The sequence below is a fragment of the Bos grunniens genome, chromosome 8, assembly GCF_055505025.1.
Source record: "Bos grunniens cultivar Pamir isolate PY7600 chromosome 8, Bosgru_T2T1.0, whole genome shotgun sequence".
NCBI lineage: Eukaryota > Metazoa > Chordata > Mammalia > Artiodactyla > Bovidae > Bos > Bos grunniens.
In genome coordinates, this window is record NC_141172.1 from 85149639 (window position 1) to 85393431 (window position 243793).

At 40.8% G+C, this 243793-nt stretch overlaps 4 protein-coding genes and 4 pseudogenes across 11 annotated transcripts; 7 read left to right on the forward strand and 1 right to left on the reverse strand.

The window, feature by feature from the left end:
• The first annotated feature begins 14979 nt into the window (after nucleotides 1–14979).
• ZNF169 (zinc finger protein 169) lies at nucleotides 14980–69891 on the forward strand. 8 transcript variants are annotated; one of them, XM_086315649.1, is made up of 6 exons: nucleotides 14980–15050; nucleotides 27472–27557; nucleotides 33282–33403; nucleotides 50211–50337; nucleotides 50922–51017; nucleotides 67869–69891. In XM_086315649.1, exons 3-6 carry the CDS (start codon nucleotides 33386–33388, stop codon nucleotides 69416–69418), a joined length of 1791 nt encoding a protein of 596 aa, XP_086171775.1. In that variant the 5' UTR covers nucleotides 14980–15050; nucleotides 27472–27557; nucleotides 33282–33385; the 3' UTR covers nucleotides 69419–69891. The 8 variants fall into 8 exon arrangements, with proteins under 8 accessions (XP_086171775.1, XP_086171776.1, XP_086171773.1 ...); XM_086315650.1 differs by having other exon boundaries at nucleotides 67872–69891; XM_086315647.1 differs by lacking the exon at nucleotides 33282–33403.
• A 26039-nt stretch (nucleotides 69892–95930) lies between these two features.
• Nucleotides 95931–102382, forward strand: LOC147367603 (spermatogenesis-associated protein 31E1-like). Its single transcript, XM_086315656.1, has 4 exons — nucleotides 95931–96228; nucleotides 97005–97059; nucleotides 97637–97697; nucleotides 97951–102382. Exons 1-4 carry the CDS (start codon nucleotides 96043–96045, stop codon nucleotides 102359–102361), a joined length of 4713 nt encoding a protein of 1570 aa, XP_086171782.1. The 5' UTR covers nucleotides 95931–96042; the 3' UTR covers nucleotides 102362–102382.
• A 27522-nt stretch (nucleotides 102383–129904) lies between these two features.
• Nucleotides 129905–159268, forward strand: LOC147367604 (spermatogenesis-associated protein 31E1-like). Its single transcript, XM_086315657.1, has 5 exons — nucleotides 129905–130090; nucleotides 130837–130894; nucleotides 131452–131512; nucleotides 131787–131853; nucleotides 132287–159268. Exons 1-5 carry the CDS (start codon nucleotides 129905–129907, stop codon nucleotides 132344–132346), a joined length of 432 nt encoding a protein of 143 aa, XP_086171783.1. The 3' UTR covers nucleotides 132347–159268.
• On the forward strand, nucleotides 133073–134338 carry LOC147367605 (spermatogenesis-associated protein 31C2-like; annotated as a pseudogene).
• LOC147367606 (spermatogenesis-associated protein 31A3-like) lies at nucleotides 134394–136078 on the forward strand (annotated as a pseudogene).
• Nucleotides 157858–159063, forward strand: LOC147367607 (spermatogenesis-associated protein 31E1-like; annotated as a pseudogene).
• LOC147367608 (spermatogenesis-associated protein 31E1-like) lies at nucleotides 159264–161511 on the forward strand (annotated as a pseudogene).
• A 15274-nt stretch (nucleotides 161512–176785) lies between these two features.
• On the reverse strand, nucleotides 176786–243405 carry LOC147367609 (serine/threonine-protein kinase MRCK alpha-like). The gene is made up of 17 exons (XM_086315658.1): nucleotides 242911–243405; nucleotides 238353–238446; nucleotides 237849–237979; nucleotides 236073–236137; nucleotides 231370–231446; nucleotides 218704–218814; nucleotides 205194–205277; nucleotides 203753–203858; nucleotides 201864–202000; nucleotides 201063–201199; nucleotides 193811–193931; nucleotides 191505–191721; nucleotides 190349–190411; nucleotides 181945–182541; nucleotides 179978–180075; nucleotides 178570–178654; nucleotides 176786–177020 (listed from the first exon to the last, which is right to left on the reverse strand). Exons 1-17 carry the CDS (start codon nucleotides 242979–242981, stop codon nucleotides 176890–176892), a joined length of 2325 nt encoding a protein of 774 aa, XP_086171784.1. The 5' UTR covers nucleotides 242982–243405; the 3' UTR covers nucleotides 176786–176889.
• Nucleotides 243406–243793: the final 388 nt, after the last annotated feature.

Genomic DNA, 243793 nt, shown 5'->3' on the forward strand with positions numbered 1-243793 from the left:
TTATAAACAGTGCTGCGATGAACATTGGGGTACACGTGTCTCTTTCCCTTCTGGTTTCCTCAGTGTGTATGCCCAGCAGTGGGATTGCTGGATCATAAGGCAGTTCTATTTCCAGTTTTTTAAGGAATCTCCACACTGTTCTCCATAGTGGCTGTACTAGTTTGCATTCCCACCAACAGTGTAAGAGGGTTCCCTTTTCTCCACACCCTCTCCAGCATTTATTATTTGTAGACTTTTGGATCGCAGCCATTCTGACTGGTGTGAAATGGTATCTCATAGTGGTTTTGATTTGCATTTCTCTGATAATGAGTGATGTTGAGCATCTTTTCATGTGTTTGTTAGCCATCTGTATGTCTTCTTTGGAGAAATGTCTATTTAGATCTTTGGCCCATTTTTTGATTGGGTCATTTATTTTTCTGGAGTTGAGCTGGAGGAGTTGCTTGTATATTTTTGAGATTAGTTGTTTGTCGGTTGCTTCATTTGCTATTATTTTCTCCCATTCTGAAGGCTGTCTTTTCACCTTGCTAATAGTTTCCTTTGATGTGCAGAAGCTTTTAAGTTTAATTAGGTCCCATTTGTTTATTTTTGCTTTTATTTCCAATATTCTGGGAGGTACAACATAGTATTTATTTATATTCTCAGAATTGGGATTAGAAGTTTCGAACCTCCTTCAGTATTTTAAAAATCACTATAAATTTTCTAGACTTTTAGCAGTAGTACTAGATGCTGAAATACATGGAACTCTATCAAAGTTTTATGAATTAGAAATCTAGAATTCTATTCATGCCAAGTCAAACAAGTGGAATCAAAATGTCATAATTTTTTTAGCTGGGCAAAATTTCATGGAAAAAAGGTGAAAAAGTGAAAGTGTTAGTCGCTCAGTCATGTTTGACTCTTTGTGACCCCATGGTCTGTAGCCTGCCAGGCTCCTCTGTCCATGGAATTCTCCAGGCAAGAATACTGAAGTGGGTTGCCATTTCCTTCTCCAGGGGATCTTCCTGACCCAGGGATTGAACCCAGTTCTCCTGCATTGCAGGCAGATTCTTCATCATCTGAGCCACCAGGCAAAAATTCATGTTTTCTGAAATACATGTATTATACATACTATTTACATATATATATACAAAAGATTTTCTACTCAGCTTGATAAAGGCTTGAGAACAACAAAAAAGAGAGAAATTAGAAAACATAAATAAATGAAATGGGAGGACTGAATATGAAATAGAAAAGGTGAAAAAAGCTAGATAAAAGTAAAAGATCATCATATGGTCCAGTCGTTTCTAAACATGGCTGCTCACTAGAAACACATCTGGAGCTTTGGAGAAAAAAATACCTGGGCATTTGTATTCTTCAAAAAATTCCAAGGTAATTCTGATACACATCTTGATTTTAAAGAATGATTGCATGTTTTTCTATTAAATGGTAGCTTTAGTGAAATAGAATTGTGTTATTTTCTGTTGACCAATCATGATACATTAAGTGAATAATAGTTACATAATCACAATAGTAAAAGATGTTTATCAGTTTTCACAATCAATAGCCAGACAAATAAATAAAAGATAATTACAATTGCAAGCCACTATGGAAACATGATTAACCTAACAATGTAAATTAATTACATACAGTTTGGGGCTTAAGTAGAGTGATAGGGTAAGTGGGAGTGCATACATGCACATATTTTCATCCACCCAGCCAGTCTATGTCTTTTGGTGCATTTAATCCATTTACATTTCAAGTAATTATCAGTATGTATGATCTTCTTACCATTTTCTTAATTGTTTTGGGTTTATTTTGTGTAGGTCTTTCCCTTCTATTGTGTTTCCTTTGTAGAGAAGTTCCTCTAGTAGTTCTTGTAAAGCTGATTTGGTGGTGCTGAATTCTCTTAACTTTTGCTTGTCTGGAAAGCTTTTGATTTCCCTGTCAAATCTGAACGAGAGTCTTGCTGCATAGAGTATTCTTGATTGTAGGCGCTTGCTTTCATCACTTTAAATATATCATGCCACATTCCCTTTTGGCTTATAGAGTTTATGTTGAGAAATCAGCTGATAACCTTATGGGGGTTCCCTTTTATTTTGTCATTTTTCCCTTGTTGCTTTTAATATTTTATATTTGTCTTTAATTGTCAGTTTGATTACTATGTGTCTTGGTATGTTTCTCCTTTGTCTGCCTGGACACTCTGCTTCTTGGAGCTGGTTGACTATTTCTTTTCCCATGCTAGGAAAGTTTTCAGCTATTATCTCTTCAAATATTTTTTCTCTGGTCGTTTCTCTCTTCTCATTCTGGAACCCCTATAATGCAAGTGATGGTGCATTTAATGTTGTCCCAAAGCTCTCTTGGGCTTCCCAGGTGGTGCTAGTGGTAAAGAATCCACCTGCCAACGCAGGAGACATAAGACACTTGGGTTTGTTCCCTCGGTCAGGAAAATCCCCTGGAGGAGGGCATGGCAACCCACTCCAGTATCCTTGCCTGGAGAAGCCCATGGACAGAGGAGACTGATGGGCTGCAGTTGACGGGGTTGCGAAGAGTTGGGCATGACTGAAGCAACTTAGCAGGCACGCACACATTGGAGGGGGATTATGTGGAATAAATAAGATAATCATAGCACAAGGTCTGGCATGAAGCCAGCCCCCAACAAAGTCTCATTTCCTGGTCTTCTCTTGGGACAGTCTTCCCTCTAGCACTAACCATTCACAGGTAGTATGTCTGAGTACACAAGCCAGCTGTCTTCCACTTGTCCAGTGTACGGGCATCACCTGAGGGGTAGGGCACTCAGTGTTTGCCTTCAAGAACACACAGGCAATCCATGAACAGAACAGAGATGACTGGCAGTCCAGATTTTCAGTACAGTAGTGAGCATGTAGTTCCTTTTTCTTTGACGCCTCAATGTGTCCATGAGGATAGCAGTGTGACGCAGAGGAAGACACAGTCTGCAGCCAATAGTAGTGGTGTAATGTTAGTCGCTCAGTTGTTTCCAACTCTTTGTGACACCATGAACTGTAGCAGGCCAGGCTCCTCTGTTCATGAGATTTCCCAGGCAAGAATACTGGAGTGGGTTGCCGTTTCCTTCTTCAGAGGAGTCTGCATCTCGTTACATCTGATTACAACTCTTAAGAGTCACCAGCTGCAGGATTCAAGCAGGTCCCTCCACTTCTCTGATCCTGTTTCTTCATTGAAATTGGTTTAACATGAGGGGTCAGTGAGAGAATACAGCTCACCAGGCTCCACCGTCCCTGGGATTCTCAGGGCAAGAACACTGGAGTGGGTTGCCATTTCCTTCTCCAATACATGAAAGTGAAAAGTGAAAGTGAAGTCGCTCAGTCGTGTCCGACTTTAGCGACCCCATGGACTGCAGCCTACCAGGCTTCTCCGTCCATGGGATTCTCTAGCAAGAGTACTGGAGTGGGGTGCCATTGTGTGTACAATAATCTTAATTAGGACTAACCACAGTTCAAGGACCCTAATATTAGGACAGATAATGGCAACCCACTCCAGTATTCTTGGCCTGGAGAATCCCAGGGATGGGGAGCCTGATGGGTTGCCGTCTATGGGGTCGCACAGAGTCGGACACGACTGAAGCAGCAGCAGCAGCAGCAGCAGCAGCAGCAGCAGCAGTGGGATGTGACCTCCAGGAAATAGAGCCATGCTGCCATCTCATGGTTATGCTATCAAATAGCATCCTGAGCACCCACAGGCCAGGCCTTGTGCTGGCACCAAAGGCACAGAAGTTAAATGCTTCTGGTCCTGGAGTGCCTTCATCATCCTAGTGAGAGAAAAGGCACCAACCTTCCAAGAGTCCAAAGTTCCAGAAGAGAAGGCTTTTACAATGTTCTGGGATTTGGAAACACCAGGGATGATCAGTTCAGTTCAGTCGCTCAGTCCTGACGGACTCTGCGACCCCATGGACTGCAGCACGCCAGGCCTCCCTGTCCATCACCAACTCCCAGAGCTTTCTCAAATCCATGTCCATTGAGTCGGTGATGCCATCCAACCATCTCATCCTCTGTTGTTCCCTTCTTCTCCGGCCTTCAGTCTTTCCCAGCATCAGGATCTTTTCCAATGAGTCAGTTCTTTGCGTCAGGTGGCCAAACTATTGGAACTTCAGCTTCAACATCAGCCCTTCCAATACATAGTCAGGACTGATTTCCTTTAGGATTGATTGGTTTGATCTCCTTGCTGTCCATGGGACTCAAGAATTTTCTCCAACACCACAGTTCAAAAGCATCAATTCTTCGGTGCTCAGCATTCTTTATAGTCCAACTCTCACATCCATACATGACTACTGGAAAAACCATAGCTTTGACTAGATGGACATGTGTCGACAAAGTAATGTCTCTGCTTTTTAATATGCTGTCTAGGTTGGTAGATCCGTGGTAGCCCACAGCACCAGGGGTGATAGTCAGCCAGAGATGTGAGAAGCCTTTAGGGACAAGGAGGCACTTCATTTGCTTTTTAAAAACAACTTATCTCATTGCTCAGATTTTCTATTTTTTCATTTGTTTCAAAGACTTTGTACTTGATTCTTTGTACTTGCTTCTTATAGTGTTTTTATAATCAAATTTCATTATTTGATTCATTCTGCGGTTTGATTGTCTTGGCATTTGTGGATAATTGATACTAGATAGGAGCCTCTGGATTCTATCTTCTTTTTCTAGGAGTTGGGGTTTAAAATAAGGACCAGCTGAATGCAGCTGTTCAGCTTCCCACTGGGCCCCAGAAACACTTCCTTGGCAAAATGGAGCACTTACACTGTGCCACTGCAGTGGGTAGGTACCTTTCAAGCCTATGTGGGTCACCAGTTCACATCTGCTTACTGCCTCTGAGTGAAGGTTTTGGTTGGCACCACTGACACTTGGAGAAAGAGGGGCAAGCAAAGTGCTAGTTAGACCCACCACCCATCATCTTACTTTACCTCATTAATCCCAGGGGAATGGAAACTCACTTTCCCAATTGACCCACTGGTACCAGGAGAGGACTGAAGCAGAGTGATGACTACCCTCCCTAGCACCATCTTGTTCTGCCTTACTAATGCCACCTGGAGTGAAGGCTCAGGTTCCCTAGGGGTCCTCTTGATGGGGTTTTAGGGTGAGTGAACTGCTTACTAACTGTGCTTTACTCTCTGCCTGTTTAATCTCATTGCTGGCAGGTGGAGGTGGAGGTTTAGCTCCGTCTTGGACTCTGCTGATACATCAGGTGGAGTGGGGGAGAATGGATTACTCACTGGATCAGAACTGAACTGCATTGCTTTGTTCATTGTGGATGCTGGATATGCGTGCAGACACTAGGCCTTGCTGATTGGCAGCAGGATGGGGTAGGGAGGGAGCAGGTATTAGTGTAGTGTGAGTAGCCTCATTATTGTATCTTGTCATTAAGTTTTGTTACTGTCAGGTGAGGAGGAGGTTCAAATTGCTGTAGGACTCCACTTAAAACTGCTCTAGGTGTGAAGGTAAGAAAGTGGGGGGATTGGAGCACTGCCTGTTTACCCTAGTGAAGGATGGAAAATCAACTCTCCACCCAGCCTACTGATACCATTTGAAGCTGGAGGGCAGCTTGTAAGGTGGAGGATGATAAGTGGAAGATCACCCTCTGCTTGGCTCTATGAAACTATGAAGCAGGATGAAGTTTTTTCATCTGTTCTTGGTTAGAGGAGGGTGAGTATTGCCAAAAAAAGTTTTCTTATGTTAAACAAATGTTTTCCTAGTCTTTGGCTAGGGGGAACAAAGTTTTCTTTTTCTTGGAGGTTTTTTGGTCCATGCCTTTTGGGCTGTTCCTGCTTGGAGGCTTCTTAAGCAATCTGTCCCAGTATATATAAAGGGCAATAGAAACAGAGAATCCACTACTGTATGGAGCCTCACATCCCATGGCCCAATGACAGTCTTCCTTCTTCCTGTTACATTCAGATTCTGCCTATACTTGTGTTATGTCCAGTATTTTTTAGTGGTAGGAGGAAGAATCTGGGAGGAAGGTTTTGCTGAAATTCAAAATGCATTTTTCCCTTTATTTTACTGAATCATAAATGTACAATAGCATCCTAACTCTGTGGTGGTGGTTGTTGTTTAGTCGCTAAGTCATGTCTAACTCTTTTGCGACCCCATGTGTTGGGGTCCAGCCTCAGCAGAGTCCAGGGATACCCTCAGGATGAATGGCGTCGGCAAAAGAGATGACACGGGGAGACCAAGCTTAGGTGAAGCGGGTCTGTAACTTTATTTTCAAAAGGAGCTTTTATATCCTGAGTTACACATTTCCAGAAGTGAAAGATGCAGAGTCATGCAGAAAGTACTAAATAAAGTTACATTCTTATGGAGCAAAAGTGTAGTGGGTTACAAGAAAGAAAGAACTTATTAACTCAAAGGTCTAATGTTGCTAATGCCAAAGCTATTACTTGTTTTTTCTACATTCCAACTATATCAACTAATGCACTCCCAGGCGCACAATGGGTAAGCAAGCATTGGCTCAACAATGCAGTATTCTAATAAAACTTTTTCACCGCTCGAAGGTCATGGTTGGGATGTTGCGTTAGTTGCAAGAGTATGGATAAACCTGCCAAGCAAGCTAGAATGCCAACAAAGGGATTTGAATGGAAATACTCCTTTCATGCTCAGACTCATTAACTAGAGCCCTAAGTTGATTTTCTTCAGAGAAAGGTGGTCGGGGATAGCCCCCTGTTAGTGTCAGAAGAGTTGGTGAAAGGCATAGTAAACAGTAGACAGACAGATTTTGGTTTTAGGGTAGATGCTCGAGCAGGTCCAGGGAGTCCCTTGAGTCCTGATCCGCCTTGCCTGTCAGGTCTCCTCCGCATGACCTTGTCATGGGTGGGATCTTCTGAGCTGGCTCCCGGCACCCATGGGCTGTGGACTGCCAGGCTCTTTTGTCCATGGGATTTTGCAGGCAAGAATATTGGAGTGGGTTGCCATTTCCTTCCCAACCCAGGGATTGAACCTGCATCTCCTGCATTGGCAGGTGGATTCTTTTTTTTTTTTCATGTAAATTTATTTTTAACTGGAGGATAATTGCTTTATAATATTGTGTTGGTTTCAGCTATATATCAACACGAACCAGTCAAAGGTATGTGCTATGCTGTGCTTAGTTGCTCAGTCATGTCTGACTCTTTGTGACCCCATAGAGTGCAGCCTGCTAGGCTCCTCTGTCCATGGTGATTCTTGAGGCAAGAATATTTAAGTGGGTTGCCATGCCCTCCTCCAGGGGATCTTCCCAACCCAGGGATCAAACCCAGGTCTCCCGAATTGCAGGTGGATTCTTTACTGTCTTAGCCACCAGGGAAGCCAATCATAGTGCTCTGTGGCAACCTAGAGGGATGGGATGGAATGGGAGGCAGGAGGGAGGTTTAAGAGGGAGGGGGACATACATATATATACCTATGACTACCTATGACTTCCCTGGTGGCTCAGATAGTAAAGAATCTGCCTGCAATACAGGAGAACTGGGTTCAATCCCTGGGTTGAGAGTATCCCCTGGAGGAGGACACGGCAACCTACTCCAGTATTCTTGCCTGGAGGATCCCATGGACAGAGGAGCCTGGCGGGCTACAGCCCATGGGGTCACAAAGAGTCAGACATGACTGAGTGACTAAGCACAGCACATCTATGACTACATACGTATGTCCCCCTCCCTCTTAAACCTCTCTCCTACCTCCCACTCCATCTCACCTCTAGGTTGTCACAGAGCACTGGATTTGAGCTCCCTGAATCATACAGCAAATTCCCACTGCCTATCTATTTTACATATGGTAATATATATGTTTTAATGCTACACTCTGAATTTATCCCACCTTCTCATTCCACCCCCCACTGTGTCTACCTGTCTGTTCTCTATGTCTGTGTCTCCATTGCTGCCCTGAAGATGGGTTCATCAGTACCATCTTTCTAGATTCCATATATATGTGTTAAAATGTGATACTGGTTTTTTTCTTTCTGACTTACTTCACTCTATATAATAGACTCCAGGTTCATCCACTTTATTAGAACTGAGTCAAATGCATTCCTTTTCATGGCTGAGTAATATTCCATTATATATATATATACCACAGGTTCATTATCCATACATCTGTCAATGGATATCTAGGTTACTTCCATGTCCTAGCTATTGTAAATAGAGCTGCAGTGAACTTTGGAGTACATGTGTCTTTTTAAATTTTTTGGTTTCCTCAGAGTATATAGTTAGTAGTGGGATTGTTGAGTTATATGATGGTTTTATTCCTAGTTTTCTAAGGAACCTCTATACTGTTCTCCATAGTGGCTGTATTGTCTTCAATTCCCACCAACAGTGCAAGAGAGTTCCCTTTTCTCTACACCATGTCCAGCATTTATTGTTTGTAGATTTTGATGATGTCAGTTTTCACTCCTATCCCAAAGAAAGGCAATGCCAAAGAATGCTCAAACTACCGCACAACTGCATTCATCTCACACGCTAGTAAAGTAATGCTTAAAATTCTCCAAGCCAGGCTTCAGCAATACATGAACTGTGAACTTCCAGATGTTCAAGCTGGTTTTAGAAAAGGCAGAGGAACCAGAGATCAAACTGCCAACATCCGATGGATCATGGAAAAAGCAAGAGAGTTCCAGAAAAACATCTATTTCTGCTTTATTGACTATGCCAAAGCCTTTGACTGTGTGAATCACAATAAACTGTGGAAAATTCTGAAAGAGATGGGCATACCAGACCACCTGACCTGCCTCTTGAGAAACCGGTATGCAGATCAGGAAGCAACAGTTAGAACTGGACATGGAACAACAGACTGGTTCCAAATAGGAAAAGGAGTATGTCAAGGCTGTATATTGTCACCCTGCTTTTTAAACTTATATGCAGAGTACATCATGAGAAATTCTGGGCTGGAGGAAGCACAAGCTGGAATCAAGATTGCCGGGAGAAATATCAATAACCTCAGATATGCAGATGATACCACCCTTATGGCAGAAAGTGAAGAAGAACTAAAGAGCCTCTTGATGAAAGTGAAAGTGGAGAGTGAAAAAGTTGGCTTAAAGCTCAACATTAGAAAACTAAGATCATGGCATCCAGTCCCATCACTTCATGGCAGATAAATGGGGAAACAGTGGAAGACTTTATTTTTCTGGGCTCCAAAATCACTGCAGATGGTGATTGCAGCCATGAAATTAAAAGACGCTTACTCCTTGGAAGGAAAGTTATGATCAACCTAGATAGCATATTCAAAAGCAGAGACATTACTTTGCCAACAAAGGTCCATCTAATCAAGGCTATGGTTTTTCCAGTGGTCATGTATGGATGTGAGAGTTGGACTATAAAGAAAGCTGAGAACCGAAGAATTGATGTTTTTGAGCTATGGTGCTGGAGAAGAGTCTTGAGAGTCCTTTGGACTGTAAGGAGATCCAACCAGTCCATCCTAAAGGAGATCAATCCTGGGTGTTCATTGGAAGGACTGATGTGGAAGCTGAAACTCCAATACTTTGGCCACATGATGTGAATAACTGACTCATTGGAAAAGACCCTGATGTTGGGAAAGATTGAGGGCAGGAGGAGAAAGGGACGACAGAGGATGAGATGGTTGGATGACATCGTTGACTCAATGGACATGGGTTTGGGTGGACTCTGGGAGTTGGTGATGGACAGGGAGGCCTGGTGTGCTGCGGTTCATGGGGTCGCAAAGAGTCGGACACAACTGAGCGACTGAATTGAATAATGAAGGATGCCAAGCATCTTTTCATGTGTTTATTATCCATCTGTATGTCTTCTTTGGAGAAACGTCTGTTTAGGTCTTTTCCCCACTTTTTGATTGGGTTGTTTGTTTTTCTCGTATTGAGTTGTATGGTTGTTTAGTCGCTAAGTAGTGTCTGACTCTTGCCACCCCATGGACTGTAGCCCACCAGGCTCCTCTGTCCATAGGATTTTCCAGGCAAGAATATTGGAGTGGTTTGCCATTTCCTTCTCCAGCTGAGTTGTATGAGCTGCTTGTATATTTTTGAAATTAATCCTTTGTCAGTTTTCTTTGCTATTATTTTTTCCAATTCTGAGGCTTGTGTTTTTACTTTGTTTGCAGTTTCCTTTGCTGTGCAAAAACTTTTAAGTTTAATTAGGTACCAGTTGTTTATTTTTGTTTCTGTTACTCTAGGAGGTGGGTCATAGAGGATCTTGCTGTGATTTGTGTCATAGAGTGTTCTGCCCATTTTCCTCTAAGAGTTTTATAGTTTCTGGTCTTAACCTTTGGGTCTTTAATCCATTTTGAATTTATCTTTTTGTATGGTATTAGGCAGTGTTCTAATTTCATCCTTTAACACATAGCTGTCCAGTTTTCCCAGCAGCACTTATTGAAGAGACTGTCTTTGCCCCATCGTGTATTCTTGCCTCCTTTGTAAAAAAATAAGGTATCCAGAGGTACATGGGTTTATCTCTGGACTTTCTATCTTGTTCTATTGGTCTATATTTCTGTTTTTGTGCCAGTACCATACTGTTTTGATGACTATAGCTTTGTAGTATAGTCTGAAGTCAGGAAGGTTGATTTCTCTAGCTTGATTCTTCTTTCTCAAGATTGTTCTGCCCACTTTTTGATTGGGTTATTTATTTTTCTGGTACGGAGCTGAATGATATGTTGTGCAGTCAAAAAATAAAAAAGAAAATAATAAACACAATGCCTCTTTTCTTTCCAAACTGCCTAACGGTAATTATCTCAAGTGACATCAACTTTTCCATACTCCTTGCCGTAATCTCTAAGCTGATGTTCCTTAGTATCTTCTTTAATTCCACCAACAAACAGTCTCTTCACAGTGCCAGATTTTCCAGATTCCTCTTTGGCTATGGCGCATTATGGCTATCTCACTTGTTCATCAGTTGAATGAGATTTTGCAGCCACAGCAGGATCAACCTCAGTTATGGATGAAAAACTTACAAAACCAGATATTCTTGATACTTTGGTGACAGGATCCCTCATACCACACAGTGTGTAAGTTTTCCCTGTGGCTTAGAGTAGCTCCTTAAATTTTCTTCTGTGGTTTCAAAGCTTGGTGGTGGTTTAGTCACTAAGTTGTGTCTGACTCTTGCGATCCTATGAACTGTAGCCTGCCAGGCTCTGTCCATGGAATTCTCCAGGTGAGGATACTGGAGTGGGTTGCCATTTCCTTCTCTAGAGGATCTTCCCGACCCAGGAATCGAACCCTGGCCTCCTTCATTGCAGACAGATTCTTTACCAACTCATCTATGAGGGAAGCCCCTTCAAAACTTAAACCACCAATAATGTTTACAGTAATGTCCTTTTCTCTCTAAACAGGAGACTTAGTCACTTCAGCTGGATTTCAGTCCAGACAGATGAGAGGTATCCACCAAGGAGTATGAACATACTTGTCCTGGCACTGTTGCCTTGAAGACATTTGTTTTTTGATGGTCGCTGCTTTAGTGTAATGCATGTAAAGATCTTCCATACCACAAAATGGTTTTCAAAATAATTTACATTTCACATTAGATCTCTGATATCTCTTTTATTTTTTTCAATTTGCAAAGATTGCTTATTTTCCAATGTGCTGGTACCTGGCAGTGTTTTCTCAGTGGATTTATTAATCAAGGTACTATCCAATTAAAAACTTTCTCCAAGAAGTCATCTTGGCAAAGATAATTTAACTTCGACATTTCTACTTAACCTAACCTTGCATTGTGACTTGTGAGAAGACCCTGCTAGTGAGAAAAAAAGATCATTAGTTGCTATTATTAATCACAGGAAAATAATTCAAATATGCCTTACTTTATCAATCAGTGGGTCAAAAACACATTACTGTGGGTAGATACTAAAGTTCTATTTAACAAATTTGTAACATTAATTCCCAGGTGTTAAAGCTTTGTATTTGTTTTGTGAGCTAGCTTAATTTCCCCCAAATAACTATTTTTCTCAAGCTTACCAAACTGATTTGAAATCACCTTTTAAAATTTTCTTCCCTCTCTCCCTTCCTGGTTACTTTATGACTTTCCCTTTAGTACCATTTAGCTGACTTGCATTACTGTCACATTACAGTTTAATATTAAAATGCTAATAATAGAGGAAATTGGGTTTTATTATTTACTACCATTTTTGTTCTTTTTAAAAAATTTATTTTGTTATTGAAGCATAATTGCTTTACAGAATTTTGTTTTCTGTCAAACTTCAACATGAATCAGCAGTAAGTATACAAATATCCCCTCCCTTTTGAACCTCTCTCCCATCTCCTGCCCCATCCCAGCCCTTTAGATCAATACAGAGCCCCTGTTTGAGTTTCCTGAGCATACAGTAAATTCCCGTTGGCCTTCTATTTTACATATGGTAGTGTAAGTTTCCATGTTACTTTTTCCATACATCTCACCCTCTCCTCCCCTTTCCCCATGTCCATAAGTCTATTCTCTGTGTCTGTTTCTCCATTACTACTACTACTACTAAGTCACTTCAAGTGTTTCTCCATTGCTGCCCTGTAAATAAATTCTTCAGTATCATTTTTCTAGATTATGTATACATGCATTAGAATATTCATATTCTAGATAATGATAAATATTTATAATATAAATAATATATTATATAATATTAAAAATAATGTAATATTATAAATACATATTTATCTTTCTCTTTCTAACTTACTTCACTCTGTATAATAATAATAATAATGTTCTGTGTTCATCAACCTCATCAGAACTGACTTAAATATGTTCCTTTTTATGCTGAGTAATAGTCTATTGTATATATGTACCACAACTTCTTTATCCATTCATCTGTTGATGGACATCTAGGTTGCTTCCATGTTCTACCTATTGTAAATAGTGCTGCAAAGAACAATGGGATACATGTGTCTTTTTCAGTTTTGGTTTCCTCAGGGTATATTCCTAGGAGTGGGATTCCTGGGTCATATGGTGGTTTTATTCCTAATTTTTTAAGGAATCTCCATACTGTCTTCCATAGTGGCTGTATCAATTTACATTACCATCAACAGTGCAAGAGCATTCCCTTTTCTCCACACCCTCTCCAGCATTTATTGTTTGTAGACTTTTTGATGATGGCCATTCTGACTGGTATTTACCACCATTTTTAAATAAATATCATCAGTATAGTTATCCAAATAAATATTAGAATTACTTTGTGGTGTTGAAATATATGCAAATACTCTTTGAATTACTTTAAAGTTACTGCTTATTTTATGGAAAACCTTGAATTTAGCCTTCTTTGAGATTTTATTTATATAAGAATATGTATATTTCTGCTTATAGGAGTCATGTAAAAATGAAAGTGACTTTTAAGATTTTTGAAACATATTTTACATACTTCTCCCCTAAATTTAACATAAAGATTTTCTCAATCAAGCATTTTGGCCTAATTTTGCCCCTCTAATTGAGGCAAAAATACTTGTGAGTACTTTGATTCCTCGCCATGTGAATATGAAGATTTCCATTCTGTCTGGCAGGTACAGGCACTATTCCTGGCCTTATGTGTGCTCAGGCATTTTCCACTAATCTTTTTCAGTTTCTTTCCTGGGAGTTGCACTCAACTGTTGGTAGGCACTCAACTGATACTTGAGGAAGAAGTTCCTCCACTCTGAGTGCCCTTTTCTGTCCTGTTACCTGAAATTTCTTAAGGCTCACCTGGCTCCTTACCTGTTTCTCAGGGTCCATTGCTCTTCATTGTCTTATGTCCAATGTCTTCAGAAGTGTTATTTCACATATTTCATTCTTTTTAAAGTTGTTTTAGGCAAAAGGTTAAATCTGGTTCCCATTACTTCATTTTGAGTATTGAGTAAATAGGAAGTAATTTGAAAACATTTTTGTCAAATGTCTAGAAAAACAGTATGTCTATTTATAAATACTTCAAAATGTTTTTAAGCTTCCTACTCTGTTACATCTAATCAGATTTTTTTGTATTAGTAAAATAATTTTAATTTTAGTTATTATAGCCTTAAATGTCTTCAAGCTTAGTTTTTCTTCGTTTTCTTTTAATAATTATTATTAATAAACCAGAATTTTCCTGTTTAAAAAAGGAAAAATCCCAAGACTTTTGGCATATTTTAGAAGTACATTCATTACATGCTGTTATTAAAATATAAAAACAGTTGGGTGAATCTGTAGTATGAAGGACAGGTACACATCCAGGTGACTAAAAACTAACAGGACCCTTCGTTTAAAAAAACAAAGTTAAAAAAGGAAGATTTTAGTGCTCACTTGAACAACCCTTCTCATCTACCTGAAAGTCACTTTGACTTTAATTGTGCTAAATCGTCAGGCGAACTCTGTGCGACATTATGGCCTGCAGCCCGCCAGGCTCCTCTGTCCATGGAATTCTCCAGTCAAGAATACTGGAGTGGGTTGTCCCGTGCCCTTCTCCAGGGAATCTTCCTAACCTAGGGATCAAATACACGCCTCTTACATCTAACCTGCACTGACAGAGGGTTCTTTACCACTAGCGCCACCTGGGAAACCCCATGAAGATGGAGGTGCCAGGGATTGAAACAGGGATCTCATAAATGCGAAACACACACTCCACCACAAAGCCATGAACTACCACCCCCACATCTTGTCTACTCTGTAAACTTACGTGCTGTGCTAAGTCGCTCAGTCGTGTCCGATTCTTTGCGACCCCATGGACTGTAGCGCGCCAGGCTCCTCTGTCCACGTAGATTCTCCAGACCAGAATACTGGAGTGGGATGCCATGCCCTTTTCCAGGCGATCTTCCCAACCCAGGAATCGAACCCAGGTCTCCCGCATTGCAGGCGGATTCTTTACCGCCTGAGCCACCAGGGAAGCTCTTGTCTAATTTTTCACAATTTCTCCAAGGGCACAAGTGACTGTAATTCTGAAACTTGAGCGAGAGAGTACTACAGTTGAAGAGTCAGGTCCAGTTGGGAGGCATGCCCTCTCCCCGGGGCATTGTGGGTAGTGTAGTCCTGCGCCCCTAGCTCACTGAGCGCGGTCTTGAGCTCTGGAGCGTTTAGGGTTGTGCGATCTCGCGCCCCGGGGAATTTTGGGTATTGTAGTACCCACCCCGAGGTGTTGTGGGTAGCGTACTTCTGAGCCGCGCTGCCGTGTTTTTGGACGTGGTGACAGTTTTTCAGTGCTTGTGGTGAGCTATCCCGCCTCTGGCTGCTGAGTCCAAGAGAGAGAGGCTCCGGAAAGCCGGGAGAGGGCGGGCGGGTTTGGTACGCCCTGTCCGTGGGGTCTTTGAGGTTTGATTTTATTTTTCCCCCGGGGTCAGGCGCGGTCCACCTCAGAGGAGCTGTTGGCAGAGGTCTCGGGTCGCTCAGTGTCCAGCGGTGCTGGGTACTCAGCGCCCTTCCTGAGGGGTCAAGACTAGTGCGGGTGGCTTGGGGGACACAAGTAACCTTTGTCCGGGGCAGACATCCCCATTGCTGAGCGCGTGCCTTGGACATTCTTCCTGGGTGTTAACTGGGGGAGTGTAGCTGGATGATTCCTACCTGGCGATGGAGGCAGCGCTTGGTCCCTAGGTTTTGCAGGGAGGACTCGCATGGGGCAGACACTCAGACTTACCTTGACTGACAATGGTGGTGGGGGAAACTTGGGTCAGCGGCCTCGGGCCCCACGGGCTCATGGGGGAGTTGGAAGGGCCTGGTGGGAGTCAGACACCCGGGTTTGCGTGGGGCACCCTTGTGCTCACATCTGCGACTCCTCCCGAAGTTGTCTGACTCCTCTGGTGCTGGGGCTCTTCCAGCAGCTTGGAGTGGAGCCCACAGGGCAGAAAGCTTTGTTCAAGCCATAGGGGACTGACTGGTGGGCTGACTCCCTGAAGTAATGGGGATGAGAGAATGTCCAGACTTAAGTTTTATTTTAAATTTTGCTTTATGAAAACGTTGTAAACATGCACAGAAGTAGCTGTGAGGTCTCCTGGATTCATCACACAGATTCACCACTTCTCAACAAGAGCCATGTTCTTTCTCCCCCAAATCTGCAACCTCAGGTGTATATCTCTTTGGGCATTTCGTCTCCCTGGGGGCCTATGTCAAGCCTGTTGTGGGAGCCCTGGCCTCGATAGGGAGAGTTCACATACAGGTCTGCCTGTATGTGAGTGTCCTTGGGCAAAGTACTGAATCTCCTGGAGCTGTTGGGAGTGTGGAAAGAGGTAAAACAGGGGTCTGGTATGTGTTAATATAGTGTTCATTCCTGTTTTTACTAACCTTTATAGGCACATAGAAGATTAATGTCATGCTGGATTATCAGCATAACGTTAGAGAAGGCTTGTTCTAAAACCCACTTCCCAATTCTGTTCCTTGTATTGTTCTTCTTTCCATGCCTGTATCTGATACCTTACTTTAGAGAAGTGCTCCTCAACTGCAGGCTTGGGGGTTTCCAAGAACTGGGAGAGAACACTGAAGCTGGAACTACTTCTCTCATACCAGGTTTTGCCTTGGAGCAGTCTGCTCCCTCACATTCAGAGGCAAACTGCCTGTTAGGGAGGAGAGGGTTCCTAGGGGCCTGGCCGACCTGCCTCAGATGATAGCACTTCCTTGTTATATTCTTATGGTGTCTTTGGTACTAAATGAGGGTGTGACTTTGATATCTTATGCCTAAGTCATATCTCCTCTTGGGCACAGAGCTGCAAGTGATTTCCCAGGAAGAGAGTTTTGTTTTTGATGGAGTACATTCCTGCACAGCTGTCCTAGGGCACATTCCTCTGCCCTCATCAGGTCTTTCCATCTTCGCAGTTGTTCCTGCATTGTTTCTCTCCATATCCATTCACACTGTTGTATTCTCAGGGCCTTGGAGTGGTGGAAAAACAGTGATGGTGAGAAGTACTGTTTTTAGAGCAAGAGTCCTGTGTGGTCAGTGTGCTTTCTAAGTTAGTGTTAGTTGCTCAGCTGTGTCCGACTCTTTGCGACCCCATGGACTGTAGCCCTCCAGGCTCCTCTGTCCATGGAATTCTCCAGGCAAGAATATTGGAGTGGGTAGCAGTTCCCTTCTCTAGAATCTTCCCAAACCAGGGATCAAACCCGGGTCTCCTGCATTGCAGGCAGATTCTTTACCATCTGAGCCACCAGGGAAGCCCAAGTTTTTTTTTTTTAGTTTAATGATTAAGTTAAAATGATTTAACTTAGTGATTATGCTTCTTTGTCTCTTTTCTACTCTGTCATATTTTTTACTTCATGTATTTTTTCCAGACTGTGACTTGACTTTTTATTTTCTTGCTAGTATCTTTTACAGAACAGAATTTTAAAAATCTTAACAGAATCCAGCTTACCATTTTTTTTTCATGAATTGTGTTTTTGCTGTCATATGTGAAGAGACATTGCCAAGTCCCCGGTCATCTAAATTTTTTCCCATGTTATTTTCCAGGAGTTTTATAGTTTCATGCTTTGCCTTTAAGTCTGTTATCCATTTTAAGTTGATTTTTGTGGAAGACATAAGGTCTGTGTATGTGGAAGTTCAGTTGTTCCAGTACTGCCATTTAATGAAAAGACAGTCTGTTCTCCACTGATTTTTTTCTTGCTCTGTTGACTTTATTTATGCGTGTCTATTTCTGTGTGCTCTATTCTGTTCCATTGATCTGTTTGTCTATTTTTTTAAATTTATTTTTTTGCCAATACCACACATTTAATTCTTGTAGCTTTATAGTAAGTTTAGAATCTAGTCATGTCAGTCTTCTGACTTTGTTATTCTTTAGTATTGTGTTGTCTCTTCTTGGTCACTTGCCTTTCCATATACACTTTATTTATTAAGGCTTAAAATGTATTTTAATAAGTTCATGTTGCATTATTTCATTTCTCAGAAAAACTTCAAAGGTATTAGGGACAAATCAAACATGGTACACCAATAAAAAATGCACAGCATAACTACCTAAGATAGGCAAAGCTAAGAGCTACTGTCTGACATTCAGCATACAGCAACCCTGTTCTCAAGATTGTACTAGGCCTATCAAGAAAGCTGTGAATGGCAACATCACAGACACAAAAGGGCCATTTCTGGGTTGTCCTTACCCAAGAAAAAGATGGAGGCAAGTTTAACACAAGATTTTTTAAAGATACACTAAATGAAAATCTCTAAGAGAAAATGTCTTCCTTGGGACATGAAAGGGTAATATACGGGACATAACAGAACCGTATGTATGTTGTCTGTGACCTCTGTGGACATGTGCCTGAATTCCCACCTGGGAGTGATTGGAACAGTGGGGCCAAGGTCACTGGGGGATGTTTGGGTTTTGTGGTATATGTGGCAGGATCTCTAGGGTAAGACAGTGCACTAAATCGTGTCTGACTCTTGCAACCCCACGGACTGTAGCCTGCCAGGCTCCTCTGTCTATGGGATTCTCCAGGCAAGAATACTGGAGTGGGTTGCCATTTCCTTCTCCTCCATATACACTTTAGAACCAGTTTGTTGATACCTTCAAAGTAACTTGCTGGAATTTTGATGGATTGAATGTATAGATCAAGTTGGAAAGAACTGACATTTTAACAATATCAAGTCTGCTGCTGCTGCTGCTAAGTCGCTTCAGTCATGTCCGACTCTGTGCGACCCCATAGATGGCAGCCCACCAGGCTCCACCATCCCTGGGATTCTCCAGGCAAGAACACTGGAGTGGGTTGCCATTTCCTTCTCCAATGCATGAAAGTGAAAAGTGAAAGTGAAATCGCTCAGTCGTGTCCGACTCTAGTGACCCCATGGACTGCAGCCTACCAGGCTCCTCCATCCATGGGATTCTCCAGGCAAGAGTACTGGAGTGGGGTGCCATTGCCTTCTCCGAATATCAAGTCTACCTATCCATAATATGGACGATCCATTGTTTTAGACCTTTGATTTTTTTCAGCAGAGTTTTGTAGTTTTCCTCATGTATATCTTCTACAAATTTTTAAAAGACTTATATCTAAGTATTTCATTTTTCTGGGTGCTACTGTAATGTTTTTGATTTCAAATTCCATCTGTTCATGGCTGGTATATAGGAAAGCAGTTGATTTTTGTATATTAACCTTGTGTCCTGAAGCTTTTATATAATCACATGTTCTAGAAAGAAATCTTGGATTTTCTACATAGACAGTTGGACTTCCCTGGTGGCTCAGTCAGTAAAGAATCCACCTGCAATGCAGGAAACCTGGGGTTGATCCCTGGGGTCAGGAAGATCCTCTGGAGAAGGCGATTGCAACCCATTCTAGTATTCTTGCCTGGAAAATTCCATGGACAGAGGAACCTGTGGGCTATAGTACATGGGGTCACAAAGAGTCAGACACGACTTAGTGACTGAACGCCACCACCACATAGACAATCAAGTCATCTTCAGAAAAGACAGTTTTATTTCTTCTTTCCTAGTCAGTATACCTGTTATTTCCTTTTCTTGTCTTCTTACATTATCCTGGAATTCCAGCTTGATGTTGAATAGGAGTGGTGAAAGGTGACATTCTTGCCTCGTTTCTGATCTTAATAGGATAGCATATAGGTTCTCACTTTTTTTTTAAATTTTATTTTATTTTTAAACTTTACAATATTGTATTGGTTCTGCCATATATCGAAATGAATCTGCCACAGGCATACATGTGTTCCCCATCCTGAACCCTCCTCCCTCCTCCCTCCCCATACCATCCCTCTGGGTCATCCCAGTGCACCAGCCCCAAGCATCCAGTATCGTGCATCGAGCCTGGACTGGCAACTCGTTTCATATATGATATTATACATATTTCAATGCCATTCTCCCAAATCATCTCACCCTCTCCCTCTCCCACAGAGTCCAAAAGACTATTCTATACATCAGTGTCTCTTTTGCTGTCTTGTATACAGGGTTGTTACCATCTTTCTAAATTCCATATATATGCATTAGTATACTGTATTGGTGTTTTTCTTTCTGGCTTACTTCACTGTGTATAATAGGCTCCAGTTTCATCCACCTCATTAGAACTGATTCAAATGTACACTTTCAAATGCTGTTAATTGTAGATTTTAACTTTTTTAGGCACAGCAACAATTGTTTGCAGAGAGTATCAGCACAGCCTATCTTTAACCTAAGCCTAACAAAATTAACATTGATTCTTTAATGTCATCTAATATCTCATCAGTGTTCATATTTCCTTGATTGCCTCCAAAATGTCTAAATAAGGTCCACACATGGCATTTGAATATCTCTTCAGTCTCCTTTTATTCCATAAGACCTTTCTCTTTTTATACTATTAACTTGTTGAAGTCTTAACAACAACAACAACAAAAATTGCAAATTATGTCATTTTACTCTCAGCACTTCAGCTTCATTTCTTAATAATGATTTTTCTCTGTATCCAGAATATCATGATCTTACCTAACAATATTCACAGTAATTCTCTAATGTCACCTAATACCCAGTTCATTTGAATTGGCCTTCATAGTTCCCAAAATGTTTTTCAGTTCGTTTGTGCAGATTCCTAGTGGCTCAGATGGTAAAGAATCTGCTTGCAGTGAAGGAGACTGGGTTTGATACCTGGGTTGGGAAGACTGCCTGGAGAAGGGAATGGCAACCCACTCCAGTATTCTTGCCTGGGAAATCCCAGGTACAGAGGAGCCTGGCGGGCTGCAGTCCATGGAGTCGCAAGGAGTCAGACACAACTGAGCCACTAACACATTCACTTTCACTTGTGCAGATTAGTCAGTTGAAGCTAATAGATGACACCTGAAGAATGATGTTTATTTCTTAAGTGGATTTGTGTTAAGGAAAATCTCCCCTCTAAAAAATTTTGTCATGAAATTGACTTGCTGAAGACCTAGGGTATTTTATGACTGTCCATTCTTACTTTCAAATATCACATTTCAAATCTTGGGTATATAAGTGGAGGGGAAGGAAGAGCCAGGTTATGGCTTCTATCCAGCTTCAGATTTCTCTCCAAATCTACATTCTGTTTGAACTGTAGTGCCCTTTCTGTTTTGAATTTCCTAGGCCTTGTCCTTAGGGCTGATGTAGATGAAGAACTTCTGTTTTTACTATGATAAGTCACCATTTCTCACCATGAATGCTCACTTGTGGGCACTATGAGACCCTTTCCTATTAATAGAGTCCATTCAGTGATTTAATAGAGTCTTACCCAGTTGGTGGGGCTGTGGGCTTCATTTGCCAACTAGAGATTGGGGCTGAACCTGCTACTGGTCCAGCTCTGGGGGCCTTATGTACAGGACACTGGTTAAGAATGGGCAACTCTCTCTGGAGTGGGAGCACTGAGTCCAGGACACTAGACTGACAGAGAACTCCTGATCCCAGAGAGTACTAATTACTGAGAACTCCCACGAAGGCTTCCACTTCTGTCCAAGACCTGATGCCACCAAGCTGCTGGCAACACACAGTGCAGGATGCCTCACCCAAATAAGAAGCATGACGAAAACACAAACCCAGTCATCAGCAGACAGACTTCCCACAGACACTCCCCCAAAAGGCATTTCACATAGCCCTTCCCATCAGAGGGAAAAAAAACTCACCTCCTCCCACTAGAATGTAGGTACAAGTCCCTCCAAATAAGAAGCTTGTCCAAACTAATGGACCAATCTCAACCACCAAGGGCAGAGACCAAAAGGAAGAACTATGACCCTAAAACCTGGGGAAAGGAGACTTCAAACTAGTAAATTAGAAAAAAAAAAATGAAAAGACAGAGAAATATTACACAAATGAAGGAGCAAGTTCAAAACTCAAATAAACAAAGAGGAAATAAGCAAACTACATGAAAAGAATTCAGAGTAATGGTAATAAAGATGATCCAAAACTTTGGAAATAGAATGGAGAAAATGCAAGAATCAGTTAACACATTCAAACAAAACAATTACTGAAATTAAAAATACTCAGGAAGGGATCAATAGCAGAATAACTGAGGCAGAACAATAGATAAGTAAATTGGAAGGTAGAATGGTAGAAATAACTGCTGAAGAGCAGAGTAAAGGAAAAAGAATGAAATGAATAAAGGATAGTCTCAGAGACATCTGGTCAAATAGTAACTGCATCAACATTCAAATTATAGGGGTCCCAGAAGAAGAAGAGAAAAAGAAAGGGTCTGAGAAAATTTTTGAAATGATTATAGTTGAAAATTGTCCTAACATGGGAAAGGAAATAGTCCATCAAGTCTAAGAAGCCCAGAGAGTCCCACTGAGGCTAAACCCAAGAAGAAACATACCAAGACATATACTAATCATACTAACAAAGATTAAACACAAAAGCAACAAGGGAAAAGCAGTGAGTAACATACAAAGGAAACTCCATATGATTAACAGCTGATCTTTCAGCAGAAACTCTGCAGGCCAGAAAGGAATGACAGGATACATTTAAAGTGCTGAAAGGGAAAAATATACAACCAAGATTACTTTACCCAGCAAGGATCTCATTGAATATTGATGGAGAAATCAAAAGCTAAAGACAAGGAAAAGTTAAGAGAATTTAGCACCACCAAACTAGCTTCACAACAAATGTTAAAGGGACTTCTATAGGCAGGAAACATGAGGGAAGGAAGCCTACAAAAACAAACCCAAAACAGTTAAGAAAATGCCAACGGGAACATATATATATCAACAATTACTTTAAGTGTAAATGGATTAAATGCTCCACCCAAAACACACAGACTGGCTAAATGGACACAAAAACAAGACTCATATGTATGCTGTCTATAGGAGACCCACTTTGGACCTGGAAACACATACAGACTGAAAGTGAGAGGATGGAAAAAGATATTTCATGCCAATGGAAATCAAAAGAAGAGTAGCAATTCTCAAATCAAATAAACCATGAAATAAAGAATATTATTAATAGAAGAGATAAGGAAGGACACTATATGATGATCAAGGGATCAATCCAAGAAGACATAACAATTGTAAGTATTTATGCACCCAACATAGGAGCATATCAATACATAAGATGAACACTAACAGAAATTAAAAGTTGCTTACTCCTTGGAAGGTTGTTATGACCAACCTAGATAGCATATTAAACAGCAGAGATATTACTTTGCCAACAAAGGTCCGTCTAGTCAAGGCTATGGTTTTTCCAGTTGTCATGTATGGATGTGAGAGTTGGACTGTGAAGAAAGCTGAGCGCCAAAGAATTGATGCTTTTGAACTGTGGTGTTGGAGAAGACTCTTGAGAGTCCCTTGGACTACAAGGAGATCCAACCAGTCCATCCTAAAAGAGACCATTCCTGGGTGTTCACTGGAAGGACTGATGCTGAGGCTGAAACTCCAATACTTTGGCCACCTTGTGCAAAGAGTTGACTCTGGAAAAGACCCTGATGCTGGGAGGGATTGGGGGCAGGAGGAGAAGGGGACGACAGAGGATGAGATGGCTGGATGGCATCACCGACTCAATGCACATGAGTTTGGGTGAACTCCAGGAGTTGGTGATGGATAGGGAGGCCTGGCGTGCTGCGATTCATGGGGTCACAAAGAGTCGGACATGACTGAGTGACTGAACTGAACAGACACAAAAGGGGAAATTGACAGTAATACAATAATTGTAGGGGACTTTAACACCCCACTTACGCCAATGGACAGATCATCAAAACAGAAAATTAATAAGGAAATATAAGCCTTAAATGACACATTAGACCAGATGTACCTGATTGAAATCTCTAGGACGTTGTATCTACATGCAGAAGAATACACTTTCTTCTCAAGTGTACATGGAACATTTTCCAGGATAGACCACATCTTGGGTCAACAATCAAGCCTTTGTAAATTTAAGAAAATTGATATAGTATCAAGCATCTTTTTTGATCACACTGCTATGAGACTAGATACTAATTACAGGGGGGAAACTGTAAAAAGCACAAATATATTCAGATTAAAGAATATATTTCTAAATAACCAACAGGTTACTGAAGAAATAAAAGGGGAAGTAAAGCAATCCCTAGAAACAAATAACAACAAAGACATGACTCAAAATCTATGGTATGTAACAAAAGCAATTCTAAGAAGGAAGTTTATAGCAATACAGTCTTACCTCAAGAAATAATAAAAACATCAAATAGACAACCTAATTTACACAAAGAAGAACCAAAAACCTCCCAAGTTAGTAGAAGGAGAGAAGTCGTAAAGATCAGAGCAGAAATTAATGAAAAGAAGGAAACAATAGTAAAGATTAATAAAACTAAAAGCTGATTCTTAGAGAAGATAAACGAATTTTACAAACCACAAGCCAGACTCATCAAGAAAAAAAGGGAGAAGCCTCAAATCAACAAAATTAGAAATGAGAAAGGAGAGGTTACAGCAGACAATGCAGAAATACAAAGAATTATAAGAGACTATTACAAACAGCTATATGCCAGTAAAATGGACAACCTGAAGAAATGGACAGATTCTTAGAAAAATTTAACTTTCCAAGACTGAACCAGGAAGAAATAGAAAATTATGGACAACCTATCACAAGCACTGAAATTGAGACTGTGAGAAGAATCTCCCAAAAAACAAAAGCCTAAGGCCAGATGACTTCACAAGTGAATTCTGTCAAATATTTAGAGAACAGCTAATGCCTGTCCTTAAACTCTTCCAAAAAATTGCAGAGGAAGAAAACGTACAAACTCATTCTATGAGGCCACCAATACCTTGATACCAAAACTAGATAATGACATCACACAGAAAATTATAGGCCAATATCACTGATGAACATAGATAAAAAAATCCTCAACATAATAATATCCACATATGATAAACCCACAGCAAACCATTTTCACCATTATCCTCAATGGTGAAAAACTGAAAGCATTTCCTCTAAGACTAGGAACAAGACAAGGGGGCCCACTCTAGCCACTAATATTCAACATAGTTTTGGAAGTCCTAGCTGTGGCAAACAGAGAAGAAAAAGAAATGAATCTAGAATTGGAAAAGAAGTCAAACTCTTACTGTTTGAAGATGACATGATACTATACATAGAAAAGCCTAAAGATACTATCAGAAAATTGCTAGACCTAATCAGTGAAATTAGTAAATTTGCAGGATATAAAATTAAGACACAGAAGTCAGTTGTATTCCTATACACTAACAATGAAAAGTCAGAACGAAATTAAGGGATCAATCCCATTTACATTGCAACAAAAAGAACAAAATACCTAGGAACAAACCTACCTAGGAAGACAAAAGAGCTGTATACAGAAAACTGTAAGACACTGATGAAAGAAATCAAAGATGACCTAGACAGATGGAGAGAGATGCCATGCTCCTGGATTGGAAGAATCAATATTGTGATAGTGACTATACTACCCAAAGCAATCTACAGATTCAGTGCAATTCTGATCAAACTACCAATGGCATTTTTCACAGAAGTAGAACAAAATGTCTCACAATTGATATGCAAACACAGAAGACCCTGAATAGCCAAAGCAATCTTGAGAAAGAAGAATGGAGCTGGAGGAATCAATCTTCCTGACTTCAGACTATACTACAAAGCTATAGTCATCAAGACAGTATCGTGCGGCACAAAAACAGAAATACAGACCAATGGCACAAGATAGAAAGCCCAGAAATAAATCCATGCACCTATGGCACCCTACTCCAGTACTCTTGCCTGGAAAATCCCATGGATGAAGGAGCCTGGTGGGCTACAGTCCATGGGGTCGCTAAGAGTCAGACACGACTGAGCGACTTCACTTTCACTTTTCACTTTCATGCATTGGAGAGGGAAATGGCAACCCACTCCAGTGTTCTTGCCTGTAGAATCTCAGGGACAGCAGAGCCTGGTGGGCTGCCGTCTATGGAGTCTCACAGAGTCGGACACGACTGAAGTGACTGAGCAGCAGTAGCAGCATGGGCACCTTAATTTTGATAAAGGAGGCAAGAGTGTACAGTGGAGAAGAGACAGTTTCTTCAATAAGTGGAGCTGGGAAAACTGGACAGCTATGTGTAAAAGAATGACATTAGAACACTTCCTAACACCATACACAAAGATAAACTTGAAATGGATCAAAGATCTTAAGGTAAGACCAAAAACTATAAAACTTGAAAACATAGGCAGAATGCTCTATGATGTAAATCACAGCAAGATCCTCCATGACCCATCTTCTAGAGTAATGGAAATTAAAAGAAAAAAATAAACAAGTGGGGCCTAATTAAACTTAAAAGCTTTTCACAGCAAAGGAAACAATAAATAAGATGAGAAGACAACCCTCAGAATGGGAGAAAATAACTGCAGATGAAGTAACTAATAAAGGATTAATCTCCAAAATGTATAAGCAGCTCAAACAGCTCAGTATTAGAAAAGCAAACAGCCCAATCAAAAAGTGGGCAGAAGACCTAAACAGACATTTCTCCAAAGAAGACAACTGGGTGGCTAATAAACACATGGAAAGATGCTCAACATCCCTCATTATTAGATGAGAAATCAAAACTACGATGAGGTATCATCTCACACTGGTCATCAAAAAAATCTTCAGTCAGTAAATGGTGGAGAGGATGTGGAGAAAAAAGAACTCTCTTGTACTGTTGATAGGAATATAAATTGATATAGCCATTATGGAGAACAATATGGAAATTGTTTTCCATATTGTTTTTCCTTAAAAACTAGGAATAAAATTACCATATGACCCAACAATCCCACTATTGGACATACAGTGTGAGAAAGCCATAGTTGAAAAAGACACATGTACTCCAGTGTTCATTGAGCACTATTTACAGTAGCTTGGACATGGAAGCAAAGTAGATGTCCATCGACAGATGAATGGATAATGAAGTTGTGGTACATATATACAATGGAATATTATTCAACTGTATAAAGGAATGCATTTGAGTCAGTTCTAATGATGTGGTTGAACCTTGAACCTATTATGCACAGTGAAGTAAGTCAGAAAGAGAAAAACAAATGTTACATATTAATGTGTGTATATGAAATCTAGAAAGATGACACTGATGTATCTGTTTGCAGGGCAGCAGTGGAGACATTGACATAAAGAACAGACTTGTGGACAGAGTGGGGGAAGGAGAGGGTGGGGCAAATTGAGAGAGTAGCACTGAAACATGCACATTACCATATATAAAATAGATATGCAGTGGGAGTTTGCAGTGTGACTCATCAAGCTCAAACATAATCTGTGACAACCTAAAAGGATGGGATGGGGTGGGATGTGGGAGGAGGTTCAAGAGAGAGGGGACATATATATACCTATGGCTGATTCATGTTGATGTATGGATGAAATCAACACAATATTGTAAAGCAATTATCCTCCAATTTAAACAAATTAAAAAAAAACTGGAAAATGTAAATGTAAGAAATCTTTGATAACAAAATGCAGATCAATGGCTGTTGGGGAGGGGAGTGAAAGATTACAAAGGAGCACATTAGTCATTTTTGGAAATGACTAATAAATTTACTCTCTTCGGTGTTGTGATGTTTTCACAGGTGTATAAGTATTTCAAACTTACTAAGCTGTATACTTTAAATACGTGTATAATTGTGTGTCTAATATATGCCAATAAGATATAGTTTTTTAAATTAAAAAAAGAAGGGAGGCCTCTGATACCATCTTCAACCTGCTTTCCTTACCTCCTTCTTGCCTCTGCTAAACTGTGAGGCTGGATAGATGGGTACTCCTCCTACACATCCCTTTCTTCTCTTTCTCTAGCTCTGCCTATGCGACGAGTCTTCTCTAGGAAGAGCACTCACCAGACTAAGAACATGGCCCTAGGGCTCCTGACTACTAGGGATGAGGTGAGTCCTAAAATTTCTTCCTAGCTCTTATAGGATGGACCCATTTCTTTTGTCGTGTACCGGAGCTGCCTTGATGGTGTTAGGCTGTACCTACCTCTGATCTTGGAGGTGTGACTTGTCTTACCTGGAGCCTTTTCTTGGACTCCTCTGGTCCATTCATGAGCTATACATTCATCAAGTAGTAAATTGTCATCAGCACAGTTGAAACACAATTATGGTTATGTGCCCAGTGATTCCAGGGCCTAAAAGAGTGAAGGAAGGCTTTCAAAGGAGGAGCTGCCTGAGCTGACCCTGACAGATATGGCAAGTTGAAGAGCTGAAGGAATGTATTTCTGTGAGAATGTGACTGGAAGCCTAGCACGTCTCTGAGACCAGGGGATCTGCAGGCTGTCCCTCGTCATATGGGAAGCTTGGAGCCGTCCGTGGCCTTTTGTTACATCAGTTTTCTCTGTGTAGAGGTGAGGATGCTGACTTGCTGTCTGCTGGTGATTCATGGGTAGCTATAATTTGGCTGGCCCCATGCTTTATATTTAAACGAGTTTTCCACACTTAAAAATTGGAAGAATACACCTAAGTCCTGAGTCCACATTCTTGGTGCATATGACAAGTAGCTGGAACCAAACAGCATCCCCATGGTGTAGTCACAGCCTCTCGTGCCCCTTGACCCCATGGCTGAAGTGCCTGCTTCATTCATTCATTACTTGCCTCGGCTCTGAAGGTTTTGCTTTTACCCACTCTGAGTCTGAATGGAGATAGTTCAACCAGAATCCTGAAATCCAGGCTGAGGAGTTTGGGCTTGAACTTGGAACAAGTTAGGTTTGAAGGATTTTGAGAAGTTTGCCATAAGTAGTAATTGAATGAATATATGTCCTAAATGAAAGATTTTCTAATCCCTAAGACTAGGCAGCTTGTGACCTTGACATAATCAAATGGAGTTAATGTTTACTGACTGCCTAAACAGACGCCAGGTGGGATACTTCTATTGATTATTATCATTTACAAAAAATAGTGTCAGTTGGTCTAATTAAATTTTGTGTTGCCTGTAATAAAAAATATGACAAGTATAAAATTTTTTTGTTAGATCTGAACTGCTGAGCTCATATGGTAGGTATTTGCCTGTTACTGTATAAGTTAAAAATACTTGATTTTGATGTTATCAGATAACATTGAGGGCTGTATGTCCCTCAATTGTCAAATCTTTTATTTGAGAGAAAGTGTTTATGCAGTACATGCAATTCAGAATGTTTCCTAAGGTATTTGTGGGGGGAATTTCTTTTATAGGTTTCTCTTTACCATTACTGATATTAATAGAGAGACATTCTTGGCCAAAATGAAACATTATTTTCCTGCCCCTTCCTGTGGGATCCTTGGCACACCCTGAACCATATCCTGTCTATGACCATCATCTCTCAATATACATTTTTTCCCTTTTATTCATTAATTAAAAATTGAACCCAGGGCATGAGCATCTGAGTAGCTTTGTTTTTATTTTTTAATATTTAATTTTTTTAAATTGTGAAAGTGTGATAACATATTCACAGGAGACTTGGAAAATACAGAACAATGTTACATATAGTTCCAGTATATTATAATTATTTTTTTAAGTAGAAAAGTTAAGATTTTTAGTTGGAGTTTCAAACTCTCATAAATTAATAGAATATAGAGAAGTAGAAGGGTTTAGTAGACCTGAAAAGCACTGTGAATGAATTCAGCATAATTAAAATTTATACAATTTTCACACAATAGTAGGATACAAATTCTATTCAAGTTCCTATAGACTGTAAACTAGGAGACACTGGAACATATCCAGGGACATAAAACAAGGTGCCAAAATTTCATGGTCTAAAAATGTTGAAATCATGCAGTCTATTCTCTTATCACTGTGAAATTATATTAGAAATTGATATCAAAGATATTTGAAAATAGCATATTTTCAGGTGCCATGTGACATTTATCAGGATAGATCTTCGACTTAGCCATCAAGAGCCTCAATAAAGTTAGACTGAAAAAAAAACACAGAGGATGATTGCAGAGAAGAAAGGTTGCCTATCTCCTTCATTTGGTTGTTTTTCTGGAACTTTATCTTGTCCCTTCATCTGGGACAAAACCCTCTGCTTTTTCATCCTGGTTAACTTTCTAGCTACTAGTGGTTTTCTAGCTACTGTGGGATTGTAGTTCTTCTTGCTTCTTCTGTCTGCCCTCTGATGGAAGAGGCTGAGAGGCTTGTATAAGCTTCCTGATGGGAGAGACTGGTGGTGAGAAAAACTGGGTCTTGCTCTGGTGGGCAGAGGTATGCTTGCTGCTGCTGCTGCTAAGATGCTTCAGTCATGTCCGACTCTGTGCGACCCCAGAGATGGCAGCCCACCAGGCTTCCCTGTCCCTGGGATTCTCCAGGCAAGAACACTGGAGTGGATTGCCATTTCCTTCTCCAGTGCATTGAAAGTGAAAAGTGAAAGTGAAGTCGCTCAGTCATGTCCAACTCCTAGCGACCCCATGGACTGCAGCCTACCAGGCTCCTCCCTCCATGGGATTTTCCAGGCAAGAGTACTGGAGTGGGGTGCTATTGCCTTCTCCATAAGAGGTATGCTTAGTAAAACTTTAATCCAATTATCTGCTGATGGGTGGGGTTTGGCCTGAGGCAGCTCAGCCCTGGGGTCTGTGGACTCTATTGTAGGGTTAATGGAGACCTCCAAGAGGACTTAGGCCAAAGAACCTCTTCCAGGACTGCTGCTGCCTTTGCCCCCATCCTTATGGTTAGCCACTGCTAACCCACATCTCCACAGCAGACCCTTCAACACAAGCAAGTCACTGCTCCTTTTCCCTGGGTTTTGGCATGTACAAGATTTTGTTTGTGTCCTCCCAGAGTGGAGTCTTTGAATCCTCCAATCCTGTGGAAGTCCTGTAATTGAATCCCACTGACCTTCAAAATCCGATTCGCTGGGGATTCCCAGTTCCTTTGCTGGATCCCCAGGCTGGGAAGCTGGATGTGGGGCTCAGAACTGTCACAACAATGGGAAAACTTCTTTGATAATATCATTCTCCTGATTGTTGGTTGCCCACCTAATGGGTATGGGATTTGATTTTGTGTTTGTGCTCTTCCTACCATCTAGTTGCGGCTTCTTCTTTGTCTCTGGACATGGGATATCTTTTTTGGTGAGTTCCAACATCCTCCTATTGATGGTTGTTCAACAGCTAGTTGTGATTTTGGTGCTTTGGCAGGACTGAGTAGCTTTGCTTTTAAGAAGTTTCCATACTTGCAGATATACGGTACTCATAACATACTTGTTTCATAAAGGGACACGATCTTAACTTACTCTGAAAGAAAACAGAACAATGGATTTGTTAGGTTTGTTTGTTTTGCTGTTAGTTATTTGAGACATAGAAATTTACGTATTTTCAGTTCAGTTCAGTCGCTCAGTCATATCCGACTCTTTACGACCCCATGGACTGCAGCATGCCAAACTTCCCTGTCCATCAACAACTCTCAGAGCTTACTCAAACTCATGTCTATTGAGTTGGTGATACCATCCAACCATCTCATCCTCTTTCACCCCTTCTCCTACCTTCAATCTTTCCCAGCATCAGGGTCTTTTCCAAGGAGTCAGTTCTTTGCATCAGATGGCCAAAGTATTGGAGTGTCAGTTTCAGCATCAGTCCTTCAATGAATATTCAGGACTGATTTCCTTTAGAACTGACTGGTTTGATCTCCTTGCAGTCCAAGAGACTCTAAAGAATTTTCTTCAAAACCACAGTTCGAAAGTGTCAATTCTTTGGCACTCAGCTTTCTTTATAGTCCAACTCTCACATCCATACATGACTACTGGAAAAACCATAGCTTTGACTAGATGGACCTTTGTCAGGCAAGTAATGTCTCTGCTTTTTAATATGCTGTCTAGTTTGGTCAAAACTTTTCTTCCAAGGAGCAAGTGTCTTTTAATTTCATGGCTGCAGTCACCATCTGCAGTGACTTTGGAGCCCCCCAAAATAGTCTCTCACTGTTTCCATTGTTTCCCTATCTATTTGCCATGGAGTGATGTGACTGGATGACATGATCTTGGTTTTTTGTATGTAGAGTTTTAAGCCAACTTTTTCACTCCCCTCTTTCACTTTCATCAGGAGGCTCTTTAGTTCTTCGCTTTCTGCCATAAGTGTGGTGTCATCTGCAAAACTGAGGTTACTGATATTTCTCCCAGCAATCTTGATTCCAGCTTGTGCTTCATCCATCCCAGCATTTCACATGATGTACTCTGCATATAAGTTAAATAAACAGGGTGACAATATACAGCCTTGATGTACTTCTTTCCCAATTTGGAACCAGTCTGTTGTTCCACGTCCAGTTCTAACTGTTGCTTCCTGACCTGCATATAGGTTTCTCAAGAGGCAGGTCAGGTAGTCTGGTATTCCCATCTCTTTCAGAATTTTCCACAGTTTATTGTGATCCACACAGTCAAAGGCTTTGGCATAGTCAATAAAGCAGAAGTAGATGTTTTTCTGGAACTCCCTTGCTTTTTCCATGATCCTGCGGATGTTAGTAATTTGATCTCTGGTTCCTCTGCCTTCTCTAAAACCAGCTTGAACATCTGGAAGTTCACGGTTCACGTATTGCTGAAGCCTGGCTTGGAGAATTTTGAGCATTACTTTACTAGCGTGAGATGAGTGCAATTGTGCAGTAGTTTGAGCATTCTTTGGCATTGCCTTTCTTTGGGATTGGAATGAAAACTGACGTTTTTCAGTCCTGTGGCCACTGCTGAGTTTTCCAAATTTGCTGGCATATTGAGTGCAGCACTTTGACAGCATCATCTTTCAGGATTTGGAATAGCTCAACTGGAATTCCATCACTTCCACTAGCTTTGTTCACCACTTTCTAATTCCATAATGTTTTCAGACCCCTCCCACCCTAGAGGTGGAGAAGGAAATGGCAACTCACTCCAGTATTCTTGCCTAGAGAATCCTGTGGATGGAGGAGCCTGGTGGGCTGCTGTCCATAGGGTCACACAGAGTCGGACACGACTGAAGCGACTTAGCATGCATGCATGCATTGGAGAAGGAAACGGCAACCCACTCCAGTAGTCTTGCCTGGAGAATCCCAGGCACAGAGGAGCCTGGTGGGCTGCCATCTGTGGGGTTGCACAGGGTCAGACATGAGTGAAGCAACTTAGCAGCAGCACTCCAGAGAAATCCTGCACTCATTAGGAGTCACTCCCCATTCTCCCCTCCCCCAGCTCTTGACAACTACTAATCTATTTGTATACATTTGGTTGTTCTGGATGTTGCATATAAATGGAATCATGTAATATATGGTGTTTTGTGGCTGTTTTCTTTCACTTGGCATAATATTTTCAAGATTCATCCACACTGTAGCCCAAACCAGTAATACTTTATTCTTCTTTAAGGTTGAATAATATTCCATTGTTTGGATATAAGCCATTTTGTTTACTCACTTATCAGTTGATGGATATTTCAATTATTCCTGTCACTATAATTTAATTAAGATTTTTGGTCTGTCTGTGTGCATCTGACAAGTTTTAATGATAAAATTATAGTATTTTTAAACTAGTGACTACACCACTATCATACCTTTTTTCACTTTAAAAAATGAAAAAAATCACAAACATTTACATTCAAATCAGTAACTCTACTGGTTAAATCATTAATAGATTTTCACTATTCCATCCCGCTGTGTTTCTCAGTCATTAGAAATTTAACCTGTTCTCAATGTTTCAGAATTGTTTCTATGGGAAATTTTATTCATGAAGTGAATTTTGGACTTACCACAGAATATGGCCAAGTGAAGAAAGATGCCACCAAATATGGCCAGGTGAAGAGAGATGAGTGTTTTAGATCATGTGAGTTACAATTCTATAGTAGAGCATCTGTGGGTTTTTGTCTGCTTTTAAAACCATTGACAAGATGCTCTAACACCTTTGCTCTCTATTCTGCTACCACTAGCTTTCCTTTCCCTCCTGCCAGATGTTTGTCCCTTCCTGTATCATAGGCTTTCCCCCTTTCCTTCTTATGGCATCTGTGTTCCCTTTCTCTCTACATGCCTCATCTTGATTTTTAGCCCTCTGATTTTTTCATGTCTATTCTGAATCTTACTCATGTTTTAAATTTAATTTTTCTTTTACTTAAAAAATTTTTGTTTTGGCTGTACATGGATTTTATTGTGGTACACAGGCTGTTTGGTGCATTGGCTTTCTCTAGTTGCAGAGCATGGGCTTAGTTGCCCTGAGGCTTGTGGGAGCTTAGTTCCCCAACCAGGGATCAAACTTGTGTCCCCTGCATTGGAAGGCAGATTTATAACCAGGGAAATCTCTAGATTTCTACTAGACCACCAGGGAAGTCCCTAAAGTTTAGTTTTTTTTTTTTTTTTTTTGGTGTTACAAACCATAATTCACCCTGTGGATTAAATTTCCAGACAAGGACTTTAAACTCTCTAATATTAGCTATACTCAGTGAGGAAAGGAAAATAGCATTATCAACTATCAGATAAAATCAACTGCTAGACAAAGGGAAAGAAGAACATTTTGGAATGATAAAGAGGTCACGTCATCAGGAGGACATAACAGTTAGGTGTGTATATACTTATTCAAAATAGCAAAACTTCAAAATAATTGCCAGAATTAAAGGGAAAAAAAGACTCCCCTCTGAGTAATTGATAGGACAACGAGGTAAAATTTAGTAAAGAGGTAGATAATCTGAAGAAAACTAGCAACTGTGTTATCCTGGTTGATAGTTATAGAACACACCACCCTACAACTGTGGAATACATATTCTTTTCGAGTACATTTGGTATGCTCACCAAAATAGACTACATGGGGTTCTGTAAAGGAAATCTTAACAAATTTAAAAAGATGCAAAGAATACAAAGTATATATTTTGTGACTAAGAGAATTGTGTTAGAAGTCAACAGTAAAATATCTAAGTAAATTTCAAATATTGGAAATTAAACAATACAGTCCTTACTATCCTTACACCAAAGAAGAAATTGCCTAGAAAATCCCATGGGCAGAGGAGCCTGGTAGGCTGCAGTCCATGGGGTCGCGAAGAGTCAGACACGACTGAACGACTTCACTTTCACTTTTTACTTTCATGCATTGGAGAAGGAAATGGCAACCCACTCCAGTGTTCTTGCCTGGAGAATCCCAGGGATAGGGAGGCCTGGTGGGCTGCCGTCTATGGGGTTGCACAGAGTCGGACACGACTGAAGCGACTTAGCAGCAGCAGCAGCAGAGAATATTTCAAACAGACTGATGATGGAAATACAACTTACCAAAACTTGTGGGAGGCTAACTGAGTAGTTCTGCCTTGCCAGCCTTCCAGCAGTGTCATCCATCACTCTTGGGGCTAACCCATGCCTAGTGTCCAACTTGACCCATGAAGTGTCCCTAGAGGGTCTGAGAGGAAGACAGTATTGCTGATTGGGCCCACATATTTTCTCTTCCATTTCACTTTCTGTTCCTTATTGTGGAAGCTCAGGGTCTGTAATAAGCACTGAGGACATGCAAGTAGGCTTAGTAGTTGGGAATTTACTGAAACAAATACCCCAGAGCTATCACCTGCTTGCGTTCTTAGACTTGGATAGAGGCAGCTTATTGTAGCTACAGTGCTACCTTGCCAATTGGCTGATAAGCCACTTTGGACTTTATCTATATTTCTTGTTATCAGGCACATTGGGCCAAAACCCAAGGTCTCCTTTGCTTAATGAGGAAGATAACTTCAGGACAGAAACATCATAGGCTCTGCCTTTAATGGACTAATGTTGAATGGAAAATTCATGTATATAACATAAAACAGGAAATTCTGCAATAAAATGAAGACAAACCATCTTATTTTGTGAAAGAAGAAATCTCAGATATTGGGTTTCTTCATGGTACTGGGAATGCTCTTGCGGCATTGTCCTTGGGAGCCCGGTTTGGGGAAAGCTTGTAACACTGGCTTAGGTTGCTGCTGCTAAGTCACTTCAGTCGTGTCCGACTCTGTGTGACCCCAGAGACTGCAGCCCACCAGGCTCCCCCGTCCCTGGGATTCTCCAGGCAAGAACACTGGAGTGGGTTGCCATTTCCTTCTCCAATGCATGAAAGTGAAAAGTGAAAGTGAAGTCGTTCAGTCGTGTCTGACTCTTCGAGACCCCATGGACTGCAGCCTACCAAGCTCTTCCATCCATGGGATTTTCCAGGCAAGAGAACTGAAGTGGGCTGCCATTGCCTTCTCCCTGGCTTAGGTTAGGTTTCTCCAATACCTTCCCTGAGAAACTCATTTATTTCTGGCAGGTGACCATGTCTCCCAAAATTCTTCAGTAACAAGAACCAAGGGATTTGATGAGTATAAGATCAGTCTAAACTCAGAATTTCCTACAAAGAGAGTGATACTTCAGGAAGAAGAACCCACATTTGTGGAAATGTGTCGTTTATGGCAGAGGCTTCAGATTCAGTTATGAGCTCAGGCAACATCAGAAAATTCATTCTGGTGAGAACCTTATATGTAGGATAATGGAAGTAAATGCTTCATTGAAAGCTCAAAACTTACTCAATATCAGAGGATTCATTCTCACTTGTAAAGAGAGAAACTTTACAAGTGTACTGAATATTTTAAAAGCATCAGTCAAAATTCTGATCTTTCACATTAGCAATTTCACACCAGAGAGAAACCCTATGGATGTCACAGTGTAGGAAAAGAAAGGATTCAAATCCATCCCAGATCTCTTTCAGCACTGGGTTGGCAGGGCCCCTTGAGCTCAGAGGGGTGACCCTGCCTCTGTGACTCTTTGAGAGCCTCTGATGTAAGCAAAGAGTGGCAGCCTTGTCCCTTGGCCTGTGGTGGAATTGGCAGCCCTGACAACTTATGAATAGCCTTTCTTTCCTTAGCCTAATGATAGCCTAATCATTCCCCATGGCTCAGACAGTAAAGCGTCTGCCTGCAATGCGGGAGATCCAGGTTTGATCCTTGGGTTGGGAAGATCCCCTGGAGAAGGAAATGGCAACCCACTCCAGTATTCTTGCCTGGAAAATTCCATGGACAGAGGAGCCTGGTGGGCTATAGTCCATGGAGTCTCAAAGAGTCGGACATGACTGAGCGACTTCTCTTCACTTTCTTTCCTTGAAGGATAATGCATATTCACATTCTTCTTATCCCATCCCATTTTAAACTGCCTGCCTACTGACTATCCATGAGGAAGCCCTGGCACAAAAACTTTAAATCAAATATCTTAAATATGCATGAAGACCTAAAGGAAAATGAGGACATGGAATGAAAAGAACTAAGTCAGCAATATTTGAACAAATAGAGTATCAATAAAGAGAATTTATAAAAGAGGACCATATAGAAGTCTTGGTGCTGCAAGCTCAGTAACTGAACTGAAAAATTCATTATAGGGATTCAACAACATATTTAAACAAGGAAAATTAAGTCTGTGCCACTTGGAAATACTTCAATTGAAGTTACCCATTCTGAGGAACAGAAAGAAAAGATTAGTAAAATGTGAACAGTTCTTGAAAGACCTGTGCGACACCATCAGGTTTACTTTACATACACATAATGGAAATTGCAGAAGGAAAGAAGAAAGAAAATTCCAAGAAATAATATCCAGAAACTTCCCATGTTTGATGAAAGACATAAATCTATACATCCAAGACACTCAACAAACTCCAAGTAAGATAAACTAAAAAAAAATCCACATTAGGACATAGTAGTCAAATTGTCAAAACCCAAAGACAGAATTTTGAAAACAGCAAGTAAGAAGTTGTTTGTTACCTGCAAAAGACCCTAAAATAGATTAACAGACAATTTTTAATCAGAGCCCATGGAGGCCACCAGTCAGTGGGATCACATATTTTAAATCTTGGAAGAAACACTGTGAACTAAGAATTCTATATCTGGCAAGTTATTCTTGAAAAATGAAGGATAAATCAAGATGTTAATTTAAACAAAACCTGAGAGAGCTCATTAATGATAGACCTGCTCTATAAAAACCCTGAACCAAAAAAACAAAACTTCAGGCTGAACTGAAAATACATTAGGTAGTTACTCTAAACCATTAGAAAGAGAAGTGAATGCTAGTGCATAAGCTAGTATAAAAGCCAATATTATTGTGCTTTTTTGTGTAGTTTATAACTTCTGCTTTTTCTATGTGGTTTCAGGCAAACACAGAAAGTATACATCTATATTAGTGAGCATACACGGTATAAAGATGTAATCTTGGACAATTAGAAAATAAGGGGAGTGGGATGGAAAAATATAGGAGCAAGAGTGCTGGTATACTATTGAAACTAAGTTAGTAGACTTTTACAAGTTAAAAATGTTAACATGTTAACCACTAAGAAACTACTTAAAAATACACAGAAAATTAAAGAAGGGGATAAAGGTGAAAAAAAACCACAAGGGAAAAAAATATTTTAAAAGGCAGCAATGGAGGAATTGAGAAACAAAAGACATACACAGAAAACAAATGGCTAAATGGCAAAGGTAAATCCTTCCTTTTCAATAAACACATTCAATGTAAGTAGTATAAAATCCCCAGTCAAAAGGCCTAGGTTAGCAGTTTGGATTTTAAAAAGAAAAACAAGATCTGTGTGTGGTTGTCTATAGGAGACTTACTTTAGATATATAGATATAAAGAGGTTGAAAGTAAGAATGGAAAGAAGTGAAAGTAAGAGTGAAAGAAAGAATGGAAAAGATGTTTCATACTAATAGTAACCAAAAAAGAGTTGAGATAGCTGTACTGAGACAAAGTAGATTTTAAATTAGGAAAAGATAACAAGATGAAGAAAGATATCATATATTGATAAAAAGCTTACTACAGAAAGAAGATATAATGATTATAATATATATCAATATATAAAAAACATATGGAATGACAATGGACAGAATTGAGAGAGAAAATAGTTATACAATAATGGTTGATGAGTTTAATACTCAGCTTTATATACTGCATAGGGCAGCCAGATAGGAGATCAACAAGGAAAAATAGAACTTGAATCACACTATAAATCAATTGCACCTAACATGTACAGAACACACCACCCAACAACAATAAAATATATATTCCACTTAAGTGCACATCAAACATTTTCCAGGACAGACCATATCTTACGCCACAGGTAAGTCAGTAAGTCTTAAGTTTGAAATGATTAAAATCTTACAGAGTAACTTTTCTGTTCACAGTGGAATGAAACTAGAAATGAATAACAATTTTGGAAAATTCACAAATATGTGGAAACTAAGTAGGACACTCTTAAACAACTAATGTATCAAAGAAGAAAAGTCACATAAAGAAAATACTTTGGGAAAAAAATGGAAATTAAAACATGACATACCAAAACTTATGGAATATGGTGAAAGCAGTGCTTAGAGGGAAATTTATAACTGTAAATGCACATATTAAAGGAGAACTTAATAACCTAACTGTATAACCTGTATAACTAGAAAAAGAAGCACCAAGTAAACCCAGGCTAGCAGAAGGAAGAGAAATAACAAAAGTTAGAGCAAAGACAAATAGAGAATAGAAAAATGACAGAGAAATCAAGAAAACCTAAAGTTGGTTTGTTAAAATGATCATCTAAATTGACTAACAAAAAAATAAAACTCAAGTTACTCTAATCAGAAATCAGAAATTGAAAACTTTATTATCAATTTTTTAAAGATATAAAGGATTGTAAGGGAATACTATCAACAGATATGCTGCCCAAGGTGAAATTAACACATTTTGAGGCATACACATTTCTATCTAAACTTCCTCAGTAAAGAATAGAAATTATGAATAGATCTATAATTAATGAGAATATTGGATCAGTAATTAAAAAAAAAACTCTCAACAGAGAAAAGCTTACAGTGAGATGGCTTCAGTTATTAATTCTACTAAATATATAAAGAAGAGTTAAGACAAATCTTTCTCAAGCTATTCAAAAATATTGGAGAGGACACTTCCTATCTAATTCTGTGACAAATTGCTCTGACTCCAGAGGTCTCAGACAAACAGTCTTCAAGAAAAGAAAACTACAAGCTAATATTCCTTATTAATATAGGGACAAAAGTCCTCACCAAGATGCTCTCAAAGTGAATCCAGCAGCATATTAGACCGATAGAGGTTTACAATGTGTTTTAGAATATTAATATCCTGTAATACTGCATTCAGAGAATAAAATATAAAAACTGCATGAACATTTTAGTTGATGACAAAAAAGCATTTGACAAAATTCAGCATTCTTTTCATGATAAAAATATTGAGTAAACTAGGAATAGATGTAAACTTCCTCAACATGATAAAGGCCTTATATGAAAAAATCTACACTAATATTATTCTTACTGGTGAAAGACTGAAAACTTTTCCCTGAAGAACAGTGCAAGATAAGGATTTCAGCTTTTGCCACTTCTGTTCATCATAGTACTGACAGTTCTAGCCATAATTAGGCAGAAAAAGAAAAGATCCAAGTTGGAAAAGAAGCAAAATTATATCTTCACTGAAGACATTATCTCAAATCTATACAACAATCCACAAAACGTTGTTAGAGCTGATAAATTAATTCAGCAGTTTCAGGAGACAAAATCAACACAAAAATGACAGTTGTATCTATTTGTTTCCAAAGACCTATTCAAACAGGAAATATATATTTTTTTAATTCCATTTGTAATGGCATCAAAAATAATGTTCTGCTATAAACTTAACCAAGGAGTCAAAATAAATGTTCACTGAGAAGTGCAAAACATTGCTAAAATTAAAGAAGACCTAAGTAAATGGAAAGACTTCCCATGCTTATGGATTGGAAGACAATATTCCTGCAAAGACAGTAATATCCAAAGTGATCTATGGATTCAGTACAGTCCCTCTCAAAATATCTTTCATGTTTTATATAAATAGAAAAAAAAAACCCTAAAATTCATTTGGAATCTCATAGGACCCTGAAGTCAAAAGAATCTTGAAAAAGGAAAAGAAAGTTGGAGGACTCACTCTGCTTGGTTTCAGTACTTAGTACCAAGCTACAGACAGTGACAAAAGTGTCAAACTGCCATAAGTATAAACATATAGATTAGTGGAATAGAACTGAGAGCTTAGCAAAATATCTCTTATATATGGTCGATTGATTTTTGACAAGGATGCCAAGACTATTCAGTTGAAAAAGAACAGTCTATACAAGTGGTGCTTGGACAACTGGATATCCACAACTAAAAGAACACACTTGAGATAAATGAAAAATTAAAAATCCTCTGCAAAGAAATAGAAGATACAATGAATCAGCATGTAGAAATTTCAGAACTGAGACATATGTACCTAAAAGAAAAAGCTCAATAGATCGACTTAACAGCAGGTTAGAGGTAACAGAGAAATTATTGAATTAGAAGACAGAATAATATAAATTACCCAGTCTGTGCAACAGGGAGAAAATGTAGTGGGAAAAAGATGAACAGCCTCAAGAACTGTGAGAGTATAACAAAGTATCTTAACATTTGTGTTACCACAGTTCTAGAAGAAGAAGCAAAGAAGGGCAGGGTTGAAAAAGTATTAGAATAATTAATGGCTGAAAAGTTCCTAAATTTGGCAAGGGACCTACAGATTCAAAAAGCTTAGTATATCCCAAACGTGATAAGCCCACTGAAATCCATGCCAAGACACATTATAATGAAACTGTTGAAGACTAAAAATGAAGAAAACATCTTGAAATCAACTGGAGAAAAATAACACATTTCTTACAGGGGAAGAAAACCGTTAGAATGGTAGTGAATTTCTCATCAGAAATGACAGAGGCTAGATGGAAAGTGATGCAATTTTCCAGGTGCTGAAAGAAAATAATTACAAACCCTGAATCCTATATGAAATAAAAATATTTTTCAGAAATGAAGGGAAATCAGGGCATACTTAAAGGAAAACTCAGAATTTGTCTCCAGCAGATGAGGAAAGGCAATTTTATAAACAAAAAGGAAACAATAAAAGAGGGAACCTTGGAACATCTGTGTGCAGTAGAAAGTTAACATAGCAGTCTGTCCTTAGAAAGTCCTGCTGGTAAGACTATCTTTTGGCTAGAATGGGAATCTTGTATTTTAGGTGGATTGGCACCATTCCCGGAGCTAATAAGAATGGCTCTCTGTGCCTAAAACTATGCAAACAATGGGTTTATGCTTTTCTTCTAGTATCTTGAATTTTGGTGTGTGCTAGGCGGAAGGTGCCTGTGTGACCAGCCCACCATTTAAAAAGCTGGGCAGTGAGCTGCTAATGAGCTTCTTTGTGAAAACATTTAGCACATGTTGTTATAAATCCTTTTTGAAAGAATTAAGTGGGGTCATGTGGGGACTCCAATGGGAGAAAGAAGATTTGGGGTGTTTATTCCTGGTTTCCTCTGGATTTAATCTCTTGTATCATTTCCCTTTGCTAATTTTGCTTTGTATCATTTTGTTGTAATTATAGCCACTTGTGATAGGTTTTGTGCATCTTCCTAGTAAATATCAAACTTGGGGGTGGTCTTGATGACCCTTGGCACAATCAGGAAGAGAGTAAACATCATAATGAAAAATAAGCACTTTGCTTATGTATGAATTTTTCTAAACCTATTTTGATGGTTAAAGTAAAAATTATTACACAGCCTGAGGTGATTCTAAATGTATATAGAAGTAAACACTTAAGAAAATGACAATTTAAACAGAAAGGACAAGAGGATGTAATGGGAGGTAAAGTTTCCATACTTCAAACTGGTAAAATGACAATACAAGTAGACCAATAAGTTATGTGTGTGTATGTGTGTATATATATATATATATATATATATATATATATATATATATATAATGTAGCACCTAGAGCAACTACTAAAAAATCTATACAAAGAGGTACACTAAAAAACAATATAGATAAAAGAGAATGTTAAAAAAAATTCAAGTAACTGACAGTAAGTCAGTAATAAGAAAACATAAGCAGAGGGAACAAAATTAAAATGGTCTAAATACACCAACTAAGAGAGACTGGACTGGAAGAAACACAAGCTGGAATCAAGATTGCCGGGAGAAATATCAATAACCTCAGATATGCAGATGACACCACCCTTATGGCAGAAAGTGAAGAGGAACTAAAAAGCCTCTTGATGAAAGTGAAAGTGGAGAGTGAAAAAGTTGGCTTAAAGCTCAACATTCAGAAAACGAAGATCATGGCATCCGATCCCATCACTTCATGGGAAATAGATGGGGAAACAGTGGAAACAGTGTCAGACTTTGTTTTTTTGGGCTCCAAAATCACTGCAGATGGTGACTGCAGCCACGAAATTAAAGGACGCTTACTCCTTGGAAGGAAAGTTATGACCAACCTAGATAGCATATTCAAAAGCAGAGACATTATTTTGCCAACAAAGGTCCATCTAGTCAAGGCTATGGTTTTTCCTGTGGTCATGTATGGATGTGAGAGTTGGACTGTGAAGAAGGCTGAGTGCCGAAGAATTAATGCTTTTGAACTGTGGTGTTGAAGAAGACTCTTAAGAGTCCCTTGGACTGCAAGGAGATCCAACCAGTCCATTCTGAAGGAGATCAGCCCTGGGATTTCTTTGGAGGGAATGATGCTGAAGCTGAAACTCCAGTACTTTGGCCACCTCATGCGAAGAGTTGACTCATTGGAAAAGACTCTGATGCTGGGAGGGATTGGGGGCAGGAGGAGAAGGGGATGACAGAGGATGAGGTGGCTGGATGGCATCACTGATTCAATGGACGTGAGTCTGAGTGAACTCCGGGAGTTGGTGATGGACAGGGAGGCCTGGCGTGCTGCAGTTCATGGGGTCGCAAAGAGTCGGACACGACTGAGCGACTGAACTGAACTGAAGAGAGACTGACATCAAAAAAAGACTCTATATGCTATCTAAGTGAAGCATCAAATGTAACAGCATAGGCAGATTAGAAAAAGAAGGATTAAAAAGATTAAAAAGATTTTAATAAAGATAATGAAGATTTTAATTTTAATAAAGATTTTAAAAGATTAAAAAGAAGATGCAGACATTAGTCAAAGGAAAGCACGGGTTCCTATATTAATATAAAGTAAGATAAACTTCAAAGAAAATTCTCAGACACAAAGAACGGTAAGTGGGTCACTTCACCAGGAAGACATTGGGGTCCTTAATGTGTGTGCATGGGCTTCCCCCATGGCTCAGTGGTAAAGAATCCACCTGCAATGCAGTGGAGATACCAGTTTGATCCCTGAGTTGGGAAGATCCCCTGGAGGAGGAAATGGCATCCCACTCCAGTATTCTTGCCTGAAACACCCCATGGGCAGAGGAGCCTGGTGGGCTATAGTCCAAGGGGTTGGAAAGAGTTGGACACAACTGAGTGACTAAGCACCAATGTATATGCATCAAATAACTGAGCTTCAAAAGACGTGAAGAGAAAACTGAAAGGAGAAATAGACAAATCAACAATAAGAGATTTCAACACTTTTCTGTCAAAGTTAGAGAATAATTAGGCCCAAATCAGTAAGAGCTCCACGCTGTCAACCAATAGAATCGAATCAACATTTATAGAGCATTTCACCTTAGCATAATAGCAAAATGCATATTCATAAAGTTAACCTGGCATTTCCAAGGGTTCCATATCTGCAGATTCAACCAATTGCTGATCAAAAAGGTAAAAAAAAAAAAAAAAAAAAATTTTGGAAAGTTCCAAAAAGCAAAATTGGAATTTTCTGTGACTAGCAACTGCTTACATAGCATTGACATTATGTTAAGCATTAAAAGTAATCTAGAGATGACTTAAAGTATATAGGAGGATGTGTGTAGGTTACATGCAAATACCATGCTGTTTTATATTAGGGGACTTGGGCATCTGTAGATTTTGAGGGGAGTTCTGGAACCACTTCTCCATGGGTGCTGAGGGATGACTGTACCAACATAGACATTTCCTGGGCTCAAAACAACACATAAGACACAATAATTTGTTTACCTTAAGAAATTTTTAAAAATTTAAGTTGAACAAAATATGTTGTTTGACCACAATGGAATCAAATTTGACATCAATAAGAGAAAGTTAACAGAAAAATCTCTATAAACACTTAGAAAATAACAGACTTCTAAATAATCTGTTCACCAAAAATGATGTCCCAGGAGAAATCAAAACATGCATAAAAGTGAATGAAAAGGAAAATATGAGATATCAAAGTATGTGGGATGCAGCTAAAGCAGTCATGAGAGAAAAACTTGTAGCATTAAATCTATATGTGAAAAACAGGAAATCTCAAGTCAGCAATCTAGGCTTCAAAATGGCTGTCTGAGGAGGCCTTACAAATAGTTGTGAAAAGAAGAGAAGCGAAGAGCAAAGGAGAAAAGGAAAGATATACCCATTTGAATGCAGAGTTCCAAAGAATAGCAAGGAGAGATAAGAAAGCCTTCCTCAGCAATCAATGCAAAGAAATAGAGGAAAACAACAGAATGGGAAATACTAGAGATCTCTTCAAGAAAATTAGAGATACCAAGGGAACATTTCATGCAAAGATGGGCTCGATAAAGGACAGAAATGGTATGGACCTAACAGAAGCAGAAGATATTAAGAAGAGGTGGCAAGAATACATAGAAGAACTGTACAAAAAAGATCTTCACGACCCAGATAATCACGATGGTGTGATGACTCACCTAGAGCCAGACATCCTGGAATGTGAAGTCAAGTGGGCCTTAGGAAGCATCACTATGAACAAAGCTAGTGGAGGTGATGGCATTCAAGTTGAGCTATTTCAAATCCTGAAAAATGATGCTGTGAAAGTGCTGCAGTCAATATGCCAGCAAATTTGGAAAACTCAGCAGTAGCCACAGGACTGGAAAAGGTCAGTTTTCATTCCAATCCCAAAGAAAGGCAATGCCAAAGAATGCTCAAACTATCACACAATTGCACTCGTCTCACACGCTAGTAAAGTAGTGCTCAAAATTCTCCAAGCCAGGCTTCAGCAATACGTGAACCATGAACTTCCAGATGTTCAAGCTGGTTTTAGAAAAGGCAGAGGAACCAGAGATCAAATTGCCAACATCATCTGGATCATTGAAAAAGCAAGAGAGTTCCAGAAAAACATTTATTTCTGCTTTATTGACTATGCCAAAGCCTTTGACTGTGTGGATCACAATAAACTGTGGAAAGTTCTGAAAGGGGAATACTAGACCACCTGACCTGCCTCTTGAGAAACCTATATGCAGGTCAGGAAGCAACAGTTAGAACTAGACATGGAACAATAGACTGGTTCCAAATAAGAAAAGGAGTAAATTAAGGCTGTATATTGTCACCCTGCTTACTTAACTTATATTCAGAGTACATCATGAGAAATGCTGGGCTGGATGAAGCACAAGCTGGAATCAAGATTGCCGGGAGAAATATCAATAACTTCAGATATGCAGATGACACCACCCTTGTGGCAGAAAGCGAAGAACTAAAGAGCCTCTTGATGAAAGTGAAAGAGGAGAGTGAAAAAGTTGGCTTGAAGCTCAACATTCAGAAAACTAAGATCATGGCATCTGGTCCCATCACTTCATGGCAAATAGATGAGGAAACGGTGGCTGACTTTATTTTTCTGGGCTCCAAAATCACTGCAGATGGTGACTGCAGCCATGAAATTAAAAGATGCTTACTCCTTGGAAGGAAAGTTATGACCAACCTAGTTAGCATATTGAAAATCAGAGACATTACTTTGCCAACAAAGGTCCATCTAGTCAAGGCTATGGTTTTTCCAGTGGTCATGTATGTATGTGAAAGTTGGACTATAAAGAAAGCTGAGCACTGAAGAATTGATGCTTTGAACTGTGGTGTTGGAGAAGACTCTTGAGAATCCCTTGGACTGCAAGGAGATCCAACCAGTCCATCCTAAAGGAGATCAGTCCTAGGTGTTCATTGGAAGGACTGATGCTGAAGCTGAAACTCCAGTATTTTGGCCACTTGATACGAAGAGCTGACTCGTTTGAAAAGACCCTGATGCTGGGAAGGATTGAAAGCAGGAGGAGAAGGGGATGACAGAGGATGAGATGGTTAGATGGCATCACCAACTCAATGGACATGAATTTGGGTAAACTCCAGCAGTTGGTGATGGACAGGGAGGCCTGGAATGCTGCAGTTCATGGGGTCGCAAAGAGTTGGACATGACTGAGCGACTGAACTGAACTGAATCTAGGCTTCTGCCTCAAGAACTTAGAAAAATGAGAGCAAAATAAACTCAGAGGAGCAAATAGAAGGAAATAATAGTGATAAAGGCAGAAATCAATGAAATTGGAAATAAAAAGAATAGAGAAAAATCAGTGAAATAAAGAGCTGATTCTTTGAAAATAATAAAATTGACAAAACTTGTAAAGAAGACTAAAGGAGTAGGCACAAAATGCCAGTATCAGAAGTGAAACAGAAGTTATTACTACATACTCTGTAGCCATCAACAGAATATCCACCCATACATTTGGCAACTTAGATGAAAAGGGACTGGTTTCCTTGAAAAACATAAACTATTGTACTTTAACTCAACCAATATGGAATAGATAATTTAAACAGGGCTATAATTATTAGCCAAACCACAGAAACAACCTAAGTTGTTGACAATCTAAATGTCCATCAATGGATGAATGGACATCCATTGATGAATATATGTATATATGTATGAATGTATGTATATGTGTACATACATACAATGAAATATTATTTTCAGCCATAAGAAATCTTGTCACTTGCAACAACATAGATGGATCTTGGGGGCATCGTGCTAAAAGAAAATAAGTCAGAGAAAGACAAATACTATATGCTGTTATATATCTTTAGAAAAGAAGAAAAGGTTACATATAGAGAACAGACAGGTGTTGGTGGTAGCAGGAGGTGGTGGGGGGGGGGTGAAATGAGTAAGGGGGGTGAAAAGGTATAAACTTCCAGTTAGAAAATGAATGTCATGGGAATGTACTGTACATCATGGTGACTACAGTTAGTTATGTTGTATATATGAAAGTTGCTAAGAGAATAGATCTTAAAAGTTCTCATCACAAGAAAAAGAGTTTTGTAATTATGTATGGTGATGCATGTTAACTAGACTTATTGTAGTGATCATTCTGCAATGTCTACAAAGATCAAGTCACATTGTACACCTGAAACTAATATAATGTGATATATCAGTTATACCTCAATTAAAAATATGATAAAAGAAAAAAGATAATCCAATTTATAATTTTAAAAACTCCTACAAAAGAAATTTATAGGCCCAGGTGATTTAATGCAGAATCTGCCAAATTTTCAAAGGAGTCTTAAACACAAATGCTACATGATTTTTTTTCAGAAAATAGGGAGGAACACTTCCTAATTCACTTTGTGGAGCAGATATTATGCTGGTAATAAAATCGGACAAGAACAATAGAAAAAAGAAAACTACAGGTCAACATTTCTCATGAATATAGACATGAAAATCCTTAAATTATTATGCAGATTAAATTCAACAATATGTAGAAATAATTGTACACCGTTATCAAGCATGGTTTATTCCAGGGACACAAGACTGGCTCTGTATTTGTAACTTAATCAGTATAATCCCCCATATTAACAGGCTAAAGAAGAAAAAGCATGTGATTATATCAGTTGATGCATTATAGTCATTTGGCAGAATACAATAAACATTTGTGGGAAATGTAAAAAACACCTTAAGATAGAAACGGGAACTCCTTTACTTGATTAGGGACATCTACAAAAAAATCTGTAAGTAGGATTATTCTTATTTTTTTTTTAATTTAATTTTATTTTTAAACTTTACATAATTGTATTAGTTTTGCCAAATATCAAAATGAATCCATCACAGGTATACATGTGCTCCCCATCCTGAACCCTCCATAAACATATACTTAATATAAAATTTTCACCATTTTAAAATGTCCAGTTCAGTGGCATTGTTTATTCACACCATTATGCAGTCATCACCATTCATTTCCAGAACTTTTTCATCTTCCCAGGATAAAACTATGCATTATATAATAACTACCTGTTCCTAGCCCACTCCCCCTCCCAGCTCCTGGTAACCTCTGTTTTACTTTGTCTCCATGAATTTGCCTATTTCAGGTACCTGCTGTAAGTGGAATCAAACAATATTTGTCATTTGTGACTGGCTTATTTCACTTAGCATAATGTTTTTAGGGCTAATCTCTTGATTTAACATGTATCAGAATTTCTTTGCTTTTTAAGGCTGAATTATGTACAGTTATGTGTATATATGTACTGCATTTTCTTATCTGTTTGTCTGTTGGTGGACATTAGGGTTGTTTCCACCTTTGGGCTATTGTGAATAATGCTGTTATGGACATTGGTGTATGAGTCTATTGAATTCTTGCTTTTGATTCTTTGGGGGTATACACCCACGATTCAAATTGCTAGATCATATGATAAATTGAAATTTTTTTAAATTGATGTATTTAACTTTTTGAGGAACTGCTAAGCTCTTTCCCACAGAAACCACATCATTTACTTTTCCCACAACAATAAATAGAGGTTCTAGTTTCTCCATGTGTGTGTGCTCAGTCATGTCCGACTCCATGGACTGTAGCCTGCCTGGCTCCTCTGTCCATGTAATTTTCCAGGCAGAAATACTGGAGTGGGTTGCCATTTCCTACTCCAATTTCTACTCCAGTTTCTCCACATCCTCCCCAAATGTTCTTTCCTGTTTCTTTGGTAATAGCTATCCTAATGAGTGTGATGTGGTATCTTTGTGGAGCAGTTTTTTTAATGCTTTGAGACATTATGTTTCCTTCTCATATCAAGTACAAGGCAAGGATGTCTGTTCTTACCACTCTTATTCATTATTGTGCTAGAGGCAAGAACAGGAAATAAAATACATATAGATTATAAGGAAAGAAATCTGCCCCTGTATGCAAATCCTCTGATTGTCTACGTAGGAAATCTTAAGGAATCTAGGAGAAAAAAAACCCCCGAGAGTTAGTGAGTTCCACCAGGTTGCCAGATTCAGGATAAGCATACAGTTTATTACTGTATCCTGGCAGTTGTTCTGTATCATGAACAATTGGTCACTGAACTAAAAATACAGTATCATTAAAATCACTAAAAAAAGAAAAACAAAAGAATTTTTAGGTATCAGTTTTTTAACAAAGCATATGTGGATTTGTATACTGAAAACCACAATAGCTGTTGAAAGAAATCAAAGAACATCTCGGTAAATAGAAAGACATCTCATCTCATGTTCATAGATTTGAAGAGTCAACATGATAAAGATGTTGGTTCTTCCTAAATTGATATACAGCTTTAATGCAAATCTTGTCCAAATTCCAGAAACATTTTTTAGTAGATACAGGTGAGATTATTCTAAAATTTTTTGTGAAAAAGCATATGGCTTAGAATAGCTAAAATAATCTTTTAAAATGAAGACTAAAGGAGGAAGAATCCATTTATCTGATTTCAAGACCTATGGTATAGCTACATTAATCAAAACAGTGTTTTCCACAGCATCATAGATTTAGAGATTGATAGAACAGAATAGAGAACCCCTGAATAGACCCCCAGCAATGTGGGAAGAGGTTTAGTAGTCTTAAATACGTGGCAAAGGATTCTGGTTGAAAGCAGGGTCTATGGATCTCACCTGATGTTCCATGCCAGCCTTATTGCTGCCTCAGCCCTGGTTGGTAACTTAGGTTAAGTTGACTGGTGAGCCTGTGTGTTTTCCGGGTGAGCAAGGATGTGTTTGTGTTATAGGCATTAATGGCCTTCAGGGATGTGGCTGTGGCCTTCACCCAGAAGGAATGGAAGCTACTGAGTCCTGCTCAGAGGACCCTGTATCGGGATGTGATGCTGGAAAACTATAGCCATATGGTGTCGCTGGGTAAGGATGACCTGTCCCATGTCTCAGACTCTGCCTGTAGGCCTCTTAAGATTTAATGGAGTAGCCACCATGCTTTTGGCTCAGAAAGAAACATGTGTTTTCTCTATACCTCAGAGAATGTCTGGATTCTGTAGAGTTGGAAATGGTGAAGTTGTGCATGTGTGTGTATTTGTGTGATATGACACTGCATTTCTAGGCCCCTTCTAAGGCCAGGCCCTCCTTTAAAGTGATCTTACTTCAATTAAAACATGTACAATATCATAAAAAAAAAATAACCAACCACAATAAATGTAGTCCAGTTAAATAAAAAAAAATAAAAAAAAAATAAAGTGATCTTACTTCAGACGGCAGAGTATTTATATTCATTCAAGCACAGGGGAGAATCATATACTGCCTTTAGATCTGGGATTCCTCCCGCCCCTTAGTCATCTTTTCTCAGCATTCAGAGAATCTTTGTCCCCATCCATGCCCCCTGCCTGGCTTTCCTACCCGCTTCTGAGTCATTGCATTCCCTGACTGAATTCTGTGATAGCCTCTTAAGTCACTAACCGAAGGTCACCTTGATTTTTTTCCCCTGTGAGTAGGAATTGCCTTTCCTAAACCAAAACTCATTATACAACTGGAACAAGGAGACGAGCCCTGGAGAGAGGAGAGTGAATGTCTTCTGGACCTTTGTGCAGGTAAGTGGAAAACAGCAGGCAGACAAGGATCAGGGCAGTGAGGTGCTCAGCAGGTAAGGAAAGCGGAGCATTTGTAAGCTTCTGAGGAGGAAGCTCTTCCTCAGGCCTGCCTTCCATGCCATCCTACTTGGCCCAGAGAGGGCTTCCCTGGCCACCCCCTCTTTCCTTCCCAACAGAGCAACATCCACTCACTTGGTGTCCCTTGTCCAACACTTCTAAGATCTTCCCATTCTTGAACTTTTGTTAGCTGACCTGATCTTGAACATAACACTTGTCCTCTGAGACTAAGTCATCTATCCCTGCTAGATTCTGTCCAGTTTTTGTTTTTAAACTGGTAATGTTTTCATGTAGCAGTTCTACCCCATAAGTTCCCATAACTTTGTTTCTTTTATGATGTGTTATTTAAGATTATAACAGAGAGTGAAGAATTACACAATGAGTGCCAGTTTGCCTTCCATGCAGCCTAAGTGGTGGTGGTGATTTAGTCGCAAAGTCATGTCTGACTCTTGCGACTCCATGGACTGTAGCCCACCAGGCTCCTCTGTCCATGGGATTTTCCAGTCAAGAATACTGCAGTGGTGTTCTGCTGAAAGTTTTCACTTTTGTCTCAGGTTCAAAGGATTTCTTAACAAAATAAGCCATGCATTATATGCAAATAAATAATAAAAATATTTATTAGAGAATTATCTGGCTTACTTTCAATATACTAACATTGAAAGAAAAATGAAAGAGAGCAGAGAATACATCACCAGTTTGGATTTTCACCAACATTCAGACTTAAACAGTGCTAGGAAGTCCCATGTCACAGCACATCTGGAGTCCCAGTTGGGAAAAGGTCCCAGGTAGAGTGTCTGCTCTGTGGGTGAGACTTCAGAGATTGCAGTTTGGGGTTCCCGTTTATAATCCCAGGATGCAAACAGGATGCTCATCATCAATCTGTGAGCAAATTGCAGGTCTGGTTTCATGTTATGCTGTTTGTTTTGTCATGTAAAACTTGGAGTGTTGTTAAGGTCAGGGCTTGGTTGGCCAGGCCCCCTCCAGGAGCTTAATAAATTCCAAGATCTGCTCCCTATAGATATCTATTGTGTTTCTCTTCTGACACTCACCGCAGGTGTGGCTGACACCCACAGCAGCAGTCAGGGCAGTGTCCAGGTAGGTCAGAAGCAAGGTCAGAGGCCCGCTCTGCTCTTTTGCCTCTAAAGCCTGGACAAGACTACTTCTATTTTATTTCTCTAACAAGTGGGTTGCCATTTCTTTCTCTAGAGAATCTTCTTGACCCAGGGACTGAACATGGGTCTCCTGCACTGCAGGCAGATTCTTTACTGACTGAGCTACCAGGGAAGCTTGCAGACTAAGAAATATACCATTATATAAGACCAGGTGATAGCCGATACCTTTCCTGGTTGTGTCCTGCTCCTTCGCTCCGCCTCTGGGAATTCGACTTGTGCATTAGCATGCCTGTGACTGCCCTTAGCTTTTTTATCCCTTCAGTGGATCTTTTAACCATATAGAGAGTTCTTTTGCATGTTGGTAAACTTTTCTGCACATAATACCATATTGTATACCTCCTTCACCAGCTATATGTGAGATTCGTATTAAAATGTGCAAGTTTAGTTTATACTTTTAACATTTGTTATATATTGATTTCATTATATGGATATTTTAATGCAGTTGAATTATCATTTCTCTTCTTTTGGACATTTGAGTTATTTCTAATTTTTGTCTATGAAATAATGTTGCTGTATATTCTTATTTCTTCTTTGGAAATGCATGCAAGGGTTTCTTTCAAGATGCATACCTAGGAGCACAGAGACTAGTTCATGGGTGTGGGTAGCCTCAACCTGATTAGGTTATACCACATGTGTTCTGAAGCTGTTCAATGCCATATTACACTCCCAGCAGCAGTGATGAGTTCTTGTTCCACATCCTCACATTTTTCACCCATCTGTTTGGTTTGTGGTGAAATATCATAGGGATTTTGCTTTCCAGAGAGCATGAGCATCTTTTCCTGTGTTGACTTGGTCATTGGTGTTTCCTTTTCTGTGACTTGTCTGTTCAGGATATGTTCCTACTTTTGATTTGGGCTATTTCTGTTATTGAACTGTAGAAATTCAATATACATTCTGGGAATATTTAGATCTTTAATCCAGGTGGAATTAATTTTATGTGAATGTTGGGAGGTAAGGATAAATTTCTGCCTTTTTTTTTCATTCTTTTATTTTCAACATTCTTGGCATTTTATTTTTTGTTATTTATTTTTGCTTCTAAATACAACCATATATCTATAATTATACTTTATAGCAGACTCAATGCTTTTTTCTTTTAAAAAAAGAACTATTATTAAACTATAATTATAATACAATAGAAAAATATTATTATGGTATAAGGTATGATACCTTATACTAGGAGGTATAAGGTATGATGCCTTATGCTAGGAGGTATAAGGTATCATACCTTATGCTAGGAGGTATAAGGTTAAATTTGTTAAGTTTTGATATCTGCACAGTCATACAACCATCACGATAATCCAAATTCTGAGCATACCTATCACTGCAGAGTTTCCTTGTGCCTTACTATAACTTCTGTCTCCTGCCCTTCCCTGTCCCCTCCTCCCTCCCTTACCCAGGTAGCCACTGACTGCTTTCTGTCATAAATTTGTTTGCATTTTTAGAATTCATATAATTAATCATGTTAATTCTTTCACCCAGTATAATTATTTTGAATTTTATCCATAATGTTGGGTGTGTCAACAGTTCATTTCTTTTGATTGCTGAGTAGTAATTTAGATATCATAATTATTTAGCCATTCATGGGCTAAAGAAATTTCAGTAGTCTCTAGTTTTGATGAATACAAATAAAGACTATATGAACATTCATGAAAAGTATTTGTGTAAGCATATGCTTTCATTTCTTTTGGATAAGCACCCAGGAGTGGAGTGGCTGGGATGAATGATACAGGGGATATTTAATTTTTAACAAAACTCACCAAGTAGCTGCACTATTTCACATTCCCACCAGCAGTGTGTGAGTTCTGAATGCTTCACATATTTGTCAACACTTGGTATTATGATTTTAATTTTAGACATTTTTATAACTGTGTAATAGCATCTTATATGGTTTTACCTGACATTTTCTTAATGACTTGTGATCTTGATAGTCTTTTCAAGTGCTTATTTGCTGTCTGTATATTTTCTTTGGTGAAATGTCATCTCAAATCTTTGGCCAATTTGAAAAGCTGGTTTCTTATGTTTTTATTGAATTTTGCAAGTTCTTCATATAGTCTGTATAGAAGTCCATTATTTGATTTGTAAGTATTTTCTTTGTGGCTTGCTTTTTATCTTCTTGGTTGTTGTTGGTTGTTTAGTCACTAAGTTGTGTCCGACTCCTGTGATGGACTGTAGCCTGCCAGGCTTCTCTGTCCATGGGATTCTCCAGGCAAGAATACTGGAGTGGGTTTCTATTTCCTTCTCCAGGGGATCTTCCCGATCCAGGGATCAAACCCAGGTCTCCTGCATTACAGGCAGATGATTTACCAACTGAGCTATTATCTTCTTAGTAGTGTTTTTCAATGAGAATTTCTTAATTTTGGTGAAGTCCAAGTGTAAATTTTTCTTTCATGAATTTCACTTTTGGTGATTTATTTAGGAAATCTTTCCAAAATGAAGGCCAAAAAAAGTTTCGTATATTTTTCCTTTTAAAAGTTTTATAATTTTTACTTTTCATTTAGATCTAAGTCTTATTTTGAGTAAATTTTTTTACTTGATACCAGGTCTGGATTTAAGTACAATTTTTGTTTTTTCTTCTTCTTTTGTATACAAATATCCTATTTTTCTAGCACTATTTATTGAAAAGACAACCCTTTCTTTGAATTTCCTGTGCACCTTTGTGTAAATTAATTGTGTATGGGTCTATATCTAATATAAACTCTATTTTTTTCCACTCTTCTCTTCATCCATCTTGATGCCAGTACCACATAGTCTTGATTACTGCAGCTTTGTAAGAAGTCTGGAACTTAGTATACATCCTCAAACGTTTTTTCTTTTTTAAAGTCGTTTTACTTGTGCTGGATTCTTTGCATTTCCACATGGATTTTAGAATCAGCTTGACAGTTTTCAACAAAATGCCTGTTGGAATATTGATTAGGATTGAATTGAATCTACATCAATTTGAGGAGAATTTACATGTAAATCATATACTCTGTCATCCAGTACATGAACGCAGTCCCTCTATTTTTATGGGACTTAATATTTGTCAGCATTGTTTTGTAGTTTTTCATACAAAGGTCTTATGCATCTTATCAGATTTATCCCTCTCTGTTTCATATTTTTCATGCTATTTAAAGTACTTTAAAATTTCAATTTTTTGTTGATAGCATATAGAAATAAAATTAATTTATCTATACTGATCTTGTGTCTGGTAAACTTGTGAAACTTCATCCTAGTAGCTTTGTAGGTTCTATATGATTTTCTACACAAATGACTAATTATTTGTAAGTAAGTATACTTCACTTCTTTCCATTCTTTGTGTCTTTAATTTCTTTTTCTTGCCTCATTGCACAGGCGAGAACATGAGTGCAATGATGAATTTAAATGGTGGTGAAAGGGGACATCCTTTCCTTGCTCCTGATCTTATGGGGAATGCTTTCCTCCTATGTGTAAGTTTTATAGCTACTCTTTATCAGCTTGACAAGCTTCCTTTCTATTCCTTGTTGATGAGTTTTTACTGGGAATGGGTGTTGGATTTTGTCATTTTTTTGTGGCATCTTTACAGATGATCATTGTGTTTTTCTTTTTTAATCTTTTATTATAATTTAGTAAATTATACATTTTTGTTGTTAAATCAGCCTTTTATTCCTGTTAATACAATGCACTGACATTCATATTTCATCAGTTTTACCTTCATTTTGTGTGTATGTGTATATTTTTTTAGTTCTTTGAAATTTTATATATGTACATTTCTGTAACTACCACTGTATTCCAAGATACAGGACAGTTCCATCACAAGAATCCCCCTTCTGCTACCCTTTTATAGTCAGAGCCTACACCCTCACTCTTCCCCTCTCTTCATCTGGCAACCACTAATCTGTTCTCTGTCTCTATAGTTTTGTCATTTCAAGAATGTTATATAAAAGAAGTCACATCATATGTTACCTTTGGAGATTGTTTTTTTTTCCTTTTGATATCCATACAAATTGTTGTATGTATTAGTATTTTATTCCTTTTATTGCTGAGTAGTAGTCCATGGTATGAATGTATCAATACTACAGTTTGTTAAACCATTCAGGAACATTTGAGTTCTTTATATTTTTGGCTATTAAGAATAAAGTTGCTGTGGACATTTGTGTGTAGGTTTTTGTGTGAATGTATGGTTTTTGTTTCTGGCATACATGCCCAAAAGTGCAAGTTGCTGGCCTATATGGTAAATATAGGTTTAGTTTTATAATAAAATGCCATACTCAATTTCCAGAATGGCTATACCATTTTATATTCCCATCAGCAGTGTTTGAGTGATCTGGTTTTTCTGCATTTGTGTCAGGATTTGGTGTTAACACTATTTTTTTTTTTTAATTGTAGCCATCCTATCAGATATCTAGCAGTATCTCCTTAGTTGGTGGGAGTAAGAAGTTTAGTACAAGCAGTTCTTCTCTGAGGAGAGCTGAGTTGCTCAGTGTATCTGAGTAAGTTCACTGTAGCAAGGCTTTCGGAGAAGGCAATGGCACCCCACTCCAGTACTCTTGCCTGGAAAATCCCATGGGTGGAGGAGCCTGGTAGGCTGCAGTCCATGGGGTCGCTAAGAGTAGGACACGACTGAGCGACTTCACTTTCACTTTTCATTTTCATGCATTGGAGAAGGAAATGGCAACCCACTCCAGTGTTCTTGCCTGGAGAATCCCAGGGTCGGGGGAGCCTGGTGGGCTGCTGTCTATGGGGTCGCACAGAGTCGGACACGACTGAAGCGACTTAGCAGCAGCAGCAGCAGCAGCAAGGCTTTATTCTTCTTGCAAAGAGACTTGCATTCTCCACATGGATAGATTAAGAGCTTATGAGGACCTGTTCATAGGTGGTTATTGCTGTCATTTTGTGAGGTCTTCCTGGCATGTCCTTAGCATCTACTTATTCTCCTCAGACAATCATTTTCCCTGAGTGGTTGGCAGGTGTGAGTGTGTCTTAAGATCTAATCTAATCTGATCACCAAGTGGTTCGGGCAAAGACAGTCTAACAAGTGGTGAGAGGAAAGACATAGTTTCTTCCTAGGTTAGCTCATACTGGTGATGGGCAGGCAGGGACATACAGACTCAAGTCCAGGGTGTCCACTTCAGCATCTTTGAACACTGCAGTTTTAAAAGGGCCAACTTCTGATAGTTCATTTCAGCTTGGTGGGTACCATGAAAGTTGATTGGCCCCAGGAATAATGGGTAGCATGAATATTATTAACTAGAGTTGTTTGTTTCTTTTAAGGTAGAATTTACTGGAAATGCAACATTTTAAGTATACTAGTCTGTGAATTCAAATAATGCATACATCTCTATAACACAAACTTTATCAAAATGCACATTACTGTTATCCAGATAGTTCCCTTGTGGCCCATCCCAGTAAACCCCTGCTCCCACCCCTCAGAGGTACCACTGTTTTTTGATTTTATTTCACCATAGATTAGTTTTGCCTGCTGTACAATTTTGCATAAATGGAATCATATAATACTTTCTTTTTTGTGTAAGGCTTCTTTCACTCATTATATTTTTTAAGTGTCATCCATGCTGTGGCATACATCAGTAGTCTGTTATTTCTTTAACATCAAATAAGGTACCATCATATGAATATATATATATATGACTGTTTATCCATTCTCCTTGAGAAACACCTTGATGGCTTCCAGTTTTAAGTTGTTTTGAAAAAGCTGCTGTTAATATTCTTATGGTAATTTTTTGCTTGTTTTCAACAAACTTTTGTTTTCCATTTGCTTTGGATACATACCTAGGATGAATTAGTTTCCTAGAGTTGATTTAATTAATTACCACAAACTGAGAAGCTTAAAAAAAGAAATTTATTCTTTCACAGTTCAAAATCAACTTGTTGGTGGGGTTGGTTCTTTCTGGAGGTTCTGAAAGGGAGTCTATTCTGTGCCTCTCTCTTCGCTTCTGGTGGTTGTTGGCAATCCTTAGTGTTCCTTGTCTTATAGCAGCATCAGTCTAATCTCTGCCTCTGTGGTTATACAGCCTTCTTCCGTCTAAGTGTCTGTGTATCCAGATCTCCCTCTCCTTGTAAGGATACCAGTCATTGGATCAAAACTCAGTCTAATTGGAGTATAACCTCATCTTAACTTGATAACATGTGCAAAGACTCTTTCGAAATAAGGCCACATTCATATGTTCCAGGTTGACATTCATTTTGGTGGGATACTATTTAGTGCAGTACACTGAGTCATAGGGTAACTACGTGTAGTTTTATAAGAAATGACTAGACCTTTTCCAAAGTGGTTGTACAGTTTCTCATTTCCATGATCAACAGACATGTGAGAGTTCTTGTCACTTCACATCCTCCCCAACAGTTTTCATTTATCTTTGGTGATGGATGTGTTGAGTTATCTCATAGGGGGTTTCCATTTTGCTCATGGTTAATGACGTTGAGTCCTTCTGTGTGCTTTTTGATGTTTTATATATATCATGTACTTTGTGAAGTATACATTCAAATATTTCTTCCAGTTTTTCTGCATTGATTTTTATAATTAAATTTATTTATTTTTAACTGAAGGATAATTGCTGTACAATATTGTCTTGGTTTCTGCCAAACATCAACATGAATCAGCCATTGATATACCTATTGTCCCCTGTCTTGAACCTCCCTCTCACCTCCCTCCCTATCTCACCCCTCTAGGTTGTTACAGTGCTCCATTTTGAGTTCCCTGAATCACACAACAAATTCCCATTGGCTATCTATTTTACATATGGTAATGTATTTGTTTCCATGGTACTCTCTCAATACATTCCACCTCTCCTTACTGCCCCCCACCACCCATGTTATTTTTCATTATTGAGTGTTATGAATTCTTTATTAATCCTTGATACTAGTCCATTGTCATTTGTACATTTTGCAAATATCCTCTCAGTCTGAAGCTTTTGTGCTCATTTTCTTAATAATAACTTCTGATATTTTAATATCGAGGAAGTCTTTTTCTTTTCTTAAATGTTTTTGTCATCTATATTTTCTTTTAAATGCTGTTTAGTTATAGCTGCTTTTATACTTAGATTTACAGCTCATCTTGAGTTAACTTTTGTATATGGTGTGAGGCAGGAATCAAGGTTTTGTTGTGTTGTTTTTTTTTTCCCATGTGGCTACACAGTGGCTCCAGCCCCATTTGTTGAAAAGTCTTGTATTTCTCTCATTGGATTGCTTTGTTGAATATCTAATCGCTGGCTAAGATTGGGTTTATTTTACACTCTCTCTGTTCTATTCCTTTGATTAGTATGTCTATCCTTAAACCAAACCATACTGTCTGTGCTACTGTAGGATCACTGAAAATCTTGAAGTCAGGTAGTGTAAGTCTTCTCCTTTTTTTTTTTTTTCTTTTTCAAGGTTGCTTTGGATAGTCCTCTGCATTTCCACTTAAATTTTAGGATCACTTTCTCATTTGCAAAAAGAAAGAAAAAAAGAAAACCTGGGTAGTGTTTATTTTGAGATTTTACTCTATATGTGGAAAATTCTGACAGAGATGGGAATACCAGACCACCTGATCTGCCTCTTGAGAAATTTGTATGCAGGTCAGGAAGCAACAGTTAGAACTGGACATGGAACAACAGACTGGTTCCAAATAGGAAAAGGAGTACGTCAAGGCTGTATATTGTCACCCTGTTTATTTAACTTACATGCAGAGTACATCATGAAAAATGCTGGGCTGGAAGAAACACAAGCTGGAATCAAGATTGCCGGGAAAAATACCAATAACCTCAGATATGCAGATGACACCACCCTTATGGCAAAAGTGAAAAGGAACTAAAAAGCCTCTTGATGAAAGTGAAAATGGAGAGTGAAAAAGTTGGCTTAAAGCTCAACATTCAGAAAACGAAGATCATGGCATCTGGTCCCATCACTCATGGGAAATAGATGGGGAAACAGTGGAAACAGTGTCAGGCTTTATTTTGGGGGGCTCCAGAATCACTGCAGATGGTGACTGCAGCCATGAAATTAAAAGATGCTTACTCCTTGGAAGGAAAGTTATGACCAACCTAGATAGCATATTCAAAAGCAGAGACATTACTTTGCCACAAAGGTTCGTCTAGTCAAGGCTATGGTTTTTCCAGTGGTCATGTATGGATGTGAGAGTTGGACTGTGAAGAAGGCTGAGCGCCGAAGAATTGATGCTTTTGAACTGTGGTGTTGGAAAAGACTCTTGAGAGTCCCTTGGACTGCAAGGAGATCCAACCAATCCATTCTGAAGGAGATCAGCCCTGGTATTTCTTTGGAAGGAATGATGCTAAAGCTGAAACTCCAGTACTTTGGCCACCTCATGCGAAGAGTTGACTCATTGGAAAAGACTCTGATGCTGGGAGGGACTGGGGGCAGGAAGAGAAGGGGACAACAGAGGATGAGATGGCTGGATGGCATCACTGACTCGATGGACATGAGTCTGAGTGAACTCCGGGAGTTGGTGATGGACAGGGAGGCCTGGCGTGCTGCGATTCATGGGGTCACAAAGAGTCAGACACGACTGAGCGACTGATCTCATCTGATAGATAACTTGAGGTAGAAATTGCATCTTACCAATATCAACTCTTACAAGCCACTACCTAAATCTTTTCAAATTCATCTCAGCAAAATAAACATTTGTGAGATGCAGCTAAAGAGGAGTTTAGAAGGAAATTTATAGCCTTAAGTGCTTATTTTTAGAAAAGGTCTATGATCAGTGACTTAAGAAGCTAGAAAAAGAACAAAGTAAATGCAAAGTGAGTGCAAGGAATGGAATAAAGAAAATAAGAACAAAAATCTGTGAAATATAACACTTTATTAGCAGGAAAATTTGCCAAGAAAATGTTGAATGTCTGAAAAGAATATTATATATTGCTACTAAATTATATATTACTGCATAGACTAATCAAGAGAAAAAGAAGACATAAATAATTCAAGAGTGAAGGGGAAGTTACTACATCTTCTTGATACTTTAAAAGGATACTAAGGGGATATTATGAACAAGTTTATACTAACAAGTTTAACACCTTATATGAAATGAATGAATTTTTGAAAAATACTACAGATACGGAATGGGACAAAATCTGAATATAGTACATTTTTAAAGTAATTAAGGATTCCCGAACCTGCGCAACTGATAAAAACATTCCATATTTTAAAAGAATTACACACCATGCCCAAATGAAATTTATTCTACTTATGCAAAGCTCAGCATTAGAAACTCTGTACTACAGATTAGTCAATTTATATATCCTCTGATAGAAGCTTTCTCTCCAGCTCTCTTCCTTTCTTTTTAAGTCCTCAGCAAAGTCACATTTACCATCCATATTTCTACCAGCAGTCTCTTCTTGCTTTTTCTAGTATGTACCTCAACTCTTTCAGCCTCTAACTGTCATCTAGTTCCAAAGCCACTTCCCCAAATTTTAGGTACTGGCTATAGCAGCATCCCACTTTTGGTATCAAAATCAGTCTTAGGGTTATTGAGTAACAGAACCCTTTGGATGTATTTGTATACACACACACACATACACACACACAAACACAAGATGTATTATGAAGAATTGGCTCATGTGACTATGGAGGCTGAGAAGTTCCAAGATCTGCAGTTAGCAAAATGAAGACATATGAGAGCCCATGGTTCTCTCAGGCTCTCAGTCTCAACACCCAGTAAGAACTACTATATCAGATCAAGTGTGATAGCAGGAAAAACAAAAACAACTCCATCTGTCTCCTCTCCACCACCCACCCTCCCATGTCTCAGCCAGAAGGCAACTAGCCTGGAAGAATTTCTTCTTATTTTGGAGTTGTTGTTCAGTCACTAAGTCATGTCTGACTCTTTGAGACCCCATGGAATGCAGCACACCAAGCTTCCCTGTCCTTCACTATCTCCCAGAGTTTCCTCGCACTCATGTCCATTGAGTCGGTGATGCCATCCACCCATCTCATTCTCTGTCACCACCTTCTCCTGCCTTCAGTCTTTCCTACCATCAGAGTCTTTTCCAGTGGATCAGCTCTTCGCGTCAGGTGGCCAAAGTATTGGAGCTTCAGCTTCAGCATCAGTCCTTCTACTGAATATTCAGGATTGATTTCCTTTAGGATTGACTGGTTTGATCTCCTTGCTGTCCAAGGGACTCTCAAGAGTCTTCTCCAACACCACAGTTAAAAAGCATCAGTTCTTCAGTGCTCAGCCTTCTTTATGGTCCAGCTCTCACATTCGTGCACGACTACTAGAAAAACCATAGCTTTAATGTCAGCAAAATGATGTCTCTGGTTTTTAATATGCTGTCTAGGTTTGTCATTGCTTTTTTCCAAGGAGCGAGCCTCATTTAATTTTGTCACTGTCTGCAGTGATTTTGGAGCCTCCAAAATAAGATGTGTTACTATTTCCACATTTGCCCCATCTATTTGCCATGAAGTAATGGGACCAGAAGCCGTGATCTTAGTTTTTTGAATGTTGAGTTTTAAGCCTGCTTTTTCACTCTCCTCTTTCACCCTGATCAAGAGGCTCTTTAGTGCCTCTTCACTTTCTGCCATTAGAGTGGTATCTGCATATCTGAGGTTGTTGATGTTTCTTCTGGCAATCTTGATTACATCTTGTTGAGTCATCCAGTCCAGCATTTTGCATGATGTCCTCTGCATGTAAGTTAAATAAGTAGGGTGACAATATACAGCCTTGACGTACTGCTTTCTCAATTTTGAACCAGTCTGTTGTTCCACGTCTGGTTCTGACTGTTTCTTCTTGACCTACATACAGGTTTCTCAGGAGACAGGTAAGGTGGTCTGGTATTTCCATCTTTTTAAGAATCTCCACAGTTCGTTGTGATCCACACAGTCAGAGGCTTTAATGTAGTCAATGAAGCAGAGTAGATATTTTTTTGGAATTCCTTTGCTCTTTCTATGATCCAACAGATGTTGGCAATTTGATATCTGATTCCTCTGCCTTTTCTAAGTCCAGCTTGTACATCTGGAAGTTCTCGGTTCATGTACTGCTGAAGCCTAACTTGAAGGATTTAGAGCCATTACCTTGGGAGAGAGTCAGTCTTTTGTTCTACTAAGGTCTTTCAACTGCTTTACTCAGTCTTCCTATTTAAGTGTTAAAGTCTCCCCAAAACACCCTCACAGAAACACCCAGCTGCTGCTGCTGCTGCTAAGTTGCTTCAGTCGTGTCCGACTCTGTGGGACCCCATAGACGCCCAGAATAGTGTTTAAATGTTTGGGCAGCCTGTGGCCAGAGCAGTTAATGCGTAAAATTAACTGTCACATATTTTAATATTTCTTTTATATTGTCTTAAAATCATGGAGATGGCATATTATGAAAGTTGTCTAGTTTCCAGGGATTAATTCAGATTCTTATCAAAAGTGTTCTCTTTTTTCACATGTGGACCAAGTCTTAAAATTCTTTTAATTGTTTAAAAGCAGTGAATGCCAAGCATTCTTTCTTCTATTGTATGGTATCTGTTTAACTCACTGCTATAATTTTATTCCTTACAATTACAGCTGCAGAAGGGAAAATTTCTTTAAGAAGCCATTAGGCGTGGATTTTTTTTCTGTTTCCTTCAGGATGTTTGTTGAACATCCCAATATGGACAGTTGTTGAAATACTTATTGGTCTGAAAAATCAATTGGCATGAGCATAGCTGTAGGTTATAAATGAGTTTATAAATTGATCATTTTTTTATATATCTTGGCAACTTTTATGATTAACTGAAAAGAATTACCTTGGTAAAATTTTATTTCTTCTTTTATTGAGGAACTTGGATGCTTAAAGCCACAGTGAACACTGTAACTCTTAATCATTTTTAGTTAAAATTTGTCACATTACCAGATAGCATAAAAATGATGATGAGTGAACAGCCTTAGTAGAGACTAAGGCTCCCATAAGGACAGTGTTAACTGTATTTAAATCAGTCATTGTATTTAATACAAAAGACACTGAACAGCATACCTGTAATGGAGTAGTTTACCACTGGCCTTAGACTTTTTGCCTAGCTGGGAGTAAAACAGGTCAAGGAGAAGGCAGCGGCTGCTTTTCTCTTCCTGCTTTTCTCATAGATAAGGAGACAATAATGCAATACTGAAAGCTTAGCTTTCAGAGCTTTAGAATTACAACAAAAGTATTTCTTGGAAACTGCTAGCCAGAAATGTACATGCCTGCCATGAGTTTTGAAAATGTGGATAGCCTAGCTTAACAAAATAAACTCACTCATGGTTCAATGGACTGAGCTAAAGACCAACCATGATGGGACCCCTGATGGCCAGAACTGTATACAAAGACTGAAAGGATATTCACTTTCATTGGAAGTCCAGTAGGGTCAACAGTTGAGTGATTCAGTTCAGTTCAGTTGCTCGGTCGTGTCTGACTCTTTGCGACCCCATGAATCGCAGCATGCCAGGCCTCCCTGTCCATCATCAACTGCTGGAGATCACCCAAACTCATGTGCATCGAGTCAGTGATGCCATCCAGCCATCTCATCCTCTCTCGTCCCTTTCTCCTCCTGCCCCCAAGCCCTCCCATCATCAGAGTCTTTTCTAATGGGTCAACTCTTCGCATGAAGTGGCCAAAGTATTGGAGTTTCAGCCTCAGCATCAGTCCTTCCAATGAACACCCAGGACTGGTCTCCTTTAGGATGGACTGGTTGGATTTCCTTGCAGTCCAAGGGACTCTCAAGAGTCTTCCCTAGCACCACAGTTCAAAAGCATCAATTCTTCGGCACTTAGCTTTCTTCACAGTCCAACTCTCACATCCATACATGACCACTGGAAAAACCATAGCCTTGACTAGACAAACCTTTGTGGCAAAGTAATATCTCTGCTTTTGAATATGCTATCTAGGTTGGTCATAACTTTCCTTCCAAGGAGTAAGTGTCTTTGAATTTCATGGCTGCAATCACCATCTGCAGTGATTTTGGAGCCCCCAAAAATAAAGTCTGACACTGTTCCCACTGTTTCCCTGTCTATTTGCCATGAAGTGATGGGACAAGATGCCATGATCTTCATTTTCTGAATGTTGAGCTTTAAGCCAACTTTGTCACTCTCCTCTTTGAGGCTTTTTAGTTCCTCTTCACTTTCTGCCATAAGGGTGCTGTCATCTGCATATCTGAAGTTATTGGTATTTCTCCTGGCAATCTTGATTCCAGCCTGTGCTTCTTCCAGCCCAGCGTTTCTCATGATGTACTCTGCATAGACGTTAAATAAGCAGGGTGACAGTATACAGCCTTGACGTACTCCTTTTCCTATTTGGAACCAGTCTGTTGTTCCATGTCCAGGTCTAACTGTTGCTTCCTGACCTGCATACAGGTTTCTCAAGAGGCAGGTCAGGTGGTCTGGTATTCCCATCTCTTTCAGAATTTTCCACAGTTTATTGTGATCCACACAGTCAAAGGCTTTGACATAGTCAATAAAGCAGAAATAGATGTTTTTCTAGAACTCTTTTGCTTTTTCCATGATCCAACAGATGTTGGCAATTTGATCTCTGGTTCCTCTGCCTTTTCTAAAATCAGCTTGAACTTTTGGAAGGTCACGGTTCACATATTGCTGAAGCCTGGCTTGGAGAATTTTGAGTGTTACTTTGCTAGCGTGTGAGATGAGTGCAGTTGTGTGGTAATTTGAGCATTCTTTGGCATTGCCTTTCTTTGGCATTGGAATGAAAAGTGACCTTTTCCAGTCCTGTGGCCACTGCTGAGTTTTCCAAATTTGCTGGCATATTGCGTGCAGCACTTTCACAGCATCATCTTTCAGGATTTGAAATAGCTCAACTGGAATGCCATCACCTCCACTAGCTTTGTTCATAGTGATGCTTTCTAAGGCCCACTTGACTTCACATTCCAGGATGTTTGGCTCTAGGTGAGTGATCACACCATTGTGGTTATCTGGGTCATGAAGATCTTTTTTGTATAGTTCTTCTGTGTATTCTTGCCACCTCTTCTTAATATCTTCTGCTTCTGTTAAGTACATACCATTTCTATCCTTTATCGAGCCCATCTTTGCATGAAATGTTCCCTTGGTATCTCTAATTTTCTTGAAGAGATCTCATTAATCAGGGCTACTTCACAGGATCCTCTAGATTTAGCACCACACACACACACAATGAAGTTTACTGAATAGTTTGCTGAGGAGGAAGTGTAGGGCCTTTTAAGTGTTAGGAAGGGTTTTCATGGTAGTTATTATTGTTAGTATTAAAAGCTGGCATCTTAGACAAGACAGAATGAATAACTTCCTCTAAAAGGGTTAGATAGTAAATATTTTAGGCTTTGTAGTCTTTATGTTTTTTGTTGCAACTACTCACCTTTGCCTTTGTATATGAAAGCTGCTATAGACACAACATAAAGATTGAATGTGGCTGTGTCCAATAGACTTCTTTACAGAACACGTGTTTGGCTGTAGTTTGCTGACCAATGTTGTTGATTGTTCATAAAATACATCTCAGTTTTGATTGGTGAAGAAAGAAACATGTATGTCTGGAAAGGCCTGGTGTACTGAGTTTATTTAAGGTTCATGGTATTTTTCATCAGCTTCAGGTGGATAGAAGCAGGGTGATAGAACAAGGCATCCAAATTTGATATCTACAAGTTATTTTAGGTGGAAAGTTTCCATGTACAACAATTTGTATTTAAAAAAAAAAGCAAAACACTGAGAAGAGCAGGTCTTAGATTGATTGGGGTCACTGGGAGCCAAAATCACTTAAGGGGTTGTAGGCCTAGACTATGTCTCTGTGTTTCACTTGCAAATCCACACACCATGTTAGAGGACCCAGCACATAATCCTCTAGGAAATACTTGTTTAACTTCCCACATGGATCTCTGACCTGTCCTCTGTACTGCCTCCACTAGTTAGTTCAGTTCAGTTGCTCAGTCGTGTCCGACTCTGCGACCCCATGGACTGCAGCACGCCAGGCCTCCCTGTCCATCACCAACTCCCGGAGTTCACTCAGACTCATGTCCATTGAGTCAGTGATGCCATCCAACCATCTTATCCTCTGTCATCCCCCTTCCCTTCCCGCCTTCAATCTTTCCCAGCATCAGGGTCTTTTCAAATGAGTCAGTTCTTTGCATCAAGTGGCCGAAGTATTGGAGTTTCAGCTTCAACATCAGTCCTTCCAATGAATATTCAGGACTGATTTCCTTTAGGATGGACTGGTTGCATCTCCTTGCTGTCCAAGAGACTCTTAAGAGTCTTCTCCAACACCACAGTTGAAAAGCATTAATTCTTTGACGCTCAGCTTTCTTTATAGTCCAACTGTAGAGGGACTCCCTTTTTTGACCCCATCTTTTCTTATAGGAAAAGTCCCTAAAGAAATTTGTAATGTTATGTATTTTAACTCTCAGTAAAAGCATGTATTTGTAGATATTGTTTACACTGGTGTTAATGTCTGTGGCTTGTAAGATAATTGTATTTGGGGCACATGTATAACTCTGATGGCAGTGATTTATAGGGCTAGAGCTGGCTGTGATGCTTTCTTAAACCTCCTTAAGCTGGGCTGATACTTAGAGCTGGCTCATTATGTGGGTTTTATGTGTTGTAAAAGGTATGCATCAATATGTCACCATGGGTTGGAACGAAGGTCTTTGAAGGAAGTCTTTGTGCGGGAGCATCTGAGGAATGAGAACTAGACAAGTGTTAACCATCCACAAGATACCTTTGGTGATTTTGACTGACACTTTCTCTCCAGCAGAAGGAAGAAAAGAATTCCAACCCTGTCTCTCCTGCCCGGTGACTTTTTCCAGTCCACAGATCCTCCATCACTATATGCTCTGTGGTCATGCCCTTCAGATCTTCCCAGGTTCATCTGCAGAAAGCCACTTCCTACTAGATGCTCCAAGCTGCTTGAATGAAAAAGCAAAAGATGGAGAGAGAGAAGGCTCTGGCACTGTGTTTGGGATGCTGCAGCTGAGTGGGACTTCAAGGGCATTTTTCAGCTCATCTCAAGGTCAGCCAGTAGACCAGGGAGGCAGTAGCAGTGGAAGAATAGACCAGGGGATGATCTCTGACGAGGCAGATGCAGTATTAACAGAGACAAACATCTCAGAATCTGGAGCAGTCATATGTGAAAACTATAGACTAGGATTTAGCAGAAAATCAAGCCTCTTTAGCCTCCAGAAGCATCATGTGTGTCCTGAATGTGGCAGAAACTTCTGCCAGAAGTCAGACCTCGTCAAACACCAGAGGACTCACTCGGGAGAGAAGCCGTTTAGTTGCAGAGAGTGCGGGCGAGGCTTTGGCCGCAGGTCCTCCCTCACCGTACACCAGAGGAAGCACTCAGGGGAAAAGCCCTACGTGTGCCGGGAGTGTGGGCGACACTTCAGGTACACATCCTCCTTAACTAACCACAAGAGGATACACTCCGGGGAGAGACCCTTTGTATGTCAGCAGTGTGGGAGAGGCTTTCGCCAGAAGATCGCCCTCATCCTGCACCAGAGGACACACTTGGAAGAGAAGCCCTTTGTGTGTCCAGAGTGTGGAAGAGGCTTTTGCCAGAAGGCATCACTCCTTCAACACCGTAGCTCGCATTCAGGCGAGAGGCCCTTCGTGTGCCTGGAGTGTGGGCGTGGCTTCAGGCAGCAGTCTCTGCTCCTCAGTCACCAGGTCACACACTCAGGTGAGAAGCCTTATGTCTGTGCTGAGTGTGGGCACAGCTTTCGCCAGAAAGTCACCCTCATCAGACACCAGAGGACACACACAGGGGAGAAGCCTTACCTGTGCTCCGAGTGTGGGCGTGGCTTTAGCCAGAAAGTCTCCCTTATGGGCCACCAGAGGACGCACACAGGTGAGAAGCCTTATGTGTGCTCTGAGTGTGGGCGTGGCTTTGGTCAGAAGGTTACCCTCATCAGACACCAGAGGACGCACACAGGGGAGAAGCCTTTTCTGTGTCCTGAATGTGGACGTACCTTTGGCTTCAAGTCACTTCTCACCAGACACAAGAGGATACATTCAGGGGAGGAGGCTGATGTGTACAGAGTATGTGAGCAAAGACTTGGTCTGAAGATCCAACTCACCTCTGACCAGAGGACACACTCAGGAGAAAAGCCATGTGTGTGTGATGAGTGTGGACGCGGCTTTGGCTTCAAGTCAGCCCTCATCAGACACCAGCGGACACATTCAGGAGAGAAGCCATATGTGTGCAGGGACTGTGGTCGTGGCTTTAGCCAGAAGTCTCACCTCCACAGGCATAGGAAAACCAAGTCTGGCCATCACCTCCTGCCACAGGAACTGTTCTCTTGACATTTCCTTTCCTTCCCTATGAGTGTCTAGGTGGTAGAAATCACTAGGAAATGTTCCACTTCTCTTAAAATGCAGTTGAGAAAAAAAAAGTTGTATTTTTTCAGTGATCATAAGATAGTTGATTTATGGTTTACTTCCTAACTGGCAGTGTGTTTTACTTTGCCAGGGCTGCCATAACAAAATACCAGACTTGGTAGCTCAAAGAACAGAAGTTTATTTTCTCATAGTTCTGGAGACTAGAGGTCCAAGATCAATGTGTAGGCAGTTTGGTTTTTATTGAAGTCTTTCCCCTTGGCTTGCAGATGATTGCATTCTTGCTGAGTCCTGAAATGGATATTTTTTTACCCTGTGTATGTACTTTCCTGGTAACTCTTTCTCTTCTTTCTGAGGACACCAGCCATACTGGATTAGGACTTCACCCTATGACCTTGTAAAGGCCCTGTCATCAAATAAAGTCATGACTTTATATGTTATGTTATGACTTCAGTATGTTAATTTGGGGGAACAATTCAGTCTTAACAACTCAGTCCTCTGGACCCCCTATATTCACATTCTTCAAGTACAAAATACATTCACCCCAAATTAACAGCAGCAAAAGTCTTAGCCCATTTCAACTTCATCTCTACATTCAAAATCTCACCTAAGTTTCATCTAAGTCGAGTGTGGATGAGACTAGAAGTGCATTTAATCCTTTCCAACTGTGAACCTGTGAACCAGACAAGTTATTTGCTTCCAAAATACAGTGATGGGACAGGCAGAGAATTCACATTCCCATTCTAAAAGTGGAAAGGATTGATTGGTCCCAAGCAAGTTTAAAATGTTACAAGGCAAATTCTATTAGTTTTTAAGGCATGAGAATGATCTCTGGTTGTATCTTCTGCCCTCTGGTCTGGCTGGTGTATGGGGCCCACTGAAACCATGGAAGAACCATACTGGCTCCCCAAACTTTTACTGTCTGGGCTTATTTTGGAAATGGCAGACCTGCTGGTCTCTGTTTCACCTTTGGGGTCATTCTTTCCTCTTCTTGATGGATAATATAGTCAGATAGTTAGCTCTATTCTCCCGTCTTGTAGAATCCCAGACGTCTAACAGCCTGCCTTCATTTTGTACCGTCTATGTCACCTTTAGTTCTACATCTGAGATGATTGATTGCTTCCAAACTTAGCTCTTTATTAAACCATGTCTAACTACACCATAGTATTCTTTCCAGAACATGCTTCTCATTTTCTGCAAAATAGATATCCACAGGCTGAGAATTTTCCAAATCTCCAAATTCTAGTTCTCCGAATTTTGTTTAACAGTTCCTTCAATTTATCTTTCTACTCTCACATTTTACTGTAAGGAGGGAGAAACAAGGTTGCACTTGTAACATTTTGCTTATAAATCTCCTTAGCTAAAAATTTGTTGCTTATGTCACAATTTCTACTTTCCACAAACACTGAAACACAGGCCAGGTTCTTTGCCACTTTATAACAAGGATTGTCTTTCCTCCAATTTCCAGTAATATGTTCCTTATTTCTGAGACTGCACCAGAATCACTTTTAATGTCCATATTCCTACCAACAGTCTCTTTTAGACAATTAAGGCTTTTTGTAACAAGTGCCTCAAACCTCTTCCAGCCTCTGCCCATCACCCAGTTCCAAAGCTATTCCGTATTTTCAGATATTACCCTCAATACCAAAATTGTATTTGTTTGCTAAGACTGCCATTATAATACCAGAGGCTGGAATGACTAAGTGACAGAAATTTATTTTCTCAGTTATGGAGACTGCAAGTCCATAAGGTGTTGACAGGGTTGTTTTCTATTTAAGTCCCTCTCCTTGGCTTGCAGATGGCTGCCTTCTTGCTGTGTCATTATACAGGCTTTCTTCTGTACATGTGCTGGACAGAGAAAGTGAGCTCTAGTATCTCTTACTCTTATAAGGACACCAGCCCTGTTGGATAAATACCTCATCCTATGCCACTGTTTAATCTTAATTACCTCCTTATAAGCCCTATGTCCAAATACTGGAGAGTTAGGAGTTCCCAGCCTGAGATGCTTGCATTGGCACTTCCCATCCTGAGACGCTTGTATGCACACTGACCATGGCCAGTGAGGGCTGGGTAACGAGACTTAGGCTTCAGAGGTCAGACTCCAGGGAGAAGGCTGGGGTTGACTACCTTGAAGACAGTCTGAGGGGGCTAGTACAGCACGTTTAAGGAAGTCTAGGAAAAAGCTTGGCCTGCCAGAAAGGCAAGAGATCATTGTTGTTCAGTTTAGTTCAGTCACTCCATCGTGTCTGACTCTTTGTGACCCCATGGACTGCACACCAGGCTTCCCTGTCCGTCACCAACTCCTGGAAGCTTGCTCAAACTCATATCCATTGTGTCGGTGATGCCATCCAACCATCTCATCTTCTGTCATCCTCTTCTCCTCCTGCTCTCAATCTTTCCCAGCATCAGGGTCTATTCTAATGAGTCAGCTGTTCACATCAGGCAGCCAAAGTATTGGAGAAACATGCAACAGATGAAGGAACATGGTAAAAGCCCACCAGACCAAACAGATGAAGAGGAACTAGACAGTCTACCTGAAAAAGAATTCAGAGTAACGATAGTAAAGATGATCCAAAGCCTTGGTATTAAAATGGAGATACTGTGATGGGTTGAAGAGATACAAGACATGTTTAGCAAGGACCTAGAAGAAATAACCCACTCCAGTGTTCTTGCCTGGAGAATCCCAGGGAAGGGGGAGCCTGATGGGGTGCCATCTATGGGGTTGCACAGAGTCAGACATGACTGAAGCGACTTAGCAGCAGCAGCAGCAGCAGAAGAAGTAACAGACAATCAGCAATGAACAACAAAATGACTGAAATAAAAAAATACATTAGAGGGAACCAATAGCAGAATGTGGTAAAAGAATGGTTAATTGACCTGGAAGATAGAATGATGGAAATAACTGAAACAGAATAGAATAAAGAAAAAAGAATGAAAAAAAAATGAGGACAGTCTCAGAGACCTCTGGGACAACATTAAGTACACCAATATTCAAATTACAGGGGTCCCAGAAGGAGAGAAAAAGAGTATGAGAAAATATTTGAGGAGATTAGAGTTGAAAACTTATCTAACATAAGAAAGGAAACAGCCAGCTTAAGTCTAGGAAACCCAGAGAGTCCTATAAAGGGTATACCCAAGGAGACACATGCTAAGACACATATTAATCAAACTAACAAAAATTAAATGCAAAAATGTTAAAATTCAGCAAGGGAAAGAACAAATAGCATACAAGGGAATGCCCAGAAGGTTAATAGCTGATATTTCAGCAGAAACTATTCAAGGCAAAAGGGGTATACTTAGAGTGATGAAACAAAAATATCTACAACCAAGATTACCCAGCAACGATTCATTTGGATTTGATGGAGAAATCAAAAGCTTTACAGACGATCAAAAATTAAAAGAATTCAGCACTACAAAACCAGCTTTACAACAAATGCTAGAGGAACTTCTCTAGACGGGACACATAATAGAAAAGACCTACAAACACAAACACAAAACAATAAAGTAAATGCTAATGGGATCATACATATCAAGAATTCCTTGAACATAAATGAATTAAATGTTCCAACCAAAAGACACAGTCTGGCTGAATGAACACAAAAACAAGACTCCTATATATGCTCTCTACAAGAGACCCATTTCAGAGCTAGGGACCCATGCAGACTGAAAGTGAGGAACTGGAAAAAGATATTCCATGCAAATGGAAGTCAAAAAAAGAGGAGAGTAGCGATACTCAGATAAAACTGACTTTAAAGATCATTACAAAAGATAATGAAGGACACTACATAATGATCAAGGGATCAATACAAGAAGAAGATATAACAATTATATATGCACAGGAGCACCTCAAATGCTAGCAGGGGAATGCTAAAAGGGGAAATTGGCAGTAACACAATCATAGTGGGGGACTTTAACACCCTACTCACACTAATATATCATCTAGACAGAAAACTAATAAGGAAACACAAGCCTTAAATGACACATTGGTCCAGAGAACCTAATTGGTGTTTTCAGTATATTCCATCCAAAAACTGTAGAATACATTTTTTTCTCAAGTACACATTGAACATTCTCCAAGATAGATTACATCTTGGGTCACAAATCAAGCCTTGGTAAATTTAAGAAAATTGAAATTGTATCAAGCATTTTTTTCTGACCACAACAATATAAGATTAGATATCAATAATAGGGGGGAAAAGACTGTAAAAAACACAAACATATGGAGGCTAGACAATACACTTCTAAATAATCCAGTGGTCACTGAAGAAATCAAAGAAAATTTAAAAAGTACTGAGAAACAAATGACAATGAAAACATTACAACTCAAAACGTAAGGGATGCAGTAAAAGCAATGCTAAGAGGGACGTTTAAGCAATAAAAGCCTACCTCAGGAAATGAGAAAAATGTCAAATAGACAACCTAACTTTATACCTAAAGCAACTAGAAAAACAACAACAACAAAACCCTAAAGCAACTAGAAAAAGAAGAGCAAAAAACCCCCAAAGTTAGTATCAGGAAAGAAATCATAAATATCAGAGCAGAGATAAATGAAGAAATGAAGGAAACATTAACAAAGATCGATAAATCTAAAGACAGTTCTTTGAGATGATAAACAATATTGACAAAACATTAGCCAGACTCATCAAGGCAAAAAGGGAGAAGACAATAAAATTAGAAATGAAAAAGAAGTTACAACAGAAAAGGCAGAAATACAAAGGATAATAAGAGACTGAAAAGTGAAAGTGAAGTCGCTCAGTTGTGTCCGACTCTTTGCGAGCCCATGGACTGCAGCCTCCCAGGCTCCTCCGTCCATGGGATTTTCCAGGCATGAGTACTGGAGTGGGTTGCCATTGCCTTCTCCAGGGGATCTTCCCAACTTAGGGATTGAACCCAGGTCTCCTGCATTGCAGGCAGACGCTTTACCCTCTAAGCCACCAGGGAAGGCTTTAATAAGAGACTACTACAAGCAACTATATGCCAATAAAATAGACAACCTGGAAGAAATGGACAAATTCCCAGAAAGTGCAACCTTCCAAGACTGAACCAGGAAGAAATGGAAAACATGAACAGACCAATCACAAGCACTGAAATTGAAACTCTGATCAAAAATCTTCCAGCAAACAAAAGTCCAGGGCCAGATGGCTTCACAGGCAAATTCTATCAAACATTTAGAGAAGAGATAACACCTATCCTGCTCAAACTGTTCCAAACATTTGCAGAGGGACAAACATTCCAAAACTCAGTCTGGGAGGCCAATATCACTCTGATTACAAAACCAGATAAAGATATCACAAAAAAAGAAAATTACAGATCAATTTCATCCATGATGAACATAGATGCAAAAATCCTCAACAAAATACTAGCAACAAAAGCCAACAACACATTAAAAGGATCCTTTACCATGATCAGATGGGGTTTATCCCAGGGATGTAAGGATACTTCAATATATGCAAATCAATCAATGTGATACACCATATTAACAAACTGGAAAAAAATAAAAAACATGATCATCTCTATAGATGCAGAGAAAGCACAAGACTATTATTCAATCGAATTTTGGAAGTACTAGCCACAGCAATCAGAAATGAAAAAGAAATAAAAGGCATCCAGATTAGAAAATAAGTAAACCTCTCACTGTTTGCAGATGTACTTATACTATACATAGAAAACCGTAAAGATGTCACCAGAAAATTACTAGAGCTAAGTAATGAATTTAGTAAAGTCTCAGGATATAAATTTAATACACAGAAATCCCTTGCAATCCTATACACTAACAATGAAAAATCAGAAAAAGAAATTAAGGAAACAATTTCATTTACCATTGCATCAAAAAGAATAAAATACCTCAGAATAAACCTGCCTAAGGAGGCAAAAGGCCTGTGTTCAGAAAACTATAAGATATTGATGAAAGAAATCAAAGATGACAAATAGGTGGAGAGATATACCATGTTCTTGGGTTAGAAGAATCAGTATTGTCAAAATGACTACACTATCCAAAGCACTCTTCAAGTACAATCCCTATCAAATTACCAATGGCATTTTTTAGCAGAATTAGAACAAAAAATTTATGATATGTAGGGAAGCACAAAAGAACCCAAAGAGCCAAAGTAATCTTGAGAAAGAAAAATTGTGCTGGAAGAATCAGGCTTCCTGCCCTCACATTATACTACCGAGCTGCAGTAATCAAAATTATTTTGTACTGGCACAAAAAACAGAAATAAATCAATGCAACAAGATAGAAAGCTCAGAGGTAAACCCACACACCTATGGTCACCTAATCTATGACAAAGGAGGCAAGCGTATAAACGGGAAAAAAACAAAAAGCAGTCTCTTTAATAAATGGTGCTAGGGAAACTGGCCAGCACCATGTAAAAGAATGAAATCAGGACATTCCCTAATACCATACACAAAAGTAAAGTCAAAATGGATGAAAGATCTAAATTTAAGGCTGGATACTATGAAACTCTTAGAGGAAAACAGAGGCAGAACACTCTTTGATGTAAATCATAGCAAGATCTTTTTTTGACCCACCTCCTAGACTAATGAAAATAAAAGCAAATGGGACTTAATTAAACTTAAAAGCCTTTATACAGCAAAGGAAACTGTAAACAAAATGAAAAGACAGCTCTCAGAATGGGAGAAAATATTTGCAAATGAAGCAACCGGCAAGGGATTAATTTCCAAAAGATAACGAATAACTCATGCTGCTCAATATCAAAAATACACCCCAATCAAAAAATGGGCAAAAGATCTAAACAGATATTTCTCCAAAGATATACAGATGGTCTAAAAACACATAAAAAGATGCTCAACATCACAAATTATTAGAGAAATTCTAACTAAAACTACAATGACATACCCACCTCCCACCACCCAGAATTAGACCATTATTAAAATGTCTACAAATAGCAACTTCTGGAGGTGGTGTGGAGAAAAGGGAACCCTCCTATAGTGTAGGTGGGAATGTAAGTTAGTGCAGCCACTGTGGAAAACAGTATGCCTTAACAAAATAGAAAATACTTAATCCAAGGCCAGCAGATGGGAAAAAATAATAAATAATACAGCATACATAAGCAAAACAGAAAATAATAAAAGTCAATGAAACCAAGAGTTGGTTCTGAGAAAGTGTCAACAGGTACCTCAAGATTGTGACACAAGAGACTCTTGAATTTCCCTCCTTCCATGGATGCACTGAATTTACAGCTACACACAGATCAGTTCCCTCTGAGAGAAGTTTAGAAATTGCTTGAGTGACTCCTACACATTGGGCAACTGAGAAAATACCCACATGAAAATGTATAGTGAAGGGTGAGACACTTACTACAAACCCCACCCCAGAATAATACCTTATAATCTTTCTGAAACCATCAACTCCCAGCCCCTTCCTGATCAGTAAAGTGTTTGGGCACATTTCTAATGCCCCAGATTTTAAGCCTGTCACCTGAGGGCTGGGCCCTCAAATCTTCTAGCTCTGAGAACCAAAGGGCTTCCATTCACAAGTCCCACAGTGTTATAGCAAAGAAGCAATTGTTATTAGGTGCTTGAGCACTCCCTGTGGCTATTTCCTGAAGCTTAGGGCAGAGGGAGCAGATTGCATTTCAGCTGAATCCTCCCCAGAGCCCCGAAGAGCCAGTGGGTACTTACCTGCCCTCTCCTTCCATTTTGCTCCAACAATGAAACAAAATCTCCTGCATGTCCCTAAAAGGAACTTTCTACATGTTTACAATCCTGACTTTTAAAACTGCCACCTGAGGGATAGATAGACTCCAAAATAACCTACCTCTGAAAGCCAATGGAGCTTACATTCATGAATCCTACAGTATTGTAGCAAAGAAACAGTTTTTGAAAGGATGCTTGAAGACTCCCTGTAGTTTATACACCCAGGCCCAGTATGGAGGGAGAAAACAAAAATGCGCATCTCCCAGTTAGTCCCTGGAAGGAATTTGTGTATTTTTCTAGCTGCTGCCTGTGGTTCTGGCTTCTAGTCAGTCTGCATGTAGGAGCTGACTGGCATCCTCCTGTAAGCCTGGTAAAGCTGGTGGGCTATCTCCCCCAGCTCCAACAGTAAGACCAAGTGTTTATTTTCACTCCTGAAAGCTGGTCCACACATCTCACACCCCGATTTTCAACTACCACCTAAGGGACTACCCACAAATCATGTAGCTCTGGGAGCTGACAGGGCTCATCATTTATGAGTCCCTGGGACCACTAAAAACAAAGGCTATTTTATTTGGACACAAAAGCACTTGCAGCAACCATTTCCCCTGGTTCAGCAAAAACTAAAGTGAAAGTGAAGTCTCTCAGCCGTGTCTGACCCTTTGCGACCCCATGGACTGTAGCCTACCAGGCTCCTCAGTCCATGGAATTTTCCAGGCAAGAGTACTGGAGTGGGTTGCCATTTACTTCTTAAAAACAAAGGCTATTTTATTTGGACACAAAAGCACTTGCAGCAACCATTTCCCCTGGTTCAGCAAAAAGTAAGTAAGCAAAAACGCCCAATTCCTGGATTCTTCTTGATAGAGGATAGACTGCATATATAATGTCCTGATTTCCCAGTTCCTGCCCCATAATTGGGCTTCCAATTAACCTGCATTGGGGAGTTAAAGGGTCCAGGAGCCTAAACAGGCATAAGAATGTTTCCCACATCTTTGGGGACACTGATGAGTATTGGCACACCCTCAGCTATAGGAAGCCACTAAGGAAAAAGACAGGATTTGATCACAAAACTTTTAGAGACAATCAGGAGCTCCAGGCTGATTATGGAGGTTCATCTCCTACACAAGGCCAATGTGTCAATACTGGGGAAAGTGTTTTATACAGAAACCAACACAGAAAATCAAGAAAAGTAAAGAAATGAGGATGTTTCAAACAAAATAACAAATCTCTAGGAACTCATCTTAATGAAGCAGATGTAAGTGTTTTACCCAATAGAGAGTTCAAAATAATGGTAATAAAGATGCTTATTGAGGTCAGGAGAATAATGCATGAACAAGGTACGAATTTCAACAAAAAGACAGCAAATGTTTTTTAAAAGTACCAAACATAAATCGTAGACATGAAAAACACAATAAATGAAGAACTCAACAGAGATGCTCATAAGTAGACCAGATCAAGTGGAAGAAAAGAATCAGACAAGGCAGTGGAAATCATCCAATCAAAAGAATGAAAAGAAAGAATGGAAGAAATCAAAGATAACTTAAGGGTCACTGTTTAGTGAACCAATGTAGGTATTCTAGGTCTCCAAGGAAGAAAAAGAGAGAAAGGGCAGAAAGCATATTCAAAGAAATAGTGCCTGAAAACTTACTTAATATGGAAAAAGAAAGAGATATCCAGATTAAGGAAGTCCAAAAAACTTCAAACAAGATTAATTCAAAGAGATCTACCCAGAGACACACTATAATGAAATTATCAAAAGTTAAAGATGGAGAGAATCTTAAAAGCAACAAGAGAAAAGTGGCTTTATACAAGGGAATCCTCATTAAGCCTATTAGATTTTTCAGCAGGAATGTTGCAGGCCATTGGGAATGGGATGATTAAAAAAAAAAAAAAAAACAACTGCTAAGAATACTCTACCCAGTAAACTTGTGCTTCAGAATTGGAGAGAGGGAGAATTTTCATAAACAAACAAAAGCTGAAGGAGCTTATATGAAAGTTGTTAAAGGGAATTCTTTATTCTGAAATGAAAGCATGTAAGTTAGGAATATGAAAGTATAAAGCTCATGGGCAAATAAATAGTTAAATTCAGAATGATATTGTGATGGTGATAGTTAAATTTCTTAAAATTTTAAAGGTTGAAATACAAGAACAACTAAAACTGTAATACTTTGTTAATAAATACACAATATAAAAAAGATGTAAATTGTGACATCAAAAGCATAAAAGTGTAAACATGTAGATCTTTTTTATGTATTAATTTTCAAAATTAAGCTTATCATCTTAGCCTGTCATAAATATAAGATGTTGTATGTAAGCCTCATGATAACAAAGAATCAAAAACCTTTAGTAGATACCCAAAAGACAGGGACAAGAATCAAGGCATATGACAACAAAATCATCAATTCACAAAGAAAGACAGCAATAGAAGAGTAAAAGAATTACAAAAACCCAGAAGCAATTAAAATAATGGCATAAGCCCTTACCTATCAGTAATTCCTCTGTATGCAAATAGATTAAATTCTTCCATTAAAAAATGTAGAGTTGTTTTATGAATTAAAAATCAAGACCCAACTGTACAATGATAACAAAGACTCACTTCAACTTTAATAACAGTAAAGGAATGGAAAAAGATACACTATTGTAATGAGAAATAAAAGAAAGCAGCAATAGCTATAATTATATAGATTTCATAGCTATAATTCTATACACTTGAAGTCAAACACTGTAACAAGAGACAAAAAGGTCATTCAGTTCAGTTCAGTCACTCAGTCATGTCCGAGAATTGCAGCACACCAGGCCTCCCTGTCCATCACCAACTCCCGGAGTTCACTCAGACTCATGTCCATCGAGTCGGTGATGCCATCCAGCCATCTCATCCTCTGTCGTCCCCTTCTCCTCCTGCCCCCAATCCCTCCCAGCATCAGGGTCTTTTCCAGTGAGTCAGTTCTTCGCATCAGGTGGCCAAAGTACTGGAGTTTCAGCTTTAGCATCATTCCTTCCAAAGAAATACCAGGACTGATCTCCTTTATAATGGATTGGTTGGATCTCCTTGCAGTCCAAGGGACTCTCAAGAGTCTTCTCCAACACCATAGTTCAAAAGCATCAATTCTTTGGCGCTCAGCTTTCTTCACAGTCCAACTCTCACATCCATACATGACCACTGGAAAAACCATAGCCTTGACTAGACAGACCTTTGTTGGCAAAGTAATGTCTCTGCTTTTGAATATGCTATCTAGGTTGGTCCTAACTTTCCATCCAAGGAGTAAGCGTCTTTTAATTTCATGGCTGCAATCACCATCTGTAGTGATTTTGGAGCCCCCCCAAATAAAGTCTGACACTGTTTCCACTGTTTCCCCATCTATTTGCTATGAAGTGATGGGACCAGATGCCATGATCTTCGTTTTCTGAATGTTGAGCTTTAAGCCAACTTTTTCACTCTCCACTTTCACTTTCATCAAGAGGCTTTTGAGTTCCTCTTCACTTTCTGCCATAAGGGTGGTGTCATCTGCATATCTGAGGTTATTGATATTTCTCCCAGCAATCTTGATTCCAGCTTGTGCTTCCTCCAGCCCAGCATTTCTCATGATGTACTCTGCATATAAGTTAAATAAGCAGGGTGACAATAGACAGCCTTGACGTACTCCTTTTCCTATTTGGAACCAGTCTGTTGTTCCATGTCCAGTTCTAACTGTTGCTTCCTGACCTGCATACAGGTTTCTCAAGAGGCAGGTCAGGTGGTCTGGTATTCCCATCTCTTTCAGAATTTTCCACATTACATAATGATAAAGAATAAATTTACAAAGAGGATATATTAATAGAATTATAAATTTTTATTCATCCAACATCAGAGTACCCTAAATATAGAAAACAAATATTATTTCCTGACTTGAAGCAGGAAATAGGCAGCAATATAATACCGTGGGACTTCAATACCCAACTTTCAACAATGGAGAGAACATCCCCAAAGAAAATCAATAGAGAAATATTGGACTTAAACTACACATCAGATCAGATGAACCTAATAGAAACATGCAGAACATTTCATCCAATACCCCTGGAATACACATTCTTCTCAAGCATACATGGAATGCTCACCATGATAGTTAATGTGTTAGGTCACAAAACAAGTCTTAACAAATTTAATATAATTGAAATTACTCTAACTTTCTTTTCCAACCACAATGATATGACAATCCATAACAGTAGGAAAGCCAGACATATCACAAATGTTTTTGTTGTTTAGTTGCTAAGTCATGTCCAACACTTGTGACCCCATGAACTGTAGCCTGGCAGGCTCCTCTGTTCATGAGATTTCTCAGGCAATAATAACTGGAGTGAGTTGCCATTTCCTTCTCAAGGGGATATTCCTGACCCAGGAATCAAATCCATGTCTTGTACATTATAGGTGGATTCTTTACTGCTGAACCACTAGGGAAGCTCATCACAAATATATGGAGATTAAGAAAACATGTTCCTGAATGACAAAAGGGTTAAAAGAGAAATCAAAAGGAAATAGGAAAGATATTTTGAGACAAATAAAAATGAAATACAACATACTAAAACTTATGAGAAGTTCTAGAAAGCAAGATTATAATGATAATAGTATACATTAAGAAAAAAGAAAGCTCTCAAATAAGCAACCTTACAACAACTAAGAACATCAAGGAACTAAACAATGAATATAAGTTGAATGTTATCAGAAAGAAAGAAATAAAAATTAGGGCAGCTATAAATGAAAAAAAAAAAAAGGACTAAAAATACAAAAGGAAAGACTACTGAAACTAAGAGCTGTTTTTTTAAAATTATGGTATGTATATTGGTTTTTCAGATATAAGTCTATTGCATATTAACAGACTACAATATTGTATAAACATTTCTTTAATATGCACTGGGGAACCCAAAAATTCATGTGGAATGTTTTGTCGCAATATTCACTATATTTTTGTTGTCTGAAACCACACCTGCAATATCTCCAAGGTATGCCTGTACACAGTGGAATATTATTCAACCTTTAAAACAGCAGTGCCCAATCTTTTTGGCACCAATTTTGTGGAAGACAGTTTTTTCACAGGCTGAGTGGGGGTTGGTTTCAGGATGATTTAAACACATTACATTTACTATGCACTTTATTTCTATGATTACATTATGATATATAATGAAATAATTATACAACTCACCATAACATAGAATCAGTGGGAGCCCTGAGCTTGTTTTCCTGCAGCTAGATGATCCTATCCGGGGGTGATGGGAGACAGAGACACCTGAAAGTGTGTTGCTTATGTCCAGTCTACTCCACGATCTTGTTTTGGTCGCTGTCACTGCAGAAAGCCCTGAGTCACAAAGATAGGATGTTGGAAATGGAAGCAGACTTTTCAGTGCTTTTGTGGCAATCTCAGTATATTCTGCCTTGGCTTTAATCCAAAATGTATAGAGATTTGAAGTTGTCTCAAACATAGTTTTTCCCCCCTCTGGGTTGGAAGTTTATTTAAAAAAAAAAGCACCCCAGTTATCTCATTGTCTTCCTTGTCCATTATTTTTCTTAACAGAACAAGTTACAAAAAACTGGGGAGAGGGTATAAATTATCTTTGCAGACTGACATACTTGCAGAGGACTCCCAAACAATGACGATGATTCAAAAGCTCGTAGGTTTACTCCTGAATCAGGAAAAGAGCAAAGAACAAAGAACAACATAAGAAGGAATTTTGTTAACAGCAATCTTATAATACAACATTGATTATGACAGTCCAGTGGTTACAATTACATTCATGATAAATCACTAAAATCACCCTGTTGCTTATACACTGGAGGTATCAGTGCAAGGAGTCATCTGAAGAGTGAAAACCAGAATTGGTAAGGCTTCTCTGGCAGTGTGATTCTGACACCAGTGGCTCCTGGCTCAGTCACCCTCACTTTGAGTCCTGGTCTTCTGTTTCATCTAAGAGGGCAGAGCAGATCCCCAGCTTTTTCAGTTCTTCCATCAGCTCCCTGGTTCTGGTGCATCTGCAGAAGAATGTCACCACCTCCCCCATGAACTTGCAGTTGAGGTACACTTGTGGGATGGGGGGCTGGTTGGAATAGTCTTTAATGCCTTGTGGGAGCTGGGGGTTGTCTAGCACATTGTAGGTTGTGGGATCTGTTCCATGGCATTGCTGAAGCGGCACTGGGGCTGCTCTGGCATCCCCTTCAGGAAGACCACCACCTTGTCCTTCCCCAATGTGTCCAGGTGCTCCGATGAGCTGCTGCCACCTAAGCTCACCACCTGCACACCTGGGGCCCTACAGGCCATCATCCACGCTGTGCCCCCAGAGAAGCAGAGACCTGACTGGCTCAGGGATCCTCTCATCCCCACATGCTGGCCAGAGCCCTTAACTGCCACAAACATACTTTTAAGGCCACTGTCATTTGTGATCTCAAGCAACTAATCTTCTCCTAGCATGGCCAAAGTCAATTCACCTGGTTTATTCACAAATGGGCTGCAGATCCATTCCTTCCCAGTTTGGGGATCATCTGTGGTTGGGAAATAATGCTCAAACCCTTTTGAAAGCTGAGATAGGTGATCATGCACCATTTGGGAGAAAGAAGCTCTTGCTCAATCTCTTTCAAAATCTCTGCTAATGTTTGAAACATATTAAAAAAAAAAAAAACAAAAACAAAACCCAAACTTTTCACCCCCATAACTACTGTTTAACTTTGAATGCAGCCACTTTATCTGCTGACTTGAACAAGTTGTCATGCTCCCCTGAAGGGACAGATTGAGTTCATTGAGCAGGTTGAATATGTCACACAAGTGAGCAAGTTTTGTGGTCCATTCTGTGTCAGTGAAACATGCTGCCAGTGGTGACCATTTTTTCTAAAAGAATTATTTCGAGAAGCTCTCATAACTCAAAAACTCTAGCCAGTGATATACCTTTAGAAAACAACCTCACATTTGTGTTTAAGAGAACACGTGTGTGCTCTGTGTCCATCTCCTCACAGAGGTGTGTGATGTGAGTTAAGAGCATTTATTTTAATATGGTTGATAATTTTAATCACATCCTGGAAAACATTGTTAAGTTCAGGTGACATTTTTCAGCTAGACAGTATTTCTTTATGCATGACACAATGCGTAGGGTCACATTAAGAAGTGACCTTTTTGCCATCCAGTCATGGCAGCCACTCTGTCTGTGCCTGCATACATGAGTGCTTAGTCGCTCAGTTGTGTCCAGCTCTTTGCAATCCCATGGCCCATAGCCTGCCAGGCTTCTCTATCCATGGGATTCCCAGGCAAGAATACTGGAGTGGGTTGCCATTTTCTACTCCATCTGTCTGTGCAAATACAGACAGAAAATGACCAATTCAGTTTTCCTAATACATAATCAATCAGAGACTTGAATAGTTCTGTAGCTGTGGTGTTCATTTGCAACTAAAGGGCACATAGCATATTCTGTTGCACATTTTCCTGAGAAACTGTGCAAAAACAAATGTTCTTGCCTATTTGTTAATATCGGTAGACTTGTTAACCTGGATTGTATACCACAGTGACTCATTAACTCTCTCTAACAACTGTACCTCAATATCCTCTGCTATTTCATCAATTCATCTGGTTATGGTGCTAAACGAAGAGGAATATGTGCCACGTTTTGAACTGCAGCCTCTCCTCAAAGTTCATGACAAATGTCCTTAGCAGCAGGCATGATCAATTCTTCACCAATAGTAAAGGGCCTCATAGCTTTAGCCACTAAGAATGATGCTCTCAGTGCAGACACATTTGATGAAGTGATGGCCTTTGATAATTGCTTCTGTTCTTCATGCTCACATTTTTTTTTCTTCTGAAAAATTCCAAAGGCTTGTCTTTTAATGCAGAGTACTCAGTCTGCATGTGGCAAAGCAATTTTGAGGGTTTCATAGCTTCTTTGGATGGCCGGCCACTATATATTATACAAAGCAGGCTTGAAGAATTTGGACTGCCTGTTGCAATGAACCTGTAATTTAAGTAGGACTCTTGGTATTTTCTTTTAAATGTAGCTTTCTTTTTCTTGGCAATTCTATTCTCTTCTGCCATTTCATCATTGGATCTTCCCCCTTCAAAGAAACTCCCCAGAAAATTTGTTTTTTTTTTTTTTCTCATTTTGGCTAGGGTTAGCTTCAGGGCTTATCTGGGAAAAAAAAACTGTGACTGAGACAAGTGTGGAGTGTGGGAAAGAGGCATGGACAGAAGTGGTAAATAAAATAATAGGTGGGATCCACATGAACTAAAATCAGTGTCGGATTCTGACTTAAACCTGCCACCAGATGCAGCTGTATAACTGAAGTACATCAGCTCATTTGCCACAGCTTAATTGTCCCTTGCTGCTCACTAATAGGGTTTTGGCATGAGTCTGCAAGCAATTGATTTATTATGGCCTCTGTGCAGTCAAACCTCTCTGCTAATGATAGTCTGTGTTTGTAGCTGCTCCCCAGCACTAGCATCACCACCTTGGATCATCAGGTATTGGCTTCTCATAAGGAGCATGCGATGTAGATCCCTCGCATGTGCAGTTCACAGTAGGGTTCTCGCTCCTATGGGAATCTAATGCCGCCACTGGTCTGACAGGAGGCAGAGCTCAGGCAGTAATGTGAACAATAAGCAGCAGCTGTAAATACTGATAAAGTTTCTCTCACTCACCTGCCACTTACCTCCTGCTATGTGACTTGTTCCTAACAGGCCACAGACTGTCTGGTTTGTGGCCTGGGGGTGGGAAACCCTACTTTAAAAAGAAGAAAATCCTGTTATTTGTGACAGCATGGATGAAACTGACACAGATTATATTAAGTGAAATAAGCCAGATACAGAAAGACAAATACAAATACTGCATCAGTTCAGTTCAGTCACTCAGTCGTGTCCAACTCTTTGTGATCCCATGAATTGCAGCACGCCAGGCCTCCCTGTCCATCACCAACTCCCGGAGTTCACTCAGACTCACGTCCATCGAGTCAGTGATGCCATCCAGCCATCTCATCCTCTGTCATCCCCTTCTCTTCCTGCCCCCAATCCCTCCCAGCATCAGAGTCTTTTCCAGTGAGTCAACTCTTCGCATGAGGTGGCCAAAGTATTGGAGTTTCAGCCTTAGCATCATTCCTTCCAAAGAAATCCCAGGGCTAATCTCCTTCAGAATGGACTGGTTGGATCTCCTTGCAGTCCAAGGGACTCTCAAGAGTCTTTTCCAACACCACAGTTCAAAAGCATCAATTCTTTGGTGCTCAGCCTTCTTCACAGTCCAACTCTCACATCCATACATGACCACTGGAAAAACCATAGCCTTGACTAGAGGGAACTTTGTTGGCAAAGTAATGTCTCTGCTTTTGAATATGCTATCTAGGTTGGTCATAACTTTCCTTCCAAGGAGTAAGCGTCTTTTAATTTCATGGCTGCAGTCACCATCTGCAGTGATTTTGCAAAAATAAAGTCTGACACTTTCCAATCCCATGAAGTGATGGGACCGGATGCCATGATCTTCGTTTTCTGAATGTTGAGCTTTAAGCCAACTTTTTCACTCTCCACTTTTACTTTCATCAAGAGGCTTTTTAGTTCCTCTTCACTTTCTGCCATAAGGGTGGTGTCATCTGCATATCTGAGGTTATTGATATTTCTCTGGGCAATCTTGATTCCAGCTTGTGTTTCTTCAAGTCCAGCGTTTCTCATGATGTACTCTGCATATAAGTTAAATAAGCAGGGTGACAATAGACAGCCTTGACATACTCCTTTTCCTATTTGGAACCAGTCTGTTGTTCCATGTCCAATTCTAACTGTTACTTCCTGAACTGCATACAGATTTCTCAAGAGGCAGGTCAGGTGGCATGATATCACTTTAATATGGAATACAAAACAGTCATAAGAAGTGAAGTGCAGGATGGTAGTTGACAGGAGATAGGGGGTGGCAATATGGGCAGGTATTGATCAAGAAGTACAAAGTTTTAGAAAAAAAGAATAGGTTCTAAAAATCTATTGTACAATGAATGGTAAACAATACTGTATCGTATACTTATAATTTTCTAAGACAGTAGATCTTAAATGTTTGCACCAAAAATAAAGAAAATGGTGACTATATGAGATTAATTGGCTTGATTGTGACAATTATTTTAAAAATGTATGTGTACATCAAAACATCAAGTTGTGTGTCTTAGATATATATATTTATTTGTCTGTTATACCTCACAACAAGTCCATTATTAAGGAGATCAGCCCTGGGATTTCTTTGGAAGGAATGATGCTAAAGCTGAAACTCCAGTACTTTGGCCATCTCATGTGAACAGCTGACTCATTGGAAAAGACTCTGATGCTTGGAGGGATTGGGGGCAGGAAGAGAAGGGTACGACAGACGATGAGATGGCTGGATGGCATCACTGACTCGATGGACATGAGTTTAAGTGAACTCCGGGAGTTGGTGATGGACAGGGAGGCCTGGCGTGCTGTGATTCATGGGGTCACAAAGAGTCGGACATGACTGAGCAACTGAACTGAACTGGACTGAAAGATAGGAATAAAAAAGAAATGAGGTACTGATTTATCCTGTTATTACAGGATGAACACTGAAAATTATGCTGGGAAAGAAGTCAGACATAAACAGTCACATACTATGGAATTACATTTATTGATATATGAAATATCCAAATAGATGTATTTGCACAGACAGAAAACAGATTGGTGATTGCCCAGATGTTAGGTGAAAGAAGGAACAGAGTGTAACTGCTCTATGAGCAGGTTTCCTCTAAGGCAATAAAAATGGTTTTGAACTAGAAAAAAGTAAGGATTACACAACACTGTGAGGAGAAGGCAATGGCACCCCACTCCAGTACTCTTGCCTGGAAAATCCCATGGATGGAGGAGCCTGGTAGGCTGCAGTCCATGGGGTCGCTAAGAGTCGGGCACGACTGAGCGAGTTCACTTTCACTTTTCACTTTCATACATTGGAGAAGGAAATGGCAACCCACTCCAGTGTTCTTGCCTGGAGAATCCCAGGGACGGTGGAGCCTGATGGGCTGCCGTCTATGGGGTCGCACAGAGTCAGACACGACTGAAGCGACTTAGCAGCAGCAGCAGCACACAACACTGTGAATGTACTTGAAGCCATTTAACAAGTTAAAATGGTTGATTTAATCAGTCAAATAATAAACCCTCTCCTCAAGTTACTTTTAGTTTACTGTGTCAATGCAAGTTTTAGTATGAATTATATCTTTAAAGAAAAAAACAGCCTCATTTCACTCCAAATAGAAGATGGCAGAGTAGGAGGATGTGGAGTTTGTGTCTCCTCACAACTACAACACGAATGCATCGGAGCAATTCTCACAGAGCACCTATTAGGCGCTAGAGTGGGGGACCTCAAGCACCTAAGGGAGTGGGAGGAATCCCTGCACAACCAGCTAGGACGTGGCGGGGAAAGAGGGGGAAGAAAAGTGGAGGCAAGACAGGATCGGTGCCCCTGAGTGGTGCTGGGGAGGAAGAGAGGCTCCCACACCCAGAGGGGCCTTCTCACAGCAAGGGGGTCAGCAGGGAGGGAGAGGGACTCTGGCGGAGTTGTGGGGATCAGAGCGGAACATGGAAAGTGGCTCCCCCAGACTGCTCAGGCCCCAGTGAGACTGCCAGGGTCCTGGGCCTGAGCCCCACCCCTGTCAGGGCCTCTTCTGGCCCGGAGTGAGAAAACTCACTCAGAGACCAAGGACTTGGCCAGCACTCCTATCCCAGGGGCATTATCACCACCATGCGTGGTCTTGGAGCGGTCACACTGAATGCCTACCACTTGCTCAATATCGTATTTGATTTTACAGAGAAATAATAGTCACATTAACATCCCTATTGCAGAAGGTATTCTTGTGACTTTGATAGTGAGCTTGCATTTAAAGAGCATTTTTAAAGTAAATCTTCCGAAATGTGATTATGAATATGTGAATGTTTTTGATCTTGTACATTCAATAATATGAAACTACGATGACTTAAGTAGTATGATTAAGGTAGGGAAAAATATTTCCTTTCTCCCTAAAAATGTGTCAGAATAATTTGGGTTATAAAAGCCTGGAATCATGAAGGCTGATGGTAAAAAACATGTGATTGGGATAGCGCTAATTAGGTACTTCCTGAAATATTTTTATTTCTTCTTTCTGAAGTATTTTAAGCTACAGAGAAGGTTGTTAACTATAATAGGGCTCATTGAAGGCAGATTATTCAGAAATGAGCAGGGCCCTGCCTGCCCTCAAATGCATGTGTAGGAGAGATGCTGTCAGTTCAAGCCAGGCTCTCTGTGCCCTGAAATATGGCTAAAGCTTCACAGTGCTTTGAAGACAACTTATGAGGAGAGGAGTGTGTGCAAGAAAGCAACAGAGCATGGCTCTTAGGGACGATCACATTTCAGGGGCCAAATAGTCTGGATTTGGCCTGGTCCCCAGTCCTGAGCAAGTTGGAAACATCACAGAGTCTCTCAAATAATATGTTGTTAAGAAGTCTTTAAATTCTTATTTTATATTTATTTTTAGTTGGAGGATAATTGCTTTACAATATTATGTTGGCTTCTGTTATACAGAGTGAAGTAAGTCAAACAGAGCAAAACAAATTTCACATGTTAGCACATATATATGGAATATATAACGTAGAAAAATTGTACTGATGAACCTATTTGAGGGGCTGGAATAGAGATGAGACACAGAGAACAGACTTTGGACACAGTGGGGTAAGGAGAGGGTGGGGCATATTGGGAGAGTAGCACTGACGTATTTACACTACCATGTGTAACATAGCCAGTGGGAAGTTGTTCTGTAGGCACAGGGAGCTCAACCTGGTGCTCTGTGAAGTCTTTCAATTCTATACCAGCTCTGTAATTCTTTATTTACATTGTTTAATCAGTTTGCCACAATTTATTGTGTGACCTTTTGCAATCCTCATTAGGTTTCAGCAGCTTTGAACTTTTCACTTACCTTGACATCAGAGCTCTACAAAGTTGTCTAATTAATGAAAAAGTCCATATAGTATGATAGCAGGTATCTTAAGAGACTGCCTTTCTATCTTAATGTTATTCATCGATTACTAAACTTATCTACCTGTGGTTAACCTTGTCAACGGTAGCAAATATTATTTAGCAGAAAATAATGTTTCTAATGGAGAAGGAAATGGCAACCCACTCCGGTACTCTTGCCTGGAGAATTCCATGGATGGAGGAGCCTGGTATGCTACATACAGTCCATGGGGTTGCAAAGAGTCGGACACGACTGAGCGACTTCACTTTCTTTCTTTCTATAGTTCCTTTTGGAGAAGGAAATGGCAACGCACTCCAGTGTTCTTGCCTGGAGAATCCCATGGGCAGAGGGGCCTGGTGGGCTATGGTCTATGGGGTTGCAAAGAGTTGGATACGACTGAGCAACTCACACACACACACACACAATGTTTCTAATACAGTGCTTCAAAAATTACATTAAATTTCCGCCTTATACCTTAAATTTATACCTTAAATTAAATTAAGGTATAGTCTCCTGGTATAATTATTTAAAAATATTTATTTATTTGGCTTTATTGGGTCTTAGTTGTGGCACACAAGATCCCTGTTACATCATGCAGGATCTTTCATTATGGTACATGGACTCTAGCTGTGGTACGAGGGCTCAGTAGTTGTGGAGCACAGGTTTAATTGCTCCTCGCATGAGGGATCTTAGATACCCAACCAGGGGTTGACCCCAAGTCCCTGCATTGCAAGGTAAATTCTTAACCACTCGACCAATATATATATATATATATATTCTGTTATTATTGAGCTTGAGCAAGGCCTCATGTCCTCCACCTGCATTTTTTTTTCTGTAAAAAAAAAAAAAAAGCTTGAGCTAAATAATAAGTTTAATCAGAGAAGTGAGAAAATGCAGAAACAAAGGAAAGTAATAAAAAAAAAAGGATCCAAAATAACTATAGTTATAGTTATAGTTATAAAAACTAATCCAAATTAACTATAGTCAGTAACTATAGTCAGTCAAGGACCTTTAGTTTCTTCTCAAGGGCCATAGATAATACTCTGAGCCATATCCTGTGAGCTGTCTTATAAATACTGAAACCACTACCAGGTAGAAGAAGTCAGCTACATGATGACCAGACTGTGGCCGTTACATAAGCTGCCACATTTCCAAGAATTGGCCTGAAGGAAACGGGAACAAACTGATGCTGTAACTGAAGATTAACTGCTCTTAAAACAATCAAGATGACTCTGGTCAGACAACCACATGACAAATTTGAAGATGACTGTCAGAGCTGACTGTGCTGTTTCTGCTTGTAGCCCCCTGCCTCTGTCTATGAAAGCTGTTGTCTACAGGTTGTCTGTGGGTGGGGATGCCAGCCTTCAGACAGGAGTCCACCTTCTCCTACCCCTCTCCCCCAACCCCCACCCTGGTTGCTGGCATCCAAAACAGAGCAAACTTTCCTTCACACTCATGTTGCACCTTTATTGGCTTTTGAATGGAGCTGGACCCCACTTTCAGTTGCATTATGTTACCAATGATAAAATGACTGCCTCAAAGTTGAAGTTGTCTTGAATGGTTGAGCACTCTCAAAAAAAAAAAAAAAACAAAAAACACCATGCTTCTATATAGATTTTTTTCTTATTCGAGCACAGTATTTTTTAATGATTTGTTTTGGAATAATTGTAGATAGACAGGAAGTTGCAAAATTAGGACAGAAAGGCCCCAGGTAATCTTCATCTAGTTTTCCTAATTGGTTACATTTTATGTAACAATAAGACACTATTAAAGCTAGGAGACTGATATTGGGACAATATATGTGTGTGGTTTATAACGTGTATTTAATAACATGTGCAGCCACCACTATGGCTTCCCTGGTGCTCAGTGGTAAAGAATCCATCTGCCAATGTAGTAGACGTGGGTTTGATCCCTGAGTCAAAAAGATTCCCTGTAGTAGGAAATGGCATCCCGACTTCAGTGTTCTTGCTTGGGAAATCTCATGGATGGAGGAACCTGGTGGGCTACACTCCATGGTGTTGCCAAGAGTCAGGCATGACTGAGCACATGATAAAGTCAACAAATAGAGTAACTCAATAAGGAACTACAAATTATAAAAAAAGGAAACAAATATAAATTCTGGAATTCAAAACTACAAAATAATTGAAATGGAAAATTGACTAGGGGTTCAACAGTGCATTTGAGATGGTAGAATAAAGAATCCATAAATTTGAAGATGGATTAATAGAAATCAATGTAAAAAACAAAGAGAAAAGATTGAGGAAAATATGGGACCCATTAAGCACACTAGCAAACATGGAAACAATCTCAAAAAGCAGGGAGAGAAAGAGGAAGAAGAAAAAATACTTGGAGACATGACTGAAGTCTTACCAAATCTGATGGAAAACATTAATCTACAGACTCAATGTTTACGTCTAGTAAAATGAAAGCAAAAAGATACATCTAAGACACATCCTGGTCAAAGTGTGGAAAAACCAAGGTAAACTCTTGGAGCAAGAGAAAAACTGTTCTCCATATACAAGAGAACCACAGTAAAATTAAACACTGACAATCAGAAAGAGTAGAGGGAAGGCTGTGTGATGACATATTCAAAGAGCTGAAAGAAAAATATTGTCAACCTAGGATGGCATGTCTAGAAAATCTATCCTTCAAAGAAAGAAGGAAAAATACAAATATTCCCAGATAAAAAAAGAGCTGGAGAATTCGAAGCTAGCAGTCCTACTTATAAATACTACTGAAGAAAGCTTTTTGAACTGAAAAAGAAAAAAAGAAGGTTGATTCTTAGATTTGAAAATGCTGGATTAGGCTTCCCTGATAGCTCTGGTAAAGAATCTGCCTACCAGTGCATGGGATACAGATTCGATCCCTGCTCCAGGAAGATCCCACATACCATGGATCAACTAAGCCCATGACAACCTATTAACCCTGTTCTCTAGAGCCCAGGAACCACGACTACTGAGCCCACACAATGAAACTGAAACCTGAGTGCCCTACAGCCTGTGCTCCACCACAAGAGAAGCCACCACAATGAGACACCTGTGCAATGCAACTGGAGAGCGGCCCCTACCTGCTGCAGCTAGAGAAAAGCCCACGCAGGAACAAAGACTCAGCACAGACAAAAATGAATAAGCAAGTAAAGAAAATTATTAGAAAAAAGAAAATGATAGCTTGATTTATTAAAGGATATGTGTATGTCCTTAAGGGCTTCCCTGGTGGCCCAGAGGTTAAAGCATCTGCCTGCAATGTGGGAGACCTGGGTTCGATCCCTGGGTCAGGAAGATCCCCTGGAGAAGGAAATGGCAACCCACTCCAGTATTCTTGCCTGGAGAATCCCATGGACAGAGGAGCTTGGTGGGCTACAGTCCATGGGTCGCAAAGAGTCGGACACGACTGAGCGACTTCACTTTCACTTTCACTTTGATGAAGACTGCCAGGTTTATATGTGTGTGTTTTAAAAATCTTGAAGAAGGAAATGGCAATCCACTCCAGTGTTCTTGCCTGGAGAAACCCAGGGATGGGGGAGCCTGGTGGGCTGCCGTCTATGGGGTCACACAGAGTCGGACACGACTGAAGCGACTTAGCAGCAGCACGTGTATATCAGTAGAGAATGTTCCAAAAGTTTTTGTGGACTTTATTAATTTTAGAAATAAGGATGTTGGAAATGTATGAAAAATTTATTTGAAAGCTTAACTATTTTAATTTATTTTATACTTCATAGCTTTGTAAATTTCAAGTTTTTTTTTTTTGTTTAATTTTTAAGTTCCTGTGGCTGAATATAGTGAAGATTAAAAAAAATTTAATGTTTTCAAAATTCACACGGCTGAAGAAGTATGATTTAGATCCATACCAGAAATGGATACCAGAAGTAGAAGATATTAAGAAGAGGTGGCCAGAATACACAGAAGAACTATACAAAAAAGATCTTCATGACCCAGATAACCACAATGGTGTGATCACTCACCTAGAGCCAGATATCCTGGAATGCGAAGTCAAGTGGGCCTTAGGAAGCATTGCTATGAAGAAAGTTAGTGGAGATGATGGAATTCCAGTTGAGCTATTTCAAATCCTGAAAGATGATGCTGTGAAAGTGCTGCACTCAATATGCCAGCATATTTGGAAAACTCAGCAGTGGCCACAGGACTGGAAAAGGTCAGTTTTCTTTTTTTTTTTTTAATTTTATTTTTAAACTTTACAATACTGTATTAGTTTTGCCAAATATCGAAATGAATCTGCCACAGGTATACATGTGTTCCCCATCCTGAACCCTCCTCCCTCCTCCCTCCCCATACCATCCCTCTGGGTCGTCCCAGTGCACCAGCCCCAAGCATCCAGTATCGTGCATCGAACCTGGACTGGTGCCTCGTTTCATATATGGTATTATACACGTTTCAATGCCATTCTCCCAAATCTTCCCACCCTCTCCCTCTCCCACAGAGTCCATAAGACCAAACCCAAGGAAAGGCAATGCCAAAGAATGTTCAAACTACCACACAATTGCACTCATCTCACACACTAGCAAAGTAATGCTCAAAATTCTCCAAGCCAGGCTTCAACAGCACATGAACTGTGAACTTCCAGATGTTCAAGCTGGATTTAGGAAAGGCAAAGGAACCAGAGATCAAATTGCCAACATCCACTGGATCATGGAAAAAGCAAGAGAGTTCCAGAAAAACATCTATTTCTGCTTTATTGACTATGCCAAAACCTTTAACTGTGTGGATCACAACAAACTGGGGAAAATTCTTCAAGAGATAGGAATACCAGACCACCTGACCTGCCCCCTGAGAAATCTGTATGCAGGTCAAGAAGCAATAGTTAGAACCAGACATGGAACAACAGACTGGTTCCAAATTGGGAAAGGAGTACGTCAAGGCTGTATATTGTCACCCTGCTTATTTAACTTATATGCAGAGTACATCATGTGAAATGCTGAGCTGGATGAAGCACAAGCTGGAATCAAGATTGCAGAGAGAAATATCAATAACCTCAGATATGCAGATGACACCACCCTTATGGTGACTGCAGCCATGAAATTAAAATACTTTTACTTCTTGGAAGAAAAATTATCACCAAACTAGACAGCATATTAAAAAGTACTGACAAAGGTCTGTCTAGTCAAAGCTATGATTTTTCCAGTAGTCATGTATGGATGTGAGAGTTGGACTATAAATATAAAGAAAGCTGAGTGCTGAAGAATTGATGCTTTTGAACTGTGTTGTTGGAGAAGACTCTTGAGAGTCCTTGGACTGCAGGGAGATCCAACCAGTCCATCCTAAAGGACATCAGTCCTGGGTATTCATTGGAAGGACTGATGTTGAGGCTGAAACTCCAATACTTTGGCCACCTAATGTGAAGAGCTGACTCATTTGAAGAGAACCTGATGCTGGGAAAGATTGAGGGCAGGAGGAGAAGGGGACGACAGAGGATGAGATGGTTGGATGGCATAACCAACTCGATGGACATGAGTTTGAGCAAGCTCCAGAAGTTGGTGATGGGCAGGGAAGTCTGGCATGCTGCAGTCCATGGGGTCACAAAAGTTGGACATGACTGAGCGACTGAACTGGCCTGAACTGAAAGAAGTATGATAGAAATTTAAGTTCTATGTCTGGGTTGATGCAAAGCACTAATATTACCATGTGGAAAATTTGGAGTTACAAACAAGGGCATCCTGAGAGTAAAAATATCTGGGAACCCTGTCTGAGTTCCAGATGGGATGAACTGACACTTGACTAAAATCTCTGCCTAACAGGATGAGAAGGTAGGATGGGAAGGCTCAGAGAAGGCAGATGAATAAAGCTGAAAGGCTCAATGTTTGGGGAGGGACCAGGATCCAGCCTCCTCCTCTCTCACTCCCTCCTCACCTTCAGGAGCCCTTTGTGACCAGACCACAGCTCTATGATGTGGGCCTAGGACTCAAGTTCTCAAGTGGACACCCTGTGTTCAGTTGCCTGAGGGCAGCAGTGTGATATAGATGATGGAGAATTTTCTCTTTTCTCTGAAAAGCACTTTTGATATTTGGCTGAACTCCTGTTCCACTTACTGGGTGACTGATACCATCCTTGCCTTTCTATTTGGACTGGGGCTCTTTTTCCTGTTCCTTCCCTATCTGGAAAATAATCCATCCTTTCCACCTCCCAGGAAACATGGAGACATAAAGGTAAGGAACCCTTGGCACAGCTTCACAAGCACATGGTTCTCTCTCTTCTATTATTATTTTCACTTTTCTGAATCAATTAGAGAGACCCCTGAGATGGGAAAGAATATGACATCTATTCTCTAGGAAGTATACAACATCATCCCTCTAGGGACAAACCAGGCTGGGAAGGGGATACAGTGAACACTAGGATTTCTAGCCAAAAGGTCTCAGACCAGTTGCGCAGGTGTGGTAGAGGGATCCAGGGCAAGTCCCAAACACAGCGACCAGGGGCTGAGGATTGGATACTGAGTTTACTCTAAGCCAGAAGACAGACTCCTGAGCACCAGTTTATCCCCCATGAACAGATATCTTAGATGAGGGCTGATCTGAGGGCAGTGCCGAGGCCCTGAGAGCCTCAGAGAGGGGGCTGGAGTAGGGCCCTGGACTTGGGAAGCAGAGACCTACCTGATGGAGCTCAAATTCACCAGTGGGTCTGAGAATGCGTGTTTCTTGAGTAGAGGAACAGTGACAAAGGAACCACGGTGAATCTCACATTGAAAATCCTTCTTTATGTTCTTCAAAAACATTATTCTTATTCCCTTTAAAAATGAGTAAAAGGAAAGAAAAAACAAAAAACAAAACAAAAAAAAAAAAAACACAAACACAAAGAAAAAACACAAACTCTGCTAGTTAAATGTATAAAGTCACATTATGTATGGACACTGAGTGTCTGATGCTGGTCTAGAAAGGGGAAAGTGAGAATGGGGTCCCAGGTCCTCACTTTTTCTGTCTCTCAGCCTCAAACTGAGCCAAGGAGAAGGAGGAGTCGGAAGAAAAATGCAGCTGTGAAAGGTAGGTTATGCCATTCAGCCCTGTGTGCCCTGGGTGTTAGCCCCCACCCTCTCTGGCCCTGAAGGCCCAGCTCAATGGGTTCTGAGGAGACCAGTGGCCTGGCCCGCCCCTCAGGAAACAGAACCCCCATGGAGGCTCCTGAGGAGCAGAGCAGAATACAGATCCTTCCCAGATTCCATGTGCAGAATGAAGCTGTGAGGGTCCTGAAAATGGGTGTGGCCCAGCAGGGCTATGTGGGCTGCATTGGACCAATAGCACCTGGATTGGGAGGTGGGACCTCCAGGTCCAAGTGTGGACATGTTAACTTTGCTCAGATTCATCTGTGAGGTGACCCCTGCCCATTCTCCTCCACTCAGGGGTTGTGAGGGCAGCAGGAGGCAATGGATGTGGAAGCACTTTGTCAATGATAAACCCTTTCCTGAGGTTCACCATCACTGTCACGGACCCTTAGACAGCCTTGGACCCTGCTGCCTGGACTCCAGTCTCCCAGTGGTGTCCCTTTAAAGGAGGGGTCAGCCTCCTTTAAGACCCCTAGGCTGCTGCCTTCACCACCATAACCCACTCTGCTGATTTTCAGCTTGCAGAGATTGCCAGAAAGAATTGGAAGAGGTCCGGGACCTGACTTCACTTCTGCAAACGTAATGACTCTTCCCCTTCTCTCCTGGGTTCTTATTCCTCCCAGATCCTATGGTGGATCCCAGGGCTACAGGCAGTCTGGGGCTGAGCTGGGAGGGGGAGTCCTAGGGTGGGGGTTTGGCAAAAACCCTGGTGTGAGGGACAGCAGGGGCCAGGGAAGGCTGTGGGCTGCAAGCGCCCACCCTTGCCTGGCCTGCCCAGTCCTCCTGGCCCTAGGGGCTCCTGGCTGCAGCTTGTGCCTCCTGTCTCCTGCAGACACCTGGGGAGGTTCCCTGAAAAGGGCAACTTTCATCAACTCTCCTCTCAAGATGCCCCTGGGAAGGTGAGCAAAGCAGCACCTGCCGGAGCCCACCAGCCACACAGGGAAGAGACTGCTCCCACCGTGTCCCCGGCTCCTCTGACTGAGCAGCCTCTACCTCAGGCCTCCACCCTTTCTTCAGATTCAGTTCCCTCCTCATTTTCTGTTCACTCAGATTCCTCCTTGAGTGCTTCTCAAATACCAGAGCCTTTCCTTCCCCTGGACAGCCTTTCATCCCAGCCACTGGCTGTTTCTCCTACACCGCCATGCTCTCCTGATGCAGTGGCCTGCCCTGCACCTCCAACAGCCTCCTCTGTCCCACAGACACCAGCCGCCATGCTGAATCTCAGTCAGGGTGAATCTGTGGCACTCCCATTGGGCACCGTCTCACACAGGTCATCTCTACCCTCCCCATGGAGACCAGCCATCTCAGGCCTACTCCATTCAAGCTGCCCCCTTTCAGCCCTGTCTTGGTGGCAGGGGGCTGAAAAAACCTGGAGTTCCTCAACTGTGACACACTTTGAGTCCCAGCAAGAACACCTTTCCAGTCACCCAGCGGAGGCCTCGTTTTGGGGAGACCTCACAAACAGACAGGTAGAGCCTGGTAGCCTCTCTTTTGTGAACCCAGATGTCCAGAAGCTGCTGGAGATACTAATCACCAAGAGAGTAGAATTAAAGATTTGGAAGAAGAAAGGAAAGGAGGTGGAGGCAAGCTTTTGGATCATAAAAGGCAAACCAGAACAACTGCTTGGTCCCGAGAGGGCCCCATATGCTGGCACTTTGGGGGACCATCTACAGAAGACATGCAGCCACCTCTTCTGGGGTCTCCCTTTTCTGCACAGTGAGTCTCTGGTGGCTACTGTCACAGTACCTGGGTCCCCTTTAGAGTTACACCCTATCTTATTTAACAAATGCTCTAAGACCAAACCACTCCAAATTCCAGCCAAAGCAACATCACAACTGTCATTGGCCCAGCCCTTGACCTCCACTGTGGCCCAGGTACAACCCAGACCCTTGATTCCAACCATGGCCCAGTTTCAACCACCACCTCAGGGTCACATGGAGACCCAGGCCCAACACTTACCCTTGACTTCAATCCTGCCCCAATATCAGCCACAACCTCGGGTTTACTTGGAGACTCAGACCCAACCCCTACCCTTGACTCCAACTATGCCCTATTGTCAAGCACAAACTCGGGCTCACATTCAGACCCAGGCCCAACCCCAGCCCTTGTCTACAACCATACCCCAATGTCAACCATCATCTCGGGCTTACATGAAGACCGAGGTCCAACCCCTACACTTGACTCCAACTATGCCCCATTGTCAAGCACAAACTCGGGCTCACATTCAGACCCAGGCCCAACCCCGACCCTTGTCTACAACCATACCCCAATGTCAACCATCATCTCGGGCTCGCGTGGAGACTCAGACCCGACCCCTACCCTTGACTCCAACTATGCCCCATTGTCAAGCACAAACTCGGGCTCACATTAAGACCCAGGCCCAACCCCAACCCTTGTCTACAACCATACCCCAATGTCAACCATCACCTCGGGCTCACATGGAGACCCAGGTTCAACCCCTACCCTTGACTCCAATCATGCCCCAATGTCAACCGTCACCTAGGTTTCAGTTAGAGACTGCTGCTCATATCTCACCATCTCTTCCAATCCAACCATCTTCTTCTAAACCACAGATTAGGTACAGTGAAGTATCTCATGCAACAGTCCAAAGTAAGGGACAAACTTCTGTCCCAAATGCAATTCAAAACCTGGAACATCACTTTTTGATAAAGCAATTAGAAAGTAGGAAAATTATACCCTCTTTGGTTAAAAGATATCAGCATGTCTTTAGTCAAGTCACCCACAACCATTCCCAGGAGAGCAGGCCTTCCCAGGCCCACATCTCTGTCGCCACCCCTTTTGGGGATTTGATCAGGCCTGAGGTTTGGGAGAAACTGGAGCACCACCTTTCTAAAAGGTTCATGCAGCAACAGAGTGACCTGCCCTGCAGAATCCAAGCTTCTCAGAAAGTTATGCAGCTTCAGGGCGAATTCCCAAAGCTTTGTGAGGTACAGGCTAAGAAGGGGCCCTCAATACCCTCTGCAGTTCTAGACAAAAGCAGCCAGGACACACAGAAGATGAGGTCCAGATCCTCAGCAAGGATCCCACCAGAGAAGGGCCTTTGCCAGGATATAGAACAAAGTGTGGGGAAGATCGTAAAAGACCTGTACATGATCTCAGCCAACACCACAGTGACCGTTCCAAGAGTGAAGCCTGAGTCACAAAGAGAGTTGAGCCCAGACAGGAAGCATCCAGAGGATTTGGGAGTCCTTATGGGCATGAACACTAAGCAGATTCAAGAGAGTCCAATCCTTGTGGGTGTCCATTGTTTGAGACTTGCTGCCAACCGCATCGTAGACCTTTCTGGAGAGTCAAAGGCTTATCAAGAAACAGAAAATCTAGATTCCTCTCAGAATGGGGAAGCCTCCATGAACACCTTCCATGAGTCTCTTGTCCTGAGTCCTTGTGTCCAACAGGAGTTGGAAGCATATATACTAAAATTTCGGGTGACGCATATGTGGGGCTTACTCCTCAAGGTCTTCAAGTTCATACTTAGCTTGAATTTGAGAAAGGCCCACCGCATACCCCTTCCAGGATCCACCTTGAAAGCTACTTGTGAATCTGGGGACCACTCAAAAGCCCAGTCTACAAAGATCTTTGGAAAGCCTCCTCAGCCCCAAGCTGGAAAGAGAATGATAACAGCTGAGGCAGCTTCCCCCATGGCGACTGCCTTCTCCACTCCCTCATGGACCAGCGAGGAAACCCAGGGAGTCATGGGAGTACCCCTGCCTGGTGACATCCTTAAGCCCTCAGAGGTCCCTCTGACTAGACAGGGAGACAAGCCACCTTCTCAGACACCTATGTACAACTTTGTGGGCAGAATCTGGCACAATGAGTGTATCATGGGGGCTGACAAAGGCAGCCTGGAGCCTTTGAGCAGTCCAAGTCCAGCAATGGTCAGGAATATGCCACAGGAGGAAGCTGGGGAATGGGCTTTCCCAGACTCCTACTCTAGCGTGACAGTAGTGGAACTTGATGAAAGGTCCCAATCTCCCATGGAACAAGAAGCCATAGAGGGGGGCTCTGGTTGGAAAAGTACTTTTGAACCTTGTTTGCTGATCAAATCACAAAGTAATAATATGGATTTGAGGAGATCACAGTCTCAAAAATTCAATAAATGCTTCTCATTTAATACAAAGTCTGTTGCCTCAAATCTAGATCTACACTTTGATGCACAGTTTCGTAAGCTTGAGTGCCAAGGTTTTACAGATGGGCAGAAACAGGCTCAAGGCCAGGCCGTTGGCATGCTCCTTCAAGACTGTGAAACTGGGGCCACTGGCACGCTTCTCAAAAACTGTCGCTCAGATATGTTCATTGCTGCAAACAACTTGGCTTCTCAGGAATCCCTGTCCTGTTCCCAGACCTTGTCCAGTGGAGGCACGACCAATTCCCAGATGCTCTATGATGCTTCATCAACTGGAGGGAGCAGCCAGGGGCAGCAGGAAGTCCTAAGATGGCAGCCCCAACGTACGTGCCAGAGCAAGAAGTTTGTCCCCACTGATGGGAGAGGGAATTACAGAAGGTCCAAACTAGGACAGCGTAAAAAAAGATTGGCAGAATGGAGGGCCTACCAGGCCTGCAGGATGAACCACTCTGGCCAGAAAAAGGAATCAGCAGAGTCACTAAGCAAGTCCCGCCAGTTTACCTTGAAGAAAGGACAGGTTCCTTTAGAAAGCCACTTCAGAATATGGATTAAGCAGCTTCTGCGGTGGATTTTCCCCAATAAAAGCAAAAGACCAGAAGAGCACCTGCAACAAGGCAAGCCTGCAGCAGCCACTACAGGCTACAGTAGCCACTATAGCAGCCACCAGACCCAGGAACCAGTCCAAAGTAGATTGATAACGGAGGGCAGGGCTGCTGAGGCTCAGGTTCTCATGACAGCTGTTGGAAAGATCCTAAAGGAGAAGATGGTGTTACACTATAGACCTCATGCCTCGGAGTTACACTGGTGCCAAGGAGAACTCTGGGCCCCATTCGGTCCACGTTACTGCTACCATAGGTTTTCCTCCTACAAAGAGCAAAGGAGAGTGGTGGGAGATACATCCTGCCATCACCAGGCTACCCCCATGGGCCACAGCTGTTCTAAAAACAGTGAGTGGACCAGTGCCAGGGGCATCAAATGGGCTGTCCTACCTAGGGAGCCAGGTCCCCCTCTAGGCAGAGCTTGCCAGCATAGATCAGGAGTGACAAGTGTCTCCAGCCATAGCCTCCACTGTCCAAGGCACTGTCTTTTTCAGAAATAAACCTCTTCTGGTCAATCAGAACAGGCTTGTCACAGCTTTCCTGGTAGGAAATCTCTTCTCCAAGGAAAAAAAAATGCATACCATTCAGATAAAAATTTTTTCTCTCATGTTAGCACATCATCCATGTGCTAATGGCTTCTTCCTACCACAAATTTTATTGCTTCCTGAAATAATTATTGTTTCTCATGAGAAGGGGTAGCCTGTCTATGCCATTGAGGGAAGGAAAGGGATCAGGGTCCACTCTTCCCAGGTGCCAGCTTTATCTTCCAGATGGGACAGGGACATGGAGGGAGGGTGACCCCATTGTGGATGCTCACCCTCACCCCGGTTCCCTCACTGCACCTTCAGTTTCCATAAAACCAGCATTATGGAAACAAGTGACAGCATTCAGCACATGCCGAGGTGAACGAAACCTAAAGACCTCCTCCTTCTCAGGATCCAGCTCAGTCCTCTCTCCATCTCTCTCTCTACCTTGAACTTGTGCAGCTGTAGGGGAGGGCTTGGCGGAGGCTGAAATTCCCCTCAGGCTCCAGAAAGTGTCAGAGATAAGTTCACATGTCAGAATAAGAGAGGAATTTGGGGGCAGTGCTGGCCCTGAGTCCAGGGTGTGAGAAACCTCTTCCCCATGTCATGGGGGGATAGATGACACTGCCCTGAAATCCCCTTCTTTCCTGGAAGGAGCTGGGATTGAGATTGGCCAGGAGTGTCACCCTCCCTCTGCCCTTCTTTTACCCTGGAGCTGTGGTGAGGACAAAGATCATACATTCCCAGCTCTGAGGGAGTGTGGTGGGGAGCGTGCACGCTCCTGAGGGTTCATCCACCCCTGCCCTGGAGGAGAGGACAACCCTGCTCACAGGACCCACCTCCCCTGGGGGGAGGGAAGGAGTGTCACTGTGTGTGCAGTCACCTCACAGTCTGGGGGTGGGACACTGTGCCCCTAGGGTGGATAGAGAGGTAGGAGGCTGGTGGCAGAGATGCCCATAGTGTGCAGTGTATCGCTGATCCTGCTCACAGTGCCAATTCTTTTGCTGTTCACACTGTTTATTGAATCCAGGGTAGGCAAAGCTTGAGCTAAGAGGTTGGAAGAAGACTCGAGGAGCCATAGGGACTGCAGACACGTTTATTCTCTCCTGGCTGGCATGGCAGCCATAACACAGCCTCTCTCCTGGCAGCTGTAGTGGCAGCCATAACATAACAGTAACATTGCCATAACATAACTTGATATAACATAACCATGATACCACTCCAGTGGAGCTCCAGTACAGCAGCATCCAGGGCTTGCAGTGAAGCTCATACTGGTGTACCACACACACCCTCATGTAACATAACCACGGTGTCACTCTAGTCTAGCCCTTGTACAGTAGCAGCCAGCGCGTTCATGGTAAAGCTCATATGAGTGTACTGCACAAAGCAGCCCATGACTAAGCAAGTACCTCATGATGTGCATGCGCAGGGCTGTAAGTGATCTCAGCCATTATATAACCATGCAAAGTCATTGTTTATAGAACATGGGGTAAGAGGGCATGAGAGCATGGGGTGAGAGAACCTGATTGGTACCATCTTGTTAATTTCCCCACATGCAGTGATCAAAGAGCCCTGGCATTCTATCACTGCCTACAGGCCCGGAGGAAAGAAGTTAGGAGCCTGGTGGCTCCTGGTGGCCCCACCCGAGTCTCCCCCTACTCTAGCTCCCGGAGCCCAGACAGAGGGAGAACATGTGGAGCTCCTCCACAGAGGGCCAGGCTCCCAGAGGCAGTGGAGCCTCCGGGAAGGGAAGCTTCACTTCTCCACAAGTATAAATTATCAGCTTTCACAAGATCAGAAGCTTGGGACAGACTCGTGGTCTGTGACCTCTCCTACATGTGTGCCCCAAGGAGGCTTCCAGGGGAGAGGTGGGACTCAACAGGCCCAGGGACCATGCAAGGGTCATAGGAAGTCTCACCTGCTATCAGCCTTGCTCACCCCAGAGCCCGGAGAGGGAAGAGGCCAGCAGACAGGATATGTCACCATTGGGTGGAAAGTGACTTGTAGGTAGAAGGGTGCCATCAGCTTACTTCCTTGGGCCTGTCCACACGGGAAAGTGGGGAGATAGGAGCAGTTCCCTAGAGCTCCTGTCATGACTGTGTCACAGTCATTCCTGCGATGGAGAGACCTGCTCCAGGAGAGGCCCCTGATCCTTGAGACAGCAGGAATGGCCCTGCACTTATGCCTGTCAGGACCCCAACATGTGGGACCTGGACCTAAGGTGTGGGGATCATTGGGAACAGGCCTACTTGTGCTCTGGTTTCTTCCAGAAGCCAGGTCCTGCCTCTGGGTCCCATCCTTTTAGGGGGAGCACAGCAGTGGGGACTTAGCCAGTGCCTGAGGGAGGGGCTGGGACCCAGGCCACAGAATGCTGCTCCCAACACTGGAGCTCAGGAGACAGTCCAGAGTTCCCCAGCATGGACCTTGTCTGGCTGCTGCTGGGTCCTCTCATGGGCAGCAAGACATGAGGGCTGGGTGTTGGGGGAGCTGTACCCCCAAGGCACTTGTCCAGAGAAGTGACACAGAAGGAACACAGAAGAGCAAAAAGCAAACAGGGGCAAGTCCCTTCACATTTCTGCTGTTTTAGGGGAAGAAAGGCGACCAGTGGAGGTCCCCCCACTAAGAGTCCCCACATTGACCCCACACGGGGACCTCCCACATACCCACTCTGAGAAATCTCACCCAGAAACTTCTCAGCTCATCCCACAGAGACCTCTCTGAGGCCTCCCCCACACACCTCACAAGTGTTCTTTAGGCCCTGAGTATCCACCCCTGACAGGTCCTTCATGGTAGGTCTAATGTCACTCAACAAACTGGCAGCACAGAAGAAGGCCCATCAACTGTTCCCTGACACCCCTTCCCCAAACTCTAAGACATCCAGGCATTGTGAGCATTTCCCCAGATGGGCTTCTCTGCCTGGAGAAATCATGCTCATGACTTTTGACCTTTTGTGACCACTGCCTCTGAGTAGAAAAGTTGCAGCAGACCTGCAAGTCTTTCCGCAGATCTTCATCAGCTAGAGCTCTACCCCAAGGCTTGTTGTTGTTATCTAGTCACTAAGTCATGTCCGACTCTTTGCAACCCCATGGACTATAACCCGCCAGGCTCCTCTGTCCATGGGATTTCCCAGGCAAGAATACTGGAGTGGGTTGCCATTTCCTTCTCCAGGGGATCTTCCTGATCCAGGGACTGAAACCAAGTCTCCTGCATTGATAGTCACTGAGCCACCACAGAAGCCTGCCCCACTGCTTAGTGAATCACAGATTTTAAATATGAATAAAATGCTGTCAAACTCCAATGAGAGAAAGTATCTTAGTCACTTCCAGGCAGATGGGGTCAATATATATGTATATATATATTATTTCTTGGGATATCTGAACTGAATTTGGCAGATTTCCTTACTTGGATACAAGGTAAAGACTTGCACCAAATGGGCTCTAGGAATAAAATAAACCAACAAAGCATGTGGAGTCTCACACCTCCAAGGGGGCTGTGTGACTAACACAATATAACAGCTGTGTCAGGCTTGAGTTTTGTTTTATTTTTAAATGAAACAGGCTAAAGATTATGTGAAGATTTTTCAAATGAATCATGTATCTGGCTAAATTATTTTTTTTTCCGCTCTGGCAAGAATATACTTTTTTTTTTCTTAAAATGTGGTAATGCCCTCAAATGGAATTAGGCATATTTCCAAGATACGGCAAGGTCCTAATGTCCAGGTAACGTAGTTTAAACTGATGAACTATTTAGAAAGATTCATTTTTAAAAATAATACTTTTAAAGTGTACAGTTTCCAAAAGTGAAGCAGGCACCATTTTATGTTCACTATGGGGCTAAAAAAAAGACGTTTTCCTTTAAATTGTGTGGAATCTTACAAAAGGTATCATTTAATCTGTGCTTGATATCTGTGTGTATGTGCTCAGTCATGTCTGACTCTGCAACCCCATGTTCTGTAGATCGTCAGGCTCCTCTGTCCATGGGATTTTCCAGGCTAGAATACTGGAGTGGGTTGCCATTTCCTTCTCCCCAGGGATCTTCCCCCACACAGGGATTGAATCTGTATCTCCTGCATCTCCAGCATTGGCGAGTGGATTCTTTACCAGTGCGCCATCTGGGAATCATATGCTTGCTATATACACATGACCTGATAAAATTGCTAGAAGGGACTTCACTTCTGAATTGAAGAAAATGTACGTAAATAATCAAAGTGTGCATTATAGTAAACAAAGTGTACATAGATAATCAAAATTCTTACTTTGTATATTCAGCCCTTTCCAAAGAGAGCATGTTAGTGATAATACGTACATATTCTTGTTGCTTATAAGCAACTAGATTTCTTTGCCTTATTAAAATCTACTTTAATGATAGCTGAAGAGCATTAGTCGTTGGTTAAGGCAGATTATCCATCAGGATGACAATATCACAATATCACAGTCCTTCCTCTAAGAGAAGCAGAGCTGACATAAGGGCTCTTTTGGCCTATTTATTTCAACAAAAATTCCCTTCTTGTATTTTCTATGATTTACAAATTTATAACTAATTTTCTATTTTACTTCCTTACTATCTCATTGAATCAGACCATGATGGAATGTGGTTGTTGATGTCCTTTAGTAGTCTACTGGGTGGTATTTTTTTTTGTAGTGAAAATTATACAGTTAAGTTTCATAATAAAATGGGAGCAATTGGAAAAAATTGCATACGGGAAATTCTCACAAAGTATATTATTTCCTTTTCAAGTTGACTGTCTTAACATTATTAGACTGATTATTATTCAGTTCTTTGAATTTAAGTTGAATAAACTGAAAACTGAAAACAGATAAATGTTCATATTAAATAGTTCATTGCGATGATGTGTGAATGTGATTTTCCCCCCTTGGTAATTCACAGTTCAATAAACTGTGCAAAACTGCAATGAACAGTTGTGCAGTAAAGAAACATTCCCATCAATAATTGCATGTACATCTGTCATATGTTGCTTTAGATGATTTGTGTGTCTGACTTCCATGGCATCAGTTCAGTTCAGTTCAGTCACTCAGTCATGTCCGACTCTTTGCGACCGCATGAATCGCAGCACGCCAGGCCTCCCTGTCCATCACCAACTCCTGGAGTTCACTGAGACTCACGTCCATCGAGTCAGTGATGCCATCCAGCCATCTCATCCTCTGTCCTCCCCTTCTCCTCCTGCCCCCAATCCCTCCCAGCATCAGAGTCTTTTCCAATGAGTCAACTCTTTGCATGAGGTGGCCAAAGTATTGGAGTTTCAGCTTTAGCATCATTCCTTCCAAAGAAATCCCAGGGCTGATCTGCTTCAGAATGGACTGGTTGGATCTCCTTGCAGTCCAAGGGACTCTCAAGAGTCTTCTCCAACACCACAGTTCAAAAGCATCAATTCTTCGGTGCCCAGCTTTCTTCACAGTCCAACTCTCACATCCATACATGACCACAGGAAAAACCATAGCCTTGACTAGACGGAACTTTGTTGGCAAAGTAATGTCTCTGCTTTTCAGTATGCTATCTAGGTTGGTCATAACTTTCCTTCCAAGGAGTAAGCATCTTTTAATTTCATGGCTGCAGTCACCATCTGCAGTGATTTTGGAGCCCAAAAAAAATAAAGTCTGACACTGTTTCCACTGTTTCCCCATCTATTTGCTATGAAGTGATGGGACCAGATGCCATGATCTTCGTTTTCTGAATGTTGAGTTTTAAGCCAACTTTTTCACTCTCCTCTTTCACCTTCATCAAGAGGCTTTTTAGTTCCTCTTCACTTTCTGCCATAAGGGTGGTGTCATCTGCATATCTGAGGTTATTGATATTTCTCCTGGCAATCTTGATTCCAGCTTGTGCTTCTTCCAGCCCAGCGTTTCTCATGATGTACTCTGCATATAAGTTAAATAAGCAGGGTGACAATATACAGCCTTGACTTACTCCTTTTCCTATTTGGAACCAGTCTGTTGTTCCACGTCCAGTTCATAAACTGGCACATTTACCCTGGATGAAACCTTCAAGGGGATTTTATCAATTAAAAAAAACTGTCAGTATTGCCAGACTTTATGGTCACCCATATTTTATTTTTAACAAGATTCACCTACAGCAAATATTATAAATGTTTTACCATTTATATATACCAAACTGAAAGCGGTGCCAAAAAGTAAGATAATGGAGAAGAAACAAGTCTTTTGTTTTTGACATTTTTCACATGAAAACATGATTTCTAATCTACAGATAAAAGGCTGTCTCCACGATATTTAGAAACTCTTAAAAGTTTGGTTTTAAAATTGATTGATATTTAAAACAATTCTCACGCTTATTATAATGAACCAGGAATTCTAGGGAAAAAAAAAAGCATGGAGGGTGGCAATTATGCGATGACTTCTTAATATTCCAAGGGGTAAATTTTTCCCCCCAAAATGGCAGAAAAGAAAAAAAAGAAAAGTAATCAGTCTATCATATTAACCCTGAAGAGCTCCCCTTGATTGACTGCAATGCTATTTTCAGTTTCATACTTTTATTTTATAATGAACTCCCACAAGAAGTAGTTTTGGCCATGTTTCCAAATACATACAAGCACATTTTCTGCTATACTCACACCATGGATACAATAGAGAACATCAAGTTCTGGATGATCCAGAAGCAAAAGGACTGCCTCTTTGAGGTCAGTCAGATTCATAATCTGGTGGCCTTAATCCCCAAATCCTTCTGGGTTTCCAAAATATTAATTATGTTGTGACTTTTTAGTAAGTCCTTTCTAAACACCTGACATTCAAGTTTTTCAGGTCTCCTAACTCATGCTCTCCCACCTTCCAAAAGCTGTCTACTCTTTCTCTTTTTAGTTGGCTTAGCAAGTTTCATTAACATGCAAAATTTACACATTCTTGATACTGCAATGTAAACTGGAAGTCTCTAGGGAAAAAGGAAGGAAGGGAGGAAGGAGAGAAGGAAGGAAGGGAAAGAGGGAGAGACTGAAAAAGTAGGAAAGGAAGGAGAGAAGGGAGGTGAGGGAGGAAGGGAGGGAGGGGTGGGTGAGAGACCAAAACCGGCTCTTGTCACTTTTCAAGGATCTGGTAAGTTTACAACTAAATCAATACCTTAGTTGGAAAGAGGGTTCTACAATGCTATTCCTGTCTTCTTATTATAGGTGTGTGAATCTGAAGAGAGCAGAATCTGTGATCTGAATCAAAAAGATAAAAATAAAGTTACCCATATCACTAAAATTACAAGAATTAAATTATTTCTTAAGTAAGGCCAAAAAAATTATACTTGTTAGAAACATAGTAAAACTTAAATTCTCACAGTGCTGAAAAAAATATTTTTAGTAATTTAAATCTATACTCTCAGTTTCTACAAACAAAATATAGGTATAGTTCATATACTTTACATCAATTTGGTTATTTTAAAATCTGAGCCATAGCATATAGACTGCATAAACAGAGAATATTAATCATGAACATGAATCATGAATTCAAAAGATATTTTCAGTAAATAGATATATGAACAGAATCTTCAAAAGATTCTTTCTGACTTGTGCTAGAAATGTAGTAGAAGGGATGTATGACTATAAATATGTAGAAATATATTAATTTTAGAGGGTTCAGTAAGATTTTGTGAATACTAATAATCTAAAAATAGGCTCAGGTAATTTAGATTACATTTCTTAAATTAGACTTGACAAGCATATAAGATTTAGCAGTCTATATGATATAAAATTTATATTTCCTAGGAAATAGTGGAAAACACATTTTGAAATGGAAAGAATTGGGAGCTTACAGATGTTACTGAGGAATGAAGTTTGACTGTAAATGAAGGTTCTGCACAGTTGAGCAGAGCATATAAGTATATAGACTTGAAGAATGGCAAACACCATGGAGAAAAAAATTACAAAAAGAAATTGTAGTCCTCTGTGGTTCTTTTCTCCTCCTGCCCTCAATCTTTCCCAGCATCAGGGTCTTTGATGAGTCAGCTCTTTGCATCAGGTGGCCAAAGTATTGGAGCTTCAGCTTCAGCATCAATCTCTCAAGAATCTTCTCCAGCTCTATAATTTGAAAGCATCAACTCTTTAATCAGCCTTCTTTATTATCCAACTCTCAAACCAGTACATTGACTTCTTTTGTATTCCTGCATTCCCTCCATCTGCCCTTTGGAACTCAGAGAAGGTCAAGGAGGCTAAAACTTTTTTCCCTCAAATAAGAAACAAGAGCACAGAAATGCTTTTGTATCTGGGAGGGCCCCATAGGGTTGTGCTCAGACAACCAATATTGGCAGCCACAAGGAGCCTGACACCTAAGTCATGTGCTCTGCTGAGAGCTCTCCTGGGTCTTCTCTCCCTAGCCAGCAGCCACTTCCTGCTTCTGGGAGCCCCCTCCCCGCCCCCGCCCGGCCTTCCACCCCAGCATTGATCCCTGCTGTGACCTTCCCGGCACACTCTACAGATTCCCGCCTCACACTTTCCTTATTCTGTATATGTTTTGGCTCAAATGTCAGTTTTCAGCTACTTTTGCCAAGCTGTCTACTTAGACTTCTAAGCCTCACTACATATCCACCCCTTCCTGTCTTCTTTTCTTTGTAGAACTCACCATCAACATCTGTGTGCTTTACTTATTTGTTTGCTTTTCTGTCTCCCCATGGGAAGGAATTTTGTGCTTAGTGAAGTTTTGTGTGGTCAGCAGAGTATGTGGTCATGTTTTAACTTCTCTTGGCCACCTGGCCTGGGTGGCTCCCTTTGCTCACTTTCTAGCTCAGTTGCATGTTTAAAAGGTGGTTATCTGAGTGCTAGTCAGGGTGGGAATGTGTTCGCATAGTCCCACTGTGGCTGGACCCAGAAATCCCCAAACGTGTGAGTCATTCCTATTGCCAGTGAGAACTTGCTGGGGACTTCGCGACATCATCTTCAAGAGCTAGTCTCAGGGAGATCTTAGGTTGCCTAGGCAATAATTGTCAACATGGCTTTTTTAAATTCTAAGCTGTACCAAGAGTGCTAACAGCCTGTTTGCTAAGGTAAATGGGGCTATGACCATTGTAGGTCTAGTAACATCATCTTTGACATAAACAATATTTTCACTCCTAAGAGTTACAGTTAGACATATGTATACCTATGGCTGATTCATGTTGATGTTTGACAGGAAACAATAAAATTCTGTAAAGTAATTCTCCTTCAATTAAAAAAATACATTTTTAAAAATTAAATTAAATTTTAAAAAAGATCTACAGTTAGATATTATGCTCTTGGCTGCTACTCAAATGTGTTATTTCCTGGACTCTAAGCAATAGCACCGGTGGCAGCTTTAGCTCTCTTTTAATTTGGAAAAGACAACACTGCCCCATGAATATGACCCAGTAAAGCCTGAGCAGTGAAAGTGAAAGGTGCCTGACTCTTTACCACCCCATGACAATTGCAGTCCATGGAATTCTCCAGGCTAGAATACTGGAGTGGGTAGCCTTTCCTTTCTCCAGGGGATCTTCCCAATCCAGGGATTGAACCCAGGTCTCCAGGATTGCAAACAAATTCTTTACCAGCTGATCCACAAGGGAAACTGGAGTGGGTAACCCATCCCTTCTCCAGTGGATCTTCCTGACCCAGGAATTGAGCCAGGGTCTTGTGCATTGCAGGCGGATTCTTTACCAACTGAGCTACGAGGGAAGCCCAAAAGAAAGCCTGAGCAGGCATGAATGAAATACTCATTATGCAGTGCTTTTAGCAAAATTAAATTTGGACTGGGTGAAAGTGTAGGTGTGTGTGGTAATTGTTATGCTTCATGGCAAGCAAATCACTGAGTAATATCAGTTTGCAAGATAAATCAGAAGTTTATATTTCTTCTTTTTGTTATATGTTAGTGTTCACTTTGTCTCTGATACTTGGGGTTAATGATCATTGAACCACCTTAGCGATTACAACTCTAGACCCCAACCGTCTTATCCATCTGTATCTTAGACACAGTTTGCTAGGAACTCACCAAATATTTGTTGAATGAGTGAATGAATCCCACTTCAGCTTCTTGCCAGCTCTGGTCTAGTGGTCTGTGCCTTTCCTCACTGAGTCCTGCATAGACCCAGTGTCCTAGTTTGGGGCCAACAGGCCAAGTTTGGAACAGCCTCTCCCTTGTGCTTTGGAAGTCACTGTCACTCCTCGTTTATTAGGTGAACGGGCCAGACTCAGATGCAGGACTGAGGTGGAGGGCAGCGTGGAGCGTGTCGTGGGACTGAGGCAGGGAGCATCTCCAGTCTCCTCTGCCCAGCCAGGGCCTTGAGACTCACAGTGAGAAACACCAGTGTCCAGGGCATCCTGAAATCATCACTTCCCATCTCTGTTAATACAGGAAATGCTCCTGATGGATTTGGAACCAGAAGAATAAAATTCTGCAATCTTTAAGTTTCCTGAAATGAACATGCATAGCAAAAAACAATGGTTAAAACACACCAGACACACAGCATCCTGTGAGTCTTCAGAAAGCAGAGTTGGCAGGAAGGTTAAGAGGTATTTGATTTTTTTTTCCTATGTGACTTAATGTTTTTTAAAAACCTGTCAGAATTTACCTTCAGGAAATGGAATGCTTTAGTTTGTTCAGGAATGTGAAGATTCACACATCGTAAAGTATTAAAATGTATTTGATGTGTGATGAACATATAAATATCTCAGTCCTTGTGTCTTTTGTTATGGGTTGTATATATTTGATTGTTTTAATGGTTGTTAATGATTTTTTTAAAAATTGTATTTATTTTAATTGGAGGATAGTTACTTTACAATATTGTGATGGTTTTGCCATATATCAGTATGAATCAGCCACAGGTGTACATGTGTCCCCTCCATCTTGGACCCGCTTCTCACCTCCCTCCCCGCTCCATCCCTCAAGGTTGTCACAGAGCACCGATTTTGGGTGCTCTGCATCATACATCAAACTTGCACTGGTCATCTATTTTACATATCCTAAGGTATATGTTTCAATGCTATTCTTTCAAATCATCCCACCCTCTCCTTCTCCCACTGAGTCCATAAGTCTATTCTTTATGTCTGTATCTTCTTTGTTGCCCTGCACGTAAGATCATGGGTACCATCTTTCTAGATTCCATACATATGCATTAATATATGGTATTTATCTTTCCCTTTCTGACTTACTTCACTCTGTAAAATAGGCTCTAGGTTCATCCACCTCATTGGAACTGACTCAAAGTTAATGATTTTTTGAAAGATCTATGGTATGGACCTAACAGAAGCAGAAGATGTTAAGAAGAGATGGCAAGAATACACAGAAGAACTGTACAAAAAAGATCTTCACGACCCAGATAATCACGATGGTGTGATCACTGACCTAGAGCCAGACATCCTGGAATGTGAAGTAGAGTGGGCCTTAGAAAGCATCACTATGAACAAAGCTAGTGGAGGTGATGGAATTCCAGTTGAGCTATTCCAAATCCTGAAATATGATGCTGTGAAGGTGCTGCACTCAATATGTCAGCAAATTTGGAAAACTCAGCAGTGGACACAGGACTGGAAAAGGTCACTTTTCATTCCAATCCCAAAGAAAGGCAATGCCAAAGAATGCTCAAACTACTGCACAATTGCACTCATCTCACACGCTAGTAAAGTAATGCTCAAAATTCTCCAGCCAGGCTTCAGCAATATGTGAACCGTGAACTTCCTGATGTTCAAGCTGGTTTTAGAAAAGGCAGGGGAACCAGAGATCAAATTGCCAACATCCGCTGGATCATGGAAAAAGCAAGAGAGTTCCAGAAAAACATCTATTTCTGCTTTATTGACTATGCCAAAGCCTTTGACTGTGTAGATCACAATAAACTGTGGAAAATTCTGAAAGAGATGGGAATACCAGACCACCTGATCTGCCTCTTGAGAAATTTGTATGCAGGTCAGGAAGCAACAGTTAGAACTGGACATGGAACAACAGACTGGTTCCAAATAGGAAAAGGAGTACGTCAAGGCTGTATACTGTCACCCTGTTTATTTAACTTATATGCAGAGTACATCATGAGAAATGATGGACTGGAAGAAACACAAGCTGGAATCAAGATTGCCGGGAGAAATATCAATAACCTCGATGACACCACCCTTATGGCAGAAAGTGAAGAGGAACTAAAGAGCCTCTTGATGAAAGTGAAAGTGGAGAGTGAAAAAGTTGGCTTAAAGCTCAACATTCAGAAAATGAAGATCATGGCATCCGGTCCCATCACTTCATGGGAAATAGATGGGGAAACAGTGGAAACAGTGTCAGACTTTATTTTTCTGGGCTCCAAAATCACTGCAGATGGTGACTGCAGCCATGAAATTAAAAGATGCTTACTCCTTGGAAGGAAAGTTATGACCAACCTAGATAGCATATTGAAAAGCAGAGACATTACTTTGCCAACAAAGGTCCGTCTAGTCAAGGCTATAGTTTTTCCTGTGGTCACATATGGATGTGAGAGTTGGACTGTGAAGAAGGCTGGGCGCCGAAGAATTGATACTTTTGAACTGTGGTGTTGGAGAAGACTCTTGAGAGTCCCTTGGAGTGCAAGGAGATCCAACCAGTCCATTCTGAAGGCAATCAGCCCTGGGATTTCTTTGGAAGGAATGATACTAAAGCTGAAACTCCAGTACTTTGGCCACCTCATGCAAAGAGTTGACTCATTGGAAAAGACTCTGATGCTGGGAGGGATTGGGGGCAGGAAGAGAAGGGGCCGACAGAGGATGAGATGGCTGGATGGCATCACTGACTCGATGGACATGAGTCTGAGTGAACTCTAGGAGTTGGTGATGGACAGGGAGGCCTGGCGTGCTGCGATTCATGGGGTGGCAAAGAGTCGGACACGACTGAGCGATTGATCTGATCTGATGTGGGAATTTAATTTGGGATTACTGTGTAATGAAGTATTTAGCCACAAGGTGGCGGTGTTACACAATGCAGATCTGGTCTAGGTTCTGATGAGACTGCTGCTGCTACTGCTGCTAAATCGCTTCAGTCGTGTCCGACTCTGTGCGACCCCATAGACGGCAGCCCATTAGGCTTCCCGTCCCTGGGATTCTCCAGGCAAGAACACTGGAGTGGGTTGCCATTTCCTTCTCCAATGCATGAAAGTGAAAAGTGAAAGTGAAGTCGCTCAGTCTTGCCCAACTCTTAGCGACCCCATGGACTGCAGCCTACCAGGCTCCTCCGTCCATGGGATTTTCCAGGCAAAAGTACTGGAGTGGGGTGCCATTGCCTTCTCCGTTGTTGAGACTAAAAACCAAAAATCAAATTGGGATTCCGTGGAAGTGAACACCCTGGAATATGTTCATGTTAAAGCTCTACAGCAGTAAATATGAACAAAACACGCAAGACAAAAAATAAAATAAAAATAAAATATCCAAATAGGAGTTATCCATTCTTCTTTGTTAATGTTTAATATTTTTAGTTTCAAATTCCAAGTAAAGTATATATACAGTATATAAAAATTATATTAAAAGGAGGTTTCAGTACTATCCAAAATCAAAGAACACACATATATGCATACACACATAAATATATAAATCTTTCTGTTGTAGTTACAGCAGGAAACAATGACTCTTTTGCCATAAGATGGCATTTGACTTTTCCACATGTATTTATCTTTTTCTCAGCTATCAAAAAAGTAGCAATGAAGTTTATTTACTTATTTTTTTTTGTCTATACAGTTGCTAATTGCAAAATTGATAACTTGGACCTTCAAGAAAGGTAAAATTACATGTCAAAATGTCTTTTGAAAGTTGTCGTGTTAATTATAGTTCTGTTGTAATGCAAAACTTAAAAACCCTTGCTCTGAGTACATTGTGTTAGTATTTATTTGCTTGTTTATTTAAATTAAAAATAACCCTCCAAAATCATACACATTTTTTGTGGTGTTTATTTTTAAGAAAAGTGCTATCTATGCTATATCTGTGGGAATTCAGAGCAGTTACTAAACTAGTCAGTGAAAATCAGGTTCTTAGGTGCCATTTCCCTGAATAGGGAATGAATGATGGGTGCTGTCCTTCTCTGGCTGTGAAGACAATTGATAACATTGCTCTGATATCATCTGGGGCCAGCATGGATACTTATGTGGGAAGGAATGGGTTAACTTTGCTCCTCAAACAAGGTTATTCTCACTCTGCCAGTGGGTTGCTGTAGGAAGAAAGGTTCTCTGCAAGTACCCAGGAAGCACAGGACCCGAGAATGAGCTTTTCTTCACCAAACCACTCTGTGATGATGTGCAGACTCAGAAAAGCTTTGGGAACTGGTTTTCCAGGCCCAGAGCGACGATGCCATGCCCAGCAGAGCTGGGGTGGGGCCTCCTGAGTGGTCTTGCAGAGGTCAGTGCCCTTCAGGCTTGGAAGAGCTGCCCAGAGTCCTGGAGTGCTCAGAACCTTGGTCATCAATTCCTTATCCATTCGTCCAGCTGTCCCTCCGACTCACATTTACAGAGTGTCTGTGTGTTCTGTGTCTTTTGCTTACAGAGGAGGAGACCAAGCAAGGGTGTGTATGGAGGACGAGCCCAGGACTGGACTCTGGAGGGAACTTAGGCTCCATGGTCCGTGGGAGTTGAAATATTCCTGCCTTAAGACTGAGTGAGCCATCACAAGTGTCCCTGCTGCTGAGATGTCAAGCGCAAGGTGCCTGGAATCTGCCTACTGGGAATGGCATTCAAGGCTAGGGCACCGTCATAAGGGCTGTTCAGTGGAGGGGGTATATATGCATTGTGAGTGGGTGGAGTGGTGAGTGGAAGATGGGGAAGACTTTTTGACTATGCATAGTGGGAGAGAGATGGGTGCTGCAGCAAGAAGGTGACTCAGGTTGGAAAAGGAAAGTAACTGCAGGTACCTTATGACATCTGCAAAGTCAAAGAGCTTACACACTCGGAAAAAAAGAAGGCCATCTTCCCTCACTCTAATGGAAAACTCCACATAACACCTGGAGCTAGGATCCTGTTGTCCAAATCCACATTCACTTCCAGGAATTTTCACCTGGGCTCAGGAGAGAGATGCTAGTTCCCAGTCATGGCATTCCCCATGTTCTTGTCTACAAAATGAATATGAACTATGAACTACCAACACAAAGAAAATAAGAAAAGGGTCATTAAAGTGAAAAGAAAGTGAAGTTGCTCAGTCGTGTCCAACTCTTTTCGACCCCGTGGACTGTAGCCTACCAGGCTCCTCCATCCATGGGATTTTCCAGGCAAGAGTACTGGAGTGGGTTGTGATTTCCTTCTCCAGGGGATCTTCCCGACCCAGGGATTGAACCCAGGTCTCCTGCATTGCAGGCAGATGCTTTACCCTCTAAGCCACCAGGGAAGCCCAAAACAGTCATTGCAAAAACAAAAAAAAACACCAGAAGAAAAATGAAACCAACCCAAGTAAGACAGGAATAGAGAGGATGAAACCTGATCTAAAATAATGTTTGTCCCTTGGTGCCGCTGTGTCTGATGCTTGATATTGATTATATTGGTTACACAAGTTGAGACTGTCCTTCCTGCTAGAGCAGGAGGTTTGAATTGCATCTGTCCTCTATATTCAAAATTTCCCTGGTGGCTCAGACGGTAAAGTGTCTGCCTACAATGCGGGAGACCTGGGTTCGAACCCTGTGTCGGGAAGATCCTCTGGAGAAGGAAATGGCAACCCACTCCAGTACTCTTGCCTGGAAAATCCCATGGATGGAGGAGCTTGGTTAAGCTACAGTGTATGGGGTCGCAAAGAGTCGGACACGACTGAGCGACTTCATCTTCACCTCTATATTCAAAATAGCCTGTGTTCACAGATGTATCTATTCTTTGAAAATTTAGGAACATTTCTATGGTTGCCTGGACTTTTAATACATCAGTTTCAAGAAAAGAAATGTTGAACTCCTCTAGTATTGTTTTTTTCTGAAATTTATTCATAACATAAATAAGGAACTGAACAGAATGAAAAAATTATGACAGGACCAAACATAATGTTTAAGATGGAAAAAGACAATTGCTTAATAATCCATTGAATAAACTACAAGTAACAATGATGACCTGCAGATTTTCATAATTTTCTCCAAATAAATTCATGTACTATGAATCTGTTACTAGGTTATCTGTATGTGCTTATTTCATTCATTCAGTTCAGTTCAGTCACTCAGTTGTGTCTGACTCTTTGTGACCCCATGAACTGCAGCACACCAGGCCTCCCTGTCCATCATCAACTCCAGAGTTTACTCAAACTCATGTCCATTGAGTCGGTGATGCCATCAAACCACCTCATCCTCCATCGTCCCTTCTCCTCCCACTTTCAATCTTTCCCAGTATCAGGGTCTTTTCAAATGAGTTGGCTCTTTGCATCAGGTGGCCAAAGTACTGGAGTTTCAGTTTCAACATCAGTCCTTCCAGTGAATATTCAGGACCAATTTCCTTTAGGATGGACTGGTTGGATCTCCTTGCAGTCCAAGGGACTCTCAAGAGTCTTCTCCAATACCACAGTTCAAATACATCAAGTCTTCGGTGCTCAGCTTTCTTTGTAGTCCAACTCTTACATCCATACATGACTACTGGAAAAGCCATAGCCTTGACTAGATGAACTTTTCTTGGCAAAGAAATGTCTCTGTTTTTTAATATGCTGTCTAGCTTGGTCATAACTTTTCTTCCAAGGAATAAGAATCTTTTAATTTCATTGCTGCAGTCACCATCTGCAGTGATTTTGGAGCCACCCCCCAAAAGGTCTGTCACTGTTTCCATGTCTATTTGCCATGAAGTGATGGGACCAGATGCCATGATCTTAGTTTTCTGAATGTTGAGCTTTAAGTCAACTTTTTCACTTTCCTCTTTCACTTTCATGAAGAGGCTTTTTAGTTCTTCTTCACTTTCTGCCATAAGAGTGGTATCATCTGCATATCTTAGGTTATTGATGTTTCTCCTGGCCATATTGCTTCCAGCTTGTTCTTCCTCCAGCCCAGCATTTCTCATGATGTACCCTGAATATAAGTTAAATAAGCAGGGTGACAATATACAGCCTTGATGTACTCCTTTTCCTATTTGGAACCAGCATGTTTTTCCATGTCCAGTTCCAACTGTTGCTTCCTGACCTGCATACAGATTTTTCAAGAGGCAGGTCAGGTGGTTTGGTATTCCCATTTCTTGAAGAATTTTCCAGTTTGTTGTGATCCACACAGTCAAAGGCTTTGGCATAGTCAATAAAGCAGAAATAGATGTTTTTCTGGAACTCTCTTGCTTTTTTGATGATCCAACAGATGTCGGTAATTTGATCTCTGGTCCCTCTGCCTTTTCTAAAACCAGCCTGAACATCTGGAAGTTCACGTTCACGTATTGTTGAAGCCTGGCTCAGAGAATTTTGAGCATTACTTTACTAGTGTGTGAAATGAGTGCAATTGTGTGGTAGTTGGAGCATTCTTTGGCATTGCCCTTCTTTGGGGTTGGAATGAAAACTGACTTCAGTATTCCCTGTTTTATTGGGTTGGCAAAAAACGACATCACCAGGTGGTCAATACCGAAATCAGGTTGATTGTATTCTTTGCCAGCTGAAGATGGTGAAGCTCTATACAGTCAGAAAAAATAAAACCTGGAGCTGTCTGTGGCTGAGATCATCAACTTATTGCAAAATCCAGACTTAAATTGAACAAAGTAGGGAAAACCCCTAGGCCTTCCAGGTATGACCTAAATTGAATCCCTTATGATTATACAGTGAAAGTGACACATAGATTCCAGGGATTAGACATGGTAGACAGAGTGCCTGGAGAACTATGGACAGAGGTTCATAACATTGTACAGGACGCAGTGACCAAGACCATTACCAAGAAAAAGAAATACAAGAAGGCAAAGTGGTTGTCTGAGGAGGCTTTACAAATAGCTGAGGAAAGAAGAGAAGTGAAAGGCAAGAGATAAAGTGAAAGATATACCCAACTGAATGTGGCTTCCAGAAGATATCAGGAGAAAAAACAAGGCCTTCTTAAGTGAACAATGCAAAGAAATAGAGGAAATGAGTAGAATGGAAAAGACCAGACAACTCTTCAAGAAAACTGGAGTTATCAAGGGAATACATCATACAAGAATGGATTTGATAAATGACAGAAGCGGTAAGGACCTAACAGAAGCAGAAGATAGTAAGAAGAGGTGGCAAGAATACACAAAATTTCTATACAAGAAAGCCCTTCATGACCCAGATAACCATGATGGAGTGATCACTCACCTAGAGTCAGACATCCTGGAGTGTGAAGTCAAGTGGGCCTTAAGAAGCATTCCTACAAACAAAGCTAGTGGAAGTGATGAAATTCTAGCTAAGCTATTTTAAATCCTAAAAGATGATGCTCTTAAAGTGCTGCACTCAATATGTCAGCAAATTTGGAAAACTCAGCAATGGCCACAGGACTGGAAAAGGTCAGTTTCCATTCCAATGCCAAAGAGAGGCAATGCCAAAGAATGTCTTAACTACAGTACAATTGCATTCATTTCAGTGCTATTAACATTAAGCTCAAAATCCTTCAAACTAGGCTTCAGCAGTATATGAACTGAAAACTTCCAGATGTTCAAGCTGAGTTTAGAAAAGGTAGAGGAACCAGATATCAAATTGTCAACATTCATTGGATCATAGAGAAAGCAAGGGAATTCTAGAAAAGCATCTATTTCTGCTTCACTGACTATGCAAAAGCCTTTGACTATGTGGATCACAACAAACTATGGAAAATTCTTAAAGAGATGGGAATACCAGACCACCTTACCTGTCTCCTGAGAAACCTGTGAGATCAAGAAGCAACAGTTAGAACCAGGCATGGAACAACAGACTGGTTCAAAGTAGGGAAAGTAGTACGTAAAGGCTGTATATTGTCACTCTGCTTATTTTATCATTACGTGAAAGGCCAGGCTGGATGAAGCACAAGCTGGAATCAAGATTGCCAGGAGAAATATCAGTAACCTCAGATAACACCACCCTTATGGCAGAAAGTGAAGAAGAACTAAAGAGCCTCTTGATGAAAGTGAAAGAGGAGAGTAAAAAAGTTGGCTTAAAACTCAACATGCAAAAAACAAAGATCATGGCATCCAGTCCCATCACTTCAAGGCAAATAGAAGGGGAAAAAGTGGAATCAGGTTTTACTTTCTTAGGCTCCAAAATCACTGTGGAATGATGACTGCAGTTATGAAATTAAAAGACGCTTTGTGCTTGAAATGAAAGCTATGACAAACCTAAACAGTGTATTCAGAAGCAGAGATACTACTTTGCCACCAAATGTCTGTCTAGTCAAAGCTATGGTTTTTCCAGTAGTCATGTATGGATGTGAGAGTTGGACTATAAAGAATACTGAGCACCGAAGAATTGATGCTTTTGAATTGTGATGCTGGAGAATACTCCTGAGAGTCCCTTGGACAACAAGGAGATCAAACCAGTCAATCCTAAAGGAGATCAGTCCTGAATATTCATTGGAAGGACTGATGCTGAAGCTGAAGCTCCAATACTTTGGCCACCTGATGTGAAGTGCCGACTCATTAGAAAAGACCCTCATGCTGGGGAAACTTGAAGGCAAAAGGAGACAGGAGCAGCAGAGGATAGAATGGTTAAATAGCATCACTGACTCCCCTGAGAGGAGCAGGAACAAAGGAAGAGGTTGCTGTTTTCACAATCAGAAAGCTTGTAAGAGGACCCTAAAGAGTTGAGATCCAGACCTCTGAGAAAAGGGCGTTGCTTTCTTGGTGTTGATACCACTGAATGGAATGCATTATTCTGGGAGTGAATGGAAAAAAGATAGAATCAGCTGCTGTTAGAATCCATTATTGCTACCAGGGAGAAGAGCTGATACTGGAAAGACAGAAACAGATGAACAAGGAGGGCCTTTTGTCATTTCCTCTTGCTTGACAGCCTCACTCTGATGCCCACTAGTCACAGGACTTAACAAGGAAAGAAGTGGCCAAAGGGAAAGTTTGCAGAGTACCAGCCCCAATCAGTGTTTCCAAGCCAGGTGTGGAAGAGTGACCTTGGAGCCCAGAAGCAATATTTAATGCCCAATCACTGTAACCAAAGAAGTACACATTACAAATATATTTACGTATCCAATTTACATGGATCTGTAAAATAGTTCAGAGAAGGAAATGGCAACCCACTCCAGTATTCTTGCCTAGAGAATCCCAGGGACAGAGGAGCCTGGTGGGCTGCTGTCTATGGGGTCGCACAGAGTCGGACACGACTGAAGTGACTTAGCAGCAGCAGTAAAATAGTTATTGTTACAGATTCAGTAAGCATGCATTCTTGTACACTACTGGTAGATGAGTAAATTAAATCCTAAAGTGTGTATAACTTTTCAATCAATAGTTTTGCTTTCAGAAATTTATCCCCAAAGACACAATGAAAATTATGATGTAAGAGTTATATACAAACAATTTACTAGGGTGTTGCTCATACTAATAAAAATCTTAATAACCCAAATAAGAAATGGCTAAGTACATTAAGGAGTATAAATATTATTTTATGCAATAGTTTAAATTTGGTTTACAATGCAATTTATGGACAAAACATTTATGGTATAATGATTGAGATATCATCTTTTCACTTACTAAATTTACCACAAGCACAGTTATTACTTTTTATTTTCTTTTTGTTTTTATTTTCTCTTCTCCATTGCTATATATTGTTTCTTATAATACATTCTATTAATAATAATAAAATAATGCAAATAATAAAGTAAAAAAAATAGCATCACCGACTCAATGGACATGAATTGAGCAAACGCCAGGAGATAGTGGAGGAAAGAGGAGCCTGGTGTGCTGTAGTCCATGGGATCGCAAAGAGTCAGACAAAATTTACTGACTGAACAACAACAAAAATTCCTTTGGTTTTTAAAATAAAGATAAAAGACATTTTTCATTTTCACGAAGAACGCTTCAAATAGTATTTCAATCTCATCAAGTACAAAATGAAAAAATGTTTTACTGCTAATAGGTCTTAAGGATTAAATGATGGAATATGACATTGGCTAGCTGTGAAAAGAGCAATAGCCAGGAACATATATTGACTGATCATTATGTACCAGAAATTATCCTTGATATTTTCCCATCTATCCATGTGTTATATATACTCAGGAGATTTGTCTTAAATACTTTCCTAAAACATGAGAGACACAAAAAGTTTAGAGAAGCTTCTTGAAATGTAAAATTATAGACGCCCTTTTATATCATTATATGAAGTGTAGTCTTTCTATTCAAAGCAACAGAGTCTGAGAGCTTTTAAGCAAGGTTATAACTGTAATCTGGAGAAGGAAATGGCAACCCACTCCAGTGTTCTTGCCTGGAGAATCCCAGGGACGGGGGAGCCTGGTGAGCTGCCGTCTACGGGGTCGCACAGAGTCGGACACGACTGAAGTGACTTAGCAGCATAACTGTAATCCTATATTTTTAGAGAGTTTAGAGGAAATTCCAGTAAAAGTGGTTCAATAGATTACCACACAGATCCAAATCTTCTGTTCCCAATATGCCAATATTTTATGGATAAAATACATAAGAGAAAAGCAAAGAGAAATAAGCTCTTAAGCAAAATCCACAATACCATGGACAAGAATGGGGTGGAAAGCAGTGAGTGAGCCTGAAGTCATGAAGCTAATGCTGCCAGGTTCTGGGCATGAGGTCAACACCTGCAGGGAACAGGGGGAATGTGTTTTGCAAAACAGTGTTCAGCTCTTGAAACCAGAACCTGAAGTGGGACTTTTCACTCCTGGAATAAGAAGAAAAGTTACTGATGCCATCTGAGCCTGCAGCATCTATGGAACCACTGATGAGAGAAGCAGGGATTCAAAGACCAGACCCCTGACCAAGATCCGAATGAAGCCAATGCTGGTCTGTGGTGTCCCCAGCATCCCCAGGGGGCAGGAGCTCTGAATCACTATAGAACCTGATCCTGGACTGAGAAGCCTAGGAGCCTGGTGGAAACAAGGACAAAACAATAAATACACCGATACACTGCACACACACATAGACACAGACACACACACACTCACACACAGTCTCTAACACCATACACACTCACACATATACAGATAGAGACTCATTGTGTACACACTCATGCACACGTACAGACACACGCCACATAGACTCTACATACACACATCATAAACCATACATAGAGCTCACAGGCTGAAGATCCCTCTGCTCAAATGAGCCTACAAATTAAAGTTTAATTAAAATTAAGTTTAATTTTAAACTTATAAAGAAATCCAATGTTAAGAAAAACAGCAAACTTAAATTTTATGAGTTTTATTTCCAAATTTTGTGAGAAAATCCTTCTCATTTTCAATGTTTCACACTTCACAATGTGCATCAATTAACCCTATGCACTTTAAGTTCTATGCATATTAAGTTCATAGCTTTCTATAATACAGAAAAAATGTATTTGGTATTCCTTGCAACTGAATTGAGAGGATAAATCTGCAAAAGGATAATGTGCTTTCCTACTACCCTTTAGCTCTTGTGAGATATTACACTTTAAATGCATTGGTTGTCGATGGCAGTGGTGGAAAATTGTGACTAATGAAGAAAAAGATGCTTGCATAGGCCTTTGGACCAAAGGTCCCATAAAACAGGTCCTTCATTAACTCCCGAGTCTCCAGCTCAGTACAAGGAGACTTTTGCTTGGCTGTGAGTTTCTCTGTAAGTGTGGTTTCTACTCTGAGCACTTCGTTGTTGTCAGTCACTCAGTCATGTCCAACTCTTTGTGACCCCATGGACTGCAGCACGCCAGGCTTCCCTGTCCTTCACTATCCCTCAGAGTTTGCTCAAACTCATGTGCATTGAGTCAGTGATGCCATTCAACCATCTCGTCCTGTGTTGTCCCCTTTTCCTCTTGCCTTCAATCTTTCCCAGCATCAGACTCTTTTCCAATGAGTTGGCTCTTTGCATCAGGTGGCCAAAGTACTGGAGCTCCAGCTTCAGCATTAGTCCTTCCGATGAATATTTACAGTTGATTTCCTTTAGGATTGACTGGTTTGATCTCCTTGTACTACAAATAACTATAAAAATCATAAAATGTGTAATTGTGTACCTAGAGTATGTAAAGGAATCTCTTTCTTTGGTGGGGAAACTGATAACACAGAAAGATTTGAAACTCAAATGAGAAAACTGCTCCTGAAAATCAGTGAAAGAGGACAAGTCTCCCTGCACTTGAACAAAGAGCTTAATGATGGGGTCTATTATGAAGTGAGGATCTGAAGGAGGAGAAAGCACAGTTAGGTGAACGATGAAATGGTCAGTAAAACTTGTGGTACAAACCATAAGAAGACATGATACGGACAGGGACATTATTTTCATTGCTTTAATTAATGTAAAGGAGTCATGCTATAACAGGAGTGTTTTACATAAATCATAACATCAAGTCTGGTATTAAGTAAGGCATTAAAATACATTTGCCAAGCAGACTCACAGACTTTAGAAACAAACTTACCATTACCAGAGGGGAAACATGGTAAGGTGGGATAAACTAGGAGTTTGGGATTAACAAATACACACTGCTATATATAAAATCGGAGAAAGTGATAACACTCTACTCCAGTACTCTTGCCTGGAAAATCCCAGGGACGGAGGAGCCTGGGAGGCTGCAGTTCATGGGTCGAGAAGAGTCGGACACGACTGAGTGACTTCACTTTCACTTTTCACTTTCTTGCATTGGAGAAGGAAATGGCAACCCACTCCAGTGTTCTTGCCTGGAGAATCCCAGGGACGGTGGAGCCTGGTGGGCTGCTGTCTATAGGGTCGCACAGAGTCAGGCACGACTGAAGTGACTTAGCAGCAGCAGCAGCATATATAAAATAATCAATAAGGACCTACTATATAGCACAGAGAACTCTACTCAATACTCTGTAATAACCTATATGGGAAAAGAATCTGAAAAAGAATGGTTATATACATATGTACAAATGAATCACTTTGGTGATTTTATAAGTCTACATGAAAAAGTCTGTTTATTGGGATGCATATTAAAGATGTAACTTTTTCTTAATATCTTTGAAAATTTGACAAATGTCCCGAATCTCTTGCATTTACTATCAATTTCTAGTTGCATTTTTTCTCCACTGTGTTTGCCATTCTTCAAGTCTATATATGTGTAAGTTCTGCTCAACTGTGTAGCATCTTCACTTACAATCTAACTTTATTTCCCAGTAATTTCTGTAAGCATCCAGTTCTTTCAATTTCAAAATATATTTTCTACTGTTGCCTAGGAAAGAAAAATTTTTTATCATAAAGACTGAAATTTTATATGCTTTTGAAGTCTAATTTAAGAAATGTGATTTAAATTACCTGAGCCTATTTTAAATTTTAGTTTTAAATTTATTTTTAATTTGAGGATAATTGCTTTACAATATTGTGTTGGTTTATGCTATATATATATATATATATATATATATATATATCTCCCCTCTCTTTTGAACTTCCCTCCCTCCCTCCCCACACCCCTGCCACACATCTAGGCTGTCTAAGCCTATTTTTAGATCATTAGTATTAACAAAACCTTGTTGAACTCTCTGTAATTGATTTAATTATATTTATACATATTTAAAGGCATACATTTCTTCAACAATATTTATAAGACAAGTAGTTCAAAGAATCTTTTGAAGATTCTGATCATATATCTACTTATTGAAAATTTGTTTCAAATATGTTTATGATTAATATTCTCCTTTTAATGTGATCTACATGCTATGACTCAGATCTTTAAAATAGCAAAATTGAAATAAAGTGTATGAAAGATATATATATATATATATATATATACACACACACGTTTGTTTGTAGAAACTGAAAGTATAGATTTAAATTACTGAAGATATATTTTCAGCACTGTGAGGATTTTGTTTTATTATGCTTTGGTTTAACATGTATAATTTTTTTGCCTTACTCAAGAAATAATACAATTCTTATAATTTTAGTGATATGGGTAACTGGCTTGTATTTATTTTTATCTCTGTAATTCAGATCATAAAGATTCTGCTCATTTTCAGGTTCACACACCAAAAATAAAGAGAAAGGAATAGTATGGTAGAATCTTCTTTCAAATTAAGGTACTTGGTTTAGTTATAAACTTAGCAGTTCCTTGATAAACGGCAATAAGTTGGTTTTGGTCTCTAACCCAGCTCTTCTTTCCTCCCCCTCTCTCTCCATTGCTCTCTCTCTCCTTCCTCTCCTACCTTCCTTCCTTTTTTCCTTGGAGACTTCTGATTAAACACATCATACATTTTTGCTTTCTAATGAAACTCACTAAATCAATTAGACAGAGAAGAGAGCAGACAAATAAGTCAACATAATTTTGAAGATGGAAAAGCCTGAGCAAGAAGTCAGGAGGGCTGAGAAATCTAAATGTCATGTGCTTAGATAAGACTTGCCAAAAAGTCACACTATAATTAATATTTTGGAAACCTAGAAGGATTCGGTGATGAGGGACATCAGATCATGAATCTGACTGATTTCAAAGAGGCAGAAGCAGTTATGAAGATTCTGGATCATTCAGATCTTGATGTTCCCTACTGTGTCCCTGCTGTGACTATGGCAGAAAGTGTATGCCTCTATATATGTGGGATCACTGCCAGAACACTTCCTGTGGGAGTTTGTTATTATAAAGTAAAAGTGTATGAGACTGAACACAGCATTGTAACCTATCAAGAGGAATTCTTCTTTAATTATAGCAGTCCCAGAAGAAGAAGAAAAAAAGAAAGGATGTGATCAAATATTTGAGAAAGTTATAGTCAAAACTTCCCTAACATCGAAAAGAAAAGTCACCAAAGTCCATGAAACCTAGAGAGGTACATACATATCTCCTTGAATAAACCCAAGGAGAAATATGCCAAGATACATATTAATCAAACTAACAACTTAAACACAAAGGAAAAATTATTAAAAGAAGCAAGGGACAAGCAACACATGATGTACAAGGGGATCTCCATAAGGTTAACAGCTGGCTGATCTTTCAGCAGAAACTCTGTAGGCCAGAAGGGAGTATCAGGATATACTTGAAGTGATGAAAGGAAAGAAACCTACAAACAAGATAACTCTACCCAGCAAAAATCACATTCAGATTCCACGGAGAAATCAAAAGCATTACAAGTGTGAAGAGATAAGCAAATGTGAAGAAAATTCAGCACCACTACATCAGCTTTGTAATGAAAATGTTAAAGGAACTTCTTTAGGCAGGAAACTCATGGGAAGGATAAGATCAACAGAAACAAACTCAAAACAATAAACTAAAGGGTAATTGAATCATAGGTATCGACAACTGCTTTAATTGTAAATGTATTAAATCCTCCAATGAAAAGATGCAGATTGCTGAATGAATCCAAAAACAAGACCCCTAAGTATACTGTCTAGAAAAGACCCACTTTGGGCCTAGGGACACATACAGACTGAAAGTGAGGGGCTGGAAAAAGATATTTCATGCAAATGGAAATCAAAAGGAAGCAGAAGTAATACTCATATAAGATAAAATAGATTTTAACATTAAAACTTTTATAAAAGACAAGGAAGGACACTGCATAATGATCAAGTGTTCAAGAAGAAGCTATAACAATTATATATGCATGCAACATAGGAACACCTCAGTACACGAGGCAAATGCTAACAGCTATAAAAAGGGAAATCAACAGGAACACAATAATAGTGGGGGACTTTAACACCCCACTCACATGAGTGGACAGCTCATTCAGACAGAAAATTAATAAAAATCACAAGCCTTAAATGACCAGATGGCTGTAATTGCTATCTATAGGACATGCCATCTAAAATCATCAGAATACACATTTTTCTCAAGTGCACATGAAATATTTTCTAGCATAGATCACATCTCACATCACAAATCAAGCCTTGGTAATTTTTTCTCTATTTTTATTGCTTAAGCTTTCTCATTGTTTTTTTAAAAAATCCATTTCTATATATCCTTCTGTTTCCAAGTGCCAAAAAAAATTAAAGTTTTGCTTTTTGTATGTGCATTCTTTAATCAATAGGAAATGATATTTTTGCTTGCTATAAAGTAGGAATCTATCTTTTGCCACCATGATACCATGATAATTAGTTGTCCCAGTCCCATTATTGAGTAGTTCTTATATCAGAATATTAACTAAAAGTTTAAAAATTTTTTAATATTTTCCAAAATTCTCATGGCTGAAGAAGTATAAAAGAAATTTAAGTTCTATGCCTAGGTTGATGGAAGGCACAAAATCCTATGTGGAAAATTTGGAGTTACACACAAGGGCATCCTGAGAGTACAAATTCCTGGGATTAACCAAAACTACCAGGACAACTCCAGATTTTGAAAAGGTACTGATGGGGCTTGAGCAGAGATCTCAGAGGAACCAAGCATTGTCTGAGCTCCAAGTATAAAGAATCGAAACGTGATTAATGTCTGTCTCTAACAGGATGAGAAGCTGGTGAGTAGAGCTACAGGGTTGGATGGTTGGGGAGGGGCTGTGCTGCCTTCTCTACTGTAGTCCCTGCCCACACTCAGGAGCCCTTTGTGACCAGAGCACAGCTCTATGATGGGGACCTAGGACTTTAGTCCCTCAGCATACACCCTGTGCTTAGTTGCCTGAGGACAGCAGTGTGGTTCAGATGGAGACTCTTCTCGGCTCTCTTAAAAGCACCTTTGATCCTTGGCTGGACTCCGATTCCACTTCCTGGGTGACTGAAACCATCCTTGTTACTCTGTTTGGACTGGGGCTCTTTTTCCTGTTCTTTCCCTATTTCCAGAATAAACCAACTTTACCACCTCTTAGGAAACACAGAAACACCAGGAAGGTAAGGAACCCTTGGCCCTGATCAACAAACACATGATTCTCTCTTTTTTCCTATTATTTCCAATTTTCTGAATCAACTGGAGAGACTCTTGAGATGGGAAAGAATAGAACTATTCTCAAGGAAGAATAAAACATCACCCCTCTAGGGACAAATTAGACTGGGCAGGGGACACAGTGAACACTACGATTTCTATCCAAATATTTCAGACCAGTTGTCCAAGTGTGGAAGAGGGCTTCAGGAAAGGTCCCAAACACAGTGACCAGGGGGTGAGGACTGGATACTCAGTTCATCTCAACTGCAGCACAGGACTCTGAGCACCGGTTCACCAGTCACAGGATAAGTGTCTTGGACGAGGGCTGAACGAGGGCAGTGCTAAAGCCCTGAGAGCCTCAGAGCAGGGGCTGGGGTGGGGCTCTGGATTGGGAAGCAGAGGTCTACTGAAGGGAGATCGGATTCCCCCACACGTCTGAAAATGTACGTGTTTCTTGGGCAGTGGAACAGTGAGAAAAGAAATCCAGGGTGAACCTCACATTGAAAATCCTACTTTATGTTCTACAAGAAGGAAAACAAAATATTTTTGTCCCCTTCAAAAAAAATGAGTAAAAAGAAAGAAAAACCACAGATCTCCGTTAGTTAAATGTAGAAAGTCTTATTATATATATGGACCCTGAGTAGCTAGCTGATGCTTGTCTAGAGAGGGGAGAATGAGAACTGGGTTCAAGGTCCTCGTTTTTTCTGTCCCTCAGCATCAAATGCAGCCGAGCGGGAGATGCAGGGATAGGAAGACAGATAGAGCTTTGAAAGGTAGGTTCTGATGTTTGGTCCTGTGTCTCTCAGGGCCCTGAGGACCCAGCTCTGCAGGCTCCTAGGAGGTCAGTGGTAGTTCCTGTCCCTCGGTAAACAGAACCCCCAGGGAAGCTCCTGGGAAGAGAGCAGAATGCAAATACTTCCCAGATTCCCCTGCAGAATGAAGTCCTGAGGGGCTTGGAAAAGGGTGTGGCCCAGCAGGGGTGTGTGGGCTGCATTGAATCAGTAGCCCCTGGATTAGGAGTGGGACCTCTAGTTCTGAGCCTGAACACAAGGTTTAACATCATTCAGATTCCTCTGTGAAGTGACCCCTGCCCATTCTTCCCCAAGGGCATTGTAAAGGCAGAAAAGGATCAAGGATGTGGAAGCAGTTTGTAAATGATAAACCCTTTCCTGAGCTTCACCATCATTGTCAGGCATTCTGTGGCCTTGGGTGCTGGTGCTTGGGCTCCAATCTCCCAGGGGTGTCCCCTTAAAGAGACAGTGTACTTAACCGCCTATAAGACCCCTAGGCCCCTGTCTTCACCATCATGACCCAGTCTGCTGATTTCAAGCTTGCAGAGATTGCCTGAAAGAACTGGAAGAGGTCCGGGACTTGGCTTCCCATCTGCAAAGGTAAAGAACCTTCCCTATCTCTCCTGGGTTCCTCTTCCTCCCAGAACTTCTGGTGTTATCCCAGGGAGACAGGCAGCCTGGGGCTGAGTTGGGAGGGGGAGTTCTAGGGAGTGGGAAAGTCTAAAGCCCTGGGGTGAGGACAGCAGGAGCATTGTGAAGTTGCCTGGGGGCCAGGGAGGGCTGTGGGCTGCAGGTGCCCACCCTTGCTTGGCCTGCCCAGCCCTCCTGGCCACAGGGGCTCCTGGCTACAGCTTGTGCCTCCTGTCTCCTGCAGACACCTGGGGAGGACTACTGACAAGGGCACCATTCATCAGCTCTCCTCTCAAGAAACCCCTGGCGAGGTATACAAGCAAGCCCCTGCTGGAGCCCACTAGCCATGTAGGCAAGAGGCTGCTCCCACCATGTCCCCACCTCCGCTGACTGAGCAGCCTCCATCTCAGGCCTCCACAGTTTCTCCAAGATCAGTGACCTCAGTTTCTGTTCACTCAGATTCCTTCCTGACTCTCTCTCAGCACCAAAGCTTTTCCTTCCCCTGGACAGACTTTCACTTCGGCCACCTGCTCTTTCCCCTTCCCTGCCATGCCCTCCTGACCCAGGGGCTGCCCTGCACCTATAACAGACTCCTCTGAACCCCCTCCCCAACAGGCTCCATGATGTGTCTCACTAGGGCTACTCCTTAGCACTCCCACTGAGCACCATCTCACACAGTTCATACCCTCTCCCCTTGGAGACCAGCCATCTCAGGCCTTGTTCTTTCAAGCTGTCCCCTTTCAGCCCTGTCTTGGTGGCAGGGGACTGCCAAAGCCTGAAGTTTCTCTACCTTGGCACACTTGAGTCCCAGCAAGAACACCTTCCCCGCCACCTGTCAGAGGCCTCATTTTGGGGAGACCCCACAAACAGACAGGTAGAGGCTGGTAGCCTCTCTTTTGTCAACCTGGATGTCCAGAAGCTGTTGGAGACGCTAATCACCAAGAGAGCAGAACTGAAGATTTGGAAGGAGAACGAAAAGGAGGTGCAGGCAGGCTACCATCTGACTTATTTGGAGAAGAGAATCAAGTCACTTGGTGACAAGCAGGACACGTTGGGTCGCCAACACTTCTGGAGCATAAAAGGCAAAGCAGAACAACTGCCTGGTCCTGAGAAGCCCCTGTATCCTGACATTTTGGGGGACCATCTACAGAAGACAGGCAGCCAGCTCTTCTGGGATCTCTTTCTGTACAGTGAGTCTCTGGTGGCTACTGTCACAGTTCCTGGGTCTCCTCTAGAGCTACACCCTATCTTATTCAATGAACTCTCTAGTGCTGAACCATTCCAAATTCAAGCTAAAGTAACTTCACAGCTGTCATTTGCTCAGCTCTTGACTCACCCTGTGACCCAGGCTCAACTTCAATCCTTGACTCAAACCATGCCCCAATGTCAACCACCACTTTGGGTTCAGTTAGAGACCCCTGACCATTTCCAACCCTATTTCCCAAACTGACCATCTCTTCTCAGCCACAGATTAGGTATTGTGAAGTATCTTGCCCTAGAGTCCAAACTAAGGCACAATCATTTGTCCAAATGCAATTCAAATCCTGGAATGTCACTTTTTTGTAAAAGCAACTAGAAAGTGGAAGAACTTTACCCTCTTTGGTTAAAAGATCTCAGCAGGTGTTTAGCCAGGTAACTCCCAACCTTCCCCAGAAGAACAGGTCTTCCCAAGCCCACAGTTCTGTCTCCATCCTTCTCGGGATTTGATCAACCTTGAGGTTTGGGAGAAACTAGAGCACTACCTTTCCAAAAGGTTCATGTAGCAACAGAGTGGTCTGCCCTGCAGAATGCAAGCCTTGGATTGGATACAGCCTCAGGATCAATTCCCAAGACCTTGTCAGGTACAGGGCAAGAAGTGGCCCTCAAGGACCTCTCTAGGTCCAGGCAAAAGCAGCCATGATGCACAGTCCAAGTGCCCAGCAAAGATCCCACCAGGGAAGGACCTTCACCAGGATATACATGAGAATTTGGGGAGGATCCTAAAAGATCTGTACATGACCTCAGCCAGCACCACAGCAAAGATTCCAAGAGTGAGGCTCGAGTCAAAGAGAGTTGGGCTCAGGCAGGAAGCATCCAGAATAAGATTTGGGAGTCCTTATGGAAAGGAAGGCAGAGCAGATCCCTGAGTGTCCAAACCCTGTGGATGTACATTGTTCGAGACTAGATGACAATCTTGTCTCAGACTCTCCCGGACAGTCAAATGCTCCTCAGTGAACAGAAAATCCAGATTTCTCTCAGAATAGTGAGGCCTCCACGAATACTTCCCATGGTCTCTTGCCCATATAACTCAGTCCTTATATTCAGCAGGATCTGAAGGCACATATAATAATGTTTCAGGTGAGGCACAGGTATGGGGCCTACCCCTCAATGTCCTCAAGTTCATACTTAGCTTGAAGTTGACAAAGGTTCACTGCATACCCCTTCCAAGATCCAACTTGAAAGCAACCTGTGAATCTGGGGACCACTCAAAAGCCTAGTTAACCAAGGTCTTGGGAGAACCTCCTCAGCCCCTCTCAGGATAGAAAGTGATAACAACAGAGGCAGTTTTCCCCATGGAAAGTCCCCTCCCTGCCTGCTGTGGGCTGTGGGAGGGCCCCCACCTGGCGAGGTCCACAAGCCTTCAGAGGTCCCTCTGACTGGTCAAGAAGAAAGCCACCTCAGGCCCACAAACATAACTTTGTGGGCAGAATCTGGCACAATGAATCTGTCATGGGAGCTAACAGAGGCAGCCAGTCCAAGGCCATCGATGAGCCACAGGAGGAAGCCAGGGTGGGCCTCCCCAGGCTCCTGCTCTAGTGTGACGGTAGTGGATTTTGACACATGTTCCCAATCTTCCAGGGAACAAGAGGCCATGGAGGAGGACCCTGGTTGGAAAGGTACTTTTGAACTGAGTGTGCTAATAAAATCCTAAAGTATTAATATGCATTTGAGGAGATCACAGTCTCTAAGTTGCAATGAAAGCCTCTCCTTGAATACAAAGTCTGTTCCTCAGAATTGAAAGAGACAATGTTCATCACAACACTGTTTACAATAGCCAGGACATGGAAGCAACCTAGATGTCCATCAGCAGATGAATGGATAAGAAAGCTGTGGTACATATACACAATGGAATATTACTCAGCCATTAAAAAGAATGCATTTGAATCAGTTCTAATGAGGTGGATGAAACTGGAGCCTATTGTACAGAGTGAAGTGTGTCAGAAAGAAAAACACCAATACAGTATACTAATGCATATATATGGGATTTAGAAAGATGGTAATGATGACCCTACATGCAAAAGGGTCACAGCAAAAGAGACACAGATGTAAAGAACAGTCTTTTGGACTCTGTGGGAGAAGGTGAGGGTGGGATGATTTGAAAGGGTAGCATTGAAATGGGTATATTATCATATGTGTAGTGGATCACCGGTCCAGGTTCTATGCATGAGACAGGGTGTTCAGGGTTGGTGCACTGGGATGACCCTGGGGGATGGGATGGGGAGGGAGGTGGGAAGGGGGTTCTGGAGGGGGAACACATGTGCACCCATGGCTGATTCATGTCGATGTTTGGCAAAACCCACTACAATACTGTAAAGTAATTAGCCTCCAATTAAAATAAATAAAATAATTTTAAAAAAAGTCTGTTTCCTCAAACACAGACAATCTACATGCTGATTCACAGTGTTGTAAGCTTGAGTTTCAAGGGTTCAGAGACCAGAAGAAAAGGCTGGACCAGGGGAGTGCTCCTTCAAGACTGGGCCACTAACATACTCCTCAAAGACTATCACTTGGATATGTTAACTTCTACAAACACTTGGGATTTGCAGGAATTTCTGTCCTGTCCAGAGGAGACACTTCCAATTCCCAGATGCCCTATGACCAGTTGTTCCAGTGGAGGGAAAGAGCAGGGGCAGCTGGAGTCCCTGAAGCAGCAGCCCCAACATCAGAGCAAGAAGTTGTCCCCACTGGTCGGAGAGAGAATTACAGCATGAAAAATGTTTGGCAGAGTGGGGAGTCTACCGGGGCATTGGATGAGAAAAAAGATTAAGCAACATCTGCAGTAGATTTTCCTTATTAAGGCAAAGGATTGGAAGAGACACTGCAAAAAGGCAAGCCTGCAACAGCCACTGCCCAGAGCCAGGGACAAGGCAAAAGCAGATTGCTTATGATACAAGAACTTCTGAGGCTCAGGCTCTCATGACAGCTGTTGGATGGATCCTAAAGGAGAAGGTGGTGCTTCACTGTGGACCTCATGCCTCAGAGTTAAGCTGGTGCAAAGGAGAATTCTGGGACCCATTAGGTCCACATTACTGCTCCCATAGGTTTCTCTCCAACTAAGAGCAAAGGAGAGTGATGGTAGATGCCTTCCATCACCAAGCTACCCCCATGGGCCACAGCTGTCCCACAAAGAGTCAGTGGACCAGTTCCAGGGAGCCAGGTCCCCCCCTAGGCAGAGGCTAGCAGCATGGATCAAGAGTGACAGGTGTTCCAGGCTATTCCCTCCACTGTCCAAGGCATTGTCTCTCTCAGAAATAAACCTCTTCTGGTTAATCAAAACACGATTGTCACAGCTTTCCTGGTGGGAAAACTTTTCTATAAGAAAAAATGCATGCCTAGCAGAGAAAAAAATTTTTTCTCTCAAGTTTAGCACATCTTCTCTGTGATAATGACTTCTTCGTACCGCAGATTTTATTGTTTCCCGAAGTGAAACTTTTTTCTCATGAAAGGTGATGGCCTCTCTGCGCCCTGCTAGGGGGAAGGGAAGGGATCAGGGTCCACTGTTCGCAGGTGCCTGCTCTGACTGTCAGATGGGACAGAGACATGGAGGGAGGTGGATCCCGATGGATACTCATCCTCACCACATCTCCTCACTGCACCTTCAGTTTCCATAAAAGCAGCATTACAGAAACAAGCGACAGCATTCAGGACACGCCAAGGTGAACTGAACCTAAAGACCTCCTCCTTCTCAGGATCCAGCTCAGTCCTCTCTCCATCTCTCTCTCTACCTTGAACTTGTGTGGCTGTGGGGGAGGGCTTTGCAGAGGCTGAAATTCCCCACAGGCTCAGAAAGTATTAGAGAGAAGTTCACATGTTGGAACAAGAAGGGGAGCTTGGGGGTAGTGCTGGCCCGAGTTCAGAGGAGGGAGAAACCTCTTTCCCATGTCAAGGTGGGATTACACGACACTGCCCTCGAAGCCCCTTCTCTCCTAGAAGGAGCTGGGATTGAGATGGCCAGGAGCGTCGTCCTCCCTTCGTCTTTCTCGTGCTCTGGAGCAGAGCCGAGGATGAGGCCCATTCTCAGCTCTGAGGGTGTGCAGTGTGGAGCATGGAGGCCCCCGAGGGCCAGTACACCTCTGTCCCAGAGGAGAGTACAGCCCTGCTCACAGCACCCACCTCCCCTGGGGTAAGAGCAGGGGCATGATTGTGTGCAGTCACCTCATTGTCTGAGAGTGGGACGCTGTGCCCCTAGGGTGGGATGCAGGGGAAGGAGGCAGGTGGCAGAGGTGTCCATGGATGGTGTAGTGACCAAGGAGCCCCTGGCATCCCACCACAACTACAGGCCCAGAGGAAGGAAATTAGGGGCCTGGTGGCTCCTAGTGGCCCCACCACAGAGTCTCCCCCCTACTCCAGCTCTCAGAACCCAGATTGTGTGAAGCCACCTGGAGCTCCTCCACAGAGGTCCAGGCTCCCAGAGGAGTGGAGCTCTGAGCAGGGAAGCTTCACTTCTCCACAGTGTAAATTATCAGCTCTCACAAGACTGGGAGCTTGGGACAGACTTGCGGTCCCTGACCTCTACCTTACACATGAGGCCCAAGGAGGCTCCCAGGGAACTCAACAGGTGGGACTCAACAGGCCCAGCGACTGTGCTAGAGTTTGGCAAGTCGCGCCTGCCCTCAGCCTTGCTCACTGCAGAGCCCAGATGGAGAAGAGACTAGCAGACTGGACGTGTCAGCCAGCGGGCAGGAAGTGACCTGTGGGGAACAAGCGTACAGTCAGCTTTCCTCCCCAGGCCTTTTCACATGAGAAAGCAGGGAGACAGGCGCAATTCCCTAGAGCAATTCAGGGCTCTGTGTCAGTCACTCCAGCTCCAGGGGGATACCCTGACCCAGGAGGCAGCAGGAATGGCCCTGCCCCCATGCCTGTCAGGACCTCACAGGTGGGACCAGGACCTGGTGGCATGTGGCAGAAGTGGGGGCTCCTCTGGGGCCAGATGGGAGGGCTGGGACCAGGTTACAGAGTGACGGCAAGAGCTCAGGAGAGGGGGGCGTGGAGCAGGAACCTCGAGCCTGGCTGCTGCCTGGGCCTCTGAGAGGCATCGAGAGGGGAGTGCTTGGGGTGGGGGGTGGGTTCTGGCCCCACTAGGCTCCTGCCCAGAGAAGTGACACAGAAGGACACTGTACCACTGATTCTGTTCGTGACGCCAACTGTCTTGCTGTTCACACTGTCCGTACTGTTCGTTGAACCCAGGGTCGGCAAGGCGTGAGCTGAGATGCTGGAAGAAGACTCAAGGAGCTGTAGGAACTGCAGACACGTTTATTCTCTCCTGGCTGATGCAGCAGCCATAGCAGCAGCCATAGCATAACCTAACACAGCATAATCACACACAACCACCCTTCCAGGCTTTTCCAGGTGAAGCTTATTCAGATGTACTGCATAAAGTAGTCCATGACCAAGCAAGTGTCTCGTGATGGGCATACGCAGTGCTATAAATGATCTCAGCTGTTATATAGTCATTATTTACAAAATGTGGGGCTAGAGAGCCTGAACACACAATCTTGGCCAATTTGCTCCCTCCCCACAAACACTGACAGAACAACAAGAAACAGGAAGGAGCAAGTCCCTGAGCCCTTCGCCTGCCTTCATGGGCAGAAAGGTCAGCAATGTGGTGTCCCCCACTGTGTCCCCATGCAGAGACCCACATTGACCCCACATGGGGACCTCCCAAACACCCACTCTGAGAAATCCCACCCAGAGACCTCTCAGAGCATCCCACAGAAACCTCTCTCTGAGCCCTCCCACACACACCCCTCACAAGTGTTCTTCAGGATCTGAGTATCCCCCCACTGACAGGTCTTTCAAGGTGGGTCTGATGTCACATCATAAACCAGCAGCACAGGGGAAGGACCAGTGACGGTGCCCTGAGCCGCCCCCAGAACTCTAAGACATCCAGACATTTTCAGCATTGCCCCAGATGGGGTTCTCTGCTTGGAGAAAGGATCATGCTCTTGTCTCTTTGTAACCATTGTACCTAAACAGAAGAATCCCAGCGTTCACCACCTGCAGGCCTGCAAAAGTCTTTCCTCCACAGATCTTCAGTAGCTTGAGCTCTGCCCCAGGGATTAGAGAGTCACAAAGTTTAAACACGAGTGAAATGCTGCCAACCTGCAATGAGAGTCAAATATTGTCTTATTTTATTCATATCCAGTCAGAGGGTGCCATATCATATTTTTAAAAACTTCTTTGGGGAAAAGATCTGATTTCAAGATGCAGATTACTTTACTTTGGAAACAAAGTAAAAAACTGCAGTAAATGGGTTTTGGGATGAAATAAAGCAGCAATAATAAGGCAGGTGGCGTCTCACTCACTTGCCAGGGGACTGTGCAACTAACACATTATTTTGGACATACAGTTTGTGTCAACTGTGTGGGTTCTGTTTTATTTTTAAGTGAAACAGGCTAAAAATATCAGAAGATTTTTCAAATGAATCATATCTAGCAATACTCCTTTTTTGTCCTCTGGCCAAAATATACATTTTTTCTTAAAATGTAGTAATGCCCTCAAATAGTATTATGCATATTTCCAAGATGTAATAAGGTTCATATGTTCAGGTAACATAGTTTAAACGAACTATGTAGGAGTTTTCATTTTTAAAATAATTCTTTTAAAACATACAGTTTCCAAGATGCAGGAAAGCTCCATTTTATGTTCATTACGGGGCTAAAAATGACACTTTGCTTCAAATAGTGTCGAATTTTATAGAAGATATCTTTTCACCTATGCTTGATATATACACATGGCCTAATAAAATTACCTGAAGGAACTTCTTCATATCAGATTGGAAGAAAATGCACATAATAATCAAAGTCTGCATTGAACGTACCCAAAATGCCCAACAGTCATCAAAATCCTCACGTTGTGTATCCAGCCCTGTCCAAAGGGGACCCTTTACTTACACCTCATAATGTTTCTCACTGCTCAGAAACAACTAGTTTTCCTTGCCTTGCTAAAATTTACATTAATCATAGCTGTTGCACATTTATCATTGTTGAGTTAGATTATCTATCAGATGACAGTATCATCCCATCATTTAGGCCCCCTTTGGGCCTAAATATTTCAACAACAGAATTTATAATTAATTTTCAATCTTACTTCCTTATAACTTCATTGAATCACAGCGTGATGGAATGTGTCGTGGTTGTCCTGTAGTTCTACAGGGTGGTATTTTTTTGCAGTGAAAGTTATACAGGTGAGTTTCATATTAACACAATGGGACAAATTGGGGAAAATTCCATACAGGAAATGGTTTGCAAAGTGTGCTATTTCCTTTTCAATTTGATTATTATTCAGTTTTTTTTTTTAATTTAAGTTGAACAAACTGAAAACAGAGAACATAAACAAATATCCATGATAAATAGTTTATTGCTTTTCTCGTATGAATGCATTGTCCCTCACTAGCGATGCATAGTTCAATAAACTGCACAATTGTAATGAACAGGATGCAGCAAAGCAGCATTCTCATCAGTCATTGCACCTGCATCTGTCATATGTTGCTTCAAGTGACTTGTGGGTTCAGTTTCCATAGCATAAACTTGCCCTTTATCCTAGATGAAGCAGTTAAGAGGATTCTATTTTAAACACATTGTCACTATTGCCAGACTTTATGGTCACCTGTAGTTTTTCTTCCTTAAAATATTTAATTACAGAAGATCTTATAAACGTCTTACCATATATATTATATATATATATATATGTATACATATATCAACAGAAAGGAATACCCAAATAAGATAATGGAGAAAATAATAATTCCTTTGCTTTTGACATTTTTCAGAAAAACATGTGATTTTAATCTACAGAGAAATTAATATATATAATATTAATATTCAAAAAGTTTGGTTTTGAAGTTGATTATATTTAAAATGATTCTCGCACTGATTATAATGAACCAGACATTCTAAGAAAACCATGAAAATGAAAATGGCTCAATTGTGTCTGAGTCTTTGTGACCCCATGGACTATAGAGTCCATGGAATTCTCCAGACCAGAATACTGGAGTGGGTAGCCTTTCCCTGCTCCAGAGGATATTCCTAACCCAAGGATGGAATGCAGGTCTCCCACATTGCAGGCAGATTCTTTACCAGCTGAGCCACCAGGGGAGCCTAAGAATACTGGAGTGGTAGCCTATCCCTTCTCCAGTGGATCTTCCTGACTCAGGAATCAAACCAGGGTCTCCTGCATTGCAGATGGATTCTTAACCAACTGAGCTGATGACTTATTAATACTCCAAAGGGTAAAAATATATGTGTGTGTATATATATATATATATATATATATACATATATTTTTTTTTTTACCAAATGGACAAGAAAGAAAAAAGAAAAAGTAGTCAGTCTGTACTTAATTCTGCAACTCCCCTTAATAGGTTACAATGCTGTGTTCAGTCTCATATACTTTTACTTCATAACAAACTCCCGCAGGAAGTGTTTTGGTAGTGTTCACACATATATATAATTTCTGCCATAGTCACAGCAGGGAGAGTCAAGATCTGGATGATCCAGAAGCTTCAAAACTGTCTCTGGCTCTTGGAAGTTGGTCAGTTTCATAATCTGGTGTCCCTAATCCCTGAATCCTTCTAGGTTCCCAAAATATTAATTATCTTGTGACTTTTTGGCCATTCCTTTTAAATACCTGATAGTCAGATTTTTCAGCCCTCGTAACCCTTCACTCAGGCTCTTCTATCTTGCAAAATTATGTTGACTTATTTGTGCACCCTTTCTCTCTCTTTAGTTGGTTTAATGAATTTCATTAGAAATAAAAAATATGTATTTTTGAATCTGCTATCTTTAGCCAGAAGTCTCTAGGAGAAAATGAAAGAAAGAAGGCAGGATGGAAAAGAGGGAGGGGAGGAGGGAGAGAGAGAAGTAGGGGTGGAAGGAAAGCAGGAGCGAGGCAAGGAGGGAAGGAGGGGAGAAGGAAAGATTGGAGGGAGGGAGGGAGGAAGGGGTGAATTAGTGACCAAAACCAACTTACTGTAATTTTTCAAGGACCTGCTAAATTTGTACCTTATCAAGTATCTTAGTTTGGAAAGAGGATTCTACCATGATATTCCTTTCTCCTTATTGTTGGTGTGTGAACCTGAAGGTAAACAGAATCTGGGATCTGAATCAAAGAGATGAAAATATATGGACAAGTTACTCATATCACTAAAATTATAAGAATTAAATTATTTCTTGAGTAAGGCAAAGGAATTCTACTCATTAAAAAGATACACTAAAACTAAAATTCTCACAGCTGAAAATTATTATTTTAAAAAATTAATAACAAATTATTTAATTATTAGTTACATAATTAATAAAACTATTTTCAATAATTTAAATCTATGTTTTCAGTTTCTACAAACAAAATAATATATGTATTTCATATACTTCATTTCAATTTTGCTATTTTAAGCTCTGAGTTATACCATGTAGACCACATTAAAAGGAGAATATTAGTCATCAATAGATTTGAAAGGTATATTCAATAAGTAGATGTATGATCAGAATTGTAAAAAATTCTCTGAACTGCTTGTCTTATAAATGTTGTAGAAAGTATATATGACTATGTAGAAATATGTTAAATCAGTTATAGAGGATTCAGCAAAATTTTATTAATAATAATCTAAAAAAAAGCTCAGGTGATTTAAATTACATTTCTTAAATTAGACTTCAAAAGCATGTAAAGTTTAACAGTGTAGGATATAAAAATTTTCTTCCCTAGAAAATAGTAGAAAACACATTTTGAAATGGAAAGAATCGGATGCTTATAGATACTACTGAGGAATAACACTTGATTGTAAGTGAAGGTGCTGCACAGTTGAGCAGAGCTTATAAGTATATAGACTTGATAATGGCAAATACCATGGAGAAAAAATACAGCAAGAAATTAATAGTAAGTGCAGGAGTTTCGGGAAATTTGCCAAAATTTCAAAGATATTAAGAAAAAAAAATTTTTTTTTACTATACATACAAATATCACATGGTTCACAGCCTGTGTAATTCAATGAAATGTTGAGCCACGCCCTGTAGGGCCACCCACAGACAAGTCATGGTGGAGAGTTCTGACAAAATGTGGTCCACTGGAGAAGGGAATGGCAAACCACTTCAGCAGTCTTGCCCTGAGAATCCCATGAACAGTATGAAAAGGCAAAATGATATTACACTGAAAGATGAACCCCCTAGGTCAGTAGGTGTTCAATATGCTACTGGAGAAAAGCAGAAAATAGCTCCAGAAGGAATGAAGAGCCTGAGACAAAGTTGTGCCTGAGCCAGACACTGAGTTGTGGATGTGTCTGGTGGTAAGAGTCAAGTCTGATTCTATAAAGAACAATACTGCATTGGAATCTGGAATGTTAGGTCTTTGAGTCAAGGTAAATTGAAAGTGGTCAAGCAGGAGATGGCAAGAGTGAACATGGATATCTTAGGAATCAGTGAACTAAAATGGATGAGAATGGGTGAGTTTAATTCAGATGACCATTATATCTGCTACCATGGACAAGAATCCCTTAGAAGAAATTAAGTAGCCCTCATAATCAACAAGAGTCCAAAATGCAGTACTTGGGTACAATCTCAAAACGGCAGAATGATCTTGGTTCCTTTCCAGAACAAAGCACTCCCCATCACAGTAATCCAAGTCTATGCCCCAAACACTGATGCTGAAGAAGCTAAAGTTGAACCATTCTATGAAGACCTATGAGAGCTTCTAGAACTAATACCAAAAAGAGAGGTCCTTTTCATCACAGGGGACTGGAATGCGAAAGTAGGAAGTCAAGAGATACCTGGAGTAACAGGCAAGTTTGGGCTTGGAGTACAAAATGAAGCAGGGCAAAATCTAATAGAGTTTTGCCAAGAGAATGCACTGGTTCTTGCCAAGAGAACCCTCTTGCAACAACACAAGAGACGACTCTACACATGGACATGACCAAAGGGTCAATACTGAAATCAGATTGATGATATTATTTGCAGTCAAAGATGGAGAAGCTCATACAGTCAGCAAAAACAAGACCAGGAGCTGACTGTGGCTCAGATCATGAACTCCTTATTGCAAAATTGAAACTTAAATTGAAGAAAGCAGAGAAAAACACTAGGCCATTCAGACATGACCTAAATCAAATCCCTTAGGATTATACAGAGGAAGTGAGAAGTAGATTCAAGGGATTTGATCTCATAGACAGAATGCCTGGAGAATGATGGATGAAGGACTCTTTGAAATTAGAACAATTTCTAGCACATACACAAAAACAAACTCAAAATGGCTTAAAGACTTAAATATAAGGCCAGAAACTGTAAAACTCTTAGAGGAAAACATATGCAGAACAGTCTTTGACTACATAATAGCAAGATCCTCTCTGATCCACCTCATAGAGTAATGGAAATAAAAACAAAAATAAACAAATGGGATCGAATTAAATTTAAAAGCATTTGCACAACAAAGGAAACTATAAACAAGACTAAAAGACAACTGTAAGAATGGGAGAAAATAATTGCAAAGAAAACAATTGACAGAGGATTAATCTCCAAAATATATAAACAACTCATGCAGCTCAATATCAGAAAGAACTAACAACCCAATCAAAAAACAGGCAGAAGACCTAAACAGACATTTCTCCAAAGAAGACATACAGATGGCCAATAAACACATGAAAAAATACTCAACATCACTCATTATTAGAGAAATACAAATCAAAACTACAATGAGGTATCACCTCACACAAGTCAGAATGGCTATAGAGAATGTGGAGGCAAGGGAACCCTCGTGCACTGCACTGTTGGTGAGAATGTAAATTGATACAGCCACTATGCACAGCAGTATGGCGATTCCTTAAAAAAATTAGGAATAAAACTACCATATGACCCAGTAATCCCATAACTGGGCATATACCTTGAGAAAACCACAATTCAAAAAGACGCATGTACTCCAATGCTCATTGCAGCACTATTTACAGTAGCCAGGATGTGGAAGTTAACTTAGACATCCATTGACAGATGAATGGATAAAGATGTTGGGGTACATATGTACAGTGGAACATTATTCAGCCATAAAAAGGAATGAAATTGAGTCTATTGTAGCGAGGAGAATGAACATAGACTTAAGTAAGTAAGAAAAGAGAAAAACACATATCAATATTAATGCCTATATAAGGATAATGCATACATATGGAATCTAGAAAAATGGTACTGATTGATGTTTTTGCAGGTAAGCAACAGAGATGTAGACATAGCAAACAGGCTTGTGGACACAGCAGGGGAAGGAGACGTTGGGCTGATTTAGAAAGTCATATTGACATATATATATATAACACCATGTGTAAAATAGATAGCTAATGGGAAGCTGCTATATATCACAGGAAGCCTAGCCTGGTGCTCTACGAGGACCTAGAGGGGCGGGGTGTAGGAGGTAGGAGGGAGGCTCATGAGGGAGGGAATATATAATGTATATACATTATATCATATATATACATTGTACATACATACACAGAATTGTATGGCAGAAATATTATAGTTATGAGTGATTCACATGGCTGTACAGCAGAAACCCCCACAACATAGTAAAGCAATCATCCTCTAGTTAAAAAGACTTTTTTAAAGGCTATGTTGAATGATCCACTCTCAATGTCCTCAGCAGAATGCCCTTCTGGATGTCTCCCCCTGTATGTTCCAGGGAAGGATTTTCTCCTTTCCCACAGGCTGGGCCATGACACATGGATGCCCATCAAGCCTGCACAGTAGAGTCTTCTCATTTAACTGCCGCTGAGGCCAGTACCATCCTTGGAATCCTGGGGCAGGACCCTTCCATCCCCGAGGAGCAGCAGTTGGCCTCACACCGGCAGTTTCTTTGGACGGTTGGAGGACTTGGAGCTAGACTTCCAGGCCTCTCTGCTCCACCACGATCTCCAGGAGGGGAAACCCTGGGACTGTTCCTGTCACTATGGGCAAAAACAGAACTACCTTATTCTGTAGGGTGAATGATTCTAAGCGCCCACAAAACATTTCAAGAAGGTATGTAAGGCCTGCATCATCTGTAGTTCTTTTCTTATTCATTTACCAGTAATAACTCAGTTACACCTTTAAAACATATATCAACTTAGAGACATACTTAGAGCTGGATTTCAGGGATTCTACTTTCAAAAAGAATATTCTTTAGCTAAATTTATATTTTGTTTTCTTACAAATTATAACAGGAAATGGTACTTTGAAACACAACTTCTGCTATGTTTAAATACATGATGAAATGAATGAATTAGGAAATTAACTCTGTTTATTACTCTTAAATATTCTTCAGCTCATTCTTCTGATTTGTCAAGTGTAAAATTTTGACTGAGGTTTAAAATAATGACAATTTCTGAAAGCTAACTCTTTTTTTGCTGTATATTTAACAATAATAACAAAGTGCCCATACTCTACAGATACAATATCCTCATGTTTGTATAGGGGCTTCCCAGTTGACTCAGGGGTAAAGAAACCCGCCTGTCAATGCATGAGACCTGAGTTTGATCCCTGGATCAGGAAGATTCCCTGTGGAAGGAAATTGCAAGCCTCTCCAGTATCCTTGCCTGGAGAGTCTGTAGGACAGAGGAGCCTGGTGGCTATAGTCCATGAGGTTGCAAAAGAATGATGCATGATTTGATGACTTCAACAACAGCAGCAACAACATGTTTGTATACACACACACACACACACAGTTTTCTGAATGTACAGTGAAATATATACTAATCTTCCATTTTGTGTCCTAAATCAGAGATGCTCTTAATATACTCATGTTCCCATCAATCCTAGAAGCTAGAACCAAATTGATTCCCAGGAATGTGACCCAGTGCCAATACTAGTTTCAAAGTTGTTTCTTCTCAGGACATATTTTGATTTGTGTTTGTCTTGTGTCTTCTCAAAGCTCTTTTAGTTGTGTTTTGTGTTTTGTTCATAGGCAGTTATTTCCTTTTAATTTCCATAAGAATTTGTTCAAATGTTGCACAAAGTTTGTTTTTTTTTGATTATTAATATGCAGGAAAGCCAACTCTGGAACATATTTTTTTCACCTAAAAGCACTTTGTACCAGGTATCACATGTGCGTATATGTGAGATACAGCCTCATTTCAACAAATTCCACATAAATTCCACTCAGTAAAAAAGCAGGTAAATAGATAGTCAATGGGAATTTGCTATATGACTCAAGGAATTCAAACTGGGGCTCTATAATAACCTAGAGGGGTGGGAATGGGCAAGAGGTGGGAGGGAGATTCAAGAAGTAGGGGACATATGTACACCTATTGTTAATTCATGCTGATGTATGACAGAAATCAAAATATTTTTTGACGGCTTTGGCATAGTCAATAAAGCAGAAATAGATATTTTTCTGGAACTCTGCTTTTGTCATGATCCAATGATGTTGGCAATTTGATCTCTGGTTCCTCTGCCTTTTCTAAATCCAGCTTGAACATCTGGAAGTTCATGGTTCACATACTGTTGAACCATGAACTTAGCCATGATCTTCGCTAAGTTGTGTCTGACTCTTGCAACCCCTTGGACCGTAGCCTGCCAGGCTCCTCTGTCTGTGGGATTCTCCAGGCAAGAATACTGGAGTGGGTTACCATTTCCTACTTCAAGGGATCTTCCCAACCCAGCGGTTGAGCCCCGATCTCCTCTACTGCAGGCAGAATCTTTACCGTCTAAGTCACCAGGGAAGTCCCAAAAGTTCTCAAGGAGTTTGTGTATGTACTGGTAGGCGCTGAGTTTGATCAAGCAGGGGTATTATTCTCTAAGGACTGCTGTTTCACCAATAATGAATGGACAGTGGAGACACTGAGAGTAGGGCTCTTTTATTCTCCCTGCATTTGGCCAAGAGCTTTAATAGTCCCACTGCAGTCCTACTGCTGGTTTCATATGGGAGTTTATATCCAGGTTATTACTTATTGACAGTGGTTTAGACTCAATCGTGTGTTACTAGTGATGCTGCCACTGTTCTTGGGTCTTGTGTTTCCCAGTCTCTTGAATTTAGTGTGTGTTTGCACTAGAGAATATGCTGGAGGAATTCTTTTAGGAAAGTCTAAGTTTCCTATACTTTCTATGTCTTTGTATATCCAAATGTTTCTTTCATTAGCTTTCTTACCTGAATATTTGCCAGCCTCAGAGCTTGCTAGAGTCTGATGGGACTTACCATCCCATTGACTGAGCTAGCCTTCTAGGAATGGAGGTTTAATGCTGTTACATTACTAAGTGGTGTGAAAAGTCGAAGTGTTAATCTCTCAGTATTGCCTGACTCTTTGCGACCCCATGAACTGTAGCCTGCCAGGTTCCTCTGTCCATGGAATTCTTCCAGGGAAAAATACTGGAGTGTGTTGCCATTCCCTTTTCCAGGGGGTCTTCCCGACCCAGGGTTCAAACCTGGGTCTCCTGCATTGCAGACAGATTTTTTACCATCTGAGCCAGGAGGGACCCCAATAAGTGGTATAGATTGTACATAATGCTTTGTAGTTTTTGTTCAGTCGTGCCCAACTCTTAGAGACCCCCATGGACTTCAGCAGTCCAGGCTTCCCTGTCCTTCACCATCTCCCGGAGCTTGCTCAAACTCATGTCCATTGAGTTGGTGATGCCATCCAACCGTCTCATCCTCTGTCTTCCCCTTCTCCTGCCTTCAATCTTCCCCAGATCAGGGTCTTTTCCAGTGAGTTGGCTCTTTGCATCAGGTGGCCAAGGATTGGAGTTTCAGCTTCAGCAAGGGTCCTTCAGGATTGATTTCCTTTAGGATTGACTGGTTTGATCTCCTTGCAATCCAAGGGAACTCTCAAGAGTCTTCTCCAGCACCACAGTTCAAAAGAATCAATTTTTCGGTGCTCAGCTTTCTCTATGGTCCAACTCTCACATCCATACGTGACTACCTAAAAAACCATAGCTTTGACTATGTAGACCTTTGTTGACAAAGTAATGTCCCTGCTTTTTAATATGCTGTCTAGCTTTGTCATAGCTTTTCTTCCAAGGAACAAGCGTCTTTAATTTCATGGCTGTAATCACCATTGCAGTGATTCTGCAGTCCAAGAAAATAGTCTGTTACTGTTTCTCCATCTATTTGCCATGAAGTGATGGGACCAGATGCTGTAATCTTTGTTTTTTGAATGTTGAGTTATAAGCCAGCTTTTTTGCTCTTCTCTTTCATCAAGAGACTCTTGAGTTCTTCACTTTCTGCTGAAAGGGTGGTGTTCTGCATATCTGAGGTTATTGATGTTTCTCTCGACAATCTTGAATCCAAGATGTGCTTCATATAGCCTGGCACTTTGCAGGAGACCCTTGACGTACTTCTTTCCCGATTTGGAACCAGTCCATTGTTCCATGTCTGGTTCTGTTGCTTCTTGACCTGCATACAGGTTTTCTCTGGAGGCAAACCACTTCAGCATTCTTAAGAACCCCATGAACATAATGCTTACCAGTAATCTATTCCAAAGATGGGTCTAGTGTGGATTTTCAATGCCTATGCTAATATTTAAATTAATCTCTAATTAAGAATAAACAGTTTGGGGGACTTCCCTGGTGGTCCAGTGATTAAGACTCCCCTGCAGGGGGCACAGTGTCAACCCCTGATTGGGAAATGAAGACCCCTTATGCTGTGTGGTGAAGCTGAAAAAAAATAAGAAATGAAAAAATAAATGGTTGGGAATAATGACCTTTTTAACTAAGTCAGTAACACTGCCTTTGCATAGAATTAATGATTTCTCCTACTATGTGATCTGAAACTAGTAATTCGTCTCCTGTCCAATGTGTCTTAAATCCAGCCTGTCACTTAACATTTTCTAAGAGCATTGTGAAAATCCACAGCTACCTATTTTGGTAGCATCTCTAGATGATTTTGGTTTTCATTCTTTTCTGTTGGTCATAAATTATTTGTTATGACTAATTAAATAGTCTTATGTTAAGATTTGCTGTCATGTGTCTTTCTTATATCCTTATTTAGATTGATTAATTTTTTTGATGTTCGCATTTTACATCTATCTTCTACTTTATAGAGGTCTTCACTAGTGGTGAAGGAGCAAAAAATCCACCTCCCAAAGCAGGAGACCCAAGAGAGGCGTGTTCAGTCACTGGTTCAAGATGATCCGCTGGAGAAGGAAATGGCAACCCACTCCAGTATTCTTGCCTGGAAAATTCCATGGACAGAGGAGCATGGCAGGCTAGTGTCCATGAGTTCACAGAGTTGGATGCAATTGAGCATGTGAGGATCATACTTTCTATATTGTAGCATCATTGATGAACAGGATGCCCAGGACGTGATCTTAGGAAAAAACCAAAGAAGTGGAGTTTTTAAGAAATTCCAGCTTGGTTTTAGAAGCAGGAGTGAGTTTCAATTACATACCAGGAAGGCTCATAGAATTAAAAAAAAAAAAAAAAAGAAAGAAACTTAAAATCAGGATAATAAAGTTGCTGAATAATACTAGTTTATATAGATTTAAACCTAAAGAATGCTTTTTCATAAGAGATCAGCTGTGACTTTTTTGGGTGAGGAGGCAGCTATCATAGTTATAAAGCGTGAAAATGCGACTATTCAGGTATAAGTGTACTAAGGAGGTTCAGTCATGTCCGACTCTTTGCGACCCTATAGACTGTTGCCTGCCAGGCTTCTCTGTCCATGGGGTTCTTCAGGAAAGAATACTGGAATGAGTTGCCATGGCCTCCTCCAGGGGATCTTTCTGACTTAGGAACGGAACCCACATCTCTTATGTCTCTTGGATTGGCAGGCGGTTTCTTTACCACTAGTGCCACCTGGAAAGCCTGAGACTATTCACGTGAATCTTAAATTCCATTTCCAAATTGAATCAGAAATAACATATTAATTTGTTTTTCTATTCACTCTTCATAAAAAGTAATAGTCCACAGAATCTCCTAAGTTTTTCTATATGTGATTTAAATTTTTGTAAATAGAAGATGGAAATCAAAACCTACTTATATTGTAGAAAATGCCAGGGGTAATGGGGTGATAGAAACTGGATATGTCAGCTATGCTTACATTGGAGTCCTCTTTGTACTTGGGTGAATTTCCTGAAAGGTCCTCCCAGAGGCTGCTCCAGTCACTCTTAACTGGTGAGACTGACTGATGCCATTTTAAAAAATTGATTTATGATCTGCTTGCAAAGTACTTTTTAAAAAAGAGAATAAATTTTCTCAATGTAATGAAAATATGAAAGCCATTAGTTACTATTTACATATGTATTTTCAACAGGCTTTAGTTGATTCCAGTCCATCTATAAAGTGGTATCAATAAAACAGAAAACTGAAGCATCTGTGAATGAAGTTTCTGTTACATTTTGACTTATTTGCAAATTTTCCTTGATTCACAGGCACCCAAAATCCTCTAGTAAGAGATATGGTATATGTAGAAAAGAAATTTTTGAATGAAAATAGAATAAGGCAAACTCAAAATGCAGCCTATTTCCCATAGCTCTTTAATGTCTAAACAGTCTACTAAGATTGGTTTCCACACATTTTTAGTTACAAATTGTGAATTGTATATGGCAATATGGGTGTGTTTTAAAGGGTGCCTCTCTCCATTCTGTTTGTTAGTTAGTGAAGCAGTTTGTTTCATTCTTACCACAAACCGAGTGAATCATACCTCAATAATTTGGATAAGAATATGATAATGAGGCTTGCGTGTGTGCTAAGTTGCATCATTCGTGTCCAACTCTTTATGACCCACTGGACCATAGCCCACCAGGCTCCTCTGTCCATGGAATTTCCAGGCAAGAATACAGGAGTGGGTTTCCATGCCTTTCTCCAGGGATCGTCCCTACCAGGGATCGAACCCAGGTCTCTTACATCTCCTGCATTGGCAGGCAGGTTCTTTACCACTAGTTCAGTTCAGTTCAGTTCAGTCACTCAGTTGTGTCCAACTCTTTGCAACCCCATGAACTGCAGCATGCCAGGCCTCCCTGTCCATCACCAACTCCCGGAGTCCAACGAAACCCATGTCCATCAAGTCGGTGATGCCACTCAACTATCTCATCCTCTGTCGTCCCCTTCTCCTCCTGCCCCCAATCTTTCCCAGCATCAGGGTCTTTTCAAATGAGTCAGCTCTTCGCATCAGGTGGCCAAGGTATTGGAGTTTCAGCTTGAACATCAGTCCTTCCAATGAACACCCAGGACTGATCTTTAGGATGGACTGGTTGGGTCTCCTTGCAGTCCAAGGGACTCTCAAGAGTCTTCTCCAACACCACAGTTCAAAAGCATCAATTCTTTGGCACTCAGCTTTCTTCACAGTCCAACTCTCACATCCATACATGATGACTGGAAAAACCATAGTCTTGACTAGACGGATCTTTGTTGGCAAAGTAAGAGAGTAGACAATAAACACAGCTGGTGAGCACATCAGTGCAGATGTTGTTTGGTTGTTCAGTCATTCAGTCATGTCTGATTCTTTGCAAGCTCAGGACAGGTTTCCCTGTCTTTCACTATCTCTTTGAGTTTGCTCAAACCCATGGCCATCGAGTCGGTGATGCCGTCCAGCCATCTCATCCTCTGTCACCCTCTTATCCTGCTGCCCTCAATGTTTTCCAGCATCAGAAACTTTTCCAGTGAGTCGGCTGTTCACATCAGGTTGCCAAAGTATTGGAGCTTCAGCGTCATCATCCATCCTTCCAATGAATATTCAGGACTGATTTCCTTCAGAATGGACTGGTTGGATCTCTTTGCAGTCCAAGGGACTCTCAAGAGTCTTCTCCAACACCACAGCTCAAAATATCAATTCTTTGGTGCTCAGCTTTCTTTATAGTCCAACTGTCACATTCATACATGACTACTGTAAAAACCATAGGTTTGACTAGATGGACCTTTGTTGGCAAAGTAATGTCTCTGCTTTTTAATATGCTGTCTAAGTTGGTCTTAACTCTTCTTCCAAGGAGCAAGCATCTTTTAATTTCATGGCAGCAGTCACCATCTGCAGTGATTTTAGAGCCCAAGAAAGTACATTCTGTCACTGTTTCCATTGTTTCCCCTCTATTTGCCATGAAGTGATGGAACTGGATGCCATTTTGAATGTTATGTTTTAAGCCAACTTTTTCACTTTCCTCTTTCACTTTCATCAAGAGGCTTTTTAGTTCTTCTTCGCTTTCTGCCATAAGGGTGATGTCATCTGAGTATCTGAAGTTACTGATATTTCTCCTAGCAATCTTAATTCCAGCTTGTGCTTCACCTAGCCTTGCATTTCACATGATGTACTCTACATATAAGTTAAAGAAGCAGGGTGACAGTATACAGCTTTGATGTACCCCTTTTCCAGTTTGGAACCACTCCATTTTTCCATGTCCAGTTCTGACTGTTGCTTTTTGACCTGCATACAGATATCTCTTTTATCCTTGGATGTGGGGAGTCTTTTTCTGGTGGGTTCCAACATCCTCCTGTTGATGCTTGTTCAGCAGCTCGTTGTGGCAAGATGGTGGAGTAGAAGCACATGTGTGTATGATATCCTGCAAGAACACCAAAATTGCAACTAGCTGCCGAACAATCATCGAAAGGAGGATGTTGGAACCCAGTGCAGGTGAGGTGGTATACTACTGGAGAATAAAAAGAAATGTTTCCGACATCGTCTGGCCCTAAAAGAGTGTTTTAGTGAGATGAGGAAAAATATAAACCTCGGGCGAATTTCATGCCTAAAGTCTCATTCACGTAAGTGTAATCATTAACATTTGGATCAACTTTCATGCAAGGACTGAATTACTTAAAGGAAAAAGTTTTCTATGTTACAGATTATCCAGATATGAGACCAGTTTAATTTTTGTGAACATTTTGCTCACTGTTAAAGGATATGACATTCCTCAGTGTGTGAGTGATGCAGTGTAAAGAGCTACCAAAAATGTCTGTAATCTTCCAGAATAAACTTGTTAAGTCATCTTATGCTTGTCCACATACGCTCCAGCTATTGTGGCTGCCGCCCAATGGACAGGCCACTGGATTTTTTGACACTGAATGGGGTTTGCTTTCATATCCCACAGAACTGTAGCTAACAAAGGTGCAGTTCTTCATGGGCATAGCAGCAGCGCCTCCTACCACCTCACAACTGTACAAGCAGGAAAGGAATAGGCAAAATGTCAACTTTCCATTTTATCCCTGTAAGGAGCTTGACTACATATTTTCCCAGCTTCCATTTAACCCAATTCCAGGTGGGGACTGTGATCCCACCTTTGGGACACTGATGGGCACTTGAACGTCCTCAGTGACTGAGAGATACCAAGGACAAAGAGTGTGGCTGGATGTTTTGGGAGGGACCACAGTCCAGCCTCCTCCCCTATTCCTCCCTCCCCACCCTCAGGACCCCTCTCTGACCAGACCACAGCTCTGTGATGGGGTCCAGGGCTTTAGCCCCCAGGGCACACCTTTTGCTCAGTTTCCTGAAGGCAGCAGTGTGCATCAAATGACGGAGAATCCTCTCTGTGCTCTGAAAAGCACTTCTGATACTTGGCTGAAGTTTGATACTTGGCCCCAGTTCCATTTTGGAGGTGATTAATGATTGATCAGGAAGGTAAGGGACCCTTGGCCCAGACTCACAAGCACAAGATGCTCTCTTCTTTACTATTATTATTTCCAAATTTCTGAATCGACTAGAAAGACTCCTGGGACGGTAAAGAACAGGACATCTATTCTCAAGGAAGAATAGAGCATCATCCCTTTAGGTACAAACCAGGATGGGAGGGCATACCGTGAACACTGCGATTTCAATCCAAAGATCTCAAACTAGTTTCCAGGGGTGGTGGAGGCCTCCCAGGCAAGTCCCCAGATACAGGGTCTGAGGACTGGACACTGAGTTCAGCCTTAGCATAGGACAGACTTTGATACCAGTTCGCCAGATGTGAACAGGTGTCTCTGACCAGGACTAATCTGAGGTCACTGCTGAGGTGCCGAGAGCCTCAGAGCAGGGATTGGAGGGGCCCTGGTCTCAGGAAGCAGAGACCTAACTGACAGCGCTCACACTCACCCTTAGGTCTGAGAACGTGCGCATTTCTTAAGCTGAGGAACAGTGATGAAAGAAGTTCAGCGTGAATCTCATGTTGAAAATCCTTCTTTATGTTCTTCACAGAAGGAAAACAGAAAATATTTGTATCTGCTTTTTTTTTTTTTTTTTTTTTAATTTTTTTTTTTTTTTTGGTCAAGCAAAAATAGTCTTTATTCAAATTTAATGGAAACAGGGGTCACTATACTTTGCAAGATGGGGAAAAATAAAATTAAAAAAAATTCTTTTCTTTTCTTTTTTTAATATAAAACAATATAATCACAATACCAGAATATGGAACTCTACAGTTTATTTCCTATGGGTTACTGCAGGTATCAATTTTCCTTGACTGTGCTTGCTATTCACAACTTTGTTAAGTCCAAAAATATGAAACCAAAGTGGTAGGAAGTATCTGCTTTAAAAATGAGTGAAAGGAAAGAAAACCGACAGAGCTCTGTTAAACATAGAAAATCATATTATGAGTGGCCACTGAGTGTCTGATGCTTGCCTAGAGAAGGGAGAGAGAAAGTGGATCCCCTGTCCTTTTTTTCTTTTCTCTCAGCATCAAATGGAGCTGAGGGAGAGAAGCAGGAGCAGGAAGAGAAATGAAGCTTTAAAAGGTGAGTTCTCACCTTCGGCCCTGTGTGCTTTAAGCATTATTCTCCACCTCTCTGGCCCTGGAAAAGATCAGTTTTCATTCCAATCCCAAAGAAAGGCATTGCCAAAGTATATTCCAACTACCGCACAATTGCACTCATCTCACATGCTAGCAAAGTGAAAGTTGATCAGTTGTATCTGACTCTTTGTGACCCCATGAACTACACAGTCCATGGAATTCTCCAGGCCAGAATACAGGAGTTGGTAGCCTTTCCCTTCTCCAGGGGATCTTCCCAACCCATGGATAAAACCCAGGTCTGCATTGCAGGCAAATTCTTTACTGACAGAGCCAGCAAAGTAATGCTCAAAATTCTCCAAGCCAGGCTTCAGCAATATGTGAACCGTGAACTTCCAGATGTTCAAGCTGGTTTTAGAAAAGGCAGAGGAACCAGAGATCAAATCGCCAACATCGATGGATCATCGAAAAAGTGAGAGAGTTCCAGAAAAACATCTGTTTCTGCATTATTGACTATGCCAAAGCCTTTGACTGTGGGATTCACAAGAAACTGTGAAAAATTCTAAAAGAGATGGGAATACCAGAGCATCTGACCTGCCTTCTGAGAAATCTATATACAGGTCAAGAAGCAACAGTCAGAGTGGACATGAAACAACAGGCTGGTATCAAATAGCAAAAGGAGTAAGTCAAGGCTGTATATTGTCACCCTGCTTATTTAACTTATATGCAGAGTACATCATGTGAAATGCCGGGCTGGATGATGCACAAGCTGGAATCAAGATTGCCGCAAGGAATATCAATAACCTTAGATATGCAGATGACAGCACCCTTATGGCAAAAAGTGAAGAACTAAAGAGCCTCTTGATGAAAGTGAAAGAGGAGAGCAAAAAAGTTGGCTTAAAACTCAACATTCAGAAAACTAAGATCATGGCATACAGTCCCATCATTTCATGGCAAATAGATTGGGGAAGAGTGGAAACAGAGACTTTATTTTGGGGGGCTCTAAAATCACTGCAGATCATGAATGCTGCCATGAAATTAAGATGCTTGCTCCTTGGAAAAAAACTATGCCCAATATAGATAGCATATTAAAAAGCAGAGACATTACTTTGCCAACAAAGGTTCGTCTGGTCAAAGCTATGGTTTTTCCATGAGTCATGTATGGATGTGAGAGTTGCACTATAAAGAAAGGTGAGCACTGAAGAATGGATGCTTTTGAAGTGTGGTGTTGGAGAAGACTCTGAGAGACCCTTGGACTGTAAGGAGATCCAACTAGTCAATCCTAATGGAAACCAGTCCTGAATATTCATTGGAAGGACTGTTGCTGAAGCTGAAACTCCAATACTTTGGCCACCTTATGCGAAGAACCAGTTCCTTTGAAAAGACCCTGATGCTGGGGAAGATTGAAGGCGGGATGAGAAGGGGACAACAGAGGATGAGACGGTTGGATGGCAGCACCGACGCAATGGACATGAGTTTGAGCAAGCTCTGGGAGTTGGTGATGGACAGGGAGGCCTGGCATGCTGCAGTTCATGGGGTCACAAAAAGTCAGACACAGTTGAGCGACTGAACTGAACTGACTGTGGCCCTGAGGGCCCAGGTCCATGGTCTCTGAGAACACAGGTAGCAGGGCCTGCCACTCAGGAAATAGAACCGCCAGGGATGCTTCTGGGTAGGAGAGCAGAACCCAAATACTTCCCAGATTCCATGTGTAGGATGAAGCTGTGAGGGAGCTGGAAAAGGGTGTGGCCCAGCAGGTGCATGTGGAACGCATTGCACCAGTAACTCTGGTTTGGGAGGTGAGACTGCAGGGTTCGACCAGGACAAGTTGTTCAACTTTGCTCAGATTCGTCTGTGCAGTGCCCCTGGTCCATTCTCCTGCACAGCAGGGGTTGCGAGATCAGCAAGGGGTGAAGGATGAGGAAGCACTTTGTAAATCATACATGCTTTCATGAGTTTCATCATTACTCTTAGGGATCCTGTGGCCTTAGATGCTGGTGCTTGGGCTCCAGTATCCCCCCACTTAAAGGGACAGGGCACTCAGCCTCCTATAAGATCCCTAGGCTGCTGCCTTCACAACCATGCCCCAATCTGCCAATTTCCAGGTTGCCAAAATGGTCTGGAAGAACTGGAATGAGTCCGGGGCCTGATTTCACTTCTGCAAATGTAAAGAATCTTCCCCTTGTCTCCTGGGTTCTTCTTCCCAGAGTTTCTGCTATGAGCACAGGGCTGCCGGGAGCCTGGGGCTGAGCTGGGAGGGGGAGTCTTGGGGGCTGGGTATGGTAAGAGCCCGGGTGTGACGGACAGCAGTAATATTGTGATGGCATCTTGGGGGCTGTGGAGAGCCATGGGATGCAGGTGCCCACCTCTGCCTGGCCTGCCCGGCTCATCTGGCCCGGGCAGCTCCTGGCTACAACTTGTTCCTTATGTCTCCTTCAGCCACCTGGAGAGGATTGCTGATCGTACAGCTTTCATCAGGTGTCCTGTGAAGACATTTGGTTAGATGTGCAAAGCAGTATCTGCTGGAGCCCATCAACAATGCAGGGAAGAGGCTCGTCCAACATGTCCCCAACTCCTCTGGCCAAGCGGCCACTACCTTGGGCTTCTACCATTTCTCCAGGCTCAGTGATTGCATTCTGCCATTCATTCAAATTCATCCCTTAGTGCCTCTCCAACACTAGAGAGTTTCTTCTTCCTGGACAGCTTTCACCATGGTCACTTGCTCTTTCCCCTTCCCACCCCATGTAGGGCCCTGCCCTCCACCTCTGACAGCCTTCTCTGCCTCACCTCCATCAGGTGCCATGCTGAATCTCACTCAGGGTGACCCGGTGGCACTGCCACTGAGCGCCATGCCACACAGGTCATCACTCTCCTCTTGGAGACCAGTCATCTCAGCACATGTCCATTCAAGTTGTCCCTTTTCAACCCTCTCTTGCTGGTAGCCCCCAGTGCCTGGAGCTTCTCCACCTTGACACACTTTGAATTCAGGCAAGAACACCTTCCCCTCCACCCATCAGTTGCTTCATTTGGGGAAGACCCCACAAACAGGCAGGCAGATACCATGTCAACGTGGATGTCCAGAAACTGCTGGAGATACTAATCACAAGAGAGTAAAACTGAAGATTTGGAAAGAGAATGAAAAAGAGGAGGAGTCAGGCTACTACCTGAATACTTTGGAAAAGAAGATTCAGTCACCAGATGACATGAAGGACACCTTGGGTGCCAACACTTCTGGAGCTAAAAGGCAAACCTGAACAGTTGCTTGGTCCTGAGAAGCCCCCATATTCTGACATTTTGGGGGACAATCTACAGAAGACAGGCAGCTAGCTCTTCTGGGGTCTACCTTTTCTTCACAGTTTCTGGTGGCTACTGTCACAGTACCTGGGTCCCCTCTAGAGTTATATCCTATCCTATTTAATGAATGCTCTAAGGCTGAGCCATTTCAAATTCAAGCTAAATTTACCTTCAAAACTCATCAATGGTCAAGCCTTTCGTCACCCTGTGGTCCAGGCTCAAACTCAGTCCTTGACTCCAATCACGCCCCATTGCAACCATCACCTCTAGGTCATATGGATACTCAGGGCTGACCCCTACCCTTGCCTCCAACCATGCCCAATGTCAGCCATCATCTGAGGCTTCCATGGAGACCCAGGCCCACCCACACCTCATGGCTCCAACCATGCTTCAGTGTCAACAACCACCAACTTAGGCTCAGATGGAGACTCAGGTTTGACCTGTACCCTTGGCTCCTAACCATGCCCTGATGTCAACCACAACCTCAAGCTCAGTTAGAGAGCACTGCCCATCTCTCACCTGTCTCCCAGTCCGACTATCTTCTTTATAATACCAGATTAGGACCTGTGAAATATTTTGCAGTCCAAAAAAATAAGGCACAATCTTTCATCTCAAATGCAGCTCAAAGCCTGGAATGTCACTTTTTTATAAAAGCAACTAGAGAGTGGAAGAAATTTACCTGATTTGGTCAAAAGATTTCAGCAGGCGTTTAGCCAGGTCACTCCCAACCTTTCCCAGGAGAACAGGTCTTCCCAGGCCCACAGTTCTGTCTCCATCCTTCCTGAGGATTTGACTAGCCCTAATTTTTTGGAGGAACTGGAGCACCATCTTTCCAAAAGGTTCATACAGGAACAGAGTGGTGTGCCCTGAAAAGTCCAAGCACCTCAGAAGCTGATACCACCTCAGGATCAATTCCCAAGACCTTGGCAGGCACAGGGCAAGAAGGAGCCTTCAAGGCCCTCGGCAGGTCCAGGAAAAAGTAGCCAAGACATACAGAAGATGAGGTTGAAGGTGCCCAGCACAGATGCCACCAGGGACAGACTGTGCCATGATGTAGGGCAGAGCATGGGGGAGGATCCTAAGAGATCTGTACATGATCTCAGTCAACCCCCAGTGAAGGATTCAAGAGTGAAACCTGAGTCAGGAAAAGAGTTGAGCCCAGGCACGAGGCATCCAGAAGTCTCAGGAGTCCTTATAGAGAGGATGTCAGAGCAAATCTGTGAGAGTGAGATACCTGTGAATGTCCATTGAGGCTTGCTGCCAAGCTTGTTTTAGACATTCTTGGAGAGACACATGCTCCCACGGAGACAGAAAATCCCAGACTCCTCCTAGGATGGGGAAGCCTCCGTGAACTCCTCCCATGAGTTACTGTTCTCAGTCCTTATGTTCAACAGGAGCTGGAAGCACATAAAATAACGTTTTAGGTGAGGCACAGGCGGGACCTATCCTCCAAGGTCCTCCAGTTCATACTTAGCTGGAAGTTAAAAAAGGCTCAAGGGTCCATGTTGAAGGCCACCTGTGAATCTGGGACCACTCAAAAGCCCAGTTAACTGAGGGCTTGGGGAAATCTGCTCAGCCCCATTCAGGAGAGAAAGTGATGAGTGCCCCCACGTCGATTCTGAGAGTCCCCTCTGAGCTCACTCACAGGTGAGTGAGGAAACCCAGGGGCCTCTGGGAGGACCCCCACCTGGTGACATGCGTAAGCACTCAGAGGTCCCTCTAACTGGACGGGAAGACAAGCCACATTCGTAGGCTTCCATATACAACTTTGTGGGCAGAATTTGGTGTGTGAATCTGTTGTGGGGACTGACAAAGGCAGCCTGGAGCCCAGTTCAAATCCAGCAAAGGTCAGGAATGAACAACAGGCAGAATCTGAGAGGTGAGCCTCCCTAGAATCTTGCTCTAGTGTGACAGTCATGGGACTTGATGAGTGTTCCCATCCTTCCACAGAACAAGAGGTTGTGGAGGGGGACTGTGCTTGGAAAGGTACTTTGGGACCTAGTGTGCTGATCAAATCCCTAATCATTAATATGTATTTGAGGAGATCACGGTCTCCAAGTTCAATACAAAGTCCATTGCCTCAAATCCAGAAGACTTACGCTTTGAGGCAGTGTCGTTCCAAGGGTTCACAGACCAGCAGAAACAGGCTCAAGGCTGTGCCATTGCTGTGCTCCTTCCAGACTGTGCAACTGATACGTTTCTCCAAGACTGTCACTGGAATATGTTCCTTGCTGCAAACATCATTCCTCTGTCCTGTTCCCAGACCTTGTCCAGTGGAGACGTGTCCAATTCCCAGAAAGACTAAGATGTTGCATCGAGTGGAGGGAGCAGCCAGGGAAGCAGGTGGCCCTGAGATGGCAGTCCCAAATATAAGAGCCTGAGCAAGAAGTTTGTCCCCACTGATGGGCGAGAGATTTAGAGGAGGCACAAACTAGGACAGCATACAGAAGGACTGGCAGAACGGAGCACCTACCAGACCCATAGGATGAGCCACCCTGGCCAGAAACAGGAATCAGCTGAGTCCCTAAGAAGCAAGTTGTGACAGTTAATCCAGAAGAAGGGACAGGTTCTTTCAGAAAGCCACTTAAAAAAAAATTAAGCAGCTTCTGCAGTGGATTTTCTCCAATAAATGCAAAGGATCAGAAGAGCCCCTGCAAAAAGGCAAGCCTGCTGCAGCCACTGCCCAGAGCCAGGAACCAGCAAAAGTAGATTGATTATGGACAGCAGGACTGCTGAGGCTCAGACTCTCCTGACAGCTGTTGGATGAATCCTAAAGAAGACAGTGTTTCACCATGGACCTCACGCCTTGGAGTTAAATTGGTGAAAAGCAGAACTGACTAAGTCCACATTGCTGCCAACATAGGTTGCTCTGCTTCCAGGAGCAAAGGATAGTGAGAAATACAGCCGGTGATCACCAAGCCGGTGATCACCAAGCTACCCTCATTGGCCACATCTGTCCAAAAAGGAATAAGTGGGCCAGTCCCAGGGACAGCAAGTGGCCGTCCCACCCAGAGAGCCAGGTTCCCCCACCAGGCAGAGCCTGCCAGCATGGATCAGAGTGACAAGTCTCCCAAGCTGTCCCCTCCACTCTCCAAGGAAATGTCTCTTTCAGAAATCCACCTCTTCTGGTCAATCAGACATGCTTGTCAAAGTATTCCTGGTAGGAATCTTCTTCTCCAAGAGAAAAAGCATGTCTTGCAGAAAAAAACACATTTTTTCCCTCTCATGTTAGCGTGCCCTCTGTGTGCTAATGGCTTCTTCCTACCAAAAGTTTTATTCTCTTCTGCAATCAGTGTTTTCCCTCATGAGAAATGGTGGTCTGTAGTGTCCTGCTGGGCGGAAGTGATGAGGAGCCTTTCTTCCCAGGTGCCTGCTGTGATTTCCAGATGGACAGGGCCATGGAGGGAGGTGGACCTCAGTAGGATGCTCACCCTCACCCCGGTTCTCTCACTGCACCTTCAGTGTCCACAATACCAGCGTTACAGAAACAAGAAACGGCATTCAGGACATGCCAAGGTGAACGAAACCTAAAGACCTCCTCCTCCTCAGGATCCAGCTCAGTCCTCTCCATCTCTCTGTCTGCCTTGAACTTGTGTGGCTGTGGGGAAGAGCTTTGCAGAGGCTGAAATTCCCTGCATGCTCAGAAAGTATTAGAGACAAGTTCACATGTTGGAATAAGAAGGGGAGCTTGGGGGTAGTGCTGGCCCAAGTCCAGAGGACGGAGAAATCTTTTTCCCATGTCAAGGTGGGATTACATGACGCTGCCCTCGAAGCCCCCTCTCTCCTAGAAGGAGCTGGGATTGAGATGGGCCAGGAGCGTCACCCTCCCTTTGTCTTTCTCATGCTCTGGAGCAGAGCCGAGGATGAGGACCACAGTCTCAGCTCTGAGGGTGTGCAGTGTGGAAGCATGGAGGCCCCCGAGGGCCAGTACACCTCTGTCCCGGAGGAGAGGACAGCCCTGCTCACAGCACCCACCTCCCCTGGGGTGAGAGCAAGGGCATGATTGTGTGCAGTCACCTCCCTGTCTGAGGGTGGGGCGCTGTGCCCCTAGGGTGGGATGCAGGGGAAGGAGGCAGGTGGCATAGATGTCCATAGATGGTGCAGTGACCAAGGAGCCCCTGGCATCCCACCACAACTACAGGCCCAGAGGAAGGAAATTAGGAGCCTGGTGGCTCCTGGCAGCCCCATCCCAGAGTCTCCCCCCTACTCCAGCTCTCAGAGCCCAGATTGTGTGAAGCCACCTGGAGCTCCTCCCCAGAGGGTCAGGCTCCCAGAGGAGTGGAGCCTCCAAGAAGGGAAGCCTCACTTCTCCACAGTGTAAATAATCAGCTTTCACAAGACTGGGAGCTTTGGACTGACTCGTAGTCTGTGACCTCTCCCTACGTGTGTGGCCCAAGGAGGCTCCCAGGGAAAAGGTGAGGCTCGACAGGTCCAGGAACTGTGCAGGGGTCATAGCAAGTCTCCCCTGCCCTCAGCCTTGCTCACCCCAGAGCCCAGGGTAGAAGAGGCTAGCAGATAGTGTCACCCAGTGGGTGGGAAGTGACCTATCTGTGGAAGGTGCCATCAGCTTTCCTCCCCAGGCCTGCTGACATGGGAAAGTTGGCAGATGGGAGCAATTCCCTAGAGCAATTCAGGGCTCTGTGTCACAGACATTCCCATGGTGGGGAATCCTGCTCCAGGAGGTGCCCCTGGTCCTGGATACAGCAGGACTGGTTCTGCCCTCATGCTCACCAGGATGCCAACATGTGGGACCAGGACCAGGGTGGGGTGGGGCAGCGGGGCTAGGCCTGCTTATGTTGTGGTTTTTCCCTGACTCTGTGTCTAATTCTCCAGGGCGGACACACAGTTGGGCCCCATTTGGGGCCTGTGGAGTGGGGGGATGGAGACCTAGGCCACAGAGTGATTTCCAGAGCTCAGGAGAGGGGGGCACAGAGGAGGAACCTTGAGCCTGGCTGCTGCCCGGTCCTCTCAGAGGCATTCAGAGCTGAGTGCTGAAGTGGGGGGGGATCTGGACCCCCTAGACACCTGTCCAGAGAAGTGACACAGAGGGACACCTACAGAGCAGCAAGAAACCAGAAGGAGAAAGTCTCTGAGCCCTTCCCCTGCTTTCATGGGCAGAAAAGTCAGTAATCGGGTATCTCCCACTAGGAGTCCCCACACAAGACCCACACTGGCCCCACATGGGGACCTCCCATACACCCACTCTGAGAAATCTCACCCAGAGACCTTTCAGGGCATCCCACAGAGACCTCTCTCTGGGCCTTCCCACACACACCTCACAGGTGTTCTTTATGATCTGAGTATCCACCCACTGACAGGTCCTTCAAGGTGGGTCTGATGTCACTTAACAAACTGGCAGCACAGGGGAAAGACCAGTGACAGCACTCCGTCCCCACACCCCCAGAACGCCACGGCACCCAGATATTGTCAGCATTGCCCCAGACTGGGTTCCCTGCTTGTAGAAATGGCCACGCTTTTGTCCTTTTGTAACCATTGCCTCTGAACAGAATAATCAAAAGGTTTCAGCTCATGTAGACCTGCAAAATCTTTTGCTGCTTAGGCCACTCAGGGCCACGCTTGCATTCTCATCATCCCTTTTAGGACCAAAGTGGAAAGAATATACTTCAAAATGAAAGAGGAACAGGCATTGTGGAGAGACAGCAAATTAGCCAAGGTGGCCTGTTCATGTTTTGTAAATAAGGACCTTGTAACAAAGGTCTGGCTCCCTGGTGGCTCAGACGGTGAAGTGTCTGCCTACAATGCGGAGACCCAGGTTCGATCCCTGGATTGGAAAGATCCCCTGGAGAAGGAAATGGCAACCCACTCCAGTTCTCTTGTCTGGAAAATCCCATGGACGGAGGAGCCTGGTAGGCTACAGTTCATGGGGTCGCAAAGAGTTGGACATGATTGAATGACTTCACACACACGACAAAGGTCCTTCTAGTCAAAGATATGGTTTTTCCAGTGGTCATGTATGGATGTGAGAGTTGGACTATAAAGAAAGCTGAGCACCAAAGAACTGATGCTTTTGAACTGTGGTGTTGAGAAGACTCTTAGGAGTCCCTTGGACTGCAAGGAGATCCAACCAGTCCATCCTAAAGGAGATCAGTCCTGGGTGTTCATTGAAAGGACTGATGTTGAAGCTGAAACTCCGATACTTTGGCCACCTAATGGGAAAAACTGACTCATTTGAAAAGACCTTGATGCTGGGAAAGATTGAAGGCTGGAGGAGAGGACAGAGGATGAGATGGTTGGATGGCATCACTCAATGGACATGAGTTTGAGTAAACTCCAGGAGTTGGTGAAGGACAGGGAGGCCTGGCGTGCTGCAGTCCATGGGGTCTCAAAGAGTCAGACATGACTGAGCGAGGAACTAAACAGAACTGAACCTTGTAACAGCTGAGATCATTATAGCACTGCGCATGCCCGTCAGGAGGCGCTCACTCGATCTTGGGTTACAGTGTGCAGTACACCTGTATGGATTCCACCCATGTAGTCGTGGGCACTACTGCTGCTGTGACCAGGCTGTGTCTGCTGCGTCTGCCTCCAGAGGCGAGGGGAGAATTGCCTGGAGCCACCACGGGAGATCCCACCCATGACAAGGTCATGTGGAAGAGCCATGACGAGCAAGGTGGATCATGGCTCAAGGGACCCCCTGAATCTGCTTGAGCATCTACTCCAAAACCAGAATCTGTCTGTCTTACTATTTTGTGCCTTTCACCAACTCTTCTGACATTAACAGGGGGCTATCCCAGACCACCTTTCTCTGGAAAAAATCAACTTAGGGCTTTAGTTAATAAGTCTCCTGGGCATGAAAGGAATATTTCTATTTTAACCCCTCTGTTGGCATTTTAGCTTGCCTGACAGGTTTATTCATACTCTTGCAATTAACACACATGATTGTTCACAACTCCCTAACCTTGAAAGGCACAGGAAGCCAAAACATTCTAAAAGTCCTAATGAGTATAGAGTCCTTTAAGGGATGAAAAATTATTAGAATAGATAGTATAAAGGTAAAGGGCTGGTAAAGGGCTTCATTACTAGGCCAATGCTTGCTGCCGAGTTCCCATATCCCTTATCCATTGTGCACCTGGGAGTGCATTGGTTAACATAGTTGGAATGTAAGAAAAACAAGTAGCAGCCTTGGAATTAACCACATCAGACCTTTGAGCTGATTGGTTCTTTCTTTGTTGTAACTCACTGCACCTTTGCTCCAGGAGAATGTAACTCTGTTTAGCACTTTCTGAGGCCGACATAGATTAGAAGTATAAAGAAAAAACACTTCAAGGGAAAATAAGTTTTCTGGTTGAGAAACCTTTATCAAAAAAAGGGTCATAAAATGTCCATAGGCCTCCAAGGCCAGAAGATAATGTACACAACATTGTTTATGGGAAAGGTATGCAGAAAAAAATCCTGGTTTTGATAAAGACAAAACAGATGTAATGTTTGCGCTGACTCTGTATGACTTTGCATCTTTCATTTCCCTCTATGTACAAGTCAAGGTATAAAAGTTCCTTTTGAAGATAAAGTTATGGGCCTCGCTCACCAAAGCTTGGTCTCCCCATGTCATTCTTTTTTCCTTTTCTCTCCTTTTCTCTCTCTGTTCTTCTTTCAGGATGACTCCTTGGAACACAGGAGCTTTATTGGCTTTCTGTGTTAATCGAGGAAGATCAAACCTCTGTTCTCTTTGCTTTGCTGTCCTTTTGCCTATGCCGTCATCCTGAGGGTACCCCTGGATCCTGCTGGGGCTGGGCCCCAGCAGAGAATATAGCGTGTCTACAGTTGAGGCTGCTGCGTCAGCCAGGAGAGAGGTTGTGTTGTGTTAGGTTATGCCATGACTGTTGCCAGAAGAGAATAAATGTGTCTGGAGTTTCTCTGCCTCCTCGAACCTCCTTTCAGCCTCTTAGCTCGTGCTTTGCTTACCCTGGGTTCAAGAACAGCAAGAGGATTGGCGCTGTGAGCAGGATGATCAGTGATACAGGCAGTGAGGTGTGAAGCAGGGCTGAGGTCCTCACTGTGTCAAATGCTGTGATCTGATCCTCTTCCTGGCATTACCTTTTTAGAAACCTCTTTACTGTTCGAGAGAAAATGAAAGATAATAGGCTTGTCATGTGCTTCTGATTATCTAGTGACCAGTCCCCCTAATATCAGGAAGGATAATATTACCAAGATGAGATATTAGCACACACACACAAAAGAAAGAGCGTGAATCCATAGCAAATATTGAAAACACAAAACTAAACTTTAGGAAGAATGGTGCAGGGAGAAACTATTTCATTCTCAAGTTTTCTTTCAAAATAAACTTGATTGGCCAACATATCTCTAACTTTTACTACCATTTAGATGCTTTATGAGCATAAACTTCACATTTGTTGTTTTTAGTCACTAAATTATGTTTGACTATTTTGCCGCCCCATCATGTACTGTAGCCTGCCAGGCTCCTCTGTCCATGGGATTTTCCAGGCAAGGAGCCATTTCCTTCTCCAGGGGATCTTCCCAGGGATCAAACCCATATCTCCTGGATTGGCAGTTGGATTCTTTACCACAGAGCTACTGTAGAAACCTCCAAAGTACACATACTATATGTCAAAGACATAAGACATTGAACAGAAGATTAAATGTCTTGTTAGTATATAAGATAACTTGTAAGAATAATATTTGAATATATTGGGTTAAATAAAATGTATTATCAAAATTATATACACATTATCAAAATTAATTTCACTTGTTTATTTTTTAAAAATATGCCCACTAAGAAATTTAGAATTATATATGTATTCACATTCTAGGCTTGCGCTGTGGTTTTTCTGCACAGCTGTAGTCTAAATGGAGACCCCAAACCCTCCCAGCTCTGCCACCCTATGGTTCTATTGTGCTATTGTGATAAGACATGTATCAGTCTGCTGAGGCTCCATAACAAAGCATCACAGACAGAGGGGCTTAAATAACAAAATTTCACTGTCTCACAGTTCTGGAGGCCAGAAGTCCAAAGTCAAGGTGTAGACAGAATTGATTCCTTCTAGGGACAGTGACTGGAGAAGGCAATGGCACCCCACTCCAGTACTCTTGGCTGGAAAATCCCATGGACGGAGGAGCCTGGTAGGCTGCAGTCCATGGGGTCGCACGGAGTCGGACATGACTGAAGCGACTTAGCAGCAGCAGCAGCAGCAGGGACAGTGACAGAAGGATGTGTTTCAGGCTTCCCTTCTTGGCTTGTAGATGGCCATCTTCTTCCTGGGTCTTCATATTTTTTTCCCTCTAGGTGTGTGTGCACGTGTCAAGTGTCCAAATTTCCCCTTTTTATAAAGACACCAGTCATATTGGAGTAAGGCCCACTATAATGACTTGAGTTTAACTTGGTAATCTCTGTAAAGAACTTTCTTCCCTATGAGGTCACATTCTGAGTTCCTGGGGGTTATGACTTCAACATATTAATATCAGCAGGGACATAATCCATGTCCATAACAGGATATGACAGGAGAATTCCCTTCTGGATGCTTAGTACAATTTGTCAAGTTAGTAGGAATAACAGGATTCTAGCACATTCCTTATAGGATAGCATCTTCTGCCAAATCTCGTACATTTATAGATCCAGCTGGTTTACACAGCTCTCCAATGACAATGACAGGGAATTCTATTCTGATGTCATTCAAAGGTTCAACTTGTTTCAGATCTTCCTCCAAAGACTCAAAACTTCGCTTTTCTGAACTATTTTGATTTTTCTGGTAAAGGAAACAGCTATATCAATGCATGACTGATTATTGGTGTCACTGTTGAAGTGTCTAAGCTTAAAATGACACTAAGATTGGAAAAAGATTTTTTAATAATATTTATTTATTCAGCTCTCCCAGGTCTTAATTGTGGGCATGCAAGACATATCCTCCTTGAGTATGTGGGATCTTTTCAGGATGTGAACTCTTAGTTATGGCGGGTGAGATTTGTTATAGTTCCCTGACCAGGGATTGAACTCGGGCAGCCTACATTGGAAGTGTGGAGTCCTAGCCACTGGACCACCAGGGAAGCCCAGCAAAATTCATTTTATTACACCTGCTACAATTTATTTTCATTCCTATCTCAGTTAAAAAAAAGTTTCTGAATTTTAAAACCCAATTTAAACATTTGCATATTTGTCTGTTTGAAAAAATTGGCATCACTGTAAATGTGCAAAAGTAGACCAGTTCAGATTTGGGGGCTTATACAAATGCAAATTGCAGAAGGGCACACATATCTTTTTAAAAATATAAAGAAAGACAAGAAGGGTTAAAAAAGTACTTTAGCAAGACCTGGCTTTTGGTGGTTTGCTATGGAGGCAGGATTGAAGGAATTTGTAGTATGGAGATGCTTTTGCAAACAATTACAAGAATTTGCTTTCTGAGTTGATTTGAAGTCACATCTGACCCAAGTCAACCCCATTTAGAGCTGACCTAGGTGTGGGTAACTACAGGAACACTTGAAATCTCAGGAATTCCTAAGGGACTGAAACCGGCTCAAAACTGTGGAGCCACAACGAAGTGGCTGAATGCCTGGGTGCCCACACTGAAGCTCCCTGAGAGCAGAACTTGCTCACCTTGGCCTCATGCATCATGTTGGGGACAGTTTCAGCATCAGGACTACTGAATGTGTGTTTACAGGTGACTGGGTCCAAAGACGGCAAAAAGCAGCTCCACAGCAGTGGCTTGCAGTGAGATTGGGTTGATTCTTCCTCATCTGAGACACTGAGGAAATAAGGGGGACAATGAGTGGGACTCACTCCACATGGAGGGTGCACTCAGGGGACATGGCAGGCAGATTCGAGCACAGGTGCATGGATCTTTCAGCACTAAGATCCTGTGATCTTACCACATCTTGTCATGAAATCCCCAAGTGTGATCTCACCACGTCTTGTCTTGAAATCCCCCAGATTTAACTTTTGGTTATTTTAACCACACTATCTAATAAACAATAACTAGTTTAACTTTGAAATGGCTGACTACCTCTTATTATTAAGACTTAATATTAAGGGGCTATTTAAGTGATTTTTCACAGAGGAAGGTAGAGGAGATGGGTAAGTCATCTCTGCCCAGAAGTACTTTTCCATTCTTTTTCTGTTTAATACAATGTTCTACACATATTACTATCCTAACTAATGTTCTTTTGTTTGAGAGCAATGAACATTTACTCACAGTGATTTAATCCAAAAAGGGAGAGATTTTTCTGATGGCATCGTTGTAATGGCATGGAAGCTTCCAGAAGAACCAGAACCAGAAGCTGGAAGAGCTCAGGATCTGATCCAGCTGCTCTAAGTAATTCTCCCCTGGGGCCTCTGCCCTATCCTCCCAGGTCCTCTCCCAATGTGGCTTTTCTTTTCTTTATAGACTCAATCTATCTGCTTTTCTATGTATTTGGCCAATATGGCTACTGAGAGGTCCCCAATTTAAATATTCTAAAATAATCTACAAGGACAGACCAGCATCTCCCAATCCCAATTCCCAAGTTCTGGAGAGAGAACGTGGTTGCCCCAGTTAGGGACAGTTCCTCTTGACCCTACCTCTGGCTGACACAGAATCAAGCCATACAAATGTAGCCAACCTGGAGGTGGGGGTGGAGCAGGCTTCAGAGTTAGAAAATTAGAACAGAGCAGGCTTCCCTAGTGGCTCAAACGGTGAAGAACATGCCTGCAGTGAGGAAGACCTGGGTTCGATCCCTGGGTTGGGAAGATCCACTGGAGAGGGGAATGGCTACTCACCCCAGTATTCTGGCCTGAAGAATTCCATGAACAGAGGATTCTGGTGGGCTACAGTACATGGGATCACAAAGAGTCGAACAGGACTAAACCACTTTCACTTTCTTACTTTTAGACACACTGGAAGTATGTACTACAGTTATCTCATTTCACTACAGCCCTTTTTTGGGAGGGAGGGGCTGGTTTGTAGTAAGATCAACTCACTGTAAAATGTAAAAAGCTCATATCTCTTAGACCCCGGGAAGGAAAATTAACCATCGTCTCACATCTGTCGTCCTCACAGTCCTTCCTTTTAAGTTAATTAAAAAGTTCATCCTTTCATGAACTTTAGAATTAAATAAGTAAATGTGTCTAGGAATAGTGTACAAACAGTTAATGATCCATCTGCCAAAGCAGGGGAGGGAATAAGTGGGCAGGGTCACTACCAAGCTAGTCCCTAGACCTCCCCCCATCTAGTCAGGGGTCCCAACACACTCGCTTCTTGAAGGTAAAATTTTTCTGCTCTTCCTTTTCCCATCCTCAGTCTTTTCTTTGACTCAGGACCCCCTGTCTCTTCCTCAGTTTGATAGAGAGAGTTAAGACTTCAGGATCTCCAAAATCAGTGAAAAAGACTCAAATTTAAAGCCTAGATAGAAACCGCATCTTTTGAAATTCAACACTAAATTCACAACCTCCAGAGTGTTTTAACTTCATTTATTGCATGAAAAGATGCTCAACATCACTCATTATCAGAGAAATGCAAATCAAAACCACTATGAGATATCATTTCACGCCAGTCAGAATGGCTGCGATCCAAAAGTCTACAAGCAATAAATGCTGGAGAGGGTGTGGAGAAAAGGGAACCCTCTTACACTGTTGGTGGGAATGCAAACTAGTACAGCCACTATGGAGAACAGTGTGGAGATTCCTTAAAAAACTGGAAATAGAACTGCCTTATGATCCAGCAATCCCACTGCTGGGCATACACACTGAGGAAACCAGAAGGGAAAGAGACACGTGTATCCCACTGTTCATTGCAGCACTGTTTATAATAGCCAGGACATGGAAGCAACCTAGATGCCCATCAGCAGATGAATGGATAAGAAAGCTGTGGTACATATACACAATGGAGTATTACTCAGCCATTAAAAAGAATACATTTGAATCAGTTCTAATGAGGTGGATGAAACTGGAACCTATTATACAGAGTGAAGTAAGCCAGAAAGGAAAACACCAATACAGTATACTAACGCATATATATGGAATTTAGAAAGATGGTAACAATAACCCGGTGTACGAGACAGCAAAAGAGACACTGATGTATAGATCAGTCTTATGGACTCTGTGGGAGAGGGAGAGGGAGAGGGCGGGGAGATTTGGGAGAATGGCATTGAAACATGTATAATATCATGTATGAAACGAGTCGCCAGTCCAGGTTCGATGCACGATACTGGATGCTTGGGGCTGGTGCACTGGGACGACCCAGAGGGGGGGTATGCGGAGGGAGGAGGGAGGAGGGTTCAGGATGGGGAACACAGGTATACCTGTGGCGGATTCATTTCGATATTTGGCAAAACTAATACAATATTGTAAAGTTTAAAAATAAAATAAAATTAAAAAAAAATTCACAATCTGCATCAGCCAGATGATTTATACCTGAAAAGTGAACCATAATATTATTTCCCTTGAAGGGAAAAATACAACCATTTCTAAAGAAATGAGAGAGTGTGTGCTGTGAAAGAGAAAACAAAGATTCCTGATAACCACGGATCTTGGGACAAGGTTTGTTCTCTACAGGGCTTTCTGCTCTTATCATCCCTAACCTTGTTGAGTTTTGAATCTCAGACCTAACAATGGAAACAATATGTCAGGAAGTCGAGCTTGAAAACGGATACAAAATAGAGATCTGGCATTTTGTGTTCACAAAGATGAGAGCAGAAGACAGTCATTCTTGTAACACTTTCATTGTTAAGACTATGGGACCTCTGATCTTCACCACATTTTCTGAGTTATTAAAAATGGAAGTGGGAAGAAAGCCAGCTGTTGTATGCAGGGTGTTGGCAAACAAGTGCAAAAAATGCAAAAAACAAATACAAAAATGTTTTTATTAATGAGTCAGGATTAAGGAATGGCAAAAGTAAAATAGGGGATAATGAGATAAATGCCACAATATCTAGTAACAGAGTTATAGTGGACTGATTTTGTTTGGAGAAAATTATGAAAAGCTGCAGGTCATCATTGATGACAATAGCTTATTAAATGGATAACAAAGTAATTGTGTTTTTCCTTCCTGAAGATTATGTTTGATTCTGCATAAACGAATTCCCTGATTCTATTTAGTTCCTTTATTTCTTGGTGTCACAGATAATTTTCAGAAAAACAATGCCATTGGAATTCAATATTTCTTTTTCTGAAATTTATATATTTCAGGCCTGGCAACTGTAGGGATGTTCCTGAATTTCCAAAGAATAGATACATCAGTGAACATGGACTATTTTGAATATGGATGACAGATGCAATTCAAACCTGCTCTAGCAGGAGGGGCATCTCACCTAGGGTAACCAATATGCTCAATATTTAGCTTCAGGTACAGCTGTATCCAGGGGAAAAACAATAGCTCGTATCAGGTCTTACCTTCTCTATCCCTGCCTTCCTTGAGTTGGGTTCATTTTCATCTTTTTTTTTTTGCAATGACTCTTATTTTCTTTGTGTTGGTATTTCATAGTACATATTCATTTTGTAGACAAGAACATGGGGACCGCCATCACTGGGAACTAGCATCTCTCTCTTGAGCCCAGGTGAAAATTCCTGGAAGTGAATGTGGATTTGGACAACAGGATCCTAGCTCCAGGTGTTATGTGGAGTTTTCCATTAGAGTGAGGGAAGATGGCCTTCTTTTTTTCCGAGTGTGTAAGCTCTTTGACTTTGCAGATGTCATAAGGTACCTGCAGTTACTTTCCTTTTCCAACCTGAGTCACCTTCTTGCTGCAGCACCCATCTCTCTCCCACTATGCACAGTCAAAAAGTCTTCCCCATCTTCCACTCACCACTCCACCCACTCACAATGCATATATACCCCCTCCACTGAACAGCCCTTATGACGGTGCCCTAGCCTCATATGCCATTCCTAGTAGGTAGATTCCAGGCACCTCGTGCTTGACATCTCAGCAGCAAGGACACTTGTGATGGCTCACTCATTCTTAAGGCAGGAATATTTCACCTCCCACAGACCACGGAGCCTAAGTTCCCTCCAGAGTTCAGTCCTGGGCTCACCCTCCATCCACACCCTTGCTTGGTCTCCTCCTCTGTAAGCAGAAGACACAGAACACACAGGCACTCCGTAAATGTGAGTCGGAGGGACAGCTGGACGAATGGATAAGGAATGGATGACCAAGTTTCTAAGCACTCCAGGACTCTGGGCAGCTCTTCCAAGCCTGATGGGCATTGACCTCTGCAGGACCACTCAGGAGCCCCCACCCCAGCTCTGCTGGGCATAGCATTGTCCCTCTGGGCCTGGGAAACCAGTTCCCAAAGTTTTTCTGAATCTGCACATCATCGCAGAGTGGTTGGTGAAGAAAAGTTCATTCCCGTCTCGTGTGCTTCCCGGGTACTTGCAGAGAACCATTCTTCCTCTGTCGGCCCACTGGCAGAGAGAGAATAACTTTGTTTGAGAAATGAAGCCATCTCATTCCTTCCCACATAAGTATTGGAGCTCTCCATGCTGGCCCCAGATGCTATCAGAGCAATGTTATCAGTGGTTGCCACAGCCAGAGAAGGACAGCACCCATCATTCATTCCCTATTCAGGGAAATGGCACCTGATTTTCACTGACTAATAACTGCTCTGAATTCCCACAGACATATCATAGGTAGCATTGTCCTTTAAAATAAACACATAAAAAGTGTTTGATTTGGTGGATTATATTTAAAATAAATATACAAGAAAATAGATACCAATAAAATCTATTGAGAGCAAAGGCTTTTTAAGTCTTGCATGACAAAAGAGTTATATTAAGACAGAACTTTCAAAAGCCATTTTGACCGGCAATTTAATCTTTCTTGACAGTCCAAGTTATCAATTTTGTAATTAGCAACTCTGTAGACAAAATAAATAAGTAAATAAACTTCATTGATACTTTTTTGGTATCTGAGGAAAAGAGAGAAATATGTGTGGAAAAGTCAAGCGCTGTTTTATAACAGAGGTCATTTTTTCCTGCTGGAACTACAACAGTAAAATTTATCTAGTTATGGGTGTATACATATATGTATGTCCTTTGATTCTGGATAGTTATGAAATCTTTTAATATTTTTAATATATTGTACAAATACATGGAATTTAAAACTAAAAATATTAAACATTAACAAAGAACAGTGAATAACTCCTATTGGAGTAATTTATTTTTATTTTATATCTTGAGTGTTTTGATCATATTTACTGCTGCAGAGCTTTAACATGGACATATTCAAAAGTGGTCACTTCCATAGCATCCCAATTTGATTTCAGTGTTACCAGACTCTGGACCAGGTCTGCATTGTATAACACCGCCCCCTAGTGTCTGAATGCTTCATCACACAGCAACCCTAAAAAGCTGTTTAGTAGCTAAGTGGTCCACTGGAGAAGGGAATGGCAAACCACTTGGCATTCTTGCCTTGAGAACCCCACGAACAGTATGAAAAGGCAAAAATATATGACACTGAAAGGTGAACTCCCCAGATTAGTAGGTATCCAATATGCTGCTGGAGAAGAGTGAAGAAAGAGCTCCAGAAGGAATGAAGTTATGAAGAAGCTAAGCCAAAGCAGAAACATGTCACAGAAAGTAATACAACACTGTAAATCAAATAATTTCCTGATGCTGGGAAAGATTGAGGGCAGGAGGAGAAGGGGATGACAGAGGATGAGATGGTTGGATGGCATCACTGACTTGGTGGACATGAGTTTGGTTATAAACTCCGGGAGTTGGTGATGGACAAGGAAGCCTGGCGTGCTGCGGTTCATGAGGTCGCAGAGTCGGACACGCAACTGAAGTGAACTGAAATCAAATATATACCAGTAAAAATTAATTTTAAGAAATTTTAAAGAAATAACTATATAAAATACATGCCTGGAAACAAAGGCATATTTCAGTCCTTGGGCATGCGAACAGGCTAGGGCGGGGCTGCCCTCCCCAGAGCCTCTTCTCTTTGGTGATGGAAAAGGCAAAGAACAGACGGCAGTCAAATTAGATGAATACTTCATGAATTCCCATGTTTAAATCAGAAGATTTTCAACTTCATTTTGGAAAATCTTACTTTATTAAAAATTATTAATCAACAAAGATGCTACTGCAATCAACTTTAAAAGACAAAGACAAAATTGTATTGATGACTTTTTCATGGGCAGCTGATAAACATGTCCAAATAAAAATTTGGTGAAGAATGAATACTCAGTTATTCTGTGCTTTCTAGATACTCCTTAAACTTAAGTATCTTAAATGTTTTTGGTAGAAATCACATGGCCCTTAACAGCCCCAGACATCAAAGAAGCTCAGCCCTATGATGTATTTTCCATAAAATTCAGTTTAGTTCAGTCACTCAGTCGTGTCTGACTCTTTGTGATCCCATGGACTGCAGCACGCCAGGCTTCCCTGTCCATCACCAATTCCTGGAGCTTGCTCAAACTCATGTCCATTGCGTCGGTGATGCCATATACTTATAGCTCTTTTAAAAGGATTAGCACTACTCTAGATATATTTTTGTTTGTAATTCAAAGATGATGAGCTTATTTTTCTACTTATTCAGTATAGAAATTACCACCAAAAAATAGCCAAGTAAGGTAGTGAAGATTCTCTTCAAGTCAAAGAAAGGCATCTCCTGCATCAGAGAGTAATCAATCCACATACAGCTCAGTATTATTTATTCCTTTGCAAAACGCCTCAGCGATCCACATTATGATGTGTATACATGTTTGTTCTATATTTAAATGCATTATGTAGAAGCCTTACATACCGATTTTCAATTATTCCACCTTCACAGAGAAATGTATCGATGTATTACATGTCTATTCATACTCATTACATGAAGGTATTCTTTAAAGTTGCATACAGGAGGAAGGTGGTGGGAAGGTATAAACTTCCAGTTATAAGTCCTTGGGTTGTAATGTACAACTTTATGAAATAGTTAACACTGCTGTATGGTATATATGAAAGTTGTTAAAAGAGTAAATCTAAGAGTTCTCACAAAGAAAAAATGTTTTCTCTTTATTGTATATATATATATGAGATGATGGAGGCTAATTCAACTATTTGTAGTAATCATTTCACAATAAATGTTTAAACCATTATGCTATACACCTTGAAGTTACACATTGTTACATGTCAATTATATTTCAATAAAACTGGGGAAAATTTTCAAAATAAAGTTGCACAGAAAAATAAGCATAACACCACTGCAAACAGATGTCTCTGCCCGAGTTTCACAGATTTATTTCCTTTTCTTCCAAACCACATCAAATATCACATGGTCCTTGAGTAGTCTCTCTGGACCATGTGTGAAGAGATGGTCGTCACAGCCCCTTTGGTAGCGCTGCTTTTGCTCTGGGAACCCTGAAGGAATAACGCCGCTTGCTGCTAAGGTGCTGAACCATTTGCTTCTCTTGATTATCTGGTGTTTCAGAAGATACCAGCTCCTCTCCATCTACACATATTTTAAAACAAAGCAACATCATTTTTTAAAATGTTAAGAGATCCCATCCATTAATGTCACATTTCCTCTTGTTAATTTCACAACTGTTAATGAACTGCACAAATATCATATTGCTCTGATTTCTTAAAGTTCATAGTGGATGAACATGGCAAATTTCTCAAGAATAGTAACAGAGCATTAATGAAGAGAATTTAATGTTCAATGTAAGCAATACTTAAAAAGAGATCTATTGTGACTTTTATCTACAAAATGACATCATTTCACTGGAAGGAGAGGGCAATCATATTGGTGTCTTTTCACTTTGCTGTTTTTCTCCTACCAGATTTCTGTGGCTAAAGGGTATCAAAATAGTTGTTTATGTTGAAAACAATTCTAATGATTGTAACTGAGCAAAGCATATCTGAGGCTCCCTGCAGGAGGAAAAGGTACTGAGGTGGAGTAAGGGGACCCCACTTCCCTTCTCCTGGAGGTGAGAGTCAGTCTCTACTTGCTGCTGCTTCTGATCTTTGGGGAAGGATGCATCCTAAGAATCTAGGACTTAACTCTGTTTCAGCTCTTCATATCTAGCAGTCAATAAACTGTCACCCAGAAACCCTCAAAACTGTCTTATTAGACTCCAAAAAGAAAATATGAGTTCTTCTATGGATTAAATGGTGTCCCCCTAGAAGATGTTATCCTAACCACCCCCCTACCCTTTGCAGATGATTAAGTTAAGATGAAATCATTGGGGTGGGCCCTAATCTGATTGTGTCCTTATAAAAAGAGGATATTTGGACACAGACAAGCACAGGGAGTACGCCACATGAAGGTGAAGGCCCATATCAAGGGTGATGTATCTGAAAGCCAAGGAACACAGATTTCCAGCAAGTCACCAGAAGTTAGCAGAGAGACAGGGAAAAGGTTTTTTCTCACAGCCCTGAAAAGGAGCCAGCCCTGCTGACACCCTGATCTCCGATTCTGGTCGCCAGGACTGAGACAATACATTTCTGTGGTTTAAGCCACCCAGTGTATGGAAGTCACAACAAACTAATTCTCTGCTGTGCTAGATATTCCATCCTATAAATTAAACAAGAAAAAAAAGAGAGAGAAATGAATCCCTATGACTTGTCTCACACTTCATATCTGCTACTGTTTATAACGTGGGCGGAAGAAGCTGGAGCAGGGTGATGCGGCGGACTACCTCTGCTTCCCACCTGTGCACTAAAGCTTGACGCACGTCTGGTCGCAGAGCCTGCTGGGAAATGAATGGCTTTTCACAGTGAGCGTTCAAATGGTTGATTAGTGTTTCCAGGTGTTTATGTCCAACCAGCAGTCCTGCTTTAAAAATAGCTGGAGTGTGCCACAAGTAAATGTTTTTATCTCTACTGCTATGTGAGGATGAAACAGAAATACTTTGCCAGGAGCACATCCCAAGACTGTGTGTAAAGGGCACAGACTTTCACGTCAGACCCTCTCCACTCACTGGCTCTGTGACTTGGGGCATTCAGCTAGACACATGGTTTCTTAGAAGAAGTTTTAGTAAGAAGAAGTTATTTCTTACTTGTCTTCTTATTTTTGAAATATATTAATCTAATTGTCTCCAAAAGAAAAATATTTAGGGATCCTTCACTATTCAAGGGTCGAACCTAAAATAATAATAAAAAAAGATTACCATTTCAATGAATGCTTTTAAAAATTAAGTTACATATAAAGAATTAAGAATAAATATATTCTATTTAAATTGCCTCCTTAGAGTAACGTAGTCTCAAAAAAAAACCAATTACAGGAAATAAATGGTATTACAAACTCATATTGATAAAATTTCAGAAACATGAATATTACAGATTAAAAAAATCTGAATATTACTAACTTAAATAGATACATATATTTCATTCTTCTATTAACTTTTTGACAGTTGTTAGTAACTAAAAGATTTTCCTGAGAAGATGCATCTGTCTTGTGGATTCATTTTATCAAACTAAGTGTGACTTGTTCACATTCAGAATGCTGGAAAAGTATATTTTAATTAGTGGAACAGTACTTAAAAAAGTTTTTGTGTTGCTGCTGATATTGTTTAAAGTGGGGCAAAATCTCACATATAATTGTGAATACTTCCTTCATCCTTTCGTATATAAACTTCCTTTTTGATGGCTCAAGCTATGTATACTCCACATATGTAAGAATTAATTATTCTTAAATCTTCAAGCATGGGCTTCTCTTAACAAAATAGCAGTATTTTTACTTTAAAATTTTAATGTATATTTCAAATTATTTACAGTATAGATACAAAATTTTTATTTTATTATGAATCTGAAATTCTAATTGAAAATCAGAGCTGAAGCACAGCTTTGGTTATATACTGTTCCTTTTTTTGCCACTAAAATTTTCCTTCACAGGATGAAAAATTATACTAAGTGAAAATTAGTGATAAATACAAGTGACTAAAGTGAAAGTGGGAAGTTAATATCTGTATTGTATAATATAAATATGCGTGTGTGTGCTCAGTCGCTTCAGTCGTGTTTGACTCTTTGCAACCCTATGAACAGTTGCCCACCAGGCTTCTCTGTCCATGGGATTCTCCAGGCAAGAATACTGGAGTGGGCTGCTATGCCCTTCTCCAGAGGATCTTTTGGACCTGGGGATCGAACTTGCATCTGCCTGCATCTCCTGTATGGCACGTGGATTCTTTACCCACTGAGTCACCTGGGAAGCCCCCAATATGCATATTTTATCTATATAAATCAACAGCACACATTTATATCATGAAAATCCTAGTTTATATAATGCAACTAAATATCACAAGAGAGTTCTTGTAGCGAAATTAACCAATTTGGTTTCTGTTGGTTATTTTTAGTCTTAGCTAAGCCTCTAAATTACCAAGTACACATTAGAAAGTCTAGCAAATGCACAACTGAGTTTCCATATTCAGTCAGTAATCCATCAGTCACATGATCTCAGTGTCGAGTCACCTTCTTGAGGGGGATGGTCTGGATCCAGTCCATGGTGTTCACATCAAAGATGTCCACTGCATTTTCACTGTACACTGAGAGATATGGGGCATTGTAACCTGGGAGAAGGGGAGGAGGTAACAGCAAGTGTGGGCTTCAGGATTCATTATTCAATTAGAATTTGTTATTAGGATAATTATAAATTCACATGCAATTGTAATTAACACAGAAGGATCTCTTGCACATTCTGCCCAGTTTTCCCCAATGTAACATTTTGCAGAACTAGCATATTGACATTGATAGAGCTGGCCTATCCATCTTAAGCAGATTTCCCATTTTACTAACACTCGTGCACATGTGTGTGTGTGTCAAGGTCTATACAATTGTGCCACTTGTATAGGTTTATGTGTCCACCACCACAAGATACAGAATAGTTCCAAAGATCTCCCATGATTCCCTTTTATAATCCCACTCACTTCCTTTCCATCTTCTTCTCCTTCCTTAATCTCTTACTCCATTTCTAAAATTTTGTCATTTCAAAAACGTTATGTAAATGGAATCATACCGTATTCATGATTAATTATATCTGCTAAGCCCAAATACATTTTAAGAAAAACTTCAGATTGGAAACCAAAGAGAATCCCTCAATAATATTTTAATTATTATATAGTAGCTGCCTTAAAATCTTTTTTAATAAACATGATTAACAAATTAAAATGGCAAATAAATGATGCACATGTGTCAAATTGTAGATTAAAACACATATGTAAAATCTGACCATGATCTTTCTAATGCTATTAGATAATAGCAGCATCATTAAGTAATTTCATAACTTTTCAAAATCTATGAATCCTAAACCATGTCAGCTCACTGAAAGAGTATGGCATAAGATTAGAAAAGTATATGTGGGGAGTGAAATCAATGAATAATAAAAACAGTTGATTTCTCATCAGAAATGATGGATGTTAGAAAGCAGTAGAATGACATTTTTAAAGTGTTGAAAGAAAAAAAATGACTCAGTTTTTTAGCTGACCTTCCCAGACTCACTAGTTTACATTAAGCTTTCCTCCTTCATGCTCCTATAGAATACTATACTCCCTGTCACAGCACTTGCTTAATTATTGATCTCATACCATGATTATAATCTCCATAAGGATTCACTCTGTCTGTTTTACCAGGTTTAATATTGTGCCCTTAACCTTTAGCATAGCAAGTTGGTCATATTAAGTGCTCAATTAGTATGCTCTAAGTGAATAAAAAAGAGCTGTATTAAAATTATAAAATGATAGCCTGCATCAATAAAATATCAAATAAGCTAAAATCATTTTATTTTAATTTAAAATTATTTAATATAAAATTATTTGAACATTCTATGTAGACTTTACATAGGGTGAAGGCAATGGCACCCCACTCCAGTACTCTTGCCTGGAAAATCCCATGGACGGAGGAGCCTGGTAGGCTGCAGTCCATGAGTTTGCTAAGAGTCGGACACGACTGAGCGACTTCACTTTCACTTTTCACTTTCATGCATTGGAGAAGGAAATGGCAACCCACTCCAGTGTTCTTGCCTGGAGAATCCCAGGGACGGCGGGGTTAGACTTTACATAAGCTAAACCCAAAAGGCAAAAAATAATTTATTTAGTAACTATTTCTTACAGTTAATGCTTATGTGATTTTCAGTGATCTTGAAGACATCTATTTAGGATCTTACAAAAAGCAACAACTTGGGTTAAGAATATATTCAAGGTAAGTTATCTAATGAATATAGTAAACATTAAAGGCTAAGTTATTTCACATGTTTGACTTAAATATAACTTCTTTAGAGCTCTTCTACTTGAAGAGACATAGACAACTCAGGAAAAATCTTCAGTGATGCTTTCAAAAATTAAAGCTGTCATGAACAATATTTAGTCGTAGGATATAAAACTGTAACAACAAGGACAGAAAGGTACAGAAAGACAAGAAAATAAATTGTAAGATAGCCTTACAGCAATAAGTTGGAGGTGCTGGCCACATTAGTTCAACTGGCCTAGATCTGAGGCCCCTGCTGTCAGTGTAAATTCCAATGCTCTTGAAACACAACAGATACTCAATACTAGAGATCTCAACTGCACAGAGAGCATCCACTGGTTGATGAGTGATAAATGACAGTGTAGGGTCATGGAAGTGCAGCATCCTGTATGGAACTCCTTCTCTCTTCAAGGGGTATCTGAGGAATCCCGACTGAAATCCTACACAGAGCTGTTCACTGAAGATGCCCATCCACTGGACAGTGGTTGGGATTTGGAGTTGTTTAAATTTTTTGTGAGAAATTGTATTGCTCTGAAACAGCTCGTAACAGAAGACTTGGCTTTTCCTAGCCACACAGAGGCATGTATGGGCCCCTTGGCACACTGTTCCAGAAGTCATGGTGTGGCACCCTTTGGTTTCTGCCAGCCTGTGACTATCAGTCTTTTCTCCATCCAAAACTGACATGGGAAATAGCTGCACGTGGTGACTCCGCCCTGAGATCACTGCAACCATCTGGCCGTGGGGGATAAGCTCAATCTGGTGAATCTTCTTTATGTCACCAACGCGAATAATTTCTACACATTTAAACATATTTGTAAGTCATTTTAAAATTCAAAATAATTTGTATTTACTTATTTCAAAAGTCTCCAAATTTCACCCGAAACAATTAAGAAAGGTCCTAATAAAAATGATCTAATAAATCTTCTTAATGTCATTAACTTGACTATTTTCTATACAAATAAAATGTCAAGTCTCCTTCAAATTAGAAATGTTTTCTTATTTTTTAAAAATCTCTTTATTGAGGTATAATGGATATATAATAATATATTAGTTTCAGGTGTACAACATAATGATTCAATATTTGTATGTATTGAGAAATGGTCACCAAAATAAATCTAGTCAATAGCCAGCACCATATATAATTATAATTTTTTTCTTGTAATAAAAACTTTTGCAGTCTACAAACAATAGATACTGAAGAGGGTGTGGAGAAAAGGGAACCCTCTTACACTGTTGGTGGGAATGCAAACTAGTACAGCCACTGTGGAGAACAGTGTGGAGATTCCTTAAAAACTAGAAAAACCATATGACCCAGCAATCCCATTGCTGGGCATATACACCAAGGAAACCAGAATTGAAAGAGATACGTGTACTCCAGTGTACACTGCAGCACTGTTTACAATAGCTAGGACATGGAAGCAACCTAGATGTCTATCGGCAGATGAGTGGATAAGAAAACTGGTACGTATACACAATGGAATATTACTCAGGTATTAAAAAGAACACAGTTAAATCAGTTCTAATGAGCTGGATGAAACTGGAGCCTATTACACAGAGTGAAGTAAGTCAGAAAGAAAAACATCAATATTAATGCATATATATGGAATTTAGAAAGAACAGTAATGATGACCCTATATGTGAGACAGCAAAAGAGACACAGATATAAAGAACAGGAGGCGAGGGTGGGATGATTTGAGAGAATAGCATTGAAACATGTATATTACCATATGTGAAATAGATCACCGGTCCAAGTTTGATGTATGAAGCAGGGCACTCAAAGCCGGTGCACTGGGACAACCCAGAGGGATGAGATGGGGAAGGAGGTGGGAGGGGAGTTCAGAACAGGGGGAGACTTGTACACCTGTGGCTGATTCATGTCAATGTATGGCAAAACCCACCACAATATTGTAAAGTAATTAGCCTCCAATTAAAATAAATAAACTAATTAAAAAAACTTTTTGCAATAAACTTTGTTAGCAATTCTCAAATATGCTTATTATTAACCATAGCCACTTGCCTGTACATGACATACCCAAGACTTACTGATGATGGGCAGTTTACACCTTTAAACCCTCTTCATCCATTTTGCCCATTATCCCCACCTTCAACAACCTCAGTTGTTCTCCATATCTGTGAATGTGTTTGTGTTTGGATTCCACATAAGTGAGACCATATGCTATTTATCTTTCTTTGACATTTTTCACTTCGAGTAACACCCTCGAGGGTCATTCATACTGTTGAAAATAGGAAGAGTTCTTTCTTTCTTATGGCTGAATTCAGATCAGAGATCAGATCAGTCGCTCAGTTGTGTCCTACTCTTTGCGACCCCATGAATCACAGCACGCCAGGCCTCCCCGTCCATCACCAACTCCCGAAATTCACTCAGACTCACGTCCATCGAGTCAGTGATGCCATCCAGCCATCTCATCCTCTGTCATCCCCTTCTCCTCCTGTCCCCAATTCCTCCCAGCATCAGAGTCTTTTCCAATGAGTCAGCTCTTCGCATGAGGTGGCCAAAGTACTGGAGTTTCAGCTTTAGCATCATTCCTTCCAAAGAAATCCCAGGGCTGATCTCCTTCAGAATGGACTGGATGGATCTCCTTGCAGTCCAAGGGACTCTCAAGAGTCTTCTCCAACACCACAGTTCAAAAGCATCAATTCTTCAGCGCTCAGCCTTCTTCACAGGCCAACTCTCACATCCATACATGACCACAGGAAAAACCATAGCCTTGACTAGACGAACCTTTGTTGGCAAAGTAATGTCTCTGCTTTTCAATATGCTATCTAGGTTGGTCATAACTTTCCTTCCAAGGAGTAAGCGTCTTTTAATTTCATGACTGCATTCACCATCTGTAGTGATTTTGGAGCCCAGAAAAATAAAGTCTGACACTGTTTCCACTGTTTCCCCATCTATTTCCCATGAAGTGGTGGGACCGGATGCCATGATCTTCGTTTTCTGAATGTTGAGCTTTAAGCCAACTTTTTCACTCTCCTCTTTCACTTTCATCAAGAGGCTTTTGAGTTCCTCTTCACTTTCTGCCATAAGGGTGGTATCATCTGCATATCTGAGGTTATTGATATTTCTCCTGGCAATCTTGATTCCAGCTTGTGTTTCTTCCAGTCCAGTGTTTCTCATGATGTACTCTGCGTATAAGTTAAATAAGCAGGGTGACAATATACAGCCTTGACATACTCCTTTTCCTATTTGGAACCAGTCTGTTGTTCCATGTCCAGTTCTAACTGTTGCCTCCTGACCTGCATACAAATTTCTCAAGAGGCAGATCAGGTGTTCTGATATTCCCATCTCTTTCAGAATTGTCCATAGTTTATTGTGATCCACTCAAAGGCTTTGGCATAGTCAATAAAGCAGAAATAGATGTTTTTCTGGAACTCTCTTGCTTTTTCCATGATCCAGCGAATGTTGGCAATTTGATCTCTGGTTCCTCTGCCTTTTCTAAAACCAGCTTGAACATCAGGAAGTTCACGGTTCACATATTACTGAAGCCTGTCTTGGAGAATTTTGAGCATTACTTTACTAGCGTGTGAGATGAGTGCAATTGTGCAGTAGTTTGAGCATTCTTTGGCATTGCCTTTCTTTGGGATTGGAATGAAAACTGACCTTTTCCAGTCCTGTGGCCACTGCTCACTCTTCCAAATTTTCTGGCATATTGAGTGAAGCACTTTCACAGCATCATCTTTTAGGATTTGGAATAGCTCAACTGGAATTCCATCACCTCCACTAGCTTTGTTCGTAGTGATGCTTTCTAAGGCCCACTTGACTTCACATTCCAGGATGTCTGGCTCTAGGTGAGTGATCACACCATCGTGATTATCTGGGTCGTGAAGATCTTTTTTGTACAGTTCTTCTGTGTATTCTTGCCACCTCTTCTTAATATCTTCTGCTTCTGTTAGGTCCATACCATTTCTGTCCTTTATCGAGCTCATCTTTGTATGAAATGTTCCTTTGGTATTTCTGATTTTCTTGAAGAGATCCCTAGTCTTTCCCATTGTGTTGTTTTCCTCTATTTCTTTGCATTGGTCGCTGAAGAAGGCTTTCTTATCTCTTCTTGCTATTCTTTGGAACTTTGCATTCAGATGTTTGTATCTTTCCTTTTCTCCTTTGCTTTTCGCTTCTCTTCTTTTCACAGCTATTTGCAAGGCCTCCCCAGACAGCCATTTTGCTTTTTTGCATTTCTTTTCTATGGGAATGGTCTTGATCCCTGTCTCCTGTACAATGTCACGAACCTCATTCCATAGTTCATCAGGCACTCTATCTATCAGATCTAGGCCCTTAAATCTATTTCTCACTTCCACTGTATAATCATAAGGGATTTGATTTAGGTCATACCTGAATGGTCTAGTGGTTTTCCCTCCTTTCTTCAATTTAAGTCTGAATTTGGCAATAAGGAGTTCATGGTCTGAGCCACAGTCAGCTCCTGGTCTTGTTTTTGCTGACTGTATAGAGCTTCTCCATCTTTGGCTGCAAAGAATATAATCAATCTGATTTCGGTGTTGACCATCTGGTGATGTCCATGTATACAGTCTTCTCTTGTGTTGTTGGAAGAGGGTGTTTGTTATGACCAGTGCATTTTCTTGGCAAAACTCTATTAGTCTTTGCCCTGTTTCATTCCGTATTCCAAGGCCAAATTTGCCTGTTAAATATATATAATTGTTATTGTTCAGTTGCTCAGTCATGTCCAACGCTTTGTGATCCCATGGACTTCAGCACACCAGGCTTCCCTGTCCTTCACCAACTCCCAGACCTTGCTCAAACTCATGTCCATTGAGTTGGTGATGCCATCCAACCATCTCGTCCTCTGTCATCCCCTTCTCCTCCTGCCTTCTATCTTTCCCAGCATCAGAGTCTTTTCTAGTGAGTCAGCTCTTCGCATCAGGTGCCCAAAGTACTGGAGCTTCAGCTTCAGCATCAGTCCTTCCAATGAATATTCAGGACTGATTTCCTTTAGGATTCACTGATTTAATCTCCTTGCAGTCCAAAGGATTCTCAAGAGTCTTCTTCAACACCACAGTTCAAAAGCATCAATTCTTCAGTGCTCATCTTTCTTCACAGTCCAACTCTCACATCCATACATGACTACTGGAAAAACCATAGCTTATACAGATTTTGTTGGCAAAATAATGTCTTTGCTTTTTAATATGCTGTCTAGGTTGGTCATAGCTTTTCTTCCAAGGAGCAAATGTCTTTTCATTTCAAGGCTGCAGTCACCCTCTGCAGTGATCTTGGGCCCAAGAAAATAAAGTCTGTCACTGTTCCATTGTTTTCCCATCTATTTGCCATGAAGTGATGGGACTACATGCCATGACCTTTGTTTTTTGAATGTTGAGTTTTAAGCCAGATCTTTCACTCTACTCTTTCACCTTCATCAACAGGCTCTTTAGTTTCTCTTCACCCTCTGCCATAAGGGTGGTGTCATCTGCATATGTGAAGTTATTGATATTTCTCTCAGCAATCTTGATTCCAGCTTGTGCTTCATCCAGTCCAGCATTTTTCATGATGTACTCTGCATATAAGTTAAATAAGCAGGCTGACAATATACAGCCTTGATGTACTCCTTTTCCAATATGGAACCAGTCCATTGTTTCATGTCCGGTTATAACTGCTGCTTCTTGACCTGGATACAGACTTCTCAGGAGGCAGGTAAGGTGGCCTGGTATTCCCATCTCTTTAAGAATTTTCCACATTATGTTGTGATCCACACAGTCAAGAGCTTTAGTGTAGCCAATGAAGCAGTTTTTTTTTTTTTTTTCCTGGAATTCTGTTGCTTTTTCTATGATCCAACAGATGTCGACAATTTGTCCTCTAGTTCCTCTGTGTTTTCTAAAACCAACTTGAATATCTGGGAGTCCATGGTTCACCTACTGTTGAAGCCTGGCTTGGAGAATTTTGAGCATTACTTTACTAGCGTGTGAAATGAGTGCAATTGTGGGGTAGTTTGAGCATTCTTTGGCATTACCTTTCTTTGGAATGAAAGCTGACCTTTTCCAGTCCTGTGGCCACTGCTGACTTTTCCAAATTTTCTGGCATATTGAGTGAAGCACTTTCACAGCATCATCTTTTAGGATTTGAAATAGCTCCACTGGAATGCCATCACCTCCACTAGCTTTGTTCATAGTGATGCTTCCTAAAGCCCACTTAACTTCGCACTCCAGGATGTCCGGCTCTAAGTGAGTGACCACACCATCATGGTTATCTGGGTCGTGAAGACCTTTTTTGTACAGTTCTTCTGTGTATTCTTGCCACCTCTTCTTAATATCTTCTGCTTCTGTTAGGTCCATACCATTTCTGTCCTTTATTGTGCCCATCTTTGCATGAAATCTACCCTTGGTATCTCTAATTTTCTTGAAGAGATCTCTAGTCTTTCCCATTCTATTGTTTTCCTCTATTTCTTTGAATTGATCACTGAGGCTTTCTTATCTCTCCTTGCTATTTTTTGGAACTCAGCATTCAGATAGGTATATCTTTCCTTTTCTCCTTTGCCTTTCCCTTCTCTTCTTTTCGCAGCTATTTGTAAGGCCTCCTCAGACAGCCATTTTGCCTTTTTGCTTTTCATTTTCTTGGAGATGGTTTGATCATTGCCTCCTGTACAATGTTTCAAACCTCCGTCCATAGTTCTTCAGGGCTGTCTATCAGATTTAATCCCTTGAATCTATTTATATGTATATCTATCTCACATCTTTATTTGTTTATCTGTTGGTAAACATTAGGTTGTTTTTATATCTTGACTGGTACAAATAAAGCTGCAGTGAACATGGAGGTACAGATACATTTTTGAGTTAGTACTTTTGTTTTCTTTGATAAAATATCCAGAAGTGAAGCTATTGGATCATACAGTGGTTTTATTTTTAATTTTTGAGGAACTTCAATACTGTTTTCTATGTGCCTGTAGCAATATACATTCCCAAGAACAGAGTACAAAGTTTCTCTTTTCTCCACATCCTCACCAATATTTATTATTTCTTGGCTTTTGAATAATAGCCGTGTTAACAGGCGTGGGGTGATATCTTACTGTGGCTCTGATTTGCATTCTCCTAGTGATCTTGAGCACCTTTCTTGTACCTGTTGGCCATCTGTATGTCTTCTTTGGGAAAATGTCTATTCAGATCTTCTGCCCATTTTTAAATCAGATTGCTTAGCTTTTTTTGCTGTTGAGTTGCACAAGTTCTTTATGTATTTTGGATATTAACCCCTTATAAGCTATCATCTGCAAATATTTTCTCCCATTGTTAGGCTGCTTTTACCTTTTATTGATGGTTTCCTTTGCTGTGAAAGAGAATGTTTTTGTATTTTTAAATTCTTTCTAATTATTACTCCATTGGGTTTAAGTCATTTTCTAATAAAATCACAGACATAAACTTAGAGGATAGATTTGATGGCAAAAAAGGATAAGAAGAGAAGAGATCAACAATTATATGTTAAAAACAGATAATTATTCCAGAGATAATGTAATTACCTTAATCATAAAATTAGCATAAATAAAGCACTCAACTTAATCCTGATATTTCAGATGGCAACACAAACATCCCTCAGTGTCTGACGAATAGAAAGAAATATGCTGCTTTTCTTTCTTTCTTTTTTTTGCCTTGCTGCGAGGCTTGAGGGATCTAGATATCACCAGGGATAGAACTTAGGGTCTTGGCAATGAAAGCGCCAAGTCCTAACCCCTGGACAGCCAGGGGAAAAAAAGAAAAACAAAACTGTCCTCTTTTTTCCTGGCTCTAATTTTATTCCTTTATTGCACAAATATTTGTCGAGTGGCCACTACGTGCCAGGCACTTTTAAGTGCATGGGATACAGTGCTGAACAAAAAGACACAAGGCCCTGCTCTCATGCTGGCACCTGCTGACCTTTCCTGGGTCTCCTCACCAGGACTGGGAAGCCTTTCCTGGAGAATAGCTAATGGCCTTCAAATAGAGATTCTCCTTTATCTAACTTATTTGAATGCAAGACATTCACTGGAACAGCTGTATGAGAACGGCTCTTCTTCACGTCAGCTATTCACCCACTTCTCCCTCAAGCAACTTTGAGAACCAAACAAAACAAACAGAGAATTCTGCTGTCTTATTTGGGAAAGATTAAATTTATGTGGTTACTCTTCATGGTGCCAATGTACTAGTGAAGGCAGGGGCATTCAAGCAGAAGTGTTCTCCTCCATGCATCAACTGGAAGATGGTACATTAAGTTCTTACAGCACACTTACTAGGTAAAATCCCTTGTGAATATATATGGACACCCTACTACATATAAAATAATTAACAAGGGCCTACTGTATAGCACAGGGAACTCTATTTAGTATTCTGTAATAATTACATGGGTAAATAATCTCGAAAAGAATGAATAGGTATAATTGAATCACTTCACAGTACCCCTGAAACTAACACAACATTGTAAGTCAGTTATACTCCAATAAGAAATTTTTTAAAAACATGTTTGAACTCTGGAGGATTATGGATCTCTGAAAGTAGGCAAGTCATCCTGTGACTTGAAAACACATCAAACCAGATGTGGACAAAAGAGAACAAATTTGATAATATTATTATTAAACTTTAAAGTTATTTCAGAACATTAAAGACTCTCCTTACCATCTATGATAACGTGGACAACAAATAACCCTTCTTCATTTCCCAGAGCAATTCTTTTGTGATCTATATTTGACACATAAATAAAAACATCAAGGAATTTGGGGGCAAGCTAAGTGAACCAATTTATTAATGTTGAAAAATTTTAGAAGTCAAATTAAATATATAATTAGAAATATTCAATGAAAAGAAACATAATAAGAACCAATAATTTATACTATGATCCAGGTTACACAAGTAAGCACAATAAAACATGGTTTTTCTCAATAGAAATGTCATTTTATAAGGTAATCTTTATGAATACTTGAAGAAAGCATAATAGTCAAGTAATGATATGCTTTTAGATTTGCTGTAAGTGATGTTTCACAAATGAAAAAATTTTATAAAATAATTTGTCAGTGACCATAATTTGAGCTACAACAGCATGGGGGTGTGTGTCAGAACACAGTGAGAACTAAAAAATGCAGATACCACATTAAGTGAAGGCTTTGAATACAGAGCACAGAACTTAACATATACAAGTTCATTTAATCCTCTCCATAACTGAAAAGCTGGAATTATCTTCATGTACACATAAAAGCTTAGTAACTAGCTCCATGTCACCAAGGAGGCAATAGCTAAGTGGCTCTTATTGTCACCATTATCTAATGCAGAAATATACTGTTTAAGAAAGGCAAGTATTCTTGTTTACTGATAAAACTTTCAGTATCAATCTTGGCAATTCATTCATTGATTCCTTTGCCTTTCACTTATTTATTGAGTATTGGGTGTTGGGATTTGAAGGACAGTCCCTGCCCTCAAGATAAGTAGTTCACAGTTACACACAGGTTAACACTCCTTGTGTGTTTGTGGCCAGATGTGTTTGGAAACTAAGAATCTTTCAGGCTTGAAAAGGTATAGCTGTAGATTAAAGAAACACCGCTTTAGGCAGAGAACCATAATATAATCAAATATATTTTTGCAGAGAATCTGATGAATAGCCATGGGATGGAGGAAGAAGGACCTTTTCCCTCACTCCCACCCCCTGCCACCCATAGAGCCTCATTCAATCAGGTTTTGCTGACAAATGAGTTGTGGATAAAGTTAACGTTTTCAGATTTCGACACTGGGACTGTGGTGAGGGGTGTGAACCTAGCAGGATAATGTTGTAAATCCATACCTATGATTGCAGCTGTCTGGGTGGTTTTGATCAGGGGTAGATCGCTGTCATAAGCCTCTTTCAGAACATAGATTGACCGGTCTCTGGAATGACTTTTTCTCAGTATCTTGTGCAATTCACTCAGCACGCCCACCCACTCACTCTTCTTATTCTCGCTATCTGCTAAGATTGGGATTGAATATCTATTACTAGGTGCTGAGAGCTGGGAAGCTGTGACCTAGAACAATGTAAGGAATATCTAGGTTATAAGAAAGCAGACATTCTCTATGCCAGCCTGTCTAACATTTTTCCATTACACTCACAACTGGTAAATGACACTTCTAATAATATTACCCTCTTCCTAGTAGTAAAATAGGTGATGTGAGCCCTCAGAGCCAGGCCAGAAGGAAAGTGTCAGAATCACTTCTATTTCGATCCTCATAAAACCACCAGTGTTATCTGACTACCTAAGATCTTTTACTTCATCAAATTAAAATAACTACTATTTATTCCCTGGTGGCTCAGACTGTGAAGAATCTGCCTGCAATGCAGGAGACGTGGGTTCGATTCCTGGGTCGGGAAGATTCCCTGCAGGAGGAAATGGCAACCCACTCTGGTATTCTTGCCTGGAGAATTCCACGCACTGGCTACAGGCCATGGGGTCACGGCAAAAAATCAAGCATGCCTGAGTGACTAACATCTTCACTTTCATTGTATGCTGTCGCTGTACCAGGAACTGCTCTAAGAAATTTACATGTGCTAATTGAATCAATCCTCACAGAAAACTCGGTGGGTAGTTAGGACTCTTCTCTCCATTTTATGGGTGTGAGGACAAGAGCACAGCTGGGTAGAATGCAGGCAATCTGATGCTAGACCCTCCACTCTGAGTCTCTATTCCTTCAGTTCTAAGACACACCTTTGCACTGTAGATTATCTCTGCAATGGCAATGCTTTGTGTAATTGCAATCATCACAATCAATTGTGATGCTACAGAATGCTCAGTAGTTTTTGTTGTTACATTAGAAGTGTTCAGAAACACTCATGCTTTCCTGTCTGCTACATGTCTATAATTTATATTATTACTAGTAAATGGCAAATCAAATTTAAATTTTAAGATGTATAATTAATCTTTAAGTCTACATTTCTATATAAAACTTTCTTTTGTGATCATCAAGTAAGCATCAGTGATATAATAAGCTACCACTCTAAGTCAGTTCCAAATAGCCAGAACTTTGTAGGGGCTCTTGGCAGTTGCTGCTGCTGCTGCTGCTAAGTCACTTCAGTCGTGTTCAACTCTATGCGACCCCATAGACGGCAGCCCACCAGGCTCCCCCATCCCTGGGATTGCCATTTCCTTCTCCAATGCATGAAAGTGAAAAGTGAAAGTGAAGTCACTCAGTCGTGTCCGACTCTTCAAGAGCCCATGGACTACAGCCTACCAGACTCTTCCGTCCATGGGATTTTCCAGGCAAGAGTACTGGAGTGGGTTGCCATTGCCTTCTCCGCTTGGGAATTGAGTAATATCTAAATAAATGTCTATCTTTGGGTTAAGGAACTAAGAATACTCCTGTGTGGCCTTTGTTAAGGCCAAGATTTCTAGGCTGACTAACCACAAGGGTCTCAAGGGGATAACAAACCTTTGCTCTTTCTGTCACCTTATACCCATTCCAGAATCACTTTAATTTTTACATGAGTTTTGAAGAGCAAAGTGTCTATTTTTTAGATTGCAAAATAACATCTTCCCCCAATTTTTCCATTTTGTACTCTTGGTTTGAACCTGAATTATGGCTTCAATATGTTGCCTCAGAGAAGACTTATTTTACAAAGTGACTATAGTTTTAGAAGCTGCATACTCAAGTTACTGCAGGTCCATGAACTGACCTCCCTGTACATCTGACCTGGAAGAATATTATCACTCTTCCTCTGTCATCGTTTCCGACTCTTCTTTCACATCTTCTGCCCCAGCACTGTTCTGTTTTGTAAGCTTTCCCTGTTTTCAGCTATGAATCATATCTGTCTGATTACCTTAGTGTGGAGTGAATGGACACCCTACGGAATATTTGTATTTTAAATCTTAAGTTTAACTGTAGGATGAAAGACAGTGATACTTGCAAAAACCTATTTATAGTATGTTTGAATAAGAATAAGGGGGCTAGATTTCTTGTGGCAAGTGGGATGGAGCGGGGAACAATTCCACAGCCCTTCTAAAATCTTAACCTTTAGGTACGAATACCTTTACCAGCCCAAGGAGGCTTGACCCCTATGACCATACAAGAAAGGGATGAAGCAAAATGTATAAGGGATCCAACAGCAGCACGGACACTTACCTTAAACATACGAGGCATTTCCTTTCTCTTCGCAGGAACAAAATCCGAGGGCCAGACTGAACTGACAGAAAACGCTCCATCCCTGAAGGAAAAGCAAGACTCTGGCAGTGAGTAGAATCGCCTGAAAGTGAGTAAAATGATACATAAACATAATCCTCAAACTTAATTTCCCTAACTTTTAACATTCTTTTTTGTAGGAACTGACAGTGATCAAAATATTATAACAGCAGTTCTCAGCCAGTTACATATTATCAGAAAACCCAAGTTAACTCTGGGCTGTTCATGGAGGAGTCAACCCCCTGTGACTCTCTGTTCACAGGGAACTAAGAAAGGAGCACATGTCTGACTGCAAAGCCACTGGCCCTACAATAAGGGCCATATGCCCACAGATCAGCTTGCTTGTGTATTTTGTCAGTGTTACTGAGATACACTTGGCATGTAATCAACTGCACATATTTAAAGTGGACAGTTAGATAAGTTTTGATTTATGTGAGACCATCACCACAGTGGAGATAATGAATGTGCCCACCACCCGCAAGTTTCTTGGAACAGCTGTGTAACCCTTACCCCTCTCCCTCCTTAGAACTCTTCCTCACTCCCCCACTGATCTGCTTCCTGTCACTCTAGATTAATTTGCATTTTCTAGCACCTTATAGAAATGGAAAGGTACACTATATATTCTTTTTGTCTGACTTTTTCTTAGCATAATAATTTTGAGATGCATTAGTGTTGCTGCATGGATGAATACTTCATTTCTATTTATTGATGAATAATATTTCATTGTATGGATATGCCACAGTGTATCCATTCACCCATTAATGAACATTTGGCTTATTTCAAGTTTGGGGTGTTTTAAATAAAGGTGTTATGAATGTTCATGTCTGTCTTTGTGGACATATGTGTTCTCTTAGGGAAATACCTAGGAGTAGAATGACTAGATTATATATTCAGTTCAGTTTAGTCGCTCATGTGTCCAATTCTTTGCGACCCCATGGACTGCAGCACGCCAGGCCTCCTGTCATCACCAACTCCCAGAGTTTATTCGAACTCATGTTGATTGAGTCAGTGATGCCATCCAACCATCTCATCCTCTGTCATCCCCTTCTCCTCTCGCCTTCAATCTTTCCTAGTATCAGGGTCTTTTCAAATGAGTCAGTTCTTTGCATTAGGTTGCCAAAGTATCAGAGTTTCAGCTTCAACATCAGTCCTTTCAATGAATATTCAGGACTGATTTCCTTTAGGATGGACTGGTTGGGTTTTCTTGCAGTCCGAGGGACTCTCAAGAGTCTTCTCCAACACCACAGTTCAAAAGCATCAATTCTTTGGCGCTCAGCTTTCTTTATAGTCCAACTCTCACATCCATACATGACTACTGGAAAAACCATAGCCTTGATTAGACGGACCTTTGTTGGCAAAGTAACGTTTCTGCTTTTTAATATGCTGTCTAGGTTGGTCATAATTTTTCTTCCAAGGAGTAGGTGTCTTTTTATTTCATGGCTGAAGTCACCATCTGCAGTGATTTTGGAGCCCCCCGAAATAAAGTCTGTCACTGTTTCCAGTATTTCTCCATCTATTTGCCATGAAGTGATGGGACCAGACGCCATGATCTTTGTTTTCTAAATGTTGAGCTTTAAGCCAACTTTTTCACTCTCCTCTTTTATATATTAAGCGTGCGTTTAACTTTTTAAATATTTTTCAAAGTGATTATATGATTTACAAAGCAATGTATGAGAGATTTAGGTCTTCCACATCTAGGTCCTCCAATACTTGAAATAGTCTTTAATTTTAGCTTTTCTTATGGATGTAGAGTGATATCTCATGGTTGTTTTATTTGAATTCCCACTGGAAAAGACCCTAATGCTGGGAAGGATTGGGGGCGGAGGAGAAGAGGATGATAGAGGATGAGATGGCTGAATGGCATCACCGACTTGATGCACATGAGTTTGGGTGAACTCTGGGAGGTGGTGATGGACAGGGAGGCCTGGCGTGCTGTGATTCATGGGGTCACAAAGAGTTGGACACAACTGAGCAACTAAACTGAACTGAACTGAATAATTAACGACATTGAACATCTGTTAATGTGCTTATTTGACATATGTATCATCTTCTCTATTGAAGTATCTTTCCAAATTCTTTGCCCTTTTTTTAAATTGAGCTATTTTCTTATTATTGAGTTTAAAGAACATTTTTATATATTGGTATGTAAGTTCTTTTTCAGATATTTGATTTGCCACCAGTCCACAGTTTCTATTAATTCTCTTAACAGAGTATTTCAAAGAGCAGAAGTTCTAAATTTTGATGAAGTTCAATTTATCAATTTTTAAATTGTACCTATTGTGCTTTGATGTTATATCTAAAAATTACTTGTCTTATACAAGATCAGGCTTTCTCCTAAGTTTACTTCTAGGTACATTACAGCTTTAGGTTTTACATTTAGTTCTATGGTATATTTTGAGTTAATTTTTATACATTGCAAAAAGTATAGATCAAAGTTGATTTTTAAATATATGGATATCTAAAGTTCCAGTACCTCATGAGAAACGCTGGACTGGAAGAAACACAAGCTAGAATCAAGATTGCCGGGAGAAATATCAATAACCTCAGATATGCAGATGACACCACCCTTATGGCAGAAAGTGAAGAGGAACTAAAAAGCCTCTTGATGAAAGTGAAAGTGGAGAGTGAAAAAGTTGGCTTAAAGCTCAACATTCAGAAAACTAAGATCATGGCATCCGGTCTCATCACTTCATGGGAAATAGATGAGGAAACAGTGGAAACAGTGTCAAAGTTTATTTTTTTGGCCTCCAAAATCACTGCAGATGGTGACTGCAGCAATGAACTAAAAAGAGGCTTACTCCTCGGAAGGAAAGTTATGACCAACCTTGACACCATATTAAAAAGCAGAAACATTACTTTGCCAACAAAGGTCCATCTAGTCAAGGCTACTGTTTTTCCAGTAGTCATGTATGGATGTGAGAGTTGGACTGTGAAGAAGGCTGAACCCTGAAAACTGATGCTTTTGAACTGTGGTATTGGAGAAGACTCTTGAGAGTGCCTTGGACTGCAAGGAGATCCAACCAGTCCATTCTGAAGGAGATCAGCCTGGGATTTCTTTGGAAGGAATGATGGTAAAGCTGAAACTCCAGTACTTTGGCCACCTCATGCGAAGAGTTGACTCACTGGAAAAGACTCTGATGCTGGGAGGGATTGGGGGCAGGAGGAGAAGGGGACGACAGAGGATGAGATGGCTGGATGGCATCACTGACTTGATGGATGTGAGTCTGAGTGAACTCCAGGAGTTGGTGATGGACAGGGAGGCCTGGTGTGCTGCAATTCATGGGGTCTCAAAGAGTCGGACATGACTGAGCAACTGAACTGAACTGAACTGAAAGTTCCATACCATTTGTTGGTAGCTATTGTAAGATGTTGAAAATACTGTACATATTAAAGTAGCAGAATAGAAAATATAGAAATATATTTACATATATTTGAAGAAAGTAGGGAAAACCACTAGACCATTCAGGTATGACCTAATCAAATCCCTTATGATTATACCGTGGAAGTGGCAAATAGATTTAAGGGACTAGATCTGATAGAGTGCCTGATGAACTATGGACTGAGGTTTGTGACATTGTACAGGAGACAGGGATCAAGACCATTCCCATGGAAAAGAAATGCAAAAAAGCAAAATGGCTGTCTGGGGAGGCCTTACAAATAGCTGTGAAAAGAAGAGAAGTGAAAAGCAAAGGAGAAAAGGAAAGATACAAGCATCTGAATGCAGAGTTCCAAAGAATAGCAAGGAGAGATAAGAAAGACTTCCTTAGCAATTAATGCAAAGAAATAGAGGAGAACAACAGAATGGGAAAGACTAGAGATCTCTTCAAGAAAGTTAGAGATACCAGGGGAACATTTCATGCAAAGATGGGCTCAATAAAGGACAGAAATGGTATGGACCTAACAGAAGCAGAAGATATTAAGAAGAGGTGGCAAGAATACACAGAAGAACTGTACAAAAAAGATCTTCACGACCAAGATAATCACGATGGTGTGATCACTGACCTAGAGCCAGACATCCTGGAATGTGAAGTCGAGTGGGCCTTAGAAAGCATTACTATGAACAAAGCTAGTGGAGGTGATGCAATTCCAGTTGAGCTCTTTCAAATCCTGAAAGATGATGCTGTGAAAGTGCTGCACTCAATATGCCAACACATTTGGAAAAGTCAGCAGTGGCTACAGGACTGGAAAAGGTCAGTTTTCATTCCAATCCCAAAGAAAGGCAATGCCAAAGAATGCTCAAACTACCGCACAATTGCACTCATTTCACACGCTAGTAAAGTAATGCTCAAAATTCTCCAAGCCACGCTTCAGCATTATGTGAACCGTGAACTTCCAGATGTTCAAGCTGGTTTTAGAAAAGGCAGAGGAACCAGGGATCAAATTGCCAACATCTGCTGGATCATTGAGAAAGCAAGAGAGTTGCAGAAAAACATCTATTTCTGCTTTATTGACTATGCCAAAGCCTTTGACTGTGTGGATCACAATAAACTGTGGAAAATTCTGAAAGAGATGGGAATACCAGACCACCTGACATGCCTCTTGAGAAACCTGTATGCAGGTCAGGAAGCAACAGTTAGAACTGGACATGGAACAACAGACTAGTTCAAAATAGGAGAAGGAGTACATCAAGGCTGTATTTTGTCATCCTTCTTATTTAACTTATATGCAGAGTACATCATGAGAAACGCTGGGCTGGATGAAGCACAAGCTGGATCAAGATTGCCGGGAGAAATATCAATAACCTCAGATATGCAGATGAAACCACCCTTATGGCAGAAAGTGAAGAGGAACTAAAAAGCCTCTTGATGAGAGTGAAAGAGGAGAGTGAGAAAGCTGGCTTAAAGCTCAACATTCAGAAAATGAAGATCATGGCATCTGGTCCCATCACTTCATGGTGATGGGAAACAGTGGAAACAGTATCAGACTTTATTTTGGGGGGCTTCAAAATCGCTGCAGATGGTGACTGCAGCCATGAAATTAAAAGACACTTACTCCTTGGAAGGAAAGTTATGACCAACCTAGATAGCATATTCAAAAGCAGAGACATTACTTTGCCAACAAAAGTCCATCTAGTCAAGGCTATTGTTTTTCCTGTGTCATGTATGGATGTGAGAGTTGGACTGTGAAGAAGGCTGAGTGCCGAAGAATTGATGCTTTTGAACTGTGATGTTGGAGAAGACTCTTGACAGTCCCTTAGACTGCAAGGAGATCCAACCAGTCCATTCTGAAGGAGATCAGCCTGGGATTTCTTTGGAAGGAATGATGCTAAAGCTGAAACTCCAGTACTTTGGCCACCTCATGTGAAAAGTTGACTCACTGGAAAAGACTCTGATGCTGGGAAGGATTGGGGGCAGGAGGAGAAGGGGACGACAGAGGATGAGATGGCTGGATGGCATCACTGACTTGATGGACGTGAGTCTGAGTGAACTCCGGGAGTTGGTGATGGACAGGGAGGCTTGGCGTGCTGTGATTCATGGGGTCGCAAAGAGTCGGACATGACTGAGTGACTGAACTGAACTAATAGAGACACGCTGGGCTGGAAGAAGCTCACGCTGGAATCAAGATTGCCAGGAGAAATATCAATAACATCAGATACGCAGATGACACCACCCTTATGGCAGAAAGTGAAGAAGAACTAAAAGGCCTCTTGATGAAAGTGAAAGAGGAGAGTGAAAATGTTGGCTTAAAGCTCAATATTCAGAAAACTAAGATCATGGCATCTGGTCTCATCACTTCATGAGTTTGGGTGAACGCCAGGAGTTGGTGATGGACAGGGAGGCCTGGCGTGCTGTAATTCATGGGGTCTCAAAGAGTCGGACATGACTGAGCCACTGAGCTGAACTGAACTGAATGGAGACACAGGTGTAGAAAATGGACTTGTGGACACAGTGGGGACAGAGTGGGATGAATGGAGAAGTAGTGTCAACATATGTACACTATTGTGTGTAACATAGGTAACCGGTGAGAAGTTGCTATGTAACACAGGAAGCCCAGTCTGGAGCTCTATGACAACCTAGAGGGGTGGGATTGGCGGGGGCAGGGAAGAAGGAGGCTCAAGAGGGAAGGTATATATGTATAATTATGGTTGATTTATGTCGTCATACAGCAACACAACTTTGTTAAGTAATTTTCCTCCAATTAAAAAATAAATTAAAAAATAATGTAATAAATCATGGGAGTTAAGGGAAAAACAACAATGATCTCAAGAGACCCAAAAAACCATCTGCCAATATCCAACAACACCTTTCCAGATAAAAAGACTCAACAAACCAGGAAGAGAAGACCAGTTTCTCGATCTGACAGAGGGCATCAGCCATGAAAAATGAAGTACTGATACATGCTCCATGGGTGAGTCTTGAAAAATTATGCTTAGTGAAAGAAGCCAGTTACAAAATTCCACATATTTTATGATTTCATCTATATAAAAATTTAAAATAGGCAAATCCATAGAGACAGAAACAGGTTAATGGTTGTCAGGGGCTGGGGGCAGTGGTGAATGTAGAGTGACTGCTAATTAATAAGGGTTTTTTTTTTTTTTTTTTGATGTGATGAAAATCTGAAATTAGGTTATGGTGATGGTTTACAAGCTTGTGATATACTAAAAACCAGTGGATTCCACATTTTTAAATAGTGAATTTTATAATACATAAATAATATCTCAATGTAAAGAACTTTTGGTTTTGAGGTTGTATTTCCTTTCCTGCTATACACATGTGCTGTTCTGTGCTAAATCACTTCAGTCATGTCTGACTCTTTGTGACCCAGTGGACTATAGCCCACCAGGCTCCTCTGTTCATGGGATTCCCCAGGTAAGAATACTGGAGTGGGTTGCCATGCCCTCCTCCAGGGGATCTTCCTGACCCAGGGATCGAACTCGCAGCTCCTGCATTGCAGGCAGATTCTTTACTGCCGAGCTAACAGAGAAGCCCCGCTATAAACACATGCAAACATAATAAGAAAATAAACTTCTGACTAAAAAAAAAACCCAAAAAACTCTTACAAATATTACACAGTTATAATCCACATCTAAGAGGTAATGATGCAAACTTTAGGAAAAATCATTTTTAAAGTCCTCATGGAAATGGTGAAAATTGGGAACTTAAGTTGTGACAACACTACTTAAAAGAATATCAGAAACCATTTTTATTCAAGATCTTGTTTTGATAAAAAAAACATTCTCCCTTTCAAAGCTTACCTCATGTCAATTACTTGACTCACTACAACATTGGGTTTTGAGTCTTCTTCATTCATATCAAATAGGAAGAGTTTGAAGTCACAAACTATGGCCAATGCCCTCTGCCATCCTTTTTTCATGCCTGCTTTCTTTGGAATCTTTAGTTTTTATTTTTCAAGAAACAAATAAAAGCAATCCAAGCTGAAACATCAAACACTACACAATTATTACATATAAAATTAAAACAATACAAATGTGTTATAAACCTATCATGTTTCTTGTTAAAAGATTGGAACCCAACGACATAACATGATTGAGATTTAAAAGCAAGGCAATTCTTTTAATTACTGAATAATTCATGCATGTGAAAAATATATTAATACTATTTCAATTAGCACAAGCAATTCATTCAAATAACAGTCATAGCTTTGCCTCTAAGGTAACATTAAATTCAAACTTGGTAACTCCAAAATCACCTCAGATTTTAAATATTTCTCAGGAAGATTTTTTTCACTTTTAATCTCATAAGTTATTATTGCTGACTGGAAGTCAAAGTTACATCATCAGGACAGATTTTAGCATTTGTTCATTGTAAGGTAATGTCTAAACAGAAAACTTTGGGAAATTTGAAAATACGTATTGGGGGCAGCTACACTTAGTTTTGAAACCATATTCTTAAGATGCACAAAATATTTTCAATTTAATATAATTAATATTGTATAACGTATCGTAAATACTTCTGACAAATACTGTACATGCATTTTGAAAAGTGATTAATAAACTCTTTAAGAGTTCATGGGAACCCAGAACATTGCCACTTACCCAGACATGGCCTTCATAGACTGTTCCCAAGCCTTTCTGTGGGTCTAGACAGAAGGCACCTTTCTTCTGATGAAAAGGCACGGGACAAGCTCTTGGAGCTTTTTCTACACAGGCTGTGTGACATGAGAACCCACATGCTTTTTGAAGGAAATAGAGAGATGTGATTGTAGGGGGTAAAATGGGTTGACTCCCTCAACCCCCACTGCAATTCTGCCTACTCTATCCTAGAGATCAAAATGCTAAAAACTACCTGCCCCAGACTCCCTTGGAACTAAGTTTTGGACCTGACGTAAATTCTGCAGGTAAGATAACCTTCTGTGAGACTCTGAATTGAGTCAAGCCAGGAGAGCTACAAAACTCAGCACATCAATTTACTGGCTTGGATAGTGACAGGGAGTGACAGCTGCAGGAATGGCTTCTGATTTGATGGAAGCTCTCTTAACTCCGCAGCAGCAGGGTGTTTCTTGCTACTGGCAGAAGTTGCAGGTTTTAAGGGCTGCAGCAGTAGTGGCAGCTTCTGGACTCACCATCTTCTTATGACACTGGTGGGAGCTGTTCCAGGCTCAGCAGAGACTGAGTGATGCTGGCAGCAGGAAATGCTCTGGGAGCTCAGCTCAGAAGCTGCCTCTGCTGCTCTAGGAGGATTGCATGGGCACATAATTCCCCCTGTAAAGTCCTACTTTGTTTAATATGCTGGGATGTATTTATGGTTAAGGCATCTCTGATTGTCATAGTGCTGAGGACAAGAAAGCTGTCCTACTCCACACCATGTGTTCCTGAGTGGGCACTCGAGAGACTGGCTATTAATAGAGTCTTTTCCCTAGGATGAGGTATGAAGTGTCTGTGCGGCATTGTGATATGCTGCTGCTGCTGCTGCTAAGTTGCTTCAGTCGTGTCCAACTCTATGCGACCCCATAGACGGCAGCCCACCAGGCTCCCCGGTCCCTGCGATTCTCCAGGCAAGAACACTGGAGTGGGTTGCCATTTCCTTCTCCAATGCAGGAAAGTGAAAAGTGAAAGTGAAGTCGCTCAGTCATGTCTGACTCTTAGCGACCCCATGGACTGCAGCCTACCAGGCTCCTCCATCCATGGGATTTTTCCACTGTGATATACTGTTTGATATTTCCAAAACTATATTTCTTTCTTTCAATGATGTCATAATAAATTCAATGAGTAAAATAAAAGGATTACAACTCAAGGCTAGCATTCTATTTTCCTGTCACATAAGCTGGTGAATGTGGTCCTCACACTCTACTATTGCTATAAAGAACAAAATTTATCTAAACACATTTTCCTAATAACTGTGGCCCTGTCTGAAGACTACATAGCACACCTCTCTGGGGTGCTTTCACGTGGGCTGTGAGGGTATGAGGCTCTTTGGAGCTGCACAGTGCAGATGTCTCTTCAGAAGCCCCCATATGAAATAGATTCAGAGGGATTTTTAGTAAAGCGATCAGTTCACTGTCATGCTTTCACAATTCAAAGAGAACGAAATTTCTGATTGAATGCTTGCGTTCCTTCATAAATGATATATCAAAATCGTAATCCCCTCGTGATGGTATTTGGAGATGGGGTCCGTGAGAGGACATGGGAGTGGAGCCCTCGAGAATGGGATCAGCGCCGTTACAAAAGAGACCGCACAGAGCTCCTTGGCTCCTCCACCCGTTGAAGACACAGCAAGCAGGCAGCTGTCTGCAGCCTGCAAGAAGGCCTCCCCAGAACTGGGGCCATAATGACATTCTGATTTGAGACTTCCAGCCAGTGAGGAACATATGACTGTGTTTGGAAGTCACCCAGTCTCTGTACTTTGTTATGGCGCTGAGTTGGCTAAAACACTTAGATACAAGGATTATGAGTCTGACTCCATGTATCCCTTCCTCAGATCTCACCGTCACAGGTGCAGCCTTGTCTTATCAAACCCACCATCAGAGACGTGCACTGGTGACATTTGGTGGGAGCAGTAAAGGATGTGAGGAAAAACCGGTGGGCCTTATGCTGTAAAACAAAGAGACCAAATGCACACTGATGGTTAAGTAACTTTGAATAGGTGATTCTGGTGATTCCTTCAACCCCTCCTGCCCCAAAGAAAAGCAGCTTTCCCCTTTTCACCAGCATTTAAGATTCTTGCCCCTAAGTACTTCATAATTGGAAAATTCTGATTTAAAAAAATACCAAGAAGAGAAAGGGGGTGTGGAGGAGGAGGAGAAGAAGAAAGAGAACTATTTAAGTGGTGACCAAATGTACATTGTTACTACTTGGAAGTAGTAGCAATAAAGCCTGACTTCTATTTGAGCTGATATGCTCTGAACATTTAAAAAATTCTAGATTGACAAATTCTTCAAATCATTCCTTTATAACAAATGGAGTCAAATTGCCTATGTACACATATTTTTATCGGGGAGGGGTAGCAAAAATAATATGGTTTTTAAAACCTTCTTTAGAAGAAAGAATAATCTCAAAATTTTATCTCTATAGCAAATTATGTGTTTCATTTTCTACTATCAATAAAAAAGAATGTGCTCCAGGAAATGGAACACTTCTATTAAGTTAAGCAAGACCTATTATACCTTCAAGACAGAAGGCACCCTGAAATTTCTCACTGAAACCTCAATACCTAAAACTGTAGATGTTTTCACAGAATTATCAAGTTGACAACCCACTATAGATTTTCCATTTCTGTATCATATCTTTTTGACCTGAAATTATCGTCATAAAATAGCAATATGTATAACAAAATTATAACAAAAGCTGGCCTTCCTAAACACTAGTTGGCCAGTTTTCTCACCTTCCTTGTGTATATTTCCCAATCTGTGAGGGGACAGACTTGCACTCCCTACCATGTGCCATGGGTAGTGTGTGTACAGGGGCTACTTGCTCTTTCTCAGATGATGAATTTATTCCTCTCTTCAGCACTGCAAGTCACCCCTGCTTCCTGAAGAATCTGGTATCTCTAGTTCCTGAATCCTTCTAGGTGTGCAAAATCTTAATTATCTTGTGACTTAGTAAGACCTTTCTAAACCCTTGACATTCAGATTTTTCAGCCATCCTAACCTCTCACTCAGGTTCTTCCATCTTCCAAAATTACATTGGCTTATTTTTCTACTTTTTCTCTCTCTTTGGTTGGGTTAGTAAGTTTCATTAGAAAGCAAAAAAAAAAAAAAAAAAAGAAAAGTATGCATTTTTAAATCTGCTATGTTTAACCAGAAGTTTCTAAGGAAAATAAGAAGGAAGGAAGGAAGGGAAAAGAAGGTAAGGTAAGGGGTAGGTTAGAGACCAAAACCAACTTGTCATTTTTCAAAGACTTGCTAAATTTATAACTAAATCAAGTACCTTAGTTGGAAAGAAGATTCTGCTATGACATTCCTTTCTCTTTATTGTTGGTGTGTGGACGGGAAGGTGAGCAGAATCTGTGATCTGAAACAAAGAGACAAAAATAAAGATAGGTAAGTCACCCGTATCACCAAAATTATAAGAATTAAATTATTTCTCAAGTAAAGTAAAAGAATTATATTTGCTATACAAAAAGACAGTAAAAATAAAATTCTCACAGGGCAATATATATATTTTAAGTAATTTAAATCTATGCTTTTAGTTTCTATAAAAATATACTTATTTCATATACTTTATTTCAATTTGGCTATTTTAAAATGTGTGTCATACATGTAGACTATACTAAAGAAGAATTTTATTTTTTGGCTGAGCCCTGCAGCATGTGGAACTCCGTCTAGCAGGTACTGAACATATGACAACTGCAGTGGAAGCATGGAGTCTTAACCACTGGGCCATCTGGGAAGTCCAAAAGAAAAATAGTAATCCTAAAAATATTTGAAAGATAATTTTAGCAAGTAGATATATGATCAGAATCTTCAAAAGATTTTTGAACTACTAATTTTTTAAATGTAGAAGTAATTTATTATTTAAATTCTGTAGAAATATACTAAAACAATTATAGAGGGTTCAGCAAGATTATGTGAATACTAATAATCTAAAAATAGGTTCAGATAATTTAGATTACGTATCTTAAACAGACTTCAAAGTCATATAAAATATAGCTATCTATGTGATTGGAAAAGGTAAGTTTTCATTCCAATCCCAAAGAAAGGTAAAGCCAAGGAATGCTCAAACTACTGCACAATTGCACTCATCTCAAACACTAGTAAAGTAATGCTCAAAATTCTACAAGCCAGGCTTCAGCAATACGTGAACTGTGAACTTCCAGATGTTCAAGCTGGTTTTAGAAAAGGAAGAGGAACCAGAGATCAAATTGCCAACATCCTCTGGATCATTGAAAAAGCAAGAGAGTTCCAGAAAAACATCTATTTCTGCTTTATTGACTATGCCAAAGCCTTTGACTGTGTGGATCACAATAAACTGTGGAAAGTTCTGAAAGAGATGCGAATACCAGACCACCTGATCTTCCTCCTGAGAAACCTGTATGCAGGTCAGGAAGCCATAGTTAGAACTGGACATGGAACAACAGGCTGGTTCCAAATAGGAAAAGGAGTACGTCAAGGCTGTATATTGTCGCCTTGCTTATTTAACTTATATGCAGAGTACATCATGAGAAACGCTGGGCTGGAGGAAGCACAAGCTGGAATCAAGATTTCCAGGAGAAATATCAATAACCTCAGATATGCAGATGACACCACCCTTATGGCAGAAAGTGTAGAGGAACTAAAGAGCCTCTTGATGAAAGTGAAAGAGGAGAGTGAAAAAGTTGGCTTCAAGCTCAACATTCAGAAAACTAAGATCATGGCATCTGGTCCCATCACTTCATGGCAAATAGATGGGGAAACAGTGGAAAAAGTGAGAGACTTTTTTGGCCTCCAAAATCACTGCAGATGGTGACTGCAGCGATGAACTAAAAAGACACTTACTCCTTGGAAGGAAAGTTATAACCAACCTTGACACCATATTAAAAAGCAGAAACATTACTTTGCCAACAAAGGTCCATCTAGTCAAGGCTATTGTTTTTCCAGTAGTCATGTATGGATGTGAGAGTTGGACTGTGAAGAAAGCTGAGCACCGAAGAACTGATGCTTTGCAACTGTGGTGTTGGAGAAGACTCTTAAGAGTCTCTTGGACAGCAAGGAGATCCAACCAGTCCATCCTAAAGGAAATCAGTCCTGAATATTCATTGGAAGGACTGAGGATGAAGCTGAAATTTCAATAATTTGGCCACCTGATATGAAGAGCTGACTCATTGGAAAAGACTCTGATGCTCAGAGGGATTGGGGGCAGGAGGAAAAGGGGACGACAGAGGATGAGATGCCTGGATGGCATCACTGACTCGACGGATGTGAGTTAGAGTGAACTCCGGGAGATGGTGATGGACAGGGAGGCCTGGAGTGCTGGGATTCATGGGGTCGCAAAGAGTCGGACACAACTGAGCGACTGAACTGAACTGAATGTTCCATTGTCTTCATGTACCACAGTTTATTTATCCAGACACCTACATGAACCAGATAATCATGATGGTGTGATCACCAACCTAGAGCCAGACATCCTGGAATGCAAAGTCAAGTGGGCCTTAGGAAGCATCACTATGAACAAAGCTAATGGAGGTGATGGAATTCCAGTTGAGCTATTTCAAATCCTAAAAGATGATGCTGTGAAAGTGCTACACTCAATATGCCAGCAAATTTGGAAAACTCAGCAGTGGGTACAGGACTGGAAAATGTCAGTTTTCATTCCAATCCCAAAGAAAAGTAATGCCAAAAAATGCACAACTACCACACAATTGCACTCATCTCACACTCTAGCACGGAGAAGGCAATGGCACCCCACAGCAGTACCCTTGCCTGGAAAATCCCATGGACGGAAGAGCCTGGTGGGCTACAGTCAGTGGGGTCGCTAAGAGTCAGACACGACTGAGACTTCACTTTCACTTTTCACTTTCATGCATTGGAGAAGGAAATGGCAGCCACTCCAGTGTTCTTGCCTGGAGAATCCCAGGGACAGGGGAGCCTGGTGGGCTGCCGTCTACAGGGTCGCAAAGAGTCAGACACAACTGAAGAGACTTAGCAGCTGCAGCAGCAGCACATGCGAGCAAAGTAATGCTCAAAATTTCCAAGCCAGGCTTCAACAGTACATGAACCATAAACTTCCAGATGTTCGAGCTGGTTTTAGAAAAGGCAGAGGAACCAGAGATCAAATTGCCAACATCCGTTGTATTATAAAAACAACAACAACAACAAGAGAGTTCTAGAAAAATATCTACTTCTGCATTATTGACTATGCCACAGCCTTTGACTGTGTGGGTCACAACAAACTGTGGAAAATTCTTAAAGAGATGGGAAAACCAGACCACCTGATCTGCCTCTTGAGAAATCTATATGCTGGTCAGGAAGCAACAGTTTGAACTGGACATGGACAGCAATTAGTTCCAAATAGGGAAAGGAGTATATCAAGGCTGTATATTGTCACCCTTCTTATTTAACTTATATGCAGAGTACATCATGTGAAATGCTGGGCTGGATTAAGCACAAGCTGGAATCAAGATTGCCGGGAAAAATATCAATAACCTCAGATATGCAGAAGACACCACTCTTATGGGAGAAAGTGAAGCTGAACTACAGAACTTCTTGATGAAGGTGAAAGAGGAGAGTGAAAAAATTGGCTTAAAACTCAACATTCAGAAAACTAAGATCATGGCATCTGGTGCTGTCAGTTCAGTTCAGTCGCTCAGTCATGTCTGACTCTTTGCGACCCCATGAATCACAGCACGCCAGACCTCCCTGTCCATCACCAACTCCCGGAGTTCACTCAGACTCACATCCATCGAGTCAGTGATGCCATCCAGCCATCTCATCCTCTGTTGTCCGCTTCTCCTCCTGCCCCCAATCCCTCCCAGCATCAGGGTGTTTTCCAATGAGTCAACTCTTTGCATGAGGTGGCCAAAGTACTGGAGTTTCAGCTTCAGCATCAGTCCTTCCAATGAACACCCAGGACTGATCTCCTTTAGGATGGACTAGTTGCATTTCCTTGCAGTTCAAGGGACTCTCAAGTCTACTCCAACACCACAGTTCAAAAGCATCAATTCTTCAGTGCTCAGCTTTCTTCACAGTCCAACTCTCACATCCATATATGACTACTGGAAAAACCATAGCCTTGACTAGACAGACCTTTTGTTGGCAAATTAATGTCTCTGCTTTTTAATATGCTATCTAGGTTGGTCATAACTTTCCTTCCAAGGAGTAAGCATCTTTTAATTTCATGGCTGCAATCACCATCTGCAGTGATTTTGGAGCTCAAAAAAATAAAGTTTGACACTGTTCCCACAGTTTCCCATCTATTTGCCATGAAGTGATGGGACCAGATGCCATGATCTTCATTTTCTGAATGTTGAGCTTTAAGCCAACTTGTGCACTCTCCTCTTTCACTTTCATCAAGAGGCTTTTTAATTCCTCTTCACTTTCTGCCATAAGGGTGGTGTCATCTGCATATCTGAGGTTATTGATATTTCTCCCAGCAATCTTGATTCCAGCTTGAGCTTCTTCCAGTCCAGCGTTTCTCATGATGTACTCTGCATATAAGTTAAATAAGCAGGATGACAATATACAGCCTTGACATACTCCTTTTCTTATTTGGAACCAACCTTTTGTTCCATGTTCAGTTCTAACTGTTGCTTTCTAACCTGCATATAGGTTTCTCAAGAGGCAGGTCAGGTGGTCTGGTATTTGCATCTCTTTCAGAATTTTCCACAGTTTATTGTGATCCACACAGTCAAAGGCTTTGACATAGTCAATAATGCAGAAATAGATGTTTTTCTGGAATTCTCTTGCTTTTTCGATGATCCAGAGGATGTTGGCAATTTGATCTCTGATTCCTCTGCCTTTTCTAAAACCAGCTTGAACATCTGGAAGTTCATGGTTCACGTATTGATGAGGCCTGGCTTGGAGAATTTTGAGCATTACTTTACTAGCATGTGAGATGAGTGCAATTGTGTGATAGTTTGAATATTCTTTGAGATTGCCTTTCTTTGGGATTGGAATGAAAACTGACCTTTTCCAGTCCTGTGGCCACTGCTGACTTTTCCAAATTTGGTGGCATATTGAGTGCAGCACTTTTACAGCATCACCTTCCAGGATTTGAAATAGCTCAGCTGGAATTCCACCACCTCCACTAGATTTGTTCATAGTGATGCTTTCTAAGACTCACTTGACTTCACATTCCAGGATGTCTGGCTCTAGGTGAGTGATCACACCATCGTGATTATCTTGGTTGTGAAGATCTTTTTTGTACAGTTCTTCTGTGTATTCTTGCCACTTTTTCTTAATATCTTCTGCTTCTGTTAGGTCCATACCATTTCTGTCCTTTATCGAGCCCATCTTTGTATGAAATGTTCCCTTGGTATCTCTAATTTTCTTGAAGAGATCTCTTGTCTTTCCCTTTCTGTTGTTTTCCTCTATTTCTTTGCATTGATCACTGAGGAAGGCTTTATTATCTCTCCTTGCTATTCTTTGGAACTCTGCATTCAGATGCTTATATCTTCCCTTTTCTTCTTTGCTTTTTGCTTCTCTTTTATTCACAGCTATTTGTAAGGCTTCACCAGACAGCCATTTTGCTTTTTTCATTTCTTTTCCATGGGGATGGTCTTGATCCCTGTCTCCTGTACAATGTCACAAACCTCTGTCCATAGTTCATCAGGCACTCTGTCTATCAGATCTAGTCCCTTAAATCTATTTCTCATTTCCACTGTATAATCATAAGGGCCATCATGGTCAAGAAAAGAGTCCGAAATGCAGTACTTGGATGCAATCTCAAAAACGACAGAATGATATCTGTTCATTTCCAAGGCAAACCACTCAATATCACAGTAATCCAAGCCTATGCCTCAACCAGTAACGCTGAAGAAGCTGAAGTTGAACGGTTCTATGAAGACCTACAAGACCTTTCAGAACTAATACCCCCAAAAGATGTCCTTTTCATTATAGGGGACTGGAATGCAAAAGTAGGAAGTCAAGAAACACCTGGATAACAGGCAAATTTGGCCATGGAGTATGGCATGAAGAAGAGCAAAGGCTAATAGAATTTTGCTAAGAGAACACACTGGTCATAGCAAACACCCTCTTCCAACAACACAAGAGAAGACTCTACACATGGACATCACCAGATGGTCAATGTGTAGAATGAATGAATCATATGAATGAATGAATGAATGAATCAATGAAATCATATTGATTATATTCTTTGCAGCCAAAGATGGAGAAGCTTTATACAGTCAGCAAAAACAAGACCAGGAGCTGACTGTGGCTCAGATCATGAACTCCTTATTGCCAAATTCAGACTTAAATTGAAGAAAGTGGGGAAAACCACTAGACCATTCAGGTATGATCTAAATCAAATCCCTTAAGATTATACAGAGGAAGTGGGAAATAGATTTAAGGGACTAGATCTGATAGATAGAGTGCCTGATGAACTGGTCCTGTCACTTCACGGCAAATAGATGGGGAAACAGTGGAAACAGTTGCTGACTTTATTTTGGGGGCTCCAAAATCACTGCAGATGGTGACTGCAGCAATGAAATTAAAAGACGCTTGCTCCTTGGAAGAAAAGTTATGACCAAACTTGACACCATATTAAAAAGCAGAGACATTACTTTGCCAACAGAGGTCCCTCTAGTCAAAGCTATGATTTTCCAGTAGTCATGTATGGATGTGAGAGTTGGACCATAAAGGCTGAGCATTGAAGAATTGAGGCTTTTGAATTGTGGTATTGGAGAAGACTCTTAAGAGTCTCTTTACTGCAAGGAAATCCAACCAGTCCATCCTAAAAGAAATCAGTCCTGAATATTCACTGGAAGGACTGATGCTGAAGCTGAAACTCCAATACTTTGGCCACCTAATATGAAGAGCTGACTCGTTTGAAAGGACCCTGATGCTAGGGAAAGACCGAGGGCAGGAGGAGAAGCAGACAACAGAGGATGAGATGGTTGGATGGCATTACCAACTCAATGGACATGAGTTTGAGTAAACTCCAGGAGTTGGCGATGGACCGGGAGGCCTGGCATGCTGCAAGTTCATGGGGTCGCAGAGTCGGACAAGACTGAGCGACTGATCTGAACTGAACTGAAGAAGGTTGCTTCCAAGCTTGGGCAGTTATAAATAAAGTTTCTAAATATATCCATGTACAGCATTTTGTGTGGAGATAAGTTTTCATTTCATTTGAATAATATCAAGGTACATGATTCCAGGACTGTATTGAAAGTGTTTAATTTTGTAAGAAATGGCTAAACTGTCTTCCAAAGTAGCTGAACCATTTTGCATTTGCACCAGCAATGAGTGAGAGTTCCTATTGCTCTACATTTTGCCAGCACTTGATGTTGTCCGTGTCCCAGATTTTGATGTGTAGAGGTATTGCATCGTTTTAACTTGCATTTTCTGATGACATATATATGGACATCTTTTCCTGTACTTATTTGCAATCTATGTATCTTCTTTTTATTGAGGTCTCTGTTTAGTCTTTGACCCATTTTTAATCAAGTTTTTTGTTTTCTTACGAGTTTTTTCTTGAGTTTTAGCAGTTTTTGTATATTTTGGATGACAGGTTTTTTTTTTTATCATATTTATCTTTTGCAAATATTTTCTCCCTGTCTGTGGCTAGTCTTCTTAGTCTCTTTTACAGAGCAAAAGTTTTTAATTTTAATGAAGTGCAACTTATCAAAAATTTATTTTGTGGCTCTTGCTTTTGATTTTATATTTAAGAAGTCATTATCTAATGCAAGGTTGCTGAGACTTTCACCTATGTTGCAGTTTTGCATTTTAAATGTAGGCTTATGATCCATTTTGAATTAATTTTTTGAAGAGTGTGAGGTCTGTGTCTAAGGTTTATATTTTTTGCATGTGAAAGTTCAGTTCTTCAAGCAGTTCTTCAAGAAGAGACTATCTTTGTTCCTCTGTATGGTTCTGGGGATTTTATTATATTTCATTGGTCTATTTGTCCATTCTTTTGCCTTAAAAACAATTGAAATTCTGACACACACTATAACATGGATGAAATATGAAGATACTATGCCAAGTGAAATTAGCCAGACAAAAAGGGGAAAATATTATATGACTCTACTTATATAAAATATATAGAATAGGAAAATTCATAGAGATGCAAAGTAGATGAGAGTTTACCAGGGATGGAGGGGAAAGGAAATGTCAAGTTATGGTTTAATGAAGATAAAACTTCTGTTTGTGGAGATGGAAAATTTTGAGAAATAAATAATGTAATAGTTACCATTTGCAGAACACTGTGAAAGTAATTTATTCCACTGAACTCTACACTTAAAAATGAATAAACGGAATATTTTATGTTATGCCAATTTTGTTGTTGTTGTTCACTAAGTTGTGTCCAACTCATTTGTGACCCCATGGACTGTAGCCTGCCAAGCTTCTCTATCCATGGGACTTCCCAGGCAAAAATACCAGAGCGGGTTGCCATTTCCTTCTCCAGGAGATCTTTTAGACCCAGAGATTGAACTCATGTCTCCTGAATTGGCAGGCAAATTCTTTACCACTGAGCCACCTGGGAAGCCCTTATGTATATTTTCAGTTCAGTTGCTCAGTCGTGTCCAACTCTGCAACCCCATGGACTGCAGCCCGCCAGGCTTCCCTGTCCATCACCAACTCCCAGAGCTTGCTCAAGCTCACGTCCATTGAGTCAGTGATGCCATCCAACCATCTCATCATCTGTAGCCCCTTTCTCTTCCTGCCTTCAATCTTTCCCAGCATCAGGTTCTTTTCCAATGAGTCAGGTCTTTGCATCAGGTGGCCAAAGTATTGGAGCTTCAGCTTCAGCATCAGTCCTTCCAATGAATATTCAGGACTGATTTACTTTAAGCTTGACTGGTTTGATCTCCTTGCAGTCTAACGGACTTGCAAGAGTCTTCTTGAACACCACAGTTCAAAAGCATGTATATTTTACAACCAAATAAGTAAGTAAATAACTAAATAAAGCTGATAAGTGATAGAAGTGACATTACAAATTATTAGGAGTTGATAGATTAGTCAATGAATTCGGCCTGGGACAAGTAACTATCATGGTATCATGGTGGCAAAAGTCAGATTCCTACTTCAGAACAAACAAAGATATAATTTCCTGTTGATTTAAGGACCTAAATGCAAAAAGCAAAACTTTAAATCTTTTTGGCACTTTGAGGACAGAAGAATACGGTAGAAATGGAATTCTTAGAAAACCATTAAAAACCTCAAGCAGTAAAAGGAGATATATTTTACTAATAGAATGAAAAACCTCTACATGACAAAATGAAAGCAATATTAGATATCACTTCATACCCATCAGAATTACAAAATTTCAACGGTCTAGTATTGGCAAGTGTCAACATAGGTATAAGGAAATGAGAACTCTTATGTGCTGCTAAGTGAGAGTAGAAATTGGTTTTTAAAAACTCTATTCCCAGCAAGGTGAGATGAGTGTGCACAAGGAGGGCAATCTAAGATAGCGACACAGAGTCCATCCCGTGTGAGAAGTGATGAGGTAGCTGCGGAGATGGCAGACTGCTCACAGAGAACAGAGGTGACAGAATAGCTTCCCTGGTGGCTCAGACCGTAAAGTGTCTGCCTGCAATGTGGGAGACCCGGGTTCGATTCCTGGGTCGGGAAGATCCCCTGGAGAAGGAAATAGCAATGCACTCCAGCACTCTTGCCTGGAAAATCCCATGGATGGAGGAGGCTGACAGGCTACAGTCCGTGAAGTCGCAAAGAGTCGGACACGACCGAGCGACTTCACTTCACTGAGAGTATAAAGAGGCAAGTTTCTCACTGTCACACAAGGAAGTTACCAACATAGAAAAGGAGAAAACTAGAATGAAACCTATAATGTTGGTTTGGAATTAGAGGTATAAATGTGTGTATGAACTCATAGTTTTTACAGGTAAGTAGTTAGATAAGTAGGTAGGTGAGTAGGAGAGTAGAGATGATAGATGAACAGATAGATGACAGATACACAGATACATAGATTTCTACCTAGAGACTGATATATAAATATATTTTTCTCTATCTCTATCCAACAAGCATTCTGGAATAGTGGCATCCCATAGCAATGAGCATACCTAACACCCAGATCTTGTCTTCTAAATACCATTTTCCACTGAAAGCAATCAGTACTGCTTGGAGAGATGGCTAAATCCATGGCTGGCAAAATACAAGATGAGCTATACAATCATTTGAATACTAGAATAAATTATGACTATAATGGATTGTAAACAATGAAGTAAAATGAAAAACTATGTGTCCATACAGATACAAGTAAATTGCAAACTGTTAAGAAATGTGGTACTTACTGCTTCAGAGTACCTCTATACAAAATACTTATTAATTACAAAGGGAAAAAAGTAATTTCACAGTGAACAGGCCTGGAAATTCCCACCTTAGTGCAGAGGTCAAGTAAGCATGATCAGCAATGGAAAACATTAAAGTCATGAACCACCTGATAGCATGTAAGGAGAAGACCACAGCATCACTTCTGTGATATTTTTGACAAACATGAATAACTTGAATCAAGTCACGAGAAAGCATTTGTAAAATGAGGGATATTCTATTCTAAACCTGCATGATTTTTGAGAGTATCAAGGTAATGAAGTTAAAGACAGACTTTAGCAAGAGACTAATATGGCAAGAGACTTCCATATGGCAAGAAACTATTGAGAGACGACAACCAAGAGCAAAGTACAATTTTGAACTGCTTTTTTTTTTTTTTTGCAATAATGGACACGAGGGGGCAGTTGGTGACACCTGAAGGGGTCTGACGATTAGATGGTAGTGATGCATCAATGTTAGTGATGATGGTACTGTATATGTATAAGATGTAGGAGAACATTCTTATCTGTAAGAAGTACAAGATTAAGTATTCAAGGTGATGGAAAATCAAATGACAACTTTAAAATAGTCTAGGAAAAATTAATATATACTGCACTTATAGTATTTCTGTAAAGTGTGTGACTGTTTCAAAAAATTAAAACAGTTGGCAAAATTATGCATTGGAAATATGCATTTCTACTAGCTCAGATCAGATCAGTTGCTCAGTCGTGTCCGACTCTTTGCGACCCCGTGAATCGCAGCACGCCAGGCCTCCCTGTCCATCACCAACTCCCGGAGTTCACTCAGACTCACGTCCATTGAGTCAGTGATATCATCCAGCCATCTCATCCTCTGTCATCCCCTTCTCCTCCTGCCCTCAATCCCTCCCAGCATCAGAGTCTTTTCCAATGAGTCAACTCTTCACATGAGGTGGCCAAAGTACTGGATTTTCAGCTTTAGCATCATTCCTTCCAAAGAAATCCCAGGGCTGATCTCCTTCAGGACTGGTTGGATCTCCTTGCAGTCCAAGGGACTCTCAAGAGTCTTCTCCAACACCACAGTTCAAAAGCATCAATTCTTCGGTGCTCAGCCTTCTTCACAGGCCAACTCTCACATCCATACATGACCACAGGAAAAACCATAGCCTTGACTAGACGAACCTTTGTTGGCAAAGTAATGTCTCTGCTTTTCAATATGCTATCTAGGTTGGTCATAACTTTCCTTCCAAGGAGTAAGCGTCTTTTAATTTCATGGCTGCATTCACCATCTGTAGTGATTTTGGAGCCCAGAAAAATAAAGTCTGACACTGTTTCCACTGTTTCCCCATCTATTTCCCATGAAGTGGTGGGACCGGATGCCATGATCTTCGTTTTCTGAATGTTGAGCTTTAAGCCAACTTTTTCACTCTCCACTTTCACTTTCATCAAGAGGCTTTTGAGTTCCTCTTCACTTTCTGCCATAAGGGGGTGTCATCTGCATATCTGAGGTGATTGATATTTCTTCCGGCAATCTTGATTCCAGCTTGTGCTTCTTCCAGTCCAGCGTTTCTCATGATGTACTCTGCATATAAGTTAAATAAACAGGGTGACAATATACAGCCTTGACGAACTCCTTTTCCTATTTGGAACCAGTCTGTTGTTCCATGTCCAGTTCTAACTGTTGCTTCCTGACCTGCATACAAATTTCTCAAGAGGCAGATCAGGTGTTCTACTAGCTAGTAACTAACAAATTCTCCCATATGTATATAGCCAAACAGGTCCCAACAGGTTCTATGTAACAGAGAAATTGTAATAAGGAAAAAAGACATCAATACATAAAAAGTAACATAATTATATATCACGGTTATGTATAAATAAGTATATTTATTATCTGGAATACTACACAGCAGTTAAAGATGAACTGTCTTAACATGAATAAATACTGTGAAAATAGTAGATTATTTTCACAATAGGGATATTATTTGTGTATTTTGAGCAGACCAAGCAATCCTTTGAAATTGAAGAGCACATGCCTAGGATATAAAATATAAGAGGGTGGACAGAAGAATGCAAACCATTTCAAAATATCTGATCACCTCCCAGGACAAAAGAATGCAGTTAAATGGGCTCAACTGTTCAGTATCATCCCAATTTTTCTTTTTATCTGAACAAAAATGGCAAACTGTTTTCTTAATTTGTGGGTAATAGGTATATGGGCTTGTGATAGATTATTCCTTGTACCTTCTTCCTCCATGAGAGAGATATTATTAAAATTTTAAAACAGTAAAATAAAATAGTTATCAAAAATTTAAATGTTCTGAGCAGAATTTGAAAACAATGTCTGACCTGGCTATAAACCACACTGAAAATTTTCCAAACTAAACCAGGGATCTCCGGGAGAACTCACCACCTAGTCCCCAGGATTCCAGAGTGGGTAGCAAGAAACCCTACCCAGATTAATCAGAGTGAGTGGAATGCAAAGGAGGGAAATAGCATTTCTGAAGATGGAAAATATGAGCTGGGAGACACCAAACCCTTTGATTTCGGGAGGAAACATTTGCAGAGAGTCATGTTCTCTGATTATCATAAAGGGCCACAAAGAGCTATTTTGTGTACCATTATGTGAGACATAAAATTATCCTACATTTTAGTAAGAACAGTAGCAAAGTATTTTTTGTCTTGTTTTGTTTGTGGGGTTTTTTTGTTGTTGTTGCATGATGGATGGCCTCAGGAGGACTATTTGCAGTTTTGTTTTAATTTAATGTTAGAATATAGTGATTTATGGGCTTCCCTGTAACTTAGCTGATGTAGAATCTGCCTGCAGTGCAGGAGACCCCAGCTTGACTCCCGGGTTGGGAAGATCCCCTGGAGAAGGGATAGGCTACCCACTCCAGTATTTCGGGGCTTCCATGGTGCCTCAGATGTTAAAGAATCTGCCTGAAATGCAGGAGACCTGGGTTGGATCCCCGGGCTGGGAAGATCCCCTAGAGGAGGGCATGGCAACCCACTCCAGTATTCCTGCCTGGAGAATCCCCATGGACAGAGGAGCCTTGTGGGCTACAGTTCATGTCATTCCAAAGGGTCGGACAAAACTGAGCGACTAAGCACAGCACAGCACATGTATTTGTTAATCCCAAACTCCTAGTTTATCCTTCTCTGCCCTGCCCAAGTTTCCCCTTTGGTAACCATAAGTTTGTTTTCAAAGTTTGTGAGTCTGTTCAGCAAATGTATTTTTATGCCTTACCTAATACCAGACTTTATGTTGTGGTAAGATTATGTAAAATATTCCTGTTACAGCTTAATTCCTTGATGTTAATTAAAGCAATGAAAATAATGAGAGCTCTCTCCCTGCCAGACCATGTCCCCTCATGGACATGGTTATCAGTTAAACTTAATATTAACTATCACCTGATAAACTTAATATTCTCTATAGACTGTTCCTATCTAAGCAATGCTTCTGATTAGAAAGAAAGGGCACTGTTTCTGAACAGGATTCAGTCTCCTTTTGTTTGGTACAAGTGAAAAGTTCTGAAGCAATCCACCCCAGAGAGGTACTTTCACTGTGTCTGATTCGTCTTCGCTATACGAAGATGGAGATGTGGACCTGGAACTGATGTAAAACTTGATCTTTAGATTCTGTTCGAATATATTGTCAACTGGATCACCCTAGAAAAACAAGTTAGGGAAAACAAAAATTCAAGAGATCACTGTATAGAATTCAGCACTCTTAACATAAGTCATGAACATAACACTACTTTCCAATAATGGGTGATAAAACTGTAACTGTAGTATTTTTGTAAGAATTATGTCAACACACAAAACTGCAGCCATAATCCTTCAGTGGTGGACACAGCTGCTCCCACCTGCACCTCTGAGCACTTCTCTTCAGAATGTGCTGTTTCACATCCATCATTCCATTCCATGTGGAAGTACCATGACATAAAAAAAAAAAAAGAGCAGGTGGACTCCATTCACAGTGGGTTATAGAGAAATGAATCAGAAACTACAGATAAGAACTCTGTCACTGAGGGCACCTGGTGAAGAGGTTCAGAATATGTCACCCCCAGGTATGTCACTTTGGCATATTGATTACTTGAATTAAAGTACTTGAGAAACAGCCATGCAAGTATATCTGGCCCTCCTTTGTTCTCCTGAAGGAAGAAGGATACAAATCTCTGCGAAAATCACCCTCCCTGTGCCAGGAGGAGGGAAAAACTTTATCACCAGAAACACGGAATTCAAGACTAGGAAGGCTGCATAAACAAAGATATGATTGTTAAACTACCCATATTTTCCTTGTTACTTCACCATTTGTGACTCAACCCAAACCTCTTTGTTTTATCGTTTCTTCACAAATATATTGTACCTTTGCCTAAAAAAGTATAAAATCTTCCTTACTCTGGTCACTTAAGGTCTTCTCTTGGGAAGGCTCCCATGTACATGTAAAAATTTAATAAAATGTATATGCTTTTCTCCTGTTATTCTGTCTTATGACCAATAGAAGGAAGACAAGAATTTTTCCCACCCACAGTGAATTAGACATTAAATGAAAGTAAATGAAACTGATCATGGTTGTATGACTAATGGCACCAATGTAAACCCCTGCTTATTTAATAGCATAGAAATACTGGCACCTAAAGGTCAACATCTATTATTGTCAGAATTTTTGTGACTTTACTTTGGAAGATCATGTAGTGCATAATTTAGTGATTTCCAAAGTTATCAAGTTTCTTAAAATGCAGAGGCACCTCCAGGATTTTTATATAAGTGAGGCGCAATCAGAAGATGAGGTGAAGCTATAGGTCAGCCTTCCTGGGGTTGCATACACACAGTGAGTGTTTCACATGGTACTAGAGAGCGTTTTGCTGTTTTCTCTACACATAATGTTTAATATGCATGAGATGATGGTGGTGGTGGTTGTGATGGTGATAGCAGCAGTAACTGGGGTTTAGGGGTAGGGGAGCTGGTAGAGATTATTGGAAGGCCAACCTGCCTGAGCACCCCCCTTAGTCTCAAGAGCCACAATTGTCAAAATGTCCTGTGCATTTGTATGAGCACGTTTTGGGGCTAACAGAACAAACTCTTTTCAGAAAATAAAGCCAAATAATAAAGAGCAGAAATAATTGACAATGTGCAAAGCAAAGAGCTTTACTTAGTAAATTATATCTTAAGCTTGTTTTCAGTTCAAGGCAAATTCAGACACGTGGCTTAAATCCCCAAATGCCCTGTTCATTTTCTCAGGTTGGATACAGTATCTTCCATTGTTAATTCATGTGACCACTGCTGTGAAATATGACTTATTGTTTGTATATTTTATTGATTTTTTTTTTTTTTGGTGTGGAGAATTTAAAAGTCTGTCTTTTGGATTGATTTCAGGTACAATTTTCTATGTGGCACAGTGGTAAAGAATCCACTTGTCAGTGCAGAAGACCCAAGAGATGTGAGTTTGATCCCTGGATCAGGAAGATGCCCTGGAGTAGGAAATGGCAACCTACTCCAGTATTCTTGCCTGCAAAATTCCATGTACAGAGGAGCCTGTCAGTTACAGACTATGGGGTCACAAAGAGTTGGCCATGATTGAGCAACAGAGCATGCACACACAGTTTTCTATGTGGTTGATATTTTAGAGATCAACAAGGCTCCCAACAAAATACTTGAGCCTAACACTCTAAGTGTTAGTCGCTCACTCCTGTCCAACTCTTTGCAACCCCATGGACTGGAGCTCACCAGGCAACTCTGTCCATGGGATTCTCCAGGCAAGAATACTGGAGTGGGCAGCCATTCCTGTCTCCAGGGGATCTTCCTGACCTGGGGATCAAACCTCAGGTATCCTGCACTGCAGGCAGATTCTTTACCATCTGAGGCACCAGGCTGGAAATTTAAAACCGGCAAGATTGGCTGTCACTTATTGCTAATAATATAATCAAGGCTATGGTCTTCCCAGTGGTCACATATTGTTGTGAGAGTTGGACCATAAAGAAGGCAGAGTGCTAGAGAATTGACACCTTCGAACTGCGGTGCTGGAGAAGACTCCTGAGAGTCCTTTGGACAGCAGGGACCTCAAACCAGTCAATCTTAAAGGAAATCAATCTTGAATACTCATTGGAAGGACTTTTGCTGAAGCAGAAGCTCCAGTATTTTGGTCATCTGATGTGAAGAGTAGGCTCATTGGAAGAGTCCCTGATGCTGGGAAAGATTGAAGGCAGAAAGAGAAGAGGGCATCAGAGGATGAGATGGCTGGATGGCATCACCGACACAATGGGTGTGAACTTGGGCAAACTTTGGGAGATGGTGAGGGGCAGGCAAGCCTGGTGTGCTGCAGTCCATGGGGTCGCAAAGAGTTGGATATGACTGTGTGACTGAACAACATGGCTAATAGACCTGTTCCCTGGAGGGCCATGACCATTACGGTGGGCATAAGCAAGCTAGCTATACGACACAGCTATCAGCAAAACAAGTAGATAAGGAGTTAATTTACTCCTACCAATGAAGATTCCCTTCAGAAACTTCTCAGTAACCTAGGTAACTGCCTACTGGAGAGACCCATCTGTCCTCTCCCATCCCCTGAATCTCACTTTTAAGCTTTAAATTAGGCAACATAGAGTGAAACCTTGAAACTCAAGACACCCCACCCTCTATGCCAGTAAAATCAGAGCTCTCAGTCTCCTTTCTCTCCCGTTCTCTCGATCTGCCACCTTGTTGTGTGGCCCTTGGGTGTGCCATGTACCCTCCAGGGCCTGTGAGTGATCAATCATGTTCCTCAGATTTCCCTTATAGTTTTTACTTAAGTGCATCCTGCTATCATAATAAGAATCACTAGGCTCAGGCCAGACACACAGTGGTCCCTGTGGTGATGGAGAGGATTGTGTGTGGCACTCACTACCAGTACTATGGCTCAGGTGAATGCTCTGGGCATTCCTATCCAAGAGCATCACTACCAACCAGCTGAGACTACAAAACACAGAGTTTAATTTTGCTCATAGTGTGTTGTCTTTTGTGCTTGACTTTTTCACTCAACATTATGCTAATGAGATTCATTCATGGTGTTGTGTATAGCTGTAATTTATTCATTGTTATTGATATAGTGTATTTCATTACATTAATATAGCCTAATTTCTTTATTCATTCATTTTGATGGACATTTGTGTTTTAGCTATTATAATCATTCTTCTACATACCTCCCGGCATAAAATATGCAAGCATTCCTACAGGATATATTTCTAGAAATGGAATTATACAATATGCAGATTCATATTTCTTCAAATACTCACCAACACTTGCTTTTGTAATCATTCTGTGTTAGCTATTTATTTTCTCTAGTGGCATCTCATGAGGTTTAGAACTTTTAATATGTTCATTGTCTATTTGGATTTCTTCTTTTATGAATAGCCTGTTAAATTTCTTGCCACTTTCCCATCAGGTTCACTGTCTTTTTATTATTGCCTTATAAATTCCTTATATATTCTAGATATGAGCTTTTGTTATTTGTAGTGTTGTAAACATCTATTTCTACTCTAAGGCTTGTGTTTGGATGATCATTTTTCACTGTTCTATAGTCCCAGTTTTATAATAAATTAAGCATTTCTAATACAAATTTTTCTGGGCACTGTCATACACCACTGGTCTATGTATCTATGTTTTTGCAAATACCATACTGTTTTAATTTACAGATTGTAGTTTTATAATAAATCCTGAATTTCTGGGACTTCTCTGGCAGTCCAGTGGTTAAGACTTCACCTTCTAGTGCAAGACGTGCCTATTCCATCTCTGGCTGAGCAGCTAAGATCCCACAAGGCTTGTGGCCAAAACACCAAAAACATAAAACAGAAGCAATATTGTAACAAATTCAATAAAGACTTTAAAAATGGTCCACATCAAAAACATCAGAGAACAACATGGAGATTCCTTAACAAAGTAGAAATAAAACTACCATATCACCCAGCAATCCCACTATGGGCATATACCCTGAGAAAATCACAATTCAAAAAGACACATGTACCCCAGTGTTTACTGCAACACTATTCATACTAGCCAGGACATGGAAGCAACCTAGATGTCCATTGACAGATGAATGGATAAAGAACATGTGATACATATACATATATGCATACATATATATATTATATATATATATATAATGGACTATTACTCAGCCATAAAAAGGAACAAATTTTTATGTTTGTACAACTACACCTCAATTGTAGTGAGGTGGATGAACCCAGAGCTTGTTATACAGTGTGAAGTAAGTCAGAAAGAGAAAAACAAATATAGTATGTTAATGCATATATATGGAATCTAGAAAAACAGTACTGATGAACCTATTTGCAGGGAAGGAATGGACATGCAGACGTAGAGAAGAGATGTGTGACCACATTGCAAATTTCATGAAGAGAATAGAATTTAATCAGGATTATATTTAATCTTGATATTTTATATTAGATCTTTAATCTTGATGGAATCTTGATTGAATTGATGTATTATCAGTAAACTCAAACAGGGGCTCTGTATCAACCTAGATGGGTGGGGTGGGGAGGGAGATGGGAGGGAGGTTCAAAAGGGAGGGGGTATATGTATATCTATGGCTGATTCATGTTGAGGCTTGACAGAAAACAACAAAATTCTGTAAAGCAATTATCCTTCAATTAAAAAATAAATTAATAAAAAAATGAATTAATATCTTTATAATATTGTGTCTTTCAATCTAGTGTTATAGACTATTTAACTTAGGCCTTTTCAAATATCCCTCTTTAAATTTTATAATATTTCTTCCTAGAAGCCTTCTAGCTATTGTTAGATTTGCTTCTAAATATTTGATTCCTTATGCTATTGTAAATGGTGTATGTTTCAAAAGATAATTATTTAATATTCTAATATAATTACTTCATATTATTTAATATTCGTATAGAGAGATGCATTTGATTTGAGTATATTGATGTGACATATATTTGTTTCTGTATATTGACATTGCAGTCAACATATTCTGTACATATAATATACTCTGTATATTGATTTTTATATACTGATATGGTAGTCAACCACCTTGCTAAACTATTAATAATTCTAATAATTTATTGAAAAGATCCTCAATTTCATAATGAATTTTATGTTCATAAACATAAATTTTTTTATTTTTTCATTTTTATACTTTTTTGCACTTCATACTTTTCATTTTTATACTTTGTTCATAAATATAAAAATAGAAAAGCTTCAGTATTTCACCATTATACAGTTATATACATCAGATCAGATCAGTTGCTCAGTCGTGTCCGACTCTTTGCGACCCCATGAATCTCAGCACGCCAGGCCTCCCTGTCCATCACCAACTCCCGGAGTTCACTCAGACTCAGGTCCATCGAGTCAGTGATGTCATCCAGCCATCTCATCCTCTGTCGTCCCCTTCTCCTCCTGCCCCCAAGCCCTTCCAGCATCAGAATCTTTTCCAATGAGTCAACTCTTCGCATGACGTGGCCAAAGTACTGGAGTATATAATTATTATTATATATAATGGTGGCACTACTGGTAAAGAGGGCTTCCCAGGTGGTGCTAGTGGTAAAGAACCTAACTGCCAATGCAGGAGAAGGTACGAGACATGGGTTTGATCCCTGGGTTGGGAAAAGCCCCTGGAGGAGGGCATGGCAACCCACTTCAGTATTCTTGCCTGGAGAATCCCATGGACAGAGGAGCCTGGTGGACTTTGGTCCATAGGGTTGCAGAGTCAGACATGACTGAAGTGACTTAGGATGGAGGATAATAATATTATACAACATATAATGATAATTATATAATATTAAATATTATTATTATATATGACTTTTGTTGCTGGTGCTGATATCTTTGATTAGATAAAGAAAGTTGTTTTCTATTTCTAGATTGGGAAGAAGGGTTTTGCTTTTCTATCATAAAAGGCTGTTGAAATTTTTCAGATGTTCTTATGCTTTTATTGAAATGATATGATTTATATTTTTAATCCATGAAAATCAAGATGGTGGACTAGAGGGATGTATGCTCATCTTCTCTTGCAAGAACACCGAAATTGCAACTAGCTGCTGAACAACCATCAACAGGATAATGTTGGATCCCACAAAAGAAAGATACCCCATGTCCAAGGGCAAAGAAGTCCCAAAAAGATGGTATGAGTGGTGTAATCACATTTAGAATCAAATCTCATAACTGCTAGAGATGCTCAGAGGGTACAAACAAAACCTCATGCTCACCAGGACCCAGGGAAAGGTGCAGTGACCCCCACAAGAGACTGAACCAGACCTGCCTTTGAGTGTTTGAGGGTCTCCTGTGGAGGCACAGGTCAGCAATGGCCTGCTGTGGGGACAGGGGTTCTGGGTGCTGCAGACCTGGGAGGCACAGTTGTGTGGCATAAGTCATCTTGGAGGAGGTTGCCATTAGCCCCACCATAGAGCCACTGAGCCTACAAACTGGAGAACAATTATACCAAAGAAGTTCTTGCTGCTACTGCTAAGTCACTTCAGTCGTGTCCGACTCTGCATGACCCCATAGATGGCAGCCCACCAGGCTCCCCCGTCCCTGGGATTCTCCAGGCAAGAACACTGGAGTGGGTTGCCATTTCCTTCTCCAATGCATGCAAGTGAAAAGTGAAAGTGAAGTCGCTCAGTCGTGTCCGACTCTTAGCGATCCCGTGGACTGCAGCCTACCAGGCTCCTCCGTCCATGGGATTTTCCAGGCAAGAGTACTGGAGTGGGGTGCCATTGCCTTCTTGCACTGTTGCAAAAGTTCTAGGGCCCAAAACAGAGTTTCCAACCTGGGGATCTGAGAACCCTCTGAGAATTTGACTTTGAAGGGCAGTGGGATTTGATTACAGAACTTCCATAGGACTGGGGAAACAGACTCTTGGAGGGCCAAACAAAACTTTGTGCGCACCAGGACCCAGGAGAAAGGAGCAGTGACCCCACAAGAGACTGAGCCAGACTTTTAATATTTTTAATCTGTTACTGTGTTATATTTTTAATGTGTTACTGTGTTATGTTGATTCATTTTCCAGAAGGAAAAGGGGATGACAGAGGATGAGACGGCTGGATTGCCGGGAGCCGGCATATTGCATATTGAGTGCATATTGCATATTGAGTGCAGCACTTTCCACAGCATCATCTTTCAGGATCTGGAATAGCTCAACTGGAATTCTATCACTGCCGGGAGCCAGCGTGAGGAACTCCGCCCATGACAAAGGTCATGAGGAAGGAGGCTCGGCATACGCAAAGGCGGGATCGAGCCCCAGGAGTCCCTCTGGAAATTCTCGAGCATCTACCCCCAAAACCAGAGTCTGCCTACTTTCTGCTTTGTGCTCTCACCTACACCTCTGACTTTACGGGGGGCTGTCCCCCATTACCTCTCTCTGAAAAAAGTTAACTTACAGCTCCAGTTAATAATTCCTGGGTGTGACAGTGTTTCAACCTACAAACTCCTTTGGAAGTCCTCTAGCCTGCCTGAATAGGTTTTTCCAGCCACATGTGATTGTTCAGAGCCTTCCAACTGTGAGAGGCATGAGATGTTCTAAACTGTCTGAATACAGATTCCTTTGAGCAGTTAAGAGATTGATTAGAAATTGTATTGGTGAAGGGATTTTCACTTGTTGGGACAATGTTTGCTGCTAAGTTTCCATATCCCTTACCTGCTGTGTCCCTGGCAGTGTATTGATTAATATAATTGGTGTAAGTAGTAGCTTTAATGTTTGTAATCTCAGACCCTTGAATTAATTCTTTTTCTTGTTACAGCCCACCACACCTTTGCCCTATAGGAATGCAACTTTAATGCTTTTGGAGGGTGGCGCCTGACTAGTCACCTTTAGAGAAAAATAAGTTTTCTGAAGAAAGGGTCTTAAAATGTTAACAGACCTCTGGGCCAGAAGATGATGCAAATCACCTAAACTTTTGCATATGATAAGTTTGCAGGAAGAAAGCCTGGCTTACTGCATGACTCTATCCCTTCCCCCATTATCCTCTATGCATAACTTAAGGTATAAAAACTACTTTGGAAAATAAAGTGTGGGGCCTTGTTCACGGAAACTTGGTCTCCCCATGTCATTCTTTCTCTCACCTTCTGGCTGAATTATTCAGCCTCTTTTCTCCCCTGAATTTCCTCACTGAGCTATCCTTATTTCAGCCTCTTTTCTCCACTGAATTTCCTCACTGAGCTATCCTTATTCTATTACTCTTTATATCCTTAATTAACATTTAATTAAGCAGTTGTTTCCTGATCCTCGCCGACGCCGTCCCCGCTTCGAATTCCCTGGATCCACTGAGGCTGGACCCCGGCACTGGATGGCATCACCGACTCGATGGACATGAGTTTGAGTGAACTCTGGGAGTTGGTGATGGACAGGGAGGCCTGGCGTGCTGCAATTCATGGGGTCACAAAGAGTCGGACATGACTGAACGACTGGACTGAACTGAACTGAAAGTGAAACTTTGTGTATCTGTTCAGTTCAGTTCAGTCACTCTGTTGTGTCTGACTCTTTGCAACCCCATGGACTGCAGCCTGCCAGGCTTCCCTGTCCAACATCCACTCCCGGAGATAGCTCAAACTCATGTCCGAGTTGGTGATGCCATCCAACTGTCTCATCCTTTGTCGTCCCCTTCTCCTCCTGCCTTCAATCTTTTCCAGCATCAGGGTCTTATACCAAATTGGTCATGCTGAGTTATTCTTTTTATTCTGTTTAGCAACTTTTTTTAAAGACTTAAAAATTTTTTCAACAACTGCAGGATTTCATGAGAATTCCCACTGTACAGCTAAGAGTATACAAAAGGTCAAATTTGCTATGTGTATGGTGCAGATGTTTTACCACTGGGCAATAGTGATGAAGTATAATGAAAACAGTGTATATAATCTTTGAACTGTTCCAAGGACATGGCAATCAGCACAGCTGAAGCCATGGATGTTCTTGTTAAATTTCAAACTAAAGTTCAAAGAATGCTTCTGTAACTTCAGCCAAAATAGTGGATTGTATACCTTTGTCTTTAACAAACACATGAGCATCATTATCTTAGCCTTACCCTCGATAATCTTTTAATGAGTGGCTAAAATTTAAAGCTGTGTTTTCAGTTAAGACAAAACCTATATTTTTCATAACAGGTATAGAACCAACAAAATACTCATTAATGTCAAAAGTAGAATTCTGTATGTTCACCAGTAAGATTAGACTTCTTCCTTCTAAAATATTCCTTATCAGGTTTAGGTATCAGGTTACACTAACCACATAAAATAATTTGGGGAGTGTCTTAGTCAACTACTGCTGTCAAAACAAAATACATGGATTAGGTGACTAAACAGCAGGCATATATTTCTCATAGTTCTGGAGGCTGGATGTTTTAGATCAGGGTGCCAGTGTGGTTGGCTTCTGGTAAGAATTTTCTTTCTAGCTTGCAGACAGCCAGCTCCTCACTGTGCCCTCATATGGAAGAGGCCACCAATAATATCAGACAAGGGTCTCACTCTCACAATCTCATTTAACTGTTTAGTCGCTAGTCGTGTTCAATTCTTTCTGACCCTATGGACTATAGCCTGCCAGGCTCCTCTGTCTATGGGACTGTCCTGGCAAGAATACTGGAGTGGGTTGCCATGCCCTCCTCCAGGGGATCTTTGTGACCCAGGGATTGAACCCTCATCTCTTAATGGTTCCTGCATTGATGAGTGGGTTCTTTACCACTAGCATCACCTGGGAAGCCCATAAATATACATAAGGATAGATAAAAAGATACAGACATTATAAGGAATTGTCTCACATAAATAGATCATAAATAATTTCCTTAAGTAAATAAAAGATTAAAATATATACATATATATATATATATAAACATAAGGACATATAAAAAGATACAGATATAAGGAATTGGCTCACATGATTATGGAATATAACCAGAAGGAGATATTGATACACAAATAGATAGTGATATAAATTCCTGTTGGTTTTGTTCCTCTGGAGAACCTTAAACCAGATTTTGGTGCTGAGAAGAGACTGGTTCCAAATTGGGAAAGGATTATGTCAAGGCTGTATATTATCACCCTGCTTATTTAACTTATATGCAGAGTACATTATGCAAAATGCTTGTCTGGATGAAGCACAAGCTGGAATCAAGATTGCCAGGAGAAATATCAATAACCTCAGATATGCAGATGACACCACCCTTATGGCAGAAAGTGAAGAGGAACTAAAGAGCTTCTTGATGAAGGTGAAAGAGGAGAGTGAAAAAACTGGCTTGAAACTCAACATTCAAAAAACTAAGATCATGGCATCCGGACCCATCACTTCATGGCAAATAGATGGGGAAACAATGGAAACAGTGAGAGATTTTATTTTGGGGGGCTCCAAAATCACTGCAGATGGTGACTGCAGCCATGAAATTAAAAGACAATTGCTCTTCGGAAGGAAAGCTATGACAAACCTAGACAACATTAAAAAGCAGAGACATTGCCAACAATGGTCCATATAGTCAAAGCTATAGTTTTTCCAGTAGTCACGTATAGATGTGAGAGTTGGACCATAAAGAAGGCTGAGCACCAAAGAATTGATGCTTTTAAACTGTGGTCTTGGAGAAGACTTGAGAGGCCCGAGGACTGCAAGGAGATCAAACCAGTCAATTCTAAAGGAAACAAATCCTGGACCTTCATAGTCCGTGGGGTCACAAAGAGTCAGACATGACTGAGTGACTAACACTTCAACTTTCACATGAATGAACACATAGGACATTATGGTAGGTGAAATAAGCCAGTTACAGAAGACAAATACTACATGATTCCACTTATGGGAAAATTCTAAAGTCAAACTCATAGAAGTAGAGAGTGGAATGCTGGTTGCCAATAACTAGAGGAGAGGAAAAGTGGGGAAACGTCTGTCAATGAGTACAAAGTTTCACTTATGCAAGATGAATAAATTCTGGAGATCTGCTGTACAAAGTTGTGCCAATAGCTAGCCGTATTGCATTGTGTACTTGAAAACTTGTTAAGAGGGTTTATGTTAAGTGTTCTTACAGGAATGGCAGTAAGAGACCATATTTCTGCCAGGGATGGCAGTCCAGTAGTTAGGACTCCCTGCTTCCACTGCTGAGGGCCTCGGTTCAATCCCTGGTCAGAGAACTAAGATCCAGCAAGCAATGTGGGGACAAAAGTGTTTCTACAACAACAATAAAAAGAAGCACAAGGAAATTTTTTGAGGTAATGGATGTATGTATTACTTTGATTGTGGTGATAGTTTCATGGGTGTATAAGTGTGTACAAAGTCATCAAATTGTACATACATTAAATATGTACATCACTTATACATCAATTGCACCTAAATAAAGTTTTTAAAAATAAATAGATAAAGTGAAACATCTCTATTAACTGTTACAGTTCTTAGTTTCCTGACTGGAACCAGACACATATCCAAGGATTCCCCAAAAACGGAATGGGTAAATAAACTACTGTATATTCACATAATGGATGATCACATATATTGAAATACAGTTGAACATATTATTACTACACATAAATGAGACTCACGCACTCAAAGCTGTGATACGAAAGAACGTGTACAGGGTGATTCTACTTACATACTAAAATTAAATCCTCTTGTTTAGGGATGCATACATTCACTGAGTGTAAAAACATAACAAAATGCAAGGTGAGCAGCAGAGTAGCAATTGCCCCCAGCAGAAAGAGAGGGCTTGCTGTTTCTGAGGATGGGCACACTTGTGGGGCATCAGTCATGTTTCCGATTTTCACCTGAGAGCAGGTAACAGAGGTACGTACTTTTCTCTATGTGTGTCAGAATTCACGATGTAAAATATTTTATTTTAATTCTAATATAGATGACTTTACAGCCTACATAACCTTGCAGCCTTATTTCCATGAAAACTGTTTCTTTGTTATGTGCTTATGTCAAGCCTCCAGTTCTCTCCCACGGAATATTAAAAGAGTTTTCGATGCATGATACTGGATGCTTGGGGCTGGTGCACTGGGACGACCCAGAGGGATGGTACGGGGAGGGAGAAGGGAGGGGGGTTCAGGATGGGGAACACGTGTATACCTGTGGAGGATTCATGCTGAAGTATGGCAAAACCAATACAATATTGTAAAGTAATTAACCTCCAATTAAAATAAATAAATTTATAGTAAAAAAAAAAAAGAGTTTTATTGCAAACGGAAGTGCTACTCTGAAAGCACCAGTGACTTCTGAAGTGGCAGCAGCACATACCCAAGAATTTTAGTACTTACTTCACACTGAGCCACGGCATTAGAAGTTGTATTAAAAAGTGCCAAGGAAGACGAACTTGGGTCTTGTAGCACTAAACCTGGAAGACAACAGCAAGCAGTTTATAAATGAGAAAACTGAAACCAACATTCATGCCTTTTTCAACCTTAATCTCTTTAAAATTGTTTTCAGACCATATTTTTGGAGATAACCTGACTTCCTATGTGTGTGTGTGCTAAGTTGCTTCAGTTGTGTCTGACTCTGTGCGACCCTATGAGCTGTAGCCCACAAGGTTTCTCTGTCCCAGGAATTCTCCAGGCAAGAATACTGGAGTGGGTTGCCAGGCCCTCCTCCAGGGGATCCTCCTGACCCAGGAATGGAAACCACGTCTCTTACATCTCCTGCATTGGCAGGCAGGTTCTTTAAAACTAGTGCCACCTGGGAAGTCCTTGTGTACATATTTAAATCAAAATAGGTTTATATGTATTTTTATATATTAAATATATCTGAGAATTATGCATCTCAAATGAAATAATTTTAGCAAATTTATGCAAACTTATAATGAAACTATATAAATAAATTATGTAAGTTTTCATGAATTAACTCCTGCGTGTCAAGTCATTGCTTTCTTTTCCTTAATAGTATTATATTTAAATAAATTTTGAAACATTTTTAGAAGCCTCAAGGGGATTTTAGCAATATAGTCATGCCAATGATAGATGCTTTTTCTATGTTAGCTTCTCCCCACAGCAGGAATCAATTTCCTAACCTCCTAACCCAGGTACCTAGTACAATTATCTGTTAGTATCCATAGGATATGGCTTCCAGTACCCCTTGCAGATACCAAAGTCCTCCAATGCTCGAGTTCTTTACATGAAGTAATGTAGTATTTGCATGTAATAACCTACCCACATCCTCTATGCTTTAAATCATCTCTAGGTTAGTTATAGTACTGAATAAAATGTAAATGCTATGTTAATAGTTGCTGGAAGCTGGCAAATTCAATATAAATTCTATGTAAATAGAATGGTGCACAGCAAAGTCAAGTTTTCCTTTTTTGTGACTTTCCATAAATCTTTTGTTTTGTATTTTTTATCTGAGTTTGGGTAAATCCACAGACATGGAACTCACAGATACGGAGGGTCAAATGTATGCATTTCTTAGCTTAAGTTATCTATAAGAAGAACACAGGCAGATATAAAAAAAATATTAATTATACTTAAAACTTTTATGATAGTATCAAGGCTTTATTTATTTAGACAAAATAAAATAGCCAACTACAAGTTTCTTTTTTCCCTTAAAGGAATTTTAAAGAAATTCCATACATTGTCATTTAGCAATTGTATGAACTTTAAATAAACTAAAAAATAAAACCTTATGGTATGAGTATAATTTTATTTAAATACAAGAGAAGAAAAAGTAGGAATTTAGACCTTCTCCAATAAGCATACATTTAACAACTGATATTGCCATGAGTGTGAATTTTCCAGCTCTAAATTGCTAACACAATTACTTAATAGTCAAATAAGGAAATGTGTTCAGAAATGTCACATAATACTGCATAAGGATTGTACTGCTCTACAGCATTCAGGGAAAAAATAATGGTAAAAATAAAACTGTGACAAATAAAAATGAAATAATGACAGACTTCATTTTTTTGGGCTTCAAAATCACTGCAGATGGTGACTACAGCCATAAAATTAAAAAACGCTTGCTCCTTGGAAGAAAAGTTATAACAAATCTAGACAGCATATTGAAAAGCAGAGACATTACTTTGCCAACAAAGGTCTGTCTAGTCAAGGCTATGGTTTTTCCAGTAGTTATGTACGGATGTGAGAGTTGGACTGTGAAGAAAGCTGAGTGCTGAAGAATTGATGCTTTTGAACTGTGGTGCTGAAGAAGACTCTTGAGAGTCCCTGGGACTGCGAGAAGATCCAACCAGTCCATCCTAAAGGAAATCAGTCCTGAATATTCATTAGAAGGACTGATGTTGAAGCTGAAACCAATACTTTGGCCACCTGGTACAAAGAACTGACTCATTGGGAAAGACTCTGATGCTGGGAAAGATTGAAGGTGAGAGAAGAAGCGGACAACAGAGGATGAGATGGTGGGATAGCATCACTGACTCAATGGACATGAGCTTGAGTAAACTCTGGGAGTTGGTGATGGACAGGGAGACCTGGTGTGCTGCAGTCCATGGGGTTGCAAAGAGTCGGACACGACTGAGTGACTGAACTGAACTGAACTGAAAAATAAAACTTCATGTGAAAAGCTTAAAATGTTAACTTGATAAAGTATTGTGATAATATATAGTCTTTGTTTTTAGGTTCCTTCAAAAAAATGTCAAGCTTAGCACTACTCCCACTTATCAAGGTTTTGGGGTCCTGAAGGACCCCATCTACTGGTTCTCTGTAGTGAGCAATACCCTGGCCTTGATTCCTTTGCTGGAGCATCTGCCCTGAGGCCACCACTATCTGAACTTGCTATATCACTTATTCTGTATTCAGTGCATCACTTATTCTACCTCTCTCTTGAATTAGGACCTATCTTGGTTCTTGTCTTTGTAAGGATACTCAAGTTCTTTTTAATTGTTTCTTCTACTGTCCATAAAAAGTCAACCCACAAATATTTATTAGACAAATATTTACTTCCAGAGTTTGCCTATCTTGAATTCCTGATTCACCTATTCCTTCCCCTCCAGAATGTTGATCAGCTCTTGCAGGTTCATCCCACTCTGATACAATCCAATGTGAACCAAAAAACTGTGGAATGAAAGGAATGGTGAACTCAGACAGGCGGAAGCTCCACTAACATATTTGCATAAGAAGCAGCTTCTGTTGAGAAAATGAAATATCCCTTCAAAGGATTAAAGGTAACCACCACAGTTTATTTTTTAAAATAAATTCTATATAAAATGGAGTATTACTCAGGCATAAAAAAGAATGAAATTGGGTCATTTGTAGTGATGTGGATGAATCCAGAGTCTGTCATACAGAGTGAAGTAAGTCAGAAAGAGAAAAGCAAATATATATTCATGCATATATATGGAATCTAGAAAAATGGTACTGATGAATCTAGTTTCAGGGCAGGAATAGAGATGTAGACATAGAGAATGGACTTGATGACACAGTAGAGGAAGAAGAGGGTGGGATGAACTAAGAGAGTAGCATTGATATATATACACTTCTATGTATAAAATAGGTAGCTAGTAGGAAGTCGCTGTATAACACAGGAGCTCAACCTGATGGTCTGTAATAACCTAGAGGGGTGGGGAGTGGGAGGGAGGTTTAAGAGGGAAGGCCCTTATGTATCAGTTCAGTTCAGTTCAGTCGCTCAGTCGTGTCCGACTCTTTCAACCCCATGAACCGCAGTACGCTAGGCCTCCCTATCCATCACCAACTCCCGGAGTTTACCCAAACTCATGTCCATTGAGTTGGTGATGCCATCTATCATTCATCTCATCCTCTGTTGTCCCCTTCTCCTCCTGCCCTCAATCTTTCCCAGCACCAGGGTCTTTTCAAATGAGTCAGCTCTTCACATCAGGTAGCCAAAATACTGGAGTTTCAGCTTCAACATCAGTCCTTCTAATGAACACCCAGCACTGATTTTCTTTAGGATGGACTGGTTGGATCTCCTTACAGTCCAAGGGACTCTCAAGAATCTTCTCCAAGACCACAGATCAAAAGCATCAATTCTTCTGTGCTCACGTAGAGCCAGACATCCTGGAATGTGAAGTCAAGTGGGCCTTAGGAAGTATCACTATGAACAAAGCTAGTGGAGGTGATGGAATTCCAGTTGAGCTATTTCAAATCCTAAAAGATGATGCTGTGAAAGTGCTGCCCTCAATATGCCACCAAATTTGGAAAAGTCAGCAGTGGCCACAGGACTGGAAAAGGTCAGTTTTCATTTCAGTCCCAAAGAAAGGCAATGCCAAAGAATGCTCAAACTACTGCACAATTGCACTCATCTCACACGCTAGCAAAGTAATGCTCAAAATTCTCCAAGCCAGGCTTCAGCAACACATGAACTGTGAACTTCCAGATGTTCAAGCTGGTTTTAAAAAAGGCAGAGGAACCAGAGATACTTATGGCTGATTCACATTGTTGTATGGCAGAAATCAACATAACAATTATCCTCCAATTAAAAGATTTTTAAAAATGCACCATGGGAAAAAAGTGGAGGAGGATCAGGAGCATCCTGATGCAAATCTTAGGCATCTCCCATGATGATGTCTTCTCAGCTGCACTTCGCCATCTCCCCACTTTGACTCCTACAGCTCTGAACACACAGACATGCGCTGCCTTGACTCTGTTTAATTTGAATAGCAGATTTTCCCATTGCCAGAGTGGCTTTGCCTTATGCTGTGACACATGGAAGCTTCCCAAAACTGGAATGTGACTGGTACAAAATGAAAAACTTGTATTACAAAAGGTCTTTATAAAAGGTAATTCCACTTAAAGTAAAATACTTTGCTTCCACTGTGACAGAAAAATCTCTTAAGTTGTATAAAATAAAACCAAACAAAATGACTCTTTGAACATTTTATCAAACAAGAGTAGACATACACACAAACCTTAACCTTGGCTCCAAGCTGGCTTATGAGAGCTAATCTTCCACCTGCATAGTAAACTGGTTCCCTAGTTAACTGGACTCATGGACATGGAGTGCAATAGGTACTGATTTAGGCAACAGTTAGCCCCATACCCTTTAGATCTGAGTGTCTCACCTTTATTCGGGTGTTCAATTTCTAACCACAGATCAGACTGGTACTTCTCTCTGGCTTTCATTTTACTAAAAGAGGCAGAGAAAAGGGAAGACACCATTAAATGCAAAGTGCAGGAGACTGACCTATAAGTGGATCTCACTTAACTGGAATGTAGGGCTAATGCAATTAGAGACTTCAGTCAAGCTGAATTTATTACTTATAACATTCCAGATAAAATGTATCCGGATTTATTTCATAGGGAATTGAAATAGTGGAGCAAATAAATGTATATACATATACTATTTTCTGTCTGATTTACATGCCTACTTTTAAGCAAATGTGTGAACTGAGATGCTCTGTGCATAAGATGAAATAATGTGTTTTTTTCTGGAAGATTATACAGATAGCTGTTTACATTGTATCATCCACATACTGAGGAATGTCTTTTTCATGTTTAAATGAAGTATACTGTATAACTGGATCATTTGTAACATATGAAGCTTTTGGCTTTAAGTATTTCAACTTTTACATTGAAGCTGATTCAAATGTTAATAACTACAGTTAAATGAATTAGTCTTTAAGCCCTCAGAGGCCCTCAGAGGCTTTTATTTCTTCTTGACTCATTAAAATGACTCTTTTTGAGCACATTGATGTAGGAAACAGCTGTCATGTTTATATTTTCACACTGGTTTTGAATTTTCTTGCTTTTTTTCCTTTTACTCTCTGATACTGCTGCTGCTGCTGCTAAGTCGCTTCAGTTTTGTCCGACTCTGTGCGACCCTATAGACGGCAACCCACCAGGCTCCCCCATCACTGGGATTCTCCAGGCAAGAACACTGGAGCGGGTTGCCATTTCCTTCTCCAATGCAGGAAAGTGAAAAGTGAAAGTGAAGTCGCTCAGTCGTACCCGACTCTTAGCGACCCCATGGACTACAGCCTATCAGGCTCCTCCATCCATGGGATTTTCCAGGCAAGAGTACTGGAGTGGGGTGCCATTGCCTTCTCCACTCTCTGATACTATACCACTTCAAATACACTGATGTATTTATTAGCTATGTTTACTGTCTATTTGTATGATTATCATATTGTCATACACATTGTTCTTGCCTGGAGAATCCCAGGGACGGGGGAGCCTGGTGAGCTACCATCTATGGAGTCGCAGAGAGTCAGACACGACTGAAGTGACTTAGCAGCAGCAGCAGCATACACATTGTTGGAGTTTAATTTGCTCTATGTTTGTGGTAAGAATAAAACAAACTGCTTTACTGACCAGCAAACAGAATGGAGAGAGGTAGCCTTTAAAAAATACACATATTGCCATGTGCAAGTTACAGCTATAATTAAAAATACATGGAAACTAACCTCAGTAGAAGTTAAAGATCATTTAATAGTTAAAGGTCCATGGGAAATATGCCTCATTTTGAGTTTACCTCATTCTATTACTATGCAAAAGATTTTTTCTACGTATACAAGGTATTTCTTACTAGAGGATTTGGGGTACCTGTGAATCAAGGAAATCTTGCAAATAAGGAGAAAACAACAGAAATTTCATTCACAGATGATTTAGTTTTTAGTATTATTGATATCATCTTGTAGAGATACTGGAATCAATTAAAGTCTGTTGAAAGTACATATGTTAAAAGTAACTAATTGGTTTCAAACTTTCATCATTTTTCATAGAAATAAATCTATTCTTTAAAAAAACCTATACTTTATGTCTTAGGAAGAAATTAAACACAACACTTTGCAACCAGATTATAAAACAATCATTTAAAAAATGGTATCAGTTGGTCTCACCAGTTTAGAGTGACTGGCACAGCCTCTGGGAGGATCTTTCTGGAAATTTTCTCTCTGTCCAAAGCTGACTCCAACATAATCATAGCTGACATATCCAGTTTATCACATCGCTCCATTGCCCCTGGCATTTTCTACAAAATCAGGTAAGTAGGTTTGAGTTCCATCTTAAGTTTACAAAATTTTAAATCACCTCTAGAAAAAGTTAGGAGGTGCTGGGGACTATTAGTTTTCTTGAATAGTAAACAGAAAACTGATTGTTAAAATGTATTATTTTTCAATAAATTTGGGGATAGTATTAAAAATTCATGTGAACAGTCTCATTTTTATTCTTATAATTCTGGTAACTGCCTCCCTTTCCAAAAAAAGTAGGGCTGATCTCTTATGAAAAGGCATTTTTCAGGCTGAAATCCAATGAACTGAGATTATTCAGCAAGTTTATTATCATCATTTTAGCTTTCCTTTTTTCCGTTTTATGAGTCTTCCTGGGCTGTGATTGACACTCACTCTTGCTCCTAAAACCAAGCTGGAATTTCTTAAAGACTCCTCTTCTTTGGTTTTTTCTAACACCAAGTCCTGAGACTCTTTTTCATCCTTGATGCTATAATATAGAAAGTAAAAGACAGATAAAGGCAAACATGGAAAAAAATTAACCAACCTAATGAGGATAAAGAAAGATACAGGACAGCAAATCTTAGCACAAAGTATTTAAGGAGTCATAACAAATAATTTCTGACCAACAGAAAAGAGTAAAAATCTAGAGATACCTCTAAAATATATGTTATCCTGGATTTTTATAATGCTCATTAGAAAATGTGAAATGGTTGACCAGATTTAGGGCACACTGGACAACAGTAGACTTCTTCCAGGTTCAGATCATGTAGTTGGAGAAACCATTAATTCAAGGCAAAGATAGTTTTCAGTCAGTTCAGTTCAGTTGCTCAGTTGTGTCTGACTCTTTGTGACCCCATGGACTGCAGCACGCCAGGGCTCCCTGTCCATCACCAACTCCCAGAGTTTTCTCAAACTCATGTTGATTGAGTCGGTGATGCCATCCAACCATCTCATCCTCTGAAGTCCCCTTCTCCTCCCACCTTCAATCTTTCCCAGCATCAGGGTCTTTTCAAATGAATCAGTTCTTTGCCAAAGTGACCAAAGTATTGGAGTTTCAGCTTTAGCATCAGTCCTTCCAGTGAATATTCAGGACTGATTTCTTTTAGGATGGACTGGTTTGATCTCTTTGCAGTCCCACGGACTTTTAAGAATCTTCAATACCACAGTTCAAAAGCATCAGTTCTTTGGTGCTCAGCTTATAGTTTTACTGACTTAATTAAGGAAGGTCACTATTCCAAACTGTTTCTTCTTAGAGACTAATTACAATATTAATGTAATCATTGAAAATCCACAGTACGCCCATATGTAAAATAGCTTACTGGAAAGCATAGTGTATGAGTCCCTTGGTGGTTCAGCTGGTAAAGAACCTGCCAGCTAATGCAGGAGACGCAAAAGACAGATTTGATCCCTGGGTCAAAAAGATAACTTGGAGAAAGAAATGGCAACCTGCTCCAGTATTCTTGACTGGAAAATTCCAAACAGTCAGACACGACTGAACGTGCACACACACACATAAGCATTACATACAGTCTACACTACTTTATTAATATAACAGCATTAAACCTCCATTCCCAGAGGATCACTCAGTTAATGGGATAGTTAGTCCTATCACTCTCTAGGAAACGCTGAGGCTGGCAAATAAAAAATGCAAGTATAAAAGCAAATGAAAGAAAATTTTGGACATACAAAGAGGTAGGAAGTATACAACACAGACTTTTCTGGAAGAAGTCTTCCAGGATGTTCTCTAGTGCAAGACAAACACTGAATTCAAGAGAGAGGGAAGACAGGAAACACAAGAACACGGAAACATAATTAGTAACTTATGATTACATCTAAAATATTGTCAGTAAATAATAAACTGGATCTAAACTCCCATATGATGCCAGAGTTAGAACTGGAGTGGAACTATCAGAATTCTTTTTTAAAAATTAATTTTATTTTTAAACTTTACATAATTGTATTAGTTTTGCCAAATATCAAAATGAATCCGCCACAGGGATACATGTGTTCCAACACATGTGTTCCAACACATGTATCCCTGTGGCGGATTCATTTTGATATTTGGCAAAACTAATACAATTATGTAAAGTTTAAAAATAAAATCAATCAATGCAAAAAAAAATTCAAAAAAAAAACAACAAAACTCTATGTACTATTCAGAAACGTGCCCTTAATTGTTTAATTTGTGGTATTGTAGTTGCATGAATGTTTCCCCTGTGGTAACTTGGGAGGCTTATGGTTTGTTTGTCATTCTTCCAGCGGTTGCCTTTATGCCATTGTTGAATATGCATAAATACTGTTATTGCTTTAGCTACTATAGATGGTCTCTACTAACTCCCTGCTGGGAAAATGGAAAAATTATTAAACTATGTCTTTTCTTTAAAAAAAATAAAAAAAAATAAAATAAATTAATTTATTTATTTTAATTGGAGGCTAATTACTTTACAATATTATGGTAGGTTTTGCCATACATTGACATGAATCAGCCATGGGTGTACATGGTTGTCCCCCATCCTGAACCCTCCTCCCCGCTCTCTCCTCATCCCATCCCTCAGGGTTGTCCCAGTGCACTGGCTTTCGGTGCCCTGTTTCATGCATCAAACTTGGACTGGTGACCTATTTCACTTATGGTAATATACATGTTTCACTTCTATTCTCTCAAATCATCCCACCTTCACCTTCTCCCAAAGAGTCCAAAAGTCTGTTTTTTCTATCTGTGTTTCTTTTGCTGTCTCACATATAGGGTCATCATTACCATTTTTTCTAAATTCCATATATATGCATTAATATACTGTATTGGTGTTTTTCTTTCTGACTTACTTATAGTGGAACTTTCTGAAACAAGCATACATCTCACATATACTTACATGTGATACATGATATATATGAAGGGCTTTTAAGAGAAAAAAAATTTTTTCTAGTGTGGCTTTCCTGCATGTTAATAATCAAAGAAGCAAACTGGATGCAATATTTGAACAAATTCTTAGGGAAATTAAAAGGAAATAATTGCCAATGAGTGAATCATAATGAAAAGAGTTTAGACAGAACACACAAACCAAAATACGTGCAAGGAAGAAACATAACAGTGAGACTAGTGTAGGCACTGGTTACATATTCCTGGGAACCAATTAGGTTCTACCTCCTAGGACTAATGTGAGTCTAAATGTATTAAAAGCATCTGAGAATTAAGACACAAATGGAAAATGATTATTTATTTAGCTGGCAGAGGAGTTAGAAGCATCTGAAATATATACATTCAAAAAATCATGACAAATAAATGGGGGGAAAGTGGAAACAGTAACAGATTTTATTTTCTTGGGCTCCAAAATCACTGAGAACAGTGACTGTAGCCACGAAATGAAAAGACATTTGCTCCTTGGAAGAAAAGCTATGACAAACTCAGATAGCATATTAAAAAACATATTTGCCAATAGTGAAGTGGCTCAGTCGTGTCCGACTCTTTTCGACCCCATGGACTGTAGCCTACCAGGCTCCTCTGTCCATGGGATTTTTCCAGGCAATAGTACTGGAGTGGATTGCCATTTCCTTCTCCAGGGGATCTTCCCAACCCAGGGATTGAACCCGGGTCTCCTGCATTGTAGACAGACACTTTATCATCTGAGCTATGGCTTTTGCCAGTAGTGATGAATGGATGTGAGGGCTGGATCATAAAGAAGGCTGAGTACCAAATTGATGCTTTCAAATTGTGGTGCTGGAGAAGACTCTTGAGAGTCCCTTGGACAGCAAGGAGATCAAACCAGTCAATCCTATGGGAAATCAACCCTGAATATTCACTGGAAGGACTGGTGCTGAAGCTAAAGCACCAATACTTTGGCCACCTGATGCGAAGAGCCGACTCATTAGAAAAGACCCTGATGCTGGGAAAGATTAAGGGCAAGAAGAGAAGGGGATGACAGGGATGAGATGGTTGGATGGCATCAATGACTCAATAGACATGAGTTTAAGCAAACTCCAGGAGATAGTGAAGGACAGGGAAGCCTGGCATGCTGCAGTTCATGGAGTTGCAAAGAGTCAGACATGACTTGGCAACTGAACAACAATATACCCAAACCTCAAAAGATATATAGATACATATATACATGTGTGTGTGTGTATGTGTGTGTGTGTATATATATATATATATATATATATAATTTTGCCTCATTTACTTTGTCTATCACTCACTCTCCATATTTTTTCTAAATTATTAAGTTGCAGACACAAGGATTTATTACCCTTAAATACTTAAATATAAGAACAGTTCTTATATAACCACAGTACAAAAATAAAAAACTAGAAATTCAACATTGACACACTATTAACTAAAATATAGACTATATTCAAATTTTTAAAAATTGCCCTAATATATATTTACGTATGTTTGTATATACACACATATGTATGTATGTTTGTGTATACATATTTATATTTGTGTATTGTGGACACACAACTTTTTTGTTGTTATTTTTAAACATACACCAAAAAAGAGTTCACAGAAAGTGTCATTATTCTAAGTCTCATTCAAAACCTTAAACTTGATAAATCAAGAAAATAAATTGAAGGATGTTTGATAAACAGTTAGTTTCCTAGTTCATTAATTTCATGATGTATTTAAAAATAGTGTGACCTGTATTTCCAAGCACCATTTCTTGTTATAATTAGTGAGAAAAGAAATTAGAAATTTAGCTTAAAAAACATTTTGAAAGCAGAAGTCCAGAGATCCAGCTCTAAGTATAAATGCTGTATAGTGTACATTTTAAAAAAGTATAATTGAGTTATTACTGGTAAATTTGTAGAAGGAAATGGCAACACACTCCAGTATTCTTGCCTTGATAACCCCACGGAGTCTGGCGTGCTACTATCCATGTGGTTGCAGAGTTGGACATGACTTAGTGATTCAGCAACAACTGGTAAATTAACAGGAAAAAAACTGTAGATGGGCCTGACATACCTTCCTGATGCGTTCTTTAAAGGCTTATAATCATTCAACCTATAGAATAAGGAAGTTCTGTCTTTGCTCATAGTGACATGAAAAGTCCCAGGGTTTCCCCTCCTGGAGATCTTGATGGAGAAGGAAGGCCGGAAAGTCTAGCTCCAAGTCATCCAATTGTCCAAAGGATCTGCCGGTGTGAGGCCAACTGCTGCTCCCTGGGGCTGGAAGGGTCCTGCCCCAGGGTTCCAAGGTCAGTTCTGACTTCAGTGGCAGTTAAGTGAGAAGACTCAACTGTGCAGGCTTGATGGGCATCCAGGTGTAATGGTCCAGCCTGTGAGAAAGGAGGAAATCATTCCCTGGAACACAGAATGAGAGTCATCCAGGAGGGTATTCTGGTGATGACACTGTGATATTAGATCATTAGACATTATCTATGACTTGAACTTTCATATATAACACACATATATGAAATAGATATGAATTTATATTGTTGTTCAGTCACTGAGTTGTGTCTGATTCTTTGTGACCTCATGGACTGCAGCACTCCAGGCTGCCCTGTCCTTCACTATCTCCCAGAATCTGCTCAAACTCATGTCCATTGAATCAGTGATGTTATCCAACCATTTCATACTCTGTTGCCCCGTTCTCCTCCTGCCCTTATATATATATGAATATATATATGTATGCGTGCTAAGTCACTTCAGTTGTGTCCAACTCTGTGTGACCCTATGGACTGTAGCCCACCAGGCTGCTCTGTCCATGGGATTCTCCAGGCAAGAATACTGGAGCGGGTTGCCATGCCCTTCCTCCAGGGGATCTTCCTGACCCAGGGGTCAAACACGAGTCTCATGTCTCCTGCATTGGCAGGTGAGTTCTTTACCACTAGCGCTACCTGGGAAGC

Bases quoted from the DNA above. Each gene is read 5' to 3' on its own strand.
- ZNF169 (XM_086315647.1), top strand. From the start codon at position 27,480: ATGCGACGAGTCTTCTCTAGGAAGAGCACTCACCAGACTAAGAACATG. The intron at 27,558-50,210 runs GTGAGTCCTAAA...TTTGTGTTATAG, and splicing joins TCCTGACTACTAGGGATGAG to GCATTAATGGCCTTCAGGGA. The intron at 51,018-67,868 runs GTAAGTGGAAAA...CTTTCTCTCCAG, and splicing joins TCTTCTGGACCTTTGTGCAG to CAGAAGGAAGAAAAGAATTC.
- LOC147367603 (XM_086315656.1), top strand. From the start codon at position 96,043: ATGATGGAGAATTTTCTCTTTTCTCTGAAAAGCACTTTTGATATTTGG. The intron at 97,060-97,636 runs GTAGGTTATGCC...GCTGATTTTCAG, and splicing joins GAAAAATGCAGCTGTGAAAG to CTTGCAGAGATTGCCAGAAA. The intron at 97,698-97,950 runs GTAATGACTCTT...TGTCTCCTGCAG, and splicing joins CTGACTTCACTTCTGCAAAC to ACACCTGGGGAGGTTCCCTG.
- LOC147367604 (XM_086315657.1), top strand. From the start codon at position 129,905: ATGGAGACTCTTCTCGGCTCTCTTAAAAGCACCTTTGATCCTTGGCTG. The intron at 130,895-131,451 runs GTAGGTTCTGAT...GCTGATTTCAAG, and splicing joins GACAGATAGAGCTTTGAAAG to CTTGCAGAGATTGCCTGAAA. The intron at 131,513-131,786 runs GTAAAGAACCTT...TGTCTCCTGCAG, and splicing joins TTGGCTTCCCATCTGCAAAG to ACACCTGGGGAGGACTACTG.
- LOC147367609 (XM_086315658.1), bottom strand. From the start codon at position 242,981: ATGAGCAAAGACAGAACTTCCTTATTCTATAGGTTGAATGATTATAAG. The intron at 201,200-201,863 runs GTAAGTGGCAAT...TAAAAACTAAAG, and splicing joins TCTATGAAGGCCATGTCTGG to ATTCCAAAGAAAGCAGGCAT. The intron at 190,412-191,504 runs GTATGGATTTAC...TGTCAAATATAG, and splicing joins CCAGACAGCTGCAATCATAG to ATCACAAAAGAATTGCTCTG.